The sequence below is a fragment of the Capsicum annuum genome, chromosome 6, assembly GCF_002878395.1.
Source record: "Capsicum annuum cultivar UCD-10X-F1 chromosome 6, UCD10Xv1.1, whole genome shotgun sequence".
Lineage (NCBI taxonomy): Eukaryota > Viridiplantae > Streptophyta > Magnoliopsida > Solanales > Solanaceae > Capsicum > Capsicum annuum.
The window spans coordinates 58,649,803-58,938,160 of NC_061116.1; the positions used below are offsets into that span (position 1 = coordinate 58,649,803).

At 35.7% G+C, this 288,358-nt stretch overlaps 1 protein-coding gene, 1 long non-coding RNA gene, 1 other non-coding gene and 2 pseudogenes across 6 annotated transcripts; 2 read left to right on the forward strand and 3 right to left on the reverse strand.

Annotated features, from left to right (window-relative positions):
• Positions 1–44,235: 44,235 nt before the first annotated feature.
• Positions 44,236–119,657, reverse strand: LOC107853437 (annotated as a pseudogene).
• Positions 119,658–120,772: 1,115 nt separating this feature from the next.
• LOC107853436 lies at positions 120,773–121,445 on the forward strand (annotated as a pseudogene).
• Positions 121,446–122,326: 881 nt separating this feature from the next.
• Positions 122,327–125,244, forward strand: LOC107853459. Its single transcript, XR_001669766.2, has 3 exons — positions 122,327–122,580; positions 122,682–122,730; positions 124,967–125,244. It is a non-coding gene; the product is annotated as an uncharacterized LOC107853459 (long non-coding RNA).
• A 6,682-nt stretch (positions 125,245–131,926) lies between these two features.
• On the reverse strand, positions 131,927–143,532 carry LOC107853481 (putative uncharacterized protein DDB_G0287975). 4 transcript variants are annotated; one of them, XM_016698468.2, is made up of 5 exons: positions 143,228–143,532; positions 142,564–142,768; positions 132,628–132,709; positions 132,417–132,546; positions 131,927–132,341 (listed from the first exon to the last, which is right to left on the reverse strand). In XM_016698468.2, exons 1-5 carry the CDS (start codon positions 143,375–143,377, stop codon positions 132,162–132,164), a joined length of 747 nt encoding a protein of 248 aa, XP_016553954.1. In that variant the 5' UTR covers positions 143,378–143,532; the 3' UTR covers positions 131,927–132,161. The 4 variants fall into 4 exon arrangements, with proteins under 4 accessions (XP_016553954.1, XP_016553955.1, XP_016553956.1 ...); XM_016698469.2 differs by having other exon boundaries at positions 132,628–132,697; positions 143,228–143,531; XM_016698470.2 differs by having other exon boundaries at positions 131,927–132,285; positions 143,228–143,527.
• Positions 143,533–165,790: 22,258 nt separating this feature from the next.
• LOC124899807 lies at positions 165,791–165,897 on the reverse strand. The gene has a single exon (XR_007057371.1). It is a non-coding gene; the product is annotated as a small nucleolar RNA R71 (small nucleolar RNA).
• Between the last annotated feature and the right edge of the window lie 122,461 nt (positions 165,898–288,358).

Below are 288,358 nucleotides of genomic sequence, written 5' to 3' on the forward strand. Positions count from 1 at the left end.
CCTCACAAGCACAAAAACAGTCCACTATAACCAAACTCTTGATTGCTGACTTGACTATGAACCTAACTCTAGATTCCTCCTACTTGCAATAACTCTATTGCAAGCACACCTTGACACTTTTGCCAATTTTCCCAATTAAACTGGTTAACTCTAAGAAACAACAAGCTTAGGCAACTCTACCCTAGCACTTCTTTCAACAAATGAAACACTACTCTTATAGCATGAGTAGTTCAATTATAAATCAGATCTGACTAAAGACACTCTGTAATTTTGTACACAAAACTAAGGACTAGAGCTAAACTTGGGGTTTTGCCTTTTTCGTTTCTTTATTCTTTGAATTTTCAAAAAACCATTTGATGAAGAAATATCTTTTTTCTTTAATAGATAAGTAATGATTAGGACTGAAATATCATTATACCAGGTGTCCTAATTGGTACAAGCAGCACCGAGAAGTTTGTTACACATGAGGACAAAATTGTGTAGACATGCGTACCTTTTGTGCTATAGCATAAACATCTAGGGACTTGGTCCCTTGTAGGTAACTGCTCATCATTAAAATTACATATAGTAATTTTCCCCCTTTTTGATGATGACAAACCAACCATACAACTTTGAGCACATCTATCTCATTTAACCAGTGTGATTACCACTCTAAAGATGAATGTTCCCCGTATCATCATGCTTTATCATGCAACACAAGGACCTGGTCCTTTGTTGTCATATACAGCAAAAACCCTGGGCATATTTGTTTTTCTGTCACTGTACACTACTATTCATTTATTTGCTTCCCTCCTGCCATTATGTACCATAATTCATCTAGTGCATTTGAATACTTTTCCTTATCAACATGCCATTTATCTTCTTCTTAGAACATTCATTACATGGTACCTGGTCCCTGTACATTATACTCATCATATGTGGTCCCTATATATAAAGTCAATATTCCTCCTTTTGGCATCATTTAAAAGGATGATCAGTAAACCAAGAGTAAAGATACGTACAGGCTAATTAACTCATGGCCACTGGGGAAACACTAACATGAAGAATAACTTAAAATAAAGGAAACAAATGAAGCACACAGGTAGAATCATGCATTCATAAAACAGAAGTTAGTACCAGTATAATCATACCAAAATAAACACATAAAATAACATTCTTCAAAAGCTAATGTAGGAGGAAAATATGTGAATGACATAGGATTAATTAGAAGACAGGGATAATAGAGCTTAGATAGAGGGAGGTTTGGGGTAAAAGGACTTAAGCAACATCTCCATTCTTGTATTTTTAGCATTATGGGCATCCAACAACTTTTTGGTGAGAACCTTTACTTCAACATTTAGTTCTTGAACTTCACCAGTCAGTTCTTCAACTTTTGCCTGATGTTTTGAATTTTCAGCTGCAAGTTCATCAGTGGCACTTGGTCCCTCATAGGACAACTTCTAATTTTTCAAGTTTAGGTGCTATATTTCAGCATCTTTAGAATCCAACTTGATCATTAATTCCTCTATTTCCTTTCTAGACTTTTCTTGAAAAGCTAAAAACTTAGAAAATTAAGACACAAATCCATTTTTGCCCTCTATGCATTCATTCTCCACAAGGGTTATTAGGGTGATCATCTGCTTGGCTGTCCCAGGTGTTCCCTTAGTTCCGTATACACCATAATGTTCAAACACCTTGTTCAAGAGACATCCATATGGTATTCTATGTTTACCTTTCTTTTCATGAATCACTTTATGTATATACTCTATCATTAGAGCTAGAAGACATCAATTCAAACTTTCTCAAGGATTCAATTAAAAATAAGTCAATACTGGAGGTAATTATTATTTTTTTAGACCTTGGCACTAAAAATTTGTTGATAAATTCAAATGCCAGTTGATAATCACCTTTTAGAAACTTTTTTTCACTGCAGCTATTGAGGTCCCTCCTACCTTTGATGCCTCAATCATGAATTCAGTGGTAGGTTGTTAATTTACTACAGCTCTTACCCCTAAAATAGGTATGTCCAGGATCCTTCTTAGAGTTTCTTCATCCTACTTAAGAACCTTTCCTTATACTTGTGCAGTCAAACTCAAAACCATCATCTAAGAATTCTATAAAGTAGTAGAATTCTCCCACCGCACCTTCAAAAGAAATAGGATTTGGTTCTTTTATCAAGTTCAACCAACCCTAATGCCTCACATATTCTACTAGTTCTACCATTACTGATTTTTCATAGATTTTTAACTAAACACTCTCCCAGGTAGACCCTTCTATGTTGTCAAGTTCCCAATCTTCCTTTCTCTAGACAAGCTTTTTCCTCATTCTTTTTCTTTCTTTTGGGCTCATTATTTGGCTCTCCTTCTTCATTAATTTTTATCTTCTTAGGACCAGGTCCCTCAGAGTCTTTTCTTTTCTTGACAGCTATATGTTTTTGCCTTATTCTAGTAGATCTACCAGCCTTTGACTTAGAGGATGTGGTCCTCTCATCATTCTCAACTTCCATTTGTCTTTATTTAGTAGCAGTAACAACTACTGAACTCATGTCTTCCTCTTTTTCAACCTCCACAACTTGCATATTTTCTTCTTTCTTTATTGCAATATATTTCTTCAGCCTTTTTATTTTTATGGTTAAAGCTTTGTTGCCCTTCATGGCATCTTCCATTATTTTCTTTTCGAAACTTCTTTTATAATAGTTTCTAGTCACTTTCACCTCAGAGTCCAATAATTTCTCCTTTCCTCTACTTTCCCTTAATTTTTTCATAGTCCATGTCAGAGGTACTTTATCCTCATCCTCCTCATTCTCCTTATTTGGAGGTAGAAATATGTCTTTTCCCCCATTTAATTTATCATTAACACCTACTTCCAATTCCACTCTATCAACTGATCATTCTTTGGTATCATATGTAAGCTAGAGTAAATTTTCAGCTAGAGTAAATTTTCAGCTACACAGTTCTCATTTGAAGAAAGATCAACCCTTTTCACTAGAATTTCTTCACTAAATAATTGAGAAAAGAAGGGTTTGAAACTGAGGGTGTATGATAATTAGGGGTTTGAAGTGTTTCAGAGGATTCAACTTTTTCGGATTTTTTAGATGACCTAGTAAATTGGAAGTTTTTAGGTAGTTTTGAATTCCCTAGAGAAAAAAGAGTTTCAAGTTGAGAAATTTCTTGGTTTATTGGTGACCCATACCCTTTGTTTAGATCATCTATCTTGACTGGATAAGCATAAAATTCCAAGGTTAAGGAGAGTTCAATAGAGACTGACTTGATTATGGGTTCTGGATATTCTAAGGAAGATTCCGTAAGAAGAATTGACTCAAATTGTTGTTGGGGACTAGAGGAGATGTTTTTTCATGATATCAATTTTACAAGAATCAATATGTTCAACTTGGGGATGTCCAGTTTGACTCTCAAGAGTTTTATATACTTTATGGTCTTTTTCCAGGTTTGAGGAAGTAGTAATGTCGTCTATTTTGATTTTGTAAAAATGGGAGCGAGGATAAGGGATAAGTTTGGCCTAAAGAAGACTTGTAGACTTGGGATGATGATTTGGACAAGCTAAATATTAATTACAAGACAGTCTAATTTAGCAATTTTAAGAAGTGACCATTTTCATTAAAAGATGTTCCTTTTAAACTGACATGACTAAACCTAACAAGTGCGACTCTTTATTTTGCAAAGGACTTGACGGCTTAGAGAATAAAAAAATACATGGATTTCTAAACAATATTTTGTGATTACCTAAGCATCATGTAGGTACTAACCTGATAGTTGGACTAGGTCCCTTTTTTGCGGAATTTTGTACTTGTGTTTGCTTTAATTGTTCTCCACCTACGTTGTTCCCATAGATGTATACCTATAATGGTATGGAGCTTAGTTAGATTAATATGAACCTACATTATCATAGATACCTATCTCCTTAACATAGAAAATTTTAGAAGAGACATTGATTCATATGTTATTCATTCTGCTGAAGTTTTTTCTTCTGAGATGGGTTTTGTAAGGACCAGGTCCCTTAAATTTATCTATTTCAAAATGATACACATTTATCTTGAAGCACCTTGAGAGAAAAAACACATTCAGACCTTTCATCATTTGAGCTTTGAACCCCTTAAATCAAAGAGTTATTCCTGACTGAAATTCCTTTTCCATGCCTGGAATCATGATCACAAGTTGGATTTGGGAACCATTTAGGTTTGAGTTCCCAGTAGGAGGATAATACTGTGATCAAATTCTTTTTAGCCCATCTACATTGAGATTTCTTCCTCATCATAATTTGTAGAGGCTTGAAACCCTTAGGAAGTGATATCCCTTGCTGAACATATTTTGAACTATTTATATAAGCTCTAATACAACACAAACAATTTTCATTAGTGTGCCTATCTTTTCTATAGTGAATGCATAGGAGTTTGCTTTCTTTGTTTGTAACTTTATTTACTACCTTTATTTGAGACACATTAGGCTGGAATTCTCTTTGGTTGCCCAGATCTTCACCATCATTAACACCTTTACTAGTTAAGTTAGAAAGGATCAGTGAGGAAGTAGTCCATTTTAAAAACTTGTTCAACTCTTGTTTCAAGAGGACCAGGTCCCTCTCTAACTCTTCATTTTTGTAAACTGCAGATATAAGGTGTCTTTAAGAATCTCTCGGCCTTTTTTCAAGATCAATTTGAAGCGATGAATCTTCTTTCTTCTTTTTTCTATCTACCTCATTTACCTTCTTTATCAAACTCAAATTTTTAGAATTTATATTCTTGAACAACTCTTTAGTTTTAGAGATTTGGAAAGTTAAAGTAATCAACTCTTATTCTTGATTTTCTACTTTCTTTTCTAATGCATTCTTCTCAGCCATTAATTCATATTCAGAGTCTATCTTCATACTAGAAAGATTTTTTTATCTGTATAGCAGTGTATTTATCTAGGTTTCCCTTAAGATCAAAGAGTGTTACCTCTATTTCTTCTTCACCCTTTTTGTTTGCTAATAATGCAAACAAGGAATCATAGATAATAGACTATCTTTCACTGCTAACATAGAAACATCTCCAATTTTCTCATCTTCACCTGAATCACTGGAAGAGTCTCCCCATGCTGCCATTTCAGAACACCAGGAACCTGAGGTGATTTACTTATCATCTTATTTTAGCATAAAATTATCTTCACTCTTTGTCTTTCTCAAATTTGGTGGAGAAGTCTTCCTAAGCAGCTAACACTTTCTTCACTATACAACCAGTTGTATCTTTTGTCCTTGATGTTTTAGGATTTTGTTTATTTTTTTGCATTATGTAGTTTCTTATGAATTCTTTAGAGCTACCACCCCTTTTCAATATATCTAATAATCCTTGTTGCCAAAAGTGCATTCTTTACCTGAGTCAAATTCTAAAGCCTTTAAAGTTAGGAATCTTTTGCTTCCTTTCTCTCCACCCTTAGTTTAGTTATAGCATCCATGATGGCCAGACCACTCTAGGCATGTGCCTTTTAGAGTGAACCTGCTCTAATACTAATTGTTGAAACCCTTAGGGGTTTCACAACACGGTGAGGGAGCAGGTCCCTCCAAGTCAATCTCTGCCAAAGGCACATAAAGCAACAATGAAGTGCTGGAAAGTAAAAGGCTTTGCAGTAAATAAGCAACACAAAGATTCAACATGGAAACCTCCTTTCTCAAGGAAGGAAAAACCATAAATTACCCTCACAAGCACCAAAATAGTCCACTATAACCAAACTCTTGATTATAGACTTGACTGTGAACCTAACTCAAGGTTTCTCATACTTACAATAGCTTTATTACAAGCACACCTTGACATCTCTGCCAAGTTTCCCTCAAAAACTAGTTAACTCTAACCAGCAATAAGCTTAGGTAACTCTACCTAAGCACTTCTCTAAATAAATGAAAACACTACTATTATAGCATGAGTAGTTCAACTGCAAATCATATCTGACTAAAGACACTTTGTAATTTACAACACAAACATAAGGACTTGAGCTAAACTTAGGTTTTTGCCTTTTTGCTTTTATTACTCTTAGAATTTGCAAATAACTATTTGATGAAGAAGTATCATTTTTCTTTTATAGACGATTGATGATTAGGGATGAAACATCATTGGAATCAGTGTCCTAATTGGAATAAGAAACACTTGACAGTTTGTTACAAATGAGGACCAAAATTGTCCAGACACACATGCCAACTGTACTGTACCATGAATATCCAGGGACCTAGTCCTTTGCAGTTAGCTGCTCATTATCAAAACTCCATATAGAAAATTTCCCCCTTTTTAATAATGACAAACCAATTATACAGTTGTACATCCATCTTATAACTAGTGTGATTACTACTCTAAGATGAATATTCCACCTATCATCATGATTCCACCATCATGCAATAAAGGGACCTAGTCCTTTGTTGTCATATGCAGTAAAAACCCTGAGCACATTTGCTTTTTCTGTCACTGTGCACCACTATTCATTTATTTGATCCCCTGCCATTATGCACCATAATTCATCTAGTGCATTTGTATACTTCTTCCTATAAATATTCCATATATCTTATTCTTAGAATATTCATTACATGGTACCTGGTCCTTGCATATCACACTCATAACACCTGGTCCTTACACATCAGTTCATACACTCGTACTCAAAGCATAATACTAAGCCACTTGTTCTAATTAAGTTGTGACCGAGTCCCTATGACCCTTTAAAGCTCCCTACAACTCATCAGTGGAGTCATAGTCAGGATAAGGAGGATAACATTTTAGAAATTTTCAAGGATAAAACCTGGGGCATTATAATGGGGGACCATACCTGATCTTTTTACTCATCATCTATGTCCTCTCTCTTGAGCTTCTCATCTATTCGGTACAAATTTTGCAAATAAAGCCACTTTATCCAACTCTTTTTTTTCTCATGATGCCTCACTCCCTCTACGCCCTCCACTTAGACGTTTTTTGTTAAGTAAGGCTTGGGGTTGTGGATTTTGGTTGATGAATTAGTTTTGTGGAGCTTCATAATTGACTTGATTGAATTGGGGTTGAAGTGGATGAGTGGGATTTTTTTAATTTTGGTAAGTAGTGGATTGGATGATGGGAACATGTACATATAGTTAAGAATGGTATATTTGGTAGAGGGTTTACCGAGAAATAATAGTGGAGACGTCTCATGCATGCCCACTAGAGGAGGCATGGTAGTTTTGAGGAGTGGACTAAGTTGAGTTTAGGCTTCCTCCCATGTTAACCAACCTTTTATCCTATCCCAATACTTGACCTTGAATTTAATTTACATCTTATTTCATACTCAAGGCAGCCACTATTAAAGATTCCATGTTTATCTCTTCTGAAGAACTTTGATTGTCATCCCCCAATGCCATAGTACTTATTAGAAAAAACACTAAACAAAAACGACAAACAAGTTAGAGTTAAGAAATCAACCTCACAATCCCTCAAAGTACACACATTTGTATTGACTCACACTTGGATTTATAAATGTTGAAGGCTTGATTATACTTTAATGGTAGAAGAAGTGTTAAGTTCTACTCTCCATCAAAATAGATTCTTATTTGAAGGACTCAAAGAAATGGTTATGGACTTGAGTTAAGAATTAACAATGAACTAAAAACTAGGAAAACACCAAAACAAATGGGATGAAAAAATGAAACAGACTCAAGAACTAGTCACAACTAAGTAGGTTGACTAATGATTATTAATTAGAGTTAGAATCAAGAAAAAGATGATTAAGAATCAAGGAAATTAAACTAGGAATCTAAAACAAGCTTACAAAAACCTTTCCAGATTGGCTAGTGACTAACTGTCACTTGTGTGACTAGCCGTCACTAGAGCCATCAAGCTTTAAAATGTCCTCCAAGGCTTTCTTTTATGATTAGAATGAAACTGACCATCACCCTTGTGATTACCAGTCATAGGAGCCATCAACTCCTTCAGAATAGGATTCTTGTAGGCCTCTTGTCCTTTCATTGGAATATTCTTTGGTACAAACAAGTACATCTTCTTTTTCTTTACACTTTTTGGATCAAACCTATCATGACCCAAACCAAGGCCTAGTTGTGATGGGTATCTCAAGTACATTGTGTATCGGAGACCAACCTCATTAGCCTAGCCAACCAAAACACAATAACTAGAAATGGATGAATTCTGAACAAATAATAAGATAGAGTTGAGTTTCAAACATTTAACAAGATAGAGCTTAGTTTCAAACATATAACAAGATAGATAAATCAATATCAAGATTGATCTAAGAATCCATAACACAATCCACCCACATAGGCCTCTAAGAAACTAAACATCAACCAGTGTTGCGACATGCCCGCTACCATAGCCAAATACCTACCAAAATAGTCTAAGACATAAATAAAGATAAGACCATGAAATGAGGGACTTTCATAGAATGGAATCTCACCACTTCAAAGGTGACTCCTGGACAATCTAAAAATTACCTATAATTGTACAGGAAAAGCAGAAGTGTCTTCAAACCGTGCATCGCGTAGAATACAGCATCCAAGGGCGTTTAGCGAGGTGAGCACTAGCATGTAACTCAGGAAAGAGAAAAAATAATACCACTATCAAGTCAGTACAAAATCATTAAAAATTATATGCACACAATCATTTACACAGACACGCACATATATATAAAATATTAGGATTGGAAATGAGGTTTAGCATGAGATTTAAAATATTAATCTGGACTATGTACCTAGCTCATCATCTAGGAACCTACGGGCTATATAGGGTCAGCCCCCTCTGTTGAAAGGATTCAGTGCGTGTTAGCCACATGAACTAGAGATATCAAAAGAAGACCAGGTAATTCCCCAACCCTACGTCATTCTAGGATATGTGAACATATATAAACTATGCATAATGTCGTCAAGACCACCACGCCGGCGAATGTGAGTTCCAGTGTTTTTTCTTCTTATAACTTAGAACTTCATGGTAAGCTACACAACCCCCTATTAATCCCAATTAAAATAGTTTAAACATTCCTATTTACTAACCAAGAATCATTCTTTATGGCATATACCATTGGTATTGTCACACCAATTACACTTGAAAGCTAATATCATTATGCCATTCTAATTATTCATCGCCTTAGGGGAATGGATCAACCCTTCTGATTTATCAATTCAAATTTTAGGGGAATGCCTCGACCCTCGTAGTTTATAAAATCAACTTGAGGGAATGTATCGACCCTCATAATTTTTAATTAAGTCAACACATGGCCATCAAGGCCTTTCTAAAAAATCATTTGTATTTGTTCGTAACATATTTTATAGCATAAAAAATTAACTGCACCCAAAGGTAAATTAAAAAAAGTAGATTTTGATTGATGAATCTTATGAGTACAATTTTGTAAATCTCTGAATTCTTTTTACCTAAACTTAGAAATGATCCGAGGGCATTCAATAGTGTGTTTCTTGAATTGTTTGATGGTTTGGACTCCTATAGATGTATTTCAATCTCCGAGAATGTCGGAAAATATTTTGTCTCTTTGGAATAATCTCTGGGAAGAAATCCGTTGATTGCTCCTTGCAAGAACTTGATAGTTATTTTTGATGTTGCCAATGCTTGTTAAATTCGTCTTTTTAAATCTCCTTTAGAATGTTATGTTACCCCCTATTTATAGTTGTAGGGCGTAGGCCTGGTTACTTGTGATTGGCCGAACTATGTCACTTTGACACTTGGTATCTTTTGGTTGATTCTTGAATTTGAATGAGATTTCCAGATCATTTGGACATATAGCGTCATATTGTTGTTATTTAATTTGATGAGGATGCCAAGTCACCCTGACACGTAGTATGGGTTAGGGCTCCAAGGCATAATAGACCCTGCTCTTGAATTTGATAAAATAGACCAACTAATTTTTAAGGCCCAGATTAATTAATTTAACCAAATGATCGTGAATTAAATTCAAATTTTCTATGAATCTAATCCATTAAATTTTATATGTACACAAATGCCCCTTACTACGATACTTGTCGACGTGTAGGCTTGCCAAAACTTGGTGGCGAGACTTGAAGTACTCATGAAGTGTTTTCATTTTTGTTACTTCAAAGGTATTTGTTTCTCATCGGTGCATCCTAGTTAAATCAATACTTGTGAGTGGTCTAACTAAAGTTTCCTCAATGAACTTTCATGTCATGAAAGGCTTTGTCCAAGAAACCAATGATTTGTTTGTGGTTATCCTCATTTCCACCCATAATCGAGTACAAACTCGATATTACTTCAAGAGTACTTAAAAAAATGACCAGCTTCATTTTTTCTTTTTTTGACTCTTCTTGGATAAGTATGAACATGAGAAATCACCGCCTTGATATTTATTTAAGTAATTCTTACTGGCACAATAATGTGACTTTCTCAATGTATTTAAATTAGAAGGATCAATATAACACCCTCACTTGACATATTGCACGTATCAAGTAAAAAAGTTGACTTAAACTTTTGTACCAAATAAAAAATACTACCTCTTCATTTGGTTTCATGTACCAAAGAACTTTCCTTTTGTTTTCATGTACCAAAGAAAAATATTAACTTTCCTTTTGGTTTCATGTACCAAAGAAAGATATTAACTTTCCTTTTCATTTTATGTACCAAAGAAAAATATTAACTTTCCTTTTAATTTCAAACAAGAATTAAAGTCTCCTCCAAAGAAATCTCCCCAATATGGTAATTTTCCAACTAATTGGAAATTTGAAATTTCTAGGGATTCTCATCTTCTAATTTCACCACAACTTTCTGTGTATATGAAATGGGAATTATCAAAAGAACTTTCATATAAGCATTTCGGTAGCACAGAAAATTCATCAAAGTATTTGGTAGCCACAAATAAAAGTGTTCGGTTGTGTTTGATTGCTAGGCTGTGAAGTTGTGACCTTTTCCGATGTGATTAAATCCACAAACTACTTCTCAGGTAACTATAACTTTCATAGCAGCCTGCTGCCTTTTTCTAGCTTAAATTTGCACAATTGCAATAAGAAATTTGTAACTTCAATTGCAAACTACTCACTTTTTACAACTCCTTGTTGTTACTTATTAAAACTTGGTCATAATTGCAACTAAACAATAATTTGTGGCCAAGTTTAACCTGTGTTGCTGTAGTTAATTTTTTTCTTTAACACTCAACTTCAGTTTCTCTTGTTTCCTGTTTTACCCACTTGTGTGTCCATAACGATTAATCTCTATTTTTTCTCAATCATAAAGAATGGTGCAGGGTGCCCTTGGTATCGAACAATGACTTATTTCAATGACCATGAAACTCCATACCCTTGCCTTGAGATCATGGAAAGCAAACCAGATCTGTATGCCAAATTCCTCACTTTGAAAGTTCACCCTTCGGTTATTGGCACCTTCACACTTGTTAGGAAGCCACTGGAAACTTCCCTCTATCTCAAAGAATGGTCATCGATAAAAACTAAGGACATCATGGCCAACTTTGTGAGAAAAATTGTGACTGAAAAAGTTCTCCTTTTGAAGTCTTCTACACATCAAAATATTGTTGTTGTAAGCTCTCCTAACTGTAATGGGAGCCTTATCAGTTGGCGTATTCCTCCCTTTGGATTTGGTGAGGTTTGATATATATATCTGGCTAATAGGAGTGGATAGAAAACGTTCTTGCCTATAATAAGAAGACCTTGGAGCACAATAAGACCTATGTCATCTTTGCTTCATTGTTCATGTATAAACATAATGAGAATGTTTTCCAGGCCTTCTGTGAGTATCGGTATCCATCAACCAAAATAGTTTCTACTTTTATTGGAGAGTTGTCTATGTTTTTATGGGACTTGAGAAACATCGAAGGCCTTCATGTTCATGGTTAATTTTAAGACAAGTTATTCCCTTGGATAAGGATTTGACATATGTGGATGACAAAGGGAAGCCATTTCTCCCTAGAGGCTGCTCACACTTATTTTTGACCTTCTACCAACTTATAAAAGGAATCATCAATGATGCCTCTTTTCTTGATTGGACTAATTTCTGGTTTCGAGGACCAAGAAAATATGATGACCCTTCACAAAAGATGTCAAAAAAATGGACTAAGCTAAGGATAAATAATCACTCATTGGGGAATATTGCCATGCAGTTTTATACCATGAACTGAAGAAGGGAATGCCCCTTCTATCGAGCTAGGCATGGAAGAATCACTCAGAGATTAAGCTTATTTTGAGGCTTTTCTTGCATGTTGGATTTGTAAATTTTTGCTCCCCAATAAAAAGGTTGGTTGTATTTATGCTAGTGTCTTCAAAGTCATCAACTTGATGGCTTATAGAGAAAATTTTTCTTTGGCGGTCCTAGTTTTGGAAAACATCTATCTTGGCCTTAGAGAGATATATACTCTTCAAACATGGGATCCTACCATGCACTCTTTCCCATCCATTATGTTTATGCATCGATAGGTAAGTATTTTGAAACTTATTACCATGTAAACCATCCATAATGAGGGGTGCAAATGTGGCTAGTATTTTGAAACTTATTACCATGTAAACCATCCATAATGAGGGGTGCAAATATGGCTAATTTTAGGAGAAGAGATGGCAAAATAATTTGACCTTGTTGATGCTCGCAAGTTATTACAACAAGTCAATTGATGATAATGGCAAACTCTCTGATTTTTGGAGTGAATTCTTCATAGGCCTTCATTCAAGTTTTTTCACTTTGAGGTATGATAATGATCTAATCGTAGAGCCTTATAGCACTCATCGTTTAGTTTCCAATTTGTATTTTGTAAAGACGTTCCAGGAATTCTGACAAAGCATCATTTTGATGGTTTGCTTCTAGCTTTGGGATTCTTGTGTTCGTGTTGGAAGTTTGTCAAAGCTTAACATACCAATGCATCTGTTGGAGAATGGACCTTTTACGACCTATGAGTACTCAGATTGGTGGACAGCCCATTGGGAGACTGTGTTAAGACTAAGTACCCACATTATTTTAAGAGGTTTGAAGAAAAATGATGCCCCCTCATCAACCAAAGGAAACCAACTTAAGTTGGATGGTCAAGGCAAGCTTTCTAAATCTTGAAAGTCTAAGGCGGTAAGGAATAATCCTTCTCAATCTGTCGAAGTCATTCCTAAATCTAAAAATTTGAAGGGAAAGGATACACATATGGATAATAGAGTAAAAGGCCCCTCATCTTCCCCCAAGGCAGTATCCATATCCACTTTCGAAGTGATCGATGTTGTCCACAAAAGAAAGAAATCTTCCAACCCATCAGATAAAGGCATTGAAAATTTGCTAGACATTGTTCCATATTGTAGTGAAGCATCCAAACCATTTGTTTCACTCTAATGGAATTGCTATTAATAGTGCTGCCTTTAGCTCAATGAAAGCAATGCTAGACAAGAACCAAACTGGAAGCATTTGAAGAAAAAGCATTTTAACTTAAGCGATCAACATTGTAAGTCTGCTAATTTGGATTCCATAAGTATTGACACCATTATATTTTAATATGGTGCCGATGGTTCAACAATACCCTTGGCTGATTTGGCACATCAGGTAATAATTATTTCTTTAATATCCCAACTTGCCTCTTTACTCGATATTAACTTCTCTTTTTTAAGTTGGTTCTTGTGGATATATCCCATAACATATTTGGTGATGATGTATTTGGTGAGGATTGTGTCATAAGACCGAATCCTTCAAGTATGTTGAAGAGTCCTAATCTTTCTCTTGATAACACCAAGACTCAAGCTACAAATAAGGATCTGTTGACAAAGTTGTCAGAAAATGTTGAATATTTTTTTAAAATTTAACTACTTATACGGTAACTGAGAAAATGATAATAGTCCTTAAAATGTCCCCGGGGATTTGGTTCAGCCATTACAGCTTATTGCCCCAAATTTTGAATCATAAAAGGCAATTTCAGCTTTCAAATTGTCCTATATTTCTGGATTGTGTTGTACCTTATGTGAATGTATTACACAATTCTCTATAGAATCCTTACAAAACCTCAAAGTTTTAGATAAAGGTGTTTCTCTAATTCTTAAAGGTCTTTAGGAGGTCAAAGTCATCGACCTCTCTTCTTTGGAGGTTCTACTTGCAGACTTTTTTAAGAAGCATGGAGATTATAATGTTGCAAAATTGTCTAGTTCCCAAAAGATAACTAGAGATGTTCATTAGAAGTTACTTTTTATTGCAAAAAACATCTTCATGTTGCAAATAAAGCCAGATTCAAGATGGACAAGCATCTGGGAGAGCTTCAAAAAGTCCTAGAGAGAGCTGAAAAAGAGTTAGAAGCCTGGACGTTGAAGAAGAAGAAGACAATTTTGCTTATGGAAGAGCATCAAAAGAAACTATCCAAACTCTCTTGATAAAATGAACTCATTGTCAGAAATAGAAACAAAATAACTTTCTAAGTTAAAGGAAATCGCTAAGACAAGTCTCCTTCAGACCCTTGGCCATAAGCTTATCGCTTAATTTTTCTTTTTGCTCAAGAATGTTCTCTTTCCCCTTTTTAGTTTTATTTTGGATCATATCATGATGTATTGCCAGTATTTCTTGAAGCAATAAAAGTGAAAATTTTCTTTTAACATCTGTCGTGCTATATAGTTTGTTTTTAAATTTGACACGGCAACAAGTTCTTTTATTTGCCTTCCCGACCCATACACTTTGACGTTTGTGACATGAGATAAATAATTCAGAATTATAAGTCAGTTATGTTGTTGGAACGGGAATTATCAAAACTAAAATGTGCATGAAAGTTATGACCAAAATATTTTTACACTTGTGCAAATCTTTTATAAAAGGTTTCGCTTGAACTCCGTGTCGCCTAATTTTTTCAGCTTTGAGTGGCTACAGTAAAAAAATTCATAACTCAAACTAGGCGTATCGAAATCATAGAATTCTTATTCCATTGGGAAGATAACTCATGTAACTATAATGTATGTAAAAATCATGGCCAGAATTTCTCTGAATTTTCCTAGGTACCCTTCCGAAATCAGTCTTTCAGTTCTCTTTAGTCACTTTTCGTTTGTTTTGTAAAGCCTTGCAAAAATTCTCATATCTTGACTTAGGAACATCAAAATCAGGAGCTGTTTTTTGCGTTAGAAAATAGACTCATAGATATACATATCATGTTGGAATAATAATCATAGTGCACCCAAATCATCCAAGATATTTCCCCAAAACCAATCTTGTAATCTTGGTTTGCTAGTTTTATCAGCTTTATGCACCATCACGATAAATTTTGTATATCAATGTAGAAGTATCAAAATTAGGTGTTTTTTTGTTGGAAAGTAGATTCATAGATATAAAACATAAATAAAAACCACACTTAACACGTTTATTGCATATATACATATACATCATCAAACTCAGCTTAGTTTGGAATTTGATGTCCTATTTTGCAACTTTGAGTGGCTATGATAGAAAATTCATAACTTGACATAGGAGATTTTGAATCATGAGTCGTATTTTTGTTGTGGAGAAGTCTCCAAGATCTACCACATATGTAAAAGTAATTGTGAACACCTATACAGATTTATACAGATATATTATCAAAATCTGCTTTGTGTTGCTGGTCTCTTCACCTTTGCACGTCCGCGGTAAACATAGCGAAGGAACGTCTATCTTTATGTGATATATATGTCAATTAAAAGTGTTATTTCCGTGCTCAAATAATGACACATGCTTTTCCTCTATTTTCTTAACTCATATGACTGAACTTATATAATAAACACTCTAAGCTGCCTACGTACTTCAGGAGAATCAAGTCATAACGTAGTTCAGGGATGATGAGTTAATTTATTTATTAAATTTATTTTCCTTGTTATTTTAGAGAGAGAGAGTTGTTCACAGTTTAGAATCATATGGGCCAGGAGTGATATGCAGTTTAAGCTAGTGCCTTAAGGAGCATAGGAAACCTTTATGGAAAGTACTGCTTCAGGAACTTGCCATGAATGGGACAAAATTGTACACCATCATGATCCACAATCTTATAAGCGCCACTTGAATAAGCCTCCTTTACTACATATGGCCCATCCCATTTTGATGTGAACTAGTCACCAATGCATTTATTAAAGATTATGGGTCTTCGAATTGCTAAGACCAAGTGACCTACTTAAAGTGATAATGGTCGCACCCTTTTTTTGAAAGCCCTAGCTAGTCGAGCATGATAACACTCCAATCTTTGTTGCACTTGTAATCTCTTCTCGTCTAATGCCTCCAACTCTACTAGACGGAGTTGAGCATTATGTTTAGTTGTAAGACCTTCTTGAATCGAAATTTGCAATGATGGAATTTGTTGTTATAATGGAAGGACTGCCTCCACGCCATACACCAATGAATACAGAGTTGCTTGCATTGCAGTTCTGAAGGTTGTATGATATGCCCATAAAGCTTTATCGATCCTCTTATGCCAGTCCATTTTATTTTTTACAACAACTTTTTTCAATAGGTTACCAAGTGTCTTGTTAAAAGCTTCAGCAAGACTATTACCAAGTCCATTGAACATTGAATACTTGTGCTGTTTAAAATTGAACTTCTCGCTCAAAGACTTCATGAGTTTATTGTTGAAGGGATTTCCATTAGCTGCAACTATGCATCTTGGTATGCCATACCTGAAAATTATGTTTGACTTGATAAAATCGACAACATTTTTTTTTTACTTTGTTTAATAGCTCAACTTTAGCATATTTTGAGAAATAGTCAGTAGCGGCTAAGATATACATTTTCCCTTTTAACAGCTTTGGAAGAGGTCCAACAACATCAAGTCCTTAGGAATCAAAATGCCATGAGGCTACACTTGGATGAAGAGGCTCTGGAGACTGATGGCTGTAATTAGCATGGAATTGACATGCTTGACACCTTTTGGCATGCTCTAGACAATCCACCATCATTGTCGTCCAATAGTATCCCATCCTTTTGATGTGGAAATAAAGTTTAGGCCTTGATTGGTGTGCTCCACACATGTAGGAATATGCCTCCTCCATTGTCTATTGAGCTTCTTCTTTTTTAAGACATCACAGGAATAATCCCTCGTAAGAACGACGAAATAATATTCCCTCATGAAAGATGAATTGTGGTGCACTTCTCTTAATGTCTGCACTTTTCTGTGGATCCTCAGGTAGCCTTCTATGCTGAAGATACTCAATTAGTGGTTTTCACCAATCTTCTTCTTCCACCACTCAAACAGATGTATGGTGGCTTTTATCTATTTGAAGATCGAGACAACCAGGAATAACCCATTGATGACATACTTTCACCTTTGTTGACTCATTCTCTCTGAGTACTAATGTTATGGCTAAGTTAGCTAGAGCATCCACCATGCAATTATGTTCTCTTGGGACGTGGTTTAGGAATACCTGATCAAACATTTCAAGTAAAAGAATGGCATATTGGTGATATGACAAAAGATCTTTCTTATTTACCTCATAACTCCCCCAAAGTTGGTTTATGATCAACTTAGAATAACCATAGATATCTAATTGTGGAATATTTATATCTGATGCCATTTTAAGGCCAACAATTAAAGCTTGGTACTCTACAATATTATTGGAACATGTTTCACCCAAAATAAATGAGAATGTCAAGATTAATCTTTCTGGTGATATCAACACAATGCCTGATCCTGCACCATCTCGACGTGTAGATCCATCAAAAAGCATTATGCAGGGTGGTAGTTCTTCAGTAAATGGTACATCTTCATCAAGAAACTCATTTTAAACCTCTCATTCCGTTGGTAAAAGGTGATCGATGAGGAAATTAGAAAGTTCTTGACCCTTCTCAACCTTTTGACATGTGTATATATGATCTCAAATTGGTTAAACAATACAGATTATTTTTCTAGATGCCCTGAGAGAACTGGCCGTGTTATTACAAACTTTACAGGATCAATCCAAGAAATTAGCTCGATGGTGTATTCTTTAAAATAATGCCTTAATTTCTTTATCACATATAGCAAAGCTAAACACATCTTCTCAATGGGAGTATAATTTAACTCAGATCCTAATAAGGTTTCGACTTAGATAGTACAACATTTCCTTCTTATCATCAATCTCCTAAGCAAGAAGTGCTCTAAGTAATTGCTCTTGTGATGCAATTTAGAGTATTAGTGGCCTTCCACGAGTTGGTACCCCTAATATAGGTGGATTCAACAAGTATCTTTTGATGCTTTCAAAAATATTTTGACATGATTGGTCCTAGTGGAAAGGTGCATCTTTTTTCATTAGATGGTTGAAGGTTTGACATCTTCCAGTCAAGTTAGAGATTGACCTCCGAATGAATGCCAAATATCCTTATAGACTGCGGAGGTCTCTCAAGCTTTTTGGCTCAAGTATTTTTTGAATAGTATCAATCTATGTGGGATCAACTTCAATTCCACAACGAAGCACATTAATCCAAGAAACTTTCTCAAAGTAACCCCAAATACACATTTGAGTGGGTTCATTTTCTAATTAAATTTTCTTAACCTCTCAAAAATAATACGAAGGTCTTCAGGATGGTCATCCCTGCACATTGTATTTACCACCAATTCATTAAAGTAATATTCTACCCTCTTATGTAACATGTCATCAAAAATGTTTTGCATTGCATGTTGGTAAGTTGCCTATACATTCTTTAGACCAAAAGGCATAAGTTTGTCTTTGCATTGCACCTTGTGCCTCCTTTTTTATCCCCAAATAATGAATAGCTCCCCAAGGACTAAGGCCTAACACTTCTTGGTATGAACAAGCAAAGACATCTTTGTACTCAATTAATAACTTAAAGTAGTCCCTTTCTTCTTGCGGTGTACAAACTACACTAATAAATGTTGGGCGCAGATGTTCCATAGTGTTGGGATTAAGTTCATTGAGTTTATCTATGGTTGATTGTATGCCATCCTCTAGTTGGGGTGGATCCTCTTGAATATCATCATCCATACCATCAAAGTATAGACCTTTTTCCACTGTTATATGATAGGATGCTTATACAAAAGTTGGAATTTTCAATTGATTTCCTTCGAATGTCATGATGGCTTCTTCTTGATCCTTCTTTTCCTCTTCACAAAACTGGTTAGTAAACATAATGATGCTTCTTTTTAATTTTAGCTAACAATCTGTGATGATTGATAACACAACCTTTCTCTTCCTACGTTATGGAAAGATACTATGAATGTCTTTGTCATTGATTCCTTTAAGAAATCCTTGCTTTTCATTCTCTAGCAACCCTTTTTTTTCTAATGACTTTCTTGTGGTTCCCAAATGATGAAAGCCAGTAGTTATTGAGGTGTTGTCCTCTCCTTCCATTTTTTTAGAGGCTCTACTTTTGTCCTTGCAACCCAATCTTTCAAATACAAAGACACGAGGTGTCAATCTTCTTATGCATTCAAACATAGAAGTTTGTTGTGGCATTTTCTCATCCTTCTATTTCTTTTTCACTGAGGTATAATATGATAAAGTTGTTTCCTTTCCCTTCTTAGTAGAGATTCAAAGAGGTTCTCGAAATTTGAATCCCAACCTAAACTTAGGAGTGGCAACATAATGCTCTTGCTTTCTCAATTTTATTTACGCCTCTGTAAGACCATGTATCTTCTCACAGGTGACATTATCTTTGAGCTCACCCAGTCTTTCTAGATTAGATAAGTTGTAACCTATTTTTTCAAGCAGCGTAAAGGCTTTCTCATCAAAGTGACCTTTTACCTTATGAGCTAAAGTATTGCTTCCTGGAAGCTCAGGCATGATAGCAGGGACCTATATAATTGGGACAATCATAATCTCCTTTAAATCTTGGAATGCCTTATGGATCATTTCTATCCTTGGAGGGTGGCTTTGTTGAGTACATACTTCTAGAAAGGGTTGTCCGTCCTTTTGATGCTCATGAGGGATGTAGCAAAAAATTAGATGTTCTTCATCCATCTTTATCTACATGTCTAAAATGTAATAGGCCTTCGGTCCTTCTGTGATAATGAATCATCAATCTTCTTGCTAGCATCAAACTTAACACTTTTTGATGGTCGTAGATTCTCTACGTCACTCTTCACCACTCTTGGCTTAGGAAGTCATATTCTTAGAACCGCTTGATGTTTCTTTTTGTTATGAAAAACCAAGGTCCAACCATATTCTTAGAACCTTTGTCTTTTTTGTCTGTTCCTAATGATCCTTTAAGAGTTTTCCTTGGAAAATCCACTTCAACCAGTTTGCAGCTCCCAAATTGCAAGAAGATTGAGCTTGGCATGGTTTGCAACATTGAATACTCCTTCTTCTTATGAATGATACTAGTGTGATTTGCCTCTACTATTTCATCCATATCGATGATGATTTTTCCTTTACTTACTAGTGTCATGATTTTCTCCTTCAAGATAAAGCACTTTCTCATTGAGTGGCCAACGATACGATGATACTTGCAGTACTTGGGATCATTAACCTTAATGATTTTCTCTAGCCTTTTTTATTTAATAAGATCAATGATTTTTTTAATTAGCAATTCATCCAGTATCATAGCTACATTTGAATCTAGAAATGGATAAACCTTAGCTTCTAATTATTTCAAGGTTGCACGACGTTTATCCTCTCTTGGATATTACCTCGAGGCTACATCTTCCTTCACCTTCTACTTGGTTGTGACCTTCACTGAAGTTGCTTTCACTGCCATAGACTCTTTAGTATTTGAGGTCATATCTTTCATGAACTCTCTTTTTTCTTTCATCAAGTCATTAAAAAGGGATGCCTTACCATGACTTGCACTGCTTAACTCTATGTCTTGTGCTTGTGTAGCAAACTTTTCAAATGTTCCTAGTTTGATTCCTTGTAGGATGTATAGATGGCCCCAATTCATTCCTTGAATGCATATTTCTATCGCAGATATTTCAGAAAGGCAATATTTGTAGTCCAAACTCAATGATCTCTATCGACTGATGTAATTCGTTATAGGCTCATCCTTTCTTTGCTTAATCCCTTTTAGCTTTATCATGCTCACAGTTCATTGGGTGATATAAAATCGATTGAGAAATTCCTTATTGAGTTCCTCCCAACTATCAATTGACTAATTCTCCAAGTCAATATACCAGTCAAATGTGTTACCCTACATTGAACGAATAAACTGTTTTACCAAGAAATCGTCATGTGTTCCTGTGTTGCTACATGTTTCGACAAAATGGGCAATGTATTGCCTCAGGTTTTCGTTGTCATCAAATTATTGAAAATTTGGTGATTGATAGCTCGTTGTCATGGGTAGAAAATTAATTCATCTTATGTAAGGCTTGGAGTAATAAAACGAACTCTATGGTTCTCTACCATATTAATCCCTAATGGTTTTTGTTATCATGTCTTGCAACTGTTGGACAGATAAAGTCACAACAGAAATAGATTGTTTCTTCTTCTAAAATTTAGACTTAGCTGGTAATTTCTCAACATCCTTATTTTTTTGAGTGAAACTAGGTGGATAAGTATGGATGTGAGTTGACTCTCCTAGTTCATAAGCCTCCAGTTTGTTCATGAGTTGAGTGATATGAAGATTATTATCGTGAACTAACTTATTTAAGGCTTCAATGGTTTGATCCATCATTCCACACTTCTCATCCATGCTAGTTGAGTAATCCATTAAGGCATTGACCTTCGTTGACATTGGCGAATCCATTAAATCTTTAGGCTCACCAATGTTGGCTCCAGTTAGAGAAAGTTTGCCAAAGAACATGAATGCAAGATTGTCCCCAGCAGTTGTCACATAAGAGTTGTTATTTTTTGCCACCTCAAAAGAAGTGAAGTATCCAGATTCATCCAAGACACTAGCCTTCAAATTTTGGCAAGTAATTGGTCCAACACCACTGAGGTCAACAGACGCGGCATTAGAACCCTTCATGTAACATCATTTATTTTTCTGAAGTCCATTGCAATAGTTGAATTTGTAGCTTCCAATTGGAAGGAGGAAGAGATAAAGAGCAGAAATGGTCCCACTGGGTGTGTCAAAATTTGTTCGCAACAAATTTTGTAGCGTAAAAATTTAACCGCAACCAAAGATAAATAAAAGAAAAAAAGTAAGTTTTTATTGATGAATCTTGTGAGTACAATTCTGTAACTCTCTTGATTCTTCTCTCCTAAACTTTGAAATGATCTGAGGGCCTTCAATAGCGTGTTTCTCAAATCGTTGGATGTTTTGGACTCTTGTAGATATATTTCAATTGCTGGGAATGTCAGAAAAAGTTTTGTCACTTTAGAATAATCTCCAGGAAGAACTCCGTCGATTACTCCTTGCAAGAACTTGATTGTCAATGCCAATGTTTTCAATGCTTGTCAAAGTCCTCTTTCCAAATCTCCTTTAGAATGTTATGGTACCCCCTATTAATAGTTGTAGGAAGTAGTCTTGGTTTCTTTTGATTGTCCGAAATATGTCACTTTAACACTTGGCAACTTTTGACTGGTTCTTGAATTTGAATGAGATTTCCACATCATTTGGACTTGTTACGTCACCTTGTTGATATTTAAATTGATGGGGATGCCAAGTCACCCTAACACATGGCATGGATTGGGGCCCCAAGCCATAATGGACCATGGTCTTGAATTTGATAAAATGGACCAACTAACTTTTAAGGCCCATATTGATTAATTAACCCAAATGATCATGACCTAACTTTAAATTTTGTATGAATTTAATCCCTCGAATTTTATATGTCTATAGTATTCGATTTATCCTTTTATCCAATGCAATAGTTTAGGATAGTAAGCCAAACCATGTGATTAACTATGTTTCAAAGCTAATTAAGCAAGTGGGTTGAGGTTACACAATTTCTAAACCAATTACAATACCAAAAATCATTAATTTGACCTTCATCCCATATTACCATGCCCATGCACCCAAATAGTTCAGAAACCTTCAATAAAGCATAAACAATGCATATAAAATCATGGGAACACAACAACAATCATCCAACACACTCAACCCAAGTTCCAAAATCAACATTAAAAACCACATGAATATTAACATTACATGCCATGAATAAAATACAAGTTTGTAGGAAAATATACATTCCTGAAAGTAATAAGAATTATGGAGGGAAATCACTAATCGGAGCTCTAGAAGCCAAATCCTTAGAAACCCTTGTCGTTCTTGTCTTAGGGATTTGAGAGAGAATAATAGTGCTTATTTTATGATAATTTGATAATAATAGGGCTACAAAAATTTTTTAAGTCATGAGATAGAAGTTGGATGGGATAAAATACCAATTTTCCCTTGATGAGAACGTGTAGGAAAAACTGTCCCTAGTCTCTATGGGTCAAGTCATGACTCGTGACGTCTGGATATGAGTTGTTTTCTCGGCAGTGACTCAGGGCATCCTTATTGTTAACTGAATGAGTCGTACAGTACGACTTGTAATATTAAATTATGACTCGTAGGGTCCTAGTGTACTTAGGAAGAAATATTGGCCAATCCACTGGTTTGGTCACGAGTCCCTCCATACGACTTATTACCTTACCTTATGACTCATAAGATAGAGGTCATAATTAGAATAATAACTTGGGCACCTACATTGTTCAGGATATGATTTGGGTCCTACAACTCATAATGAGTCCTTACAACTCATTAGGCGAGTCGTTACCTTGGTAATGAGTAGAGATGTCAAGAAATTTTCAGAGGCAAAAATCTGGGGTGTTATATTACTCCCCCCTCCCAGGATCATTCATCCCCGAATGAGGATTCAAGGCATCCATTAGAATGATTATAAGACAGGAATGCAATCACAAAACCTTTAACAAAGTCAGAAAACAAAAAGAGTAGGAAAACCCATACCTTAAGCACGATTATCCAACTTGGGGAACAAGGACGGATATCTGGACTTCATGTCCTCTTCATCCTCCCAAGTAGCTTCTTCCACCTTATGGTTCCTCCAAAGGACCTTACTGAAGCCACATCCTTAGTCCTCAAGCGAAGTACTTGCCTATCCAAAATCTCAATTAAGACTTCCTCATAAGACTAGGAATCTGAAATACCAACACTCTCAATAGGCACTACCAAACAAGGATCTCCCATACACTTTTTCACCATCGATACATGGAAAACCAAATGAATAGAACCAAAAATTGAAGGAAAATCCAATTCGTACGAAACATTGCCTACTCTCTATAAAATCAAGTATGGGCCAACATAATGGGGACTGAGCTTCCCCTTCTTCCAAAATCTCATCACTCCCTTTATAAGAGATACCTTCAAGAACACCCAATCACCAACATCAAACTCTAACTTTCTTCGCCTCACATCTGCATAGGACTTTTGGAAACTCTAAGCAGTCTTAAGTCTATCTCGAATCATCTTTACCTTCTCCATGGCTGGGTGAACCAAGTTCAGATCGAATAATCTAGTCTCACCAATCTCAAACTACCCAATAGGAGATCTACACCTCCTACAATGAAGAGTATCAAAAGGATCCATCCCAATACTACAGTGATAACTATTATTGTAAGTGAACTCGATAAGAGGCAAATGATACACCGAACTACCTCTAAAATCAATAACATATCACCTTAGCATATCTTCCAAAGTATGAATGGTCCTCTTCACTTTTCCATCCATCTGAGGGTGGAATAAGGTTCTAAGGTTCACCCTTGTACCCAAGCCTTACTGAAATGAATGCCAAAAGCAAGGAGAGAACTACATACCTCAAGAAAAATAATAGAAACTGGGACATTATGCAATTTGACGATCTCATGAATAAAAAACTTAGCATAATCCTCTCCATCATAAGTAGTCCTCACAGGAAAAAAATGTGCAGACCAAGTCATCTTATCCATAATCACCCAAATCGAATCATGCCGATTTTGAATTTGCAGAAGACTAATAATAAAATCCATGTTAATCACCACCTACTTCCACATGGGCAAATCGATATCTTAAGATGCCTTCAGGAATCAAGTGCTCAACCTTCACTTGCTGACACACCATATACTTAGTCACGAAGTTAGCCACTTCCCTCTTCATATTGTTCCACCAATAGATCTCTTTTAAGTCATGATACATCTTTGTATAACTAGGATAAACCATATACCTTGACTCATGAGCCTCAGCCAAAATCCTTTCTCGCAGTCCATCAACAACCAGAACACACAACCTACCTTAGTACCTTAAGATACCATATCCACCAATATCAAATATGATGACCTCCTTATAACCCATATCATCCTTAATCTGTATTAAAATAGGGTTTAAAACCTGCTTCTCCTTCACCTCTACACTAAGAGATGACTTTACCACCTCTTGTACAATTACACCTCTATCCTTGGAATCCAAAAGATAAACTCTAAGATTATCCAACCGATGAATATCCTTCACCAATCCCCACTTTTTCTCATCCACATGAGATAAGCCACCTCTGGATAACCTACGAAGAGCATAAACAACCATAGTAGATTTCCCGGGATGGTAGTAAAGACTCATGGCATAGTCCTTGAGCATCTCAAGCCATCTCTTTTGCCTGAAATTCAACTCCTTCTGGGTAAATATATACTGTAGGCTTTTATGATCTAAATAAATATCAACATAAACTCCATACATAAACCCTCTAAAAATAATGGCACAAAATCTTCAATGCAAACACCACGGATGCAAACTCTAGATCACAAATTAGATACTTTCTTTCATGAACCTTCGGTTTTCTAGAAGCATAAGACACAACCTTACCATGTTACATCAACACACAACTAGTTCCCACACGGGATGAATCACAATACACAATAAAACTATCAGTACCCCTGGGAAGAGTTAAAATGACAGTGCCCAAGTGCACACGCAAGTGTACATGGTCTACCAAGTAATACAGTGGCCTTAAAGAAAGCCAAATATTGTTCCCATAGGGACTTGCGTTCAACAACTGCCCAATTCTAGTTTAACAATTGAGTTAAATTAACCTAGAAAGTTTTAAAATTATAAACTAAACCTCATAGTAAGGGAAAACTATTTTGGGTGCCTTTCTAAGATTTCTACGTATAGTACGCTCCTAAATACTATTTCCAAGGTTCAACACGCTCTTATTGACTCCAACGTGTTCGTTTTATGTCAAATCTTGTCCCGTGCTCTTGTTCATCCATTACAAGCCTTGTGGTGTTGTTTATACTTGTTTTGAAGCTTGAATATCCTTCATATATCATCATAATCCATTAATTAAGCATCCTATAGAATTAAACAGAACAATTTAGAGCTCAGAACAAAACAACATCAAAGACTGTGAACTACAAATACGAGCTAAGACTAGGCTTGCCCACATTGATCTTAATCTTATTGTTTTAACTCTTATCTTGATCCAATTGAACTTTACACATTATATACAAGTTTTTCCATGTATCAATACTCAATAAAAACCTTAGGAACTCATTAAACACTTTAAAATCCAAGACAATAGACTAGTAAACACCTAGCTTAAGCTAGTCACATTAGATTTCTCGATCGAACTCTAAATGATCAATTTAAATCCAAACTTGCTTAAAAACACCTTTAAACATTGTAATCACATCCTTAAACACTTAGATGCTTATTTCTATCATAATTAACACATTAAGAGCACAAAGTTATCCTCAAAATAAGGCAAACTAAGCTAGAATAATGACACCAAAGTGTATAAAACCATCTCAGATCATCACCCTACACTTCAAGCCTTGTTCGTCCTCAAACAACTATTTACTCTAAGCTTCATAAGCTGAGGTGACTCTACACTTCTACTAGTACAAAGGCACTCAAGCTAGTACTACAATGGCTACATAGAATTCAAGTTTCTTTACTAAGCATGTTATACACAATTGGCAGTTCAAGAACACTACTTAAAAATATCCTAGCCTTAACAATTGACTCACCTAGTTGGCAAAATCATGCATATTGCTCAATAATATATATCATACAAATCACCCATATTCATTAAATATGTGCCCTCACAACAAGAGAGTTACCCATAATCACTTATATAAATTCAATTCAAAACACAATGGGTACGATAGTCAAGTTACTCTCACTCTCACAAGGAATTTACAAGTTACACATAATGAACCATAGGCTTTCCCTTAGTGTAGTACTCCACTAACATTAGAAAGATGAATCTTAGGATCACATAGGTCTTTAATGGTTGTAATGTAGGCTAAGGGATGGGTTAGAACTATTTTGGCTAGGAATAGTGACTATCTTCCCTAAGTGCTTTAATACATCACATTATACAACTAAGACATCTTTAACAACCAAATTACACCACTTTTGTCTACCCAATTCTTTTGTTTTGCCCTATCATATTAAGCTCATTCGCATACAGTACGGTGAGAATATTGTCTATGCATAACTTATTCAATTTGAATTTTTTTATTCTTTTCATTACTCAACTCCCAACCACACATATCTCTTTTTAGAATACCAATAGCTAACACTTAGGGGCTTCAATTTCATCGTTCTCCTACTTTAATTTCACGCTCCTTAATTAATTTAATACTAAAGCTCTTAGGAGATTTGGATCAAATTTAGGGTCTATCAAAGAAGGGGATTAGGCTACATATAAGGCTACCAAAAAAAAATAAGCTAAAGGTTCCATGGGGTTAACTGGGATTATGCACATGGATAGATAAAAGAGAGTATAAAATAAGTCTATCAAAGAAATCCATATATCATCTTCTAAACCCACACTCTTTATTTTTCTTTGCAAACACACCGGGCAAGTTCTAGACATCACATGTAACAAAGAATATACAACACCTACACATATAGCACATGCTCAACTCGATAGGATCATCATAGACTCTTAACCAAACAATAACATAAATTCAAATTTAGGCAAATAAGTACACAAGTCACAAACTTGAGCTTAGGAGTCTCAACAGTAACAATTCACACAATCAACATGCTTTTACAATTAAAACATTTGCACCATGTAATAAAACGTAGTACCAACAAGAATATCTTACACAATTTTTTTTAAATTAAGCCTAAAATGTAGAAATTTACCTACCCCACACTTAAAAATCTACTTTGTCCCTAAAGTGAACTTAAAAGTAAGAGATAAAAACACTCTCTGAGGCCTCTAGGCCTAGCTAGTATCATATTTATTCATTAAGGAGGTTCGGGGACCCCACACCTAGTCTTCCCCATGCTCCCTAGCTCAGGTTTTTGGTACTCAAACTTCCCATCAACCTGTGACTCAAGAAAACAAAAAGTACATGACGTAAAAACTAAAAAAACTAAAAATAAAACATACCTTAACTTAAATTGGGTTTCCTCCCAAGAAGCGCCTGATTTAGTATCACGGCACGACCCACATCAATTTTTTCTTCCACCTTGAGGATATGAATTTCACCCCCAACTTCGCATCCATCTTTATGCCTCACTCATAGGGTGGTGGTACAAATATTAAGAAATCAAGTAATGAAATGTACATGGTAAACCACTCGGCCTTAACGTGAGGTGTGTTTTTATGTTTCTTATCTGATGAAAAATCAAGAATATAGGATTCTTGTTCCTAATCTTCACACTCATTCACTATTTTAGATAATTCCACAGATAAGATATCCTCTAAACATAATATACAAAAGTTCTTTGAGTGAGGCCTAACCAATCCCACTTATAAATTTACACTATCCACAACACCCTCACATTTCTTTACCTTCTCATTATCAGTCTCAAGAGAAAGATAATAGTTGAATGGATGCAATTCTTGTGTTTGATCCACAAATTGGATAGTATCCTCCTCATATCTTTATTTTCTTAGAATCTGTGGACATGGTGGTTGTGGTACCTCATTAACCTATTCAACCACTTTATTTTCTGAGTACTCAGACTTCCTCGAATTATCAACAACTTTGTCTATAATCGATTGAGGAGTCAACTTTGCATCTACCTCTTTAGTTGTCTTTTGAGAATTGCCCTCAAACATGATTAAATTAGGATTAGCTCCAAACATATCTGTAGAGTGATACTTATTGCCACAAACCACATACCAACTCAATGTCTGCTGCATTGGTCGGAGACAAGCGGGTCCCCTCCAAATGCTTGGATCAAAATATGGACAAAAAACCTTATGGTGGGGTCCTCCACAAATTTGAAAAGAGTCATCATCCCTTGAAAACCATCTATCCAAGACTGATATCTCAATAAGAGTGTGTGATATAAAAAAGAATAAAGAAACAAAAAATATTACTAAACTATTTACAACTCAATATAGCTAAACTAAAAATAAGATAGTTGCCAATTTACATGTCCCTGGTAATAGCGCCAAAAACTTCATAATGCCCAAGCACACACGCAAGTGTATATGGCCTACCAAGTAATACAGTAGCCTTAAAAAAAGCTGAATATCGATCCCACAGGAACTTGTGTTCAATAACTACCTAATTTTAGTTTAATAATTGAGATAAATTAATAGAGAAAGTTTTAGAATTTTAAACCAATAAACTAATGCGGAAAAATAATGACTTTGGACAATCAAAGGCTAGAGATCTAGGGTTAAGTCTTACGAATAATCATACTACACCATTGAACTTAATTAGTTATATTACTTATCTTGGTTGTTTATTTGTAGGATTTATTGTATCATCATGGTCTCTCGACCTCTAATCTTCTACCTAACTTGGACATTACAACTACACCATTGAGCAGGGATGCAATAATCCAATTAGATCTATGAAGCTATCATCCTACAAGTGAACCAAATAAGGCTTTCAGTATATCCCTATACTAGATGCTAATTCAAATTCCTTACTTTGTAAAAGAATAAGAACCTTGTTCTACTTACCCCCACGTTCTATCTTTCTATTCCCCCTCCTGAGATCACAAGGTCGACAATGAATGTATTCTAAAGGTTATGACACCTTAAAATAGTTATAAAAAGGATAAATAAACAACCAAATATAATAAGAGATCAAAACCAAATAGATTCAAAGAAATAGTAAACATGTTCTTGGTCTTAACCCTTAAAAAGGGCTTTTAGCCGCTAATAGACATAACCGTAATCAAAGTAATTAAATACATGATTAAATCTATTTAAAAAATGAAATAAAGAAAGAAAAACTCTAATTGAATTGTTTTTCATCCCCTCTCCAAGTTTTAAATCTGCCTAAGGTGAATAATATCAAGTACAAGTGTCCTATTTATAGAAGGGCATTTTTGTCGTCTGTGGAGCAAGGGACGCATTGCAAGGGTTAGTTGACTTGATTAAGGGTTGTGACACACCCTAAATATCAGGGAACACTATTTTAGGTACATTTTGAGGCTTTATACGTATATCATGCACCCAACCACTATTTCCAAGGCCCCACATGCGCCTATCGACTCTAACGTGTCCGTTTTACGTCAAATCTTGTCCCGTGCTCTTGTTGATCCATTCCAAGCCTTGTGGTGTTGTTTCCACTTGATTTGAAGATTGTATATACTTTATATATCATCATAATCCATTCACCAAGAATACTATAGCATTAAACAGAACAATTTAGAGCTCAAATAAACACAACATCAAAGAGGGTGAACTAGAAACACGAGCTAAGACTAGGCTTGCCCACATTGATCTTAAGCTTATTGTTTTAACTCTTGTCTTGATCCAATTGAACTTTGCACATTATATACAAGTTTTTACACATATAAATACATAATAAAAACGTTAGTAACTCATTAAACACGTTAGAATCCGACACAATAGACGAGATAAGCACCTAGCTCAAGTTAGTCACACTAGTTTTCTCGGTCGAACTCTAAATGATCAATTTAAATCCAAACTTGCTTAAAAACACCTTTAAACATTGTAATTACATCCTTAAACACTTGGATTCTTATTTTTATCATAATTAACACATTAAGCACACAAGTTATCCTCCAAACAAAGTAAACTAAGCTAGAATAACGACACCAAATTGTATAAACCACATCAGATCACAAAACTAGAGCAGAAGTCAACTAATCCTTCAGTTTCTCAAAACTAACCTCACAAACATCAAACCATATAAATTTTACCTTTTACTGAGTCAGCTTAGTCAATAGAGAAATAATAGAAAAGAAGCTCTCTATAAACCTCCTATAATACACAGCTAAACTGAAGAAGCTCCAAATGTCAGTTGGAGTCGTAGGTCTAGGACATTTATTAACCGCCTCAACTTTCTATGGATCCATCACTATCCCCTCATTGAAAACAACACAATCCAAGAAGGTCATAAAATTCAACCAAAACTTACCCTTCAATAACTTGGCATACAATCACTGATCCTTAAGAGCCTGCAACACTACTCGAAGGTGATTAACATGATTCTCCTCACTCTTGAAATATATGAAGATATCATCAAAAAAATTAATGACAAAAAAATCCAAAAACTATCTAAATACCCAATTCATGAGATCCTTAAATGCAGCCAGAGCATTAGTTAACCCGCATAACATCACCGAAACTCATAATGACCATATCGTGTTTGAAAGGTATTCTTTGGGATATCCACCTCTCTAATCTTCAACTGATGATAACTCAAATGAAGATCAATCTTAGAAAAGCATCTAGCACCCTGAAGTTGGTCAAAGAGACCATCTATCCTAGAAAGAGGATACTTATTCTTCACTGTCATCTTATTTACCTACTCATAACCTATACACATCTGAAGGGAACCATCCTTATTACACATGAAAAACATGGGAGAACCCTATGGGGATACCCTAGAATGGATAAAACCTGATACGCCTAAATTATAACTCTCAGTAGAAAGTGTAAGCGGTCACTGTCAAATATAGAATCGAACTTGGTTGGGTGTCGAATCCCATAGGGAATACTGTGCTCACTAAGTGTCATAATTGTTATTAGACTGTTGATCAGAGTTTCTTAACCAAAATGGGGATTTGTTTTTTTTTTAAAATTTGTAAAATGATAAATTATAATATGATTAGTTCAACTAATGATTTTCTCCATATTTCATAACTTTATGAGATTAATCAAACCAGGGTTATGATCACCAAAATGCCAGTATCATTTGGGTTATGAATTATTTATGAGTTCCACTTAACAAATTCAATTGCAAGAAAGGTTGAATCCTAGTCTATATCCATTAGTTTCTCAACCTAAATGGATAGGTTATACTATAATTTTCTCAAACTCATAGGATGCCTTATTCTTTCAACCTAATTCTCATGCAAGCTAATCTTATTAGGGCATTAGCTATTACTCTAAAGGTTAAGACCCTTAGAATTCATGTAAACACCTTATTTTCCCCACAAACACTTTCCTCTCAAACAAGTGGTGTTCTAGGGCTTACTCCTCAAGTTTGCAACCAAGAAAAGTCATGAAATTGAAGAAAGGTTTATACAATGTTATTCAATTATGGAACTCAAATTGATTCCCAACCCATAGATGCATTTCACATTAAGGATCCCATAACCCTAGTTATAAGATTTAACCACAACACTCCATAGAAGATAAAGAATTCATTCTTGTATTATTCATAAATAAATGGAAAGTTTACTTACAAAGAACCCCAAGAATCAGTTCTTGAATCTTCAATGATTAGATGTTTGATACTAAAATTCCCCAAATTACTTGTATACCAAGAGGTTCATTAGATGAAAAGAAAACTTGTAAAAGGTAAAAGATGTGTTCTTAACCCTAAAAGTTGGTATCTATATGTCCCAGCTAAAAAATGGATTTAAAATTTAAAAATGAAAAAAACCGCGTCCCATTTGACGGTCCATATGATGGACCGTCAAAGATCTGATGTTCCACCATCTTTCCCATCACTCGATTCATCCAAATGGATGTTTCTGGATAACATTGGATGGTCCACCTGGTGGTCAGTTGATGGACCGATGGTCCACCATATTTATCGTCGCAGAGTCCTTTTGGAAGGCAGTTTCTGGAGAAGAACTGACGGTCAATCTAGTGTCCATCCCAAGATTGATGGTCCACCACTTTGACCCTCACAAAGTTCCTCTAGATAATAGGTTTTGGGTAAGCGTTGATGGTCAATCTGGTGGTCCGTACCATGTATGAAGGTCCACCACCTTGATCGTCACCAAGTCCCTCTGAGAAGTAGTTTCTGGATAAGTGTTGATGGTCCATCTGGTGGTCCGTCACATGTCTGACGGTCCACCATATTTTTCGTCACTCGACTCCTCTGGAGAACTTGTTCTAGTTTAACTTGATGGTATATATGGCGGTTCGGCGTAAACCTGACGGTCCGTCATTTTGACTATCAATTCCTCTTTTCTGCTACTTTTTCTAGTTTTCTTCTATGGTTATCTCCTTTCACTGAAACTCTAAAAACCTTTATTAAATATTACTTTAATTTCTTGAAAATATACAATTTTCCTAAGAAAATGATGCTAAATGTTCCGTAAAACACTGAAACATCAACACCCTCAACTTAAGATCATTACTTGTCCTCAAATAACTCAACACCAAATTGCGCACATGAATAGTAAAATGACAGGCAACCAACTATTGAAACATTCTCTTATGCAAACATTTACTCATAAGCTTAATCTTATGCATTTAAAACAACAAAATCCACACCCAGTATTTTTTATAATTCAGCATACAAGCATGAATGTTACATCCCATGGATAAAAGCACATTTAGTAAAAGTTTGATTGCCCTCACAACATAGAAGTCCGCCACTCATTATATGATGTGGACACTGTCCATCTCTCACACTCACAAAAAAAAAGTTTCAAACATAGCCTAAGTACCCATAGGCTTGCCCTGGCCATACGACATGCCTAAGTACCCATAGGCTTGCCCTGGCCATACGACATGTCCTCACGGTTGACTCACTAGGATCAAACAGGTCTTTTCAAGGGTTACAACAAGGTTTAGGATTTGGTGAGGTATGTTCCTGGGTTAAGTGACCCATTAAAACTTAACTCTCCTTGCCTTAGCATATTTTCACCCTTAATCTGCTACTTATGTCATTTTTTTTAATAGAAGTACCAGTCACCCTCAACTTATGCTAATTTAGGCAGTGACCAATTATTTCTAATTGGATTATAGGTCACACTCCATTGAGGTCTTTCATTTTATGACACTAGCCACCCTTAACTTAGATGCTTTGTCTAATTTAAAATATATAATGTTAGCATTTGGCTAAATTTAGAGCTGAATGTTAAAGTCCTATGGAGAGTACAAGATGTGTTCAAATAGGAACAATTTTTCAGGCCGGGTTGCTTCTTTATGTTAGAAGGTTAAGAACTTCAAGGAGGCCTGTTATCCTATCCTAATGACTCCACTAGAAGACTGTATCTATGGCTCGGGCAAGTTCTAGGTCTTATTCTATGAAAGAACTACAAGTAAATCCTCACACCCACAGACATCAAAATTAAAGATCCTTTATAATTCTCAAAATGTTCATTACATGATTCATGCACGTTTTTACAGATCAATGCTTTGTACAGAATTACTGATGGTTATTTGCACATGCTTAACTAAAAAAGTAAATAATTACAGACATATGTTCAACGTCTTATGACAACATCATTCATTCTCCATATTTACAACTAAGTGCTGAAATAGAACCAATTCATAGATTGTCATTAAAAACTTGTATTTACATTACGCTTTACAGAATTTAAATGCAAAAATAAAAATAACCTAGACATGCCGCTTCTACTAGATAGCACATGATTAGATTCAGAATATCGGCAACAACATCCAACCATGGTGTAAATACCCCCACCCCCAGACAGAAAAATATGTATTATTCTTATAGCAATAAATGACCATACATGGACTCTCACACCTTTGAGGCATCTGTCAAGTGTGGTGAGTCTCCATCGTCCTTACCCTACAAAATGTTGGCCCCTATGGTGGTAGGAGAACTCACAACTTCACGTTCACCATTTTGAGGGATAGTTTCCCGAATTGAACCTGCACTTCACCCCCTTTCTGGGGCAGCACTAGTAGAGACTCCTGCCGCTTCATTTTCTTGTTCTCTTTTCTTCTTTTTAGCTTTCTTCTTTGATTTCTTCACAACTTTCTTTAGGTTGTGCTGGTCTAACTCCTTAGGTGACATTGCTTCTCTCTTTCTCCTTTTTTCTTCTTTTCTTCCTGCTTGTTCATCCATTTATTGCTTGCCTTTATCCTTCACTAGTCTACCCATCAGATCCAGAATACCCTCATCATCATTATTTACCACCAGAGTTAGATCAAATACAGGCAATTATGATTGTGTCTTCTTTAACTCAGCTATGTCAGCCTTTGCCTGCTCAAATTCAACCATGAGCTTGGCAAGATCAGGAAGAGATAGTGAATCTAGCCTTTTGTTGATATGAGCTTCCATGTTATCCATTCTCACTTGAATATTTTGAAATGGAACGACTACTTCGGCCATGATTTCATCCACAAAAGGTTTGAAATCTCCATCCCACTTTTCTAACTGCTTCTGGAACCATTTTTGATTCTTCATAACTTTGACAAAATTCACCAAGTTGAATCTGTATTCCGCAAAATCTGCTCCACTAGCAAACTGCATAGAATTTAACCCTGCAGACGTACCCTGGGGCATATAGTCAGGAGTCACATATGTGGTAATGGGTAAAGGCATACCTTTGGGCATTTATGTGGCTTCGAGAACTGGTACAGACTGAGACTAATGTGCTGGAGGCTTGTTCACTTGAATGTCAAACTTTAACTCATCTCTGGACTTCTCAAAGTCCTATTTATGAGTGGCTGAAACTTCATTATCAACGCCTCGAATCAGCGGCACACCAGCTTGTTTTCATAATACAGTAATCAAACATGGGAAAGGTATGGAAGTAGTCAGCTTATGTACCCTCACAAACATCTTATTTAAAATTAGCTGGATGAAATCAATGTCCAAACCTGAAATGAAACTGGCTACCATCATGACCCTATGATTATCCAGGTTTTCATCTCCTTTAGTTGGCATTAACCTCAATCAAACAATAGCCCACCAAAACTTAGCCTTGAAACTAAGTATGAATTTTGCAATGCGTTCTTTGGGGTTAGTTGCCAAGGAAGGATTTCCATCATTAGTGATCAATGATGCTGCCCAACGTCTCTGGCCAGAAGTATTTCTCATTCTATATTCGAAATTAGGGAAAGCAGGTGTAGCTTTATATGCTGGCCCAAACAATATTCTGTTGATATTTCGGGATGAGATATCAATAACAACTTCTCAGACTGGAATAGACTCCATGTTTGCTCTATTTGAAATCGGAGTCCCCTTCGAACATTCAGCTTTTACAGACAAATATAATTTGCAAAGAATTCCCTTACCTAATTTAGTTGGTACTCCCTTGGTGGCGTGCTCATCCATGCCAATCCACAATCATTGAATCGGCGTTCCAGTTTCGGATATTCATGAAGCTCCATTGCCATAATCTGATGGTCCGTCAGATCCACCGTTAGCTTTATCCAGTATGTTTCATTTTTTTGACTTTTGGGATGGTCAACTTGGTGGTCCATCAAAAACTTAATGGTCCACGAGTCTGACCATCAAATACAATCCAAAAACTCATTGTCTTTGACCTTTGGGATGGTCAACTTGGTGGTCCGTCACAAAGTTAATAGTCTGCCATGTTGACCGTCAAACCTTCGTCCTCAGGCACATTTATGGGTTAGACTGATTTTCAGCACAACTTAAGATCAAATCAATATTTAGCTTGAGCAACAGCATTAAAACTACATTTTAAGCAAGACTTCATCCACTAAATCAAACTTAAGCATAAATCATTCAAACTCAACACCATTAGACTAAATCATGAGACAATCTATGCCCTTACTCTTCAAATGAACAAGAGGAAAGAAGTACATACCCAAACCTTAATGTTATAGTATTCTACTTACTTGAAACTTCAGAGACTGAACTACTTGCAAATTCTATCACTTATGTTACTCTTTAGTTTGTGATGGGGATAGGGAAGGAATGACCTAGCTTAAATAGAAAAGTGATGAAGGAGTGGAGGAGTCTCAGATAGGATAACTCAGTTCAGGTTCTTTGAATCTTGGAGAAGTGGAAAAATTAAAGGTCATGGAACAGTTACAATGAGTGTACCCGCTCAATTTTATTCTTAAAATCTCATTCCAGGTCAAATACGGAGTACTTATAAAGAGTACCGATTTAACCCAACCCGATTCAAAATTAGGGTTAAAGTGACGATCGAATTGACGGTCCATCATAAGTGTGACGGACCACCACTGGGAACATCACCCCTCAGTTGAGTCGATGAGTTTCTATTTTGGTGTGACTGTTAATGGGTCGGTCAACCACAGTCATGACGGTCCACCAAATTGGCCGTCACTACTTACTAGAATGCAGGTCAGCAGTCTCGCTTCTAATAGCTGCTTTGATGGTCCACCATATACTTGACGGTCCTCTACTCATGTCATCATGCCCTATCTAGTGAATGCATTTTCCTGCCTGTTTTTGACGGTTGAGTGTGGTGGTCCGTCAGTAGTTTTTCGGTCCGTCAAGTGTACCTTCGCAACTTTCCAGTAGCTACAATGTGCCTAATTTTACTCTTTACAACACTTCTGGTCCTGCACACTTCATAAACACATCAAAATTTCCCAAAAATATAAAATAGACTATACTTATGGTTACAACAACATGTTGTGGGTTACCTTCCACTAGCGCCTAATTTAACGTTGCGGCACGACTTAGGTATCTCGAATACTAAGACTTCATCGAGGTAAAAGACATCAACACTTTTTATTAGGTCTTTTGGACCAATATAAAGTTTGATTCTTTGCCCGTTCACTTTGAAGACACTACCATCTTCGTTTTCAAGCTCGACTACTCCAGATGAGTAGACTTGGCTAATTATAAATGGGCCTAATCATTTAGACTTCAACTTACCCGAAAATAGCTTCAGTCTAGAGTTGAAAAGAAGGACCAAATCACCTTTTGTAAATTCTCTCTGTGTAATCCTTTGGTCATGGTATTTCTTCATCCTTTCTTTGTACAAGTCAAGCCTTTCATAAGCTTTGACATAGAATTCATCCATCTCATTAATCTGCTCGAATCTTAGATCAGTTGCTTCCTTTCAATGCATATTTAGCCCTTTTAGAGCCCACAAGGCCTTATATTCCAGCTCAATTGGCAAATGACTTGCCTTCCCATAAACTAGGTGATATGGTGACATGCTAATTGGTATCTTAAAAGCAGTTTGATACGCCCACAAGGTATCATCGAGCTTTCGAGACCAATCTTGTCTACTGGCATTCGCAGTTTTGGTGAGAATGGCCTTGATCTCACAATTCAACACCTCCACTTGCCCACTAGTTTGTGGGTGATAAGGAGTTGCTACACGGTGTTGTTTTACTCCATACTTCTCCAGCACAGCCCTGAAGACTTTATTGTAGAACTAGGATCCCCCATCACTTATAATAATTCTTCGTACTCCAAAGCGAGAGAATATGTTATTTTTTAGAAATGCCACAACTCTTTTTCCTTCATTGTCAGCCAACGCCACAGCTTCTACCCATTTCAATACATAGTCTACAGCTACTAGGATGTATTTTAACCCATATGAGCTTACAAATGGGCCCATGAAGTCAATGCCCCATACATCAAATAACTCTACTTCTATCATCTTGGACATTGGCATCTCATGAGGTTTGGAGATTGATCCTTGTCTCTAATATTGATCATATCTATGAATGAGCTCATATGCATCTCTGAATAGTATGGGCCAATAGTAGCCACTCTGCAGTACTTTCTAAGTAGTGTGGTCGCCTGCATGGTGACCACCAACAGGTGAAGTGTGGCATGCTTCCAAAATATTCAGTACTCCATATATGGTACACAGCGCCTAATAACACCATCTGCACATCGCTAAAAAAAATAGGGCTCATCCCAGAAATACTGGGTAACATCATGAAGGAACTTTCTCCTTTGGTGAAAGGAAAGATTATCTGGCATCACTTCACTTACCACATAGTTTGTGAAATCAGCATACCACGAAATCTACTCAAACTTAGTAGCTAGTATCTTATTATCTTAAAAGGAATCATCAATATCTAACTTGTCCTTTATTGCTTGTTCGCATTCAAGTCTGGATAAGTGATCAGCCACCTGATTTTTTCACCCCTTGTGATCCTTTACCTCAAAGTCGAATTCTTGAAGCAACAATACCCACCGGATCAATCTTGGCTTCACATCTTTCTTAGCCATTAAGTACCTCAGAGCTGCATGATTCGTGTGGACCACCACCTTAGTCCTTAGCAAATACGCCCTGAATTTCTCGAAGGTGTAAACCACAGCTAGAAGTTCTTATTTAGTGACAGTGTAGTTCTTTTGAGCCCTATTCAGGGCTTTGCTGGCATAGTAGATTGGATGAAACAACTTATCCTTTTTCTGGCCCAACACAGCTCCAAGCGCCACCCCGCTAGCATCGCACATTAGTTCAAATGGATTTGTCCAGTCGGGAGAAATAATAACTGGAGTCTCCACTAACTTCATCTTAATGCATTCAAACACCTGCCTGCAGTCATCATCAAAAGAGAACTTAGCCTCTTTTTCAAGAAGTTTGTACAATGGGTTTGCAACCTTCGAGAAATCCTTTATAAATCTGCGATAGAATACTGCATGTCTAAGAAAGCTACCCACCCCTTTTAAAGAGATAGGGGGAGGTAGTTTGTCGATAACCTCAACTTTGGTCTTATCCACCTCAATACCTTTTGAAGAAATTTTATGACCGAGAACAATGCCCTCTTTCTCCATGAAGTGGCATTTTTCCTAGTTAAGGACCAGGTTAAACTCTTCACACCGCTGTAATGCTTGACTTAGATTCAGCAAGCATAAGTCAAAGGAATCTCCAAGCACTGAAAAATTATCCATAAAAACCTCCAAGGTGTCTACAACCATATCATTGAAAATCGACATCATGCACCTCTGGAATGTAGCTGGTGCATTACATAATCCAAAGTGCATCCTTTTAAAAGTAAATGTGCCATATAGGCACGTGAATGTCATTTTATCCTGATCCTCAGGAGAAATGGAGATTTGATTATACCTGGAATACCTATCCAAGAAACAGTACTAGCCTCTACCTGCCAATCGATCAAGCATCTGATCCATGAATGGCATTGGAAAGTGATCTTTTAGTGTCCACGAATTTAGCTTTCGGTAGTCCATACACACCCTCCAACCTGTGACAGGCCTGAGTGGAATTAGCTCATTCTTCTTGTTGGCCACTACCGTCATGCCCCCTTTCTTGGGCACACACTGTACAGGACTCTCCCATTTACTGTCTGAGATTAGGTACACCACCCCTGCATCTAGCCACTTGATGATTTCTTTCTTCACCACCTCTTGCATAGATGGATTTAGGCGACACTGATGCTCAAAAGTGGGTACACAATCTTTCTCTAATTGAATCTTGTGCATATATATGCTAAGAGGGATACCAATAATATCTGCAATAGTTCAACCAATAGCTCTCTTCTATCTCTTCAAAATAAAGATGAGAGCTTCCACCTGTTGTTCACTGAGATCAACAGCAATAATAACTGGCAGCGTTTTCCACTACCCAAGAACACATACCTCAGATGACTAGGTAGCTCCTTTAAGTCTAACATTGGTGGCTCTTCAATGGATGGCTTCGCCAGTGATTAAGGCTGATTCTTAAGGTCAAGATCTAGCTTCTTAGGGGTAGAAGAATACGACCTCATTCCTGTCAAACCACAGACAGTTTCTTCGTACTCATCAATATCCTCACGATCAAAGTTCATGAGCACAGCAACCAATGGCTCCTTCTTGTGAAGAGGCATGTGAACAAGTTGAGTTGGGTGATTTTGTCATCTTTTGAGAAAAAAGGAAAAACAAAGTATAGTGTGGCTGTGGTCAAAAAGTGAGTCACTCCTAGAGTATCGGTGATTGTTGCATTATTTCTCTTTGAAGTCTTTTGTATTCTTTATTATTGTATTTTATATTGAGGGGTATTGGGAAAATAGTGTTCCTTATGTTTGAAGAGCTACTTGAGGTAGTAACTAAGATTGATGTCATTGTGATCATTAGGTCATCTATTTTAGGCATAAATGTGCATAGTCTCATGGTAAGAGGTAGTGTTGCTTGAGGACAACCAAAGCTTTAAGTTGGGGGTGTTGATGAGTGGTGAATTTGCCACTCATCCACACTCATCATTCGTGCACATTACCATGTTTTGAGTGAATAATTGAGACAATATTTGTGATTAGATGCACTAATATCCATACTTTGCTGGCACAAAGGTGATGAGGTAAAAATATGTGGATCAGAATGAAAAAGATCAAAAAAAGGAAAGAAATGTAACTGGAAGACTTTGTGCAGAAATAGGCCTCAGTTACTGTGATTGCGGTTTGAGGGTTGTGATCGCGGCCAGTCAAGAAGGTCAGCAACCGCGATCGCATGACTCTGCATGCAGTTGAAGTAGTCGTAATCGCAGATAACCTCCCGCGATCGCAGCATAGCAGAAAAAGGCAGCAATAGGCAAAGGTGTAAATGCACATAGTTGCTTCCAAATTTCCCTTTTAGAGACTCAAACCCTACCCTTTTTGGAATCAAACCCTATCCTCTTTGGAATCAATCTATCAATTCCTAATTATTGGAACTTGGTCTATTTCTTAGTTTCCATATTTGGAGGAAATTTATTATATTAATTTTGGGTGAAGAATACATTGGAGTAGCTTCCAACTGAAGGATTAGTTAACTCACATTGAAGATTTGTTGAAGTTCAAAATTTAAAGTAAACTTCACATAGTCTTTCATAAATCCAATCAATAAAGATTATTGGGTATATCTTGCTTATTACTCATATGGGTAACTAGTTCTTCCTCTTGGGATTATGTTAGAATAAGGTGCATCTATATATGGGTTGTGATTCATTTGTGTATATGCTAATGTGTTGGTGTTGGGTTCTACTATTTCTTGAGAAAATTGATTGGGATTTATGGATGAAAGCACAAAATACCCAAAATGGGCTTATGGGAGAAAACCCCAAGCTCTTGAAACTATACCATCTTTGAAAGAGGGGTTTAGGTGAACTTTAGGAACTCTCGCCATCCTTTAAAGAGGGATGTGGGAACCAAGGCAATAATAGACAATAATTGGGTTTAGTTTTAAATTTTCACTATCTTATCCATAAGGGTGATTATGAGGTTGACTCTCCCTTGGGTACCATCCTAGAAATAGGGGTGTCTAATTGAGGTATTGAGTGGCTTTAATTGACACACTCATTAGGTACTCGAAAGAGTAAATGAGTGACATCTTTGAGGTTTTTTTTGAAAAACTAGCCTTAAGGACTTTAAACCTAGCCTACCACATCATCAACAATTAGAATTTGCACTGAATCATCATGTTCTGATACATAACTTTCCCCTAGGAAAGCATCGTCCCAAGATCCATTTTAATTGATTATACTCTAATTATTTGTAGCCCCAAAGTAGTCCTTTAAAAGTTCATCTATATATACTAGTTTTGAAACTCGCTCGAACCCCCCATTTTACATAGTTGTATCTTAGGTTTGAATTTAGTAATTACTTATATTCTAAACTTACCCATTTTCCTTTACATTGTTCCTCATGGATTCGACCCCGACTTTTGTTGGGTTATTAAATTGACTTCGACTACCTTGCACTTAATTTGACGTGTAGTTGAGCGTTATTAGTTCACCCCATAGGGACATACAAGGACAAATGAAACCCTTGTCTAAAAGATCCTTTAATTTCTCCTTGAGCTCCTTAAACTCAGCTGGAGTCATTCTATACGAAGTAATAGAAATATGACGAGTGTCTGAAACAAGATCTATCCCAAAATCTCCCTATCAGGAGGGACATCGGGAAGTCATCAAGGAAGTCCTCAATAAATTCATTCCTCACCAGGAGGGAATGCAAAAAAGGACCCTGTGAGCTAGAATCTTTAACCTGAACTAGATAATAGAGACACCCCTTGGAGATTAATCTGCGAGCTCTAAGATACGATATGAACTTCCATTTAGGAGATAGCAAACCCCCTCCCACTCAACAGCCGGCTCATTAGGGAATTTAAAGATGAATTTATGAGTTTGACAGTCTAGAGAAGTATAGCACGAGTGCAACCAATCCATCCCTACTATGACATTGAAATCAACCATATCTAATTCAAGCAGATCCACCAAAGTCTCTCACCCACAGATACCACACAGCCCTTATAGACTCTTCAAGCCACAACAGAGTCACCCACGAGGTTGAAATAGAAAAAAGTCTAAAAAATACTCGGGGCTGAAACAAAAAATGTACAACTACAAATAGGGTCACATAAGAGAGAGTGGACATCAAAAAAAGTGAATATTAAACATCATGGGAAAAAAGTTTCAACATACCAATCACGACATCAGGTGATTTCTCAGACTCTTGGTAGGTTGTGAGAAAATAGAGATAGTTTCGACCATTGTTTGAACTAGACGATGCACCCTTTGGTATCGAAGATGATGAAGAGGCAATCAGGACTTTGTTTGCCCTCGAAGCAACCTTGGCCACTGGAAAATTGCTAACCATGTTCACTGGCTGACCACAGTTAAAGCACTTATTCTTCCCTTTATCACAGTAACCCCGGTGTAATTGACCATAAAATTGTAGGGAGGATAGGATGGAGCTGATTGGACCCCTCTAGCCCGAGATTGGGCACCCTGTGCCCTTTAGTTGTCTCCATTTTGGAAACTTATATCACCCTATGGCTTTGGATAGGGAGCACTAGTTGTCGAGTAAGACCCAAAATTGCTCCACTTCTTCTTGGGCCACATCCCACCATCCCTACCACTCTGTTGGCCACAACCCTACTTAAGAAATCCGAACTTCCTGCTCTACCTCTCTCCCATCACAACCAACCTGGAGATATCCAGGTCCTTATTTAACAAGGCATCCTTACTCTCTAAAATCAACTCTCAAGAAAACTCAAAAGAGAACTTCCTCATTCTAGCCTTCAGCAAGAAACCAACTCTGGAGCATACCAAGATAACTGGTGAAACTTCAATGCATACTTCTTAAATGACATCTTACCTTACTTTAGGTTAACAAACTCTTCCACCTTCACTTCCCTCAACTCTTGAGGAAAGAATCATTCCAAGAAAGCATTAGAAAAATCCTCTCACAAGGCTAACTCTACATTGTCACCCCTTGACTGATCTCATTCCTCGTACCACCGGTATGCCACATCTTTTAGCTAGTAGGTGACAAACTCCACACCGTCCATATTTTTTGCATACATAATACAAAAGATATTTTCTATCTCATCCAAAAAACTCTGAGGATCCTTCTCTACTTTAACACTAGTAAAGGTTGAAGGATTCAACCTCATGAACTAGACAACCCTTGTGGCCATAGAAGATGGAGTAACAGAAGCACCACACTCATCCTGAGAAGCTACCAACTGTGCCAACATATGGATAGACTAACAAAACTTAACATTCATCACATCAGCCTGAGGAGATCGAGAAGGTCTACAGGGAACAGGTGGAACTCTAGGCGAGCAATCAGGAACTGGATCCCTAGACTGGGTTTGGACCCCATAAGTGGCATGGGTACCATCAATATTGTCCTTAGGTGGGGCAGTGAAGTTTTTATGAGCTTTAGTTTTTTGAGGAGGCATGATCTGAAAAAGCAAAAAATGGGAATTAGAGATGAATTCAGTACCTTAGAATCCACAACTGAAAAATAGAACACAAGAAAAAAAACATTCCTAAATGCCTTTTAGTCTCTCCCTTATGAGTGTGGTACGCTACACACCCATAAAAGAGACTCTTGTCGATTTGGCTTTGTGGACTCCCAATTGACCATGAACCTAGGGCTCTGATACTAGTATGACATAACCCGAACCAGGGCCTAGTTGTGTTGGGCATCTTAAGTCCAATTAGAACCGAACACCACCCCCAATACCCAACTATAATCACCCTGCGCCCTATATCGTATGAATTCTAAGCATATAATAAGATAAAAAAATAATAGTTTAAAGACATTAAATAATGTCTATAAATATAATCCAATAATTACAACCAATTATCCAACCCGTGCCAACCCCAATACCAATACCAATACTAAGGCTGACACCAATACCGATATAGCCCATGCCCATAGTAGTCTGACAAAGACTCTAACCAGAATCAAATAACATCTGGTTAGGACATACCCCCAACAATTGTCGAAACCAAATCCACAAAATAATAATAACGAAAAGAATTCCATAGTATGAAATAAAGTCTTTCAGAGTATGAAAGCTCACCACTTCAGTCGTACTCAAAGTTGTCCCCAAATCTAAGTCACTGAGCAGGAGAAATGGAAGTATGGTCAGTTCATGCATCGTGTGCGGATACAATGCCTGAAGATGATTACCAGAGTGAACCATAGTAAGTACTTAGGGATAAAGATAAAATAATTTCATTATTCAAAACCAAAGTAAATAACCACATGCAATCATATATACACATATATATTGTGCAGGAATATGCAACAAAGTTTACCATGCACTTAAAACCTTAACCTAGGTTATGTAGCTTTGTTGTCCTAAAACCACCCATGGGCTATATGGGTTCAGCTCCTCCTACTAAAAGGGCCCTAGTGCGTGTTAGCTCCATAATCAGAGGAAAAACCCTGAGATGACTAGTACATATCCCAAAATATAAAGTATGGCATCATGCACATGGTCACCATGACCAAACCTCACATCGACAAATATGGGTTTCCAGTATTAGTCCCTTTGGGACCTCCACCTTCCATGACTTTGGTACACACCCTTCTTTAAGCCCATATTAAAACCATTTACACATTCCAACCATTTACTAAGGAACCTTTTATTAGGCATTAACCATTGGTATTTTCATACCCTAACTAGAGCTTGCAAGTCTAACCTTTCATGCCATACCAAAATCACTAAACCAAGTTGACTCCAAAGTTTCCAATTCAACCAAAACCATGGCCACCAAGGCCTTTCCAAACCATTTAAAATCAACTAGACCAATTCAGGTTTCTTTTACCATTTATGCAATGCAAAGATTTTAAGAGCAGTCAAACTATGTAACAAAATCAATCTCATTGGTATTTTATCAAATAAGTTGAGGGAAATAAGTTTCAAAACCATAACCAAGTAATTTGGGGAATTCATATTACCCCAAAATCTAATTACCATTACCATGCATCCCACAATGTTCAAAATCATATTAAAATAGAGAAAAACCATATTTAATCTGTGAGAAACATTATTCAACTATGAACATCCAAAACCCCCAACCATTATGTCAAAACCATAACAATAGTATGAAAACCAAACATTAAACACATGCTCTTTGTAAAGTAACAATGAGGAAGGATTAGCATGCCTTAGACACTAAGGAAGATGGAGAGAATCACTCTTGAAAGCTCCTAATTGATTGTCTTGAAAAAATCCTAGACTCTTGCTTGAACGAAGAGTTTGAGAGAGTTTTTAAGAGTGTTTGATTGAGAATAATAGGTTAATAAAGTCCCAAAAGGTGTTTTATGTTATGGTATCTAAAGGAGATAAGAAAGGGAATACCACCAACTTACAACTTTAAAAATACCACAGGTGGTTTCGAGTCGATCCCGTGACTCGTGACCACAACATATGACTCGTACCATTGAGTTATAACCAATACAGAGAGTTGGACACCCATACACTGTCTAGCATATGACCCTATGACCCTCACTTGTGACCAGACCATACGACTTATATGGTCCAATCGTACCCAAGACTAAATAAAAAAAGATTAACACTGGACAATATACGACTAGTCATAATGACTCATAACCTATCCGCACAGCTCTTAGTGAGCCACTCATACTCAGAGCCAAGTCAAGTTACTAAGTTTTTAATTTTATGAAGGATCATACCAATGACCCATCACCATACCAAATGAACCATACCACCAAACCATAACCACAATAGATTCCCAACCACAATCACTGGATACCTGACCCATACTCACACCATACAACTTGTATGATTAGACATTATAGGAACAGTAAGCTCAGAGCTCAGGAAATTTCCATGGTCCAAAACCCAGGGTGTTTCAGCACCCATGGGCTATATAAGTTCCACTCACCCTACTGAAAAGGCCCCAAAGCATATTAGATGCATGAACTAGAGATATCCAAGGAAGTCATTCCAGGATATATGAAAATTTATTAAGTATGAACTATGCACACAATCATTAAGACTCTCATGACGGTAGATGTGGTTTCTAGTTTTCGTCCTCCCTAGGACTTACATTTTTATGGTAAGCTACACAACCCTCCATTAAGCCCAATTAAAATAGTTTACACATTTTTATTTATTAACTAGGCATTATCCATTATGACATGTACCATTGGTATCGTCATACTATGCTTGCATGCTAATATCATTGTGACATTCAAATTATTCACACCTTGGGGGAATGCCTCAACCCTCATGATTTATTAAGTCAAACTTTTGGGGAATACCTCGACCCTCGTAGTTCATAAAAATCAACTTGGGTCAATGCCTCGACCCCCATAGTTTATAATTAAGTCAACACATGGCCATTAAGTTCTTCCAAAAAAATCATTTGAATTCTATTTAGCCTTTTATATAATGCGAGAGTTTAGGATAGTTTGCCAAAGCATGTGATTAACCATGTTTCAAAGGCAATTATGTAAGTCAGTTGAGGTTACACAATTTCTAAACCAATTCCAATACCAAAAATCATTAATTGGGGGAATTCCATGACCCCCATACGATATTATCATGCCCATTCACCTAATCAGATCAAAAACCTATCAATAAAGGATAAACAATGCATATAAAATAATGGGAACACCATTCAATTAAAAATCATCCAAAACCCTCAACCTAAGTTCCAAAATCAACATTTAAACCCACATAAATATCAATATTGCATGCCATAATAATACACAAATTTTTAGGGAAAAGATACATGTCCGAAAGTATTGAGAAATATAGAGGGAAATCACCAATTGGAGCTCTAGAAGATAAATCCTTAGAAACTCTAGTTGTTATTGCCTAGGGTATTTGAGAGAGAAGAATAGTTCTTATATTATGAGAAATTAATGATAATAGGGCTACAAAATTATTTTAAGTCATGGGATAGAAGTTGGATGCGAGGAAAAAACAATTTTCCCTTAATGAGAACATGTAGGAAAAACTGTCCCCATTCGCTATGGGTCAGGTCATTACTCATGACATTTGGGTATGACATATGGGTCAGGTCCTTACTATTGACCGTACAAGTCATACAGTAAGACTCTTAATGTGACATTATGACGCATAGGGTCCTTGTCATACTCAGGATAGAGACATTGGCCAATCCACTTATTTGGTCACGAATCCCTTTATATGACTCGTCACCTTACCTTACGATTTGTATGGTAAAGGCTATAATAAGAATAGTAACTTGTATAGCTATACTTTTCAGGCTATGATTGGGATCCTACGACTGGTAATAAGTCTTTACAGCTCATTAGGCGAGTCATTACTTGGGAAGTGAGCACAAAAATCAAGAAATTTTCAAAGGCAAAAATTTGAGGTGTTACAAAACCCTTATTTTTTAGTGTTCTTAAACAAGACATGAAGACTATGAAGAACTTACGAATATCCAAAATTTGACCCTTAAGGAAATGGACTCATAATTTGATGAAATTCGAAACTCAAGCTCCTTTTAACATCCCGAACAAACCCCATATATTTTTAAAGCCAAATATCAACCACAATTTTCATATTGAGAACTCACTTTAAATTTTCTTCAAACTTAAGTTCCAACAATGGTAGAACACTTAAATCTTCTCGGATTAAGCTCAAATTTTAGATTTTGACTCTAATAGTACTGGGAACACTATTCTAGCACAAGAAACATAAGAAAACTCAGAAATCAAAAATTCAAAAATCTCTAAAACATTTTCCACTATTTTTTTTATTTTTAGATAACAAAACCCAAGACTGGAATCGTGGAAATGATCCTAAGATTGACTCTGATTTCAAATGATATGATACAAAACATGAAAACGAATGTAAATTACAAAAATCAAAGATAATAAAGAAAAAAGAAATAAAATAGGTAGACATAGGAGAAGGAACATAAGTAAACAAAAGGCATGTCACACCAACGATACTCAAACATAAACCTAATACAAACACCTAACTCTTACGTAGACCAAAAGGGTACCGTATACCCAATCAACCTTTATTTCTAAGCAAATGTTCAACAAAAGCTCTCCAATCACCACTCTCAAGTGTTTGGTTCATCAATAATCAAATCAAGCTAATGAAAATGAAACCCTAGTAATCCTATTTATAGTTTATTACAAGGCCCAAAAGTGACCCTTAATTTTAAATACATATAAGTCTAACAAGTGGACTACCTCCCCTAGACGGTTTCCATGACTAACCATTGAGGGTGTGACTGTTCATTCCCCTTCCCATCACCCTAAAATAGTGTACTCCTCTCTTGGGATGCCTTTGATGGTTCTATGGATAGCTGGTCACTAGGGTGGTGGTCCATTGCACCTTACACCGTCCCTAGGCAGTGATCAACTTCTTTACTTTAAGCTCATTTATCAACCTTCAACACATAGTAGCCTTTGGATGGGATAAAATCAAGCTCCAATACACCCATTTCCATGAAAGTCAATTTAAAGGCTTGAAACTCTTGGCCTTGGTTTCTTGATAATAACTTAGAGGGGACTTAACCTGTATTGTTCTTGTGCTTCTCTCCTTACATATGCATAATAATTTTCCAAATCCAATTTAGGAGTTTTCCAAAATTTTACCACAAACTTAATGAAATTCCACATCAAGCCCACTAAAAAATATGTCAAATCGAATCTTGGCCACCATGTAATGTAAAAGTATAATTCATTCCATCAATTTCTTTTGTGTAGATAGCTAATGGTCAAATTCTTACAAAAATTACAATGAGTTCATTATAATCCATACACAAAGGTCGGCCATTCTACTTGGTGGTAAAAGACTATTGATTCATTTCAAATAAATATGTCTCATCTAATTCATCATAGAAAGTTTTTGACATAGCTTCATGTATCTCCTTAACTATTACTACTTGAATAAATCTTTGCATTTAATGCGGGCTATTGAATCAATAAGCCAACTTGAAACTTAATGATTTTTGTTAATCCATGTGTTATACTTTAGATCAATTGGTGGTGGTTTGGTCAACTCATCTATAAGATATTCAACTTTGTTTTTTAACTAAATCTGATTGGACACACAAGTGTCCGTGTGATACGTAGTGTATTCATAGCACTTATGATGGTTAAACTTGGAAAATATGCATGTACTTAAGGCTATTTTTTTTGGATTTGATGTATTTTGGAGTGATTTTGTAGGAAACTAGGTTTTGGATGCCAAACAGAAGAAAAACTAGGTTTTAGATGCTAAATGGAAGAAAACTAGGTTTTGGATGCTAAATGGAAGAAAAAGATGAAAAGTTGAAGTTTTGGGCACTTAAATAGGCACTTACTAGGAACATGTGCCACTTATTTAAGTAGGTGCCTAAGTACATGTCAGAATATGAAATCTCGAGGCTCAGGAGTAGGAAAAAGAAGACTCTATCACTTACGAAGGAAACATATGGTCCGTATATAGTACATATGGTCCGTATGTGACAAAAGTAAATAACAGAGTTCCAAGTGCAGAGAGTTGAAGGAGCTATGCATGAAAGGTTGTCACTTACTAAGGACCACATATAGTCCATATGTAGTACATACGGTCTATATGTGACCATAGTAAGTGGTCACCGACTTCATTTTTTCTGGATCTTCAAAATCATTTCCTAGGGTTTCCATGTAACCTACGTACACTTCTATGATTTTTTAGTCCTTATTATTTATGTTTAATTAAGTTTTCCTTTTTTATTTCAGATTTGATTTCTAGGGTTTCATTCACAAACATTTTATTGTTCTTAGTTTGTTCTTGGTTTGTTATTCAGTTTAAGACTTTGGGATTTCTTCTTTCAGTATTATGAGATTGATTTTGTAATTTTGTATGTGGATTCCATGATTAATCTCATAACTATGAGAAGTTAATTCTCTTTGCTAGGATTGTGGGAACCCTGGTGGATTAATGAAGTAGAGGAAGTGCCAAGTTGTTCAAGATAAAAGTTTCTTGCATGTATTGGGTTTTCTTCACTCTTATTGATTTCTTTATGTGTGCACATGTTAAGATCCCGCCTAGAATATCACTACTTACTCCACAAGAGGAGTAGTTTCTAGGAAAAGAAGATCGCAATGGTTATTTATGGTCAACTATCAAAATAAGCTTACCTATACTATCTTATTAAGATGGTTAACTTTTATCTAATAACTTGAGAATCAAAAGGTAATGGTTAAACTGGGATCCAAGATAAGAGTTAGTAAGGTGACACCCTGAGACTAAAAAGGTAAAGGGTGAGATCCGCCAATGAGTCCACAAGACAGTTAACGGTACATAACTTATCAGATTCTATATGCAAGCTATCAGAATAGTTCGATAGTGCACGATAAATCTACAGAGTTGAGAAGCGAAGGGAAACACAAGCCTAGTGTCCTTCTTAGATTGTTTACAACCAAAATCATATAATTCTTATTACTTCTTAGTAGTTACAATAAATCCCCTCTTTCTACTTTTTTGTACTGCTTGGTTATTTCAATAAGTTCAAGCAAGATATCTGATGTATTCTCTATGGAATCAACCCCAACCTAGTTGGGTTACTATATTTGACAATAAGCTCTTTATCCTTCTAAGGAGGGGTAGTTTAGGCATTATAAAATTTTGGCACAGTTGTCGGGGAATTTTGTTGTAGATCGGCTGATTAGCATTGTTGAAATTGTCAGATTTTTCTTTTTGATTCTTCTTTGGGTTTATGCTAGTGTGTGCCTACTCTTCTTGATATGACAATTTGGCCAGAGGAAGTATGGACTGATGAAAACTTCTTAATTATTAATCCCGATCCTTTTGATATGGTGTAGTATTACAAATGTGTGACAAATATAGTGTGTAAGCACAAGGATGGCCTATTAGAAACACTGCCACACCTTATCCCTAATAATATGAGCTTATTCAACAGGTTGATAGGTTTGTCTTGGATATTTACCACTTAAAAGTAGAGTTGAATCCTAAAGCTACTGCATGTGATGCCCATCAACTTAGTTATGAGTGGTGTGAGACTGAAAAATTTCTGAGAAGCCAACTTGAAAATTTCTCATACTCTTACAGATAGTGTCAGTTTTAAGGAGTTCATACTATATTTAAATGGGGATGTAAATAAGAATACAATTCCTGATTTGGGGATCATTGGACTTCATTCGACGCATTTTTCCACTTTGTATTTTGATAGTCTGATCTTGATCGACCCATCCAAACCTGAAGAAGAGTGCAAGAAAGAGAAAGCATGTCTTTATTCCTAAATTTGTTCTACCAGAATCAAAGACTTAGATTCCTTATGTGAGGCACAAGAATTAAAACATGCCACATCTATTTCTTTGGTCATTTATTTTTATACCTCTGCCCCTAGAGCATAATGGAAAATTATAAAAACAATTAGGGGTGCAACTAAGTGGAAAGAGAAAATTAGAGGCCAATTCTCGGTATACCTTGATGAAGCCTGAATAATCAAGGACCCATAGGATTATTGCTAAAGTCTGAGTAGTCAACATAGATACATCATGTTGCGACATTAAAATAGGCGCTTCTTAGGAGGTAAGCCAAGGTATTTTGGTGTTTGTATATGTTATTGTGATTGATATTAGATCTTTGAACCTATGGTGCCGTAGGTATGCTCCTAATGCTCTCATTTTATGGCAGTCTAGGTAGGGTTGCTAATGGGTCTTGATGTACTCTTGGGGTTTTTATTATCGTGCCTCTTTTTTTTGGAGTCATATTCCTAATAGAGCCGACATATTTAGGCATATTGTATTTTATTTTGTGATGTTTTGTGTTTAATTAAGAAAAAAATGAGTATATAGGGAAGTTAACATATTTTTGTTGTTTTTTGAGAAAATGATACCCCTTCAAAAGCTTTTTTTTGAATTGTGTGTTATGTATATATATATATATATATATATATATATATGACTATTATGAATCTTGTTATGGCATTAGGATTAGGGATATTATAATCATTGCTAACAGTTGCATGAACTAGAAAGGTAGTAGCTTATGATGTGAGCCTGTGCAATGTGTGTGTAAGATACTACTTAGTTCCCTTTGTGCATTGAATCCTAAACTTTTCCGGTTAGTCTAGCCTAGGTTATAAGATAGTCAGTTAGGAAAGGATCATAACCCATTCATGAAATTAGTACACTTTTAACGTAAATGACCTTTCTAAAGTGAAATACTATCCCTTGATCCCAATTTTGAGCTTGCATAGCCTATTTCTTTGTTTTCAGCTTTCACATTCCCATTTGTGGTACAATGAACCTATTTTTGCCTTGGTCCTCCTTGGACAGTATGCACCTCAACTCAAGCATATTGCCTAATTTGAGGGTGGATATTAGAGGGGCACTTAATGTGAAGTAGGTATGAAGAAAGGAGAAATAAAAGAAAAATAAAGTAGTGTTAGGTGTGGTAAAAGAAGAAAAAGAAAGAATAAAAGAAAAAAACCCCAACAAAATAAGGGTGGAACAAAGGGAAATTGGTTAAAGATGGACCACATAGTTAGTGTAGTGCCAAGGAGTCTTAGTCACTTGATATATCCTTATGTACCATACCAGCCCCCCAAGCCTACATTACAATCCAAATAAAGTCATATAGTGATCCTATCTTGATTGTCTGAAAACTAAGGTAAAGAAAATAAAGGCAAGCCTATGGTACTTGATGCGTGATGTTGCCTAAGACTAAGATCCAAAGAAATATGCTTTGATCGATGCCAAATATAGTAACCCAACTGGTTAGGGTTGATCCTATAGGGAAAATGTTGAACAGTTTCTTAACTTGATGAAATCCACAAGTAATGTGGGAAAGTAAATGGAGGGATTTGAAACCAATCATAAGTATTAACTGAACTTGAATGCTTTGATTTTGTTAGAAATAGAAGACGAACATTAGGACTATGTTCCCCCTAGATTGTAAACTCATTAAATTTCTCGTGTTCAACCCACCTATTCTGTTGCTCTACAAGTAAAGTCAACATGATAGGTATTATCGATGGTCTTGTAAACATGTTGATAATTCTCACCCATTACCTTGTGAGTCTCACGGTGTTTCCTTATTTCCCCTTGTCAATGAATTCAGTTCAACTTTCACTTTTTGAGTCTCAAGTTGATTAGATGAGATAATGGAATAATAAAATGGAGTGAATCTCAAAATACTGTCTTAATCCTCTTTTCCTAATCTCAAACTCCCTTGTGAGGACATTATCAAATACAGGCACTCCTCAAGCTTCTGCAGTAGCTTTGAGGTCAATTTATATGAAGAAGATTAAGATATATGCACAACCATTAGAATATATAAATCTCCTACTTCCCTTATGTAGATAATCCACCAAGGTTCCCACAACCCTTGTTAGAGAAATTAGTCACTCATGTTCATGTAATAATCCACGATGATCAATAAAGAATTCATGTAATTAGCTGCATAAGAATAATAAAACTAAAATCTAAAGTCTTCAATTGAATAATAACCCAAAAATTTCAAACATAATGTAAAAGTATGTAATAGAATATCAAGGACATAAAAAATGGCAAAGAACGTAAACTAATAAAAGATTAACCCTAGGGTAATTATAGTTTCTTAAAAAAATCCAAAAATCCTAATTAAAATAGAATAGTAAAAGTAATGTCGGCACAAGGTACGACTCGCTCATCTACTCTTAAGGTCTTCTTATGAGTCATATTGTGCTAGTCCATATGTTCTCCAGTGTATGATCTTTTGAGGCTACAGGTTTTTGTTATCACAACAACGCATGCTCATGAGTCGTACCTTGACCATACGACTCGTGGCCTTTACTCGTTACCACCTGGGACTTTTTAAATGCTATGAACACTGGTCTGCTTACGGTTTACCCATACGAGTCATACTCAGACTTCCTACTCATCTTTTTCTAAGACTACAACTCTGAATCTGACTTTAGTTTCTATTTTATTAATGACTGCTTCTTTAGACTCGTATCCTCATCTTTCGATCCATATGCTCCAGTCATATCTTATCATCACTTGGTTTTTCTATTTGGCTTTTCTCACTGCTATGCCTACGTGTGAACCTATGAGCCGTTTGATATGTTGACAACTGGAAAGGTGACTCGTATCATCTGCAAATTTGTATTCTTTAGGTTTTTTTCTTAAAATTTCATTCCAATACTATTATTAACCTGTTTCTCCTAGAACAATCACAAAAGCACATCATATATACTAAAATAACCCAAGTACAAGCATAAATTCTTTGTATTAAGCATTGAAAGTGTCGTGTTTCCACTGCAAATCAACACTATCAACTTGGAAGTTGGCATGTCCTCAAGCAAAACATAAACCAAAACTACTACCCACAACAACAATGCTTAAATAGGAAGATCCTAAAATACCTATGGCAGAGACTTTTTATTTCAATTTTCAACATTTTATTCCCCTACTAGTTTTAAATTTTCAAGAATCAAACTGTGTATTTCAATTTGGCTCACAGAGAAACATAAAGAAATCCAATGATGGCCTTACATTAGTAACAAAAAACTAGGCATAGATACAAACCATACAAACCAAATAATCTAGCAATCTAACAACATAACCCATGTACGATCACATTCAAAAAAATCCCATACACTTAGTTAATATCAATCAATTTATTTAGGGATATTATAAAGATGCTTTCGCTCACAAAGAAATATTGATCGGTGTATACAGAATACCATAGGCTTGCCCTTATGCTTTTTTTCCTGGGTTTTCAAATAGTTGGGATAGCTTCACTAAAGGACTTTATTCGGTTTGTAACGTAGTTTAGGGGCTGGTATGGTATCTTCTTGGGATTCTTAGTGACTACGCCTCCTTAACACTACGCTTTATTCGGGGTCCACTTATTTTTCCACTTTTACTTTATTTTATTTCCACCCTTATGTATCCCTCTTTGTTTTAAAGCACATTCATACTGGACCAGGTATGGTTTTCTTTTCTCACTTTCTTTTTCTTTTCTTTTCTTTTCTCTTCTTTTATTGCATTTGTTTTTTTTTGTTTTTTTCTTTATACATGCCTTTCTTCATACTCATTTTTTCCTATGCACCGCTATAATAGCCAACCTCAACTTAGGAGATTTGCCTGAGTTGAGGTGCATAGTGTCTAAGGAAGACCAGGGCCAGAACAGGTTCATTATAAGTAAAACGGGAAGGCAAAATTAGTGTAATCAAAAAATGGGTCAATCAAGGCAAATTTTTTGGATCAAAGGGAGTCATATCACCTTTTGTTGGGCATTTAGGCTCGAGTGGAATGGCCTATGATCATTTCCTATTTGACTATCCTAAACCCTAGGTAAGAGTAACTGAACAATTCTAGATTCAGGTACACCAGGAACTAAGTAGCGCCTCACACACACTCACATAAGGTTATATGGGTAAGTATTAATTATCCAGTTATGCGATTGTTCTCCCTAGTTGTTCTATTCCTAATCCTAATGCCATTATTATATTCACAATTGTCTCACACATACACATACATATATCACACAGTCATCAAGATATTAGGTGAAACATTATTTTTTTAGTACAATGATTCAAAATTAAAATCATTTCAGCTCAATTATTCAAAATAATATCCACTACCACCAGTACAAATTTTCTTCCTATTTTTAGCTATTTCAACACACGAACAAAAGATATCAAAAACAAAAATAACAACAAGACATGTTAGTTCTCATTCTTTTCATATTGTGGCCACGGGCTTGTAAACATGGCAAGTATAGCCCGTGGCAACCTTGGTACAACCCCACCCCAACTTAAATCTTATGCATTGTCCCTAATACATCTAACAATAAAATACAAGGGATCTGTAACATACCTGGGTGCCCAAGGTGCTAGATTATACAGTATCATAATGTATGCCCTCATCTCGAGTCCAACCATCCTTAACTGTAGTCCCATCAACTGTTGGGTCTGTCTCTGCTATAGTGACATTGGTTTTGATTGGTGTGCTCAATGGTATATCGATCAGCACTGCCCCAATCACCATCATCAGTCTCCTATCTTGAGCTATCGTCTTTAGCATGCATCTCTTGGAGCCTAATCTATCAGTCCTGCTCACTCTATAGGCTATCCTTTTTATCCTTTTTCTTAGCTTTATTTTCTACACTTTGGTTCTTTCTTTTCTTTCTCTCTTTTATTCTTTCTTCCTCTGGAATAACCCAAATGTTTTCAACCTCTATTTATAGCTCAACCTTTATAATCATGGTGTTGGGATGAATGGTATATCATACAGCTTTTCCACCATTTTCTTGATTCTAATGACCTCCGTTTTTACCTTCAATATGGGATTTGGCCGCTCCCCAACTAATGAGTCATCCATTTCTCAAATGCATCTAGTCTACGCTGCACTGGTCTGTCTTGGTTTTCTGGCTTAGTTTTAACCCAGGGCTTCACACACCCTTCAACTTTTTGGACCTTTACCTTCAACATGGTCAATCTCTTCATCGCCTTATCCTACATGGCCTATGAGATCACTATCAAGCCAGCCACCATTGCTCTAGGTCAAGGTGGTATGGACTATGTTAGAGGAGGGGCACTAGATGTACCCGTTGTATTTGAAGTCTATGGCTCAGTCCGTACACCTCCACCTATGGTGTCATCAGTCTCAGAAGCCTCAGCATGTCCACCCTGACTCTTGTACATCTTATCTATTATCTTTTCTCCTCTTCTCGCTTTTCTATCCATTGGGTCTATTGCATCTCTGATCAACCCCAAATCTGTAGTGTGTGTGGGCTCAATAATCTTATTAATCTAGGAAAGTTCCTGCACCCCAGTAGCTAAATATATCTGAGTTCATATATAGGGATATACCAGCAATAAATTCTCTCCGCCTAAAGCTCTATCACGTATTTCTTGAACTAAAAACTCTCCCACATCGAACTCATACCTAGCCATAAACCCAGCTATCAATGATGCACAAACCAGGCTAAGTACGTTGTCACCAGTAGTAGGATAAAGTCTATTTCTGGCCAGTGTCCACCACACCTTGGCCTCAAAGTCTAATATATGTTTCTCTATTTTCTACAACCTCACTCCTGGGCCACCTACCACCCAAACTATATCTTTACTAGTAAAAGCAATCAAGCTCGCAATCCACTTGAAATATCTTATTTTATCTTCTGACCCCTGCTGCTTTCAAGTAATTTTAAGTATTTTATCCATGTGGTAATCCATATTGCCTATGTTCACTAGTGGCTGGATTTTTGGTCAATTGAAAACCTAAGAAATGATAAGCATGGAGATGTTCACCTTCTCCCCAAATAGTGAATGAGATAATAGGCTCTCCACCTCTCCATAAGTTTCCCTGCAGATACTGCCTCTTTAACTTACCCTAATACGCTGCATAAAACTCCCGTACTAATGTAAGATTGTACTTTTCAGGAGTTGTACATACACTTATTAGAAAATAGTAAGGAAAGGAAAGAAAAATAAAGAAAAGTATGTGTTAGTATGCATGTTTTGTTCAGGATATGACTGGGAGTTAAGAGTCGTATGAGCTGGATATAACTCGTATTAATGGGTCATATGATAATCAGTGTGTATGTAAATGTTAACCGGTCAACTACCAAGTTTTTCTAACTAGTCGTAAGGAAAAGTTACGATTCATTACCAACACTCATAAGTAAACCAAAAATAATACTCTAATAATGGTACATCCTAGGTCAGTACGACTTGTGTTTATGAGTCCTAAGGGTTGGATACGACTCTCTTAGGTTAGTCATACCCAGACTAGAACCTACACTCAGTTAGATTTCTATGTTGTCAGTGATTACGAGTCTCATTATGATTCGTTATGTGTAGGTACAAGTCGTAAGGGATCTCGTATCCACTGAAACATAAGAGTTTAACTTATGAGTTGATTCCAACAAACATTCCCTAAACTAACCTTTCAATGCTCAACATTACCACCCCATTTTAGTCCAACAACACATAATTTTTAGCACAAAATATCAACTTTACCCCAACTTCCATTTTAAGCTCAATTTCTAAGAACTAGGGTTAAAAATTTCAACACACATTGATATCCAACTCAAAGAAATGCTAAAATCTCAACCTATTTTCAACTCCAATCTTGAAATATAGAGCATTTGAGTTCAAAAACTTACTTGAATGGTTGAGATATTAGGGTTGTTGAATTTTAACTTTTCTTCCCCAAATTCTTGTGAAATTCGAGCAATATGAGAGAACCAATTATTTTATGTGTGTTTTTGAGTGAATTCATGTGTTTTAGAGCTTAAGGACTGATCACAAATGAAGGTATTTGATTTTTGTAGTATTGGTTGCCCGAATCGGGAGCCCTTTTTGTTTAAAATTAGGTGAGTTGGTCTGAGTTGACCCATAATCCTTGACCTGGTAAGCTTGGTTACGAGTCATATGTATGAATCATACCTAAGGTTATGGGTCTTTTCCTCCATTCATAAAGACGTGGAACTTTACCTGGGTTCTTGAGTCGATACGACTCAGTGTGATGAATCATACCATGAGGGTACGACTCATTCTAAGAATTATAACAACTCTAAAAACTTTTAGCTGGATCTGCATCATCTCTCTGGTCCTTACGACTCTTGCTCACGACTCGTTACCTTAAGATATGACTCATGAAGAGTCCGTATGACCTAACTTCTTGGAATTTCTAGCTCTTTTCTACAATCTTTAGTCCTGTACACTAAACAAACATACTACCATATAAATAAATAAGTACAAAACATGGGTTGCCTACCTTGCAGTGCTTAATTTAACGTTGTGGCACGACAGTCTAAGTTAGATATTCAAATTTCACCAACTAGCCTTATGGTTTTCCTCCCATGCAATGCTTGATTTAACACTGCATAATTTCTATGGTTACTCAAACTTCACCAAGGTCCATCCAAAAAATCGCATTAATTTCCTGAGTAATACCCATATAATGCTTTACTTGTTGCCCATTCACCTTGAACGAGGCTTCACCATCCCGCTTCAATTCCAAGGCACCATATGGACAAAATTTTGTCACCATGAATGGACCATACCACCTAGACTTCAATTTATCTGGAAACAAGCAAAGTCTAGAGTTATAAGGAAATATCCGGTCACCTTTATCGAATATCCTCTTCTCAATCATGTGATCATGATGTAGTTTCATCTTTTCTTTGTAAAGTGCAGAACTTTCATATGCCCAGAGTGGGAATGTATCCAACTCATTCATCTTGTTCATTCTTGACTTTGCTGCATTTTGCCACTTAAAGTTCAACTTTGTCAAAGCCCATAGAGGTTTATGCTCAAGTTCAATAGGCAAATGACATACCTTGCCATACACCAAGTGATAATGAGAAGTGACAATGGGGGTCTTAAAACTTGTTTGGTAAGCCCATAATGCATCATCTAACTTTCATGACCAATTAGTCCTATTGCCATTTACTGTCTTCTCCAAGATAGACTTGATTTCTCTGTTGGACACCTCAACCTGCCACTAGTTTGCGGATGATAAGGTGTTTCCACCTTCTGTTTCACTCCGTACTTCTTAACAATACTTTTGAATTGACGATTAAAAAAATTAGCCACTGTCACTAATGTTATCATGTGGCATGCAAAATCGAGAAAAGATGTGTTTTTTTTAAGAATATGGTGACACTACGTGCTTTATTGTTGGGGAGCGCAACCACTTCCGCCCACTTGGAAACATAATTCCCACCCACAAGAATATACTTCATGTCAAACAAACTCATAAAAGGGCCTATGAAATCTATACCCCATACATCAAACAATTCCAATTCTAAGATAAGAGTCATAGGAAGTTCCTAGCATCTAGAGATGTTACCTTGGCGTTGACATTGATCATAAGCTGAAGCAAAATCATATGTATCTTTGTAAATTATTGGCCAATAGTACCCACATTGCAAGATTTTGTGGGTTGTGTAGGTTCCTATATAATTAACCCCAACTAGTGAAGAGTGACAAACCTCAAGTATGTTCATTATCTCCATCTCAGGTTTACATCTACAAATAATCCAATCCATACAAATTCTTAATAGATAAGGCTCATCCCAAAAGAATTTTCTTACCTCATGCGTAAAATTCTTTCGATGGTGAAAGAAAAGATCTTCTGGGACTCGATCACTTGCTAGATAATTTGCATAGTCTGTAAACCATGGAATTAGATCTTAGGAAGATGCTAATATCTGCTCATCTGGAAAACTATTATCAGTCTCATGCCCATCTTCAACATTTTACATAGCTTCCTCCTCAAGTCTAGACAAATTATCCACAACTTGATTCTTAGTGCCTTTTTTGTCCTTGACTTTGAAATCAAATTTTTATAGCAATAGAACCCACCTAATCATTCTAGGATTTGCATCTTTTTTGCCATTAGATACCGCAATGCTGCATGATTAGTGTGCACAATCACCTTTGTCCCAATCAAATAAGACCTAAACTTCTCAAAGGCAAAAACCACTTGCAACAGCTCTTGTTCAGTAACAGTGTAGTTTTTTTAGCAAGATTTAGTGCCTTGATAGCATAGTAGATAGGATGAAGGATCTTTTATTTTTGTTGGCCTAGTACCAAACCTAAGGTCAGTCCACTTGTGTCACATATAATCTCAAATGGCAAGGACCAATCTGGGAATACTATGATAGGAATGGTCATCAACTTCTTGTTTAGACATTAGAAAGCGTTCAAGCATGCGTTAGTAAAATAAAATTTCACCTATTTCTCAAGAAGCCTACAAAGAGGGTTGGCAATCTTGGAGAAATCCTTGATAAATCGCCTATAAAACCCAGCATGCCCCAAAAAGCTACGAACGCCCTTAACAAAAATTGGTGGAGGTAATTTCTCGATCACTTCAATCTTTTATTTATCTACCTTAATACCTCTTTTAGAAATTTTGTGTCCAAGCCTAATACTTTCTTTAACCATAAAATGGCACTTTTCCCAATTATGTACCAAGTTGCATTCTTCACACCTTATAAGAGTATTTCTAAGTGAACTAGGCAGTCACCAAAAGAATCACCAATGACTGAGAAATCATCCATAAACACTTTGATGGTGTCTTCTACCATGTCAGAGAAGATTGACATCATACAACTCTGGAATGTGGGAGGAGGGTTACATAACCTGAATGGCATACGTCTAAATACAAAGGTCCCATAAGGACACGTGAAGGTTGTTTTCTCTTGGTCCTCTGGTACAATAGTTATTTGGTTGTAGCCTGTGTACCCATCTAGAAAATTATACCATTATCTGCCCAAAAGTCTATCTAGCATCTGGTCCATGAAGGGCATAAGGAAGTGATCCTCCTGAGTCCATGCATTCAATTTTCGATAATTTATGGACACTCTCCATCTTGTGACTGGCTTCATTGGCACTAGCTCATTATTCTCATTAGGCACAAAAGTGATACCTCCTTTCTTTGGAACACATTGTACCGAACTGACCTACTTACTATTAGCAATGGGATACACTACACCAGCATCCAACCATTTGATTATCTCTTTGTTGACCATCTTCTGCATAGGAGGATTAAGTTGATGCCTATTTTTTATACTTGAAACATAATTCGATTCAAGTTGGATCTTATAAGTACAAAGGCTAAACGGGATACCCACAATAATTGCAATGGACCAACCAATGGCCCTCTTAAATCTTTATAGCACTGATAATAAAGCTTCTACTTCTATATCAATCAAGCCAGCTACAATGATTACCGTCAAAGTGTTTTTGGCCCCCCAAAAATGCATATCAACAATGATAAGGGAGAGCCTTCAACTTTAAGATGGGTGGCTCCTCAATAGATGGGTGAGCAGGTGGAGTGGTTCTATTTTTCATATCCAAATCAAGCTTCTTTGGTGCATAAGTATTAGAACCATACCCATAGAGTGCAAATACCATAACATCATAGTCATCAATACCATCGTTGTCAAAGTTTATGATCACGGTAACCAAAGCTTCAACACCGAACCTGTTTTCAATATGAATAACAACAAAAGCATCATTTATAATGCTTAACTTACATGTCAAATTAAGTGCAAGGTATTCTTTGTTAATATAATTACGCAACTTTGAGTCGGGGTCAAATCCACGAGGAACAATGTGAGTGGTGATTAAAAAAGTTCAAAATAAAAGTTACTTGTTAAGTTCAAACCTAAGATACAAGTAATTAAGGAATTTAAAATTTTTAAAAGATATGATTATTTTTGGACTTTTAAAGGACTAACTTGGGGATACAAATAATTAGATAGTAAACAATTAGAAATAGATCTTGGGATTATGGTTTACTAGGGGCAAGTTATGCATGGGAGCATGATGATTAAGTGTAAATTTTAGTCGTTAGTGATGTGGTAGTCTAGGTTGAGAGCCCTTGAGACTTGTTTGTAAACAAAGCCTCAAAGATGTTACTCATTGACTCTTTTGAGTACCTAATGAGTGTGTCAATTAAAGCCACCAAACACCTCAATTAGGCATCCATATTTCTAGGATAATACACTAGGTATAGTCAACCTCATAATCACCCTTATGTCTGAGATAGTGAAAATTAGCAAATTATGCCTATAAATTATTTACTATTGCCTTGGTTCCTACATCCCTCTTTCCAGGATGATGTAGGTTCTAAAACTTCACCCAAACCCCTCTCTCAAGGATGGATTAAGCTTTCAAGATCTTTGGATTTCACCCATAAACTTATTTACGTGTTTGGGGCTTTCACCCACAAATCCCAACCATTTTTATCAAGCAATAGTAGAACCCATCATCAACCAACTAGCATATATACAAATGAATCACAACCCACAAACAATTGTGCCCTATACTAATATAATTCCAAGAAGAATAACTAGTGACACATAAGACTAATAAGCAAGATATACCAAAAAATCTCAATCAATTTTGATTTATTGAAAGATAAAGATAAAGCAACTTGCAAGCTTTAAGATTCAACAATTCTTAAATGAAAATTGCCAATCCTCCACTTGAAAGCTATTTTAATGTATTCTTCACCCAATAATTAGTACAATAGTTGTCACTTCAAAGTTGGAAACTAGATGGTGGAAAATTCCACAAAAGTTGGATCTCCCTTATGGGATAGGGTTTGATCCTCTTAAGGGAATTTGGGAATCAGCTATGTGCATTTACAAATTTGCCCCCAGGCATAATCCTACTTTGCCACAATCGTGGTATGTTGACTTGTCTTGACTGGCTGCGATAGGGACCATCAGACCACAATCGCGGTAACAGAGCCTTGTTTCTGCTCCAGGTCTTCCAGCTGCATTTCTTTTCTCCTTTTGATTATTTTTAGCTCAAACCCACATCTTTCCATCTCATAGCCTGTTTGCCTACAAAATGTGTATATTAAGACATTTAATCACACATATGTCTTATTTATACATTTAAATCATGGTAATGTGCATAAATATTTAGTACAAGTGAGTGGTAAATTCACCACTCATTAACACCTCCAATTAAAGCTTTGCTTGTCCTCAAGAAACACTACCTCTCATCATAAGACAATGCATATTTATGCCCAACTTGCATGACCCAATGATCACAATGACTTCAAACTTAGTTGATACCACGCATAGCTCATCAAACATGGGCAACACTCTTTACATAATAACCTTCAACACAAAATGCAATTTTCAATGGTACAAAAGACTTTAAAGAGTATCATGCAACAATAACCAATACTCTAGAAGTAACTCGACTTTGACCTCAATAACCACATACTTATTATTCCTCAATTATTCGAGAAATGATAAAACCACCCGCCTCAACTTGTTTGCATGCCTCCTCACAAGAAAGAAAATTCCACACACCTAGCTATCAAGTATGCAACATGGAATTTAAGTGTGGAACACACTCTCTCTCAAGAACTCTCGATGCTAAAAAGGTATCACGCCATAGACTTGCCCTTATATTCAATCGCCACAGCAATGAAAATACTTGGTTAGGAATCATGAAGGGATTTTTGAGTGTGTAACATAGGTTTTGGGTTGGGTCGGATATCCTTTATGAACAACATGGCTATACCCTCCTTGAACATCTACATCACACTATTTCATCCAACTTTTGATCATGGGCCACTTTTTTTGTTTTTACTTTTTACATATGAGCCTACTTTTTCTTTATTATTATTCCCTTGGTACACCCATTTTATTTCCTAGCACCATTCATGCTTCTCTTCCCTTTGTTGTATTGTAATACCTCGTATTTTTTAGCTAGAAATCAAACCACCGTTCCTACGTGTGTAAGCTCTAATTCTGTGGTTTATACTTAGATTCATGTGTCATGATCTTTCACGTATATGAAGTGATTATGAGGTCAAAAATGTTCATAGAAATGGCCTAATCAAGTTGATCGAAGAACCTTTCATTCATCCAAAATTAGATATTCGATTCTACAAGGGTCTAATTTGAACATGGATAACTCCTGGTACACAAAGAATTTGTCAGTTCAAGACCTACCAAATCGTAGATAATTGAATTAGCTTTCCAACTATACCAAATTTTCCAATATCCAATAACTGAGCGAAAAGTTATGGCTTTTTCCGTGTGAGGCAGTAAGTCGATGCGATCATGACGCGTCGCATCGAGATCACGTCGACACAAAACCAGATGCGGATATAAGGTTGTTTTATGCATTATTTCAGTTTGTAATGGGTCTAGGAGCACCGTGGTCATTTCTCCTCACCCAAAATATGTCTATAACATTGAATTTCAACCCCAAGAAGCCAAAATATCTTATTTTTCACTTTTTCTCTAAATATCAAAACCCTAACTCCTCCCCCAAAGATTCAAGAACTCATCCATACGGTCAAGAATTCCAAGAAATAAATCAAGATCCAGGTTTCGCTCTTTCTCCTAAATAATCTAAGGTACATGGGGTTTATCCTAAAACTACATGGGCTTGTTGAAACATTCAAATATGATTTAAAGTTTATCAAGCATAAATTTTGAAAGGGGTTTTTAAATCCATGATTTTAATTATGTTTCATAAATGTTTTAGTGATATTGTTTTTTTGTCCTTTCGGCCTTTCCCCCATAAATTGATTTATATATATATGTATATGTATGAAAAATTAAGATTGAAGACTGTCTGAGAGCACAAATTATGAAATCCCTCTCTTGTGTTGAATTAAAGTTTATGATCTTGTCAAAAAAGAGTTGAAACGCATGTTTTATGATTTGCAAGTAGTTTTCACAATTTCATAGCATTTGAATATGATTTAGAGATGATGAGAGGGTGTTTCTTGATATAATTATGTTATTGTGTTAAAGAGAAAGAATTGTGTGTGATTGAGAACTTTGACATGACCACCTTGTATTATTGAAATATTAACAAAGAAAGTTGCTTACATGGTTTTACATGAATTATAAGAAAGAATTCTTTGATTGATTTATAGATATGGTGGTCCCAAACCTTACATTTTGAAAATAGAGATTTTTATATGATATTAATGGCTCAAAGATGCGACTTGCAAGTCAAATGGTATGATGATACCATATGTATGTATGCCATAACAAAGTTAGAGTTGTCAGAGTTTGATTTTAGAGAATACATGTTTTAAAAAGTTAAAAATGAGCACAAAGAGGGTTTAGTGGTTGCTCGAAGAAGGCTTGAGTTCAAGTGACTTAGCTCAAAACCGTGTTTTGCCGATACGGGTTCATTATTTCCCCATGAGAGAATTTATGCTAGCCTAGTGCCTTGTGGCGTACAGAGACAGAGACTCCAACCTTTGCGAAAAACTCAGGTTGGGGGCTTGGATGCTGAGTTAAGGGCAGATTCCATATAGCCCGTGGAATTTCAGAGCTGTAGGGTATTCCACCTAGTGCAGAAGTAAAATAAAGAGTATGTCACAGAGTTCAGATAATTGTTCAGAGTTTTTTTAAATATGCCCATGTGTTTTCTAATCATATTTATATGTATGAACAAACTGTTTTTAAATTGCTCACACCTATTTTGAATAAAAATTATTATTTTGGATTTGCTCTGCGTACCAGTACAATTGTATTAACCCCTACCTCTCAGGGTCTGAGGCTCAGTCTAGAGGTCCGGCTAAGCAGTAGAGTTTTCAGACAGAAGCGGATTGTGGCGTGGTGAGCCCTCTTTATTCCAGAAGGCCTATTTACTTTAGACTATGTTATTTATTTTTTTTTGGGTCCACTGGGGGCCTTGTCCCATATTCAGACAGTTTGGTCATTTCGTATGTATTAGAGATTTCGCAGATAGAAACAGATATTGTCTAGATGTTGATGGGTCTTCTTTAGTATTGATATCCTTATTTCAGAGCATGACCATGATTTCGTATTCTTTTATATTTCTGCATTTTTCCTTCATATTATATGAAAGTGTGTATTATTACCAGATAGAGAAGGGCGCCCGGGCCTTCATTGTTCTGGATGCTTGTCACGGCCAGGCCCCAGTTCGGGTCGTGACATGTATCCTTTCTTTTTCTTATTCCTTTGTCCTCAATGCTTAAGCCCATAGGCACTCACTTACAACTTCGTGGTTCAAAGTTACTTCTTCTAATCTTCACCACCCCCAACTTAGGCTTTTAGCCTCAAGTTGCAATTTTAAGTTCAAGGAGGTTAGGGTTTGAAAGAGGGATAAAAATTGAAAGGCTCACGACTTACAATGTGTTTGCCAAAGAAAAATCTAAAAGCTCAAAGTCGGTGACTAGGGATAACATCTACACAAGGGTAGGCTTTTTAGGCTAAAGTGGACTTCCAATGCCACAAAGATGGCCTAAGATCATCTCCCAAACCAAGTAAAATCAAAATTATCCTTGACAAACTAATGGGGAAAGTCCTAGATGGTACAAGTACACAAGAGATTTGGAAAAATGAGCTCATTACATATGGCATGAAAATTCACCAAGGAGGCTCAATTGCCCCTTCTGCTAGAGACAAAAATGTAGTATCTACTAATTCTCACGAGCTAAACATTTTGGAGTCACAAAAAGAGAAAAAGTATTATTACAAGGTCGCTCACATCCATGCCCTTGATTTTTCGAAAATTTTGGATAGAGGGGGGGTGTTTGTTTTGCGTTTGAACCACACACAATTTGGTACCCATAGCAACAACCCAAGGGTTTGTCTCACATTGTAGCTTTCATACGAGAAAACCAACCATATGGCTGCTAAATTTTTGCCATGGGTATGAAAGTGATCCCAAATCTGAAATGCCATAGGAACTCAGATTTCCCTTAAGAATGTCATAACTCAATATATCATAGGGAAAAGCTCATCCAATATCATCACAACTAAAATAAAATAGAAAATCCAAAAACAAACCAAATAACAGATCTATGAAATGTGGGCACCATCAGAGTGCCCAAATAATTCATCCCAAAAATAAAATAAAAATCATCCAGAATGTCATGAAAACATGCATAAAACATCTAATAGTACAAATTCGAGGACTAGAATCCCAAACTTAAAAATTTGCAGTGTCCTCACAGCATATTCAATAAGGCAAGAGAAAAGGGTGATCCATGAATCTGCATCAAGAGCTGCTCTCTCCTGTTGATTCTTCATCTTTATCATCACCACCGGCATAACAACCTAACCACTAGAAGGGCCTCATCATCACTCTCTATGCTGGGAGAAGGTAGTCTATCATGGGGTTTCAGGACCTTCCACAGGCCCTCGACCCACTTCCACATCTTGCGAAAGAAATTTTCTCTCTTCTTCTCCCTTTTCTTCATCTTCTCATGGGAGGCCCTAAGCTCCCAGTGATACACTTCTAGTGCTGAATATGCACTCTCGATCCTAGAAACTATGGATCTTTACATCTTCTACTTCTCCTGATACTTATCATAATATGAGTAGGACACATAAGAATAATGCCTGGTTGAGGGCTCTTTCGATCCCTGAGGAAAACCTGATACCATCTCTTTAATAACCCTAATTTCCACACCAATATCCTCTAGAGGTGCAGTAGTGAATGGTCTGTACGACTCTAACTCCTCAGCTGTCGAATTTCCCAAGTTGATTTTTCTCTTTTTACTCTGGTGGATGCACCCTCACCCTGAATCTTTAGTGGAAAGATATGGGGGTTTAGTTTTACCCAGGTGTCTGGTGATACTTCTCTACTTCGGCCCTCCTGCACAAATTAGTAATAAGAGAAGGAAAGAGAAGAAGTGTACCACACTAGCTCTTGAAATATTTTCTTTCTGAAATCTCAATCTGGCCCACATTTAGAACAATGCCAGATAAGTACAAGCCATAATTTGAGCTCGCATATCTGTGACAGCAGTCAAATATGTGCATGGTGAAACATGGCTATAGATGATATTCAACTAAATCCTGGCCTCTGCAGTAAATCATTTAGGGAGATCCCTCTCTTGGCGGCAAACTAGGGAACCTCTTTGCCAGGGCACAGTATATTAGCCATTTAGGTCCCTAGATAACACCCTTTAGCTTGGAACTCAGTCATATCTACATCTGGGAGCACATATAAGTCATTGATCTGCTCCGGTTCAAAGTGCACCTCCTTTTTCTAATCATCATCACTGGGTTTGAGAGAAAGACTACGCTAAGATTTGTGTAGAACTATCTTACTTAGTGCTCATTGAAAATGCAGGGGTCTGAGGCAAAAAAAAATTCACCCAGTAGCAGCCATCCTATTGAAAACTTCAAGTAATTTCTTCCATACCTTGTCCATGCAAATACCCCTCTCCAAGAGTAGCTTTATCTTTAGGAGGTAATTGTAGTAAAGATTGTGACACTCTGGAGCCATGGAGCAGATATTTTCAAAATCCTCCCTTTTGTTAGTGAGTACCTGTAAGTAACACAACCTAGACCATCATTAGCAAATGCACACCAAAACCATGGTAGGCTAATCAGCTAAATTCATGTGGTGGTTTCATAGTGGGTTTTGGGGTGAAGAATGGGCATGCAACATTTTTTATCTAAGATGGAAATTGGTCTCAGTTATGGCAATGCAGACCTTTGACCGTGATTGTGGTACTACAATCATGGTCCCAATGACCGCAATCATGGTATCTGAGACCATTTTTGACCAAATTTGCAACAGCACCAAATACAAAATTTCAACCCAAATTTGTGTTCCAACTATCTAAACAATCATCATGCTCAAGAAACTTAACCCCCATATACTTGATTAAGCCCTCAAAACAAAAAGAAATTAACAAGGAATTCATTGGGGCATTTAATCAAACATATGGTGCACACCAATTCTATCCTATTTAAGCTAAATTTTGGGTACTTAAAACTTCCCCGTCGGTATGTACAACAACTACAACAACCTACCACGTAATTGTTCACGTTTAAGCATAAAATTTGGTATTATAAAAACTATTTTGCGCCTACGCTTATGACACATGCTTTAGTCCACTAAAGCACATAATTTAAAAAAGGAATAACATATACGGTAACGTAGGATAAATAAGGGATTCACTAAATCACTTGGATGCACAAATACTTTGGACTTTTGGGTGCAATTTTGAGAGAAAAATGGGAATTGAGTGTCGGGAGTTATGGGAATTTGGATAGTCATTTATACAGAGTTGACTGCGATCGCAGTCCAATCTCAGAGATCACGGTGACTTGGGAGCCACAATTACAGTTGAAGGTCCGCGACCACGATAACATAGGGCATTTATTCTCCCTTGTTCAGCCCAATATATATGAATTCAACACTTTCCCTATTTAATTTCAATCAACACCCCTCATAGTATCACAATGTCATGGAGTATGCATAAACAAAAATAAAATCTACTCTATCATGCAGAAATAAAAGGATACACGCAACTTTTGTGGCATGATGGGTTGCTTCCCATATTGTATGGAAAGACACCCCTCTAACTATCATTTGTGTTTTCACTTAGCTGATTTGACTCTCTGTCCCAACTTTCTCTCACTATGCATTGAGCGATAGAGGGACATAAGATTCAAATCTTCCAAGATGAAACGTGATAGAAATGAGGACATGGAGATGCGGCTTCTATCAAACCACTTTGAAGACTTGAACCTTTTACCCAATTTCACATCAAATTTTTAGTTTGGCTTCTTGGGTAATGATGGGAATATGCCACTAGTTGAACATCAAAACTTGAGATCCTTGGCCTTCGAGCGTGGGGTTCTCATGTGCCCTTTTTGCATGTCAAACTCCAAAATGTAAGGATGGTGCTCTTTCTTCACAAAACCCATCATTTTCTTAGGTGGGTGGACTATCATCACACCCGCTAGGCACAACGTTGAAAAATAGTTTGAATTGGGTCTTCTTCTTAATTTTGGAGTTGCATTCTTCTTGACATTCTCACCTCAAAATAAACTAGAGACTTCAAAAGAGATTAGCTTGGGTTCTTCTTTTGAATCTAGAACCATTTCCTCAATTGTAGCATTTTTAATTATATTAGGTTTGGTTGTTTGAGAAATCACCAAGGTCTTTTTGCTACCAAGCTCTTCATTTGCCACATAACTTGGTCTTTTTTCTTGATCTTCTCATGTTGGAAAGTGGGCAAGGTAATGTTATTTGAAGGGTTTGTTTCTTGCTTCCTGTATCTTGATAATCTCTCTTCTAACTGTCTCATTGGATTGATGCATTTGGTGAACGTACTCCTCTATTGAAGTTAACCAATCCAAAAGAGTTTGAAGCGTTGCCTCAATACTGTTGTACCCGGCATGTTGTTCTTCCTTTTCCACGTCATGGAACCTATAACACTTATAATAAGAACTAGCATTTTTGTAAGCATAACTAGGGGAGGGAGCATTTGGACAATCATCCAATGTCTATCTCAACCACCACATAAAGAACAATCATACTCCCAATAGGATCAAGATAGTCTCTCCATATCTCTCCGAGGAGCATATCTACAATCTTGCCAAAAGTGGTGTCCATCACAATATGGACATGGATCATCAAGATAGGATTTTCAACTACCAAAATCATATTTATCCCAAGATGCCATAGTGAAAAGTAAGAAAAAAAATAAAAATCTATCCAATACAATAAACAAAATAAAATCTCAAATAAATATTTACAAGTTTGAATCCAAGCAAACAAGCTAAAATTCCAAGCTAACTCAATACGCCAATTGTACCCCACCAATGGTGCCATTTTTAAAAAAGCTCAACTTACACGTCAATTTAAGTGCAAGGCAGTCGTCATTAATATAATTACCTAACTTTGAGATGGAGTCAAATCCATGAGGAACAATATGAGTAGTGATTAAACAAGTTCAAAATTAAAGTTACTTGTTAAGTTCAAACCTAAGATACTAGTAATTGGGGGTTTTAAACATCTAAAAGATATGATTATTTTTGGACATCTAAAGGACTAACTTGGGGCTATGAATAATTAATGAGTAAACAATTAGAGGCGTATCTTGGGATTATGCTTTTCTAGGGGCAAGTTATGCATGGAGCATGATGATTTGGTGCCAATTTTAGTCGTTAGTGATGTGGTAGGCTAGGTAGAAAGTCCTTGAGACTAGTTTATCAACGAAGTCTCAAAGATGTCACTCATTGACTCTTTTGAGTACCTAACGAGTGTGTCAATTAAAGCCACCCAACACCTCAATTAGGCATCCCTATTTCTAGGATAATACCCAAGGTATAGTCAACCTCATAATCACCCTTATGTCTAAGATAGTGAAAATTAGCAAACTATGCCTATAAATTATCTAATATTGCCTTGGTTCCCATATCCCTCATTCAAGGATAATATGGGTTCCAAAAGTTCTCCTAAACCCCTCTCTCAAGGATGGATAGAGCTTTCAAGAGCTTGGGATTTTCACCCACAAACCCATTTAGGTTTTTTGGGCTTTCACCCATAAATCCCAACCATTTTAATCAAGCAATAGTAGAACCCGTCATCAACCAACTAGCATATACACAAATCAATCACAACCCAAATACAATTGCATCCTATTCTAACATAATCCCAAGAGGAAGAACTAGCTACACATAAGATTAATAAGCAATAGATACCCAAAAATCTCCATTAATTTTAATTTATTGAAAGATAAAGAGAATGCAACTTGCAAATTTAGGATTCAACAAATCGTAAATGGAAATTGCCAATCCTCCACTTAAAAGCTACTCTAATGTATTCTTCAACCAAGAATTAATACAATAGTTTTCTCTTCAAAGTTGGAAACTAGATGGCGGAAAAATTCCACAAAAGTCATATCTCCCTTATGGGATAGTGTTTGAGCCTCTTAAGGGAACTTAGGAAACAGCAATCTTCCCCTAGGCATAATCCCGCTTCGCCGTGATAACTGACACTTGTTTGCAATCTAGTTCAGAACTCGTGATCGTGGTATGTTGACCTGTCTTAACTGGCCACAATCGCGGCCTTCAAACTGCGGTCGTGGTAACTGAGGCTTATTTCTTCTCTAGGTCTTCCTGTTGTACTTCTTTTCTCCTTTTGATTCTTTTTAGCTCAAATTGACATATTTTCATCTCATAACCGATATGCCTACAAAATATGGATATTAGTGCCTTTAATCACACATATGTCTCATTTATACATTTAAATTATGGTAATGTGCATGATGCTTAGTGAAAATGAGTGGTAAATTCACCACTGATCAATCATCCCACATAGTCACTTAATCAAAAACATAGAATGAATTCATCTCCTTATCATACACATTAATCAAGAATATCACTCTCAACTTATCAGGCTACTTCATAGATTTGAATATGTTGAATATCATCTGTTCTCTCATTGAGTCTCAATATCAGATATCCTAGCTCTAAATCAATCAACGTCCTTCCCATAGCTAAGAATGGACTTCCTAAAATAATTAGGACTTGAAAGTCTATTTCGAAGTCTAATATCACAAAATTAGCAAGAAAAATGAAAGACACCACTATCACCAATACATCATATATAACACCAACTAGCTTTTTCACCATCCAGTATATCATCACTAGTCTCATAGTGGTTGGTCTGGGATCTCCTAACCCTAATTGCTTAAAACTGCTAATGGCATAAGTTTGATACTTGCACCCAAATCACATAATGCCCGAGTGAAGTTGAAAGATCCAATGGTGCAAGGAATGGTTAAAGTACTAGGATCCTCATTTTTCTCTACCAATATTTTAGTAGCTACGGCGCTGCAGTGATGAATATGTCAACTAGATCATAACTGACTAACCTCTTCTTGGTGATTAGATCCTTCATGAAATTTGCATATCCTGGTATTTTTTCTAATGCCTCTACAAGTGGGATGTTGACTGATAGCTCCTTTAACATAGATAAAAAAAATTGATAGTTACCCTCTTCTTGTTTATTTTTTAGGCTTTGAGGAAAAGAAGGGTAAGATCTCAGTATGTACTTTAAAACAGGCTCCTTGATCGGGTCTTTTCCTTTATCTTGATTACTACTGCTCTTCATATCAACAGAATCATCATTATTCTTTTGTTCATCAACAGTGGGTACAGGCAGATCCATAGTGGTTTTACAACTTTGACTGGTAATGGAATGGCAGTGACTATCATTCTTTGTATTTACCATTGTGTTACCAGGGAGAGTGCATGGCTGCCTTTGATTTACTATGGTTGACATCTGACCAAATTGCTGCTCCAACTATTTTATTGTAGTAGCATGTGACTAAACTTTCTGATTTACCCCTGACAGATCTACCTTAATCTCATCAAGACAAATTTTGTGACTTTTTGTCCTTTGACTAATTTTGACAAAAGTTCGTCTATTCTGAATTCTGAATCATGAGTACCTAGTGGAACCCACCTATCACTCTTCTCCTTGCAATCTTCTTTCCACCACTAATCATCATCTCTCTCTACTCTTATCTCTGTATCTGTAACGACCCAAAATTGGCTCCTGGGACATCACACGGTGATTAAGGCAACAAGTAGCCCCAAGCTAACCCTTTGAGCCTGTTTCTACTAATAACACTCATTCCAAGATGAAATAATTCAAACACTAACATAGCCATATCATATGAAAGGAAATACGGAGAAAATGCTTGGTCCAAATGACCAAGTAATACCAAAAACCTCAACACAACCATAATCTGATAACTAGTCTCTCAAAATATGAAGATGTCAGAATATAGGTCCTCGAACCATGAGGACTCACCACTATAGAAATGTAGATAGAGGTAATCGAAAATCACTGACAAGGTTGGGACTAAGCACCTGAACCTATATTATAAAACAATGTAGCACATAGACGTATATGTGGATCAACACTTGACAATGTACTGAGTATGTGGGGGTGCATGCATTTATATAAAGCAGCATCAATACTCTTTAAATAAATCATGCATGTAATAAGTAATGACTCACATGGCTTGAATAAGTATAAAATTCAAAGCTCATGAATCATGTAAAATGGAACATGTAACACAATCTCGTGAGTCATTATACTTTTAGCTTTGAAATTTGCACTCTTCTCTTATTCTCATTATTCAAGGCTAAAGGAAACTTTAAGAAATACTTTCAACTTATGCATATGTCTCATGCAGAGTAAAATTTCTTTAATGCTCAAGAACTCATAACTCTTTTGGACTCAAATACTTAGAATCCGGAATCATGTAACTCTGGAACATACTTGAAGGCATATCATTCACGTTAGGAAAATATCTTATTTCAAGCTTAAGGGAAAAATACTCATAACAAGGCAAAGTATTTTAGCTTTAACGGAAAATATCTTATCTCAAAGCTTTAGTTTTAAGGGAGATTCTCTTAACCGACATAAACCATGCGAGCTACATGGAGTCCAACGCTTTGTCCTCCTAAGGAAGAGACCCCACATTGGGGAGGAGCATCATACTCTTTTTCAGGGAGTATAACCTCAATTCAGTGATCACTTATCTCGGTCTCAAGCCCAATATCTCAACCGTAGGCACAAAAATCATCTCGGCCTTAGGCCCAACCTACGATGGCACATAGTTCTAGGGTAAGAAACCGGGATAACTTACTCAACTCGGTGCTAAATACTACTCCCTTTAGTTTCTCTCACTCATCTCATGAAAATCCACTTTAGAATAATCTCATGGTTCAATAAGAACCCAATAATCAAATCTATAATCTCATGTAGTAGAGTGTATTTCAAAACTCAATGAACATTAGGTCAAAATATTTCTCAATAATCTAAGAATACTCAAATAATGGGTGCTTATAGGACAATAGTTCATAAAATATCAAGTCTGAAGTAGGGCTTAATAACCCATAATTCAATCTCAAGTTAGAACTCATCAAAACCATAATAGATAGCATATAGATTCATAACTCATGTAGCAATCTGTCAATTTCAGCAATTTATCTCAAAATCTCAACATACTCATATACTTCAATGTTTCAAACATTTCAACTATTAACTTCTCAAGGATTAAAATCATAGGGTATAGACCCAGCTATAATTTCTCAAGAAAACATGTGAAAATCATGCCATTAGACTCTCAATTCATGGGAAGCATCAAAATATTATAATCGATAATAATGGGTGAAAACCCCCAATTCAATTCCATGTAAAATCTCATAAATTGCAGAGAATTGTAGTTTAAATAAGCCTTTGGACACAAGGTTGAAATGATTACCCTTGTTCAAAACCCCACATACCTTAGATTATGAAATTGGATGAACTCTCACTTTTGGAACTCTATTCGTACTCTTGAATGAGGGTTCTTGAAGCCCTTGAATTGGGAACCTTGACTCTTGACTCAATTTAGAAAATCAATGGTGGATTCTTGAGATTCTTGGAAGAGGTTTTGGATACTTAGGGTTCTTGTTGAGAGAAAACTTGAGAAAAACTTCATAGAACACTTGTAATTGACTTCAATTTGGTGTTTTCATAGTTTAAGAGGCTTGGAAAAAGTCCAAAGTTCTCTTTTTAACTTCTGTACGAAGCTGGAAAAATTAAACTGGGAACCCAATTTTATGGGATATCGCGATGCGCCACTATCGCGGTGGCTCACAGAAAATTAAAAAATGGGAATCTGGTAGTCACCGCAATGCAGAGCCATCGCTTTGTCCCACTAGTTGGAACCTGGAACTTCAGCACAACATGTCACAATTGCGTCAGGCCATTGGAAATTGACTATTGCGAAATTGGGGTCCTCCGCGATGTATCACTATCGTGAAGTACCACTGGAAATTAACAATTGTCCAATAGACCCTCTTCGTGATGCGCCAATCACTAAAATGATGTTGTTTTACGACTAGGACTTGAATTAGCCATAAATTCTTGCCCGGGTATCAGATTTGGGTGAATCTTATATCGATGAAAAGCTTATCAAATTTCCCATGTGATAAAACGTCGAAATTATGGAAATTCTAAATGGTTAAAATGATACTCACTTAGGAATTCACTCCTTAATCTTTTTTAGGAGAAATTAAGCTTAGGAAAAATTCAAGGTATTACAATATCTCCCCCTTGGAAACATTCGTCCACGAATATCGCTAGTTAAGCTAAGAGCACGGAGGAAATTGAGTACGTAAAGCTGGAAGAACTCGCTAAACTAAATTTATGTCTTTCTAAACTCCTGAATACTTTAGAGAATTCATGAATTTAATAAGGGTAGATGCATAGCTGAAACTTTAGACTAGAAGGGCTAAATTAAGGAAGAATATTACCTTTGGGTTAATTTGAACTCGCGGAAAAGAGGTGCAGGTACTTGGATCGCATGTCTGCTTCTACCTCCCAAGTAGCACCCTCAACTGATTGGTTCCTTCATAAAACTTTGACCAAGGGAACTTCTTTGTTCCCCGGTCTACAGATCTAAAAATCTAGAATCTCAATAGGAATTTCATCAAATGAAAAACTATTCTAAATATTAGCACACTCTGAAGGATCTACTATAACGAAAACACCAATATGCTTTTTAAGTATGGAGACATAAAAAATAGGATGAACGGCTGACAACTCTGCGAGCAACTCAACATCATAAGCTACTTTTCCAATACGGCTCAAGACTCTGTAAGGGCCAATATAACGGGGACTAAGATTACCTTTTTTACCAAACCTCTTCACCCCTTTCATGGGTGAAATCTTCAAGTACACCAAGTCACCACCTCAAACTCAAGATTCCTTCTTCTCACATCGACATATGACTTTTGATGACTCTGAGGTGTCTTCAACCTTTCTCTAATCAACTTCACCTTCTTCATAGCCTCAAATACTGCATCAAGTTCAACTAAAATAGCTTTACCTACTTCAAACTAACCTTTGGGTGATCTACATCTCCTACCATACAAAGCCTCAAATGGTGCCATCCCGATGCTAGCATGGTAACTATTATTATAGGAGAACTCTATCAATGGAAAATGCTCATCCCAACTTTCTTTGAAATCAAGAGCACATGCCCTCAACCCTTCTAGGGTCTGAATGGTTCTCTAATCCTGACCATCTATCTGCGGATGAAAAACGAAACTCAAAAAAACTTGGGTACCAAGACCCTGCACGAGCAAGAAGTGCACGGACATAGTCAGCCTGTCTTTAACAACGCAAATAGAATCATGATGACGACGTGAAAGAGGTAACCTGATCACGAAGTCCATATTCACCACCTCCTACTTCATAGTGGGTATACTAAAATTTTGTATCACACCACCAGGTCTTTGGTGCTCTACCTTAACTTGTTGGCACATTGCATACTTTGCTACAAACTCAGCTATATCCTTCTTCATACCATTCCACCAATAGATTTCTCGCAAGTTGTGGTACATCTTAGTAGTACCATAATTAATAGAATACCGCACGCAATGCGCTTGAGCCTTAATCCTCTACCTCAGATCATCAACACATGGAACGCACAATCTACCCTATAATTTCAACACGTCATCTCCCCCTTGGGAGAAAACCTCTACCTTTTGGTCCTTAACTACCTCCTTTAGTCTGACCAAACTAGGATCTCTATCTTGCTTCTCCTTCACTTCCGAAACTAAAGAGGATTCGGAACAACTTTGAACCAAAGTACTTCCCTCAGCCAAATCAAGCAACCTAACACCCAATCTAGCCAGACAATGCACCATATGAGCTAACTCTTTCTTACCTTCCTCTACATGAGCAACACTACCCATAGACAATCTGCTAAGGGCATCCACCACTATATTAGCCTTGCCCGAATGACACAACACACTCATATCATAGTCTTTTAACAACTCTAGCCATCTTCTCTGCCTAAGATTCAACTCCTTCTGAGTAAATACATACTGTAGGCTTTTATGATTAGTAAACACATCAACATGAACACCATAAAGATAGTGTCTTCAAATTTTCAAAGTAAAGACCACAACAGCTAACTCAAGATCATGTGTTGGGTAATTCTTCTCATGCGGCTTTAACTGTCTAGAGGCATAGACTATAACCTTACCTCTGTACACCAATACATAACCCAAACAAACTCTAAAGGCATCACAATACACATAAAACCATATGTACCATCAAGCAAAGTCAACACAGGGGCTGAAGTAAGTCGAGTCTTCAACTCCTGAAAACTCTTTTCACAGGAATCTGACCACTGGAACTTAACTTTCTTTTAGGTCAACCGGGTTATAGGAGAAGCAATAGAAGAGAAACCCTCAATAAAATGGCAGTAGTAGCCATCTAAACCTAAGAAACTTCTAATGTCAGATGGAGAGATAGGTCTAAGCTAATTTCTTACAGCTTCTATCTTTTGGGGATCAACTCTAATGCCATCGGCTGAAACAATGCAACCCAAAAAGGCTACAGACCTTAGCCAAAATTTACACTTACTGAATTTGGTGAATAACTAGTGACCTCTAAGAGTTTGCAAGACAATTCTAAGGTGATCTGTATGGTCATTCTCAGTACGGGAATACACAAGGATATCATCTATGAATACTATGACAAACATATCAAGATATTTTTTGAACACTCGATTCATGAGGTCTATAAAAGCTGCTGGGGCATTGGTTTGCCCAAAAGACATGACTATAAACTCAAAGTGACCATAGCAGGTTTGGAAGGCTGTCTTTGGAATATCATATTCCCTCACTTTAAGTTGATGATAGTCGGATCTAAGGTCTATCTTGGAGAAATAACTTGCACCTTGCAACTGATCAAATAGGTCATTAATTCTCAGAAGAGGATACTTATTTTTTACTGTGACCTTGTTAAGCTGACGATAGTCAATGCACATATGAAAGAACCATCTTTCTTCTGTATGAATAGAATAGGTATGCCCCAAGGATAAATACTAGGCATTATGAAACCTTTATCTAAAATATCTTTTAAGTTGCTCTTTCAACTCCTTAAGCTGAGCAGGTGCCATATGGTATGGCAAAATAAAAATAGGACGAGTGTCAGGAAAAAGGTCAATCCAAAATTCTATATCTCTATCGGGAGGTACCCCTGGTAGATCTTTCAAAAATAACATCTGGAAACTCATTAACAATATTGACTGGCTGAATATATAGAGCCTCAGACTTAGTGTCTTTAACTCTAAATAGGTGATAGATACAACCCTTGGATATTAGTTTTTTGGCTTTGAGATAGGAGATAAAATGACTCTTGGAAGATACCGAACTCCTAAACTACTCAAAAGCTGGCTCTTCAGGGAACTAAAACTTGACCACACAGATACGATAGTCTATAGATGCATAACAAAAATGAAGCCAATCTATATCCAGAATAAGGTCAAAATCCACCATGTCTAACTCTATCAAATCAGTAAGTATGCCTTTATGAAGAACAATAACAGGACGATCTCTATACACTTATTTAGCAACAATTGACATCTCTAGTGGTGTGGAGATTAGGAAAGGCTCAGGAATTTTTTTGGGACTCATTTTGAAATTCATAGCCATAAGTGGGGTCATATATAAAAGACTTTACCCGGATTCCAACAGCACATAAACATCAAAACAAAAGACGTGAAGCATACCAGTAATAACATTGGGAGAGTCCTCCTACTTCTGACAGGAGGGTAAGGCATAGAATCTATTTTGGTGCTGACCGCCAGCAGTGCTAGATAAAGTGCCTTGAACAGGGGTGGGATGAGGGATGGGAGTTAGTGGAATCGTAGTCTGTGCCTGTGGTAGGGCATCATAGAATGCTTGTAATTTACTTCAATTTGGTGTTTGCATGGTTTAAGAGGCTTGGAAAAGGTCCAAAGTACCCTTTTTAACTTCTATATAAAACTAGAAAAATTGAATTGGGAACCCAATTTTATGGGCCACCGTGATGCGCCACTATCATGGTGGCTCATAGAAAATTGACAAATAGAAATCTAGTAGTCACCGAGATGTGAAGCCATTGCAATATACCACTAGTTGGGACATGGAACTTCAGCGCAACGCATCACAATCCCGTCAAGCCATTGGAAATTGACTATTGGGAAATGGGGCCCTCCGCGATGCGCCACTATTGCGGAGTTCCACTAAAAATTGATAATTGTCAAATAGTCCCTCTTCGCGATGTGCCAAACACTAAAATGATGTTGTTTTATGACTAGGACTTAAATTATCCATAACTTCTTACTCGGGTATTGGATTTGGGCGAATCTTATGTCGACGGAAGGCTTATCAAATTTCTATGTGATGAAAAGTCAAAATTAGGGAAATTCTATATGGTTAAAATGATACTCACTTAGGAAGTCACTCCTTAATATTCTCAAGGAGAAATTAAGCTTAGGAAAAATTTAGGGTATTATAGTATCTATCATTGTAATAGTTTTGACCTTGATTCCCTTACCCTTAAGCTCAAAAATCCACCAACTGATGATCAAGATACTTTGATTCCTCTTCAAATTTAGTCTCGATAATTCTAAAAGTAGATCCTTGTGCCACAACTACATTCACTTTCTCAGTACTTATTGTTACGAATTATTTTGTAAGTAACCCAATATCTATTTGAAGTTGTGCAACATCTTGTGCTACCAAATCCTGACCTGCTCCACAATCATTAAATGCTCCAATAGAATATGTACCTATACCTTTCTTAGTATCTCTAGTATGCCAACCTGTATTGATCACCAAAATATAATCAAACATATCCTACGCAGCATCCCACTGAAGACGCATAAATGCACCTTCTAAAATTGTATATGCTATGCCTCATACATGGATTCTACAGGTAACTAACTGAAATTGTAGATTTCATCTTTCAACTGTAGCATCCTTGTAGGTGGGAAATATTTGTTCAAAAACTATCTACACAATTCATACCAAGTAGTGATAGAACATCTCAGAAGTTTCTCTAGCCATAGTGATGCTTCACTTGTTAATGAAAATGGGAACAACCTCAACCTCAAAGCTTCCTTATCTATCCCTAGAATAGTATGTGATTTGTAGATCCTAGTATTAGCAAGATGCATGCTTGCATAATCAGTTGCTAATTTCAAAAACACACCCTTCAAATTCAATAATTAGATCATTGTGCTAGTAAAGAACTTAACATCGACATAACCCATATCCTTTTCATCATAGTATGGGTGTAAGTGTTGATATGCAGAAACCTATAGAGCTTTGCCTCTCTGAACCTGTCTCTATGCTCGACTATTTGTCATAGTCTAACTAGTCCTCTTTGTTGAGCTAGCCCATCCTCTTCAGCTAATCAAGCCTCTTTACCTACTCTACTTATTTCCTAAACAGCAACTAGAAATTATTAACTCTATGAATCTACAACATTATATAGATCACCTAGGACAAAAGAAAGTGCAGTATTAGAATTAACAGAAGGTGAAGGAAGAAAATATAGAGGATCTAAAACTACAACAGGAACACCATTACAAACTTGTTTTGACATCCTTCATGGTGTTTGAAGGATTCTTTTTAGATCTGATTTAAAAGGGTGTAAGGGATTTTCTCTTCTCCTAGTGTTTGGCATACACTGGTATACGCCAAATAAAGAATAGAAAATAAAACCCACGAACTTCACCAATTCAATTAACTACTTAAACCGTCTTCCCTGACAAAGGTTCCCAAGTGTAATGTCTCCCAAAACTAAACTCCAAAGAAGTATGTTGCGGTCGAGGACAAATATAGTAACCCAACTAGGTTGGGGTCGATCCCACAGGGAAAACATTGAATAGTTACTTAACATACTAAAATCCATAAGTAGTGCAGAAAAGTAAATGGGGAAAATTGAAATGCTTTGAGTTTGTAAATAATAGAAGACAAACACTAGTACTGTGTTCCCCTTGGCTTCTCAACTCTGTAAATTTCTAGTGTTCAACCAACCTATTCTGTTGATTTGTATGTAAATTCAACAAGATATATATTATCAACCGTCTTGGGAACGTGTTGATAAAACTCTTTACCTTGTGAGTCTTAGGACATCACCTTATTGCTCCTTTTCTATGAATTTAGATCAACTTTCATCTTTTGAGTCTCCAGTTGATCAGATGAGATAATGGAATATAAGATGGACTTGAATCTTAAATTACTATCTTAATCCTCTTTTCCTAATCTCAAACTCCCTTGTGAGGATGTTATCGAACACATAAAATCCTCAAGCTTCTGCAGTAGCTCTGAGCTCAATTTATATAAAGAAGATTAAGATACATGCATAACTATTAGAATAGATGAATCTCCCACTTCCCTTACATAGCTAATCTACCAAGATTTCCACAACCCTAGTCAAGGAAATTAGCCGCTCATATTCATGCAATAATCCATGATGATCAATAAAAAATTCCTGTAATTAACTGCACAAGAATAAGAAGAGTAAAATCCGAAGTCTTCGATTGAATAATAACCCAAAAATCTCAAGAATAATGTAAAAGTATGTAATAGAATATCAAAGACGTAAAAAATGGTAAAGAACATAAACTAATAAAATATTAACCCCAGGGTATTTATAGTATCTCAAAACAACCCAAAAATTCTAATTAAAATGAAATAAGAAAAGTAATGTTTGTACAAGGTATGTCTCGCTCATCTACTTGTAATGTCTTCTAACGAGCCATATTATGCTAGTCGTATGTTCTCCAGTGTCTGATCTTCTAGGGCTCCAGGTTTTGGTTATCTTTATGACTCACGCTCACGAGTCGTACCTTGACCATACGACTCGTGTCCTTCACTCATTACCACCTGGGACTTCTTTCTTTAATTCTCTAAACACTATTCTGCTTATGGTTTACCCATACGAGTCATACTCAAACTTATAACTCGTCTTCTTTAGAGACTTCAACTCTAAAACTGACTTTAGTTTCTCTTCTCTTGACGACTGCTTCTTCAGACTCATATTTTCATCTTACGATCCGTATGCTCTAGTTGTATCTTATCATGACTTGGTTTTCCTATGTGGCTTTTGTCACTTCTATGCTTACTAGTCAACCTACGAGTTGTATGATATGCCGATGACTGGTAAGATGACTCGTATCATCTACAACTTTGTCTAATTCAGGTCTTTTTCTTCAAATTTTAATCCAACACTATTATTGACCAATTTCTCCTGCAACAATCATAAAACCACATCATATCTACTAAAATAACCAAAGTTCAAGCATAAATTCTTTATTTTATGCATCAAAAGTGTCGTGTTTCCATGGTGAATCAATGCGCATTGGTGGAACTTCTCTTGACCATCCTCATATTATCATGCATTATTCCATATAAGTTAGTGGGACATTTGTTATGGGGGGCACATGGGTTGTATTGCTAGATGCTTACTTTTCTGGATAGTGTAACTTGTATATATGCATGGTTGTCTGCTGCTAATGCAATTTCATAGCTTGATTCCTTTGTGTTACATTATTGTGCTTCATAGATATGCATAGTTGCTTTTAAGAGTATCGAACTCAGAGAGGGTAATGTGTTTTGAGCAAAATTTGATGATTGATTGCCATACGTATCATAGGTTTCTCTTGGTTAAGCATCATCCTATCTTTTGTTATATTTTTATTTCATGAGGACATGCAATGTTCTAAGTTAAGGGCCTTGATGTGCTATGGATTCATAGCACTTATGAAGCTTAAACTTGGAGATTATAGATGTTCTTAAGGTAATTTTGTTGGATTTGATATGTTTATGGAGTAATTTTGTAGAACACTAGGATGCTAAATGGAAGAAAAACTAGGTTTTGGATACCAAACGAAAGAAAAACTAGATTTTGGAAACTAAATGGAAGAAAAGGATGAAAAGTTGTAGTTTTGGGCCACTTATCTGGGCACTTACTGGGAGTATGTTCCACTTAAGTAGGTGTCATAACATGATGTCCAGAGGCTTACAAGCAGGAAAAAGAAGACTCTATCACTTACTAAGGGTAGGTATGGTTTGTATGTAGTACATACAGTCCTTATGTGACCAAATTAAGTGATAGAGGTCCAAGTCCAGAGAGTTAAAGGAGTTGTACAAAAAAGTATGTCACTTAATAAAGGCCACATACAGTCCGTACATAGTACATACAGTCTGTATTTGACCTTAGTAAGTGGTCATCAACTTTAATTTTTTTAGATTATTTCAAAATCATTTCCTAGGGTTTCCATTTAACCTACATACACTCTTATGATGATTTTAGTCCTTATTATGTGCATTTAGTTAAGTTTTCCTTTTTTATTTAGGATTTGATTTTTAGGGTTTCTTATAATTTGTAAATACCTTTTAGACTTTGTTTAGTATGTGTGGGCTAGAGAAAGATTGAGATAGGCCCTTTGGGGCTAAGTTTACATCATGCACAAATTGTTCTTAGTTTGTTCTTGGTTTTTTATTCAATTTAAAACCATGGGATTTCATCTTATATCATTGTAAGATTGATTTTGTAATTTTGTTTGTGGATTCCAGATTGATCTTATAACTATGAACGGCTAATTCCTTAGCTAGGGTTGTGGAAACCCTAGTGGACTAGCAGAGTAGAGAAAGTGCCAAGTTGTTCTAGATAAAAGATTCTTGCATGTATTGGGTGAGTCCTTTTACACTTATCCTACATGATTTGAAATCAGACCTAACTTTAGTCCTACTCAATTCATTATCAGAAAGAGTAAAAGTACAACTTTTTAAACTAAGTGTTATGACTCACAAGATTTATACAGTTTGCTTTATCATTCATGATTTATGATTTTTAGCTTTCAGTTATTCAAGACAATGTTCATCATTTACACTTAGCATGTATTCTTTATAAGATATATGAACAATTGAGTTACTATTTTACTTATGCATTCACCCCCATATGCTCAGTACATTCCAAAAGTACTGATTCACATATACATCTATGTGCTACATTATTTAATAATATTGGTACCAATTCAGTTGTAGTCCATATACCATGATCAGACAGTTATAGATCCCCACCAGCAGGTGATGAGTCCTCCTACTTTGGGGACTTTAGTTAGATGTTATTTATGTACTTTACTTTATTACTTATATATATTGATTAGTGATAGTTGGAGTCGCATCCTAGCTATCTGTAGTCAGTACAGTAGATGCTTTATAGATATCACTCAGAGTCAGTCATGTAATTTCAGTTCCTCTTTTTAGTTTTATCAGAATGTAAAATTATATGAGTATTGTATTTTTCCCAGATATCATGATGATTATGTTTCTGCACAGTAAACTCAATTATTTTATACATATTCAAATTAGCTGCTTAATAGTATGCCAGTTCATGGGTTAGCTTGGGATTACTTGTGGTTCAAAGAATTGTGTGACATCCAGGGGGTAGTCTCGGAGTATTACAAACTCTGTATCAAAGCACAAGGTTCAAGTGTCCTAGGGTGTCTATGAAGTCATGTCTATTCGAGTCTTGAGGAATGATACAGAGACGTATGTTCTTTTCTTTGAGAGGCTACAGGGCATTTAAGAAAAGTTTCCTTTCTTTCATACTCTAGGTCATGCTGTAAAGTTGTTCTCTTAAAAACCTCTCTTGGTTCATGCATAACTCTATAATTCTCTATTTGTGGCCTATTCTTAAGATAACATGATTAGCAAGTTCCAATTCCTCTCAGGATGTGCTCTCAGATTTAGTATCAGTAACTTTAAAAGTCACACAAGAGGCTTGAGAGGATCTCCCTAGTGTGTTAAGTTCCTTAAGTTGAAAGTTTATGTCCTCATCTATATAAGTTGTTTAGTTAATATAGAGTAAGATATGTATTCAAATTCCTCATTAACCTTTCAATACAAATAGTGCTCATGAGAGAAGATAGTGTGAACCTAGATTATTAAATAAAGTTTTCATTCAAGGAATATTACAACCTAGAGTGTTATGATTTATAAGTGGTAAAACCTTCTTATAGTTGAAAGTATGGGTATAGAAGTGTAGTGGCAAAAAAGGTGGGAATGGCAATGATAGAAAGTATGTAGATGAGCTTATGCATTGCTATCGAGTTTGTGTTAAGATGATATATCATTGTGTGTTAATTTTATGGAAGGTAGAGCAGGAGTTATGAGTTAAGGTGGTTTATGGTTTGCTTGAAGTATGAAAGGAGTTATTGATGGTATTTATTTTGTTAGAAAAGTATAGGTTGTTAATAAAAGTATTAAGTAGTTGAGTATTGTTAATTTAGGCTTTCCTTGAGGTTGGAAAAGGAGTTTGGTTGAAACTTATAGAGCTATGAAAGTAATTCAGGTGTATAGACGAGAAAATAGTCGCAATTTATAGAAGGAGGAAGTGCTAATGTATTATAATAAGACAAACCATGCGATCATGATCAATTATTATTATGAGGTTTTAGTGGACTAGTGTTTCTTAATGCTTTATTTTATAACTTCCAAATGAGAATAGTATGTGATATTGGGTTGTTAATCATGCCTAGCACTAGACACTAAGTTTGAATACTAGATGATCATCAAGGTGGAAATAATTATTTCTTGGTTAGTGTTGCTAGTTGTTTGGAAGTGATCTAGTAGGTTGGAATAGTGTGTGAAAGAGTTTAAGTTTATTTATTCATAATTTAGTATGATGTTGTAAGTATGATGTAAATATGTGCCCAAGGCAATATAGGGATTTAATTATTTCCTAAGTTTATTAAGTGTTATGTGTAGTTAGTGGTACCCTTGAGTTGCTAAGTGAAAAAAGGTTAGTTGTATAGTACATGGTGTTCTTGATAGCCAAGTTAAGGAGTTATGATAGATAGTGTTGAGTCTTTTAAGTATGGTTTTGATTCTTATGGTTTGGAGGAAAATAGAAGTTTAGAAATATAATCCAGATTATGTGTTTAGTAAGGCAGGTATGTTTGTCGAGTTAATAGAGTGTAAGTCTATGATGATGATTATCGAAGATAGAGAAAGCTAAGGGTGGTATGTACTAAGAGTGTCCAAGAATGAAGTCAGTAAGTTCAAAATATAGTTCATTTATGTGAGTTTAGCATTTGTGTAAACCGTTAGAGCAGAGAAATTATGACGCGGTCATAGGGATATGAAATAGATCCATAAGTTTAGAAGGATGGCTTAAATCTAAGAGGGAGATATTGTAAGACCCTAGCTTATTTCAATTCCCTCTTGTAGTTAAAGGGGTCCAAGGCTTAGAAAATTTCACCAAGCATTGGGACTTAGCCATTTCTAAAGCTCCTAGACTTTGATGATTTTATATTTAACCTTTTTGACCTCGGAACATTAATTTTTAAGTTAATTCACCATGGGGGTTAATGATAGTACACCCCAGGTAAGTTTTGGAATTTTTAAACAAGCGTAGAGGCATGTTTGGATCACCAAAATAGTAGCATTCCATAATATGCCCATGGAGCACGCTCCATTCCACCGCTAATTGAGCCCGCAATATAGCCCGTGGTGTGGGCCCCATTATGCACCACCTTATTTTTTCCAGCTCCTGTTTCAGCATATTTAAGGGCCAATGCTTATACACTTCATGCATATTCAAGTTCATTGTCAACTTATAGTAAGTCAGTAACAGCTTCACTCTATGATTCGAGTCATTCCTCAGAAATCTATGAACGCCAGCCTTATCTTGAATAGCTTATGATAAGTATAAACTCATGTTTCAAAATATGATCAGTTCTCATAACTCACGATACTAGTGAAATTTACATTATATCCTGTATGTCCTCAGTTTAGATCTCTTAAATGAATCCATACCATTGACATTCTATTTCTCAGGTATCAGTTAAGAGTCAAAGTTATGTATAGTATTATTTCGTGCTTCAAGTCCTTATGCGTTAGCTCTTCAGTGACCTCTTTCTATGTTAAGATAGTTATGATGATAATAGATAATCAATGGTTTAGATGAGAGGGAGTTGATGACCCCCATTAAGAATGATTATCTATGCTTTTCTATTTAAGGCTAGAGGATGAAGGAATATTGAAGTAAATCTTTGGTATATGTCACAGTTAGTTCAGAATTCTGGGTGTGTCTTCTTAAGAATAGTGCAAGAAAGTTGTTATTGATAGAGTTTTAGAGAATATGATAAGTATGCCTTTATGGGTGTTTCTCTTGAATTTCATATGTGGTTATAATAATAGGCTTGAATGTCATGTTGGGATGTGAGTGGATGAATGCAATATATGCTAGTGAATCTATAGTAAGAGTTTCGAGTTAGTCATTGAAGTGGTAAGGCATGTTATGCTTAGGGTGTGAGCTCTAAAAGAGACATAGAAGATTGAATCATGTGGTTTAGACTAGTAGTATGGTGTGGTGTGTTGTACCTTGTGGTTTTGAGATAGGCTTGATCATGGTGAGAGAATTTAGTTTAGTTTAGACTTTAGTAGATGGAGTTATCAATGCCTCTATGAGAATTATATGTTGAATCAAAGTATTATGGTATTTAAGGGGAATAGTATAGTTGAGGGAGAATTTGAGAAGTATTGCTAAGCTTGAAAGTAAGAAGTTGCATTGCCTAAATCCTAGCAATTCTATCTTAGTTTATGATTTATATGTCTATGTTCCATGCTATAGAATTGTATCAATGTGTGATTCCTTAGTCAGATGTCTTGATAGATCATGCCCAAAATTCTTTTCCCCAAAATGTTATTAGAATTTCTTAAAAGAGTGTTGGAGAAATACTCCATTTGAGTATGGGTAGTCTGTATGGTCCAGTCCATAGAGCCTGCGATCCAGTTTACCAATCAAGCAGATAAGCTCCTATAAATTTCCAACTTTCCTGGTAGTCTTACAATCCAAAGTTTCACGATTAAGGCCATTCCATGAGGTGAAAAGTTCGCATTTATGTAAATTACAAATTCATCGTAGTTCATGCATCATGCAGCAGTTTCATATTTAGATATTAAGTCATGATTCAGCTCGTAAGTGCTTCGTTTATCTTCTTAGTATTTCCTCTGTATTTCAGCCAAGTCTGTATCGTTCGGGGGTTGAACTATCCCACGAGGGAGATATTGAGATACCCCCTCATTTTGATGTCCTAAACCTCTCAACTTTTATTCATGAAACCAGATCCAGCCTAAAGTAATGGTTACTCGTAAGTTGACACTCTCGTTTCTGTCTCATCCTCATGAACATTCTCATGTCGTTGCATATATTCAAGAAATCAGTTCAGTTCATGATACTCAATTCATGTATTATGTTTCAGACTCAGTTATGTAATCATGTTCCCATTCATGCATGTTGAGAATATGATCTCAGTTACCGTACTACAGTACTCTCAGTCTAATAAGTCTCATACGAGGATGAATGTTCCCAAGGGGGAGATAATACACCCCATATTTTCGAGCTAGAATAATAACCGTCATTCCTATATGTGTAAGCTCTAATCCAAATGATACCCATGCGAATACAAGTTTCATGATCATTAACCTATGTTGTGAAGTGCTTTCTAGGTGAAAGATGTTCATAGAAATTACTTAGAACAAAGTGGAGCTAAGAGTCTTTGATTTGTTCAAAGTTTAGTATTTGATTCTACAAGGGTCTACTTTGAACATTTACCACTTATTATATAGGTAGAATTTTGTAGTTCAAGACCCACCAAATTGTATATAATTGAGCCATGTTTTCCAATGATACCAACTTTGCCTTAATCTAATACCCGATCGAAAAGTTACAGCCACTTTGGTGAGAGAGGCAGTGAGGTCGCGCAATTAGCCATTGACTCCCGCTCCATTGTCCGTACCTATTTTCCAGTTTTTATTTCCATATTTTTAAGGGAAAAAAGGGCTTTTCCTTCACCCTAACTCATCCATAACAGATAATTAAAGCCCCAAGGAGCATTATTTGCCTTCTTTATTCATAATTTCTCTTCGAGATAAAAACCCTAATCTCCATTCAAGAACATCGAGACTCCATTACAATCTCTTCAAGAAAAATCAAGAATTAAGTTCTCTAATCCAAGAATCTCAAGAAAAGCTTTCATTATCATCTCCAAGGGTTTCAAAGTCAAGTTTTCTACATCAAATCAAACCTATTAAGGTATGTGGGTTATGAACAAGGATACTCCTTTCATCTTTGTGCCTAAAACTAGTTTTTAAAGTTGAATTTACATGATCTGCAGTTTAGGGTTCATACCCAATTAGCATTATTCAAAGGTTTTGATGTTACAACTGATTTAAATATTAAATTATATGTTTACTTTCACATCTTGATGTGTGTGACATGATTTTACAGATTGGGAATTGAATTTCATTGTCTTGACTAAAATTGTTAAAGAATTTCAAGATTATCATTATTGAGCATGAACTTTGTGATGATTTGATATGATTTTAAATCATGGGTTTTTTAACCCTAGATTAAGTATTGATAATTTAAGAAGATTTTGCTTTTAAGCACCCTATGACTAGCTTATATCTAGATTTTGAGAAAGATTTGGTCTTTTGATCCTCAGCTTAGATATGGAATCCACATTATAAATTTTATTACATTTTATAAAAAACGGATTAGTTTTGATTACAGTTTAAAATAGATAGATGCATAACTAGTTTTCATTATAAACCCTTATACTAGGTTTTAAGGTGGATTTCCTACAGAATGAGCATACAGATTAAAGGTAGTAGTATTTAGCAATTAGTTGGGTATGTCTCCTAGTTCACATGCCCTAGAACTATGAGACAACATAGGTATAGATTTAGATTATTCCTATTTATATTGATGCAGATACAGATTGTGATCACTCAGCTCAGGTTATACTCCTTGGAAAGAGTATGACACCCCTCCCGAACGTGAGGTTTTCCCCTTAGGTGAACTAGAAGTTCGACACTATGATAGCTCACATAGTGTATGTTGGTTAGAATAACCTCCCTAAGTCCTAAAAAATAATAACAGAACAACTTTTAGAAAATAAGTGTAAAGGATTATGATTTTATTCAAATATTATTTTACATAAGTCATTAGCTATGAGATTTCAGCTTTCAGTTTACAGATACAAAGGTGAGTCCTTTTACACTTAGCCTGCACAATTTGAAATCAGACCTAACTTCAGTCCTACTCAGTTCATTATCAAAAAGAGTACAATTACAACTTTTATAACTAAGTGTTATGACTCACAAGATTTATATAGTATGCTTATCATTCATGATCTATAATTTTTAGCTTTCAATTATTCAAGCCAATGTGAGTTATTTACACTTAGCATGCATTCTTTAAAAGCTATATAAATAATTGAGTTACTGTTTTACTTATGCATTCACCCCCACATGCTCAGTACATTCCAAAAGTACTGATTCACATATATGTTTACGTGCTATATTGTTTAATAATATAGGTACCAATTTAATTATAGTCCATATACCACAATCAAACAGTTGTAGATCCCAACCAGCGGGTGATGAGTCCTCCTACTTCAGGGACTTCAGTTAGATATTATTCATGTACTTTAATTTATTACTCATATGTATTGATTAGTGGTAGTTGGAGTCGCATCCTAGCTATCTATAGTCAGTGTAGTAGAGGCTTCATAGATTCCAGTCAGAGTCAGTCATGTAATTTTAGTTCCCATTTTCAGTTTTATCAAAATGTAAAATTATATTAGTATTGTATTTTTCCCAGATTTCATGATGATTATGTTTCTACATAGTAAACTCAGTTATATTAAACATATCTAAATCAGTTGCTTAACAGTATGCCAGTTCAGTGGTTAGCTTGGAATCATTTGTAGTCCTAAGCACCATGTGACGTCCAGGGGGGGTCTCGGGGTGTTACACTAATGCATTGGCATAAAAGGTTAATGAACCATGGTATGATTTTTTGGAACTTTGGGTTATGTGATTCTCCGTAAAAATGTTAATTGAACTTAAGAAATCATGAATTTCTCTCATTTGATGGTTAATGGATTGTGGCATGATAATAAACTTGCAAGTGGGGTTTCTATGATGATACCAATGGATGCCTAAATGCATAATTGGTTTAATAAATTAGGAATGTGTGTTAAATATTTTAATAGGGTTTAAAAGTAGATTTTGTAGCCGAGTTGTGAAAATAGAGGTCTCGAGGGACCAATACTGGAAAATCACGCTAGCCGATGTGGGGTTCTAAGTGACCGGAGGTTCGAGTCCCCCTTATTATATGATTGGAAGGTTAGAGTCCCCTATGCTATATGATTCAATGCTTAAGTCACCTTTGATTTATGTCGAGAGGTTCGACTCCCTCATAAGGCATATGATATACAAATATTTATGTATGACTATGCATTGGCACCCATCTAGCTGGGGGAGAGTTGGGCCCATATAGCCCATGGGAGCCTTGGTATGATGGTTATGCTATACAATCCAGGTTAAAGTATTAAAAGTTTATGCTAAGCCTTATTCTCTTACCTCGGCATGTTAGATATATATATGTGTATTTATATTTGATGATGTGCATTGGATTTGACTAGTTTTGAATTATTATTCATGGAATTATTTTATCCTTTATCCCTGAGTTGTATGTTAGTGCTCCAACCGCTAACCATCTCTGAATATTGTATCCCCATGTGATGCCGATGCTGGTAATTCTTCTATATTTCATGCACAATGATTCGATGTTCATGAATAGTTCGTGCGTTGACTTGAAGTGGTGAGCTTCCATCCTTCGGAAGACTTTATTTCATTCTTTAGTTTCTTATGCCTTAGACTTTGTTTCAGAATTTTTTTTGGCTATGGTCGGGGGCATGTCCCGATACCTTATTGGTATTCGGTTTGGTTAAAGGCTTTGTAGGGTTGTGGACTTGGGTGTTGTGTTTGTAGTTGGTATTGGTTATTGGTATTGATTAGTGATTATTGATATAACTTAGAATCCCTGAGCTTATGTTACTCTATTTGGTTATATGTTCAGACTTCAATCCATATTAGTGTGTGTTGTGTTCTGTTGACTAGGTAATAGGGGTAGTCCGCGATCCTCGGCAGACTTGAGATGACCTTCACGGCCTGGCCCTAGTTTAAGCCATGACAAATTTGGTATCAAAGCCAGGTTCATGGTCAATAAGATGTCCACAAAATCGTGTAAAGTAAAGTATCTTTTATAGGTGTGTAGCATACCTCACTTATAAGGGAGAGGCTACGAGGAATTTAGGAATGTTTCTCTTTTTTTCTCTTATTTTTGAGCGATAGAGTCTAAGGTCTTGAATCTCTCTAGTTCCTATTTTCTTATCTTTCATATCATACCTCTAAGAAGATCTAATATTCATGGAAACTCTTTTATTCTGTATGAGGACAAAGTGTATGGAGCTCATCCTACTTTTGGGGTACAGACCTAATCTAGAGTCGTTGCTTTTAATTGCCCCTGTGGATTCCCACCGGTCTCTACTGATCCTACTCCTGAGGGTGATACTCATGCACAGTCCCATAGGGGAGATATTACCAATGCTGAGTTCTATTGATTCAATCATCTATTAACCCAATTAGTGGCATCTCAGTCACAACAGTCGGGTCCTACTGGTATTGCTGTGATTTCTTCTAAGGTCACTAGAGTTGACTAGTTTATGAGGTTGCAACCTCTGACTTTTACTAGTACGAGGGTTGAGGAGGATCCTCATAGGTTCATAGTAAAACAAATAAGATCTTTTAAGTAATGCATGCCACCAATGTTGAGGGTGTGAAATTAGCTATCTACCAGTTGAAGGATGTAGCGTACTAATGGTATGAAGAGTGGGAGCAGCTTAGGGGTAATAATGTTGAGTCTTCCTTATGGTATGATTTTTTGAGTACTTTTTTGCTAGAAGTCCTATGCGGATGTGAGACGAAAGAAGTAGGATTTTAATATTTGTGATTGGGTGTTCATAAAGGTCTCTCCCATGAAGGGAGTGATGTGGTTTGGGAAGAAGGGAAAGCTCAATCCGCATTATATTAGTGAGGAGGTTTGGTAATGTTGCATATGAATAGGAGTTGCCTTCTACCTTGGTCTCTATTTATCTAGTCTTCTATGTCTCGATGTTGAAGAAGTGTGTGGGTGATCCTTCATTAGTTGTTCCTTAGGAGGTGTCGGCATTTCGTATTCCTTGACTTATGAGGAAGTTATGGTGAAGATCTTGGATCGGCAAGTCCGTCGGTTACAAATGAAGGACGTGGCTTCGGCAAAGGTTCTTTGGAGGAACCAACAGTTTGAGAAAGCTACTTAGTAAACCGAGGAAGAAATAAAGTCCAAGTATTTTTTCCTATTCCCTATTTTGAAAAATCATGCTTAAGATATGTGTTATCTTAACATCTTTGTTTTCTGGCTTTGTAAAAGGAAATTGTAGATTCCTTGACTTCTTTATTTTACGACTTTGTTGAAGGTAAGTATAGGTGTATTTCTAAATTAAATTGTTCTAATGTATGCCTTGACACATCATTCGAGGAGAAATGATCCTGGGGGAGAGTGAAACACCCCAAGTGTTGGTCCCTGGAAAATTCTAAGGTTTGAGCTTACTACTATGACTATGACTCTACTTGTGAGTCGTAAGGAGTCATTATGGATTATAGGACCCAGTCGTAATCTGACCAGGGAAATTTTTCTATGTCATTATTTTGACTACGACTGCCATGTTATGAGTCGTAAGGACACTAAATGACTCGTATAGTCTTTTCCGTTAGGGATAACTAGTCCTATGGAATCGTTATGAGTCGTAAGGTCCTTTCTGTAACCAAACTAGTATTGGTGGTTTGGGACACTATCTAGACTACGACTAAGGGGAAACAAGTCATAGGGTGACCCTATGAGTCGTAAGTCCATCCGTAACCACTGGCAGCTTATTTTCCATCTTTTTAATGAGGGTATTTTATACATTTCCCTCTTATTCCAATAATAACCCACGACCTATAAACATACTTGGGACCCTATTTTCATCTGTATTACATATTAAATACACTCTCTTCTCTCTCAAATCCTCTCAAACATCAATACTTAGCGTTTCTAAGAAGTGGTTTAAGTAACGCTTTAAGGGTTGAATTCTCTCCATAATCATGGGTATTTCAGGTATATGACTCTACTATTAAACTCGTGTTTATCTAATCTATGAATGTACATGGTTAATCACATGGACTTGAAATAAAGGTTTTGATATGGTTAAGGACTTTGACATGAATGGTTCTTAAATTGATTTCCCCTAGTTTATGATACATTGTTCATGCTTTATTAACGATTTTTAACTTTAAGGTTCACGAGATTGGTGAATAATCAAAGGGGTTATGTTTTCCCCAATTGTGATGAATTTTTCTTTGACATATGGTTTTGAAAATTGAGTTCCCTTAACCTAAATGTGAAATTGATAATGATACATGGCTCTGTCACATATTTTGACTTGTTCACTTGAAATAATACATTGGCATAAAAGGTTAATTAACCATGGTATGATTTCATTAAAATTTGTAGTATGTGAATTCCCCAAGTGAATATTAATTGAACTTAAGGGGTAATGAATTTCCCCCGTGTGATGGTTAATAGATTATGGCATGATAATGAACTTGCAAGTGGGGTTGGTATGACGATACCAACAGGATGCCTAAATGCATTAAATTGGAAATGTGTGTTAAATATTTTAATGGGGCTTAAAAGTGGTTATGTATTCGGGCCGTGAAATAGAGGTCTCGAGGTACCAATACTTGAAAACCACACTAGCCTATGTGGGCTTCTAAATAATCGAGAGGTTTGAGTCCCCCTTATTATATGATTGGGAGGTTCGAGTCCCCCATGCTATATGATTTGGTGTTTAAGTCACCTTTGATTTATCCTGAGAGGTTCGAGTCCCTCATAAGGCATATGGTATATGGATATTCTCTGGTTTGTGCGGCTTCACACACTGGTACCCCTCCAGTTGGGGGAGAGCTTAGCCCATTAGCATTTGGGTGCCTTGGTATGATGGTTACGCTACACAATCCAGGTTAAAGTTTTAAAAGTTCATGCTAAGTCTTGTTCCCTACACCCGGCATATTATTTATATACATGTATATATATTTACGTTTAATGATGTTCATTGGATTTGACTAGTTTTGAATTATTACTCATGGAATTATTTTATCCCTTATCCCTAAGTTAAATGTTAGCGCTCCAACCGCTAACCGTCTCTGGACATTGTGTCCCCATGAGATGCAAGCGCTGGATTCTTTTACATTTCCTGTGTAGTGATCAGCTGTTCATGGATAGTTTGTGCTTTGACTTGAAGTGGTGAGATTCCATCCTTCGGAATACTTTATTTCACATTTTGGTTTCTTATGCCTTAGACTTTGTTTCAGACTTATTTTTCACTATGGTTGGGGGCATGTCCCGACACTTTATTATATTTGATTTAGTTAAAGTCTTTATAGGTATTGTGGACTTGGGTGTTGTGTTGGTAGTTGGTATTGGTTATTGGTATCGATTAGTGATTATTGATATAACTTAGAATCTCTAAACTTATGTTACTCTATCCTATTATATGTTCGAACTGCAGTCCATATTAGTATATGTTGTGTTCTTTTGACTAGGAAATGGGGGAGGTCTCTGGTCCTCGACAGACTTAAGATACCCATCACGGTCAGGCCCTGGTTTGGGTCGTAAAATTATTCTGGTAGCTTCAGTATTTGCTACAGGATATCTATCATGTGAGCTTCATGTTCTGCTTTATTAGCTTTGTTATCCTTGCCAATATCACAAAGAATAGACTGATCATAATAGAGGCTCAAGGAAGGGGAGTAATAATTTGGAAAATTACTCTAATGGCTATCCTGACTACCATACATTTGACATATATTCAATTCAAAAGATTATGTAGGTGTGCCCAACTCTCTCTCTCTCACACTTGAATATCATAGTAATTACCATCCAAGTGTAGTCCTCTACAAAAAGACAATAAGAATTGTCATCATTCAACCACCAATTATCCCAGGCTGACATATCAAGAAGAGTGACTGAAAAGTAAAACAAAATTTTGTACCAATATAAACTATATACAACTCAAAAAATATAAAAAGTCTAAACTGGATAAACAATTAACACCGAAGTCCCCAAAAACGTGAACAATGTCTAACTGCAAATACAAGTGTATATGGTCATACAAGTAATAAAGTGGGTCTTGCAAGCCGGATGTAAAACTCACATGGGCTTATCGATTAACTATTCACTAAACTAAATAAGTTTATGATTATTTATTCAAGCAACAGAACCAAAGATGCATTATGTAATGACCCTCTAGGTCTTTTTCTATATTTCCATACTTTTTCGCAGTTTAGAGCTTTCCTACAGCCACCCCAAGTCATTTATGACTTACTGGAGCGGACAATTTAGTTGTCTAGCAGTTTGTTGGTTTTTAGAGCCAATTTCTTATTTTGAAGTCTTTGTTGGGAAGGATTTTCTTTCAGGAATAAAATTAAGGTGAACAAATTTATATACTAATTTTAACAGTTCCATTAGCTTCGAACATTTATTTTAGGCTAGGGGGACATCAAGTTTGGGTCCCAAGGCTACTAGACTCATTTTCGGTTATTGGTCAAAATTTAGTAAGTGGCCCATGGGTGTCGGGCCATATTTCATCAAAATGACTTAGAATTTTGATAGCGCCATTGAGTTTGAAATGTCAAATTCGATAGAGTAGCATAGTTTGTTTGCATTCATAGGATTTCATATGAATCTAGAGGGGTCAATGGAAACTTGGAAATTTCCAAGATTCAGTTGATGCATCCACTAAAATGAACCTTTGGTCGCTTTAGTGGAGGCCATTTTAGTGGACAACCAGTCATTTTAGTGGCCAAGACTTTCCCACAGAGGTCATTTAAGTGAATACTATCTGCTAAAGTGGAGGTCACTTAAGCAACATCTTGCTCTCTTTAGCAGAGGTCGTCCCTGGGGAGGGGATCTCTTTAAGGGTCCTTCTTCCGCTTTTACGATGACCGCTTATGTTGTCGAGTGACCGCTTAAGAAACACCTGGGAGCATTTATTTCAGCTCCTACTTTATTTTCCTCCATTTATCACAAGTCTCAAGAGCCAAAAAGACCTAAAAAGTGTGGGAAATTAGGAGACTAATCTTTGGGTAATTATAGGGTGTCGGTGAGCTTGGAATAATCATTTACTCATCCTAAACCTTGTAAGTTTCCTTCTAATTATTATTTTAATTCCCCAATTTAGTCATAAATGCCTAATGCCTTGATGGGTTGATATTGATATCAATTAAGATCAGAACTTACCCATTCTTGAGGGTAAATGATCCTTGAGCATAAAGGGACATATTGACGGTTTTGAAAGTGTGATTACACAGACGGGCCCCATATGGAATTTGACTTGATTTTGGATCAAAAGAATAAAAATTCAATATGGGTACCATTGTTCTTATATTAATATGTACATTACTATTTATATAGTTTGGCATTGTTTGGAAGCTTCTCAAAAAGGGAAATAATTAATTTAGCAGGCCTTATCGAGCATTCTTTGGCATCCATGTAGGCTAGGATGACCTTGCTCTTATACTAAGCTAAATTATAGTATCGTATGATATTATATTAGTTTTGGGTTGGAAATTAGGACATGGAGGTATAGTTAGTGTGATTTGAATTATTTAGCTGATTAAGGGATCGTAATTAGGTGTATTTGATTTAACTACCCCTTTCTTAGATTGAATTGCTATATTAGGACTCAATAAAGCTTATCCAACACCTTGTAGTGTAATTTGACACAATAGTCTAGTTTGAGGTGGGATTTGTCTTAAAATAGATTATCGAGGTTAGAAGTTGGTCCCCTCTAGCCCACTTAGGCCAAGATTATTATTGTTATCTACTTGTAGATTAAATAGGGCTTTATATGTTATCTGGCTTATATTCTGAGATCAAAGAGGGTTTAGATGTATTATGCCTTATTCTAGAAATGTTCTTGGGAGATATTAAGACTGATTCAAGTCTTGCAAATTATGATATTAAGGCTGGTTCAAGTCTGGAAAATGATGATATTACTCTCAATTCGAGTTTGGTATTCATGCAACTATTTATGGTTCAAGTACCTCTTATGAGACACTATTTTTTATTCATGTCCAGTTTTGAAAGATTATTTATTTTGATTATGAGACCGATTAGAGTCCGGTGTTTGTGGATTGAAAAGATCCACAATTATGATTTTAAGATATGGATAGTTGGTGTAATTACTATTATTACTTCTTATTGATTGCATCCACTAGACTTATAGGGGACCATTTTGAGTTAGTTACTTTGTTTGTGTTTTCTGGGCTTATGGGGGACCAATTATGTTAGAGATAGTTATGTTCTCTTTACTATTATTATTCTAGTTGTTTACTTTCAACATTTGGATAATATTCTAGGTTTGTACTTTTCCCTTGATTTAACGTAATTACCTCACATATTATTGTATTTATATTATGATATAGCTTAGTCAGCCAAATATGCCCACTGAGTACTCGTGGCTTTGGTACTTAATTATACTTTTGTACAATTATACTTTTGTACCTTTTTTGTATTGATTTGTGTACTAGCAACCTTCATTGATGTTGTGATTGTGCTGGTCAGAGTTCAGAGATAGGGTGAGCACTCAGAGCCGTAGTTAAGCTTCTTTCCTTCTTTGTTTTTGGATAGTCTTTCTGTTTCAATATTGTTTTATACTTGATTTTGATATTACTAATATTCTTTTGATTAGAGGCTCTTATACTGACCTTACTGGGTCGTACGATGATATTACTCCTCTTTGTTTTTCCTCAGTTATTCTATTATTCTTATGATTTATGGCTCATAATTTATTTACTTACATATTCCCAACATGTTATGCCATTTTCCATTAACTTGCCTATTACTTATACTTTTGGGCTACGATTTGTCTTATATACTGGTGGGGTAAAGTAGGTGCCATCATGACTCATTAAATCAGGTCATGACAAATTAGTATAAGAGCCTTTGTTCATTGCTATTATTAGTAAAGAGCAAGTGTCTAGTAGAGTTCTGTAAATTGAAATAATGGCATATGTTTCTTATCTTCAGGAGGTTATAGGACATTTTTAGGAGATCTTCACTTACTTCACACATTCCATGCTAAGAGTACGTGTTGGTTTCTAATATTTATTTGATTTTACTCTATCATAGATTTCTAGGATGTGATCTTATACTATGAAAGAAGAGGACCCTAAGTCTACCACTAGGAATCCTACCAAAAAATATGGATAAGCTAGAGGTTGGGGTAATTCGAGAGTTGCGGCCCCAACCACAAATTAGGATTGGGAGCCTTTAGCAGACCCTATTCTTGCTCTCACACTAGAGCTTCCTCCACCATAGCCAGTGGTGGGCCAGAGGGTAGCCTAGGCTCCATCAAATGTTATTTCTTTGTTATTGCTCAGAGATGATCTAGTTCAACTTTTAGGTTTGATCAGTGGTGCAGCGTCTGATGATGCTAAATTTTTGGATTAGAATGGTACTAAGAAAGGGCGCAACCTATAGTTGCAAATCCCAAAGTAGAGATCCCTCCAGCCGGTAGTTGCCCATCCTCCTATATCTGTTGAGGAGCAGAAGATGTTGGGTATATTTTTTAGATTGACTTTTCCTGGGTATTTTGGGGCTTTGGGCGAGGATGCGTTTGAGTTCTTATTTCCTTGTGAGGATAGAATCTATAATTTAGTCCTAGTTGAGACTCATGGTATCGAATGCACTAATTTTTAGTTGGATTTAGCAGCTCGACATTGGTGGGAAGGTTATATTGATTCTAAGCTAGTTGGATCTCCTTCATTGACATGAACTTAGTTCTCCAAGGTTTTCTTAGACAAGTTTATGCCTCATAGACTTATAGAAAACCTCAGATATTAGTTCTCAAGATTGGAGTTGGGTTTTATGACCATCTTAGAGTATGAGGCTCAATTTCATAAGTTAGATAGGCATGCTACATCTGTCTTTTCAATCGAGTATGAACATATTTGATGTTTTCTTTAGGTACTGATACTTTCTCTTCATATGGATACACAGAGTTTGGCTATTACTGGTAGATCTTTTATTGAGTTTTCTTTCTCAAATCATAAAAGAGATACATTGCGAGGCTCGTGGGGAAAGCAATAAGAGGCCTCATTATCAAGGCTAATTCAATGAGAGTTGTAGTAGCTCACAATTTATAGGTAGATATTTTAAGGTAAGTACCCTCTACGCCAATCTTATCAGCATTAGGGTTAGTCTAGTAGGCTTGCTCATGCTGTACTTCAGCTTACTGATGGGATTTAGCCATCTATAATGATCATCCTATCCAGAGAGTGGTCAGCCTTCAAGAGGTCATATTCTAGGACTTCTAACTGAGATGGTTATTTTTGGGTCAGTCAAAACTTTAGGATACAATGTAGAGCTTGGGGCATATTATAAGTGAGGGGCCTTCAATTATATCTCTAGAGAGTGTCCCTAGGGTGAGACAGTTGTACCTACAGGATAGAATATTCTGTTGATTAAGGCAGTGTCGCCCCTAACTAGAAGTGGTATGCAGGCTCATCGAGGTAGTCCTCAAGGTGCTTATGGAGGTTCTCAAGCAGGTAGGATGGTTGATAGGTCAGGTTCCCAACCAGGTGGTAGGTATATGTTGTATCTAGTATGCCGGAGGTGGAGTTTTTAATTGTTGTTATTACAGATACGATTTTAGTATGCCATTCGTCAACTTTTGCTTTATTTGATTCGGTATCCACTTATTCTTATATGTCTGCTTATTGTGCACTGTTGTTAGAGTTGTTTTGGGATTCTTTATGTGTTTTGTTATATGTATCTACTCCCTTGGGTGATTCTTTATTAGTGGATCAGTTTTATAGATCATATGTTACAATCAATCGAGAGTTTGACACTTAGGTTGATCTTATTGTATTAGATAAGTGGACTTTGATGTAATTCTGAGCATAGACTGGTTATCCCCCTATTATGCGGTCTTGGATTATTTTGCCAAGACCATTACCTTAGTTATGCTCGATGTATCCCCAATTATGTGGTAGGAATGTAGGAAGATTGATCGATTAGGTACCCAAATAGGTGGCAGGTATATATTGTACCTGATAGGCCAGAGGTAGAGTCTTCAGTTGTTGTTATTACAAAATTGATTTTAGCATGCCATCATTCAACTTTAGCTTTATTTAATTCGGGATCCACTTATTCTTGTGAGTCTTCTTATTATGCATCGTGGTTAAAGCTATATTGGGATTCTTTATCTATGTCATTATGTGTACCTACTCCCTTAGGTGATTCTTTAATAGTGGATCAGGTTTATAGATTATGTGTTGTGCTCAATCGAAGAGTTTGACACTGAGGTTGATTTTATTGTATTAGATAAGTGAACTTTGATGTAATTCTTGCCATGGACTGGTTATCCTCTATTTTGCGGTCTTGGATTGTCTTGCCAAGATCTTTACCTTAGTTATATCCGACGTACCCCCAATTGTGTGGTAGGGATCTATTATCCACGCGCCAATGGGGATTATTTCTTATATTCAGGCAAGGCGACTTATATCAAGGGGTTGCGAGTTGTATTATGCTTATATTTATGATATTAGTGTGGAGAGACCTTTACATGAATCTGTTACTATAGTCTGTGATTTTCCTAATATTTTTTGGATCGATCTACTTGGTCTTCCTCTTGAGGGTGATATTGAGTTTATTATGAGTCTTAAGCCAGGCACTCAACCTATTTATATGGAACCTTATTGTATGGCTCCTATCGAGCTTAAGGTGCTAAATTCTCAGCTTTAGGATCTTTTAGGTAGGGGTTTCATCAGACCGAGTGTGTCGTCTTAGGGTGTTCTATTTAGTTCATGAAAATAGGTATCCTATGCCATGTATTGATGAACTATTTTTTAGGGAGCAGCGATGTTCTCTAATATTGACTTAAATTTTGGTTACCATCAGTTGAGGATTCGGGCTGAGGACATCACAAAAACATCCTTCAAAACTCGCTATGGCCATTTTGATTTCCTTGTGATGTCTTTTGGATTGACCAATTCCCCAACTGGATTTATGGATTTGATGAACTGTGTATTCAGACCTTATTTGGATTCCTTCATGATTGTGTTCATCACTGACATTTTTGTATATTTGAGGAGATGGAAGGAGTATATAAACATATGAGGATTATGTTCCAAACTTTGAGAAATCCTAGGCTTTTTTGCCAAATTTTTAGAGTGTGAGTTCTTGCTCGAGTCGTTGACATTCCTAGGACATGTGGTGTCTAAGGATGGGTTTATGGTAGACCCAGCCAAGATTGAGGATATTCGTGATTGAATCATGCCTACATCTCTGTCTGAGGTCCATAGCTTTATTGGTTTGTGTAGTTACTATAGGTGGTTCATTATGGATTTTGCTACTATTATAGCATTAATGACTAGATTAACTCGTAAGAAAGTTTCTTTACTGTGGTAAGTTTCTTTACTGTGGTCTGAGAAGTATGAGTTGAGCTTTTAAAAACTCAAGGGTTTTCTCACTTTAACTCCGATATTGGCTCTACCTATTGAGGATGAGGCACTCACTGTATATTGTGATGATTTTGGTGTTGGTATAGGTTGTGTTTTGATGCAACAGGGCCAAGTTTTTACCTATACATTGAGGCAGCTGAAGGTGCAAGAGCACAACTACCCTACTCATGATTTGGAGTTGGTAATGGTAGTTTTCGCACTTAAGATTTAAAGGTATTATTTATATAGAGTGCATTGTGAGATATACACAGATCATTATAGTTTTTAGTAGCTTATGACTCAAAGAGAGCTTAATTCTAGGAAGCATAGATGGATGGAGTTGTTGAACGATTATGACATCTCTATTCTGTATTATCTGGGCAAGGCGAACATTATACTGGATGCCTTGAGCTGGAAGACGGTGAGTATGGGTAGCTTGGCTTCTATGTTGGTTTCTGAGAGGTCATTGGTGGGGAATCCAGTCCTTAGCCAACTTGATAGTATATCTTGATATTTAATATTCCAATAGAATCTTTGTTAGTGTTGAGGCGAGGTCTACCTTATTTGAGAATATTTGGAGTCGCCATTTGAGGATAAAGGACTTAGTGCCATCCATGATTAGGTGTTAAGTAGTGCTTCTTAAAGGGCTACCATAGATTTTGAGGGTATTTTGAGATATAATGGTTGTATTTTATTTCAAGGGTTGGTGACTTGATTCAGTTGATATTGCATGAGGCTCACAACTCCAAATACTCTATTCACACTAGGACAGCCAAAATGTATAAGGATTTGAGGCAACACTCTAGTGGAGTGGCATGAAAGGAGTTATGGAAATTTTGTAGATCGTTACCTATGTTTTTAGCATGTAAAGGTCGAGCATCAGAGGCCTGGTGGCCTGATTCAGAGATTGCTCATTCTTGAGTGAAAGTGGGAGTGGATCACCATGGACTTTGTTAGTGGTTTTCCAAGCACTTCTCGCGGTTCTAATGGAATTGAGGTCATTGTAGATTGGTTGACCAAATCGACACACTTCCTTCCTATTCAGAGGTCCTTCAATGCCAAAAGGCTAGCCTGTATCTATGTTTGTGAGATAGTTTACCTACATGGAAGGCCTGTACCTATTATTTCACACCGAGGCTCGATATTTAATTTTAGCTTCTAGAGGGCTTTTTAGGAGAATTTAGGTACTCAAGTGGACCTTAGCACCGCTTTTCACCCTTAGATTGATGGGCAGTCGAAGCAGACTATTCAGGTTCTTAAGGATATGCTCTAAGCTTATGTTACAGATTTTAGAGGTCACTGCGAGCAACACTTAGGATTGGTGGAGTTTGCGCAATAATAATAGCTATAATTCGAGCACTGAGATAGCACCACTGAGACATTATATGGTAGGCATTTTTTATATTTGATAGGATGGTTTGAGACCTTTAAATTTAGCCGCATGGTACTGACCACTTCGAGAGTCATCAGATAAAGTCAGGGTAGTTTAGGATAGGTTAAGAAAAGCTCAGAGTAGGCCAAAGGCTAATACAGATTGTAGACTTTGTGCCTCGGTGTTTGGAGTTAGAGATCGGGTATTTCTTTGAGTATCATACATGAAGGGCATGATGAGATTTGGGATGACAGGCAAACTCAGCCCCAGATTTATTTAACCTTTTGAGATACTTCACACAGTTGAAGAGGTAGCTTATAAGTTAACCATGCCCCCGACTTTTACCGTTGTTCATAAAGTTTTTTGTGTTTCTATGTTATGGATTTACATCTCCAATGAGTCGCATGTACTTCAATGGGACTTGATTCAATTGGATGAGAGGTTGACTATCATGGAGGAGTCGGTGCTCATATTACCAATAGATATCAGACGGTTGTGCTCTAGGGAGATTTTAGTAGTTAAGGTTCAGCGGAGACACCGTCCAGTAAAGGAGGTTACTTGGGAGAATGAGAGCAAATTACAGGCCAAGTATCCCCACCTATTTGAGCCTTCAGGTACACCCTAACCCCTTTGCTTTCGCAGATGAAAATCCTTTTAGTAGTGGATATTGTAATGATCCTTTTGGTTATTTTCTGCATTTCTATACTTTTATGTTATTTGGGGCTTTCTTATAGTTGCCCCGAGTCATTCATGACTTGTTGGATCTGACAGTTTAGTTGTTGGGTAGTTCGTTTGGGTTTTAGAGCCAATTCTCTATTTTGAAGTCTTTGCTCGTAAAAATTGGCTATCGGGTGTAAACTTAGGTTAACGACCTCGTATGTCAATTCTGACAGTTCCATCATCTCTAAAAAGTTAATTTTAGGCTAGGGGGACCTTTGGTTTGGGTCCCAAGGCTTCCGAACTCATTTCAGGCTATTGGTCAGAATTTGGTAAAAATGACCATTGGGTGTAAGGCTCACATTACAGCGAAATAACACTGGATGGAAATATCAATAGCGTCATTGAGTTCAGAATATCAGATTTGATATGATATCATAGTTTGTTTGCATTCACGGGATTTTGAATGAATTTCGAGGGGTAGGTGGAAACTTGAAAAATTCTAAGTTTCAGTTGATCCATCTGCTAAAGTGAACATTTGGTCACTTTAGCAGAGGCTGCTTTAGCATCCAAACAATCACTTTAGTGGCCAAGGACTTCCCGTCGAGGTTTCTTAAACAAAAGCAGTCTTCTAAAATGGACATCGCTTAAACGGCGTGTTGATCGCTCTAGCAGAGGTTGTCTTGGGGCAAGAATCGCTTTAGTGGTCATTCTTCTACTTTAGCGATGACCGCTTAAGTGACACATGGGGGAGAATTTATTTCACATCTATCCAAGTTTTCACCATTTCTTACAAGTCTCAAGAGCCAAAAAGTCCTAGAGTGTGTGGGAAATTGGGAGACTAATCTTAGGGTGATTATGGGGTGTTGGTGAGCTCAGAATAATCATTTCCTTATTATAAACCTTGTTTCTATCTAGTTCTTGGTTTAATTTTCCTATCAAGTCATAAATCCTAATGTCTTGATGGTTTGATATTAATATCGATTGAGCTCAAAATTTACCCATTCTTGAAGGTAAATGATCCTTAAGCATAGAGGGACGTGTTAACGATTTTGAAAGTTTAATTTGCAAGCGGGTCCCGCATAAGATTTGACTTGATTTTTGACCCAAAGCACAAAAATACAATATGGGTACAATTGAACTCATATTAAGGAGTAGATTACTATTTTGATAGTGTAGCATCATGCGAAAGCTTCTCGAATGGGGAAAATGCCAATTTATCATGCATTATGGGCATTCTTTGGTGTCTAGGTAGGCTAGGCTTACCTTTCTCCTGGATTGAGCTTAATTATAGTATCGATATTATATTATGATAGTTTTGGATTGTAAATTACGACTTGGAGGTATATTTAGTGTGATTTGGATTATTTATCCGATTAAGAGATCATACTTAGGTGTATTTCATTTAACTACTCGTTCCTTTAATTAAAATGCTATCTTAGGACTCAATGAGGCCTATCTAGAACCTTGTACGTAGTGAGATTTGACACCTTAGTTTAGTTCATAGTGGGATTTAAGTTAGAATGGATTATCGAGGTTAGAAATGGACTCCTCCGACCCACCTTAGGTCAAGATTATTATTGTTAGCTCCTTGTAGATTCAATAGGCTTTTATACATTATCTGGCTTATACTCTGAGGAGGGTTTAGATGTATTATGCCTTATTCTAGACATGTACTTGGAAGATGTTAATACCAGTTCAAATCCATAATTATGATATTAAGACCATTTCAAGTCCAACAAATGATGATATTATTCCCAGTTCAAGTCCGGTATTCATGGTACTATTTCTGATTTAAGTCTGGCTTATAGACACTATTTTTGGTTCAAGTCTGGTAATGAGAGGCTATTTATGTTTATTATGAGACCGGTTCGAGTATGGTATTTATGGTATGGAAAGATTCACGTTATGGTTTCAAGATATAGATAGTTGGTGTAATCACTGTTGTTACTCCTTCTTGATTGCATTAACTGGGCTTATAGGGGTCCGCATTGGGTTATTTACTTCGTTTGTGCCTTCTGGGCTTATGAGGACCTAGTTATGCTAGTGATAGTTATGTTCTCATTACTATTATTATTTCGGTTGTTTAGTTTCAACTTTGGAGTATTATTTCATGTTTGCCCTTTTTTCTTGACTTAGCTTATTTATCTCACATTTTATTGTATTTATATTATAATTTAGTTTAGTCGACCGACGATGCCTACTGAGTACTTGTAGCTTTGGTACTCATACTATACTTCTGTACCTTTTAGTGCAGATCCAAGTACTAGCTGCCACCGATGATGCTTTGATTGTGTTGATTAGTGTTTGGAGATAGGGTGAGCTCTTGGAGCCGGAGTTGACCTTCTCTCCTTTCTTTATTTTTGGATAGTCTTTCTATTTCGAGACTGTTGTATATTTGAATTTAATAGTACTCATATTTTTTTGATTAGAGGACCTTGTACCAATTTTACTAGGTTGTGGCATGATATTACTCTTCTCTTTATTTCTCTTCAGTTATACTATTGTTCTTATGAATTATGACTTGTAACTCATTTACTTGCATATATTCTAAATTTTATGCCACTTTTCACCAACTAGCCTATTACTTATAGTTCTGGGCAACAGTTTGGCTTACCTACTGGTAGGGTAAAGTAGGTTCCATCATGACTCATGAAATTAGGTCGTGACACATTAAGTTTAAAAGGTTAAACAAGGAACTAGACTAGACTAATGGTGATAAATTTGGGGTTGAAATGATATCAACGCGGGTTCCAGGGTCAAGGCATCTTGAACAATCATGCAAAGCTACACCATCGTGTTGGTCAATTTATTTATCTTAATTATTGATTAACAAGGTTAATATCATGATTATAGTCTTTCGATCCTCTAATTATTTATTTAAAGTACCTCACAGATACATTGTTGAGCGAGGATGTGGGAACTAATTCAAACACATTTATATTTTATCCTGTATTTGAGCCAAATGGGGCAAATTAAGTATATTCCTATCCTAATCGTGAATCTAATATTAAACTAATCTGAAAGACAAGAAATCATTTCTTATGTTCCACATTCTAATCTAATGTTACTCCTTCTGGGCTCACAAAAGAAATATAGATGTATTCTAAAGGTCATGAATCAATAGAATGGTAAGTGCAAGAACATAAAAACAACCAAATATGACAATTAACTTTAACCAACTTGAATATACACAAAGTAATCACGTTTGTAGCCTCAATCCTAGAAAGAGGGTGTTTAGCCACTCACAGCCATACAAAGAATCCCCACTAAAGAATCTATAAGTAAAACTGCAAGAAAACTAAAAGTAAAAAAAAAAAACCCTAGCATAGAGCCCCTAAACGTATATTGTTCCAAAGATCCCTTGTAAATGTGGCTAAGTACTCCTTATATAGTCTCTTAGGTCATCCATAAGCTTCCCAAATGAATCATATGTACTTACCATTTTGCCCTCAACTTAAACCAAGCAAAAAAACAACTTTTAGACGATTTTGGGGGAGGGGGTGGGGGTTACGCCGCATGACCATTGTAGGGCCAAGAAGGGTGCAAAGCAGGCCCTAAATAGTGTAACCTCATCCTAGGGGGTTCAGCGCATGAACCCCTCCCATACTATGTGGGGTGCAGAACATGGCCGCCCCTACAAGGGAAGGTGTCGTCCAATCTTTACTCTCTACTTCTCATCTCTTTTTTCTTTGTTTCCCCACTCTTTATGGCTTTCTTGTGGTCTTCATTTAGCTTCCATAGTTGCTCCAATAGTCTCTTACAACAATCATAACAAACATTAGTCCATACAACACAATAAAGTTCATCAAAGTACACTAGAATAAGCATACCGTAGACTAGCCTAACTAGTTTTCTCGTCTAAACTCTATTTGATTCTTTTGACTTATGACTTAATTCAAATACACCTTAAACACTCTAAACATGTAACTTAGCACACAAATATACAAATATACACGTTATACTTCATAAACCACATCAAGTTATCCTCAAAACTAAGCTAAATGCATGTAGATAATGACACTTACGTGTACAAATGCTCCTAAAATCAATTTCTTGCTCCAATACGCATCTCCATTAGTTGTGACCATAAAGGATAATTCGTTTCTTCAAGAACCACACTAGTGAGAAATGCAGAATTGTCCTGGTAGACTATGATTTGTAGTGCAAGGTTATTCGATTGGGTTATGGATGTGGCTGGTAGCACTGGATTTAAGTTCGAGTGTTCCATTCGAGAAGAACAAAAGAAAAAAAATCTGCTGCTTCAGAAAAACTCTAATGCCATGTTGAATAGAAGCTGCAGTAAAATAAAGTTGTTCTTCGTTTTTTTCTATTCATTGATCTAACATAAAAGTGTTTATATACGAGAAAAACCTAGAATTTCTATTTTAGGCAATATACATATAAGAGGCAACAAATAAATGGTAATGTAATGAAATCTCCTAGAATTACGATCTCTTTCAATTTCGGGATTTGAATCAGATCTCTTATCGTTAATAAATGCAATAACACTATTGCAAACATACTTGACCAGCTATCTCATACAAACTCAAGATAGTAACAGGACATAAGAAAAATACCTACACATGCTTCTCACTGAGGAGTAGGTTTACAATATAAGAGCAAAATACCAAATCTAACAACAAAAAACTAAGAGCATCTTCAGTTGACACAAGCAGGCCATTTTTTGTAGAAGTTGTCTTCTGGAAACCGTGGCAGTTTTTGCAAAGACAGTGAAATTGGAATATGCAAGAACTAGGTTTTGCTTCTAGGTCACATCTCCTTATATATGAGTGAAGCTAAACCCTAAACGAATGTTATTGGTCGAGGAGAAAAAGGAGCATTGCAATCTTATTGCAGTGCTACCACACAACAGCATCAATAGTACAATTTACTGTTGTACAGTTGACCTTGCTTAATAACAGTGATTGTACCAGGTTTCTAAGTGGATTTGTCAATCATCAAAATCAAGAATGGATCAACTGGGCAGGAAAAAAGGGGTAAGTTTCACATATGGTCACATACCTATCATTTTTTCTTTCACATTTAGTAGTCTCCATTAAATTTAAGAAACTAAGGTAGCTTTTCTTGAGCTCCATATTTACATAGAGTCAAATACAAGACTTTTGGTCGACCTTGTGTTACATGGGTGAAGATCGGTGATCTTGGCTTGATGGGGAAGATCAAATATGCAATACATTCCACAAATAAAATTCATTCATATGGCTTTTAGGTTTTGGGTCGGTTCGGGCCATTTTAATTACTAGTTTAGGTGAACGTGCGATGGGTGTGTACCTCACTTTATTGAGTTCAAACCTTACACTAAATAGGATATTTGTTTAAATAATAAAGATAAGTACAATAATTAAATTCAACATTTTTTAGAGAATTTATCAAATTAAACCTAACCTTTATCAAAAAAAATTCTCAAAGCCAATCGACATTCATCTGTCACCTGTAAACTGCAACAATACAATATGATGATAGAAACATAAAAATAATATAATTAAATCAAACTTTTACACAAAAACTTTCTCAAAGTCGTCTGACACTCATCTACCACCTGTAAACTATAACAAAATAATACAACAATAGAGATATCAAAATAATACAACTAAACTTTAACTTTACACAAAAAAAATATCTCAAAACACAGATATAAAAACAATGCGATTAAACCTAACCTTTACCTAAAAAAAATTCTCAAAGTCAACCGACATTCATCTACCACCTGTAAATTCATCTACGGCCTGTAAACTACAACAAAATAATACAATAGTGATCACAAAGCTTTAGTTTTGATGAAAATAATTCTTGTCTGAGCGAAAATTTTGATACTAAAGAATGACTTGAATGAAAACAAAGAAGATATATATATATATATATATACACACACACACAAACGTTAAATTTTATATGTTGACAAAAATAGTGAAGAAGTTGAGGGTCAGAAAATTAAACATCCACCAATCTAGACATACAACCGAATCAAGTTAGATTAGCATCAATCATATTTTCCCAATAAGTAAATCAGTTTTCTCTCTAGTTTAACGTGCATCTCAATATTTATAGAAGTATTTCCTTAATGGAGTATATTTTAGGAGTATTTTTCTATCCTATATTAGGAGTATTTTTGTAATTGATCAGTACAAAGAAAAATATTAATTGATTCTCCTTCCATATATTTTAGAAGTCTAGTTAATATAATAAAAATAATAAAATGATAAATTAAAGAGAATAGTGAAAAGACAGTTTTGTCTAGGGGGGTCTTTTATTGAAGCACAAAAAGTTTAAATCACTTTTCTAAAGGTTTTCATATTTTTAATATATTAGAGATATAGATTATATATTTTTTTATTTATTAGATTTTTAAAAACAGAGTAAAAAAGAGTTATCCATAGGAAAGTTGGGGCTTTTTGGTGGTGCGGTTTTTGTGTTAGTATGTTCAAAGTGTAGCGGTTTTTGTGTTAGAAAAGATAGTTAACTGACTTTTATGGAAAAAGGTGATAGTTAACTAACTATCTATGAAATTTGCTCTAAAAAAAGGAATGGTCTACTGATAACATTCCAATTACTGCTGACTGACTGTTATTTCTTTCCGCAGAAAACTGATTTGGAGGTTAATAAAGCCTAACAAACGAAAGAATAATGTCGGTTTACAAGTAATAAATTTACTCTGCACTCCAATTATATAGATTTCTCATCACCTTGACGAACATGCAGCGTAGTAGTTTGTCTCAGCCATAACACATACTTGGTTCGTCCAAATCCTGGCAACACCACAACACTTTTGTTCACTTTTTCATTTCTATTCCTCGTAGGACTAAGTACTTAATATGCAAGTTCAGAAAAGGAAAAGAAAGCTGTGAGATAGAAGAAACATTATATATATATATACATGATCCTTTCCTTTTTTAACAATTTTTAAATTTTAACTTTTCACATGGCATGTTTAAGACCACAAGATTCAAAAGCCTTGTTTATTTTCTTAAACTCCATGCCAAGTCAAACTAGGTCATTCTTTTTTTTAAACGGAGAGAATAAGAAAGATGAATTAAATATAACTGCCTACCAGTAAAAGGAACAAAAAAAGTGCTAAAACAAACAATAAACCACCAACTGCCTTACGCGCCAAACTGGGATATTCTGGAAACCAAATTCTGCAATCACAAGTTCCATCACACTTCCATAGAGAGGTGGGAATACAGCTGAAGTAGTGACACCAATGACAGTGATCATATGCATTCACTTCTCGAAACACCATCACCAATCCTACTATAAACCTGCACTTTCATGTACAAACAAAATTATTTGGTTAGGTCCATAATCCTATCAGAAATACCAAATTAGTTTCCCTTAAAAGAGATAGGAAAACACAATATTTAAATTAGTTTCCCTTAAAAGAGAAAGAAAAACACAAAATTTAAATTACTTTTCCTTAAAAGAGAAAGAAAAACGCACCATAAGTATAAATATTCGCGTTTGAACCCCTACTTTATGACACCAATAGATAGTAAGTACTTAGACTGACCCCGTAATGAGTAGAATCACAGCAAGCAGTCCAAGGAAATTTTGGTAAACCTTGTATTTAGAGTAGACATGATCAACAACTGGAAGATTCTGACTTTCTACCCGCCCTAGCTGAGGAGGAGGAGCAGAACAAACCCAAGGAGAAATCCAGTCATGAATCCACCAATATGAGCAAAATTACCAATGTGAGGCAGGATTCCAGTTGCCAGGTTGGTGACAACTATCAACAACAGAGTGAACAGTGTACCAACTAAGGGTAGAAAGAATAACCAAAAAAATGAATTCACTTGACAATGCAACAGTTATATATCCCCCCTATCTTTCTAATACAGATATTATCTCTGCACCTTTCTAAATTGAAACAACAAATTGCATCAAGAATTTAAACCTATAAACCGTAGTTTAAAACCATTATTGGCAATACCTACCTTGTCAGTGTGACTTGTCCAATTTGCAATAAGCTAAGAAAACTTAGCTCCAAGAAGGCCAAAGAGAGCCCCAGAAGCACCAACGGAGATGCTTCTCTGAATAAATAAGGAGGAAAGTATACCTCCCCCAACTCCTATCAATAAGTATATGATACCAATGAGGACTGCCAAAGCAAAAACCAGTTAATCAAATAGTCAAGAGCATGTCAAGATACAGCAAGTGATATCAATCTATATCTATATCTATATCTATATCTACATCTACATTTATATCCATAATTTATAATCTATATCTATATCTATAATAATATATTAAAAGTGTGAAGATCGTTAGAAAAGTGATTTGAACTTTTTGCCCTTCATTAAAAGTCTTTGCTTTAGATAAAATCGTCTTTTCACTTTTTTTAATTATTTTAATGATATTAAAAATTAAATAGCGAAGGAATTTTTTATTATAATTAAATTCATAAATAGGTTAAAAAAAAACTTTTCCAACTACTTACCCTAAAAATAGGCAAAAAGCTATAGCAAATTAAAAAAAAGGGTAAAAAAGTATTTTCCAACTAAAATAGACTTGGTCCCAAAAAAAAGGGAAAAATTTCATTTCTCAAATAGGCTTGATCCCTAAAAAATAGGCAAAAATCCATAACAAATGTCTTCAAAAAAAAACTTGAACCAAAAAATAGGCCAAAATCCATATCAAACGTGCTGGAAAAAATTTAAAAATATTTTTTCATTAAAATAGGCTTGGTCCATAACTTTTCTTAATTTCTATAAAAGTAATGTTAATTTTATATTTTTCTTTGTTTATAATTTTAAATTGTTGTTTAACTTTTTGCTCTTCACTAAAATAATTTGTAATATACAAAATAATTTTTTTTACTTTTTACCTCACATTAATTTTCCTCCAAAACAAATTACTCCAGCTGAAATTCTTTTTTGTTACTGTGACTTTTCACTTTTCCTAAAATAATGGGCGTACATATGGTAAAAGAAAAAGAAGTCCAATTTACAAGGACTAATTCATTCATTAATTTTTCTCCCAAAGAAAATTGCTCCTACTGAAATTTTTTTTGTTATGGTGACTTTTCACTTCTCCTAAAATATTGGGCGTATATGATAAAAGAAAAAGAAGTCCAATTTAGTAGGACTAATTCGTTTGAAAAATACTACTTGAATATTTAGTAAGGATAATTTTTTTGATAAAAAAGACAAACCAAAAGAGTTTTACAAGAAATAGCACAGTTCAAAGAAAAGTCAACAATTTATCTCTTTTAAAAACAGGCAAAAAAAATAGAGGAAAGAAAGAATATAGTGATTTTGATTTTACAAAAAATCTGTCTTTCAGAAACTATATATGAATGTACTGAAGATGTATATCGGTGACAACAAATGTGGTCCTACTGTAGTGTTATGTCCTTTTTAATTTGATATTCTTCACATTTGTTATGTTAATTTAATTATATTACTATACTATAAAGGAGATAGAATCATGGTGGTTCGTGTGTACTTCATTATTGTACTATAAAGAAGATAGAGTCGTGGTGGTTCGTGCATGCTTCAACCTCAAATACGTATAGTTGTAAGCAATATACAATCGTCCGCATCTTTTTCTCAATTAAATTTAAACTTCTCAAATCTTATATCTCAACTATCGTGGATATTAGAGATCGTTTCAATTTCATAAACCATCACACACTTTGAGGGACATCTTTCACCATACGTAAGATTTCATTGTTTATATTCTTTAATAAGGCTTTGTTGCAAGCACATAATGTTAGCTTTATATATGTGTCTATCTCAATCAATAATACATTATGTGATATTATATTTGTTTATCCTTTTCCTTTTATATTAATCATTCAATTCAATTTTTTTCAGAAATAAGAGATTGGGATTATAACTATTTTAGGTTATTATGTAGTTTTCAATGTGGATTTATATGAACTTGACAATCTTTTGTTTAAATTTAAAAAGATGCAAAAAACATAGTGCTTTATTTTAATGACTTAAATAAGTAATAGATTTAAAGATAGTAGTTTTGCTATAAATCAAAATTTAAGTACAATCATGCTACGAATCAACTTAGCTTTTCTTTAATTTATTCAATATCAAATAATATTTATTTGATAAATAATTTAATTTTTTAGATTATAAATTTCTTACTCTATTATTTACGTAATATTTAAAATTTTAAATTAACTAAATAAATAATTATTAAATTTTAATTTTAAAATAATTGAATGCTACACATGCGAGGTTCGTGCGCAATAGACAAAATATCCTTTTACTATTTTTCATAAACTATAATTATATATAAACATTAAATAAATATTTTTTAAAACTAAAACTCACTTAATTTATTTTTAAAATATTGTTCATTGCAGAAAGTGTAGGGATCTCTACATGGCATTTTATGAAAGATTTTGCTACTTATCTGTTCTATATTTCTTAATTTTATGTTAGTTTGCAAATTTGAGGTGCCTTTAGGTTTTCACCTTGAGAAATATTTGAAGGAACTCATGTATGCTTCAAAATAATGAATGTTGCTATTTGTTTTAGCCAAAAAACATTAAACTTTCTGCTTTTTCTTTGGCATACTGATTGGACTTTGTTTGAGTAATTTCCTGACATGTGATTAGTTGCTGCAAGTTTATAGTATTACTTCTAGATATAACTTTGTCAATCAAGCTGCACATGAACTATCAAAACATATAAATTCATTAAAATATAGTTATCAAACAATTCTTTATTTGAATTAAGTATCTAGAATTTAGGAACTATAAAACCAATTAAACTTTTTACCTCATATAAATCTTTTAACAAGTCAATTAATTGGCATGTTCGTAGCTAACAATTTTGTTGCTAATTATTATTTTTTGCTTTTGGTAATCAAAAGACTACTAATTTGATCTATTTTTCAATAATATGTTCTTCTTTTTGATTGACGACTTGACATGAAGTACACGTGCAACGCACTTGCACTAATAGTATCATCATAAAGCAAAAAGGGGCAGATTCCACATAAAGCAAAGCCATATTGTTGATCAAGGCGTTTGCCAACAACAATAAAACTCGTCGTACTTGCAATTAGATGAATAAGACCACCATGCAACAATATACACGTGAAAAGCCTCCATCCTTGATGATGATGGACCACGTTACTCCACTCCAGAGCACCCAGCTTCTCTAACCTTCATAATAAATAACGTTTTAACAATAACATCCAAGATAATTATAGGTAGAATTAATTCACGGTTTTGTATTACTATGTGAGGTTATCTAAAGACTTTATGTTGTTTGAAAATACTTACGTTAAAAATAACAAGTATGTAAAATTTTAAAAAGAAAAACTCTAAATTATTCTTTTCTTGTGTATATTTAGATATATTTAAGGTCTTTATTAAAACTTTACTTTAGACACCCTTGCGTGCAAAGCTAGTCAATACTGCTAGAATTTTAAATCTTTTGGCTGCTAAAGTTAGAAGTATAAAAAAAATGGGAACATAAATAGAAACAATTTGAAGTTGTTGATGGATACACGTTAAAGTTGAGGTAAGAATATCATGAAAGTGAGAGTTACTACGAAAGTGGAACATATGTATTGTGGTGTACTGAATGTTAAACAAGAAATTAGTCACTTTCTTTTGTTAGAGTTGTCATTAGTGAAATTGAAATTATTGACACTACTTTATATGGAGAAAGGATCTAAATAGCTGAAGGTATTTAATTACTGAACCTAGCGTTCGCTGGTGTAGTTGAAAATCATTCTAAATTTTTTATAATAAATATTATTCTAAATTGCTTCATTATCAATTTACTTATTCTTATTCGTGTATTGTGTTGAGTATTGGTGGAATGGTAAAGCTTGTGTTGTATGACCAAGAGTTAGGAGTCAAATAGCACAAATAACTTCCTGCACAATTATAAGGTAAGGATGTGTACGCTAAGATTTGTGGTTGGCTCCTTTCCGGCTTTCCCGGACCTCATGCATGACGGATGTAGTATACCGGTTTCTCCTTTAAGAAAGCACGTTTGGCTAGTCAAACAATATTGTTTTATTAATTTTTTCAAACTCCCTTTAAATATTTTGAATCATTAACTTTGTTGATGTGTAGTAATTTTCATATTATTATCAAATATATAAATTTTATTTTAAAATATTTAAAAAGAATTTTACCGAATACATAACAACAATTAAGTATTTGACCCCTTCACATAAATTGAGGCATCAAATAAATTGGAAGAAAAGGAGTACTTGGCAGTAAAAAAAGAAAAAAAGAAACAACAATGACTTGTTAATCCTAAAAACACACCAATAAAACTAGGAATTATAACTAACTTCCTTTCAGAAACAGTTCAAGAAACTTACCTAAACACCCAAATAGTTTTCTTTTTAAAAAAAAAAAAAAAAAAAAAAACTTCCTTCCAGAAATCAGTTCAATTAGCAGAAAACTTCAAAAAAACTCAATATTTGATGTCACCGCTGTTTGGAATAAATTTTACAGTGACAAAAATAAATTACAATCACAAATAAAATATGAAAAAACAAGAATTTTTATTGATAAACGATATGGGTACATTCTATTCCTCTCTCGATTCTTCTCTCTTGATTATCTCCATAATTTGAGGGTCGTTAATAGCATATTTTTCGAACGTAGAAAGATTTGGATTTGATATAGATTTTCTCCATAACTCGAGGATCGTTAGTGGCGTATTTCTCGAACGTAGGAGTATTTGGATTTGATCTCCATGAAAGGAGCATTTGTGGATCTTCTTGATGTATTTGATTATTAAGAAGAGTGGGTTTTGATCCCTTTGTGATATTCAGTGAGTTTATGAAATTATCGAGAGATATTCGAGATGTTTGATCTCTTTATGAATATCTCATTAATTTGTGGGATATTTGATCTTTTTAATCTCTTTGTGAATATTCCGTGAATTTGTGGGATATTGCAGATACCTTTTCGGGGAATATTTGCCCCTTTATATAAACATAATCTAGGTTTAGGGCAGAATAGTCTCTAAGAACTCCAATGGAAATTGGATTCGTCTTCTAGAGTTCCACAAAATTTTGGTGTCTACAAATGTTCCCTATTTCAAGGGTTGTCGGCATATAGACTTGATGAAACTCAAGGACGAGTCTTGAAGTACTTTTTCATTTTTGTAATTTTCTAGCTACAGATTTGCAGATCTGATTTGTGAGAGAAGAGATGATAGGCAAATTCGGTCCCACTGAATGTGCCAATTTATCTGCAACAAATTTTACTGTGACAGAAATAAATTGCAATCACAAATAAAATATGAAGAAACAAGAATTTTTATTAATAAACGATATGGGTACAATTTTATTCCTCCCTTGATTTTCTCCTTGATTTGAGGGTCGTTAGTAGCGTATTTTTCAAATATAGAAAGATTTGAATTTGATATGGATTTTCTCCGTAACTCGAGGCACTACCAAAAAAATCGGCAAAATCGACCACAAGTTGTGGTCGGAAAAAAAAGACCACTGGTGGTTGATTTTTTATTTTTCTAAAATTTTTTATTTTAAAAAAAAAGTTACCACCAGTGGTAGCTTTTCTATTTTTAAAAATCAAATTAATTAATAAAATAATTTTAATAATTATTATATATTTATTTAACAAATACAAATTTTAAAAAAATAGAAAAAATCGACCACAAGTGGTCAGTTTCTTTTTAAGAAATATAATTAAAAATCTTTATAAAAACCGAATACTTGTAGTAGGTTTTAAAAAAAAAATTATTTTAAGAAAATCGACTACTTGTGGTCATTTTTTTTTTAAATATAATTAAAAAATATTTATTAAAACCTACCACTTGTGGTAGTTTTTTTTTTCAAAAATATAATTAAAAATATTTATAAAAATCGACCACTTGTGGTAGGTTTTTAATTTTTTTATTTATTTAAAAAACCTACCACTTGTGGTCGTATTTTTTTTTGGAAAAAATATAATTGAAAAATATTTATAAAAACCAACCACTTGTGGTCGATTTTTTGAAAATATAATTAAAAAATATTTGTAAAAATCGACCACTTCTGATCGAATTTTAATTTTTTTAAAAATCCCACCACTTGTGATCTGTGTTTTTAAAAAATGGTCGTTGGGCCCAATGGATATATGACCGTTGGGATCCCAAAACGGCTAAATTGCCAATTTTAAAAAAAAAAATCAATTAAAATATTTTTTAAAACCCAAAAAAAAAATCCTATAAATACCCTATACTGTCAAATCATTTTTCACACAATTTTTAAGTGATGCAAAGTTACTATAGAGAAAAAAGTAGAAAAAACTTTAAGAAAATAGAAACAGAAGGTGATGTTATGGTGTCAAAATTCAAGAGAATTTGTATGTTTTGTGGGAGTATTCAAGGGAAGAAATGTAGTAATCAAGGATGCTGCTATTGAGCTAGGCAAAGAATTGATCTCAAGAAACATTGATTTGGTCTATGGAGGAGGTAGCATAGGCCTAATGGATTTGGTTTCACAAGCAGTTCATTATGGTGGCAGGCATGTTATTGGAGTTATTCCCAAGATACTCATGCCTAGAGAGTTAACTGGTGAAACAGTAGGAGAAGTGAAGGAAGTTGCAGATATGCATCAAAGAAAAGCAAAAATGGCTAGGCACTCTGATGCTTTTATTGCTTTACCAGGTGGTTATGGCACACATGATGAGCTACTTGAAGTAATTAGTTGGGCACAGCTTGGCATCCACGATAAGCTGGTAGGATTGCTGAATGTGGATGGATATTACAATTCATTATTGTCATTTATTGACAAAGCTGTGGAGGAAGGCTTCATCAGTCCCAATGCGTGCCAAATCATCGTATCTGTGCCAACATCAACAGTGCTTGTCAAGAAACTCGAGGAATATGTTCCTTGTCATGAAAGAATTGCTTCGAATTTGAAATGGGAAACGGAGCTTATCTAATCATTCTATCAAATATAAGGGTGTTTTTAACTTATTTTTTATATTAAGCATGTAATGATAAAGTTGTTGTTGAAATTGAAGTATGTATTACTTTTCTCTCTCTCTTTCCTTTTAAAGACAATTGAATATACCTATATATACGTATATCTCGTGTAGTGACATATGCAGCAATTGAAAGTCATTTATCTTATTTTTGTTCCAATAATATTATCGAACTTTATGTATTTTTCTTAAAAATCAATAATTATTAAAAGTGACTCAAAAGATGAGAGAAAAATGATCAAAAAGTCCCTTAAGTTTGAACTTCGAATTTAAATAATCCTTATTAGTTAACAATACGAAATATCAATAACCTTTTAATTATAAAACATAGTGAGTACAATCTTCTTTTAATTTCTAACTGCGATATAAAATCTTGTGATATTACTTCAGAGAAAATTATATCACCTCGTAAACTTGACTGTAAAAACTTAATACATTTACCAATTTGGACAATAAATATACTTATTTATTTCATTTAAAATATAACTTCCTATTTTAAGCTTTAATTTAACATTTTTTGTCTTTTTAATTCATTTTTAATATTATGATTTGTGTATATTACGCACTTATTGATAAAATATATTTAAAACTAATTTAAGAAGTATAAAAGTAAAAAAAATTGGAGGCCTATTAATATTTCATGTAAAAAAAGGATTATTTAAATTTAAATTTCAAACTTGATGGAATATCAATTTTAACCATATTTTTCCTTAAATCTTTTTTTACACAACCAAAAGTTTAAACTCAAATTTTAATCTCAGCCATTGATCAAAATTGATCTAATGATTGAGATTAAACAAGCCTTTTCCTTCCCTTTTTTAACAAAAGACAACCCTAACCCTCATTTTCTCTCCCTCACAGCTGCAACCCCTTCCCTTCTCTCTTTCTCTCTTCTCTCATCCTTCTCTTCCTCCATAAACTTCGAACACGACTGCCGCCTCCGGAGCAGTACACCGGACAACTGTCGACCCTCCTCCCCCTCTCTTATGCCGCCGTCGTTGCAGTCCAATGTGATATGAACCATCTGTTCACTCTTGAAACACTTGATTGGTATTCAAACAAACGTCTGATAGAGGTCAGCAAAAATATGAAGGTGCGGATGTTTACAACAATGAATTTTTGATATATTTAGTTTCATAGATAGTGAAATGAACAATTTGAGTTGTGTTGGATTTGATTTTGCAAGTGGTGTAGATGGAAAGCACAAAGAAATGAAATACTCGCTCGGGTGAATTAGCCTAAGGTAATATAGAAATTTTTCATGTTTCACTATTTAGGTGTGATGGAGCTGTCTTTTTGTATTTGAGAAATTGTAGTTATATTATTAATGATATGCATTTTAACCCTTATGTATGGTAGGCGTTAGAAAAGCGTTCAAAAACAATATCAGAATCTGAATGTTGGGCCACTTATCTAGTTTTTATTTTAAATGGAAAAGTTGGTTCATTTTGCTCCATTATCTATCATATTTTAAGTTCTTTTGGCTAGCCACTGATTCAATTTCTTTTTCGTAACTCTTTTTATACTTTTTTCTTTTGTACTTTATATTATTCATTAGAGTAAAAGAAGTAAAAAATATTTCTTCACTAAAGAAAACTCCAATGTTCGACCCTTCTTGAAAATGAGAACAAAATCAATCAATGAAAATGTGTTTTGAATTTAGTTAGGTGTGGTCACTTGAGAAGTGAGTTAGTGACTTGAAAATGTTTAAGTATATGTAATTGAAATGTGGACTTGTGTTTTGAATTTAGTTAAGTGTGGTCACTTGAGAAGTGAATAAGTGACTTGAAAATGTTTAAGTGTAGGTACTTGAAATGTGGACTTGTATTTTGAATTTAGTTAAGTATGGTCACTTGAGAAGTGCATTACTGAGTCGAAAATGTTTTAAGTGTTGTTACTTGAAAGGTGGACTTGTGAAGTGACTTAGTGACTTGAAAATGTTTAGGTTTAGGTACTTGAAATGTGAACTTTTCATTTTGAATTTAGTTTAATTTGGTAACTTGTAAAGTGACTTAGTGACTTGAAAATGTTTAGGTGTAGGTACTTGAAATGTGAACTTTTCATTTTGTATTTAATTTAGTTTGGTAACTTGTGAAGTGAATTAGTGACTTGAAATGTGAACTTTTTAATTTGAACTTAGTTTAGTTTGGTAACTTGTGAAGTGAATTAGTGGACTTGAAATGTTTAAGTGTAGTTACTTGAATTATGAATTAGTGACTTTTGTTTTGAATTTAGGTACTTGAAATATGAACTTGTGTTTTAATTTTCGTAAAGTGTGGTCACTTGAGAAGTGAATTAGTGACTTGAAAATGTTTAAGTGTAAGTATTTGAAAGGTGAACTTTTCATTTTGAATTAAGTTTAGTTTGGTAACTTGTTTAGGTGTAGGTACTTGAAATGTAAACTTTTCCTTTTGAATTTAGTTTAGTTAGGTAACTTGTGAAATGAGTTAGTGACTTGAAAAGTGTAAGTGTAGTTACTTGAATTATGAATTAGTGACTTTTATTTTGAATTTAGGTTGCGTTTTTTATTTTAGTAAAGTGTGGTCACTTGAAAAGTGAATTAGTCACTTAAAAATGTTTTAAGTGTAGGTACTTGAAACGTGAACTTTTCATTTTGAATTAAGTTTAGTTTGGTAACTTGTGAAGTGAATTAGTGACTTGAAAACGTTTAAGTGTAGGTACTTGAAATGTGAACTTTTGTGACTTGAATTTAGTTTAGTGTGGTCACTTGAGAAGTGAATAAGTGACTTGAGAAGTGTCAAACTCTTCACTTTCGATGCCGCACCCGTGTCGAATTCTCCAAAAATACACTAGTTTTGACGAATCCTACACGCACCCTTTGACATTATTGAAGAGTCATTTGAAAGGTGGGCTTGTGTTTTGAATATAGTGAAGTGTGGTCACTTGAGAAGCGAGTTAGTGACTTGAAAATGTTTTAAGTGTAGGTACTTGAAATATGAACTTGTGTTTTGAATTTAGTTAAGGGTGGTCACTTGAGAAGTGCATTAGTGAGTCGAAAATGTTTAAGTGTAGTTACTTGAAAGGTGGACTTGTGTTTTGAATATAGTTAAGTGTGGTCACTTGAGAAGTGAGTTAGTGACTTGAAAATGTTTACGGGTAGGTACTTGAAATGTGAACTTTTCATTTTGAATTTAGTTTAGTTAGGTAACTTGTGAAGTGACTTGAAATGTTTAAGTGTAGTTACTTGAATTATGGATCAGTGATTTTTGTTTTGAATTTAAGTACTTGAAATGTGAACTTGCGTTTTGATTTTTGTAAAGTGTGGTCACTTTGAAGTGAATTAGTGACTTCAAAATATTTTAAGTGTAGGTACTGGAAACGTGAACTTTTCATTTGAATTTAGTTTACTTTGGTAACTTGTGAATTGAATTAGTGACTTGAAAATGTTTAGGTGTAAGTATTTGAAATGTGAGCTTTTGTGACTTGAACTAATTACTTAAATGTGATTGATTGTGTAGATGAAACCTGATTATAGCTGGATATATCAACGAAATATTAATAATAGAATGGGTGATGCTGAGATTGAAGATGCGGATGATGAGTTGTAGTTTTTGTATTTTCTATGTTTTATAGTTTAGATTTGGAACCTCGATAAATTTTGTAAATAATTTGATTTTTAATGTTTGTATTCTTATGGTGGTTGGTTGATTGTATATTAAATGAGTAGTGGGTTGTATTATAAATAATTTAATTTGATTTTTAATGATTGTATATGATTGGTGGCCTGTATTGTAAATAATTTGATTTTTAATGTTTGTATTTTGAAAAATTTCAATATTTTTTTTACAAAATTATCAAAAAAGCTGACCATATGTAGTAGGTTTTTCTGAATTTTTTTTACAAAAAACCCACCACATGTGGTAGGTTTTTCTGAATTTTTTTTACAAAAAACCAGCCACATGTGGTCGGTTTTTTTAAAATTAATTAATTAATTTTAAAAAAAATCGACCACTTGTGGTCGGTTTATTTTGAATTTTTTTATTTTGAAAATTATTTTTTCTATTTTAATAAAATAATAATGAATTTTAAATATATATATATATATATTTTTTAAAAAACCGACCACAAGTGGTCGATTTTTAAAAAATCACCACTACTTTTCCGACTACACATTTTAGTCGATTTTGTGGTCGGAAATTGGGAATCGATTTTTGTGGTCGATTTTCCCCCTTTTTTAGTAGTGAGGGCTATTGTGGTATTTGCATTTGATTATCCCTTTATGATATCCTATGAGTTTATGAAATTATCGAGATATATTTGTTATGTTTGATCTTGCTATGAATATCCCATTAATTTGTGGGATCTTGCTGATTTTTTATCTCTTTGTGAATATCTCGTGAATTTGTGGGATGTTGGGAGATGCCTCTTTAAGAAAATAGTTTCCCCTTTATATAGGTGTAATTAAGGATTTAGAGTAGAGTAGCCACCATGTTAGGTTTAGGATAAAGTAGCCTCCAAGAACCCTAACAAAAATTGAATTCTTGTTGTAGAGTCCACAACATTTTGATGTCTACTTCAAGGCTTGTCGGAGTGTAGATTTGATGAAACTTTAAGACGAGTCTTGAAGTACCATAGAGCTTTCATCTTCACGGTTTTGTGACTATAGATTTGCATATTGATTTATGAGAGAAGAGATTAAGGGAAGATTTGGTCCCATTTGGCTTGCCAATTTGTTATCAACATAATTTAATTTATGAAAAATAAACTTCAGCCACAAATAAAATATGAAGAAAAAAGAATATTTTTATTGATAAACAATGTGAGGACAATTTTGTTCCTCCTTTGATTCTACTCTCTTAATTTTCTCCGTAATTCGAGGGCCGTTAGTAGCGTATTTCTTGAATGTAGGAAGATTTGAATTTGATATGATTTTCTCTGTAATTCGAGGGTTGTTAATAGCATATTTCTCGAACCTAAGAAGATTTGGATTTGATATAAATTTTCTCCGTGATTAGGCCGTTAGTGGAATTTCTCAAATGTAGAAATAATTGAATTTGATCTCCATGAAAGGAGGGTTTGTGGATCTTCTTAATGTATTTTATTTAATTATCAAGGAGGGAGATTTTTAATCCCTTTATGATATCCCATGAGTTAGTTATTGAGATGTTTGATCTCTTTGTGAATATTCTATTAATTTGTGGGATATTGAAGATGCCTTTTTTCAGATAATATTTGTCCCTTTATATAAGCATAATCTAGGGTTTATGGTAGAATAGCCTCTAAGAACTCTAATAGAACTTGGATTCGTCTTGTAGAGTTCCACAAATTCTTGGTGTCTACAAATGACCCCTTCTTCAAGGCTTGTCGTCATGTAGACTTGATGAACCTCAAAGACTAGTTTTGAAGTATTCTTTCATCTTTGTAATTTTCTGGCTCCAGATTTGCAGATCTAATTTGTGAGAGAAGAGATGAAGGACAGATTTGGTCTCACTGGACGTGTCAATTTATTTGCAACAAATTTTACTGTGATAGAAATAAATTGCAATCACAAATAAAATATAAAAAAATAAGAATTTTTATTGATAAACGATATGGGTACAATTTGTCCTTCCTTGATTCTTCTCTCTTGATTTTCTCCTTAATTTCAAAATCGTTAGTAGAGTATTTCTCGAATATAGAAAGATTTAAATTTGATATGAATTTTCTACATAACTCGAGGATCGTTAATGGCGTATTTCTCAAACGTAGAAAAATTTTGGATTTGATTTTCATGAAAGGAGGATTTATGGATCTTCTTGATGTATTTAATTATTAAGAAGAGAGGATTTTGATCCCTTTATGATATTCCATGAGTTTATGAAATTATCGAGAGATATTCTAGATATTTGATTTTGTAATGAATATTCCATTCATTTATGGGATCGTGAAGATTTTTGATCTCTTGCACTAATAATAAAGGGTTTAATGGAGATGGGAATGTATGTACTCTTATTAAACTACTAAAACATGGTAACTGCGCGCGCTAGGGGTGTTCAAGACGAATTGAAATTGCAAATTCAACAAAAGAATCAAAGAAAATCAAACTGACTTCAAAATTTGAGTTTTGCGTCAGGTGAAATTTTTAGAATTATCTAATTTTGGAAAGTCATTTTTAAAATATTTTTCAGTGGGCAAAAGCTTGTGTTTGACAAATACAAATAATTTTTGAGTAATAATTAGTGTTTTTAATCAAAATTTAAACAGATGTTTCTAAGTACATTTTTTCAAAAATACTTTATTTTTAAAAAATTAGTTTAGAAAAAAAAATATTTTTTTAGCTTATAAAAAACAGCTTCTGGAAGCACCAACAAATTAAATTCATAAGAGATTATTTGTAAAATACAGTAATATACTCTTTGTGTATGTTTAGCACCCTATGCGAACGTGCACCTTTGAGGGTTTCCATGGCAAAGAGAGGTCGGGGACGACTGAGGAAGACAAAAATGACAAAGGTATGATTGCATCAGATACATGATACGGGATGGCCATAAAGATCGATGTGTGTGCAAGTGTGACACGAGACCATCCAAGGAAGTGTATGTATTTAAGTGTGAAGACATGCCTTGAGTGTCTTAAAAACACTACAAGGCACCCCATTTATACACTCCAAACCCACCCCCTTCATTAAGGGTAAAGAGGTCATTTTTCCATCCTTTTTGTAAAGACTATTTAAGGTGTTTCTTTAGATTTGTTCCTTAGTTAGCTTATTCTTGAAATCACTTGTAATACTGAACATCACTTTCCTCTCAAGAAGAGAGTAGACCACCACTTTGACATCACAAGAAATGGTTTCTTCTTGTGTTGTGTGTATCGGCTAGAAACGATAGTGCTTGAGTGAACTGAGTTCTTCTTGTATTCTGTAAGAAGGTGGTTCTTGTTAACTTGTTTTGTGGAAGTTTTAGATTATTAATACACTCTTTAGTTGCTGCATTATAAGTTCTCATTGTGTCAAGTTACATATCTTCTTTATCGTTGAAGTTTGAGTTTGTTGTTTCCATTTAGTGTCTTGTGCGTGTGGACTGTTTCTGTGTTTGCGGACTATTTTTGTGCTCTTTTAGATACCGTTTGGTATCATTTGGTATCAGAGCGAAGGCTGGTCTTGTTCTTACGTCACCCATCTTGGACTCTTCTAGTTGAAAAAAAAATGTTATCTAGTGACTTGTGTTTGGCCGAGAAGTGTCTAGATTTAGGTGTTATTTTGCTTTTCTTAGTAGTTTCATGGGTTAGCTTGTATTGTTGTTGTTCATAAGTGTTCTTATTGTTGTTCATAATGTTGTTCTTGAGGTGAATGTTCAACAAAAGGTATGTTTGATTTGAAAAAGGAAGAGAGAGGTGAAAGTCTTGTATTTATCTTGGAATTAGTTTCAAGACAACACCAAAGAGGCAAATAGACAAAGGACCTCCCAAAAAGCTTACTTACCAAAATGGTGTCAAACCTTTTTCAAAAATAACCAAAACGGGAAAGGAACAAACCAAAGCCAAAAAGGTGTTTTACCATTTTGGTGCAAGTTGGTGAAAAATTTATTGACACCTTTTGGCCTTTGGAAAAAGGGTCCAAGGCTTGTCTTTTCACTCCAAAAACCGAACAAGGCCTCACCAAACCAACAATATTAAATCATTCAAGTTGGACTACAACAACTTCAACAAAACAACACCCAAACGACCAAAACAAAAAAAAAATTGTGGGCCACATCAACAACAAAAACTCAAGTCATAGGACATTCCATGTTTCTTTCCTTGTCTCTAATAGTTTCCTTTTTATTGACTCCTACACTAGTTGCCAACTAAGTAAAAACCTACTAAGTTGTGAACTAGTTTTCGAGTACGTTTTCGTGTCAGCGTTCTTTGTGGTGCTTTGCTCGTTTATAATTCGTAGTTATTCTTCGTTCAAGTGCGTACAAAACTTCCTAGAGCCTTCGAACCAAAATCCATTCTAACTCAAGAGTAGACTCATTCCTAAGCACTCAAGGATTGATAGCCGGCTTACAACACTTGAAGGGGCAAGTGAGGAAGCTGAGTATGAAGAGTGTGTGAGGATATTTTAAACTAACGTTTGTGCATTTTGTAGGTACATTGGCATGTGGAACTACTACACATAGAACCCAAAACTTCCAATGCACAAACCGTGGACCAAAATGTTTTGAATGCTCTTGTGGCTAATCTTGAATCCTTGTCTCGGGACGTGGCTAGAGTGAATGCGGGTCTTGATAAGTTGGGAGTGGAAGTGGCCTCTATTAGTGGCCGAATGGAAAGGGTAGAAAGCCAACGGAGTTCGCGGCCCTCAACTCCTCAAAAGCACATCCCCAACCATTACCCCTGAAGCCACACACAAAGAATGTACCCACTGAATGTCATACCTCAAGCCAACTATTACTCACAAGGTCGAGGCCTTGATGGACTTAGCTAGTGATTCCCCATATCACCAAGTTCCACATGACGGACTTGGAACCCAAATGCCACCCTTAAATACGACTCCTCCAAACCAAACCAAATTCCAAATGTCCAAAACCCGCCAATACAAGAAGAGGGATTTGTGAGGGAGAACCGAAGGGGGGGGCTATGGAATATATGATGATCCTTATTTGATGGAAGATGGGATAAGAGGTAAAAGGGTAGAACCGAGGGAGAACCAGGGGCTTGAAGTTAGGGGCGGCCAAGGTGTTCGGGAAAGGGATGTTGGCCCCAACACCATAAAAGTAGGGCTTCCGATCTTTAGGGGAGAAAGTGATCCAGAAGAGTTTCTCACATGGGAATCCGCATGCGAGAGAGTCTTTTAAGTGAATGATCTCACGGGGAAGAAGAAGAGTTGCTACGCCATTGCTCATTTTGAGGGATATATATGCTACCACGTGGTGGGAGTATGTCAAACGTTTTGGCAACGTATTGATTGAGGGGCAACCCCCTTCTTAGTTTCGGTTAAGGTATCTTATAAGGAAAAGGTACCTTCCCGAAAGCTATCAATATGAACTCCTTGCAAAATTGTAGAACTTTAAGTAAGGAAACAAAAGTATCGCAACCTACTATGATGAGTTTAAACAACTCATCTTGAAACTTGATCATAGAGGAGAGCAAGTGAGCCACGACATCATCCGGTTCAAGGTTGGCTTAAACAAAGAAATCTCAATGCACATGACTCTTCATAAGTTTGAAACTATTGAAAGGATCTTCCAAGTGGCTTTGGAGATTGAAAGGGAGTTACGGAAGCAACTGGGGTACAAGCTCAAGGGACAATTTCCCTCAGGATGGAACAAGGACAAGGATCACTCATTGAAGGTGGAGCAACCCGAGACCAAAGTTGTCCAAGCTGATAACAAGCCTCACCAAAGATACCCTCTGAGAAATGAAGGTAAACCGCATTCTTCTTCTAATTCTAAGGATTTTCAATGCTTTAAATGCCACGGTTGGGGACACAAGGCTGGTGAGTGTCCAAATAGGAGAAACGTGATACTAAATGAAGGGAATTGTACTTTTTTGGTAAGGAGGTGGGACTTGGACTAAATGAGATTGATGAACAATCTCAAGATGGAGAGAAGGGAGAAGCTGAGGAGTCCAAGGAAGGAGGTGTGGAAGATATTTGTCCGTGTGAAGGGGAGCTTGAAGTGCCATGTTTCGTGGTGTGAAGGGCCTTAACTAGTAATGTTTTGGTCGATCCTAGTCAAAGGGAGAACCTTTTTAACACCAAATGCCTTATTAAGGAAGTTGTGTGCTCTTTGATCATTGATGGAGGTAGTTGTGCCAATATTGCTAGTAGTACTTTGGTTGAATTCTTGAAGCTGCCCACAATCCCTCATACTAACCCATATAAGTTTCAATGGTTGAATGAATGTGGGGAGTTAAAGGTAATCACTACTAAAAAAATGCCAAAAAGCGACGGCCAAAACCGACGGCTGACGTCGCTTTTTTGGGCAAAAGCGACGAATTTCCATCGCTTTTTTTTTCGTCTCAAAAAGGGGAGTTGTTTTTTGGAAAACGACGGCCTTCATCACTTTTATTACAACAAACGTCACTTTTAGAAAAAAAATATTTGTTATTCTTTGAAAAAGCGACGTTGTGCGTCGCTTTTTGTTCTACAGGTGAAGAACACATGATGAACCAAAAGCGACGTCGTGCGTCACTTTTTGTTCAACACATGATGAATAAAAAATGACGTTGTGCATCGTTTTATTGAAAAAAATATATTTTTTTCAAAAAAATTGACACCGTCCGTCGTAATTTGAAAAGAATAAAATATATATTTTTTAAAAAAGCGACGTTGGTCGTCGCTTTATGTTTTCATAATGAATAAAAAGCGACGACCATCGTCACTTTTTGTTCTTCATAATAAATAAAAAGCGACGTTGGTCGTCGCTTTTTGTTCTTCATAATGAATAAAAAAGTGACGACCGTTCTCTTTTCTGCATTTTTTTTAATGCAGAAATCTGCATTTTCTACATCTCACCTGCCAAATAAAAATGCAATTGAATATATACATCCCTCATGCAACACACATTATTACAATAATCATACAACACACTACATCAACAAATCATTTAAGCAATTCAAATCAACAACACTTAAACAATGAATCCAACAACATTCAAAATACTTAAACACTCCTAAAGATTTTTCACTAATTAAAAGATAAGTTCAAAAATATCTAAAAATTATCTAAAAGTCAAGTTCAACAACACAACACTAAGGAATAGCTCCAATAAACTCCTCATCACTCTCTGTTTCCTCTTCGCTACTTGTTTCAGGAGCAACGACTTGTGTCAAGGCAGATCTAAAATGTGCAATCTGATGTGACATAGCAGCATGTCTGTAAAAAATTGTAGAAATAGCCTGATCATGCTTTGCCAACCAACAATACATTGTCTGAAAATCAATTGACTAGTGTTATATGATTATATATATATACCGTAAATAATATAATAATTAAATCTAATATACCTTAAACTCTTGAAACATGGCTTGTTTAGAGACTATTGGAATGTCCCACCACTCGTGGCAAGGATATGTAAAAAGTCTCATAACGCTCTCCCTTACAGCCTCATTAACTTCTTTTGACGCGGGATACCACCTGTAAATAACATAATAAGTATGTAAGCTTGAATATTTTATTAATGAAAAAATAAACCTATCAATTGAAAAATAAACTTACGAAGATCCACCAGGCTCGATAAACACTCTACCAAGCATGTCCGTATCTTCAAGAATTAGACCAATCAAATCTGCATCGATATCTTATAACCCAACAAGTGATGATACGGTTCAAGGTAGGAAACTACTTTGACGAGGTGTTTTGTGATGTTATTCCTATGCAAGCATGTCAACTATTTTTAGGGAGGCCATGGCAATATGATCGAGCTACCATGCATGATGGAAGAACCAATACATATACTTTTGACTTCCAAGACCGTAGGCTTACACTCCACCCCCTCTCACCATTACAAGTGGTAAAAGTTCATCAACAAGTAGGGGAGTTGAAGGAGAAGTGGAAGAAGGAGAATAGAGGGGAAGCCGAGAGTGGTAGTGGTGAAGGAGGAAAGGCAGCAATGGTACAGAAAGGAAGGAAGTCCTCACTTGTGGGACTTGCCCACAAAGATCCCTTATTTCTCACTAACGTAGGTACTAGCACTTTACCTAGTATCGGTTTTTCTTGTGTGCAGGTTCAAAATCGTGAGCTTCCAAAGGAGAACACAAAGAAAGTTCCTTGCCAACACATGCTTGATGATCCCATGGAACCCTTGGCTAAGAATCCACACTTCGAAAAGGGCCATGAACAGATAATTCAAAGAAAAAGTCTTGAAGATGATGGAGCCATGAATTTGAGGTCAAATTCCTTTCAAGATGGAGAGGACGATACGGGATGGCCATGAAGATCGATGTGTGTGCAAGTGTGACACGAGACCATCCAAGGAAGTGTATGTATTTAAGTGTGAAGACATGCCTTGAGTGTCTTAAAAAGACTATAAGGCAGCCCATTTATACACTCCAAACTCACCCTCTTCATTAAGGGTAAAGGTGTCCTTTTGCCATCCTTTTTGTAAAGACTATTTAAGGTGTTCCTTTAGATTTGTTCCTTAGTTAGCTTATTCTTGAAATCACTTGTAATACTGAACATCACTTTCCTCTTAAGAAGAGAGTAGACCACCACTTTGAAATCACAAGAAATGGTTTCTTCTTGTGTTGTGTGTATCGGCTAGAAACAAGAATGCTTGAGTGAATCGAGTTCCCCTTGTGTTCCGTAAGAACGTGGTGATTGTTAACTTGTTTTGTGGATGTTTTAGAGTATTAATACACTCTTAAGTTGATGCATTATGAGTTCTCATTGTGTCAAGTTATATATCTTCTTTATCGTTGAAGTTTGAGTTTGTTGTTTCCGTTTAGTGTCTTGTGCATGTGGACTGTTTATGTGTTTGCGGACTGTTTTCTTGCTCTTTGAGATACTATTTGGTATCAATACAAAAGCAAAACAATCAACTCTATAATAATTCAAACTTGGACCTAATAGAATTATCAAATCATCCATCTAGAGTCATATTGACCGAAAGTTAATCATAGTCAATCTTAAGTTTGTGATCCTAATCACCCCAAATGCCTCGGAATATAGTCAATTATTCAATCAACTCAAAAATTATATTCTGATCAAACTTCTCAACTTTTAAATCTTCAAAACAGAAAAACTCACCATGTCTGTTCTATCAGCTCAAAAATTATAGCACTCATCCCAACAGGTCATATATAAACACCAAGAAGCTACAAAATGATCATAAGGGTCGTTACAACTAGATCATTTGCATCTCCATTCCTTTGATAGAGTTGCCTCATTGTTCTATAATATCATTGAAATCACGTCGTACCTACCCCCACTCCACCCCACCCACCCCCTAAAAAAAACTATACCAAAAAGTTCATTGACACCTAAATTTTACGAGGATCCTATTGTCCCCCTTAAATTTATTGTTTTTGTATTTTTGTGCTTTTTTTGTGCTGGCATAGCTGTCAAGTTGATATAAAAAGAGCACAAAATACTCTACTACTTGAAATCACGTCATCAAAAAAAGCATAAAATAGAGAAAATTAAATTTAGATATGTTATAACAATTTCGATTATACTTTCTTTTAGGGGGACGGGGCGTACTAGTGCCTTATTTTTAACAAAAAAAAAAAGAAAAAAACAGATAAATAAATTTATGTCATACTTTCATTTGCATGACATAAGGTGAGTGTGGCTTCGGTGGAAGTCAAGATGAGGGAGGCGAGGTTGAGATGGTTCAGTCATGTGATGAGGAGGAGCACGGATGCCCAAGTGAGGAGGTGTGAGAGGTTGTCGAGGGATGATTTCAAGCATGGTAGAGGTACCCCGAAGAAATATTGGAAGGAGGTGATTAGACATGACATGGAGCAGCTCCAGCTTACCGAGGACATGATCCTGGATAGGAAGTTGTGGGGCAGGCGAATTAGGGTAGAAAGTTAGTCTGAATTTAGGGTATGATATCTTTTGATATGTCACTTGGAGTATCTTGTTTATGGTATTGTTGAGTTTACTAATCCCTATTGTATCTCTCATTTTTGCACCCTTCATTATAATGACTAGTTACTTGCACCCTTCATTATAATGACTAGTTACTAAGGTGATTAAATCACGTATACCTTACTTGATTTATTCCCTATAAAAATTATGGACAAGTTTTCAAAATTTTGTAAATATTTAGACATCGTGAATTCTTCAGAATTTTTCCTATAAATTGTCACGTGAAAACATTTATATTACTCTGTCCACCTCAATTATATGAATTAGTTTGACTTGACATTAAATTTAAAAATGAAAGATTTTGAAATATGTAATCTAAAATAAGTTATAGATATTCGTGTGACTATAAATCATTTCATTAAAGATAAAATTAATATTTTAAATATAAAAAACAGTCAGTATTTTTTAGAGTGAATGAAAAGAAATGTGAGTTATATAAATTGAATCAGAGAAAGTAGAATTTAAAGCTAACACCTTCTAGTGTATGACCTGTAAATCAAAAAAGTTTTACGCTTATCAAGTTGCATCATTCCAAGTGACAACTATTTCTACGTCAACATGCTTAACATATGTAGAATTCAAATACTCAATTTTTTTTTTATAAGTTTGTATTGATCTGTGATGCAACATCACTTACTAAGACTCATCACTTCATTATTTTCTGGCATCTAAATCTCTCACGAGGTTTCATTTAAATTTAAAAAGGATCTTAAATCAGTGAGCAAGAAAGTCCAAAACTTGAGGAGCATCTACAGCAAACACTCGGAAATTCCAACCAAGTTGCTTGGGAACTGTAATGCCTATGCAAACAGTTGCTCCAACACCTTTGAGATTTCAAGGAAAAATCTGTACTTGCCAAAACTCAAGAGGCAGTAATGCAGCGTCTGCGATGGACAAGCATTTGGATATAAGAGTTCATGAAGTTAGAACTCCACATAAAAGCAAAATGTTCGAGTAGAACACGTATCTGCTTTCTGCTTAGCTACAATATTAAGATCAACGCGACTCCGCGACCTCTGATCTCATCTTAAACAGAATATTATAATCGAAGGATGATATTGAAACACAAGTCAGTGATGTTCAGTCTATATATCAAATTACTTGCTCTAGGTAAAAGTTCTAGGTCACATACAATTTCAGTCAATCAAGGAAATACAAGGTGATACAAAATGGAGTCATTTCGCAACACTAACAATCAACCCTTCACCTAGAAGAATAGAGGAATCAACAGACTTTTTCAACAGAATTACATACATAGTACAATTCAATTGGACATGGAGGACACTGCAGCACAGGCTTTTTCCTTCTCGGTAGGTTGAGGCTCTGGATACACACGGAAAGATGGACAGTCAGTGACAAAAGGGAAAACTGAGTCATGATCTAATCTTCATCAAAGATGCAATAGCTAGGGCAGCAAACAAATGAATATCTGCTGCAAATATCAGCATAAAACAGGTGGCGGTCATATAAGGGCAGCCTGGTGCACTAAGCTCCCGCTATGCACAGGGTCCGGGGAAGGGCCCGACCACAAGGATCTATTTTATGCAGTCTCACCTTACATTTCTACTATTGGCGGTCATATGACTTAACATATATGAAATACTGACAGGTAATCTTTCTTTTTCTTTATGGATACGAGTGTATTCTATATTTATTCGAGAAAAAGACATGTAAGGAAAGCATGCAAACAATTTTCCAATGTCTTCTCTTGTCAACATTACAATCCACAATGATTAGGGAAAGAGTAGGATAGAGGTTATGCCATTATGCTATGATGCAATTTATGGGATTAGAAATGGAGTTGTATTTTCCCAAACCAAATGTGGTAGTTTCGTGTCTTCCTGCCTATGTGGGGCTAAGTCATGAAAGTACATTGTGGTAATGTTTCCCCAATGCACTGATTGATTGAGCTCTCTCGAAAGACAAGGGTGCACGTCAACAGAGTCATGGTACGAGGTAAGGTTGGAAAAAATATGAATGAAAACCACAAAAGATTAACGCTTGCAACACGTTACAAAGCTTCTCTAATGACGATATTCACTCTCTTTACTTTGTGGGATTGCTATGACATTCATGCAACTTACGTGTAGCAGATATGGCAAGTCTTTTTAACTTGCTACACTAACAGAGAAATTCTTGTTAGGAAAGCATCAAATAGCAACTTGATCTTTTAAGTCTTAGAAGTATCAAGTTGCTATTTCTTGCTTTGCTACCAGAATCACTATTTGTTTAGTTAGAAACTAAAACGGCTTGTCATATCCACTAAAGCTATTTTCATTCATATGTTATATCAATTTCACAAAAGATAGGGAGAAAATATCGCTAAAGAGAAGCGTTTTAAACACGTTCCGTGCCAACTTTTGTCTTCCAACAACCAAAAAGTTACATTTTTCATCTGTACTTACCCAATGGAAGATGGTGACTAGAATGGGAAACAAGGACGACCTTGTAGTAATAAGAAAACAAAGATCAGTGGCCTGTTTCGTCACTGATCCAAAATGAAACCACCCCAGTACAAACCCCCACCTTTGTTTTCTGGATCACTGTTGCTAAAGACAAAAAGATCAAAATGCAAAGAGAGTGGAAAATTTATCAGGCCATGAATGCCACTAAAGCAGAATAGAGGCATGCCAGCCCATAGAACCACCCTCTCAGGAACTCCACCCTGGTTGTTCGGAGGTCTTTTCTGGACGATCTAGTCCACGGCTTTGACCTTTGGTTCAGAGCAGAGGAGAGCCAAAGCGTCTACCAGAAAGTGGTGTACAAGCCTTTATTGATAACTTGACATTTGGGGTTTCTGTTCTCGTGTTTGCTCTAACTAGATTAAGCATGGGCAAGACTTTGTCTGGAAAAGTTGTTAAACAAAGCCATGTTTGGAGATTATGTGAACTGGTGGAAGAAGAACATCAGTGATGAAAACCACTGGCTGAGAATTGTAATAACAAACCAAGATTTGTTTTTGATGAAGCTGTAATAAACCAAGATTTTGACATCTTTATGTTTTGATGGCGCAAGCTTCACAAGATGAAGATACTGCCTATTAAGAAGTAAGCGACAAGATGAGGTTCTCTATTTTCTAACTCCTCTACTTATCTAAAACTTTTATTTATTGTTTATATTTGACAACTTCTAATAGTTAAAGACCCTTTTCTCAGAACTATAAAAAAAGTTGCATACCTTAAAGTAAAACTTCTAAATCTTTTCTTTCGATTGGTAAACTAAAATTATTAACCCTTGAACCGCCAAGTAATATTCATCCCAGAGAAAGACGAAAAGTTGAACTTACATTTCCATGCGATATCAACTGCACTGAATGTACCAAATTATGTCATAATATCTTCTAAAAATAAACATCACTAAAAGCTTAGAAATATGGTGTAACATTTACTGGACATGTGAACACCAACCGAGGTGGATTCAAGATTCGGAGACTCCAGGTGCCAAGTAGACTTATCGATTAATAATTGGAAACTCTAAATCCTACATGCGAGCAAACTTATGGCCAAGGGGCTCATTTGAACCCCTTTCGATGAAAACCTATACTATTTATACATGATTAAAATAATTTTTTATATATATTAATCCATATTGAATCCTATTCGACTAGTTCTTATATTTACTTCTTTCGATTTTTAACCCTCTTAGACTTTGGTTACTTCAGCTTTTTATTTATTCTAAAAGAGAAAACAAAAAATCTTTAAAAGTTAAAAAGGATTGTGCACATTGAAAAAACTGCAAAGTGATGAGGCTGGGACGGTCCTAGTGACTAACAGATCGGATAACAAGAGAATAAACAAGAAGATGAAAAATCTTTTTCTACTGTCTACTCTAACATATATATACATATATTTTTTTTAATGCTTCGTCCTTCTGAAATTGTACAAGGTTAAAAGTTTGAGGCATATCTTTACTGATGTTTATTCTATTTTTTTAACACTATTCTTCCTCTTGTTTTTAAAACTTAACAGTTAATCGTGGAGAATATAATTGAAGTTGATTGACTTGACTAGTGCATATATTCTGAATTTTCCAAAGAGAAAAATTTATAGAAAGTATGATTTTCTGAAACATTGTCCCATCATGTATTAGTTATGAAATCAACGTTGTTCGATTAGTGGATCGAACTTCATATATGCTTTTGATAGTAAACATTTAAAAAGAGAAACTTGTTTATTTTATACTAAACAAATACTAATTAAAAAAATAAAAGAAAAGTTAAAAAGGAACATAACTGAGCTAAACTAATCAAACTTACGTTGCCAGCGGGTATTGAACCCGGGCACCTTGTGCAAATAAACATTAAAAAGAAAAACTTGTTTATTTTATACTAAACAAATACTAATTAAAAAAAATAAAATAAAAGTTAAAAAGGAACATAACTAAGCTAAACTAATCAAATTTACGTTGCCAACGGGTATCAAACCCGGGCACCTTGTGCAATATAAAAGACCCTCTACCACTGGCACAATAGTCAGCTTTTGCTGACTAGGTGGCAAGTTTACTATTTATATATATGCTATATATATATATATATATACTTATATATACATAAAATTTCCGTCGAAATTTACGGGTGACGTGGCACCCTCACGGGCCTTAATAAATCTGCCCCTGAACACCAATGTGGTTATAATTTGCATAGTGGGATAGACAATGTACTGGGCAGCCTAAACAGAAGAATTGGCATACTTTTGCTAAGGCATAGATGATTAGCTAATTAGCATCTAAAGAGAACCATGCACCTCCAACCATGAGAATTGAGGGGCTCAAGTTAAAAAGGGGGAGGTAAGGAAAGCTACCGGTGGTCCCTGCAGAGGGGTAACTTGAGCAGGGGAGGAGGGGAAGAGCTTACTGTATCCAAGAAACAGAAAGAAGGAAACCTTGTAAATTCATGTAGAAAAACAGAGCTTGTCGGAGCATCAGAAAACTTAAATTTGATGGATCAATCCTACACAATATTTGGAAACTATAAAAGGAGAATTTTTAAAATCTCTCTATACCTAGAAAACAAATAGAGGATTTTACTCGTGTTGATGAAACCCCTGTGACCCAAACCAGCGGTTTTGATCTTAATTTTACTTCAGTTAACTAAGAATGAATTTTTCTTTTTTTCTCAAATCAGTTTCAAGGATCTTTATCCCCACAAAGATAAGTCTGCTTACATCCTATTCTCTCCAGATCCCACTTGGTCATTGTGTTTCAAGGAGAATTTTGGGGTCAAAACCAACAGTCAAAAAATCAGTTTTGTCAAAGGATCCAAAGTCCAAAAACTAAAGCCTCACTAAAATAGTTCAAAGACTAATCCATGGTCTTTATAGTTATAAAGTAAAGTCTATCGACCTATAAGTTTGAAAGTTGAACTAATAAGTTTACTTCAAAGTCCAATGTACATTGTAGTAACGGCGAGACACATGTCAAGATCTTATTTGTTGCCCCTTTTTTTAATTTAATTCATCCCAAATCAAATCCCAACATCCGACCCACTGTGTCACCCGTCCCATGGAATCTTCAAGAGACCCAAACAAAAAAAACCACGTTTCTCTCTCACTCTCACAATTGTTGTTGAATAGCTCTATCAGGTTATCTTCTTTCTTTCTATTTGCCTACTTCCTATCCAGTTCAGCGGCCAATGCTTGTGTTGTCTTTCCCTTCATTCCTTTTTTTTTTAAGGGTTCTTCCATTTTCATGTGATGGACGGGTGGCGGTAGGAGTTCAAGAAAAGACTACTTTGGCAATACTTTCTTGAAATGCAATTGTGATCAGACACTTTATCTAAAGCTATTGGCATATTACATTCGTTTTAAAGGAAAATTCCTTACGAGTTGTGTTTCTGCATGCATTTGCATGGCGTTCATGGAAGAAAAAATAATTTTGTTGGATTTTTGGATTAATAATTTCACTTGTTTTTTCAAATTTCAAATAAACTTTGTCTAAAAATATTAATCTCTCGATCTGTCATTTAACAAGTCCAAAACCAAAGCTGAAGCCGACCGACGACGGCGCGAGGCACCCCTTGGTTCTTGCCTCACTATCCACTTGAAGGTGTGTTTCTTATAAAACACTTGAAAGTCGCTTTCTCCCATCAATATGGGAGAACCATACTTTTCTTTAAGTGAGTACACTTTCCTTTTTAAGTGTGAGCTCACTTTCCCTCCAATAATTCTCTCTATTTTCCATTCACACATCCAATTGAACCTAACAAACTCTGCTTGTGGAAGCACAAAATCCCATTTAAAATATGCTTTTCCAAGAAAATTGGCAATAAATTTTCCAAGATTTTGTTAACTCCTTCCATTTGACCATCTTTCGGGGATGACTTGATAAGCTAAGCAACAAATCACTTCCAATGATTCTCCACAAGTAGGTCAAATATGACTCGTGAACTTCGCATCTCAATTCCAAGTGATAGTTTTCGAAATTCCATAAAGGCGCACACTCTCTTTGAAGTATAAATCAACAATATGAGAAGCATCGCAATTATAAACATGGCACAAAATCAGCCATTTTCGGGAATCTATCAAATCCTTGTTTGATTTCATACGACATGCCTATCACAGTCATGCCTTTGTTGAGTCTTCGGTAATCCTAAAGAAAAATCCATGCCCACATATTCCCAAGGAGCTTCAAGATTAGACAATGACTTATACATACACATGTTTTAATTTCACGTCATTGCTAAATGGAAAATACGACACTTCTTAATATGCCTCATGGCATCTCGTTCCATCTTGGTGCATCTAAATTTTTCTTTTATAAGAGCTAAAGCATTATCCCTTCCAAAGTGTCCAACCAATCCTCCACTATGAGCTAGTCGTCAAGCATTACAACTCACAAAATAAACCTAATCTTCGTTATGCATCATGGAGTGTTTCATCAAGGTTTCGCGTTCCTTCTCAAGCATAAATTTGGTTTGTAAAATAAGGTAGTTGGTTCCTTAAGTCTTCGTTCTTATTTTCTAATGATCCAAAAGCTTGTCACTTATTGATGCCACAGCTTATCAAATGATGAATCAAAAGTTTGTCATTTTTTAATATAATGATTCAGCGGCTTGTCATCCTTAATTTTTTTTCGTTCTTATCTTGATGATATTAGTCGTCATCCATATCTTTAATATCTATCACACATTTTTTCTTAATCTAAAATCACTTAAGATATAAGCCTAGATAAAGGCTTTAGAAGCCTTGATGTAAATAACACTGTATTATTTTCATATAAAGCTTTGTGCTTTAGCATGCTTCTTTTAAGAGAGTGTTTCCTCTTAAGTGAGTTATCCTTGGAAATAGTCAACCAAGGTCGCCTCTTTTCTGGCTATCCTATCACGCAGGGATTCCTAACCTTGCAAATAATGGCAAACCCCCAAGGTTCTGGCGTCATGTTCATTTCCTTGTACATAAGACGCCAATCAAAGAACTACAAATATCTGAACCTTGTTGGACAATAAAGTTGAACCTTTCCATTTTCATACTCTAATAATGTCTAGAACCGAGGAGTAAAGTGTAACAAGTAATTTCATTCTGGATTCACCAAGAAGACTGAAAAAAGAGAAATATGATGCCTTACTTGATATGAGCGCCTTAGGTCTGGTTTTAAAAAGAATCCTTTGACGAATTACTCCAATGACGTCCAATTCCACCATTGATGAACTGATGTTATCCTTCTCTTCTTCGGTGTCAAGTTTGATTTTTTTCAATACTAACATTGGCTTTTTCAAGGGCACCTTGGTTCCAGTCAACTCATGATATCCAACTGTAAATGTATAAGTTTCCTTAAAAAAAGCCAGAAAATTAAAAAAAAAATGAGATTCCTAAAATTTCATCCTTCAAGCAACAAAAAATGTAGATGTTCACAATAATAGCGTGATCCATGGCAGTATTAACGGCATTTTATATGTTTCAGATCCATTTACTTACTTTCAAAGGGCATTAAGACGTTCATTTTTTTTTTAATTATGGTTGGAAACAGTAAAACCAGAGTTAAGAAAAACTCATGTTTAGTAACAATGAATAATAATGAAAGTACTTTTTTTTTTCAAAAACCAAATATCCAATTGATAAAAATGGAAGATCCCCAGACTCCACTTGGTGGGAATATGCTGGGTATGTTGTTGTAGTTGTAAAAATGGAAGAAAAATTACACGAAGTATTATGATTATTGCTCATTTTGAGCATAAAGCAGTTGCAGCAACAAAAATCAAGAAAAGGATGGCGAGTAGTAAGCGAAAAACCTGGGAAGTGGGGCGGCAGAGAGAGCCAATCTGAAGATTTTGGAGGTGATCTTTGAAGGAGGGTTGGGCTTCAACAACACCTTGAAGCTCTAGAATTGCCCATTCTGGGCATTTCTCTTCTCCGCAGCTGCATTTTACCTGAATCTGCATTTATATCACAATTGGAACAAGGGTTGGGCTTCAACAACACAGGACGGTTCAAGTTCAGATATTCGCTCTTTGAGGTGGAAGGGTTTTCCCCCCTTTTAGTTTCGAGATGGAATTGGATTTTGGCGGCAAAGCTTGTGGCATACATAAACGGTGTCGTTACAAGAAAAAAAAGAAATAGGAGAAGGTCAAATATACTCCTTTGGAAATAGTTTAAATATACCCCATCATTATATTTTAGGTTTAAATATATCCATTCCATTATATTTTCAATTCAAATATACTCTTCTGCTATTGAAATAGTTTAAATACACCCCTCGTTAAATTTTAGTTTAAATATACTTCTCATTAAAATTTTGGTTCAAATATACTTATACTTTTGATTCAAATATACCTCTTTTATTATAGACACAAATTGACCTTTAAATTTGGCAGTTAAACATGTGTCAAAGTCCAAAATCAAATGGCTTGCGTTCAATTTCATGTGTCCTCATTGTTTTAAAAGTCCGCGCCTTTAATTCGTTCTTGATCAATTTTCTCTACTTTGAAATCACGTTACGATGGAACTATGCCAGCATGGAAACAGTTGTTAAGCAAGCCTTTTCATGCTTAATTTTGGAATCATTAATCAAAAGCTCCAAGAAGTATGTTGGGTGGATCATCTGTCTCTGCTTTAATTTATTTCATGGCGTTGAATCTAATAGAACCGATGCATCATATTCCTATAAATTATTAACAAAACAATTTCAACTTCCATCATTTGCATGCATAATGACTTGCATTATGAGAATTTAGGATCATAAATAGAAGTGTTTTGAATTATTTGATAGATATATCTTCAACAATTTTGATCATAGCATTGAACTTCAAGAGTTCCAATGAAAGAGGAACTATCATGAAAACAAGAAATAAGGTTATTGAAAGAGGAGTATTTAATTAGAAGAAAAAGATAAAAAGAAAAAAAAATAATTCAACACAAAGGGAATTGGTTCGGATTGAGTTGAACAGGTGGAATCTAAAATAGATCGATATTTAAAATTGGGGATGGGTCACTTCATTCTGAACTTGCCACCTGTTCTATCTTCAAAATTTAGGACAGATTTGTGCCAATATATAATATGAGGGGTATATTTGGGCAGGAAGTATAACAAAAGGGATATATTTAAACCGAAAACAACTAATATATTTAAACTATTTTAAATAGTACAACGGTATATCTTGACCGAAAGTATGATGAGAGGACATATTTGAACCAAAAATTTGAAAAAGAATATATTTAAATTATTTTCAATAATACTTCTTTGGAGATAGTGGTATAAACTGTGTACATTTTACCTTCCTCAGACCTCACTATGTGGGAATATACTGATTTTGTTGTTGTAGTTGTTATACAAAGGTGTATTTGGCCCTTCTCCAAAAATATAATTATGAAAAATATAATTACTTCATCTTTTTCGCTTACTTTTACTCCATCTCACTTGGCCTCATTTGTTAGGTCATTGAGCTTGAGGTATAAACTAGGAAGTTTGTAATTCGCCACTTTTATCATTTGCTAGTAAAATATTGTTGTTGTTGTTGTTATTATTATTATTATTTTAAAGTCATTAATATTTTGTTACTTTTTATAGAAAAAATTATTTTGATAAATATATCCTTGACTTAAATACGTCCATCAAATGGCGCAAGAATTCAGAAGATTAACAAGTGGAACTCAAGGAAATTCATGAATTTCAAGAACTAGTTGAAGTTTCAAATCAAGAAAGAATTTATCATTTCAAATCTTTATAAGTTCAAAATGATTTTGCAAGGTTTTGGATTTTTCCAAAGTCCAAATACTACTTTCAATTGTATGGAATTTTCACGACCACTGATACGTAAAGTAATAAAGCACAAGCATCCGTTAGTGGCTGATCCAAACTTTTCATCAAGTGGATTCAATACGTAAAAAATAAATATACAATGAATCAAATAAAACAAAGTTTGATTAACTAAAATCTATTATTACAATTCTATTATACGAGTTTTGATTTCTTGAAATCTATTCATGATGCTCTCATCAGAAATAATATTAAATATTTTTTTCTATATACATCTGCTCATGAAACCATCATCCATTTCATTTCTCAATTCACTCTTGATCAACTTAATTTTTGAAAAGGCTCTTTCAACTGTAGCAGTAGAAACCAACAAGAGCAATGCAAACTTTACAAAATAAAACACACACAAAAAATAATTAAAGTTCTTTTTTTTCCCAACTAGCTCCTTAGAAGGGTCACCTGCAAGTGTACTAAACCACTAAGTGTTATTACGTAATGTGTAAAATGTGATAAAAGTAAAATATGGGATTAATTTTAAATGTGTTTGTATCTAATTTATCAATTGTAAGAGTAGTTTGCGAAATGAGAACTAGATAAATTTGTAATCAAAGATTAAAATCACTTGGGGTTATGCCCTTATGAGTGTGAAGGCATGCATAGGTAATTGGATATTTGCTTAATTCAACTAATCATTATGCGTAGGTTAATTCTTAGATCTTAATGCTAATTTGTTAATAAAACATTAAATGTCACAAGTGTATTCTTTCAAACACCTCACAAATGTTACTTCCTAAGCAACTTAAAACCTCAATTTAGTAGTTTTATGTCTAAAATCTACCATTAAATGATGAATACAAAGTCATAGTTGACCACTACTCCTCACCCTTATCCCCTTTATCAACGAAGATAAGGAATCTAAGCTTAATTAGAGTTTGCAACCTCCAATTATAGGTTGGTAACAAGGACTAGAGGTCAAAGCCATAACAATTAATTAATTAAAAAGAAAAATAAACAATACTCATGTAATAATTACTACTCAATCATACATAACCCCAAGTTAAAAAATTTAGCTACTCATATAGAAAGAAAAAAAATATACCCATATTTTCATTGAAGTCTTCCATTGAATCTAAATATTCACAAATGAAATCCAAATTCAAACTAAAAAACAAGTAATAAATCAAATTCCAACTTTAGAATTTCAACTACAAACTTCTAGATCTCAAAATTGAAAACAATAGGGTTCCAAGCTGTCAAAAAGTCATTTATAGCTAAAGAATGAGCCAAGAATTTATGAAAAATGACATTTTTGGCAATGGGACTTCGACATCACCAAAGTCCACAACGATACTTCCAAGTGTTTCGTTGATCGCCAAATTGACATTGACTTTGAGCTTCAATGATTTGTGCTTAGTAACTTTGGCGTTGGATTTTGTTTCGCTGAATTGTTCGGCAATACACTGAGCTTTCTTTCCTTATTGCCAAACTACTTCAACTGGATCTTAGTTGAACTATTGATTTGGCTAATACAACTTTATTTCAGCAAAATGTCGATGACTTTGGTGATTCACCAAATATCTTTGGTGATGATCTTTGACGTTTTAGCTCCAATTTTTCATCTTTTTGCTTCTTTATTCTCTATCAACCACTTCTTGATTTATACCCTGATCATAAACCAAATTAATTATTAAAACTAACTCAAATTGTCATCGAGGACTTCATTTCTTACTATTTTAAGGCCAAATGAGTCACAAATTACTGACTCATGAATATCCCCAACTTAAAATTTTGCTTGTCCTCGATTAAATTAACGCACATACAACAAAATCAACATTGCCTACAAATGATACTACTCGAAAGCTTAGATACATCCTTTTTTTGTGAAAACACTTTTCCCTCATGACTTTGAAAACACTGGGACAAGTATCACCTATCAAATACTTAATTTATGAACAAAAGACCTCAAATATTGACTTACTATTACCAAGCCACACACTTGTTCATAGACCTCAACTAAGATTAAAGAATACTCAAGTAGTACAGTTAAGTGTCTTCACAACAAAGAATTCCTTCTCTTAATGAGTGACCAAAATTTAAATTGTGGACTACCAGGAATTACTCATACTCTCAAAGTCGATTATGAATACGAGTACCATGCCATAGGCTTTCCCATATGCTCCAGTTCACCACACTCAATCATGCTACATTGGAGATCACTAAGGTCTTATTTTGACTTATAGTGTAGACAACGAGTAAGGTAAGTAAAGTTAGGGTGATAGTGGCTCTACCCTCTCGAATCATATAATAAGACCTCAATTACATTTCTTTCCAAAGGCTAGCTTCTTATAAAATACCAACGACCAATTCTCTAAGATTTTCATGTTATATTTCCTCCTTCTATCCTTTAAAATATAAACTTCAAATATTTACAAACTAAAAACACAATTACAACTCTTTTTCATTTCTCTCTCTCTCTAGTATTTATAAGAAATATGAGGATAACTAGCAGAGGAAGCAAATGAACCCAATAATATGAACTTTTGATTACAAATTTAACTCAATGGTTCATGTGTTTGTATCCAATTTATCAATCATAATCTTAGTTTTATAATTAACTATTAAAGTCACTTGGGGTTACGCCCTCGCGAGTGTAAGTGCATGAATGGGGTAATTGGATATTTTCCTAATTCAACTAATCATTATAGGTAGGGTAGGTCTTAAATCTTAATGCTAATTTATCAATAAAACATTAAATGTTACAAGTGAATTCTTTCGAACATCTCACAAGTTTACTTTCTAACCAAACTAAAACCTCAATTTAGTAGCCTTTAAGATCTACCATTAAATAATGAATATCAAGTCATTATTGACCACCATTCCTCACCCTTATACCCTTTGTCAAGGAAGATAAGATATCTAAGCTTAATTAGCATTTTCAACATCCAATTATAGGTTAGTAACATGGAGTAGAGGTCAAACCATAACAATTAATAAATTAACAAGGTAAATAAACAACACCTATGCAATAATCACTACTCAATCATATATAACCCTAACTTGGGGAATTTAGCTACTCATAGAGGAAAAAAAAGGAAATATGAACATATTCGCATTGAAGTCTTCTATTCAATCTAAATATTCACTAATAAAATCCAAATTCATAATAAAGAACAATCAATAAACCAAATTATAACTTTAGGGTTTCAACGTTGAACTTCTAGATCTCAAAATTGACATAAAGTAGGGTTCTAAGCTGCCAAAAAGTCTTTTGTAGTCGAAGCAAAAACAAGCCAAGAATTTATAAAAATGCTACCACACACACTTTGGAGATGGTACTTTGATGATATCGAAGTCTACGGTGATACGTCGAAGTACCTCTTTGATTGACAAATTGATATTGACTGTGAGCTTCAATGATTTGCGCCTAGTAACTTTGGCGATGGATTTCGCTTCACCGAACTATTTTAAAATATGTCGAGCTTCCTTTCCTTATTGCCAAACTACTTTGATTGGATCTTAGTTAAATCTAATGTGGGTGATGGAACTTTATTTCTGCAATATGTCGAGCATCGCCTTTTGAATTTTAGCACCAACTCTCCATCTTTTTGCTTCTTTATACTCTATCAACCACTTTTGGCTTCTACCCTGATAATAAACCAAACTAATTATTAAAACTAACTCAAATAGGCATTGAGGACTTCATTTCTTACCATTTTTAGGTCAGATGAGTCGCAAACTACCGACTCATCAACATCCCAACTTAAAACTTTGCTCATCCTTGAGTAACTTAATTCACACACAACAAAATTAACATTGCCTACAAACAATACTACTTGGGAGCTTAGATACATTCTTCTTTTGTGAAAACACTTTACCTTTATGGTTTTGAAACATTGGTTACAAGTGTCGCCCATAAACACTTAATTTACGAACAACAAGCCTCAAATGTTGACTATTTATTACCAGCCACACACTTGCTCATAGACCTCAACTAGGATTAAAGAATGGTCAAGTAGTATAATCAAATGCCCTCACAACAAAGAAGTTCCTTCTCTCAAGGAACGATTGAAATTTAAACAAGGGACTACCATGAATCACTGACACTCTCAAAGACGATCATGAATAGGAGTACCATGTCGTAGGCTTTTCCATATGCTCCACTTCACCATACTCAAGCATGCTACATTAGAGATCACTAAGGTCTTACTTCATCTTGTAGTATAGACAACAAGTAAAGTAGGTAAAGTTAGGGTTATAGTGACTCTACCCTCTCGAAGCATTTAGTGAGACCTCACTTACATTTTTTCCCTAAGACTAGCTTCTTATGAATTATCAAGGACCAATTCTCTAAGATTTTCATGCTATCTTCTTATCTCATATCCTTTAAAAAAATAAACTTCTTTAAATATTTACAATTTAAAAATACAATTACTATTCTTTTTCATTTCTTGTTTTTTCTTTTTTTAGTATTTATAAGGAATATGATGATATCTAGAAGAGAAAGCAAATGGTACCAAATATTATCAACTATCAATTATAAATCTAACTGAATGACTCCTCCACCCCTAACTTAGGCTTTTGGCCTAAGTTGGTTTATAGCCTCACCAAAATACTTCAAGAAGTATTTGATTCAAAATAGGGAATTGTGTGAGACGGGTTTTGACTTTTAATAAGGTTTCTCAAGAAAAAGGGTTCCAAGGCAGAAATTAGGGCAAAAATTGGTCACTCAACTCATAATGGAAATAGTTATTTGGTCAGTTTTGGGGTTCTGTAATTAACCAAGTTTTCAAGCTCTAGAACCGTCAAAAGATAGGCCACTAAATTAGTTTTACAATGCCACAATTTTACCTTAATTCGATATCATGGCAAAAGTTATGAAAAATTTCCTAAAGGTCTTCCAAACTGCTAGCAACAAGGACTCAGACAACGACCCATTACCAGATATAAAAAGTCATTGTATGGATTCGTTACCATGGTATGAGGTGCCCCAAAAATTTAGGCCTGCGGTGATGAGTTCAGTGAATCACTCGTTATCAGTCCTGACAGGTCGTTAGGTGGACCAGTTGTCACAACAGAAAGAAACCAAAAAATTAAGTCCCCAACAATAACTACCCTTAATGACTCATGATCAAACCCAATAAGTCATCAGGAGGGAAGTCATTCTTAGAACAGTAAGGAACTAAGGATCAGGTCCCCAGGTCATGACTCCAGGACACAACTCGTGACCAGTCATAATGAGTCGTATCCTGAGTCATCACGATTGGAACCAGTAATTTTCTACATGATTTAAAAAAGGCATTTTGGTTAAATTCCCATTTTTTTAATCTCAAACCCACATCTTTGGTCACTCCAACATCAGTTTAAGGGTTGCATTTACCCTAACACCTCATAAACTCCAAAAATCATTACACTTAGCCAAAAATAATTAATTTTCATCTTCTCCAAAGAAAGTTAGGGTTTCTAAAGAACAAACTCAATACCAAGGATTTTCCATAAGGCTTCACCTTCAGGTATGTGATCTTGGGCGTATTTATATGTCAAGCACCAATATTCACCCATAATAGGACTTGTTCTATGAGCTAATATGTGTTATTCTTAGTTTGTTTGATGTGTAATTGTAAGATTTAGCTAATGGACATGATTAGTGATGTAGGATGAATTTTTGATGGAATTGGATGAAATTGGATGCATAACATGAAGCGAGTGATAATTGACGCTTTGGGATTGATTGTATGAATTTGTAAAGAAGTAGAATGAGATTAGAAAGCATGCATTTGGAGCCAGAAGCAAAGAAAGAAACAATGATCTGAGAAGGAGTAAAATTGCTGAAAAGAAGTGAATTCCAATAGAGGGTCGCGATAGGCCCACGCGCAACCCCTACTCTGGTGGACTAAGAAATGCGGAGTGACCCCTACTCCAATGGAATAAACAATATAGAGTGATCCCTACTCCAGTGGACTGGCCCTCGTGATGTGGAGATGGTTCCCCACTAGGCAAAAACTATCCTATTATAAAAGGAACACTTAAACACAATTGAGACTACTGTGGAAACGTACAACAGAGGAAAAAACACTTTCAATACTTCTCTTATTTTTCTTTGAACTTATTTATTCCATAATTACTTTTTAATATGACTAATTATTTGTTTTTGATGTTGAATTCGAACATGAGTGGCTAAACACACTTGTTCTGGGGTTGAGGTCAAAAACATGATTGCACTTTGATATTCTTTATCATAGTTTATTGTTGAATTATTATGTGGGTTATTCTTATTCTCTTGTGCTTAATATTTTGATGATTGACCATCATTAAAATAAACTTATATCCCTATGTAAATCTGAGAAGAGAATCATAGGTTAGAACAAAAAGGTTAAGAAGCAAGGTTCTTATTCTTTTACAAAATAAGGAATTTGAATTAGAGTCTAGGATGGAGATATACTAGAAACCTTGTTTGGTTTACTTGTAGGAAGATAGCTTGTTGCATCTAATTGGATTATTGCATCCTCGCTCAACGATGTATTTGTAATGTCCAGTTAGGTAGAAGATTAGAGGATTGAGAGACCATGATCATACTCTAAACCTTGCGAATCAATAACCCGATAATCAACTAAACTACGATAAGAATAAAGATTTGTAAGATTGTTAAAAGTGTACCAACCCTAGAATTGACATTGTTGTTTACAGCCCTTCTTACGTTGCTATTGTCGGATTTTGTTATTTTTTTATTAATTATATTTTTACTTTAAACTTCACAATCATTTTGATACTTTAGAATACTTAATACAATCTTTTCAAAAACTGAAGTTGGTTAAATTGTTTGTTACATAGTCCTCATGGGTACGATGTCAGACTATTTGAGTCACTATATTACTTGTACGATCGCGTGCACTTGCGTGTGCGTTAGCCCGTGACAAGTTTTTGGAGTCGTTGTCAGGGATTAGTATAATTAGTAATTTTCTAAATTTTTGATTTTTGATAATTAGTTTACGTGTTAACGACTTGATCTTAGTGGCTGACTTTTGCAGGACTAGCCAGGTATCAGATCAGGCATTTCTTCAGAGTAGAAGAGCTTGATATCTAATTCAATAAGTTCAAATCATAGAGCAAAAAGATCCTAATCTCATTGATCCAAGTGATCTAAATGCTGCAAGTGGTCCAGCTCTGACAATTCCAATTGCTCCTGCTTGAGCAAAAGCCAAGCCTTTTCGTAAAGTAGTAATCCCACTTATGAACCATGCTACTAATTGCGTCCATAAGCCAGATGTGGATGGTTGATTTGAATTAAATTAGATGTCACGACCCGAACTAGGGCTTGGTCGTGATGGACATCCCAAACCATGAAGGCCCGAAATGCCCTTCTCTATCTGGTAATCATGCACAACATTCATATAATAAAGAAGATGTGGAAACGTAATCTGCTACAGAAACATGGTCAACTTTGAATTCAACATAAGTATGGAAACTGCAAATCAACTACATCAAAATAACATCTGACTCAGTCTGCGAAATCTCTACTACATGAAAATCTGACAACTATCTGAAACTAGGACAAGGCCCCCAGTGGATCAAAACTGAATTAAGTGACATAATTTGCAAAGACAGGCCTTCTGGAATAGAGAAGGCTTACCACTTCACAATCTGATCAGCTGTCCAAATTATCTACTATTTATCTAGACCCCTAGACTGAGTCTCATAACTTGAGAGGTAGAGGGGAGGGGGGGTCAATATAGATGTACTGGTATGCAGAGCATATCCAAAATAATAATTTATTATTCAACATATATGAGAGCAATTTAAAATGGTTCATAAACATATTGTATAGTAAGAATTCACATGGGCATTTTAAAGACTCTGTAAAAATTATCTCAACTCTGAGAAATTTGTGTTACTTCTGCGCTAGGTAGTATACCCTACAACTCTGAAAAATTCCATGGGCTATATGGAAACTTCCATTAACTCGGCAGCAAAGCCCCCAATCCAAGTGTGCCGCAAGGGTCGGAGTCTCTGAATCCTTTATACCACACAGTCGTCGCCAGCATACAATAATAATCTACCCGTATCGGCAAATACAGTTTCAGGCTAAGAGTTGTTTGAACTCGGACCTTCTTAAGGTAACCCCCTAACCCTCTTTAATCCCTTTTTTAAAACTATATCAAAATATGCAGTCTCTGAAATCATACTTTGAAAACATACTCTGTTATGGCATAAATACATATAGTATCGTTATACCAATGGCTTGCAATTCACATCTCTGAGCCATTATTAGTCTATCATAAATTTCTATTTTCAAAACACAAGTTTTGGAACCACCATTTCAATAATTCAACTCAAAGAAATTCTTTCTCAAACCTCATGTAAACACATGCAAGGAACTCATCTTTGTTAAGCATTTCCATAGTACAAGGTGGTCATGTCAAAGTTCTCAGTTCACATGCGATTCTTTATCTTAAACACAAGAACACATTTATATCAAGAAATACCCTCTCAACAATTTCAAATCATAATCAAATGCTATAATATTGCGAAAACATCTTTCAAATCACAAAACCAAAATCTTTAATTCAATACATGAGAGGGAGTTCATAATTTATGCTCTCAACAATCTTAGATCTCAAATTCCATACATATACGTATGCAAGTAAATCAATTTAGGGGATAGGAACACAAATTCAAAATAATAGTAATATTAAAACATTCGAAGTACGTAATTTAGAACATAGATTCCAAAACCCCTTTGAAATTTATGCATAAAAATCTAAAAATCATGCTCTAATGGCTTTAAGCCCATGTAGTTTTTAGGACAAACCCCACCAACCTCGATTACAAAGAATAAGGGATGATCCTTGAAGCCTACGGTTTGAGGGTTCCAAATCTTCAGTCAATTTTAAAAACCCACGGTTGAATCTTGAGTTTCTTGGAGAAGTATATGAACTAGGGTTTTTGTTTTGAGGAAAATCTTGAGAATGTCATATATTCTGCTTATAGAGGTCTTAAATCTACTGTTTTGATGTTTTAAGAGGCTTGAAAAAAGTTCAAATTACCTTTGTTAACTTCTAAACAAAGCTGGAAAAATTAAACTGGGAACCTAATTTTATGGGCCACTGCGATGCGCCACTATCGCGGGCGGCTCACTTGAAATTGACGAATGGGAAATTGGGATCCTCTGCGATGCACCACTATCGTGAGGTCCCACTGAAAATTGACAATTTCTAATGAAACCCTCTCTGCGACGCGCTAAACACCAGAATGATGATGCTTTATGACTAGCATATAAAATAGCCATAACGTCTTCACCGAGTGTCCGTTTTGGACGAATCTTATATCGACGGAAAGCTTATTCAGTCATCTACGTAAAAAAAAGTTGATATCTAAGGGATTCCACTGGGAAAAAAGTATAAACCATTCTAGAAGCCAATGCTTGATATTTTAGAGACAAAATTTCGCTAAGAAAAACTTTAGGGTGTTACAATATTCCCCCATTGGGAACATTCATCCCCGAATATTGATGCGGGATACAGACAAGTATAATGTCAAGCATACTAAGGCATAGAAATAATAAGGCAAGTATTGTACCTTCCATTTCGTCATCCATTGGATCAAAAAGGTTTGGGTATCTAGCTCTCATGTCAACTTCTGATTCCCAAGTCGCTTCTTCAATTTTCTGGTTTCTCCACAACACTTTAACTGAGGCTATCTCTTTGTTCCTCAATCTTCTAACTTGGTGATCCAAAATCTCTACAGGCTCTTCTTCATAGGATAAGGAGTCTGTAACTTTGATCTCTTCGACATGCAATACTAAAGAATGGTCTCCAATACACTTCTTCAACATAGATATATGAAATACCAGATGAACAGAATGCAAACTAACTGGCAATTCTAACTCATACGCAACTCTACCTATCTTTCTCACAATATGATATGGTACTATATAGAGAGGACTCATCTTACCTTTTTTCTCGAATTGCATGACTCCCTTCTTGAGAGAAACTTTGAGAAACACCCAATCTCCAACCTCAAATGCTAGATCTCTTCTCCTAACATCGGCATAGGACTTCTGATGACTCTGAGCTGTCTTAAGTCATTCTTTAATGACTTTCACATCCTTTGATGCCTGATGAACAAGATCAGGCCCAAATATTTGCGTCTCACCTACTTCATACCACCCTATTAGTGACCTATATCTTCTCCCATACAGTGCCTCAAATAGTGCTATCTTAATACTGGAATAGAAACTATTATTATATGCGAACGCTATCAATGGAACGCGCTCTACCCAAATACCTTTAAAATCAATCACGTAGGCCCTTAACATATCCTCAAGGCTCTGGATGGTGCGCTCAGCTTGTCCATCTGTTTGAGGGTGGAAAGCCGTGCTCAAATTTACTTGGGTACCTAAAACCTTTTGAAACGATCTCTAAAATTGTGAAGAAAACTATGTACCTCTGTCAGATATGATGGACACAGGTGCCCAATGCGAACGAACTATTTCTGCAATTGAACAGCTTGGCATAATCCTCTCCCGAATAATTTGTCCTGACAGGTAGAAAGTGAGCTGACTTGGTCAACCTATCTACAATCACCCAAATAGAATCATACTGGTTTTGGGACCTCGAAAGTCCTGTAATGAAGTCTATATTAATCATCTCCCATTTTTACAAAGGCAAAGCTATCTCTTGAGAAGAACCACCTAGCCTCAAATGTTCCACTTTAACTTGTTGATAATTCAAACACTTGGAAACATAGTTAGCCACATCAGGCTTCATATTATTCCACCAATAAATAGTTTTCAAATCCTGATACATCTTAGTAGAGCCAGGGTGAACAACATACCTCAACGTGTGATCTTCGTCAAGAATTCTCTTCTTCATACCATCTACATCTGGCACACACAACCTACCCTACTATCTCAAAATACCATTACCACCAATTTCAAATGACATTACCTTTTGTTAACCCACATCTTTCTTGATCGACATCAAGTTGGAATCTTCAACCTGGTTCTCTTTAACTTCTACACAAAGGGACAATTTAGCAATCTCATGAACAACCACTTCTCCATCCTCAGAATCCAAAAGTCGCACTCCTAGATTTGTAAGTCGATGAATATCCTTCACCATCTCCCGCTTCTCTTCCTCAACATGAGAAAGACTGCCCATAGACAACCTACTGAGGGCATCAGCTTCCACATTTACCTTGCCCAAATAATAGTGTAGGCTCATGTCAGAGTCTTTTAAAAGTTCTAATCACCACCTCTACCTGAGATTCAATTATTTCTATGAGAAAACATACTGTAAACTCTTGTGGTCAGTAAATATATCAATGTGTACCCCATACAAATAGTGCCGCCAGATCTTAAGTGTAAAAACTACAACCGTTAACTCTAAGTCATGAGTAGTGTAGTTCCGCTCATGCACCTTCAACTGCCTAGATACATAAGCCACTACCTTACCATACTGCATAAGGACACACCCAAGTACCACTTGGGATACATCATAGTATACAACAAAACATTCTGTACCCTTTGAAATAGTTAGAATACGAGGAGTAGTCAACTTGTCTTTCAACTTCTCAAAACTATTCTCATAAGAGTCAGACCACAAAAACTTCACCTTTTTTCGAGTCAACTTAGTAAGTGGTGCAGCTATGGAAGAAAAACTCTCGACAAATCTTTTGTAATAACCCGCCAAACCAAAGAAGCTCTGAATATCGGTTGGAGTCGTGGGTCTGGGCCATTTTCTCACTGCCTCAATCTTTTGGGGATCAACCTTAATCCCTTCACTAGACACAACATGCCCTAAGAACGCAATAGCATTCAACCAGAATTCACACTTGGAAAATTTTACATACAATTTATGATTTTTAAGGGTCTGAAGGATGATTCAGAGGTAATTGACATGGTTCTCCTTACTCTTAGAATATACCAAAATATCATCAATGAATACAATGACAAATAAATCTAGAAACTGACAAAAAATCCTATTCATTAGATCCATAAAAGCTGCAGTGATGTTAGTCAACCCTAAGGACATGACTAAGAATTCATAATGGCCGTATCAAGTTCGGAAAGCTGTTTTGGGAATATCTAACTCTCTAACTTTCAACTAGTGATATCCCGAACAAAGGTCTATTTTTGAAAAACATTTAGCACCCTAAAATTGATTAAAAAAACCATTAATCCTAGGAAGGGGATATTTATTTTTAATCATGACCTTATTTAACTGGTGGTAATCTATGCACATACGAAGGGAACCGTCTTTCTTTCATATGAAAAGTATAGGTGCGCCCCAGGGAGACACACTAGGGTGGATAAAAACTTTATCTAGAAGATCTGCTAGCTGTTCTTTCAACTCTTTTAGCTCTGCAGGAGCCATCCTATATGGTAAAATAGAATCAGGATGGGTATCTGGAAATAAATCAATACCATAATCTATTTCCCTCAGGTGGTATTCTCGGGAGATCATCTGGAAAGACTTTCGGGAATTTATTCACTATGGGGATAGACTGAAGAGAGAGTCTTTCGGCACTAGAATCTTTAACCCGAATAAGATTATACAAGCAAGCTTTAGAAATAAGTTTACGGGCCCTGAGATAGGATATAAAATGCCCTCTAGGTGCTAAAGAATATCCCTCCCATTCTATCACCGACTCATTCAAAAAAGAAAAGGTCACTCTTTGGGTCCTACAATTCAAGGTGGCATAGCACAAATAGAGCCAATCCATCCCTAAGATGGCATCAAAATCAACCATATCAAGTTCTATGAGATCTGCCTCAGTATCCCGGCTGAAAATAGACACAACATAATTTCTATACACCCTCCTAGCCACAATAGAATCTCCCGCTGGGGTGGAAACTGAAAAAGGTTCAACAATCACATCAGGCTCAAATCCAAAACCAACAACCACGTATGGGGTCACATAAGAAAATGTAAACTCGGGATTAAGTAATACATACACATCATGAGAAAAGATTTGCAATGTACCGGTGACTGTATCTGGTGAGGCCTCTACCTCCTGGTAGTTGGTCAAAGCATACAACCGGTTCCGACCATTTTCGACGGCTGAAGTGGCACCCTTTTGAGGTGGTTGTGCAGATAAATTTACCTATGACTTGGCTCCTCCAACGTTACTCTTTGCTGCCAAATAGACTCTCTGGATATGGCCTGGATGGCCACATGAATAATACACCAAAGCACCAAACTGACATCTCCCACAGTGCGGATAGGACCGAGAGGTCTGGGCTATACTTCCCTGCGATTGCGTACCCTACATCCTTGGCTCCAGACTAAGATAAAAATTCTGGGTGCGCTGCTCAGCTGTGGGTCTGGACACTGGAGCACTAGCTTCCAACTGTGCATTACCCCAATTCTTTTTCTTTTGCCATTTGCCGCCTCAATTACTGCTCTGCTGCTGACTATGACTCTAATCTATCGCTCTGGCTCTCTTTTCCTGCCTGTCCTTTTCCCTAGATTCAGCTATCTTCTTTTTCTTCTCCTCAACTTGCTGCATGTGGACTGACAGTCTAGCAAAGTCTATATCCCTGTTAAGCATAGCTCCTTAACACTCAAGTACCAGATCATCTGAAAGGCCGTAAGCAAACTTCCTCATTTGGGCCCTCATACTACTCGTCATCTCAGGAGCATAATGGGCCAACTGGTTAAACTTTAATGTATACTCCTGAACACTCATCTTACCCTTCTTAAGGTTCATGAGCTACTCTACTTTAGCTTTCCTCAGCTCCAAAGGAAAAAATTGGTCAAGAAAAGCTTTCACGAACTCATCCCAATCTGTGGGCTTAACACTGTCACCCTTTGTATCTTCCCACTCATTATACCATTGGTTTGCTACATTCTTTAGCTGGTATGCTGCTAGCTCAACACCCTCCACGTGATCAACGTGCATTACTTTGAAAATCTTCTCCACTTTATCTATGAACTCCTGCGGGTCCTCTTCTACCTTAGTGCCACAGAACTTAGAAGGGTTTATTCTCATGAACTGGACCAATCTAGTAACTTCAGAAGTAATAGATGTAGACCCAGTATCCTCTAACCTCTGAGTCTGTGCAGATACCAGCTGTGCCAGCATATGAATAGACTGTCTGAATTCAGTATTAGACACCTCTCCTTCATGAGGCTGAGTGCGATTGGCCCCCATCCAGGGAGCTTTGGAAGGACTGGTTGGTATAGGAGGTACTCTTGGAGTAGGAATAGGTTTTGGGTATGAGCTCTGTTATGGGGTCCACATCTCATGGGTGGGATGGACTTCATCATCCTGTGCATTAATGTAGGTGAGATGAGTGAGCATCGCTAGTTTTCTAAAAAGATTGATTAGGGGGAAGATTAGACTCTGAAGCACAAACTAAATCATAAAAAAGAGAAACATTCTTAAACGCCTAGTAGCCTCCTTCTTATAAGTGTGGTGCGCTACATACCCATAAATAAGACTCTACCCAACGTGATTTTGCAGACACTCTGGGACCATGAACCGTGTGTTGATACCAAGTTTGTCACGACCCAAACTAGGTCTTGGCCGTGTAATACCCCAAAATATTAAACCGATATTATAGCCATGTACCAAGCTCATGCATAGTACATCATGGTTCTTTTATAGTTTTGTGATTAAGTTAGATGCATATTAAGGATTCAAATAACTCCCAGTTATTAGACGAATCAAAATATTCCTTACTGATTGAATTCTTGAGAAGGATATTGGTATAGTCAACTTCAAATGAGCATATCCCTCATTATACTTAGAATTTTTGAGCTCATGACCTATCAACAAATAGATAATTGAATTATATTTCCACGATACCAATTTCTCCTAAATCCAATATCGAAATAAAGAGTTATTCCTATTTTACTCCATCATGTCAGGCTGGAAAAAATGTGATGACATTCATGGTACTTACCACATTTGTGATGCCCTATCATGAAGGTCGTCAGCCTTAGGTAGAAACCAGCTCCTAAGTGACGACATTCGTGGTATCTTACCAGATTTGTGATGCCCTATCACAAAGGTCGTCAGCCTTAGGCTGAAACCAGCTCCTAAGTGACGACATTCGTGGTAGCTTACCACATTTGTGATGCCCTATCACAAAGGTCGTCAGACTTAGGCAGAATCCAGCTTCTTATGATGATATTTTTGACATTCTGTCATATTTGTGATGCCATGTCAAAATTATCATCAGCCTTAGGTAGAATCCTTCTTCTGTGTGTCGATATTTTTGATGGCCTGCCACATTTGTGCTGCCATGTCAAAATTGTCGTCAGCCTTAGGCAGAATCCAGCTTCTATGTGACGACATTTTTGATGACCTATCATATTTTTGACGTCTTGTCATGAATGTTATCAGCTTTTCTTTCCAGAACTCGAGGGACATTTTAGTAAGGGTATTTTGGTCTTTTTCCTTCACTTCCCATGACTTATAACCCTCAAGGAACGTATTATCTTCCATTCTCTTTAGTTAAATATCTCAAAAATCTCTCTCATACACTTTCAACCATAAGATTAGGGTTTTCTCTCAAGATCATCTCCTCAAGAACAAGAACATTCTCTCCCAAAGGGGTTAAACCCTAGTCAAGAAAAATCAATAGCAAGCCTAAGGATTTCTTTAAGAACCTTCAAGAAACATTAGATCTCTTTCAAGATCAAGCTTTAAGGTATGCGTGTGTTCATTCATGGACTCCTTTCGTCCATGAAGTTCAAGAACCCTTTTCTAAAACTATATATATTATGGTTTTCATGTTATGAATGGATTGTTGATCATGTTTATGTGTTGAATGATGCCAAGGTAGAATCTTTATGTGTTATTATGAATCTATGACATCATATGATTTAAAAACATATAAGTTTGATTATTTATGATGAGTAATTGTATGATTTACACCTATGCCTAAGTTATGCATGTAAGGTGTTTGATAAAATACCTAAGAGACTAAAAATCATGCATTATAGCTAAATTGTGACTAAGTGAAGGATTCATGATAGGCCTATATGATTCAATGTCATCCATGTTAATAAGGTGTCTTTTGAACACTGTTGGATTACTCATGGAATAGACTTATGGAATTATGCTATGCTTACTTGCAAAACCCACTCATGTACAAGATGTAGAATACCTATGTACTTCATGAAATTCCCCAAGTTATGATATTATGGATTTTGGTTGTAATATGTAATGAGCATGATATTGAAAGCTATGCAAGTATATACATGTTGTGTGAAATTCCCTTCCATGAAATAGATTGCTGAGAACCATGCTTAGTATGAAATCCCTTATTTATGATATTGTGAATTATGGACTCTACTGTTATGATTAAGTTAGTCATGTGTGTCAGTTTCCTTCCATTGAGTCCTGGGGGTATTCGTACCCGAAAAAAATATAGCTGTGTTCCTAGAGCCATGTCATATTTTCACGATACTCTCAGTCAAGCCATGTCTATAGAAATCAGTCAGTCATGTGACTCAGGAAAACTCAGTAATCTCAGTAGTTCAGTATTCTCAGTAATCTCAGTGCTTAGTAACCTCAGTAATCATAGTAAATCTCATTATTTTTAGCACTCTTAATCAGTCGTCAGAACTCATTATATTCCATCTATCATCAGAATCCAGTAAACTCAGTTTTAGCTCCGCAAAATAATACCACTATTTTCAGTTTAGTTAATCAGTATCAGTTCAAAAAATCAGTTTAGTTAAGTTATTTAGTTCAGCCTAGTTATTCAGTTTAGTGTCTTTCAGATAGGAGTAGGATTCAGCACCGAGCGAACCTAGGGATGGGCACTCACCCACTAAAATAGGATAGAGATCCCTAGAAGTAATCCCTAAGTTCCAGAACTACGTAGCCAGCGTAGGTACGAGATATAACCCGTTAGATAGGACTGACATACTCAGGGGTCACCTGTTAGCACATTTATATGTATAGGACTGATCCCAGGAGTCACCCGCTAGATTAGGATTGACTCCACAGTAGATGTCTTTACTGGTGGTGCGGTACTGACACCCTTCCAGTCAGGGCAGAGATTATACCCCAGTCAGCTTAGCTTGGGGCATGTCGGTTAGATAAACACATGTCACAGTTTTAGTTACAGATTTAGGACTGTCAGATACAGTTAACTCAGTTCAGTAGTGCAGATTCAGTACTATTAAAGACAATTAATCCTTATTATTATAAATAGACTTCAAGATCACCCATTAGACATGACTGATCTCAACTATAGTTAAACAGTATTAGAATCATTAGATTTAAAGATCACCCGCTAGATAGGACTGATCTTAAATTTAGTTACTCCATATAAAATAAAACTCAGATAGTTCCATCAGAACTTAGACTGTCAGATATGGTCACTCAGTATCAGTTACATCGGTTAGGATGATCATCATAGTTATATCAGTTATATCAGTTTTTTGAACTCATGTATCAGTCATATCAGTTATTAGAATTCATGATATTAGTATTCAACTTCAGAACTGTCAGACACTGTCAACTAGACCAGTTCTTCATAATTTAAACTGTCAAAAATAGTCGTTCATCTATTCAGTATCTCGGTATCAGTACACTCATGTTGTCAGTATCCAGACTCAGAAGTGAGTATCTCCACGAGTTCAGTTACAGTTATGTATGCAGTATGTATTCTCACATTTATATTAGTCAGCATTTTTCAAGCATATAACCCTTTGCATTTAGCCTACCTCACTCGTATACTCAGTACATTTAGACGTACTGATACATTTGCTCTATGGTACTTTCTCTTATGTTACACCATGGGTTTAGAGGTACAAGATCCAGATCAGTAGTAGCATTCCAGTGTTCAGAGTTTGTAGTGAGTCCTTATTTGAGGACGATATGATTATTGCTACCTTTACTATTCAGTTGCTAAATGGAGTTAGTTGGAGACATGTTCCTTCCACTTCTTATTCAGTTCAGTTAGAAGCTTCCAGACTAGATGTCAGATTGGATATTCATATCTCATTATTTTCAGTATTTATGACTTGTTTTGGTATTGTTATACTTTTTTAGACATTTTGTTATCAGACGTTTATTCAGTTCGAACCTTATGGCCTTTTATGTTCATATTTCTGCATTTTATCGTATATTATGTAGTATACAGGTATAGATATCAGTCATGGGTTATCTTGTGGTCCTTCGAGGTCATGAGCACCGTGTAACATTTCGGTTTAGAAAATTAGGGTGTTACAGGTCGTGACGGACATCCCAAACCATGAAGGCCCAGAAAGCCCTTCTTTATCTGGTAAGCATGCACAACATTCATATAATAAAGAAGATGCAGAAACATGATCTGCTGCGGAAACATGGTCAACTCTGAATTCAACATAAGTATAGAAACTGCAAATCAACTAGATAAAAAAACACCTGACTCATTCTGTGAAATCTCTACTATATGAAAATCTGACAACTGTCTGGAACTGGGACAAGGCCCCTAGTAGACCATAAGTGACATAATCTTAAAAGAAAGTCCTTTTGGAATAGAGAAGGCTCACCACTGCATAATCTGATCAGCTGTTCGAATTATCTACTGCTTATCTGGACCCCTAGACCGAGTCTCAGAACCTAAGAGGTAGGGGAAAAAGGGGGTCAATACTGATGTACTGGGAGGTAGAGCATATCCAAAATAATCATTTATTATTCAACATATATGAGAGTAATTTAAAATAGTTCATAAACATATCGTATAGTAAGAATTCATATAGGCATTTTAAAGACTATAAAAATCATCTCAACTCTGAGAAAGCTGTGTTACTTCTATGCTAGGTGGTATACCCTACAACTCTGAAAAATTCCATGGGCTATATGGAAATTGCCATTAACTCGGCAGCGAATACCCCAAACTAAGTGTGCGGCAAAGGTCGAAGTCTCCGAATCTACTACGCCCCACGTTCGTCTACAACGTACAATAATAATCTACCTGTATCGAAAAATACAATTTTAGGCTAAGAGTTGCTTGAACTCGCGCCTTATTTGGGTAACCACCTAACCCTCTTTAAGCCCCTTTTTAAAACTCTATCAAAACATGCAGTCTCTAAAATCATACTTTGAAAACATACTCTATTATGGCATAAATACATATGGTATCGTCATACCATTAGCTTGCAAGTCACATCTCTGAGCCATTATTAGTCTATCATAAATCTCTATTTTCAAAACATAAGTTTTGGGACCATCATTTCAATAATTCAATTCAAAGAAATTCTTTCTCAAACCTCATGTACACATACAAGGAATTCATCCTTGTCAAGCATTTCAATAGTACAAGTGGTCATGTCAAAGTTCTTAATTCGCATGCGATTCTTTCTCTTAAATACAAGAACACATTTATATCAAGAAGCACCCTCTCAACAATTTCAAATCATGATCAAATGCTATAATATTGCAAAAACATCTTTCAAATCATAGAACCATAATCTTTATACACGAGAGGGAGTTCATAATTTATGCTCTCAACAATCTTAAATCTCAAATTCCATACATATACATACACATATAAATCCATTTAGGGGATAGGACCACAAGGTCAAAACAATAGTAACATTAAAACATTCGGAATACGTAATTTAGAACATAGATTCCAAATCCACTTTGAAATTCATGCATAAAAATCTAAAAATTATGCTCTAATGGTTTTAAGACCATGTAGTTTTTAGGACAAATCCCACGTAACTCGATTATAAAGAATAAGGGATGATACTTGAAGCCTACAGTTTGAGGATTCCAAATCTTTAGACAGTTTTGAAAACCCACGGTTGAATCTTGAGTTTCTTGGAGGAGAAGTATATGAACTAGGGTTTTTGTTTTGAGGAAAATCTTGAGAATGTCATAAATTCTTCTTGTAGAGGTCTTAAATCTACTATTTGGACATTTTAAGAGGCTTGAAAAATGTCCAAATTACCCTTTTTAACTTCTGAATGAAGCTGGAAAAATTAAACTGGGAACCCGATTTTATGGGCCACCGCGATGCGCCACTATCGCGTTGGCTCACTAGAAATTAATGAATGGGAAATTAGGATCCTCCATGATGTGCCACTATCGCAAGGTCCCACTGGAAATTAAAAATTGCTAATTAAACCCTCTCCGCAATGCACTTAAAACCAGAATGATGATGTTTTACGACTAGCACATAAAATAGCCATAACTTCTTCACCGAGTGTCCATTTTGGACGAATCTTATATTGACAGAGATCTTATTCAAACATGTATGTAATGAAAAGTTTTAATTGAAGGGATTCCACTAGGAAAAAGGTATAATCCATTCTAGATGCCAATGCTTGATATTTTAGGGATAAAATTTAGCTAAGAAAAACTTTGGGGCGTTATAGCAGAATATGGTGTAACTATTGTGTTCGAGTGGTCAATTTACAGGGTTCTCATATAAAGATCCTCAGTAGTACATATAGACTTTCTTGGAAATCATCAATACCTAAATTTCTACTGTGGTATCTACTGATTATGTCGGACTGACGCTTTTCCCCTTTTCTTTAATTGGGGAAGCTAAGAAGTGGTTATATGTTGACCACCAAAATCCATCACTTCCTAGGAAGATCTAGCTTGGAAGATCCTTATTCGATTCTTTCCATCAGGGAATACAACACATTTGAGAAGTGATATTCTAAGTTTCAAGCAGAAAAAAAGAGAAAATCTCTACCAAGATTGGGAGAAATTTAAAGGCATGCTTAGAAATTTCCCTCATCATCATCAGTATAATGATGTCTTAGTTCATACTTTCAATGAAGGTCTTGATCCCAACACCAAGATTCTTTTGGATTCAGCAGCAGGTGGTCTGGCTCTTGAGAGGACTTAGGATGAATTATATACACTGTTGAATCGAATTTCATGAGGGAATCCTGAGTGCTCCTATGAAGCTTGTAGTTGTGTTAAAGGTAGATCAGTTCTTTGCTCTATCAGCTTAACTTGCTGCATTACAAAATCTGATTACTAATCAGTTTAGTAGTATGAAGTTAGGGGTTACACAATCGGCGGCCATAGCTAATGCAGTTCAACAGATGAATGCATGGTGTGATATTTTTGGAAGTAGTGAGCATACAACAGATGCTTGTACGGTTAATCTATATTCTGTCAATTATATAGGGAATGTTAATCATCTAGGGCAGTAAAACTGTGGTAACACTTACAATCTGAATTGGAGGAATTATCCAAATTTCTTATGGGGAAGAAACTAGGAATAGAACAATAATTAGTACAAGGGGCCAGTACAACAGAATCAATAGCAGCAAGTTTAGAGTAATCAAGCCATGACTCAAATAAAAAATATGAAAGAGTTGTTGGAATGAGTGATAGCTGCTCAAGCATAGTTGGTAGTATATATGAAGAATCAATAATTGATTATGAAGAATTTGGAGATGCAAATTAGTCAGATTGTAGGAGTGCAAAACACTAGACCTCAGGGAGGTCTACCTAGTGATACTGAGGTAAATCTAAAATTGGTAAATGCAGCCACTACTAGGAGTGGTTTGCAACTAAAGGAGTTAAAATTTAAGCAATTAAATCCTAAGGTTACTGATGGTGTTAGTGAGAATAATAGGGAGAAAGTGGTTGAAGAAAAAGCTATAAGTAATGAAACCAAAGTGGAGAAGAAGACTCTACCTCCACCTTTCCACTAAAGTCTTTGAAAGCACCAAGAGGAGACTAGTTACAAGAAGTTTTTAGAGATTTTGAAGCTAATTCATGTCAATTTACCTCTTGTTGATATCTTGCAAAGTGTTTTAAAATATGCAAAGTATGTGAAAGACAGTGGCAAATAAGAACCATTTGACAGAATATGCAAAGTAGCACTTACTGAGTAGTGCACATCCAAGATTAAGAATAAATTTCCCCTAAAGATGAAAGATCCAGGTAGTTTTACTTTATAGATCACCATCAGACAATCCATTAGTGCCAAGGGTTTATGTGATTTAGGGGAAAGCATTAATATAATGCCCATATTTTGGTACATAAAGATGGGTCTTGGGAGTCCCAAATCCATGACTATTATCTTGTAGTTACCTGATAAGTCCCTTGCTAGGCCTGATGAGATCATAGAAGATGTATTGGTGAAAGTAGGATCGCTTATTTTTCCAGTGGATTTTGTTGTTCTTGACTTTGATGCTGATCCAACCATTTTATTTATTTTGGGACGTCCATTCTTAGCAACTGGGTAATCTCTTATTAGTGTAGCAGCAGGAAAGATAACCATGAGAGCTCATGACAAGGTCAAGGTCTTTAATATGTATAAGGCAATGAAGTTGTCTGCTATATATAAAGAATTGTTTGCTATAATAGTTATAGACCTTGAGTCTTAGCTTTACCTTTTATTGTCTAATAACCCACTTGAGCGGCTTTGATGGGATATGATCTCTATGGTGATATTGAGGCACTTAAAATAGTGCAAATTATGGATTTAACATTAATTGACACTAGATTTACAGAGTTTGAACCGTTGAATAGGTTGATTAGACTATCTCCTAAGGCGTCTGTTAATGAAACACTAAAACTAGAGCTCAAGTCTCTTCTTCCTCATTTAAAATATTCTTTTCTTGGTGCGGATGATACTTTACTTGTGATTTTTTCTACAGGTTTTTCTGATGTACAAGTGAGAGAGGTATTATTAGTGTTGAAAAAAAAGTTGGATGGCAGATGTCGGGCATCACAGGAATCAATCTAGCCTTTAGTATGCATAAAGTATATATGAAAGAGGGATACAAAGTGAGTGTGCAACATTAGTGAAGACTGAATCCGGTGATGAAAGAAGTGGTAAAAAAGGAAGTAATAAAGTGTCTTGATATTGGGATAGTCTATCCCATATCCGACAATAAATGGGTCAGCCCAGTGTACTGTATCCCAAAGAAAGGAGGGATAACCATTATGACAAACAAAGATAATGAGTTGATTAAAACCCACACAGTTACTGGATGGAGGATCTGCATAGATTATAGGAAATTGAATGATGCTACCAGGAAAGATCACCATCCCATTCCATTCATCGATCAAATACTGGATAGGTTGGCAGGGCAGGAATACTATTACTTTCTGGATAGCTATTCAGGGTATAATCAAATTAGAATAGCACCAGAAGATCAGTAAAAGACCATATTTACCTATCCATACGACACTAACACATTTAGGCACATGCCTTTTGTCCTTTGCAATGCTCTAACAATGTTTTAGAGATTTATAGTGGCTATCTTTTATGATATAGTGGAAGAATTTGTAAGGTATTTATGGATGACTTTTCTATCTATGTAACCCACTTGATGTTTGCTTGTAGAATCTAGATAGAGTCGTGGCCCATTATGAAGAGATAAATCTTGTAATGAACTGGGAAAAGTTCCACTTTTTGGTCAAGGAAGGAATTGTCCTTGGTTATAAAGTGTCATACAAAGGACTTGAAGTAGACAAAGCCAAAGTTGAAGTTATTGAAAAACTACCTCATCCAGTGTCATTGAAGGAAGTGAGAAGCTTTCTTAGGAATGCAGGATTTTATAGGCACTTTATCAAAGACTTTTCAAAGATCGCAAGTCTAATATGAAAGTTGTTGGAAAAAGAGGTTAAGTTTGATTTTGGAACTAAATGTCAGCAAGTATTTGAGGGTCCAAAGAAAAGTTTGATAGAAGCACCCATCTTGATTTCTACTGGGCATTACCATTCGAGTTAATGTGTGATACCAGTGATGTGGCTGTGGTGGTGGTGTAGGGGTAGCAAAAAGACAAGTTATTTCACTCTATTTACTATGCAAGTAAAGTTTTAGAAGCATCCCAGGTGAATTACACAGTGACAGAGAAGGAGATGTTAGCGCTTATTTTTGTATTTGATAAATTCAGATCTTATTTGGTGGATACCAAGGTAATCATTCATACAAACCATGCAACCATATAGTATTTACTTAACAAAAAAGATGCAAAGCTATGGTTGATCAGGTGGATACTCTTACTTCAAGAATTTGATCTAGAAGTTCATGAAAGAAAGGGAGCTAAAAATCAAGTGGCGGATCATCTGTCAAGGGTTCAGAGTCATGATCACATTGCTAATGATTCACTTTGCATCTGAGAAGAGTTTCCAGATGAGAAATTATTGGCACTAGATGTGTGTGAGATTCCTTGGTATGAAGATATTGTAAATTTATTAGTAAGTGGTGTTTATCCTCCTAAAGCTACCAGTCAACAGAGAAAGAAGTTGTTACATAATTCTCGTACATATGTATAGGATGATCCATATCTCTTTAAATAAGATGCTGATGGGATTATGCGTAGATGTGTTTCCGAAGATGAATCTAAAAAAATGTTACAAAATTATCATTCATCTCCTTTTGAGGGCCATCATGGGGGTGAGCGAATAGCTAGAAAAGTGTTACAGTTAGGCTTCTTTGGGATAATATTTTTCAAAGATAAAATTTCTTTAGTGACGGGATATAACCAATGTCAAAGGTTTGGCACAATATCACGACTCCATGAGATGCCCCTAAACAATATTCTAGAGGTTGAGCTATTTGATTTTTTGGGGTATAGATTTTATGGGGCAATTTCCCCCATCTTGTGGTAATGTGTACATCCTGTTAGCTATTGATTATGTGTCCAAATGAGTTAAATCTGCTACTCTCCCCACAAATAATGCGGAGGAGTTATGAAGTTTGTTAAGAAGCATATTTTCTCTCGCTTTGGCACACCTAGAGAAATTATAAGTTATGGAGGTACATACTTTGTGCACTTGGTTTAAAAATTTGTTGGCTAAATATGGTGTTAGGCATAAAGTGAGCATAACATATCACCCGCAGACTAACGGCCAAGTAGAGGTGTCTAATCGAAAGATTAAGCAGATTCTACAGAAGACGGTAAAAGAACAACGTAAGGATTGGTCAGAGAATATGGATGATGCATTTTAGGCATATAGGACAACATATAAGACACCTATTGAGACCTATACTTATTGCTTGGTTTATAGAAAGGCTTTTCACTTTCCTATGGAGCTTAAGCATCAATCATAGTGGGCTGTGAAGAATTTGAATTTTTATATGAAGGTTTTAGGGAAAAGAGATGGTTAGAGCTGAATAAGCTTGATGAGTTTTGCTTACATATCTATGAGAATGCAAAATTATATAAAGAAAGGACTAAAAGATTGCATGATAAGCATATTATGACTCAAACTTTTGAGCTGGGACAACTTGTGCTATTATTCAATGCTAGGTTGAAGTTGTTTCCAGGTAAGCTAAGGTCCAAGTGGTTTGGGCCATTTGAAGTTGTGAGAATGACTCCACATGGAGATTTTGAACTTTGGACCAAGGATAAGAGTAAAAAATTCATGGTTAATGGATAGAGAGTGAAGAACTATTGGGTAGATCATGGGGATTAGCACAAGACGTCCATCACCTTTATAGACGAATGAAGTTGAGTTGGGTCATGCCACAAAATTAATTAAGGAACTGTATGGGAGGAAACCCACGAATGTGGTGTAATAGTGCAGTTTATTTTTTAGTTGTTAAAAAAAAAGAAAAAAATAGAAAAGAAAGCAAAAACACAAAAAATGTGTTGTTCTACGACCAAAACTAAGGTGTTGAGTGGGAGGCAACCCACTTTTTCTTACATTATTTTATTGTTTTTATTGAGTGTGCAAGAATGAGTAACTTGGTGGCATAAAGGAAAACGAGAAATAAATGAGACTATGTTAAGGAAAAGCTTGCGGGTAAGTAAAATAAGCACTACAGAGGGGTACAAGGTGAAAAAGAAAAGGGGGAACAAAATATTCCCCCACAATGAAAAAATCCGTAGAGAAAAATGCAATTTCCAGTAGCCACTTGCGATGGGCCTGTGTGCGATACCCATTCCAGTGAAATAACCTACACAACGCGAGGCCCAGTCCAGTAAAGCAAGTAATGTGGTCCAAGGGCTAGCCCACGCACTAAGCCCTGCAACGTAACTCCTTCTTCCCATACCGTGTTGAAACCCAATAATCGGTCCCCTCACTCCTCATTCCCTTTATATACTTCATTATTTTCCCAATTCCCCTCTTTCATAGGAACCCTAGCCGTGCCACCCTCCTATTCCCTAAGCTAAATTCTCTCTTCTATTTTGTTCTATTTTCAATCAAACAATAAGAACTTTTCACTCATCTTCTTCAATACAACTAAGGTAAGTTCTCATAATCTTATTCCTTTGATTTATTCAAGTGCAAAAAGGGAATTGATTTTAGGCATAATTAAAGCATATAATTGCTTTGCTTGCTACTTAGTGAGATATTTTGAGTTCATAAAGGATACTTATTCTATAAAATTTTTATGATACTACACGTTCTTTGCTTGTCCATTGTTGTGAAAATAAATTAATGCCATGAGTTGTAAGTGGAATATAGCATATGTGGGTAGCTTGCTTGATTTAAAAATATATAGTAAAGGTGTGAGGTTAGTAGTGGCACTTACTTTAGCATGTGGGGTATACATTGTTGACAATGGAGTCTAAGTACCTTTGGAGTTGTTAAGTTATACTACCATGACAGTAACTAAGTGTGGGGTGGTTTGTAAATCTCCACACACTTAGTGATTTCTATAAAAATATGATATGTGTGCCATTGATATAAGTTTATGCTTGAAATTATGAATGCACTGGTGTAAACGTGTTAAATTGTGAATATTATGAGTGCATGTTGCTGTGGTTTTGTTGAAATAATGAAATTTGTACCCCTAAAGTTGTTCTAAAGAAGTGATGTGGATTATCAATGCCATAAGATTGCATGATGGTCTGAATTAATGATTGCTTGATATCTGAAGAGTTGTGCTTATGCGAAATGTATATTGAACAACGGAAGTTTGAATTAGCCTAGTTCTCATACTTACACGCCTGTGCTAGCAACTAAATGTGGGGTGGCTTTAATACTTTCTCATGCTTTGTGTTTGCTATTTCAAAATAGGTGGATTGTTTGATGTGTTTGATGAGTATTGTGATTAACAGGTGAGATGTCTAGTCATCAGTAAAAGGGTAAGACCTTGGCTTGACCTTCTGAGCTAGCACACAAAAGGAATAGGCAAACTGGTCGTGTGCCTCAACCTTCAGCTATCCGACACGGGCAAGCTAGGAGGTATGACACTAGATAGGTTGTAGAGGCCAAAAAAAGTGGTATGCAACGAACAATGAGTCTTAAGTATTTTGCTGACCAATTCATTGATCGAGACAGCTTATTGAGAGAGTTCCCTAGTATGGGTGTGGCCATATAGAGGAACTACACATGAACTTCTTGTTTGAGCGACCCTGTGAGTGCAACTTGAGACTTGTTAGGGAGTTTTATGCAAATTAGGACTCACGGGAAAGGGACTCAAAAGTCAAGATATGAGGCCAGGTGGTAACTTTCACTACTTATTCTTTGAATATCCTTCTAGGTACACCTGAAGTAAATAAATATCAAACCACCTTATGTGAAAACAACTATCTATTATATGGGAACCACTCTACGGCTAGGTGGATACGTCATAAAGAAAGTGGTATTTACCTTATATTCCCCTTTAATTAGATGAATAGGGTGGCCTGCGTGTGGGCAAAGATTATCTATAGTTGTCTCATTTATGGGACACATCTGACTGAGGTGACACGCGATAGGGTATGCCTTATTTATGCCGTAATGCATAATGATATTGATGTGAATGTAGGTGCTGTTATCTTTTTAGCTATGAAGAATATGAGGTTCTAGGCAGTGTTCTGGTATAGTTTTGGTGGTTTACTGACACAGTTTTTGAGGGATCTTAGTGTAGAGAAGGAGGACCTTGATTATAGGCTGCCACTAGACACTCGTTTGGTAGATTTATCCCATACTAAGGGGGTCATTGGGAATCATGGTCCAATATTCATCAGGATCATAATGATAAGATCACAACTCAGATATATTGGCTACAACTGCTGCAGTTGAGGATAGGGGGATGCACAGTAACACAATAGGATATTAAAGTTATTGCGTTTAACTATCCTCTTGGCCTTCATGCTAGGACCATGCTGTGGATTGGTCTAGACCTTATAGAGCCGGTAGATGATGATATACCCACTGATGAGGATCATCGACTGCATAATTCAGATTTAGAGTTAGATGAGGAGAATGACGCCGATGACCCAGATTTGAGAGATGAGGCCTATGGTCCAGAGTATAATGATGACATGAATGAGATGTGACTAGGGAGTTGCTTCCCACCTACTTGGTTTACTTTGCAAACACTGGGATAATGCTTTATTTTAAGTGTGGGGTGGTGGTATCTTATTCCTTGTACTCTTACTATTTTATTTTGGTGGATATTTTTGTTCTGTTGGATTTTTTCTTTTTGTGTGTTGGATTTAGTCATTCTAACTATTCGGAACTATATGGTCTGTAGTAGTTAGTATTTAGTAGTAGCTTTCTTATTAGTTGTGTGCTTAATAATTACTTTTATTTCAAGTAGGAGTAAAATTTTGTTTTTGCCCTCAAGGCAATTCTTAGTAAGTCGTCATAGTTATGTGACCTCCCCTATGATGGATGGATGATGACTGTCTTAAAGGGAGTTATTCATAGGAAATTGAGAAGTGATAAGAACCAAATCACAACTGTAAGGAGAAATGCTTTGTGTTGGGCCATGTGGTTGCTTCACTTGGAACATACTTGTTTTGAAATAGAAGCATGTCATGAACTAAAAAGGGAGCTAATGTAGACACTTAATCTCAATAGGTGTATTTTTAGCTTGTTGGCTTAAATTTAAATTTGACAAGTGCGAGTTCAGAAACCATAGAGATCTGACTTGATTCTAGTGTGCATCAAGAGTGAGAGAGATGTTTAGTTATTCTACATGCATAGTGATGTCTAGAACTTTCCTGGTGTGTTTACAAAGAGAAATAAAGGATGTTGGGTTTAGAAAATAATGTAGGATTTGTTGATAGCCGAATTTTTAGACCTTGTTTACCTACCCTTGTGCATATCCCTAGTTAGCCCCGTTGAGCCTATAGCTTAATTTGTTTGGTAGCCTCATAAGTAGCCTATTCTCCCTTTGTTACTTAACCATAATTTGATCCAAAAACTCCTAAGAACTTTAGTTGAAATTATTAGAGTAAGGAGTAGAAATTTGAAGAAGGATGATGGTGAAATTAAAGCCTTTAAGAGATTGCTAGATAGGAAGTTGATATTTGTGGTGGTTGAGAATATGAAATAATGAGAATAAAAAGAAGAAGCAATGTTAAAATAAATAAAAGAAAAAATGGTGAATAGATGACACTCTCACCATAGTGTGTAATAAGTTTAAAATGATAAGGATAAAGTAAGAGAAAAAGGAAAGGTTGTAAGGAAAGAATTTGGTTATTAATATGATGATTTAAATGTTTACGTGATATACTAAAGGTCTTAGGAGAATTAGCCACTATTTACCCAAATAATTCCTACCCATCCCTTATCCTAGATTATAACCTTGGAAGAATTAGTTGATCATTCTTCTAAACATTTGACTATTAGTGGAGCACTACACTAAGGGCAAGCTTGTGGATCATTGTCTATCATATATGAAGCCCTTATTGAGAGTGAGCAATTTATTTTTTATATTCCCATTCTGTTGTATATTGTAAGATTGTGAATGAATGTAGGAAACTTTTTTGTTATGAGGGTGCATGTGGATGATTGTTAGGTGACTTATAATGTTCTTGATTGAGTAACTTGATTAAGTTTGCCAGCAAATTGAAAGTTCACCTTTGAGGTAAGGATGTTTTTGAAAAAGAATAATTCCATTTTTATAGAAGTGAATTGACATGTTGTGAAGAAAAAGTTATTGTTTGGTTTATGAGTGCCCAACACAAGTATTTTGCCTAGGTTGTGATGTTAAGCTTAATTGAATATAGTGTTGCTTGAAGTTGTTCGAGGAAGAACAAAGTTCTACGTGTGGGGTGGTGATCTTGGGCGTATTTATATGTCCAACAACCAATATTAACCCATAATAGGACTTGTTCTATGAGCTAAAATGTGTTATTCTTATTGTGTTTGATGTGTAATTACACGATTTAGCTAATGGACATGATTAGTGATGCATGGTGGATTTTTGATGGAATTGAACGAAATTTGATGCATGACATGAAGTGAGTGATGATTGGTGCTTTGGAATTGATTGTATAAACTTGAAAATAAGTGAAATGAGCTTGGAAAACATGCATTTTGAGTTGGAAGCAACGAAAGAAACAATGAATTTAGAAGGAGTTAAATTGCTGAAAAGAAGTGAATTCCAATGGGGGGTTGCGATAGGGTTGCGACACGACCCCTACTCTAGTGGACAAAGTAACGCATCACGACCCCTACTCTAGTGGACTAAGAGATACGGCGTGACCCCAACACCAGTGGACTGGCCCCCACGAAACAAAGGTGGTTCCCCACAAGGCAAAAATCATCCTATTATAAAAGGATTACTTAAACACAATTGAGACTACTGTGGAAACGTACAATAGAGGCAGAAACACTTTAAATACTTCTCTTAGGGTTATTTGAACTTAATTATTCCAAGATTACTTTTTTGTATGATTAATTATTAATTTTTTATGTTGAATTCGAACATGAGTGGCTAAAAACCCTTGTTCTAGGTTGAGGCAGAAAACATGATAGCACTATGATATTCTTTATTGTAGTTTATTGTGGAATTATCATATGGGTTATTCTTAATCTCTTGTGCTTACTATTTTGATGATTGGCCACCATTATAATAAACCTATATTCCTATGTGAATCCGAGTGGAGAATCATAGGTTAGAATGATGAGGTTAAAGAGCAAGGTTCTTATTCTTTTATTTAAAAATAAATTTGAATTAACGTCTAGGATAAGGATATACCTATAAGCCTTGTTTGGTTCACTTTCAGGAAGATATCTTAGTGCATCTAATTAGATTATTACATCCCCGCTCAACAATGTAGTTGTAATGTCCAGTTAGGTAAAAGATTAGAGGATCAAGAGACGATGATCATACTCTGAACCCTGTAAATCAATAACCCAATAATCAACTAAACTACGATAGGAATAGAGATTTGTAAGATTGTTATATGTGTCTCAACCCTAAAATTCTCAGTATTATTATTTATAACCTGCTTATGTTACTATTGTCGTATCTTGTTATTTATCTATTAATTATATTTTTACTTTAAACTTCACAATCATCTTGATACTATAGAACGCTTAATACAATCTTGTTGAAAACTAAAATTGGTTAATTTGCTAGTTACATAGTCCTTGTGGGTACGATATCCGACTATCTGAGTCACTATATTACTTGAACGATCACGTGCACTTGCGTGTGCATTAGACCGAAACAGTATGTGAGGTTTTATCAATGGGTCCCTTCCACCCATTGAGTCCCAAAAAACTTCTAACACTCGAGTTTACTTTCCCATTAAGTTGGGTTACAGACCAAATATGAAGTTTTCTTTAATTTACTTAGTTTTCTTTGTAATCCTACCATGAATATATTTCATTCCATGCAAGTGTCATCTTTCATGTTCAAAAATCATGAATTTCTTTATTATTGATAAATTATTGAGTTTGGGAGATGTTTTGGTAAATTGCTCTACTATCATAAACTTTAAATTATTATCATGTTCAGTTGCATTTGACAAAGCTAGTGGGTTATGAACATCTGACATACATTAGTTTACATGTTTGTAAGTATTTCAGATTCTGAATGCATTACTATTTTCAGAATGATATCATGATGAATAATTCAATTTATACTTTAGTGTCATTTTGTTGGGAGTCATACGTAGCACCGAGTGAACGCAGGGATGAGACTCCCTTGTCAGTTAGGCAAAGACTGTTAGTAGCAGTATCTAAGTTCCAGGACTACACCACCGCCGTAGGTTACAACGGGTCCCCCATTAGTTGAGGAATGACACTATAGTCCATTAAGGCATTAATTTAATGGATCCATGCCAGCTAGTGTTAGTACCCTTGGAAAGGTACTAACACCCTTCCAACTGGGGTTAGAGGTCTGACCCAGATTTGCTCAGATTGGGATATGTTAGTTATTATTTGCTTCCACAGTCTTCAATTTATGTTTTAGTTTATACTTAGTCCAGGTTTGCATTGGCCTTGTATTCAGTTATTCATATATTTAGTTTTCATTCAGTACATGATAATACTTTGTCTTGCATTCAGTTAATATGTTTATGCATTCATATTCAGCCTATATTAGATAGAGTTCCCATCTCGGATACTCAGTATATTCAAAGTACAGATCACATACTTTTTGCGCTATATTATCTCATAATACAGGTTCGGATGGTCAGTACCTGGACCGCTCTTAGCATATTCCCGTACCACTTAACAATGGTTGTTGGTGAGACCTTATCATATGAAGGCTAGATATTAGTTATTTATTTTCTTTTAGTCTATAAGTTGGAGTTAGTTGGGGTTTTTTCCTAACCACTCATCATGTTTAGAGGCTTTCAAATATATGTTTAGATTTTTAACTTATTGGGTTGTTAGACAGTTCTATTTCCAGCTTTAATTGAAATTTAGTTTTATATTATTATGATTTACACCAGTTATTTTAGTTAGCTTTTGTCCAGTATTTTGACAATTTCTTTAGTATTTATGTGCATGCCAGACCATAGGTTAGTTTAGGGACACTTGTGACCTTAAACACTATGTTATGACTAGGGGATAGTCATGGGTCATGACAAACTTGGTATTAAAGAAATAGGTTTAAAGTGTCCTATAGTATTTGAAAGTCATGTTAAGTAGAGTCTTGTTATGGGTGTGATGTGCTCCACACTTATGGGCGAGAGGCTATGAAATATTTTAGGAAAGTATCACTTCTTTCATGATTTATGTTGTGTGATAGAGTGTGAACCTCCTTCTAACTCTTCCTCTTTTAGTTTACAGAAAATGCCTCCTAAGAGAACTAACGGAAGAAGAAATAAGAACCAACAAACACCACCACCAGTTCCTAAAGACCATCTGAATGAGCAGGTCTCTCATACTAAGTTCATGGCTGCTTTTATAGTGCTAGACCAATCTATGACTATTCAGAGTAACCAACAGGCTATTTCCTTAGCAAGCTCAATAGTGAATAAGACGACAACTAGATTCTGTAATTTCACTCGGATGAATCTACCAACGTTCTTTAGGTCAAAGTCGGTGGAGGATCCACATGAATTCTTAGATAGTGTTAAGAAGGTGATTAATATCAAGGGTGTTACTTCTACTGAGAGAGCTGAACTGGTTGCTTACCCAATTTCAAGGAGTGGCTTATACTTGGTTCAAGCAATGGAAGGAAAATAGAGGTATATATATGTAGGGCCAGTAGAGTGGGATGAGTTTGCCGCAAATTTTTTGGATAGGTTATTTCTACTTGAGTTGAGAGAGTCTAAGGTGTAGGAGTTTATCATCTTGAAGGAGGGAATCATGAGTGTTAAGGAGTATTCACTCAAGCTTAATCAATTGGCAAGGTATGCTTCGACTATATTGGCTAATTCTAGGGCTCAAGTGTGTAAGTTTGTGTTTGGTGTTTCTGATGAGGTGGTTAAAGAGTGTAGAACAACCATGTTTATTAAGGAGATGGACATCTCTAGTTTGATGGTTCATGCTTAACAGATTGAGGAGGAGAAGCTAAAAGAGAAGTAAAGAGATAATAAGAGGGCCAAAACAGGTAGTCTTAACTTTTTTCAGCCAAGGTCAAATAACTAGAATCGTTGTCAGTTCTGCCAGAAATCTTCAGTCCTAGCCCAATCTACTGCCAGTGCTCCAGTTCCCAAGTTCAAATCGGATACTTGTAATAGGGTGTCGAGCTCTAAGTCCTAAGGGAGCGTGAATAGTGGTCATAATAACTAGTGTACAAGAGATGTGATAAGAACCACAAGGGTAAGTGTATGGCTGGTAGTGATGGTTGATTCGGGTGTTCAAGTCAGGCCAAAAAATAAGGTATTAGCCAATGATTACACAAAGAGGTAGGAATGACCATTAGCGGGGTTAGAATAACTCCTTATTAGTTCAAGCAGGTCTCCCAACTCAGTAGGGTGCCACTTCTAGTGCAATTAGTAGATAACATTAGAATAGGATTTATACCATTCATTCTTAACAGGATCATGACAGATCTCTTGATATGGTTACTAGTACGTTACAAGTATTTCACCTTCTTATGTATATGTAACACCCCGATTCGCTGAACCGGAATGCTACACGGTGCTCATGACACCGAGGGACCACAAGCTAACCCATGACTGATATCTGTACCTGTATACTACAAATCATGATATAATAATGCAGAATACATAGAACTGTAAGGCCATAAGGTTCAACTGAATAAAATCATGTGGGTGAAAATACCCAAAACAACTCAATCTGAAAGCTAAGTTTGAACGTAAATCTGAATGTAAATCTGAAAGCCTCTAAACTATCTGAATAAGGAGTTGAAGGAACATGTCTCCAACTAACTCTGTAAAACTGAACTAAAGAAATAAATAAATAAATCAAATCATATTATCCTCGAATTAATAAGGACTCACTGTGTCTCTACGACTGGAATGCTGCCGCTACTGCTGGTCTAGAGCTCGTGTCTCAGAACCTATGGTGTAATATCAAAAGAAAGCACCATAGCGCAAATACATCAGTACAACTGGAGTACTGAGTATACGAGGAAGGTAGGCTGAACATAAAGGGTTTCATGCATGAACAACACTGACTGACTAATATGAACGTGGGAGTGCAAACACACATATATAGAAACTGGGACCGTGAATACGTGATAGCATGACCTGTAAGGTAATACATGGTTTACTGATAACTATCATGATTGATACTGAAACTGATAACATGGACGACTATATTTGACAGTCTCGTATATACTAAAATCTGAAGAACGCCCTGAGTTCTTTTACTGAGACTGATATTGAACCTGTGTGAAGTAGTGTTTAATCGACATGCCCCATGTGTGCCATTATGGATAAGCTGGGGTCTAATCTCTGTCCCGAATGGAGGGGTGTCAATACCGTGCCACAGGTAATGATAGACTGTGAGTGACCCTTATCTGGTGGGTACTCAATGAGAACAGTGGGAACCCTAGACTGACGGGTTAAGCCACCTCATCAACCCTAATCTGACGGATTAAGATGTCTCAACCTACGCTGTCTACGTAGTTCTGGAACACAAGGATGACTAATAAGAATCACACCCTAAAATGGCGGGTGAGTTCCCAACCTTGGGTTCACTCGGTGCTAACCTCTACTCCCATCTAGAGGGACTGGACATGAATAACTGACTATGCATGACTTAATCTTACTGAATTCTGTTGACTGGCGAAATGTTACTTATATCTGACAATTGACTAAGATCATGAGGTTTTCCTAAGTCACATGACTGAATGAAGTCTATGGAATCATAGCTTGAGTTTGGATATCATGAAACATGACATGGCTCTAGGCACACAACTATAGTTTTCGGGTACAAGTATCCCCAGGACTCGATGGGAGGAAACTGACACACATGATTGACTTGATCATAAAAGTAGAGTCCATAATTTATAATATCATAAGTAGGGATCTCATACTAAGCATGGTTATCAACAATGTATTGCGTGGAAAGGATTTCATATCACATGGCAGTACTTGCACAATCTTAATATCATGTTCATTGCATAATCATATTGGCAACATATACCAATAGGATGGAAGTTCATGTGGATTGCATGGTTATCATACATCTTGTTCATAAGTAGGATTTGCAAGTAAACATAGCATAATCTTATAAGAATAGTTCATGAGTATTCCAACAACATTTACAAGGCACATTATTAACATAGAAGTCATTGGAACGTAAGGGCATATCATGAATCCTTCACTTAGTCACAATTTAGCTATATTGCATGATTTTTAGTTTCTTAGGCATTTTATCAAACACCTTACATGCACATCTTAAGCATAGGTGAAATCATCAAATTATACATCATGAACAACCAAATTTACATGTTTCCAACTCATATGATATTATGAAACTCAAAAAAAACATATAAAGATTCCATCTTGGGAATCACCCAATATCAACCACATGATCATCAACATCCAACAATATAGAAATCATACTTTATAATGAAAAAGAGGTTTTTTGAGCTTTATGGATAAAAGGGATCCATAAATCAACTCACGCATACCTTAGAAGGAAGATTCTTGATGATTGATGAAGGAATTTCCTTAAAATCTGATCTTCAAGCTTAGTTATGCAACCTTAGTTGTTTTTCTCTTTTAGTTCTTTTGGATGATGAGCTTTGAGATGATAATAGGGCTGTAATATGTTTAAAAGCTATATATTTTGTAGGGTTAAGTTTAGGGACGTGTAAGGAGTGTTAAAAGACTTAATTATCCTTAAAATAACTCAAAACGGAGTATTTTTGGCACCTGGAACTGACTTAGGTGGCGCCCAAGTTATTGCCTAAGCTAGGTTGGGCGGCACCTAACCAATCACCTATGTTTGAGTTGGGAGGCGTCTAACCATTCGCCTATCCTTACTGTCTCTCACAAAAATGGGCATAATTTTTTGCTCGGGTATTGGATTAAGGAGAAATTGGTATTGTTGGATAGATAATTCAATTCTCTACAATTTGGTGGGTCTAAATCAGCCAAAATACCATATTAACATTGTGTTGTACTCATTCAAAGCTGACCTTTGCAAAATCGAACACTAAAACTTGATAGATTCAAAAACTCTTAGCTTGTATTACCTTAAGTGACTCATATGAACATGCTTAATGCATCATAAGCTATCCTATCACTAGGATATTCATTGTAAGTCATGTACTCAAGTATGAATCACAGGATAGGAGATTACATATGTACAAATAATTATTCACTTCCTAGCTTAGAAACATGCGGGGTATTACAATATCTCCCCCTTGGGAACATTCGTCCTCGAATGAGAATTTACTGAGAAGGGATACAAGACAATAGAACCTGAACTAAACATGAAGAAATAAAAATTGATCTCATGACTGACATGCTAAACATACTGAACTCGTGCATATCTGATACACGGACAATTGACACATGAATGCATGACTGAGTATAAAACGGTTAATAGGTACCAAGTTTATACTGGAAACATGAATATGAAACTGAATAAGATTAAGGAGAACTGTTACCTTAAGCTTGATCTGAATTGGCGGGGAAGAGGTGAGGATACTTGGTACGTATATCTGCTTCTGCTTCCCAAGTAGCTCCCTCATGAGACTGATTTCGCCAAAGAGCCTTGACTAGAGGGACTTCTTTGTTCCTCAATCTACGAGTCTGATAATCTAAGATTTCAACTTGAATCTTTTTATAGGAGAGGCTGTTCTGAATGTCGATGCTCTGAATAGGGACAAAAACTGCTGGGTCACCTATGCACTTCTTTAGCAAAGATACATAGAAGACTGGATGGACTGAGGCTAGATCTGAAGGCAACTCAAGCTCATAAGCTACCTTGCCGAAGCGAGAAAGAATTCTGAAGGGACTGACATACCGGGGACTAAATTTTCTTTTCTTATCGAACCTCTTCACTCCCTTCATGAGAGAGATCTTAAGATAGGCATAGTCATTGACCTCAAACTCGAGATCCTTTCTACGAACATCTACATAGGACTTCTGTCGGCTCTGAGCAGCCCGGAGTCTCTCTCTGATCAACTAAACTTTCTCTAAGGCGTCGAATACTAAGTCAGGACCTATGATTAAGGCCTCACTAACTTTGAACCAACCAATCAGAGATCTACATCTCCTACCATAGAGAGCTTCGAATAGAGCCATTTGAATACTAGAATGATAGCTATTGTTGCATGCAAGCTCAATCAAAGGCAAGTGGTCGTCCCAACTTTCCTTGAAGTCAATTGCACACTCCCTTATCATATCTTTAAGAGTCTGAATGGTCCTCTCTGCTTGACCATCTGGATGAGGATGAAGTACTGTACTGAGATGGACCTGGGTACCGAGACTCTTTTGGAACACTTTCCAAAAGTAAAAAGTGAACTGGGTACCTCTGTCTGAGATGATAGATAGTGGAATACCATGTAACCTGACTAACTCACTGATATAGAGTTTGGCATAATCCTCGGTGAAATGAGAAGTACAAACAGGAAGAAAATGAGTTGACTTGGTCATTCTAGCTATAATGACCCAGACTGAATTATGCTGATGATGAGTTTTAGGCAAACCTGTCACGAAGTCCATGTTAACTTCTTTCCACTTCCAAGTAGGAATGGTGAACTCTTGTATAGAACCACTAGGTTGCTGATGCTGTATCTTGACCTAATGACATGTAGAGCACTTAGCCACAAACTCTGTAACATCTCTTTTCATCCCACTCTACCAATAGATCTCCCGCATATCGTGGTACATCTTAGTGGACCCTGGATGAATAGAATATCATGCACCATGCGCTTCTGCAAGTATTTCCTGCCTTAATTCATCTACACCTGGAACATATAGACGACCCTGACAACGAAGAACACCATCTCCCCCTTAGGAGAAAACCTCGACTTTCTGATTCTGAACTGACTCTTTGAGCTTGACAAGGCTAGGATCCCTGTCTTTTGTATCTTACACCTCAGAAACTAGAGATGACTCTGAACTACTATGAATACATATACTATCCTCAAAAGAATCGACTACGCAAACTCCTAGTCTGGCAAGTTGATGGATCTCCTAAGCCATCTTTTTCTTACTATCTTTAACGTGAGAAATACTACCCATGGAGAGTCAACTGAGAGCGTCGGCCATAATATTGACCTTGCTTGGATGATAATGAACACTCATGTCGTAATCATTCAAGAGCTCTAACCACCTTCTTTGGCGAAGATTGGGATCTTTCTGGGAAAAGACATACTAGAGGCTTTTATGGTCTGTGAAGACATCTACACGAACTCCATAGAGATAATACCTCCAAATCTTTAAGGCAAAAACTACTGCTGCTAACTCGAGATCATGAGTAGGATAATTCTTCTCATGTGGCTTTAACTGTCTGGAGGCGTAGGCTATGACCTTACCATGCTGCATGAGGACATAACCTAAACCCACACTGGATGCATTACAATAGACTACAAAACCTTCTGAACCATCTAGAATAGCTAGAACTGGAGCGGAGATGAGTCGAGTCTTCAACTCTTGAAAGCTTTTCTCGCATGAATCTGACCACTAAAACTTAATCTTCTTCTGAGTCAATCTGGAAATGGGAGATGCAATAGAAGAAAATACCTTGACAAACCATCTGTAATAGCCAGCCAAACCCAAGAAACTCCTAATATCTGATTGAGATACGGGTCTGGGCCAGTTTCTTATTGCCTCAATTTTCTGAGGATCTACTCTAATTCCATCACCGAAAATAATATGGGCAAGGAATGCTATTGATCTTAGCCAAAATTGACACTTGCTGAACTTAGCGAATAATTAGTGATCCGTGAGAGTTTGAAGAACAATCCTGGGATGGTCTACATGATCACGCTCTATGCGAGAATAGACCAGAATATCATCTATGAAGACTATGAAAAACATGTCCAAGTACTGCTTGAACACACGGTTTATCAAATCCATAAAATTTGTAGGGGCATTGGTAAGACCAAATGACATGACTAAAAATTCAAAGTGACCATACCGAGTACGGAAAGCTGTCTTCGAAATTTCAAATTCTCTAACTCTGAGGTGATGATAGCCTGATCTGAGGTCTATCTTAGAGAAGTAACTGGCACCCTGAAGTTGGTCAAATAGATCATCAATCCTAGGAAGAGGATATCTGTTCTTGACCGTGACCTTGTTGAGTTGACGGTAATCAATACACATCCTGAGAGAACCGTCTTTCTTGCACGCGAATAATACTGGCGCACCCCATAGGAAAATACTGGGTCTGATGAATCCCTTATTTAAGAGATCCTTCAACTGATCTTTCAGTTCCTTGAGTTCTGCTGGTGCCATTCTGTATGGTGAAATAGAAATAGGTTGGGAGGAATGCCTGAAAGATCTTCGGGAAAGATATTTGAGTATTCATTAATAATAAGGACTGTTTTGAGGTTTGGATTTTCAGAACTGGAATCTTTAATATGCATGAGATGATACACACACCCCTTAGGAATCATTTTCCTTGCCCGATGGTAGGAAACAAGTTGACCCCTAAACGCTGAAATGCTACCCTTCCACTCTAAGGCGGGCTCATTTGGGAGCTAAAATTGAACTATCCTATTTCTGTAGTCGACTGTGGCATAGCAGGAATGAATCCAATCCATACCGAGAATGACATCAAAATCAGTCATCCCTAACTCCATTAAATCTGCTGACGTGGATTTCTGAGATATCATAACTGGGTAGTTCCTGTATACCCGCCGGGCTATGATGGTTTTACCCCCTATGGTAGAGACTGAGAAGGGCTCTGACAGGATTTCGGGACTGATTCCAAAATCGACTGCTATGTGTGGAGTAACAAAAGACAAAGATGCACCTGGGTCTAGCAAAACATAAACATGAACATGGAAAATCTGTAATGTACCAGTAATGACATCAGGAGAATTTTCCTGATCCTATCGGGACTGAAGAGCATAGACTCTGTTTGGGCATTGCCCGTTGGTAGCACTGGAAATGACACCCTGCTGGTTCGGGTGACTGGAAAGAGCTGTAGAATGATTTTGCTGACCCTGAAGACTTGACTACAGACACTCCTTAGTTCTGTGTCCTGGCTTGCTATAACCAAAATAGACATAACTACCGGCTCTGCAAATGCCCTTATGGTTCTTACCATAAGTCTGACAAAGGGGATTCGTTTGGGCACTGCTAACACTGCCCTAAGATTTAGAGCCTGGCGCTTTGTCTCTATTGCCGTCTCTGAACTTCGGCACTGGAGCGCTAGCAGAGATAGGAGCTGAAATGGCTGACTTGGAGTGAAACTTTGAACGGTTTTCTCTATCTGACTTAGGGTGAGTAAAGTTGAAATTACCTGACCTTGCTCTCTTGTTCTGCCTCTCCCTAGTCTTAAACTTCTGCTCTTCTACTTGCTGGGCATGGGTCATGAGTCTGGATAAGGTCATATCACTGATCATCATCACAGACCTACACTCATTTACCATGCTATTGTTGACCCCTGACATGAACTTGCTCATCTTAGCTCTATTGTCTGCAACCACATGAGGAGCATACCTAGCTAGCTTGGTAAATCTGAGAGAATACTCCCTAACCGTCATATTCCCCTTCCTGAGGTTGATGAACTCAAGAACTTTGGCTTTCCTCAGCTCTTGGGGAAAGAATCTGCCTAAGAAGGCTGTGATAAATTCCTCTTACTCGATAGGGCCTGTATCATCTAACCTCTCAGACTTCCACTATTTATACCAATCAGGAGCAACATCCTATAACTGGTAGGCGGATAACTCAGCACTCTCAATAGAAGTAACACCCATGATGTCAATGACCTTCTGGACTTGGTCAATGAACTCCTGAGGGTCCTCATCAGACTTAGACCCATGTAAAGATGGAAGGTTCATTCGGGTGAAGTCCCGAACCCTAGCTGCTTTGGGATTGGCCACTGAATTGGATGGAATGACTGGTAGCCGTTCATTCTATGCATCCATGTACTGATCAAGTATGGTAAATGCAGCTCTAAACTCTGCATGGGAAACATGTTCGCCCAAAGGATCTTTGAGCTGAGGAGCTGACTGGTTTCTTCTTTTTGGGGCCATGGTCTGGAATAAAAGAAGAATGGATTAGACTGAGAGTTTAACTTGTGATTATGCTCACTAGCATGACATGAATAATGAAAAAAGGGGACTGTTCCTAAAACATCTTATAGCCTCCCGCACATAAATGTGGCGCACAACACACCCATGTACACGACTCTACTAGATGCGGCTTTAAGACTTTCTAGGACTCTATTGAACCTTAGGATCTGATACCAAGTTTGTAACACCCCGATTCGCTGAACCAGAATGCTACATGGTGCTCATGACCCCGAGGGACCACAAGCTAATCCATGACTGATATCTGTACCTGTATACTGCAAATCATGATATAGTAATGCGGAATACATAGAACTGTAAGGCCATAAGGTTCAACTGAATAAAATCATGTGGGTGAAAATACCTAAAATAACTCAATCTGAAAGCTAAGTATGAACGTAAATCTGAACGTAAATCTGAAAGCCTCTAAAGTATCTGAATAAGGAGTTGAAGGAACATGTCTCCAACTAACTCTATAAAAGTAAACCGAAGAAATAAATAAATTATCAAATCATATTGTCCTCGAATCAATGCGGACTCACTGTGTCTCTGCTACTGGAATGCTACCGCTACTACTGGGCTGGAGCTCGTGTCTCGGAACCTATGGTGTAACATGAAAAGAAAGCACCATAAGATAAATGCGTTAGTACAACTGGAGTACTGAGTATACGAGGAAGGTAGGCTCAACATAAAGGGTTTCATGCATGAACAACACTGACTGGCTAATATGAACGTGGGAGTGCAAACACACATATATAGAAACTGGGACCGTGAATACGTGATATCATAACCTGTAAGCTAATACATGGTTTACTGATAACTGTCATGACTGATACTGAAATTGATAACATGGACGACTGTATCTGACAGTCCTATATATACTGAAATCTGAAGAACGCCCTTAGTTCTTTTATTAAGACTGATACTAAAACTATAGGAAGTAATGTTTAATCGACATGCCCCATGTGTGCCGTTATGGGTAAGCTAGGGTCCAATCTCTACCCCGACTGGAGGGGTGTCAATACCGTGCCACGGGTAAGGACAGCCTGTGAGTGACCCTTATCTAGTTGGTACTCAATGAGAATGGTGAGAACCCTAAACTGACAGGTTAAGCCACCTCATCAACCCTAATCTGACGGGTTAAAATGTCTCAACCTACGCTATCTACGTAGTTCTGGAACAAAAGGATGACTACTAAGAATCACACCCTGAACTGGCGGGTGAGTTCCCATCCTTGGGTTCACTCGGTGCTAACCTCTACTCCCATCTAGAGGAACTGGACATGAATAACTGACTGTGCATGACTTATTCTTACTAAATTGCTTTGACTGGCAGAATGTTACTGATATCTGACAACTGACTAAGATCATGAGGTTTTTCTGAGTCACATGACTGACTGAAGTCTATGGAATCATAGGTTGAGTTCGGATATCGTGAAACATGACATGGATCTAGGCACACAACTATAGTTTTTGGGTACAAGTACCCCCAGGACTCGATAGGAGAAAACTGACACACATGACTGACTTGATCATAAGAGTAGAGTCCATAATTTATAATATCATAAGTAAGGATCTCATACTAAGCATGGTTATCAACAATGTATTGCATGGAAAGGATTTCATATCACATGGAAGTACTTGCACAATCTTAATATCATGTTCAATGCATAATCATATTGGCAACACATACCAATAGCATGGAAGTTCATGCGGATTGCATGGTTATCATACATCTTGTTCATAAGTAGGATTTGGAATTAAACATAGCATAATCTCATAAGAATAGTTCATGAGTATTCCAACAATATTTACAAGGCATATTATCAACATAAAAGTCATTGGAACGTAAGGGCATATCATGAATCCTTCACTTAGTCACAATTTATCTATATTGCATGATTTCTAGTTTCTTAGGCATTTTATCAAACACCTTACATGCACATCTTAAGCATAGGTGAAATCATCAAATTATACATTATGAACAACCAAATTTACATGTTTCCAACTCATATGATATCATGAAATTCAAAAAAACATATAAAGATTCCATCTTGGGAATCACCCAATATAAACAACATGATCATCAACACCCAACAATATAGAAATCATACTTTATAATGAATAAGAGAGTTTTTGTGCTTTATGGATGAAAGGGATCCATAAATCAACTCACGCATACCTTAGAAGGAAGATTCTTGATGATTGACGGAGGAATTTTCTTGAAATCGGATCTTCAAGCTTAGTTACACAACCCTAGTTATTTTTCTATTTTATTGCTCTTGGATGATGAGCTTTGAGATGATCATACGGTTGTAATATGTTTAGAAGCTATATATTTTGTAGGGTTAAGTTTAGGGACGTGTAAGGAGTGTTAAAAGACTTAATTACCCTTAAAATAACTCAAAATGGAGTGTTTTTGGCACCTGGAATTGACTTAGGTGGAACCCAAGTGATTGCCTAAGCTAGGTTGGGCGGCGCCTAACCAATCTCCTATGCTTGGGTTGGGCGGCGCCTAACCAATCGCCTATCCTTACTATCTCTCATTAAAATGGATATAACTTTTTGCTCGGGTATTGGATTAAGGCAAAATTAGTATTGTTGGAAATATAATTCAATTCTCTACAATTTGGTGCGTCTAAATCAGCCAAAATACCACAATAACATCTAGTTATACTCATTCAAAGATGACCCTTGCAAAATCGAACACTAAAACTTGATGGATTCAAAAACTCTTAGTTGTATTACCTTAAGTGACTCATATGAACATGCTTAATGCATCATAAGCTACCTTATCACTAGGATATTCATTGTAAGTCATGTACTCAAGTATGAATCACAGGATAAGAGATTTTATATGTAGGAATACTTATTCACTTCCTAGCTTAGAAACATGCGGGGTACTATAGTATACATTGTTAGACCCCAGAGCAATACTTTCCTTTGTGACTCCCTTTGTAGTAGTATATTTTGGTATCAGTCATGAAATCCTTGTAGAACCCTTCTCAATTTCTACTCCAGTCAGTAGTTCGATCATTGCCAAATGGGTATACAGAAATTGTCCAGTTACTATATCCTAGAAAGTCACTTCAGTCAATCTTTTAGAATTAGAGATGATCGATTCTAATGTTATACTTGGCATAGATTGGATCCACTCTTGATATGCATCAGTTTATTATAAAAACAAAATAGTCCAATTTCAGTTTCTAAATGAGCCAATCTTCGAGTGAAAGGGTAGTACCTCGGTGACTATAGGTCGATTTGTCTCTTTTCTTAATGCAAGGAAAATAATTTTCAAGGGGTGCATCTATCATCTTATCTGAGTCAAAGACTCAAGTTCTAAAATTTCAAGTCTTAAGTCAGTTCTAGTAGTCAATAAATTTCTAGAAGTATTTCTTGAAGATCTGCCTAGAGTTCCTCCAAGAGGGAAATTGACTTCGGTATAGATCTCCTTCCAAATACCCATCCTATTTTAATTCCCCACTATAGAATGGATCCAACCGAGCTTAATGAATTGAAATCACAATTAAATATCTCTTAGATAAGGGTTTCATCAGTCCGAATGTCTCTCCATAGGGTGCTCAAGTTATATTCATGCGTAAGAAAGATGGTTCTTTCAGAATGTGCATCGACTACCGTCAGTTGAACAAAGTCACAATCAAGAATAAGTATCCATCCCTAGGATTGATGACTTGTTCGACCAACTTCAAGGTGCACACTGCTTTTCAAAGATAGAGCTTAGATCCAACCATCATTAGCTTAGAGTCAGAGATTATGACTTTCCGAAGATAGCCTTTAGAACTCGGTATGGTCACTTTGAATTTATAGTTATGTATTTTGTACTAATGAATGCCCCTATATCTTTGATGGACTTAATGAATAGAGTGTTCAAGCAGTACTTAGACATGTTCATTATAGTGTTCAGAGATGACATCCTTGTTTATTCTTGGAGTGAGGTGAACATTTTAATCACTTGAGGATTGTATTGCAGACTCTTAAGGATTACTAATTATTTGCTAAGTTTAGTAAGTGTGAATTATGGTTGAAATCAATATCATTCCTTAGCCATATCATTTCTGTGAAGGCATTAAGGTACTGGCCTAGACCCATATCTCTATCAGATATTATAAGTTTCTTAGGTTTATCTAGCTACTATAGGCAGTTTTTTGAATGATTTTCCTTTATTACCTCTCCTATGTCCAGACTGATACAACAGAAAGTCAAATTTTAGTAGTTTGATTCTTGCAAGAAGAGTTTTCAGAAGATGAAGACTCGACTCACCTCCACTCTAGTTTTAACTCTACCCAAGGGTTCAAATAGTTTTATGGTTTACTGCGATACTTCCATAGTTGGTCTTGGTTATGTTTTTATGCAGCGAGGAAAGGTTATAGCATATACCTCTAGATAGGTCAAACCTCATGAGAAGAAATATTTGACTCATGATCTTAAGTTGGCAGAAGTTGTCTTTGCCTTACAGATTTAGAGGAACTATCTTTATAGGGTTCATATTGACGTGTTCACTGATCATAAGAGTATTCACTATATTTACTTTCAGAAAGATCTAAATCTTCATCATAGAAGGTGGTTAGAGTTATTGAAGGATTATGATATGAGTGTCTTGTATCACCCATGTAGGGCTAATGTGGTGGCCAATGCCCTTAATAGATTGTCTATGGGCAGTATTGCTAATATAGAGGATGATAAGAAAGTTTGTTTGTAAGGTTCATCAGCTTTCTAGGTTGGGAGTTTGGTTGGTTGATTCGGCCAAAGGTAATGTTTGGGTTTAGAATGGTTCAGAATCTTCTTTGGTTGATAAAGTGAAGGAAAAGCAAGATAGAGATCCTATTTTACTTAAGTTGAAGGAGGCGGTTCAAAATAAGAAGGTTGAGGTTCTTTCCCAAGAGAGAGATGGTATTCTCCATTGTTAGGGCAGATTATGTGTTCCAAATATGGATGATTTGAGGCAACGAATGTTAGCAGAGGCTCATGGTATGCAATATTCTATTCACCTAGGAGACACTAAAATGTACCATGATTTGCGGAAAGTCTATTGGTGGAATGGCATAAAGAAGGCCATCATGGAATTCGTGGATAAGTGTCCAAATTACAAGCAACTTAAGGTTGAGCACCACAGGCCTAGTGGTGTACTTTAGGAATTCAGCATCCCCACTTGGTAGTGGGAAGTGGTGAATATTGACTTTGCTATAAGGTTGCTTCGTACTCATTGTCAACATGATTCTATTGGGTTATGGTAGACCAAATGACTAAGTCAGCTCATTTCTTACTAGTTAACACTTCAGATTTAGCCAAAGATTATGCCAAGCTCTATCTTAGGGAGTTGGTGAAGTTATAAGGAGTCCTTTTGACCATTATTTCTGATAAAGGTACCTATTTTACCTCTCAATCTTGGAAGACCTTTCAAAAGGGTCTAGGTACCTAAGTTTATCTCTATACTATTTTTCACCTGTAGACAAATGGTACGACAAAGAGGACCATGTATATCTTAGAGGATATGTTGAGTGCATATGTGATTGATTTCAAGGGTAGTTGGGATAACCACTTGCATTTTATAAAGTATACTTACAACAATAGTTATCACTTAAGTATTCAGATGGCCCCATTTGAGACTCTTTATGGTAGGACGTGTAGGTCTCTTATTGGTTGGTTTGAGGTCAGTGAAGTTGCTTTTATTGGTCCAGATTCATTACATGAGGTGATGGATAAAGTCTACCTTATTAGAGAAAGGTTGAAGACTACTCAAAGTCATCAGAAATCTTATGCAGATGTGAGAAAAAAGGAGTTTGAGTTTGATGTTGGTGATTTTGTCTATTTGAAGATTTTGCCTATGAAAGGGGTCAAGAGGTTTGGTAAGAAACGAAAGCTCAATCCTCGCTATGTTGGACCTTATGAGATTTTTAGTCGTTATGGTAAGGTAGCCTATGAGTTGGATTTTCCTATAGAGTTTGCATCAGTGCATCCAGTTTTTTATGTCTCTTTATTGAAGAAATGCATTGGTGATCCAACATCAGTAGTCCCTTTAGAAAGGATTAGCGTGGAAAATAGCCTCTCTTATGAAGAAGTTCCAGTTGAGATTCTTGATCATCAGATTCGTAGGGTGAGGAATAAAAAGATCGCCTTGGTAAAGGTTTTATGGAAATATTAGTCAGTTGACGGAGCTACTTGGGAAGCAGAAGTAGATATGACGACCAAGTACCCTTATCTTTTCTCTTTGAACTCATTCCCAACATGAGTTAATAACTTTCTTTTTTAATTAATTAGTTCTTTTATTTCTATCTCAACCATCCATCCATCTTCATGCCATAGCATGAATTCATGATTCCAGTTCAGTTCATGCATCAGTCATAAATTCAGATACCAGTTCATGATTCATCTTGTAAGTGTTCAGTGCAAGATCTCAACTTTCTCCTAGCCTTTTAACTTAGTCAATTTAATTCGACGATGAATGATGCCAAGGTGGAGATATTGTAATACCCCAAGTTTTTAAGCTCTAGAACCATCAAAAGATAGGCCATTAAATTAGCTTTCTAATTCTATAAGTCTCGCCTTAATCTAATAAAGGGCAGCCCGGTGCACTAAAGCTACCGCTGTGCGGTGTTCGGGGAAGGGCCCCACCGCAAGGGTGTATCGTACGCAGCCTTACCTTGCATTTCAGTTAGAGGCTATTTCCAAGGCTTGAACCCATGACCTCCTGGTCACATGGCAGCAACTTTACCAGTTACTCCAAGGCTCCTCTTCTCGCCTTAATCTAATATTGTGGCAAAAAGTTCTGGAAAATTTTTAAAGGGTCTCCCAAACTTCCAGTGACAATGCCTCAGGCAACGACCCATTACCATACGTAATGAGTCATTATGTGGAGTCATTGCCCCGGCAGTGAGGTACCTCATAAATTCATCCCCGGGGTGACGAGTCTAGCCAATAGCACATTATCAGTCCTAACAAGTCATTAGGTGGACCCATTATCATAACAGAAAAAAATAATAAATCAAGTCCCTAACAACGACTACCCCTAATGACTCATAATCAGACCCAACGTGTAGTTAGGAGGAAAATCATTGTCAGAATAGTAAGGACACAAGGATCAGGTCCCCAGGTCATGACTTGTGACCAATTATAAAGAGTCGTAACCTTTGTTGTAACGACTAGAACCAGTAATTTCCTGAATGATTTAAAAAGGGCATTTTGGTCAATTTCCATTCTTTTAATCTTAAACCCACATTGTTTGGGCACTCCAACATTAGTTATTTGGGGTTGAATTTACCCTAACACCTCATAAACCCCAAAAATCATTACACTTAGCCAAAAAGAAGTGATTTTCATCTTCTCCAAAGAAATTTTGGGTTTCTAAAAAATGAGTTCAATACTAAGGATTTTCTCCAAAGTTTCCACTTTAGGTATGTGGGGTTTCATTGATGGGTCCTTTCCACCCATTGAGTCCCAAAAATCTTCTAACCTTTAAGTTTACTTTTCCCTCAAGTTGGGTTCTAGTTTAAATATGAAGTTTTCTTTAATTTACTCAGCTTGCTTTGTAATCCTACCATGAATACATTTCCTTCTATGCCAGTGTCTTTTCCATGTTCAAAAATCATGAATTTCTTTATTATTGATAAATTATTGAGTTTGGGGGAGATGTTTGGTAAATTACTCTACTATGATTAACTTTAAATTACTATCATGTTCAGTTGCATTCCACAAAGATGATGGGTTATGAACATCCGATACGTAGGAATTCAGACACACATCAGTTTACATGTTTTTGAGTATTTTATATTATGCATGCATTACTATTTTCAGAATGATATCATGATGAGAAATTTAGTTTATACTTTGGTGTCATTCCATTATGATTCATACGTAGCACCAAGTGAACGTGGGGATAACAGCTCTCCCGTTAGTTAGGCAGAGATCGTTAGAAGCAGTTCCTAAGTTCCAGAACTATAGTATCCCCATAGCTTACAAGGGATCCCCTGTCAGTTGAGCCATACCGCCCTAGTCCTTCGGGACATCATTTTAGTGGATCCATGTTAGCCAATATTAGTACCCTTGACTAGGTACTAGTACCCTTTTAATTGGGGTTACAGGTTGGACCCTGATTTGCTTAGATTGGGGTATGTCGGTTATTGTTAGTTTCCACAGTCCTCGGTTTATGTTTCAGTTTATTCTCAATTCAGGTTTGCATTGACCTTGTATTTATTATTCAGATATTTAATTTTCATTCAGTTTATATGTTCATGCATTCATATTCAACCTATATTAGATAATGTTCCCATCTCGTATACTTAGTACATTCAAAGTACTGATCACATACTTTTTGCGCTATATGATCTCATAATATAGGTTTGCATCATAATATAGGTTTGGACGCTCAGTATCCAGATCGCTCATTGTTGGTGAGTCCTCATCATGCTAGGGCTAGCTATCAGTTATTTATTTTCTTTTAGTCTATTTTACTTCTGTCAGTTGGAGTTTGTTGGGGGTTTATCCCAGCAAATCATCATGTTTAGAGGCTTTCTGACAGATGCTTAAATTTTCAGCTTATTGGGTTTTTAGACAATTCTATTTTCAACTTTAATTGATATTCAGTTTTGCATTATTATCATTTCCACTAGTTATTTCAGATAGCTTCTGCCCAGTGTTTTGGTAATTTCTTCAGTATTTAAGTGCATTCCAGGCCATGGGTTAGTTTAGGGTCACTTATGACCTTAAACACCGTGTTATAACTAGGGTTAGTCTCGGGTCATGACAGGTTCACTCTTAATTAATGTCCTAGGATCACTTCTCCAACATTGCTATACTATTTACTAACATCATTATCTTGTGATTATACATAACTCAAGAGAAAACCCAAAAATGTATAACTTAAAGGCATGATCAAAACATATTACTATAATTTTAATATTATCAACATGAGACTAGTGAACAAACAATTTAAATGACAAGAAAATGAAACTTTTCTCTTTAATCATAAACCATTTAATTGAAGTAGACAAATTCCGAACCCAAGCAATGATAGCTATATATATATATATATATATATATATATATATATATATAAATTTAACTGCATGTTCCTCGCATGTGTAATGTTTCATCATTTAAAATTAAATTATTTTATCTATTACGAAGATTTTTAATGAAGTGTAAAAGTTTGAATCACTTTTCAAAGATTCTTCCACTTTAAAATAATAATATAAATATAAACAGATATTTTAGTGTAAGAACATATATATTTTACTACTAGAAGTTCTAAGTGGTTGATGAATTATCACTTTTGCATACAGTAATTTTTTTATATTTAAATTTTTTACATGTTTTTATAAAGTTAAATCATTACAAAATCATTGATTACATTCTTATTACCTATTTAAAACTTTTACAAATTTGGTAATTCTTAATTCTTTCTTATTCTAATGCTTTTATATTTATTTTTAGATTTTTCATATCTTCTTAAAATTAAATTTAGTAAATTTAGAATTCTTAAACTAATGAAAAAAGTTTTAGTTGTCATTAGTTGTGATGAATTCTAATAAGAAAAAAAAGTTTTACCATAAATATATTAAATGAATTTTCAATTCTTAAATATTAGGAAAAAAATAGTGAAAAGATGATTTGTCTAAAATAAAGAATTTTAATGAAGGACAAAAAGTTCAAACAGCATTTCTAAGGCTCTTCACACTTTTAATATATTATAAATTATAGATATAGATTATAGATTATAGATCATAGATATAGATATAAATAGATTATATATATATATATATATATATATATATATCAGATTTAATACCCAATTAAATTTATTACTTACCATGCATATTTTAGATTCAAACGAGATTGTAAGTATGTAAAGAAACTAATGCTACCAAACTGCTCTTAAATCACCCTTTATACACAATTTTTATTAATTTACAGTAGATATACCTACAACTAACAACAACATGATATCCTTGGAATAGTTTGATTAAATGGGACAGACAACAAACATGATACTTGATAAACACATCCTGCAAGCTTACTTGTTAGACTCAAACTAAAATGTGAAGATAAAATATTTCATGTAAATTTTCAAAAAAATGAGCATTGGATGATTAAATTCTTACTAACGTAAACCATTTTTTTTAAAGAATAATAATAATTGACCAAATTCCAAATCAAATACTCATTTGCTAAGAAAAGCCCCCAAATATAAGGTTTAAGCTTCAGGGAGAAAGAGAAACCAACGAGACCCCTATTTTTACCCAAACTAATCAACTTTTAAAGTTATCTGATCTTAACATTTGAATAGATTTAATCAACATTGATTCAATACAGGAAATAAATTACAAATAAAGATGTTGAACTAAACTTCATAAAAATGACTAGGAGCTCTCGACCAAAATAAGTTATTTTTAAAATTAATTCACCAAAGTAATATATTTTTTTGAAACTTTACCAAACTAGTATAAACGTAGTTCCCAGTAACGTATTATGCTTTAAAAAAAATTAACGAACCAAAAAGAGTTGTTAATGATGTTAAAATAGGAATCATTACTGTCAGTAATGCTTTTGACATAAAACGTTACTGTCAGTAGCGTTTTTGACATAAAATGCTACTATGAGCAACGAGACTCTGCAACTCTACCTCATCAAAATCTTTGTACAAATTTGAAGTTAAATTTGTTACTGTCAATTACGTTTTAGCTTTAAAACGTTACTCCATGTAATGATACTATCAAATTAACTCAAAACTCTGTGGCGTCAGAATTTTTTACAACTAATAACGTTAAAAAATAATAAGTATGTACAATAACAACAAAAATAACAATAATAGTAATATCCATGCGTAATCTGAATCTGAGGAGAATGAAATATACATAATTTTGTTTTTATCTTATGAAGAATGAGAGATTATTTTCAATAGATTCTCGAGTCAAGTGTAGAGGTAGAGTTGTCTTTGGATTAGGGATTTATTCAAACCCCTTTTGATGAAAATTATACTATATATACATAACTAAAACTATTATATACATATATATATATATATATATTATATGTTAACTTTAATGTCAAAAATTCTGACGCTACAGTGTTTTGAGTTGATCTGATAGTATCGTTACTCAGAGTAACGTTTTAAAGCTAAAACGTAATTGAAAGTAACGAATTTAACATCAGATTTGTACAAAGATTCTGATGTAGCAGAGTGTCATTACTAACATTAATGTTTTATGTCAAAAACGTTACTCACAGTGACGTTTTATGTCAAAAACATTACTGACAGTAACGATTCCTATTTTAGCGTCATTCACGGCTTTTTTTGGTCCGTTAACTTTTTTTAAAGCATAATACATTACTGGAAACAACGTTTATACTAGTTTAGTAAAGTTATTAAAAAACATATTCCTTTGGTAAATCGATTTTAAAAATGACTTATTTTGATTCAGAGCTCGATAAACTATGCATACTAAATAATTTAAAGAACCATTGAAATAACTTCATTCATGTTTCGATTCACAACAAAACCTATAAAATAAATAGTGTGGAATTGAATAAAAACTTGTATGATGAACTAACTAAAATAGAAGCATGGATGACGTCACCGAAAAACTTGAATGAAACCCGAACTCAACTTGGCGCTTTTTTTTCAGTCTTTGTTTTCTTCCTATTGTACGTGCATGTGCATGTGCATGTCTTTTTGTTCCTTCTTTCTTTTTCCTTCCCTCTTAGCTTTTTTTTTTCAATTTGTGTGTGTGTTCTTCCTTTTGTTACTACTGCTTTCTCCTCCTTCTCTTACTTTTATTTTCTCTAAGTTTTCTCTCAACTTTTATTTTTCTGTTTTTTTCTCCAGTCATTTTTTGCTTGCTTCTTTTCTTTCTCTTTTTTTTTGTTGTCCTTCATATTGTGCTGAGGGGTGTGTATATATATATTGAGGACGTGTGTGGGATTGTGTATGTAGTGGGGGAGGTTGAGGAACACGTAGGGATGGTTTTAAGGAGTGGAAATGAGTAGTTTATTAGGATATTTTTTTAAATGATAAAAAATATTAACTAATTAATTTTTTATACTAAGAAAATATGACAAAAGTTTATAACTAGACTAAAATAAAATATAATTAAGAAAATAATAAAATTAATAGCATAAAAATCTAAATTAAAAGAAAAAAATATTTTTGAAAGTTTCCTTATTATTTAAAAATAAAAATAAAACATATCATAAAATGTTACTTTATTTTTTGAATCGTTGTTTACAATTTTTTAAAATGAAACTTACTAAAAAATAAAAAATAAAAAATAAAAAATAAAAAGTTAAATAAATTTTAAAAATAATATATTGACGTAAAGAAATATTTAATGCCAAAATATAGGTTAAAGTTTGGGGATGGTAAAAAATCGTCTATATTTTGCCCCTCTTTGTTAGAAAACACGAAGAGTTTTCATATAAAAAAGTTGACAATGAGAGAAGTTTTGACTCTCCTCTTATTTGAACGGATAGAATATAAAGAAAGAGATGTGATCCAGTCCTAATTTTGGACCGCTTATATATTTCGGGTTTTAAGAAAATAAGCTCATATATAGTTCAATGGGTGTAGGAATGAACGGATTAGTTAGAGAGTCGAGTGAGGTTTCGTTAAGTCTCTGGTTTGTGAATTCTGTTTTTACATCCAAATAAACATCAAAAATAAAAAATGAGATACAAGTGAAAGATTCTATTGATGCAACTTTCTGAAATCTTGACTTGAATCTTCATGACTTCTCAATTGGTGAGATAGTAGTTATTTTGAGTTGAACTTCAAAAATAAAATGTTCCTCTATGTAGATCCTTGGCATTGGAGAGGAACTTAAAAATGGACTTATTCTTTAGAATGCCACTTCTGACTTTGAAAGATGAAAATCACCCTGTTCTTCAGGCGGACTCCTGAGCTTGAATAAAATGACCATATTCTCCAGGCTAGCATCCAGAGCTTTAAAATTGAAAGTAATTCTTGTTCTCTAAACGTGTTCCTGAACTCTAAGTAAACAGTGAAATAGAAAAGTAAAGTCCTATTATCCTTGAGGATCCTAAGCTGAAAGTAAAAATTCATTATCCAGGAGGGTCCTGAGCTGAAAATTAAATTCGTATTATTAAGGAGGGTCTTGAGCTAAAAGTAAAATTCCATTCTCCAGGAGGGTCCTGATCTGAAAGTAAAGTTCCATTATCCAGGAGGGTCTTGGGCTAAAAAGTAAAGTCCCATTATCCAGGAGGGCTCTGATTTGAAACTAAATTTCCATTATTTAAGAGGGTCCTGAGCTGAAAAGTAAAGTCCCTTTATCTAGGAGGGTCCTGAGCTAAAAAGTAAAGTCACATTATTCGAGAGGGTCCTAAGTTGAAAATAAATCTCATTATCCAGGAGGCTCCTGAGCTGAAAAGTAAAGTCCATTATCCAAGAGGATCCTGAGGTGAAAATAAAATTTCATTATCCAGGAGGTTCCTAAGATGAAAAGTAAAGTCCCATTATCCAGGAGGACCCTGAGCTGAAAATAAAGTCCCATTGTCCAAGAGAGTCCTGATTTATCCAGGAGTGTCATGAGGTGTAAAGAAAAGTCCTATTATCTAGGATGATCATGAGTTGAAAATAAAGTCTTATTATCCATGAGGGACTTGATCTGAAAAGTAGAGTCCCATTTTCTAGAAGAGTCCTGAGCTGAAAATAAAGTCTCATTATCCAGGAGGGTCTTGAGTTGAAAAATAAAGTCCCATTATCCAGGAGGGTCCTGAGTTGAAAGTAAAATCCCATTATTCAGAAAGGTCCTGAACTGAAAAGTAAAGTCCTATTATCCAAGAGGGTCTTATGATGAAAGTAAAGTTATATTATCCAGGAAGGTCCTAAGCTGAAAAGTAAAATCCCATTATATAGGAGGGTCTTGAGCTGAAAGTAAAATCTCATTATCCAAGAGGGTCCTAAACTTAAAAGTAAAGTCCCATTATCCAAGAGGGTCCTGATATTAAAGTATAGTCATATTATTTAGGAAGGTCCTGAGATGAAAATCAAAGTCCTATTATCCAGGAGGGTCCTGAGTCAAAAGCAAAGTTCAATTCCGGGTTGGTCCTGAGCCGAAAGTAAAGTCTCATTATCTAGAAAGGTTCAATTCCGGGTTGGTCCTGAGCTGAAAGTAAAGTCTCATTATCTAGAAAGGTCCTGAGTTGAAAAGTAAAGTCCCATTATCCAGGAAGGTCCTGAGCTGAAATTAAAATCCCATTATACAGGAGGGTCCTGAACTAAAATTAAAATCCTATTATTCAGGGGGGTCCTGAGCTGAAAAATAAAGTCCCATTATACAGAGGGTCCTGAGATAAAAGTAAAATCCCATATCCAGGATGGTCCTGATCTGAAAGAAATCCCTTTATCCAGGAGGGATCTAAGATAAAATGTAAAGTCCCATTATCCCGGAGGATCCTGTGATAAAATTAAAATTCTATTATCCAGGAGGGTCCTGAGCTGAAAAGTAAAGTCCCATTATCCAGAAGGTTCCGAGCTGAAAAGTAAAGACCCATTATCTAGGGGGATTGTTAGCTGACTAAATTTTCATTATCTAAGAGTGTCCTGAGTTGTAAGTAAAAGTCCCATTTTTTTAGGAGGGTCCTGAGTTAAAAATTAAAATCCCATTATCCAGGGTGGGGGTGGGGGGTGGGGGCCCTAAGTTGAAAATTAAAACCTAAATAATACAAATAATTTTTTATCCTAATTTTTTCTAAAATTTTTTGTTAGTGTCACCCGATCATAACTTTTTTGAAAGTTTGTAAAGAGGGTGAGTCAATGCCTTGAATAATTTTAGGAAGTGCATCTTGCAAGCGAAAAAATTTACCTTGACAATAATACAACATCCTGTCTTGTAACGTTGCTTCTTGCATTGACAGGAGTGCAAAATTTCATCCTTGGATACTCGGTATGTGAATCCTTTGATGTGAAAGCAATATTCCATCTCTGTTTCAAACAAAGAAAAATTGTGAGTTTAAAAATATGGCAGTTGGTTTGTGACATTTTACTTTTGAGGCGACTGCTCTTGCACTTGTCATGTTCTGCCTCGTTTTAAATTGTTGATAGGTATTTTTGACTTATTGTACTATTTATCCCAAACTTCGGATACTATAAGGCTTTGATTAAAATCGTATTCCCAATGCATCACACTTCTAAAATTAACTTCTAATGCACTTTAAATTCTATGAGTCTTAACTATTAGAGGACAATTATTCTTGGGTACTTTTCTTTCTTTTGAATCATGTCTTTGCCTTGCTTTGTGCAATTAAAGGAGTTAGTAGAAAGGTTTGAAGTCATTTATTACTTGCTTTGTCCTGAATTAGACTCAAAAATACAAAAAAATGATGATGGTGATTATTATTTTGACAACAAAGACAAAAAATAAAAATGGAGATATAGGAAGAAAAGAAGGACAAGACAATAAAGGTCCCTTTTCAAAAATGACGTAAAAAACTTATCTGGGTGGGTAGCCATTTCTAGTGATTATGACATGCACTTTGTATTAAGAAACCTAATTTTTCCATAATAATAATTTATCAACTTTTGCAAAATTATTGAATTTGAAATCGAGATGCTCCTGAACTTATTGCCTCTATATTACAGACCTCATTCGGTTAGTGGTGCCTCAAAGAGTTTTCGCTAGTGAGATTCTCTCATTTTTATTTTCTCTCAACTCACTATTGCCTTTTGATACCCATGAGGGTTTTCACCAATAAGACTCTCTCCTTTTTATTTCTCTCATCTCATTATCGCCTTACGGTGCTTGTGAGAATTTTCACCGATAAAAATCTTTCATTCTTACAATTTTTTATGCTATGAAGAAAAGAGGTACCCAAAATATCGAACATCACATACCCATATCATGCTTAGCCTCGATATTTTCAAAGATTAATCTGAAAATCTTTCTTTGGTTATAACTTGGCTTTAGGATATGATTAAAATGAAAGGGAGACATGAATCTCAAAATATACATAACATAGGGTGAGTCTGACAACTTTTGAAATCAAATCATAAGGAAAATAACTTTTTCCCAGTTTCTTTTAAATTGGGTAACTTGAATTTTTACTTAGTTCGACCGAACCCAGAATAGGGCTGCCTATGTATTGTGTTGTAGCAAGAATCAGGTCAAACACAGTTCAGACATCTTGTGCTTTTGCTTAATCTTCTTCTTCTTCTTCTTCTTCTTCTTCTTATTATTATTATTATTATTATTATTATTATTATTACTACTATTATTTTTACTATTATTACTTTTTTAACTCTAACTTTGATGCTTTTTTTTTCTTTTTCTTTAATTTTTCTCTTTTTGGGACATTTTCTAACTCTATTTTTTCTTGACTCTTCTTTCTTTTTTCTTTTTATTTTTTCAAGCTCTATTTTGATTCCAAAAGAGAGGTATGAAAGAAAATAAAATTTAAGCTCAAAAGCGGTAATAAGGGATGACACAATATTTGAATAGCAGAATGAAATCATTCGTCATATCAATCCTTAAAAATTCAAGTACATAATATGCAATTTGAGAATGTAACATAAAGATGATGCACATTATTTTCAACGTCGACCTTTGCTAAGCATGTACACTATGTCACTTCTTTCATGCTTGTGATACATAAGTATGTGTACATGTGTCATTTTTTTCATGCTTGTGAAACATAAAGGTCCACTTGTGTTGTACTTTTCTCACAATGAATGATTCTTGCCTTTTTAAAACTAACTTAATTTTGCTTTTCCTGACGATGGAGACTATATATCCTCTAATTGATCCCATTCATATGATAGATATGGACCTTCTTATTGAAGACTAATTCATTTTTTGATTTGCAAAGTGATTTCCTCAATCTATTGAAGTGAGGTTGTAACTCAGTCACCAAACATCTCAATACTTTACTAATTTTCGTATATGATTTTTTCCAATTTTAACTTCTTGGTTCAATGTTTCAGGATTAGACTTGGTTTTAAGATATGACTAAAAATTCATCATTGTATATCATATCACTAGAATCATCATAAAACGAATTATGTAAATAAAGGATAGACAAACAAACAATATATATTAAAATAGTAAAAAAACAAAAGAGACATAACATTTTATTGACATAAAGGATACAAGGGTTTGAAAAAAATGAAAAGAACATAAAACATGGTAGATCCAGGACTACAATTCTTAAATAATTCGGATAACAGAAAGAAAAACAAAATAGCCTATCAAATCTCTCTCCTCGTGGGGAGCGGAGTGACTTTTGAATTGTCGAGCTGGACATCTCAATCACTGATTTGCACGCTCTCACTAATGGAGTCTCCACAATCATTGCTACATTATTTGTTTTTCTTCTTGACCCCAAAGTATCCTGAATCATTCTAGATTGCCTGAGTTGTAGTCTTAAGGGCTACTTGACTTACAGTTTTTTCAGACTTGATTCTATTTTCAACTATTTCTCCAGTTTTAAATATTTCAGTAAAAGATTTACCTACTGTAAAAAGTAGGTACTTAAATTACTCAAGCTCTTATTCTTAGAGGAAACATCAATCATCTCTGTCTTTTTCATTGGTCGCTTGATCGTAGTAGTTTTCTTCCTCCACTTAATAACATATTTACGAAAAGCTTTCAATGATCTTTTTTTCATGTTAGAAAGTACGGCCCTATTTGACTATATGTCACTATTATATTGAAATTTCTAGATAAATTTTTGAGTCATGTTATCCCAAATATGCCAATGAGAAACATATTTTTATTGATAAATCATTCTGAAGCTATACCCGCCAGAATCTCTCTAAAGTAAGTCATAAGTAGTTCTTCTATTTTTATTGCTCCTTTTAGTGGAATACAAAACCTTTTCAAATGAGTCAAATGATCACAATAACCCTCGTATATGTCCAACTTTGATATTTTGGATCCTAGAGGCAAGTGAACCTTGGAAAACATGTACACATCCTTATGAAAAATACTTCTCCCCAGTCCTTGCATGTTTCACATATTTTTCTTCAAACTTCTCACCTTCCTGGCCATCTCTTCTTGTTTGTTATTTCTAATGGTCTATACCACCTTATCTCAGAATCTATATCATTTTGTGGGTCATCTTACCTTTTTATTTGAACCTGGTATTGTATGGATGAGATACCAACTTAACCACAAATCAACCACCTTAATAAATTTTGACTTTGGAGATAATGAATGTGTTCAGATTTAATATTTTCAAAACTTTTTCTTAAGAATGTCACTGAACCCAATAAGGGTTGCCTACATATCTCATTAAGGTGATAATTAGGTGTACATATCTTGTGAAGTCCATAAATACTAATTTTTTATTTTCAAAAAAATTACTTTTTGAGAAAACGGGTTATTAAAATTAGAGGAAAAAAATACTCTATATTGTTTCAGTAATTTGCCTAAAGCCGGTCAATAATCGAATGAGCCTTTCAAGTAAATTTCAAAGAGTACATAAAATGCATATGTTAGCCATTATAAAGAGGGACACATGTCCTAGACGGACACTGACCCTGTGCTGATTTTTACAAAGTCAAATACACATGATGCAAATAAAATAGAGCCTAATAGGGATAACCACATCTGAGTTTTAGTTCTACTTATTTAACCTGATGGAGATAGGTTTCTATACTGGTTCCCCTACCTTGTATTAATGAACAAAGTGAGTTATTTTTTCTAAGTTAATGGAAACTGTTTTGGCATGTTGTTATTACCTTACAAGTATAGTTGGTATTGTGATAACAATAATGTATTCCTTAATGTGGAATATGATTCAATTAATGGGAATGTGTGATTCATGTTTTAATTAAGCTTTAATAAGGGTTGTGTAGCTGATTTATAAAAGTAGGGCCTGAGCGACCAATATTGTAAACCACGTTTGCCGACACGGGGGTCAAAATAGCCATGGAGATTCGAGTTTCCCTCATTGGTATTTTATGATTAGGGAGGTTCAATTCTCCCCATAAATCATCATATGATCGGGTGCTTAAGTTACCATAGTATATGATTGGGAGGTTCGAGTCCCCCATGCATATATATAAGTTTATTCTTTGATTTATGCGGCTATATGCACTGGGGACCGACTAAGGGGTGAGATCTTTGGCCCATATAGCTCGTGGGTACATGTTATAACAGTTGAGCTACATAATCCAGGTTAAAGTTTTAAGTGCATGTTAAGACTTATTCCTTATCCCTACATCTGACGAATATATGTATATGCATTTGATTATGTGCATTATTTTTTAATGATTTTAACTGTCTTTCGATGCTGTATCCTTATCCTTGAGAACATGCTAGTTTTTATGTCTCTAAATGTCTTTGGATGCTGTATCCCCATGTGATCCAGTAGTTGGCCATAATTCTACTCCTTTTGCTTAGTTATTAGTATTAGTGATCAACTCGTGGGTTGACATTGAAGTAGTGAGCTTCCATAAATCAGAAGTCTATATTTCATGTTTTGGTCTCTTATGTCTTAGACTATTTAGACTTATTTTTGGCTATAGTCGGGGTCATATCTTGACACTTTATTGATATTTAGTTTTTGTTTTTTGTTTAGACTAATATGGTTATTGGGTGGTGTTGGTCGATTTTTTGGCCGATCATCGATCAATGGTTATAGACTTATTTTGAATTAACTTAAGATTATTGCATGCTATCTTGTTATATATTCGGAATTCATCTGACATTGGAATGTGTTATGTTTGGTCTTGTTAGGAATAAGGGGGTGATCTCCAATCTATGTAGTACTTGAGATACCTATCAATGCCAGGCCATAGTTCGAATTATGATGAAAATCATATTAGAGCCTAGGTTTGGTGTCATTAGGTGTAGAACAAAGGCGTGTCATGCAGAGTCTTGTCTGTGGGTGTGTATTACCTACACTTATAATCTTCTCTAATTTTTGTGCATTTTCTTTTCAGATCATGCTTCTCAAAAGATCAGATCCTCGTAAAACCTCTTCTATCCCATCTTAGGACAATGTGGACAGAGCTTGTCTAACTCCAAGAGTTCAGACCTAGTCTAGGGTCACTTCTTCTGATTGCCTTGAGGGAATTCTATCGGTTCCCCTATCCCTCTTCAGGCACCTCGAGATGATGTGTCTAATACTGAGTTTCTCCAATTAATTTATTTACTTACCCAATTGGTTAGCCTCCTAGACTAAGAGTGTTCCTTTTGTTGCGCCATCATCTGAGGCCACTAGCATTAGCCAATTAATGAGGTCAAGTCCTCTAATTTTCAATTTCTCTAAAGTAGAGAAATATCCTTAAAACTTTATTGATGAGATAGAAAAGATTTTTCATGTGATGCATGTTATTAATATCAAGGGTTTAGAGTTTGTAACTTATCATTTGAAGGATGTAGCATACCAATGGTATGAGGAGTAGGACGAGTCCAGGGGAGATGATGTTGAGTTCACTTTATGGAATAATTTCTCTAGTGCTTTTATTGATTGCTTCTTTACTCAGGAGTTAAGAGAAGTAAAAGCCAAGGAGTTATTGAATTTAAAGCAAGGAAGTATGTCCATAAAAGAGTATGCCTTGAAGTTTCATCAACTATCACGTTATGCTCCTGAATTGGTGTCTAGCATGAGGTCTAGAATGAGGAAGTTTACCTTTGGGTTGTACCGTGACTTGATCTTGGAGAGAAAGAATTCTTTGTTGAATAAGGATACAGACATATCTAGACTTGTGCTGTATATGCAAGGCATGGAGAAAGAGAAAAAGAAACAAGTGAAGATAAGTGAGAGGTAGAATAAGAAATTTTGCTATTTAGATCATGGTAGAGGTCAGCAACAGAGTAGTAGAGACGATGCAAAGTTGTCTAAGAAGAAGTGGACTATTATATTTCCTACCATACAACTAGTGATCCTTATTCGAAGCTATTGAGTAATCGTTATTCTCAGTATGATGATGGGTATAGAGCACCAGGGACTAGTCATAAGCTAGTGAATCTCAGTTAGCTTTGTCATATCCTCTTTATAGATTTATGGTCAGATACATCATAGTTTTTATGGGGAAGGAAGGAAAAAAAGCTTTAAATATGGTTAGACTGGTATTATTCAGATCGATTGTCCATCAAAGGTTTCTTATGGGGAAATTAAGATTCCTATTACTGCTTCATCCGCTCCTGCACCAAAGGGTTCTAATAGAATTTTCCTATAACAACAGTTATCACTATAATATTGGTATGGCTCCATTTGAGGCCTTATATGGTAGGAGGTGTAGATCTACTATTGGGTTGTTTGAGATTGGTGAAAATAAGTTGTTTGGTCCTAATTTGGATTACTAAGCTATGAAGAAGGTGAAGGTGATTCAGGATAAACTTAAGGCCACCCAAAGTTTCCAAAAGTCTTGCACAAATATGAGACAAAGTGAGTTGTAGTTCAGTGTTAGTGATTGGGTGTTATTAATGATGTGTCATATGAAGGGTGTAATGTAGTTTCGTAAGAAGGGAAAGCTTTGTCCCCATTATGTTGGCCCGTTCTTGGTGTTGAAAAAGAATGGTTTCCCTCTCATTTAAGCTCCATTCATCCAGTGTTTCATATTTTGATGTTGAGGAAGTGTGTGGGTGATCCTGCGATGGTGGTTTTGTCACGCCCCAAATCCTATTAAGGCGGACTGGCACCCGTTGCCGGTAAGGCTCGAGAGAACCAACCTGTAGCGATACATTACCTATGAACATTATAAGTTACTTTCATACTAAACATGCCCTCAAAAGATAAATAGGACTAGCAAGCCAAAAGATATTATATGACTAGGCCGTTGGAGCCACAATGTCTACGGTACGATACATGACCATACTATACTTTACGTAGTCTACAAAGCCTCTAGACAAGAAACGTTATCTTATAAGGGTCGGGACAGGCCCCGCCTCATGATAAGATACTATACAATGCAAAAAGATATGATAAGACTCAAAGCCCCGAAGCAACCTGGAGCTCAGTGACTGCGGTTGATATCCTGTACTCTTACTAGGGAGGTTTATTAGCTTCTGTACCTGCAGCATGGAATGCAGGTCCCCCAAGAGGGACGTCAGTATGAAATAATGTACTGAATATGTAAGGCAACATGTACTATATGTGAGATAAAAACTCAAATGAAACCATGTACTGCTGTAGGGTAAAAGACCACCTTTATGAATATTGTGGAGTCATGTATCTTATAACAATTATGTTACTTTACTCTTATTACTTGAATAATCTGTGCACAGCATGTAATACAAATGACCAGCTGATCAGTGGTAATTCTATATCAGGATCGACCCATGCTAGGCTTTCCTTTCACCCCTGGGATACCCCCTGTAATACTGGGATTGACCCATGCTAGGTGATTCTTTCACCCCTGGGATACCACCCAACAGAAGCAACTGTATACATATATCTTCTTATTACTTTTGAGATGAATCTTTGGTGGTCGTAACATTTGAGCTATAAGACTATAAGCATGACAAATGACAAGTATGTGTCCATGTAACATCATATCATAATGAAAAGAGTGGGTTGTACAATTAGTGAAACATGTAGGACATAAACAACGTATGAACTTTATTTAGCTAAAAAGAAGACTCATATGTCATGGTACCCAATGTATGTATGCAGCAGTGACAATGCTCGAATCTGGACACACAAGTACATGTTAAAGAGTGGAGTGGTTATGTCAAAGTTTGTAAAGATCTCTATGTGCCAATGAAGACTTTGGATTCCATGCCAAATAATAAGAGATCGAATAGCCTTACATACCTCGACATATCAACTTGTTTTTACGTCGAAATGACTTCTTTTCTTCCAACTATTTATCTACAATATCATGTTTTAAAGCTAGTATTAGCAGCTAATCAATGCATCTGGACAGCCCAATCTCACAAGACACAACACTTTGGCAACAAACGTATAACCATCAACTCAATGGTGTTATTCCGACTTTCTCAATTCTAACTGTATTCAACCAGCATAGATTATCATATAAATGATGTATACAGCCTATATTAGTTCTATAACATGCTGGCAACAGTCCATAACTACAACACATAACCATTTTACAAAACGCTCAACTAAGAAGCACAACATCTCGTCGTCTCCCTACATTTCGTCGTTAACAATTCATACTTGTCCCAACTTTGAACCAGATGCTCCCAACATATATATACATCAAATAAACCTTAACATAGTCACAAAATAGCTCAAAACGTAGGGGAAACGTGAAACAACATCCCCCTCAACAAAACAGTCCAATACCAGTTTGGAAGCACATAAGATCATATAAGGATACTTGTTTCCAAAGAACTAGCAAAACAGTCCAGCAACCTTGGCAACCATATACACACTATAACATGTTAATAACCTCAACTTTACATCATATTAAAGTGAAAAATCAGGGTAAAAATCGTTCCAAAGCCAAGAAAACCAAACAACAACTTTCAGGACACAAGCTGTCCAGAAATTCCTGCACAGTGAACCAGCCAACTTATCTTGTTTTCCATGGAAAATTCATATCAAGTATATGGTTATTTTTACATACCTTAACTCCCAAGGTGTAGGTCTAATTCAAGAACTCAAAAAGTAGCCTTTGGTTGCCTTCCAAGGTGAAGAAATACCAAGAGAAACTTAGAGAGAAATTCTGAAATTTTTTGGTCTTTTCTTTGGTTAACCTAGAGCTCGGTTTTGGTCCCTTTTTAAGGAGACTTTAGACCGACTTTCTCCTAATATTTGTAGCTGATTAACTCAAGTTGGTCAATGACTAATTTCTCCCTTTCACTTGGGCCTTTTGGATCTCTAAATCAATGGGCTTTAGTGGCCCATTTCCTTACTCTTTCTTGCACTTTGTTTGGGCTCAATTTTGTTAGTAGTGAATGAATGTAGTTGGGCCTATTATATAAAAATCTTGGGCTGAACATCTTGGCCCAATATAATGTTAAACCATTGTCTTTAATAGCCTCCCTAACTTGGGCTTCGTTTGTCACAAGACTTGGAAAGTTTCGGCGTTAAGCCTTGTCTTCGTTCCCCTTTCTTTTTACTAACGTCTAGACTTCAAGTGAGTTCACTTATGAATGAATTCTTCTCCCTCATGTATATATAATTTTTAAGCTAAGCACACAGGTGACTCACCTGCTAGCTCCCTAAGTTCCATAAGCATGTCAATGTTTTTTTTTTTCGTTTAAGGCCACAGTCTCTAAATAGACTTCCATATAGTGCCCCAATCTAACACTTGAACACTTGAAAAATTTTGGTAGTAATTAAATCAAGTCGTATGTCATTTTATGTGAACATTACTAGTACATGTAAAATATGGGGTGTTACAGGTTTCTTGAGAAGAGGTGGGTATTTCAGATTCCCTTTCCTATGAGGAAGCCCGATTTGAGATTTTGGATCATCAAGTCTATCAGTTGTGGACCAAGGATGTGGATTAGTTAAAGGTTCTTTGGACGAACCAAAAGAAGGAGGAAGCTACATGGGAAGCCAAATAGGACATGAAGTCCAAGTATCCTTTCTTGTTTTTCATTCTAGATAATCATTCTTAAGGTATGTATATTCCATAACATTTTTGTTTTCTGACTTTGTTAAAGAAAAGAGTGATTTCCTTGGCATATTTGTTTTATATCTTTGTTAAAGGTAAGAGTAGAGGTGTGTGAAGTCAAATCGTGCTAATAAATACCTTATCTTATTATTTGAGAATGAATGATCCTAAGGGGGGATTATGTATTGCCCTGGGGTTTTCGTCCTTGATAATTTTATGAGTTCTGAGCTTTCGACCCTAGCAATGACTTACCTAATGAGTCGTAGGGTGTCTTGATTATTTAGATGACCTTAGTCGCAAGGTGTCTAGTGAATAGTGTTTGAGTTTATGTCTTGGGTACGACTTAAGGGTATGAGTCGTAAAGAATAATGATGAGTCATTGGGATGGAATCATAACTAAATAATAATTAAGTGACTAAGTTCTTCTCTGAGTACGAGTGGCTCACTATGACCTGTAAGGACTTGTTACGAGTCATTGGGTGCAACTCATAGGATGTCCAGTGTTTACCCAATTGGGTTCTGTGTTGACTACGATTGGAACCTATGAGTCGTAGAGTCCCATTACGAGTGGTACCAACTGAGTCATAGGGTCAATAGTGTATGGGGCCCTAGATACTTTCTTGGTTTCAACTTGTGGTGATGAGTCATAAGGAGTGGCTACGAGTCACTGCTTAACCCATAGTCAAAGGGCAACACTTTCTCAGCTTTTAAGTTGCGGGCATTCTAGGCATTCCCTCTATTACCCAAATTAAAACTCACATCTTATAACCCCTTTAGGGTGTTATTAGCACTCAAAAATAAATCAAGTAACTTCTTAAATAATCCAAATGTCTCTCTAAATTCCTAATGCAAGTCAAGATAGGGTTTCATCAAGTTGGTCATCTAAGGGCTCAAGGGTCAATTTGTCTCAAAATTTCAGGGTGTTTAAGGCAAATTACTCTTCCCGCATTGTTAATTTATTATAAGGAAGCATTTTAAAGTATTGTTCAAGAGATGTTTATGTTTGGTTTTGAAACAGGGGTTGAGGTTTTTGAATGTTTATGTATTGAACAGTGTTCCTCACGCTTTATATATGAATTCATGGTTTAATTATGGTTGTGAACTTGTGGGTGCATGGGTATAGTAATTGAACTAGGGAATTGTGATTTTCCCAAACTTGTGACTATTGAAGTGGTTACGACTCCAATCCCATAATGTGAAATTGGTTTTAATTATGAGAAATGTGGAAATTTGTAAAATTGAACTAGTCTTGAACTATTACATGATATAAAGAGATATTTGAAACACAATGGTCTAATTTAATGAACAAAGGGAGTCGGTGTTCCCCCACTTTATATTAATGAACAAAGTGAGTTCTTTTCCTCAAGTTAATGGAAATTGTTTTGGCATGTTGTTATTACCTTGCAAGTGTAGTTAGCATGATAATACGAACAATGTATTCCTTAATGTGGAATATGGTTCAATGAATAGATATGTGTGGTAATTTTTTTAATTGGGTTGTAATAAGGGTTGTATAGCTTAGACATCAAAGTGGAAGTCCGAGTGACTAATTTTGGAAATTGCATTTGCCGATGTGCGGGTCAAAATGACTAGGGAGGTTTGAGTTCCCATCATTAGTTTTTCATGATTAGGGTGGTTTGGGTCCCTCCATAAATCATAACATGATCAGGTGTTTAAGTCACCTTAGTATATGATTGGGAGGTTGGAGTCCCCTGTGTATATATATGAGATTATTCTCCAGTTCGTACGGCTGCACGGTCTGTAGCCCGACCAGGAGGTGAGAACTGGTTCCCATATAGCCCATGAGTACATATTATTAAGGTTGAGCTACATAATCTAGATTAAAGTTTTAAGCGCATATTAAACCTATTTCCCTATCCCGGCATGTGAAGAATATATGTTTATGAATCTGATTATCTGCATTGGTTTTGAATGACTTTAAATTGCTGATCATGTCATCATGTTATCCTTATCCCTGAGCATATGCTAGCATTAATGCTGCTAATCATCTTCGGACGTTGTATCCCTACGTGATGCTAGAATTGGCCATGCTTCTACTCTTGCTACTCAGTGATTAGGATTCAGGATCAGCTCGCGAGTTGACATTGAAGTGGTAAGATTCCATACATCGGATGTCTACATTTCATATTTTGGTCTCTTATGTCTCAGACTATTTAGACTTATTTTTGGATATAGTTGGGGGCATATCCCGACACTTTATTTATATGCAGTTTTGATTCTTGTTTAAAAGGCTTTGTTTGGACTACTGTGTTTATTGGATGGTGTCGGTCGATTGTTAGGTTGGTCATTAGTTGGTGCTTATAAAATTGTTTTGAATTTACTTAAGATTATTGCATGCTATCTTGTTATATGTTCAGAAATTATATGATGTTAGGGTGTGTTGTGTTTGGTTTGGTTAGGTGCAGGGGTGATTTTCGATCCATGCAGAGCTTGAGATACCCGTTATGGCCAGGCCCTGGTTCATGTCAGGGTATGTTTGCATTTTAAGCAGATTTGGGATCATTAATTTGAGGATAGTAAGCTTCACTTCCTTCATAATCAGGTGTTGACTGGTGAGTCTGAGAGGAACATTATAGATTCTGGCGGTGTTTTGAGATTTGATGGCTGAATTTGTGTTTCAAGGATTGATTACTTGATCTAGTTGATGTTGCATGCGGCTCATAGCTCTAGATATTCTATTCATCTGGGTACAACTAAGATGTATAGAGATTTGAGAAAGTATTATTAATGGAGTGGCATGAAGAGTGATGCTGCAAATTTTGTAGCTCATTGCCTATGTTGTCTGCAGGTAAAGGCCGAACATTAGCATCTTGGTGGATTATTTCAGATATTACCTATTCCCGAATAGAAATGGGAGTGGATTACCATGGATTGTATAAGTGGTTTACCTAGTACTTCCTGTGGTTCTGATGGTATTAGGGTCATCATGGATTAATTGACCAAGTCAGCGCATTTCCTTCCTATTTATATGTCTTTAGTGTTGAGAGGTTAACTTGTATCTTTGTGCGTAAGATACTCTATTTGCATGGTATGTTGATATTTGTTATTTCTAGATGAGTTTCCATGTTCACTTTTAACTTTTAAAGAGATTTTTTGGAGGAGTTTGGTACTCAGGTGGATCTTAGTACAACCTTTCATCCACATACCAATGGCCAGACCGAGCGGACTATTTAGGTGCTTGAGGATATGCTGTGACCTTGTTTTATGGATTTTGGAGGCCAGTAGGAGGATCACTGAGCCTTGCCAGAGTTTGCTTATAACAATAATTATCATTTGAGTATTAAGATGACACCTTTTAAGGCTTTGTATGGTAGGAGATGTCATTCTCTAAGATGGTTTAAGACTTTTGAGATTCAACCTCATGGAACTAATTTTCTTTAGGATCCATTAGATAGAGTCAGGGTGATTCAGGACTGGTTGAGAGCAACTCAGAGTAGGCAAATGGCCTATGAAGATCGTAGACTCCGTGCCTCAAGATTCGAAGTTGGTGATCCAGTATTCTTCCATGTATTACCCATGAAGGGGGTGATAAGGTTTGGGATAAAGCTCAAGCTTAGTCCCAGATATATTGGACCTTTTGAGATTCTTTGCATAGTTGGTGAGGTGTCTTATGAGTTAGCTCTACCTTCAGATTTTGCTATTATTCATCCAGTTTTTCATGTTTCCATGTTGCAGTGATATATTCCTAATCTGTATCATGTGCTTAGATGGGACTTAGTCCAGAGAGATGAGCATTTGACCATTATGGAGGAGTTTGTGCTCATTTTGGCTAGTGATGTTAGGCAGTTGTGCACAAGAAAAAATCCTGTATTTATGGTTCAGTGGAAGCATCACCCAATGAAGGAGGCCACTTGGGAGATCAAAAGTGAGATGCAGATGAAGTATCCTTACCTGTTTGAGACTTTAGGTATATCCTAATCCTTCATTTTTTCGGCTGAAAGTTCCTTTAGTAGTGGATATTGCAATGGCTTTTTAGGTCATTTGCCTTATTTCTACTTATTTTTTCCATTAAAGCTTCTCTATAGCTTCCCCAAGTTATATATGACTTGCTGGAACTGATAGTATAGTTATTAGGCAATTCATTTGTTTTTTCAAGCTATTTTCTTATTTTGAAGTCTTCTCTAGTTCTAAATAGACACTGGGCAAAACCTTTAGTCAAACAACCTCAAATACAAATTCATACTATTCCAGTAGCACTGGAATGTTGATTTAGGCTAGGTGGACCTTTGGTTTGGGTCTCGAGGTACCCAGGCTCATTTCAACCTATTGGTCAGAAATTTAAGAAATCTTAAATTGGGTTTGGGACCCATATTTCATCTAAAAGACCCCATGATGGAAATTTTAACTTTTCCAATGAGTCTAAAACGTTAAATTTAGTGTGGTTACGTAGTTTGTTTGCGTATGCAGGATTTTGTATGGGTCCCGAGGGGTTGGTGGAGACTTGGAAAAAAGTTCCAAGTCTCTGATGTCAACTGGTGCCTTTGTTATGTCGAGCAAAGGGTCACGATCATGATACCCTTGGCAAAGTACTAGTGCCATAGTAGTGTGTAGGTCATGATCACGACAAACATGTGCAGCTATAATGTGGCGATCGTACGCCCAGTGTCGCGATCACGGACCACGAGGGTCTGGGTATAAATGAACCCCTTATTTTGCAGTTTTAGCCATTTTCACTCATCTTCTTGAGAGCTAAATCCTAAACAGAGAAATAATAAGGGATTGAATCTTGTGGGATCTGAGAAGCTTGATTAACGCTTATTTCTTATTTCTACTTCAGATTTTAGGTAAGATTCCTTAAGATTCATGGTTGATTTTTCCATTTCTTGACCAAAATTCCTAAAACCTTAGGGGCTTGAATTTAGCCCCAAATTTTCTTAGATTCCACCCATTTTTAGGATAATGATTCTTTGAGCATATGGAACGTTGAGTTGGCTTTGGAAACATAATTTTCCATAAAGAGGACCCACATGGAATTTTAGGTAATTTTTGGACCTGAAGCACAATAGTGCAATATAGGTTTCATTATTCTCGTATAGATGAGTAGAATGTGATTTTAATAGCGTGGCATCATGAATGTGATTTTAATAGCTTGGCATCATGTGGAAGCTTCTTAAAAGGGAAAAGTGGTGGATTAGCTGATCTTTTAAGCTTTCTTCACCATCGAGGTAAGCTAGGTTTTACCCTCTTGTTAGATTAAGCTAATTCATATTATGTTTATGATATTTTGTTAAATTTTTGTTGGGTTTTAGGTGTTGGATTGATGAATTGAAATACTTAGGCTAGTTGGATTGTTTAGGCTCATAAAACCATAAATTAGACATAACTGACCTGGTTGCTTATATTGTAGGTGAATTTCCTATCTTAGGGATAATTAAGGCTTGTTTAACATCTAAAAGTGAATTTATATACCTTAAGCCTAGTTTAGGTGGAAATTGCCTAAAATATAACTTTAGGGATTATAAGTGGGGCCTTGACCCATCTTAGGCTTAGACGTATGATAGCTTGTGTAGACCTTTATACGCTTGTTAGATTCTTGGAAATACTTATTGAGGTAATATTGAGAAGCCTTGACACTTGATGGTTATGATAGTTGATATGAGAGTTGACGCCTATTGATTAAGCTATTATTTATGTCCTTGATGATACTATTGATTACATTGATATGTTTATATATACTGATTCAAGTTTAGCTATTGATGATATATTTATCGGTTTATGCCTAACTGTTGATGATATATTTATTGATTTAAGTCCGACTATTGATGATATATTTATTCAAGTCTGGATATTGATGATACATTTATCGGTTCAAGTCTGGATATTTATGATATATATACCAGTTCAAGTCTGGCTATTAATGATACATTTATCGATTCAAGTCTGACTATTAATTATATTTATCAATTTGAGTCCGAATGGCATATTATGCTATAATGATATACTTTTTATGATATTATGATATAGGGGTGTGAGATTGAAAATAACAATTTGGCTAAGATTGAGAATGAGGAAATGGTTATAATGTGGTATGATATAAATGGATTCTAGTGAAATAATGATTAGTTGATATGTGTAGATTAATTGTCAAGTGACTAATATGGATAGTCGATGGTTATAATGTTCCATGACTTACATAAATTCCAATGGTATTATGAGAGTTTATAAATAACGACAGTGGGATATGCTATCTTGTTTGTACCTTCAAGTCTTATGGGGGCTTGTGGTGGATTATTTTATTTTCTACAATAACTGGTGGATGGTCGCCAATTTTGTAGTAATATTTGCATGTGTTGATGTTTTATGTTTTGTTATGCTATTATTTTTGTTTATTTACCTATGTGTGCTTAGCGATGTTGGATTTGATTCAGCTTCATTTCCTTACCTTGACTTAGTTATGTTATCTTGCATTTTATGATTCTAATATCATTATTTAACTCAGTCAGCTGATGATGCCTATTGAGTACCCATTGTTCCGGTACTCATTCTATATTTCTGTATCTTTTGATGCAGATTCGAGTACTAGTTTCCACCATTAATTGACGTTTATTCTATGTTGATATTAAGAGATAGGGTGAACTCTTGGAGTCAGAGTCACCTATTCCCTTCTATTTTTCTATGTTCAGTCTTTTGTTTTGAGATAGATGTATTGACCATTTTAGATTCTCTGGTTGCATTTTTATAACTAGATGTCCTTATAATAGCTCTACTTGGTCGTGGGATGGTATTTATGTAGTAACTACCTTTAAACTATTTCTATTGCCTTGCTTATTTATTGTGTTGGATTGCCTATTAGGCTTTTTTGGGGAATTACCACCAAATTAACCCATTTTGTTTAACTCCGATTTATGATTTGGATTTGCTACTGGCGAGATAGAGTAGGTGCCTGTTGCTCCCAAGCGCACACGCAAGTGTACGTGGTCTCACCAAGTAGTAAAGCGGCCCTTTAGAAGCCAAGTACCGATCCCTTAGGGACTTATGTTGACAACTTATCCAATTCTAGTTCAACTATTAAGATTAATCGGTGCAAGCATAACAAAAAGATTTTCTGAGTTGTAAATTGAAATTAAAGTAAACAATGCAGAAAAGTAAGAGCTTGGAAAAAAGAAAGCGTGGTTTAAAGCACTGCGAACATTAATACTAAGCTATTGAATTTCATTGGTTAGATTACTTATATTGGTTGTTGATTTCAGGGTTTATAATATGATCATGTGTAATGCTCCAAGTCTATACCCTGGACGCTACACAGTGCTTACGACCTTGAAGGGCTAAAATCTAACCCATGACTGATATCTGTTGTGAGCACTGAATAATAACAGTGAAATTAATGTGGAATAATTTGATTAAATGCCATAAGGTTCAAAGCATCTAAAATACTAATAAAATATAACATCTATAAAACTGAATACTGTCCGAAAAATCTAGTCTGAAAAATGTCTAACTGAATCTGTCTGATAGTGGAGTTGATGGGATAATCCCCCAACTAACACCATCTACTAAATACTGGTAAGATGAAGTATAGAATTAAAAGAATAACCTCAATAATTGAAGACTCGCTGCTAAATCTGCTACTGTTGGCTGAATCTGGCTAAGCGTGGTTAGGAACCTGATCGTCCGACCCTATGATATGAAACATCATAGCATTAAAAATGGGTATGTAGTCAGTATATGGGAATGTATTGGTATGCTAAATGAGATAATCCTGAATGCATGGGTTCATATGCATGAACAATAACTAACTGAATGATATGCAAGAGCTGGATTAGCATACATGGAGGATCTATAACTACTGAACATACTGTGCGTACTGTGACTAAGTATACTGGAGCTGAATATGATAATTGATAATTAAATATTTTGATAATCTGAGTTACTGATAACTGAGTGACTATATCGACATCCTGATTCTGTAGAACTAAACTGAGTTCTATTTTGAAGACTAAGACTGAAACTAAAAATATGGGAGGTAATCATCTAACCGATATGCCCCAAATCTGAACTGATAAGATAACTAAGATGGGGTCCAATCTGTAACTCCAATTAGAAGGTTACCAGTACTATTTCATGGGTAAAGACAAACTGAAGAGCAACCCTCTACTGGTAGGTTCCCTAAACGAGAACGGTGGTATCCTTAACTGGCAGGTAGAGCACCGCATCAACCCTCAACTGGAAGGTATGATGTCTCCATCTAGGCTGACTACGTAGTTTTGGAATGCAAAGATTGCTTCTAAGGATCACACCTTCTACTGGTAGGTTAGCCCTCATCCTTGGGTTCACTCGGTGCTGAATCGTACTCCCAAATGAAGGACACTGAACTGTTATACTGGACTGAATTTACTAAGATTACTGAGTTTTCCTAAGTTCTGTAACTGACTGAATATCTATTGAGTTCTATAATGAACTGAGAGTACTACTGATTATGACATGACTGATACTATTCTGTGACTGACACTGGCTCTAGGTAAACAACTAAATTGTCGGTTATTAAATACCCCCAGGACTCGATAGCATGAAAAGTAAAGAAAAGAATAATCTTGAATAACATAACAATGTTCAATTGGTCATAATTCATTCATAGAGATATTCCATCAAACACTTGTAATGCATTAACTTGTACATGAATGGAGAATACATGTTAGCATGCTATAATGACATTTTTTTATTCTCGTAGACAATTTATTTAACACATGAGATGTATACTTGGTTCAATAAATCATAAACACTTAGGGTCAACATGGTTACAACAATCAACTTGCAAATTGGTGGGTTTATCATGAATATCATGTAATTCAACACATACTAGAATCAATTCTTGGAACTTGTAATCTAAATCATGGATTAAAACTCAAACAACATCATGAACATAAATTCAACCTACTCAAACATGGAAATCATAAATCATAAATCTTGTATTTTGAGAAAGGATTCTTGCGCTCCATGGAAGGTAAGGATCCATGTATCAACATCTAACAGACCTTAATTGATGAGTTCTCGGGATTGACCTTAATTCTTGAGAGCTAGGGTTTGCTTTATTAAGAGAGAACTACCTTTAGATTTTGGGCAAAAGTGAATAATGAAGGGCTTTACACGTTTTAGGGCTTTAATCCCACATCTGGGCGGAATAAAATCAAGGGAAAAGACTGTTTAAACCCTAGACGCAACTTTAATTTTTAATGAAATTTTCCCAATTAGGACCGCTAGTGCAATGAGCTACTATCATGCTAGGCCACTGGAAAAGGACGACTGGGAAATTGAATGGTGCCACAACGCGGTGGTATAGCGTTACCACTTTGTTTGTGAACTGGGAGTGAACTGCAACTCGGTGGTATCGTGTTGGTACACTGGAAATTGACAATTGTGAACTGGGTCTATGGTGCGATATGCCAATATTGTAGAGCAAAACTGGAAATCAACAACTTCAATTTTGACACACTCCGCGATGCGCTACTGGCCTGAATGACGATGTTTAACGACTGAAACTTAAGATTACCATAACTTCTTACCCGGTTATCGGATATAGGCAAATTTTATATCATTGGAAAGCTAATCGAATTTCTTATGGAATGAAAGGCTCAAATATGAAAATTACTGAGTATTTTAAAAATTTTATGTAGGATAACCCATGTATTGAGGGCTAATCTAGGCTAGGTAAATACTAGGTATTACAATATCTCCTTCTTAGGAACATTCATCCTCGAATGTGGCTAGTTAAACTGAGAGAGTACGGACAGAATGAGTTTACATACTGAACTAGACATACACAACTGTAGCATGATTACGTGACTAGTATGATAGACAAAGCTTATATCCTAAACATGCATATCTGATGTACGGGATACCTGACTGAAAGTACTGATAAGTTGAGTTTACTTATTGAAAATGCATAAATGTATGAGTACACGTCTGAACGGATTAATGAATACATGACTGGATATGCATGAACGGGAACATAAGGACATGACTAAGTCTGAATCATGATACATGAACTAAATAGATTTCTTGGATATATGTCATGACAAGGGAATGGTTATACAACTGAGATTAGGACTTGAAGCTCAACTTCGAGGACCTATTTCTATAATTGGATTCTCTACATGAAGAGAAAATAGAAGGTTTAAATCGTGATAGCTCAGGGACTATAGTGCATCTCCCCCTTAGGACACTATGTCCCTCGAGAATGCTGACTTAGTTGAGATACTAAGGAAAAGTATGAGACAATGCACGGGGCACCTACAAACTAAATCGTGATTGAATATCTAGGATCTGACACTAGGGCATACATATGTAAATAGGAGATCTATAACATACCAGTGACCACATCAGGAGAACTTTCCAGATTTTGTCTGGACTGAAGTACGTAAAACCTGTTTAGGCGTTGCCTACTAGTGGTATTGGAAGTGGTACTTTGCTGATTCGACAGACCTAACTGAGTTGACGGACGACTATACTGATCGTGAGAAACTGAATGAGGACAATCTCTAACTCTGTGCCCTATCTTGCCATACCCAAAACAAACATCACTGCCAGCTCTGCAAACACCCTTATGATTCTTACCATACTCTCTGCAAAATAGATTAGTACGACCATTGCTTACTCTATCCTGGGTAATCGGTACACTGGCTAAGGTAGAGTAGGGACTTAGAACTTTAGATGAGACTTAGAACGGTTACCGCCTTTTGACTTAGGCTGACTGAAATTAAAGCTACCTATTCTATCCCTCTTATTCTCTCTATCCTTCTTCTTAAGATTTTACTCCTCAATTTATTGAGCATGGACCATAAGCCTAGATATGTCCATCTCTTAAATCAACATTGCTATTCTACACTCCTTAACCACACTATTTGACACTCCAGATACAAAATTTCTTATTCTGGGCTTGCTACTACTACATGGGGTGCAAACCTGGCAAACTAAGTAAACTTGATGGAATACTCATGCTCATTCTACCTTGTTTGAGATCGATGAAATCTATCACTTTGGCTTATCTCAACTCTAAGGGAAAGAATTTGTCTAGGAAGGTAGTAGTAAACTCTACCCGCTCTATGGGCTTTGCATCTATTCCCCTGTCTACCTTCCACTGCTTAAACCACGTATGGTCTATATCTTGTAGCTGATAGCAAAATAACTTGGCACTCTAATTGGAAGTCACTCCCATGATATTTGTGAATTTCTAAACCCGATTGAGAAACTCCTGTAGATCCTCTTCTGACTTAGATCCAGTAAAGGAAGGAGGGTTCATTCGGGTGAAGTCTCGAATTCTGGTTGTAGCAGTATTGGCCACTGGGTTGGCTGGAAAAGCTGCTGGCCATTTATTCTGAGCTACGAATGAATTAGCTAGAGTAGTGAATATAGCTCTAAATTCCGTATGATAGATACGTTCGTCTAGGGAAACTGCCTGAATGGGCTGAGGGGCTGACTGGTTTCTAGTTAGTCCTTTTGGAAGGCGTGTTTTGTAATTAAAAGGAATAAGTGGATTAGACTGAGAGATTAACTTGACTCGCACGATATGAATACTGAAAGAAGGGAAACTTTTCCTAAAATATCTCATAGTCTCCTGTCCATAAGTGTGGCGCGCTACACACCCATGCACAAGACTTTACGTGATACGGCTTTTTAGACTTCCTCTGACTCTATTGAACCTTAGGCTCTGATACCATATTTGTAATGCCCCGAGTCTGCACCCTAGATGCTACACGATGCTTATGACCCCGAAGAATCACAAGATAACCCATAACTGATATCTGTTGTGAGCACTGAATAGTAACACTAAAATAAATGCAGAATAATAGGCTGAAATGCCATAATGTTCAAAGAACCTAAAATACTGATGAAATATAATATCTGTAAAACTGAATTACTGTCTGAAAATTAAGTCTAAAAAACCTCTAACTGAATCTGTCTAATAGTGGAGTTGATGGGACAATCCTTCATCAAACTCTATCTACTAAATACTACTAAGATGAAGGACTGAATTAAAAGTATATCCTTAATAGATGAGGACTCAATGCTAAATCTGCTACTGCTGGATGAATCTGGCCAAGAGTGGTCAGGAACCTGAGCATCCGGACCTATAATATAACACATCATAGGGTAAAAAATGGGTATGCGATCAGAATGTGGGAATGTACTGGTATGCTAAATAAGGTAAGGCTAAATGCATGGGTTCATATGTAGGAACAATAACTAACTGAATGATATGCAAAAGCTAGATTAGCATACATGTTGGATCTATAACTACTGAACATACTTTGTGCACTGTGACTGAGTATATTCGAACTAAATCTGATAACTAATAACTGAATATACTGATAATATAAGTTACTGATAATTGAGTGACTATACCTGACAGTCCTAATTCTGTAGAACTAAACTTAGTTCTATTCTGAAGATCGAGACTAAAACTAAAATTATAGGAGGTAATCATCTAACCGACATACCCCAAATCTGAACTGATAAGATAACATCTGTAACCCCAATTGAATGGTGGCAGTACCATACCATGGGTAAAGACAAGCTAAAGAGTAACTCTCTACTGGTTGATTCCAGAAATGAGAATAGTGGTACCCATTACTGGCAGGTAGAGTACCTCATCAACCCTTAACTGGCAGGTATGATGTATTCACCTACATCGGCTACGTAGTTTTGGAATACAAGGATTTCTTCTAAGGATCACACCCTCTGCTGGTAGGTGAGCCCCCATCCTTGGGTTTACTCGATGCTGAATTCTACTCCCAATTGAAGGACATTGCACTGTTATACTGGACTGAACTAGACTAAATTCACTGAAATACTGAGTTTTCCTAAGTTTTGTAACTGACTGAATATGTACTGAGTTCAGTAATAGATTGAGAGTACTACTGATCATGATATGACTGATACTATTCTGTGACTGACACTAGCTTTAGGTAAACAGAGAATAATCTTGAATAACATAACAATGTTCACTTGGTCATAATTCATTCATAGAGACATTCCATCAAAAACTTGTAATGCATTAGCTTGTAAATGAATAGGGAATACATGTTACCAATATTGGCACCCTTCCAATAGGGGTTACAGATTGGACCCCAACTTAGTTATCTTATCAGTTCAGATTTAGGGCATGTCGGTTAGATGATTATCTCCCATATTTCCATTTTCAGTCTCAGTTTTCATAATAGAACTCAATTCAATTGTACAGATTAGGCCTATCAGATATAGTCACTCAGTTATCAGTAACTCAGATTATCAATATATTTATTTATTAGTTATCAGATTCAGTTTAAGTATACTCAGTCACAATACGCACAGTATGTTCAGTAGTTATAGATCCTCAATATATGCTAATCCTGATCTTGCATATCATTCAGTTAGTTATTGTTCATGCAAATAAACCTATGCATTCAGCCTTACCTCATTTAGCATAACAGTATATTCCCACGTACTGAACGCATACTTGTTTCTTGCGTTATGATGTTTTATATCATAGGTTTAGATGCTCAGGTTCCTGATCGTACTTTACCAGATTCAGCCAACAGTAGCATATTTAGTAGTGAGTCCTCATCTATCCAGGATATGCTTTTAATTTAGTACGTTAGCTTAGCAGTATTTAGTAGATGGAGTTAGTTGGGGGCTTGTCCCATCAACTCTACTATCAAATAGATTTAGGTAGAGGTTTTCATTCTAGATTTTCAAACAGTATTCAATTTTAAAGATGTTATATTTTATCATTATTTTAGATGCTTTGAACTTTATGGCATTTCAACCCATTATTTCATATTTATTTCAGTGTTATTGTTTAGTGCTCATAGCAGATATTAGTCATGGATTAGATTGTGGTCCTTCGGGGTCGTAAGCACCATGTAGCATCCAAGGTGAAGACTCGGGGCGTTACAAACAAAATTGTGACTAAATATTTGGGATCTGAAGCTAAGGTATACATATGTAAATGGGAGATCTGTAACATACCAATGGCCACATCAGGAGAACTTTCCTGATCTTGTCTAGACTGAAGTGCGTAAAATTTGTTTAGGCGTTGACCACTAGTGGTACTGAAGTGGCACCTTGCTGATTTGGGCGACCTGACTAAGCTAAAGGGTGCCTATACTGGCTCTGAGAACCTAACTGAGGACAATCTCTAACTCTATGGCCTGGCTTGCCACACTCGAAACAAACATCACTTCCAGCTCTACACATACTCTTATGATTTTTACCACACTCTCTACAAAATGGATTATACAACCATTGCTTATGCTATCCTAGGTCATCATTACACTGGCTGAGGACGGAGCTGGGACTAAGAACTTTAGATGAGACTGGGAATGGTTACCGCTTTCTTACTTAGGCTGACTAAAATTAAAGCTACCTATTGTAGCCCTCTTATTATCTGTCCTTTTCTTAAGATTCTGCTCTTCAATATGTAGAGCATGGACCATAAGCCTAGATATGTCCATCTCTTTAATCAACATTGCTATTCTGCACTCCTTAAACCATACTATTTGACACTACGGACACAAATTTGCTCATTCTGGACCTATTCTTTGCTACTACATGGGGATCATACTTGGCTAACTGAGTAAACTTAAGGGAGTACTCTTTCACGCCTATACTATCTTGTCAGAGATTGATGAACTCTAACAATTTAGCTTCTCTCAGCTCTAAGGGGAAGAATCTATCTAGGAAGGAAGTAGCAAACTTTTCCCACTCTATGGGCTCTGTATCTATACCCCTGTCTACCTTTCACTTCTTAAACTACATATAGGCTACATCTTGTAGGTGATAGATGGCTAACTCGATACTCTCACTGGAAGTTACCCCCATGCTATTTATGACTTTATAAACTTGATCGAGGAAGTCCTGCACATCCTTTTTTGACTTAGATCCCATAAAGGAAAGAGGGTTCATCCGAGTGAAGTTTCAAATTCTGGTTGTAGAAGTATTGGCTACTGGGTTGCTCGGAATAGAAGCTGGCCGTTCATTCTTAGCTATGACTGAATTGGCTAGCGTAGTGAATACAACTCTAAATTCTACATGAGAGACATATTCGTCCAGGGGATCTGCCTGAATGGGCTGACTGGTTTTCAGTTCTTCTTTTATTAGTTCTTTTGGGAGCCATGTTCTATAAATGAAAGGAAAAAGTGGATTAGTTTGAGCGATTAACTTCACTCACACGACATGAATACTGAAAGAAGGGAAACTTTTCCTAAAACATCTCATAGCCTCCTATCCATAAGTATGACGTGCTATACACCCATGCATAAGACTCTTTGTGATGCAACTTTTTAGACTTCCTAGGACTCTATTAAACGTGGCTTTGATACCAAGTTTGTAACACCCCGAGTTTGGACCCTGGATGATACACAGTGCTTACGACCCCAAACGACCACAAGCTACCCTTAACTGATATCTGCTGTGAGCACTGAACAATAATAGTGAAATAAATATGGAATAATGGGATGAAATGACATAAGGTTCAAAGCATCTAAAATACTTATAAAATATAACATTTGTAAAACTGAATACTGTCTAAAAATCTAGTCTGAAAAAACTCTAACTAAATCTGTCTGATAGTGAAGTTGATGAGACAATCCCCCAACTAACTCCATCTACTAAATACTGTTAAGCTGAAGTACATAATTAAAAACATATTCTCGATAGATGAGGACATACTACTAAATCTGCTACTACTGGCTGAATCTGGCTAAGTGCAGTCAGGAACATGAGTGTCCAAACCTATGATATGAATCATCATAGTGCAAGAAATGGGTGTGCGGTCGGTACGTAGAAATGTACTGGCATGTTAAATGAGGTAAGGCTGAATGCATGGGTTCATATGCATGAATAATAAATAACTGAATGATATGCAAGATCTGGATTAGCATACATTGAGGATCTATAACTACTGAACATACTATGCGTATTGTGACTGAGTATACTTAAACTAAATCTGATAACTGATAAATAAATATATTGATAATCTGAGTTACTGATAACTGAGTGACTGTATCTGAAAGGCCTAATTCTGTATAATTGAATTGAGTTCTATTATGAAAACTGAGACTGAAAATGGAACTATGGGAGTTAATCATCTAACTGATATGCCCTAAATCTGAACTGATAAGATAACTAAGTTGGGGTCCAATCTGTAACCCCAATTGGAAGGGTGCCAATACTGTGCCACGGGTAAAGATAAGCTAAAGAGTAACCCTCTACAGGTAGGTTCCCTAAACGAGAATGGTTGTCCCTTTTACTGGCAGGTAGAGAACCTCATCAACCCTCAACTAGAAAGTGTGATGTCTCTACCTATGCTGGCTACATAGTTCTGGAATGCAAGGATTACTTCTAAGGATTGCACCTTCTGTTGGTAGGTAAGCTCCTATCCTTGGGTTCACTCGGTGCTGAATCCTACTCTCAACTGAAGGACACTGAACTGTTATACTGGAATGAACTGGATTGAATTTACTGAGATTACTGAGTTTTTTTAAGTTCTATAACTGACCAAAAATCTACTGAGTTCTGTAATGGACTGAGAGTACTACTGATTATGACATGACTGTTACTATTCTGTGACTAACACTGGATCTAGGTAAATAACTAAATTGTCAGGTATTAAATACCCCCAGGACTCGATAGCATGAAAAGTACAGAAAAGCATAATCTTGAATAACATAACAATGTTCACTTAGTTATAATTCATTCATAGAGACATTCCATCAAACACTTGTAATGCATTAACTTTTACATGAATGGGGAATACATGTTAGCTTGCTATAATGACCTTATTTCATTCTCATAGACAATATATCAAACAAATGAGATGTATACTTGGTTCATTAAATCATAAACACTTAGGGTCAACATGGTTACAACAATCAACTTGCAAATTGGAGGGTTTATCATGAATATCATATAATTAAACACACACTAGAATCAATTCTTGGGACTTGTAATCTAAATCATGGATTAAAACTCCAACAACGTCATGAACATGAATTCAACCTAACTCAAACATAGAAATCATAAATCTTGTAATTTGAGAAAGGATTCTTGGGCTCCATGGAAGGTAAGGATCCATGGATGAACATCCAACATACCTTAATTGATGAGTTCTTGGAGGAATTCTTAGGATTGACCTTGATTCTTGAGAGATAGGGTTTGCTTTCTTGAGCGAGAACTACATTTTGATTTTGGGGGAAAGTGAATAATGAAGAGTTTTACACGTTTTTAGGGCTTAAATTCCACATCTGGGCGGAATAAAATTATGTGAAAAGACTATTTTAACCCTGGCCGCAACTTTAATTTTTTGTGAAATTTTTCCGATTTGGACCCTAGAGCGATTGCCGCTATCGCGCTAGGCCACTGGAAAATGATGAATGGGAAATTGCATGGTGGTCCGATGCGATGATATCGCGTTGCCACTTTGTTTGTGAACTGGGAGTGCACCGCGATGCGGTGGTATCCCGTTGGTACACTGGAAATTGACATTTGTGAACTGGGTCTATAGCAACACTGGAAATTGACAACTTCTATTTTGACATACTCCGTGATGCGCTACTGGTCTGAATGACGATGTTTAATGACTGAAACTTAAAATCACCATAACTTCTTACCTGGTTGTCGGATTTAGGTGAATTTTACATCATTGGAAAGATAATCAAATTTCCTACACAATGGCAGGCTCAAATCTAAAAATTACTGAGTATTTTAAAAATTTTATGTAGGATAACCCATGTACTGAGGGTTAATCTAGGCTATGAAAATATGGGGTGTTACATTATGGTTTCCCAACCTCTAATCTTCTACCTAGCTAGACATTACAACTACATTATTTAGTGAGGATGCAATTATCCATTTAGATGCATTAAGATGTCATCCTGCAAGTGAACCAAACACGGATTCTAGGTATATCCCTATCCTAGACGCTAATTCAAATCCCTTATTTTATAAAGAATAAGAACCTTACTATATTTACTGCCACGTTCTATCATCTTATTCCCCTCCCGAGCTCACTAAGACGACGATGCATGTATTCTAAGGTTAGCTAATTCTTAAAATAGTTATAAAAATGATAAATAAACAACCAAATATAATTTTTTGAAGTTTTTTCCATCCCCTCTACTAGTTTCAAAGACGTCCAAGGTGTCTAACATCAAGTTCAAGTGTCTTATTTATATGAGGACAAAACTACCAAAATTGGCCTAGGGTCCGTGTTGCGGAGCTCATTGAGGGAACTAGTGCATGCGGTGTGTTGTAATTGTGTTGAAACAATATTTTGGGTCCTTTTTTTAAGCTTTATATGTGTATCACACACCCTACATCCATGGCTTGGGTAAGTTACGTGCCATGGACATCCAAAGTGTCCTTTATACGTCAAATCTTGTCCCGTGATTTAGTTGATCCATTCAAAGACTTTTGGTGTTGTTTAAACTTTATTTACAGCTTTTATATCATTGATATATCATCATAATAAACTCACCAAACATCCTATATCATTAAACCACACAAATTAGATCTCAAAACAACACACAATCCTTAACAGTGAACTAGAAACTTAAGGTAAGAACTAGTTTTGTCCTATTAATCTTTAGCTGAGTATTTTGACTTTTTTCTTGATTCAATTGAACCTTGAACACTTAAAACAACATGTTACACAAATAATTACACAATAATACCATTAGGAACTCATTACGTACATTAGAATCATTGATATCTGCTAGAACAACACCTATCTCAAGCTATTAACACTAGTTTTCTCGTTTTCACTCTAAGTGACCAATTTAAGTAGAAACTTGTTTGAAAAACACCTTAAACATTGTAATAAAATACTTAAACAATTAGATGCTAAATTATATCATCATTAAAAAATTAATCACACAAGTTTTGCACAAAACAAGGCTGAATAAGATCGAATGACAACACTAAGGTGCATAAATCCATCTCAGATCACCACCCCACACTTAAAGCTTTCTTTATCCCCGAACAACTCTTTACTCTAAGAATCATAATATAAGGAGACTCTTCACTTCTACTACTAGAAATACACTCAATCTAGTACTACAATGACTACACAGAATGCAACTTTCTACCCTAAGCATGTTACATACACAATTGACAGTTCAAGAATACTACTTCAAAACATCCTTGCCTCAAGAATTGACTCAGCAATTTTGCAAAATCATGAATATTGCATAATAAAAGGCATCATACAAATCACCAAACTATCATTAAATATGTGCCTTCACAATCAAAAGAGTTACCCATAAATACTAATGTAGATGCAATTTATCATAGAATGGGTAGAAGAATCACGTTATGCTCCCTCCCATAAAGAATTCACAAGGTACACAAGATGAACCATAGGCATGTCCTTATTGTAGTACTCCACTAATATCAGAATTATGAAGCTTAGGATCAAATAGGTATTTAAGGGTTGTAATGTAGGCTAAGGGGCGGGTAGAACTATTTTTGCCAAGAATAGTTACTATCTTTCCTTAGTGCTTTAATAAATCAGACTTTTCATTCAATTCACCTATAAAAACCAATTTCACCACTTTTATCTACACATATTTTTTGTTTTACCCCATCTCATTAAGCTCACTCACATACAATATAGGAGGGAGTATTGTCTATTAATTCATTATTCAATTTTTTAGAATAATTTTCTTTTACTACCAACCACAACACATCAATTGTACATATAAATAGATATTACTTTCAGGCTTCAATATCTCCTTTCTCCAACTTGAATTTCAAACTCCTTAACTTAATTAAATTTCAACAAAAAGTTCTTAGGATATTTCGATAAAATTAAGGTTAATCAAAGAAGGTGATACAAGCTATATATTAGGCTTCCAAAAAAAGTAAGCTAAAGGCTCAATGGAGATAACTAAGATTATGCATAATGGTAGGTCAAAAAAAGGGTTTAAACATGGCTATCAAAGAAATACCTAAATCATCTCCTAAAACTACAATCTTTATTACGCTTTGCATACACGCCAGTAAAGTTCTAGACATAAAATAAACCAAGGAATACACAAAAACCTCACACACACATGGCATATTCTCAACTCAAGTAGGATCCTCATAGAATCTCAACCAAACAATCACATGAATTCAATCATTAAGGCAGCACGTACAAGAGTCATAATCATGAGAGTAGGAGTCTCAAAAGTAGTAGTTCATACAATCAACATGCTTTTACAACCAAAAAATTTTCATCATAACATCAATTATAGCGCCAACAAGAACATACTATTTATTTTTAACACAATTTTTTTTAAAATTACTCCTAAAAATGGGAATTTCCCCACTCCACACTTATAAATCCACTTTGTCCCCAAAGTGTACTTAAAAGTTGAGATAAAGATACTCCCTGAGGCCTCAATGCATAGCAAGTAGCATCTTTATACATTTAGAGGGTCCAGGGACTCCACACATAGTCTTTGCCATGCTCCTTAGATTAGTTTTTTCGGTACTCAGACTTTCCATCAACCTGTGACTCAATAAAAATAATAACTAGTGAATTAAAAACTAAAATACTCAAAATAAAATATACCTTAACTTGGGTTTTCTCTGAAGCAGTGCCTAATTTAGTGTTACGGCATGACCCAATAAAGTAATTCCTCCACCTTGACGATATAAATTTCACCCCTAACCTTGTATCCATTTTTTTGCTCTACTCATAGGGTGGTGGTACAAAGATGAGTGAATCGAGTAATGGATGGTGCTTGGTAAACCACTCAGCCTTAAAGTGAGGTATGCTTTTATGGTACAAAATTAAGAATATAGGATTCTTGTTCCTCATCTTTACACCCATCCACTATTTCAGATGACTCTACAGACATGTCATCATCTAAACATAATTAGAAAAGTTCTTTGAATGAGGCCCAACCAATACCACTACAAAATTTACACCATCCACCACACACTCACTTTTATTCACTTTCTCAATTTTAGTATCAAGAGAAAGATGATAGCTTAATGGCTAAAATTCTTATGTTTTCTCCACAAATTGGCAAGTATCCTCCTGTGCATTTCTCTACCTCTGTGGAGATAGTGGTGGTTATATCTTCTTAAACTATTCAAAAATTTTAGTTTTTGAGCACTTAAACTTCCTCGAATGATCAACAAGTTTGTCTGTAACTGGTTGGAGCGTCAACTTTGCATCTGCTTCCTTAGTTATCTTTGGAGGTTCTTCATTGATCTTTTTACCATTCCTCAAAGGGATTTCCATTACTTCTTTAGGAGGTTTAGTGTCACTTATAAAACTCCTCGAGACCTAGGATTTTGTGCCTCCTTTATCTGCCCCAACTGATTCTTCATTTGCTTTAGAATTATTCACTAATTTTTTAGTCCATTAGCCAACTATTCTTGGGTGGCCATGAACTTTTTTAGCATATCCTCTATGTTACTGGACTTTGTGTTTTGTTGTTGTTGCTTAAATTACTGTTGCTTGTTGTTCCATGATTAAATTGGTAGCTGTGTCCGCCACTTTTGACTGTAGGCATTCCCATAATATGGCCTTTGAGCATTGCGTGCAAACATCACTGACTCAAGATTGGTAACACATATTGCTGCAAAATAACCACTATTGCCACAAACCTCACACCATCTTATGGTCTTCTCCACAAATAGGATGGTTTCCACCTCATATTGTGAAGGTCCCGTCCACTCGCTTCAATTAAAATCTAGAAAAAAGCCTCTAGATGGGGTCCCCCACAAAAACAAAAAGAATTATCATCACTCGAAATAAATCTATCCCAGGCTTCCATATCAAGAAGTGTGATAAAAAAGTAAAAGAATATAAAAGAAAAAATACTAAACTATGCAAAACTCGATATAGATAAACTAAAAATAAGATAGTTACCAAACTGGACATTACTACTAGATTATTGAGTGGAGATACAATAATCCATTTAGATGCATTAAGATGTCATTCTTCAAGTTAACCAGACAAGGCTTCTAGGTATATACCTATCTTTGATGCTAATTCAAATCTCTTACTTTATAAAAGAATAAGAACTTTACTTTATTTACTCCAATGTTTTATCATCTTATTCCCCCCCTGAGCTTACAAAGACGACAATGGATGTATTATAAGGGTATATAATCTTTAAAATAGTTATAACAAGGACAAATAGACAATCAAATATGATAAGCAATCAAAACCAAATCAATTTAAAGCAATAGTAAGCAGTGGTAATTCTCTGCGATATCCTCTGCAACACACCCTCATAGAGGATACACACTGTTTTGGGTCCCTTATGAATTTTCATATGTGTGGAACTCTCCCTATATTCTTTTCTTGGGTCCAAGACGCGCCATGGACATCCAAAGTGTCCATTTTATTTCATGTCTTGTCATGTCTTGTGCTTTCGTGGATCCATTCCAAGATTTTTTGTAATGTTTAAACTTGATTTTAAGCTTTTATATCATTAATGTATCATTATAATCAACTCACCAAGCATCCTATATCATTAAACACCACAAATTAGAGCTCAAAACAATACACAATCTATAATAGTGAACTAGCTTGGACAGTCAATAAAGAGAAACCCGAGGTTAAAGCACCACGAACATTCATACTAAGCCATTGAACTTTATTGGTTAGATTACTTATCTTTGTTGTTGATTCACAGGGTTTATAGTATGATCATGGTCTCCCGACCTCTAATCTTCTACCTAACTGGACACTACAACTACATCATATTGCGGGAATGCATTATCCATTTATATGCATTAACATATCATCCTTCAAGTGAACCAAAAAAGACTTCTAGGTATATAACTATCCTAGACACTAATTCAAATCCCTTATTTTATAAAATAATAAGAACCTTACTCTATTTCCCCACACCTTCTATCATTTTATTCCCCCTCCTGAGCTCACAAAGATGACAATGGATGTATTCTAAGGGTAGCTAATCCTTAAAGTAGTTATAAAAATGATAAATAAAAAACCAAATATTATAATAAATCACAACAAAATCAATTCAAAGTAATAGTAATTATGTTCTTTGCCCAAACCCTGAAAAGGGGGCTTTTAGCCACTCATGGACATAACTGTAATCAAGATAAATGAATACATAATAAAATACATAAAATATATAAAGTGAAAAAATAAACACCCTATTTGAAGTGTTTTCCATCCCCTCTTAAAGTTTGAAAGCCGTCCAATGTGTCTAACATCAAGTTCAAGTGTCCTATTTATAGGTGGACAAAACTCCTGAAATTAGCCTAGGGTTCGCGTTGCGGAGCTAATAGCGGGAGCTAGGGTGTGTGACACACCATAATCCTGGAGAAACAGTGTTTTGGGTCCCTTTTAAAGCATTATATGTGTATCACAGGCCCTATATCCATGGATTGGGTCAGCTACGCGCCATGGACATTCAAAGTGTCCGTTTTACGTCAAATCTTGTCCCATGCTTTCGTTGATCCATTACAAGCCCTTTTATGTTGTTTACACCTAATTTAAAGCTTTTATATGATTCATATATCATAATAATCAACTAAAAAATCATCTTATAGAATTAAACCCCAAATATTAGAGCTCAAAATAACACATAATCCATAACGGGAACTAGAAACTTAAGGTAGGAACTCGTTTCGTCCTATTAATCTTTTTTGCTTAGTGTTTTGACTCTTGTATTGATTCAATTGAAACTTGAACACACAAAATAAGTTTTTCCAAACATAATTACACAAAATACCATTATGAACTCGTTACGCATATTAGAATCATCAATATCCACTAGAACAACACCTAGCTCAAGCTATTAACAGTAGTTTTCTCGTCTTCACTCTAAGTGACCAATTTAAATACAAACTTGTTTCGAAAACACATTAAACATTGTGATCAAATACTTAAAAATTTACATGATCAAGTATATTATCATCAAAACTTTAAGCACACAAGTTGTCCTCCAAAAAATATTGAATAAGCTTGGATAACAACACTGGGTGCATAAATCTACCTCATATCCCCACCCCATACTTAAAGCCTTGTTCGTTCTCGAACAAGTCATTACTATAAGAATCATAATATAAGGAGACTCTACATTTCTAATACAAGAAAGAAACTCAAGCTAGTACTATAATGACTACACAGAATTCAGCTTTCTATACTAAGCATGTTACATACACAATTGAAAGTTTACGAATACTACTTCAAAACATCCTATCCTCAAGAATTGACTCACTAAGTTGGAAAAATTATTCATATTGCCCAATAAAAGACATCATACAAATCACCTAACTATCATTAAACATGTACCCTCACAATCAAAAAAGTTACCCATAAAGTCTCACATAGATCCAATTTATCATTGAATAGGTATAAAAATCAAGTTAAATTACCTCTCATAAAGAATTCACAAGGTACACAATATGAACCATATGATTTCCCTTAGTTTAGTACTCAACTAATATCAAAATGATGAAGTTTAGGATCAAACAGATCTTTAAGGGTTGTAATATAGGCTAAGGGATGGGTAGGAACCATTTTGGACAAGAATTGTTATTATCTTTCCTAAGCGCTTTAATACATCTCAATTTTTATTCAATTCACCTCTAACAACCAATTTCACCACTTTTATCTTCACACATCTTTTATTTTACTCTATCTCATTAATCTCACTAACATACAATATAAGAGGGAGTATTGTCTATAAATTCACAATTCAATTTTTAGCACAAATTTTTTTCACTACCAACCACAACACATCAATTGTACACACCAATAACTATTACTTTGGGGCTTTAAGTTTACATTTATCCTAATTGTGTTTCAAACTCCTTAACTCAATTAAATTTTAACTAAAAGCGCTTAGGAGCTTTTGTTAAAATTAAGGACAATCAAAGAAGGGAATACAGGCTATATATGAGGCTACCAAAGAAAATAACATAAAGGATCAATGGGGATGACTAGGACTATGCACAATGGTATGTTAGAAAAAGGGTATAAATGTGACTATCAAAGAAATGCCTATATCATCTCCTAAACACACATTCATTATTTCTCTTTGTATACACACCAAGAAATTTCTAGACATCACATGCACCGAGGAATACACAATAACCTCACACACACAAGGCACATGCTCAACTTAAGTAATATCCTCATAGAATCTTAACCAAATAATCACATGAATTTATTCATTAAGGAAACAAGTACATATAATACCCCGTATTTCCCTACCATAATCTCAGTCCTAGTGCATGAGTATTCATCTATGAAATTTCTTAAAATCTCATTATTTTTCAGTTTAGAGCCTGCCATTGCATAGAAAATTCAATTAGCTTTCCAACAATATAAAATTTACCCAAATTCGATAGCTGAGTAAGAAGTTAAGGCAATCTTAACTTTCAGTCACTAAACACTGTCATTTTAACCCTCAGCGTGTCGCGCAGGCATCCCAAATGACAATTTTTGATTTCTAGTATGACTCCGTGATTATGGTGCATTGCGGAGCAGGCCAATTTCCTATTTACCAATTCTAGTGGGCCTCCGTGATTATAGCGCATTACGGAGGTGGCCAAAATAGAATTCCAAGGCTTATCGCGATAGTGGTGCATCACGCCAATTGTCCAGGTCCTAGTTGTCCCTTTTCCAGTGACTTGGTGCGATGGTGGTGCATCGCATCAAGGCCAAAATCAGGATGGCCAGTTTTTAGCTTCTATTTTTAAATTCATTTAAGTGTATTTGGGTCTTTTTCCACGGCCCTAATTAACCTAAAACACAAAATTTAACCCCTAAATACTCTAAGTAGTCATCATTATTCAATTCTTCTTCAAAATTAAAGATCCTCTTTTCAAGAACAAGAACCCCTAACTCTCAAATTCAAGGCAATGTCTTAAGAACCCTCCATCAATCCTTCCAAATTTATCATCCCATGTATGTTAGATGTTCATCCATGGATTCCTTTTTAATTGTAAAGTTATGATATTTATAAGTTATTTGATTTTTAATCATGATTTAATCCATTAATCTCTATGAACTTTGATTTAATACCATGTTTTAATGAAGTTATTGTTATTGTTCGATTCCTCATGTTTTAGTGTTATCATTTGTTAAATTAAATCATGACTTTGTATTTTCCACTATAAGTGTTTGATAAAATGCCTACAAGAGCAATTGATTTATTAAGAGTCTTCATGCTATGTCCTTCAATATTTTAGTGTCATGTTACTACTATTATTTTGAATCCTAGGGGTATTGAATATCCAAAACCATAACTGTTTACTTAATGTTGTCTCAGTATCTTCAGAATAACTTCAGATTATATCATGAGCATTATCAGAACAGTCAGTTAAACTCAGAATTCTCTAGCATTTCAGTGTCATTCAGTTGGGAGTAGGATTTAGCATCGAGCGAGTGTAGGGATGGAGACTTCCCCGTCAGATAGGCAGAGTCGTTAGTTGAAGTCCCATTACTCCAGAACTATATAGCCAGCATAGGATATGAGTAGTCACCCTTCAAATTAGGCTTGACTATCTTGCAGGGGTCACCCATCAGTTCAGGCTTGACAACCTTAGTCCTTTGGATATAATATTAGTTTAGTGGATCCACACAGCTAGCTTTAGTATCCATGGCATGGTATTAACACCCTTCCAACTGGGGTTATACGTTGGACCCCAATTTTCTCAGAATGTCGGTTAGATGATACCTCCCACAGTCTCAGATATAATCTCAGTTACAATCCCAGTTTAGTTCTTCAGTGTTTAGGTATACAATGTCCATGGAGGGTCTAGGGACAAAAGAGGTTCGTTGTAATTAAAATGTGAAGGTGTATAGGTTAATAAGAAAATGGTCACTTAAGGCTCAAATTTGGGATCAAGGGATACTTATTTCATTTGGTTAATCATTTAGGCTATTGGTAGATTATTCAAGAATATCCTATAATTATGTTCCAACCAACTACCCCACAACCTAGGAAAACTAACCGGGCAAGTTTTGGATTGTACACACAAATTGAACAAAGTAAACACCTCATACTCACAACACAGGGTTATATCCTAAACTAATAGTTATTTGATTCATGCATTGCTAAGATACAGTTATTCTTTTCCTAATACTAATGTCATAAAAAAATCCAACAATTATCATAATTTAACATATCTAAACACACATTTTGGAACAAAATTTAGAAGGGGTATCCTTTAATCATCTACAATTAGTTAACCATCAGAAATCATTAGAAAAACTTGACTTCACTAAGGTTCCTTATTTTTCGCTTGGTAAAAAAACACAAAAATAACACAAAAACTACAAAAATAACATCCTAAATATGTCAGTTTTACTATGATTGCACACTCTATGGAAAAGAGACATGGCAACGAAAACCCTGAGTGGTGGCATACCCCCACCCCAACCATTAGTTGATGTACTTTACTCAGTGCATATCTATGAAAATAATTAAAACAAGGAAGTAGAGACATACCTACGATGCTCTAGGTGCCATATGATGACTTGCCCGTAGTCGAGTTTTTAAAAGGCACATCTGGCTCACTGCTAAGAGGTAGTGGTGGTCATCTATATGAGGCTCTTAACACATATTGTTCATGCTCAATCTAGACAATATGATACTCAATGGGTCACTACTTTTTTGCCATCTTCAAATCCCATTCAAACTCATTAGAACTGGCATAATGTTCTGTGGGATCTCATGCCCTCCTACCCCTAGTAGTGATGGGTTCATCCTCATCATAAAAAAAGTCAAACACCAAGGATATTAGAATAGGTAGTAGTTGTAGTATGGGTAATATAATTGGGTGGATGACAAAAGTATGACAATCTACTAAAGTACGAACCTTAGTCCTTAATGTGGCTACCTCCTTCTGAGATTAGATAAATCAAGAATTTATGCATTTTACAGTGTCTCCCCTATATGAATGTCAAAGATATCAATCCTATCATGTAGTTCTCTCATAAATCACTCTTTCATGGCTATTATTCGGGCCTCAACCCATACCTTTGAGGTCTCAATAGTAGTTCACAACAATTGCCTAATCTGGGCCAACAAATTTTCCAATTGGATGTCCATGTGAGTCTGGCACTAAACTAACTCCATCGGCCTACCCAAAACCTATATAAAAACTTATAAAATACCATAACCAAACCTAACGTAGGTAGGTAAGAGCGAAATATAAAAATAAATAGTGGAATTGAAGTGGCTGTAACCCCTTTGATAGCCATAGGAGCTAAACTCTCTGTCTGTTGACTACCAATATGTAACGCCCTAAGTCCGTACCCCAGACGCTACACGGTGCTTATGACCCTGAAGGACCACAATCTAACCCGTGACTGGTACATACCGTGAGCACTAAATTAAAATACTATAATAATGCAAAAAATGGACTAAAATGCCAAAAGGTTTAAAATACTATAATTAAAATTAAATAACTACTAAATTACTGAACAACTGTCTAAAACATTCTAGTCTGAAAAACCTCTAACTGTCTGAATATAGATTTGATGGGACAAGTCCCCAACTAACTCCGACTACTAAAATAATGAACTACTGAATGTACTTAAGTAATCTAACATCCTCAAAATATGAGGACTCAGTGTTATAATTATTGCTGATAACTGAAAATGGCTATATACAGTTAGGAACCTGAGCATCCCCTATGATATGCGACATATAGCGCAAGAAACGAGTAGACAATCAGTATGTGGGAATGTACTGGTATGATAAATAAGGTAAAGCTGAATGCATGGGTTTATATGTATGAAGACAAACTGACTGAGTGATATGCAAGAGCTGGATTAGCATACATGGAGGATCTATAACTACTGAATACACTGTGCATATAGTAACTGAGTATACTGGAACTAAATCTGACAGCTGATAACTGAATATACTGATAACCTGAGATTACTGATAATCTGAGTTACTGATAACTGAGTCACTGTATCTGACAGTCCAGATTCTGTAGAACTCAATTAAGTTCTATTCTGAAGACTGAGATTGAAAATTAAATTTTGGGAATTCTCACTTAACCGATATGCCCCCTAAGTAAACTGAGTGGGGTCTAACTTGTAACCCCAGTTGAAAGGGTGCCAGTACCGTGCCACAGGTAAAGACACTTCTATGGTCAACCCTATCTAACGGGTGACCATAAATAGGAAGTCAAGCCTAATATAACGGGTGACCCCTAGGAGGTATCCAAGACTTAATCTGACGAGTGACTCTTCACATCCTATGCTAGATACGTAGTTCTGTAGTGTGAGACTGATACTAATGACTATACCTTCCTAACGGGAGAAGTCATCACTTCTACACTTGCTTGATGCTAGTTCCTACTCCCAAATAAATGACACTGACTAATTGAACTGGACTGGACTGAGTTAGTTGGGTTAGGTAATTGACTAAGTTCTGCTATTTATGATACTACAAAGTTTATTTTATAATTACTAAGGCTCTAGATAAAAAACTACATTATTGGGTATTAAATACCCCAAGGACACATTAACATGAAAAGTGAAGCAAAGCATCATCTTGAATAACCTAACAATGTTTACTTGGTAATAATTCATTCATAGAGACATTTCATCAAACACTTGTAATGCATTAACTTGTACATGGATGGGAATACATGTTAGCATGCTATAATGGCATTATTTCATTCTCATTGACAATTTATCAAACACATAAGATGCATACTTGGTTCATTAAATCATAAACACTTAGAGTTAACATGGTTACAACAATCAACTTGCAAATTGAAAGGTTTATCATAAATATCATGTAATTAAACACATACTAGAATCAATCCTTGGAACTTGTAATCTAAATCATGGATTAAAACTCAAACAACATCATGAACATGAATTCAATCTAATTCAAACATGGAAAATCATAAATCATAAATCTTGTATTGTGAAAAACGATTCTTAGGCTCTATGGAAAGTATGGATCCATGGATTAACATACAACATACCTAGGAATCTTAATTCTTGATGTTCTTAAAGTCTCTCGGAGGGATTCTTGAGATTGCTCTTGAAACTTGGAGGCTAGGGTTTTCTATTTTTAAGAGAGAATGTCTTAAATATGGGAAAAGTGAGTTAATAATAACCTAAATGAATTTTTAGGGATTAAATCCCACAGATGGGTGGACTAATGTAACTCCTCGAATCTAATACCTAGAACACTACATGGTTCTAGCAATCACAAAGGACCACAAGATAACTCATGACTAATATCTGTAACTAAGCACTATATAATATACTGTATAAATACATAATAAAAAGGATGAAAGGCCATCATAAGTTTCAAATATCTGATATAACATAACATCTGGAAACACGGTATAACAATACCAAAATTGAAATAGAATGTGTGAATATACTTGTCTGAAAGCCTTTAAACTGTCTGAAAACTATGGATTTGATGGGACATGTCCCCAACTAACTCCGTATACTAAAACTAAAATAATGAAGTAATGAAATAATGATGAATACTCACTGTAAATCTACTACTGCTGGCTGAATCTAAAGCTAACTACGATCGGGAACTTGAGCATCCAAACCTATGGTATAAAACACCATAGCACACAAGAAAAGTATGCATCAGTACGTTTGAATGTACTGGTATGCAAAGTGAGGTAGGCTAAATGCATGGGGTTTATATGCATGAAAAATACTAACTAATTGAATAACATGAATGTGAGAATACATGCATAAATATGTAACTATAAATGAGATCATGATAATAATGGCAACTGAGCTGAATACTGATAACATGAGTTTCGTATAACTGATTTACTGTTAACTAAGTGACTGTGTCTGACAACCCTAATTTTGAAGAACTATCTAAGTTCTTTTACTAAGACTAAGACTGAGACTATAGGAAGTAGTCATCTAATCGACATGCCCCTTTTATGCATAGAGATCGGGTCCAATCTATAACCCTAATTGGAAAGGTATCAATACTGCATCACTTGTAAGGACAAGCTGTGAGTGAACCTCATCTGGTAGTGTCCCCAAAAAAGAACGGTGGGACCCTCAGCTGGAAGTGTTAATCCACCTCATCAACCCTAAACTGTCAGTGTTGATGTCTCAACCTATGCTGGCTACATAGTTCTGGAATGCAAGGATTGCTTCTAAGCGTCACACCTTCAATGGTCAGTGTGTGCCCTCATCCTTAAGTTTGTTCGGTGATGAATCCTACTCCTAAATGAATAGACACTGAACTAATTATACTAAGATGAACTAGACTGAGTTCACTGAGTTCCATGGACTGAAGAAATGTTACCAAATTCTGTTAACTGACTGAGTTCATAAGATTTCTAATTTTTCCTAAGTCATGTAACTGACTGAATTCTACTGATCATGACATGACTGAGATTATCATGAAACTGAAACTGTCTCTAGGTACATAGTTAAATTATCGAGTATAAATACCCCCAGGACTTGATAGCATAAAAGTAATTCATGACACAAGTTCGAAAGTATAACAATAGTTACATATATATCTATAATTCATTGACTAAGATATTTCATCAAACACTTGACATGCATTAAATTGTACAGGAATACGGATTACATACTATCATACTATAATGGAACATTTTCCTTCACATATGCATTTAATCAAACATATGGGGAGCATACTTTTGTTATACCATCATCAATGCATCTAATTATCATGGTTGCATAAATAAATTTGCAATTTGAAGGGTTTATCATTAATATTATGCAAATCATCACATACTAGGTTCAATCAGTGGAACAAGTAATTTAAAACATGAATCAAAACCCAACAATAATATGGACATGAATTTCGATTCAACTAAATCATGAACATTCATAAATAAACAATTTTTGGAATTTGAAAATATATTCTTGATCTTCATGGGTGAATGGACCTATGAATCAACACTTAACATACATTGATCATGGTTTTCTTAAAGTTCTTGGACTTAAAGAACTTTAATTTCTTAGATTCTTGAAGAAGGGTTGGGATTCTTGTTCTTGGGGATTGATCTTTGAGAGAAACCGTAATTATTTTTCTAGATGAATAATGAAGTTTTGAGCTCTGGTCTGGTATAATTAGGTATTAAAAAAGGTGGTAAAAGACAAAAAACACCTTTTAACAATGGATTCGAATTCCTGAATGGGGTCTACGACGGCTTTGAAGACGGTCCATCGCTAGCTTGATGGCCCATCGACCTTTCCATCGTACTAGGCCAGAATGTGACCTTTCTACTTTGGTTGGGCGATGGTCCATCGCTAGCTCAATGGTACATCAGCCATTCCATTACGCCTGGCCAAAAGGTCAAATCACTTTCTCTGCTGTGATGGTTTGGGTGATGGCCCATCACTAGATCGATGGTCCATTGGCCCTTTCCATCGCACCTGGGCGGTTCAGACTGCTTTCGGTTTTCGGTCATAACTTTCTAGCCCGATACCAAATTTAGTAGAATTTGGTATCAATGGTAATATTATTCAATTTCCCATAAAACAAAAAGTCAAAATCTTGAAAATTCCACGTGTATAAAAGTGGATTCATCCTTTAAAGTAAGTCTTTAACATTTTCGGGATAATTTTTAAGCTAGGTAGAAGTACGGAGTATTACAATATCTCCCCCTTGGAAACATTCATCCTCGAATAAGACTGATTTAGATGGGAGAAACAATAAGATAAAGTACATACTGAACATGAACAACTGAAACATAACTACATGACTCATATTACTGAGATTCTTGTTGATCATGCATATCTGATGCATGGTTTTATTACTGAGATGACATATGAATGCATGACTAAAAGTACTAATAAGTTGATCACACATATCTCATGTGTGAATACATGACTGAACTTACTCATGAACATGTGACTAAACATGTAAGGGTAAAGATACTAATTTTAAAATGAAAACTGAGCATAGTTTGTAACTGAAATTTGAAAACTGACTCATGAACATGTGACTAAACATGTAAGGTTAAGGACACCAAGTTTGAAATGAAAACTGAGCATAGTTTGTAACTGAAATTTGAACCATAAGCTGAATGAACTTAAGGAAAGCTATTACCTTGGGCTGGGTCTAAATTAGAAGAGAAGAGGTATGGATACTTGGTTCGCATATCTGCTTCTGCTTCCCAAGTAGCTCCCTCAACGGACTGATTCCGCTAAAGAACTTTGACTAGAGGTACTTCTTTATTCCTCAGTCTGCGAATTTGATAGTCAAGGATTTTGACTGGGATTTCATCATAGGAGAGACTGTTCTGAATATCTATGCCTTCAATAGGGACTACGACTGCTGGGTCACCTATGCACTTCTTAAGCAAGGAGACATAAAAGGCTGGATGCACTGAAGCAAGATCTAAAGGCAATTTGAGATCATAAGCTACTTTGCCTGAGCAACTAAGAATTTTAAAGGGACCGACATACCGTGAACTGAGCTTTCCCTTCTTGCCAAATCTCTTCACTCCTTTCATGAGAGATTTTCAGGTACATATAATCACCAATCTCGACCTCGAGATCCTTTCTACATACATCTATGTACGATTTGTGTCAGCTCTGAGATATCTTTAGCCTCTCTCTGATCAACTGGACTTTCTCTAAGGTATCGAATACCAAGTTAGGCCTTACTACTGTAACCTCACCCACTTTGAACCAACCGATTGGAGATCTGCATCTTCTACCATAGAGAGCTTCAAATAGAGCCATATTAATACTGGAATGATAGCATTGTTTTATGCAAAGTCAGTCAAAGACAAGTGGTCATCCCAACTACCCTTGAAATCTATTGCACATGCTCGCAGCATATCTTCTAAAGTCTAGATGGTCCTTTCTGCTTGCCATCTATCTGGGGATGAAAGGTTGTACTGAGGTGAACTCGGGTACCTAGACCCTTTTAGAATGCTTTCCAGGAATGAGAGGTGAACTGGGTACCTTTATCTGAGACAATGGACAATGGAACACTATGTAATCTGGCCAACTCCATGATATAGAGTTTGGCATAATCCTCGACTGAATAAGAGGTATGGACTGGAAGGAAATCAACTGATTTGGTCATCCTTTCTATAATAACCCAAATTGAATCATACTGTTGACGAGTACGAGGTAAACTCATCATAAAGTCTATGTTTGCTTATTGCTACTTCGAAGTGGGAATAGTGAACTCCTGCATGGACCCACTAGGCTTCTGATGCTCAACCTTAATCTGCTAATATGTAGAGCACTTAGCCACAAACTCTGCAATATCTCTTTTCATCCCACTCCACCAATAAATTTCTCACAAATCACGATACATCTTAGTAACCCCTAGATGAATCGACTAACGCACACCGTGCACTTCTGCAAGAATTAGTTTCCTAAAGTTATCTAAACCTAGCACACCCAGACGACCCTAACAATGCAAAAACCCAACTCCCCCTTGGGAAAAAACCTTTACTTTCTGATCTATGATTGACTCTTTCAACTTGACTAATCTGGGATCTCTACTTGATTTTCCTTTACTTTGGAAACTAGAGATAATTCTGAACTAGTCTGAACCCATAATCATTCTAGAAGTATGCATGAATGGGAACATGAGAACATGACTGAGACTAGAACGTGATACATGAACTGAATATTGAGAACTGAACTAAGCCCATGAATGCATGGCTTATGACTGAGATTAGAATTTAAGGGTCAACTTACAAATACCCCATATTCCAATATGGGTTCGTTACCCATCGACGTTCCCATCGTACTAGGCCAGAATGTGACCTTTCTTCCTTGGTTGCGACGGTTTGGGCGATGATTTATCACTAGCTTGATGGTCCGTCGACTAGTCCATCATGCCTGGCCAGAAGGTCGACTCACTGTCTTTGCTGCAATGGTTTGGGCAATGTCCCATCGCTATATCAATGGTCCATCAGCCCTTTCCATCACACCTGGGCGGTTCAAACTGCTTCTATATTTTAGCCATAACTTTCTACCCCAATACCGGATTTAGGCAAATTTAGTATCGATGGAAAGCTTATTCAATTTCCCACACAAAAAATTCAAAATTTTGAAAATTCCACATGTATAAAAGTGGATTCATTCTTTAAATAAATTCTTTAACATTTTTGGGATAATTTTAAGCTAGTTAGAAATACGGGGTATTATAATATCTCCCCCTAGGAAAAGACAAATTTAAACTTGGACAAAACTTTAATTTATCATCAAAATTTCCTATTTAGGGCTCTGGAACAACACGGAGATATCACACTGTTTCACTAGAAATTAATAGCTAGGAACTGGGCTGACAGCGTGACACAGCATAATTCTGGAGCCTTACTGAATTTGGACAATTGGGAATTAGATGCCCTCTGCAATGTAGTGAGATCGCAGAGTCGCACTGGGAATTGACAATTGTTATTTAAACCTGTGGCGCAATGCGCTACTGACTAAAATGACTGTATTTTATGATTGGAACTTAAAATAACCATATCTTTTTACTCTGTTATTGGATTTTGGTGAATTTTATATCGTTGAAAAGCTAACTAAATTTTCTATGTTTGACTCCATGTAAGACGCGGTATCAATGAGGAATCATCCATCAGATATTCTTCCATAGACCCACTCCTCTCTGGAGACTCATCTCGGAGCTAGGACTATAGGTCCTAGGTACTGACCCACTTGCTGGGGACGACATTACCCTTCTTTTGCATTCCCTTTGGTGTAACAGTACTTGTTTATAAGAGAGTTAGTACTCAAAATAAATGATTAGGTAAACACTTCATAAAATTGAAAACATGTAAGTCCTATTCACTATTACAGTTTATAGGTTGTAGACTGGGTTCCCGACTAGTGGACTTTAGGTTTTTGTTTATGCGTCAAGTTCATGACTCGTGGATTGGGTTCATGAGTTGTGAACCTTACTCATGAAATTCAAGCCTAACATTTGAGCTTTAGAATCTTATGTTTGATTCCATAAATCCAATACATAACTCATGAATCCAGTTCACATATTGTGGGTAAGACTTGTGAGTTCAAACTGAGCCTCAACATATATTTCTTTAATTTTTGAATTTCAATTGATAAAAATATTCAACCATTTATCTCATGTTTGATAAAAACTTCATAGCTACACATATATCTTTTCAATTTAGGGAACATTAACTCATGAATTTAACCATACATGGAGTGATTAAGAAGTAACCTAAAATAATCATAAATTGAATGCATATACATGGGCATAGACAAATATTTTGAATAAAGAACAAGTTGATTCCTAACTTAGGATCCTCTCATGCGTGGTATATGGATTAAGTAGGGTGGATCACAATTTAGGTTGATTAGGATTTTTGTCTTGAAAAGGGAAGGAGGGAACTATATATGTTGAAGAGTCTGAGTTTGAATGGAACTTTTTATGGGTTTGGGTTAGAAAAACAATTGGGTGTAGGTTTTTGAGTTGGGAAAGATCGCGTTTAGGATATTCCTCATTAGTTTGCTTGGGTATTTTGGTTTAAAATGAGATTTGATATAAATTACATACCTAGGACCACGAGATCGACCCACGAATGGTAGACAAGGCGCATGACACATAGGTTGAACTCGTGGGTCGAGTTTTAAGACCCAAGGGTCTTTATTCCTATGAGTTCAATCTACAGGTCGTAGACATGGTATACAACTCATGGGCTGCACTTATGGATTATGTTCTACTACTCAAATTAATTTTTGATTTCCATGATTTAAGTTTATGGGTCATAAGTATGATTCACAACTTCTGGGCCAAACTAATAGGACATTTTTTTGAGTGCAGGAATTTTATGGTAACGTTCATGGGTCAAGTCTACAATTCGTAGACCTAAGTTATGACCCACATACTCTACTTGTGAGTAGAGTTACCTTGATATTTTTGAGTTTTTTGTTTTCATTATATCAATTATTCCTACATACTTTTAACCCGATTAAAACAAAATGAAATGAACACCAAACTCTTGGGTTTTCTCCCAAAAAGCTCGTGATTTAATGTCTCGGCATGATATGGGTATGTTTGGTACTCAAAATTCACCAAAAATCCCATGGGTTGCATCTCATAAATTTCATGATTTAACATCACAACACGATCGAGATCATTTGACTACTCAGAGTTCATCAAGGCTTAAATCCACATACACCTTTATATCTTTCGTGTTTCCCAAATAGTTCATATTACATAGTCCATTCACATTGAATGGGATATCACCATTTCATTGTATTTCAATTGCACCATGTGGAAATACGATCACCATGGTGAATGGTCCATACTATCTAGACTTCAACTTGCCTAGAAACAAGCAAAGTCTCAAATTATACAACAAAACCAAATCACCAAGTTGGAATTCTCTATTTTCATTTTTTCTATTATTGTACAATTTCTTCTTTTACTTATACAAGGTTGAACTTTGATAGGAACAAAGTTGAAACTCATCCATATCATTCATTATTTCTAGTCACTTCCCCCAAAATTTAGCTTTTCAGTGTCCATAGTGCCTTATGCTCAAGTTCACCGGCAAGTGAAATGCTTTTCAATACACAAGCTAATATGGAGATGCACCAATAGGAGTCATATATGTTGTCCACTAGGATCATAATGCATCATCTAGATTTATAGAACAATCATTCCCATTGGTATTCATAGTCTTCTAAAAATAAACTTTATCTCCCGATTGGAGACCTCAACATGTTCACTTATTCGAGGATGGTATGGTGTTTCCACCTTGTGCTTCACACCATATTTATCAAGAAAGGTTTATAAAAGATGATTGCAGAAGTGTGAGCCACCATCATTAATCATTGATTGGGGAGTATAAAATATGGAGAAATATTCTTCTTTAAGAATGTTGTGATGCCATTACCTTTATTCTTTGGAAGCACCATTTCTTCCACCCACTTTGAAAGGTAGTCAACAAGTACCAAGATTTACTTCATCCCACGTGAACTCATAAATAGGCCGATAAAATTGATACCCCAAACATGAAAAAACTCCATCTCAAGAATGGGCGTCATAGGAAGCTAATGTTATCACAAAAATATTCCCCTGCCTTTGTACTTGGTCACAAGCCCTGAATAATCATGTGTATTCTAATAGATAGTAGGCCAATAGTAACCACATCGTAGGATTTTATATGTAGTGTGGTACCACTATGATGATCCCCAATTAGGAATAAATGGAATGCCTCCAAAATACTCATTATTTCGACCTTGGGAACATCTCCTAATTAAATCATCAGAACACACCTGAAACAAGTACGGCTCATCACAAAAGAACTTCCTCATCTAATGAATAAATCACTTTTGCTACTGAAATAACATATCTTCTTGGATGAGATCACACACTAAATAGTTTACAAAGTCTTCAAACCAAGGGATTAAGTCTTGTGATGCATCCAAGACTCGCTCATCTAAAAAAAAATCAAATTTCAAGCTCACCCATAGTTTTAGCATTGCTTCCTACTCTAGACTTTACAAATGGTCGACAACTTGATTTTTGGTGCCCTGAGATCCTTAACATAAAAATTAAATTCCTGAAATAAGAGTACCCATCTAATTAACCTCATCTTGGCATATTTCTTAACCATAAGGTACCTAAGAGTTGTATGTTCAATGAGCATAATAAATTTGGTTCCAATCAAGTATGACAAGAATTTTTTGAAGGCAATACTACTGGAAACAACTCTTACTCAGTCATTTTATAATTTTTCTATGCATGATTTAGGGCTTTGCTAGCATACTAGATAGGATGGAGTATATTTTCTCACCTTTATCCTAGGACTGCTCGTAGAGACACACCACTAGCATTACACATCACATCAAATGGCACGGTCTAATAAGGTGACATAATAATAGGAGCTGAAGTCAACCTCTTTTTTAGACTCTAAAATTCCTTAAGGAAAGTATCATAAAATATATATTTCACCTCCTTATCTAAAAATTCACACAATGGATTTGAAAATTTTAGAGAAATCCTTGATAATAGAAACCTACATAAACCAAGAAACTCTAAATGCTCTTCACATAAATTAGTGGAGGCAATTTTTGATCACCTCAACCTTAACCTTATCAATTTTAATCCCCATCTAAAAAATCTTATGCCTGAGCACTAACCCTTATTTTACCATGAAATCACACTTGTCCCAATGTAGAACTAAATTGCACTATTCACATCTTTTCAAGGCATTAGACAAATGAGCCAAGGAATCATCAAATGAGTCATCCACAATTAAAAAGTCATTTATGAAAACCTCAATAGTGTCCTCTACTATGTAAGATAAAATGGAAATCATACAATGCTGAAAAATTGCGGGAGCATTACATAAACCAAAAGGCATCATCCTCTGAAATACAAACATTCCATAGGGACAAGTGAAAGTGGTCTTATATTGGTCCTCAGGAGCAATAAAAATTTGATTATGCCCCAAATAACCATCAAGTAAACAATACCATCATCTACCTATAAGACGGTCTAACGTCTGATCCATGAATTCAGTTTTTTATAGTCTATGCATACTCGCTATTTGGTGATTAGTTTCATCGAAACTAACTTATTCTTCTAATTAGATACCTCAGTGATTTCCTCTACTTTTGCACACACTACCCTGGGCTCACCCATTTTCTGTTGACAATTGTGTAAACCACACTAACATCAAATGACTTAATGGTTTCTTTCGTCCAACCTCTTACAAATGTGGATACAATCAATGTTGATGCTCAGTGCTAGGTTCACACTCTAGCTCTAGTTGAATTTTGTGAGTACAAATTCTAAGTAGAATTCTAATAATGTCGGTAATGGTCAAACCAAAAATCATCTTAAACATCTGCAAGATGATGACATCTAAACAACACCTCCTTTTAGATAATGATACAGTCAGTATCAAAATATTGTAAACGAACTAAGTTTAGGGTCGAATCCCAAGGAAACCCATCGTTTTGCAGATCTCTGTAGTTGTAGTCAATGGGTAGAACAATGAATGTAAATGAGGGGTTTTGTTTATAGTAATCTCAAAAAAAGAACAATATTAACTTGGTTGAAATCAGCCATAAGTTAACACTAGGATTGTGTTCACCCTGGTTTCTCAACTCCGTAGGCTTATCATGCGTTGTTGAACAAATTCAATACCTTGTATAAAAAATTAATAAGTTATGTACCTCCAACAGTCTTTTGGACAAATATTAGGATTTCACCCTTTGCTTTTTGAGTCTCAGGGTGTCACACTACTAACTCTTATCTTGATCCCAGTTAAATATTACCTTTTGAGTCTAGTTATTCGATAAAACTTAACTATCTTACCTAGATAGAACCTAGAAGCATGGATCGATAGTTGACTTGTTATCTTTATATTTTCCTAGTCACTACTCCTCTTTTGGAGCAAGTAGAAATATCTAGGTAGGATCCTAATGAAGATAAAACAATGCATGACATAGGTGTTGCTACAGATTAACAATTGAACTTCCCCTACTTCATCAATTTGCTAGGTTTTCCACAACCCTAGCTATGGGTTTTAGCTGCTCATGATTGTGAAGAAATCAATAACATTCATAAAAGAAAGCATAGATTAAATTACAATGATAAGTTGGATAAAAATTCACAATCGTAAACAGAATAATTAATTAAAGTCAATACAAGAAAATCCTAACATCAAAGACAGATCATGGAATCAAAAAATGTTTTTAAGTGTTAAAAGTGCATAACTCCAAGTAAAAAGTACATAAAGGGTATATATAGCACATGAGAAAACCCTAGAAATAATGCCCAAACAAAATATAAGAAAACTGGGTCGGTGGCCACCTGGTTTCTATACTTGTGGTCTAGCACAGGGTGCAGGTACTACCTGTGGTCTGGCACCGGGCGCTGGTACAGACCGCATGTATCAAAAGAAAAAATTCCTATAATCCAGCTCTTGAGATTTTGGTTTTCTGGCACCTACTTTGTCTACCTGCACTTCGTAGGTTGACTTAGTAGGTGCCGGGAGTCAGTTTGTCACCTCTTCTTCAACTCTCGGACATGCATTGATGACAATCAAACTTGAAAACATCCAAAACATCCATAATCACTCCAAAAGTATCCAAAAAAACCTTTTTCACCTTTTTCATGAACTTGGTATCCAAAACATTATTTCCTGCAAAACATACCCAAAATGGACCATGTCTAATAAAAATGCCTCAAAAACTTGCATATTTTCCTTATTTTAAGCATCAAAAGTGCTATATTTCTAGATCATATCAACACCCTCAACTTAGAAAATTTGCATGTACTCAAGCGCAAAAAACACAAAAAAATAAAAACTATACTTAAGTAGGAGAATTTAAGTGATTCAAGGAAGCCAGCTATCACGTTAAGTTCAAATCACAATACCCCCTCCTATATCCTTTTTCAAAGCGAACTGTGTATGAATATGAAGTACAACAATGTGACACAATGGGATAAAGTATGGCAATTACATTAGCAACAGACAACCACTCATATGTACAAACTACACTACCTGAACCAAGAAAATAGCTAGAAATATGACTCAAGTGCCATCATAACAAAGATCTCCCTCTCACTCTATATGAAATCATGCATGTCAATGTAGGGATGGCCAACATAAACTCACACTCAACAAAGAAGTTTCAGCCAATGTATGTCAAATACCATAGGCTTGCCATTAGTTTCTTTACCTTAGCATTCAAATAGTCAAGTTAGGATCACTATCGGACTTTTCTCAGCTTATAGTGTAGGCTTAGGGGATAGTATGATATAGATGAACATTTAAAGTGACTAAGCCTACTTGGAACTACACTAACTTTGGGGTCTCACTTACTAACCTTTTTTCACTTTATTTCCGCCCTTATTTTCCCTTTGATTTTTTATGCACATTTAGGTTGAGTGTGGTCTTTTATTCCTTTTTTTCTCTTTTTCACATTTTTTTCTTTTTTTTTTCTACCACACCTAGCCCAACTAACTTTTTCTTTAACCTTCTTAATACCTATTTTACACTACGCATAACTATGTTAGCCACCCTCAACTTAGGCATTTTTCCTATGTTGAGGTGCACAATATCCAAGGAGGACCTGGACCAAAATAGGTAAATTATAATATAAATGGAAAAGTGAATAGCTAAAATAAGAAAAATAGCCTTAAAAGGCTCAAAGTAGGGATCAATGGATATTATTCCACATGGAAGGTCCTTTAGGTTAAAAGTGGCCTAAAATAAAAAATGGCCTGTGATTCATTCCTAATCAATTATCCTTGAACCTAGGAAGGACTAACCAGGAAAGTTCTGAATTCGACATACAAAGGGAACTAGGTAGTATCTCACACACATATAACACAGAGTCTATATCACCAACTACTACCTATTAGTTCATGGAATTGTCAGTAAATGGTTATCATTTCCGTAATTCTAATGCCATAATAATATCAACAAAGTTCACACATATATACATTAACACATTTCTAAAATATAAATGTTTGAGCGGCATAAAAAATTAGCCAAAATATGAATAATGCCCTAAATACTAAAAATCTCTGAATTACATAAAAACAATGCAATATGAAGAAAAACACAATACGACACACAATTATCCTAGACATCTCAGTTCTACAACTATACCACAAACGATGAGAAAAGAAGCACGATAACAAAAACTTATGGCGGCATGGTATGGCCAACCCCAACTAAAACTGCATAATTTTCTCAATGCGCATTAACAAAGCAAAACATAGGGAAGTGAGAACATACCTAGGACACACTAGGAGTTCAAATCAAGAGCATCCCAAGATGAGGGCATATCAGCTAGCGAAGGCGATAGTGGTGGTGCACTAATAGTGGATGCACCCTCTACTATAGATACATCCCTCTGTCTGTCAATGAATGTAGTCTTTAAAGAATTATATTTGACCTTTTAATGAACTCCTTCTCTATCATATTAGGATCTTACAAATCATCTAAGTGACCTCTCTTGGTTATAATTACTAGGATCTCCTCCTCACCCTCCACAAGGAAATCAAATCATCTCAGTACATGCGGAGGTGATACCTGGACCACAGAGGGTATAATCGAGGGAGTAGCTAGTACACGACTCTCTAAAAGAGAGCATACCTCTGCTCATAGGCTATCAAAATCCTCCCTCAGTTGAACTAGATCAAGTGGACCTGTGTCAGTATATGAGGATATACCTTATCTTTCTATCTCATTGATCCATGTTTAAAAATCAGCATGTAGCTTTGATAGTGTGGCTCTCTTAGTGGCCTCCTATATAGACTCAACCTTGTCAAATCTAGTCAGAACCCCTGATCCCATCTCCCTAAAGAGGGTAGTAATGTTGGTCTCAACAACCTTCAACCTAGCAGTTGTGACCCTCTGACCATCCATAAAGCTTTGTAATAAACTCACTAGATATAGTAATCATACCTGTTATAGGAGTTGTAGTGGATGGGCGAGTAGGCTCTGTAGACGCACCAACTGGTACTGAGGTCAAAGCCAGGGATGAAGAATAAGTGTCCTATGTTTCCTTACCTTGTGTAATTGAATTTGGAGCATCCCTCTACTCTCGTATCGCTATGTTAATACCAATACCTACTTCATCTATATGTGCCTTATCAAGCTTTGCAGAAAATGTTAGATTCTTAGACTGGGCCTGTGGTACTGCTGCCCACTCTTTCGATCTCTTAGAAGTGCCTGAAGGTGATAGACCCTTCATGGTCCTCATCTGTATAGTCATGGTCACAAGTACCCTCTTATTGATACCTGGTAACTCAGGATCTCTGGCCTCATCACATAGGCTCTAGATCATGCAAGGGAATGGAAAATTAGTTAGCTTAGTAAAAGCTCTATCATGCAAGTCATACCTAGAATAACAATAAAATCAATGTCATAATTGGCCATTAGATAGGCAATAAGTGCTGCTTCCTCCCATGTCAATATATTTTCTGAAGTAGTGGGCATTAGTCAATATCTAATCAACAACCACAAAAACATGGCCTTCAAGCCCAATTGATCACAACTTTCCCCTTAATATATTGGGTTGCATCACCTACTGGTGAAATATAACTGGCTATCCACTTAGCTATCTAAGACCTCTCTATATGATGATCAACATCCGGCATGATATGTCAATCCCATGCAATTCTCAGTCTGTGGTTACACTTTGTTGTAGAAGTAGGAGTGATTTAATTTGGGCTGAATATAACTTTGCAGATAGTTTCTGTCAATATGTCACTATGACCCCTCTAACCAGTGTGTGATTTAGTTATGGCACCTTAAATATGATAAATCCTAGATGATGGCGCATAGAAAGGACTACATTGGCTTTGTAGGATGTATAAAAATCCTACACCATAGCTAGGATGTAGGAATTGAGTATTCGGATCATCCACTCTAGATGATATCTATCAAATATTGCCTGTAGTTGTAGTACTCACTCTATCCATAATAAATCAATCTGATGCTCCTCATAAAAATATCTTGTAGGTCTTCTTAACTCTAGTACATCACTGTCAACCTTAAATATATGTTGCATCCCTTCCACATACCACCTTAGTTGTCCCTCCTCGGGAGGTGTATCTAGGGCATATGCGGGTGGAGGGATCTACAATATTAAAGCATCATTAGAAGACTACTCGACACCCTAATCATAATATGGTACCTCTATCTACTATACATGAGTGACGGTACCCTCCTCAGACTGAGGAACTACAGAAGATTGCTCTTGCTCAACCTTATCAGATGAATCTTCAAACCCCTTCTCAGACTAGATGTCATACTTTGTCTCTTCTTCATCATCATCATCAGGTGGAGGAGTATGTAGGGATGCTATTTATGTTGACTTCATCCTCGATAGGGCTGTAGCTAATTGAGCTGCTCGGAGAGTTTGTCCTCTCATGACTCTGTGTGTCACCCTAGCAATATCTCTCTACATCGCTACCTTGGATACTTCTCTACTAATCTGCTCAGCTTTGGAGAACCTTCTCATCTTTTCAAAGTATCATGCTTCATCTTCTTTACTACTTTAGATGCCATATGTACCTGACAAACTAGTTCTCAGTTTTCAACAAAAGTAAGGGATAGCAAAAGTTGAAGAAAAACTCAAAATTTGAAAAGTTCCTCAATTTTCACATCCTTATAACCTATTTGAAAGACCAACAAATCGTCCATATAAACACTACTAAAGAATCATGAATTTCAAAGCAAACAAATATGCTCAACCTATGGTATTACTGTATTGATTCAAGTTCAACTTCTGGTTAGGGCCTAGACTTAGAATCTTAGTTCAAAACAAAGCCCTACATTATGATTTTAGGCTACATCAAGGATCCCTCAAACAAGCACGATATTTTCTATATATTTTTCAATGGACTACACATATCAACTTGTTTAAACAACAAATAAACCAATATATAACCATTAGGAATCGAGAAAGTTACCTTTTATAGAAAGATCCAAAAGAGAATAATGAAGAACTCAAGCAAAACAAAGGTTGAAAATTGTTTTATCATGTTGGGACAAGTTGTTTTCTCAAAAAAAGTATAAATTTATCCTCTGTTTAAGTGTGGGGTTATTTTTTATTTTAAGTGGAAAGTTTCAATTCAAAGAGAAAAGTTAGGTTTTGAGAAATAGAATGAGGTTCAAATGTTCTTATATAGGTGGGGTATATTTTTGGTCATATTTAAATGTTGGTGGGCCCAAAATTTAGATAAAAAATTGGGCCCATAATGTGACCTAGCCACGACTTGTACCTGCAGCCTGTACTCGTGTTCTAGCCTTGGCCACAGGTACTAGGCTTAGGTACCGGCCAAAAATTTTTGCCCCACTGTTTTGTGACTCAAACTCTATATTTTGATATTTTTAGAGATACTTATGGTCCCACAACCTATGTTTTAGGTCCCAAAATTAAAATTATATGCTAGTGTCCGTAACTTACAATTTTTCATCCTTAGAATTTCAACGTTTTGACTTATTATTCAACTTATTGTGTGATACTTGTGACCATTATGGGTTTATCATACACTCCCCTTACTTGGAAATCGATGAATATAGAAATTTTTACTGTATTCTGAGTAAGGTCCAAAAGCTAAAAACCTACAAAAAGACAAAAAATAACAAAACACAGACACTACAAATATAGTGGGTTACCTCACTCATTGCATAATTTAATGTTACGACATAATATGGCTGTACTGGTTACTCAGGCTTCACTAATAAGCCCATGAGTTTTCTCCCTTATAGCGCTTTCTTTAACATTGCATCACGATGCGTGTAGCTTGACTACTCATAATTCATCAAGATAGCCAAAGGAGTATCCTCCAGGATCATTAATACAATCAATCACTTACATTACACTCATATTGATTGGATGTTTTATTGAATTTTAGATATTGAATGTCGCATCCTCACTGTTGACTCTAAATTTTAGCTCACTTTTTTCCATGTTAACCATAGCTCTACTTATGGCAATAAATAGTCTTCCCAAGATAATGTGCATCTCGGTGTCAATCTCACATTCCAAGATGAAAAAAATTAGCCAGAATATTAAAGATATCCACCCTCATAATCACATCAAAAGAGGTTTCCATAGGCTTTTTCACTGTACGGTTAGCCATCAATAGCTGCATCAAAGTCGTTTCTATAGGGTTCAAGCTTGATTGCTTAAATATGACCAGCGACATCAAATTAATGCTAGCCTATAAATCACACAGGGCTTGGCCGAATCGGGATGACCTAATAGTGCATGGTGTAATGAATGATCTGGGGTCACCCTTTTTCTTTGCCAAGGACCTAGACATAACTGCACTGCAGTGGTGCACACCATCAACATCCCCATAATTCGCTCATTTCTTCCTTGTGACCAACTATTTTATGAACCTAGAATATCTGGTAATCTGGTCTAACACCTCAAAAAGAGGTATATAATTCTCTCAGCATCTCAATAAATTGCTTGAACTTACCTTCTTCTTTATTTTGCCTTTATCACTGAGGAAAATATGGGGGTGATCTCGAGATCTATCTGACTTTTGGATCAATGACTGGACCCTTACCTTTATTTTTAGTAACTATACCTTTATCACCTCTTACTTTCTCACACTCAACAACAGGTGTCTTGTCATCAACAGATTTAGCAGCAGTTAGTGAGGGATCTATAATAGTGATACCAGTCCTCTTGGTAATAGAAAGTAGATGACCATTATATCTCAGATTTTACACTGTGTTTCTCAGAAGGTTACATGGATATCGCTGGTTCAGAGTTGTTGACATCTGCCCAAACTGGTGCTCCAACTGCTTGATAGCAATAGAATGTGAGTCAAACTTCTTAGTCAACCCTAAAATATTAGCCTTAATCTCCTTAAGGCTGGTCTGCTAACTTTCTTAACACTGCACCAACTTACCCATCATCTCCTCCATTTCAAATTCTACATCATGTCTACTAGGTGGAATGTACCTTTCTCTCTTCTCTCTATAGTCATCCTTCTTTCTCCAGTCACCATCTTACTCTTTGCTATGGTCTATGTATTTATCATAATAATTCTGAATTTGTTTCCCTTCCCTTGGGCTCAGAAATCCACTATTTGATGATTAGGTAATTAGCTTCCTCTTCTATTTCTAACTCATACGCTTTGGAAGCTGACCCTTGTGGTTTTACTTCATTCACTTTCTCAAAAGTCGCTGTTGCAAACTACTTTTCTAGCACCCCTAAGTAAGTCCTTAGTAATGTAATTTCTTGTGCTACTGTATCCTTAGCTGCTCTCTGGTCATAAAAGGCTTTAATAGCATATGTACTAGATACATTCTCAGCCTCTCGAGTTTGCCACCTTCAGTTAGTTTGTGAAATTTGATCTAACATCTCAAAAGCTACATTCTAACACAGTCTTCTAAAATATCCTCTATATATTGTGTCTTACATGGCTCTCATTCTGATTATCAGGTCTCTATAAAATATCTCTCATAAGCTCATCCCTGACAACTGACGATTTGGCACTATACTCAGTTTCTTCTAAAACCTAAACAAAGACTTATACATGGACTCTAACTGAAGCTGCTTGAAATTATAGATCTCATCCTTAAGAAACAACATCCATGATGAAGGACAAAACCTGTTTAAGAATTACATGAGCAAATTGAGGAATGCAATCCATGCCAATGCTGGAACCAACCCACATTAAAATCAAACTAAAATCTCGAAATCTGATTTAAAACTACTCATCACTGAATATTCCACTCTAGGATGTCTCATCCAATGAGAATGAAGTCATCTGTATCCATCTTGAGTATATTACTCGCATTAAGTAAATTATCCAAAATTCCCAAAGAAAATTAGAGACTCGGGGTCAAAGATAAAAGAACCATTACAAGGTCCATGGGCTATTATTTGAATACTTATCAACCATATGTTATTTGAAGTATAGCAAATAAAATATGTAGTCTACAGAGAAGGCTCAACAAATCGATAAATAAAATTTGAACAGAGACAAGTCTAAAATGAAATCTCCACGTAAGCTCTACAATACCAAGCTTAAATCTCAACACAAAGCCAAAATCACTCGATCACAACTACCCAAACTAAACCTGATGATGGGTAGGAATTAATACTCAATGTTTATCACAACTACCTAATCACCATTCCAAGGCATGAAGTTAAAACTGAACCAATAATCTAATAACATTACCATCTCTTAAAATGGACTTTAGTATCCAAATCTAACATATCTAAGATAAATCATACCAATCCACAGTCGAGACATACCTAAAGAACAAAAACCACCATAGGGATAACCGCCAACTGAAACGCAAGGAAACAACTCTATATCAATTATAGGGTATGAAATTATAACACCTCAGTATTTGGACCCTTGAAAAATTTCTTGGGTTTTGGACTTTCTGGGCATGGTACGACTTAAGGGTACCAATCATACTCTTGGATATGACTTGGGGTGCCAATCTTATATGCTAGGCAGTAAGTTATTGTTAGGATTATTTCCAAGATATGACTCAAATTCATACATGTTGTATAGTGGGAGATGAGGTGTACGATGCCTAGTTATATGTGTTTATTGATTTACCTAGTTGAAACTATCGAAGGTATGATTTAGTATACGACTTGGGGGTACCACTCGTACCCTGAGGCATGAGATGGGGGTTATGTTCTTATATGTTGGTTAGTATAGGGGCCCATAGTGAAGTTTAGGGTAAAATTTAGGGTACCACTCATGCCCTAAGGTATGACTATAGGGGGATAAGTTGTACCCACCTCGAACAAGGTTTTCAACTTTTATGTTGAGGGTAGTCCAGTTATTTTCCATCTCAGAACCTTATGTACCCATATTATATAACCCTTGGTGGCCTCTCATAACACTTGTTAAAGGATTAAAACACTTCAAATACTCTTTTAACGTCATTCTTGAAGATTGGAGTCTAGGGTTTCTACAAGTTCTCTTCAACGGGATCAAGAGTAAAGTTTCTCTCTCGAATCTTCTTGTAGAAGGAATTTAATCCTTCCATCATTGTTAGTTCCAACTAAAGACATGATTTAATATATTTTAGACATTTATTATGAATCATGAATGATGGTTTTCGAAACATATGTTGAGGGTTTTAATGCATATTATTGGGTGTTGGTTTAAACCATGTTGTACATGTTTTTGGTGATGGTTGGAACATATGGGTGCTTGTTTGTTAGCTTTTAACATATAGGTCATGGGTAACCTTAATTATGATGGTTTATACTTTCATTTTGGTTTTGTAAAGGTGTTCCCTCAACATGTTCGATAAATTCCTAAAATATTTTTTTTCTCTATTGTTTGATTTTTAATTAAACTTAAGCATGGTATGGTAAGGTAATGGAACCCTAAATGGATTTTGATTGTTTTTCATGGTTAAAATGGTTTGAATGGTATAAATTCTTTAAATGTTTGGAATAGTCTATAATGTTTTAAAAGGGTGTGAATTGTTTTCAATGGTTAAAAAGTAAGGTTTTGGTGGTTATTGTTCGTCTAAACTAAAACTTTACAGGTACATAGGAATCCCCCAAGTGAATGAAATAATTAATTGGTTTGGATAATGGTTATGGCTTAATTGAACATCTTTGTGGGGTACAACAAAATCCCCTAAGTCATCATAATAATGAAATCCTTGTGGGGTAGAAAGGCCACCCCCAAGATAATTTGGTAATTAATACTGGTGGGGTACATGGGACTTCCCTAAGTTAACTTAGTAAATGGGTACAATGGAATCCCTTTACATTAATAAGTATGGATGAGGACAATACTTTTAAGTTCTAGTTGGTATGACGATACCACTATTAATAGCCTTGGTTAATAATAAATGGAATAATGGATTGGTTGGTTGGAAATAGTTTTAATTGGGAAATAAAGGTTGGTGTGATATCTAATCGTGAAGGTGGGATTCCAATGTATGAACATTGGAAACTCATATTTTTCCAACATGATATGTAGATCATGGCGACCTTATATGATACTATGAGGTAAATGGGAATCCTCCAAGTACTCTGTACATATGTATCATGGAAGGTGTAGGGTACTTAGGAATCCCTTATTCTTATGGTATCTTTGTTTAGTGTGGCTACTGATACATATGTATCATGTAAGCGGTCGTCGTCAAATATATAACCCAATTAGGCTGGGGTTGAATCCCACAGGGAATATGGTATTAATCAAGCTTATTTATAATTCAATTAACTAATAGCTAATATCTTCCTTTGAATGGTTTTTTAATAGTTTAAACAAATGTCACTGTTCACTTCATTTTAGTAACTTACAACCAAGATTTCAATGTTTCAAATTAATGTTATGGAAAAAATAGAGCTGTGTTCACTATAAGTATTGGCACTTGATGTACATTAGTTATAACCTAAGATTTTCATGACATTTAGGAGCAACAGATTATCATTATTGATGATCTATCTAAATGTTTTTTGACCTATTTAGATATTAGGTTGCCTAATTTCTAAAACTTAGGAAATCCTTATGCTTAAGCCGATCTTATCTCTAGTTTATTAACCTTGTTACAACATTAATCATTAGATGGAAATTTAATGCTTCCAAATACCCGTTAATAATTAACTTCCTATTAAATCGATTTCTTAATTCAAGATAGCCAATCATAAGGTTTAATCTATTGTTTTCAACCAATAGATAACATGCACAACAGAAGAATTATCAAGAAGTTCCTAATGTCTTTCAAATCTTATTCAACTAATGAATTCACAAGGCCAAATTCATAGATCCAACAACTCAAGTTAAAGGGATTAGTTCCTCATGATATAGAAAGAAAAAATATATATAAGGTTCATAATTCAGAAATTGTTAACTTACAAATGATGAAAAATAAAATATTGTTCTTCCTTCCCAATCACAAGAGAATTCCAAAACCAAAATAATAATCCATAAAACTTAATTAGAAAATTTCAGAGAAAAATATCAAAAAGCTATTGTTTTGCATAAGTTACAGATGCTTATGGAAACCTAAGATTTTCCTATAAATAGTCCAGATATTTTCTTATTTGAAATTCAAATTCTAGATTTTCCGCATTACAGTTGACGACGTGGGCCGACGGCTTATCACGGAGTTGACAATTTATCAAACTAAGTCATCAACCTTTCTCTCCAATACTTGTTCACTACTCACAGGTGATAACCTTGTCTGATGGCTTATCACAGAGTTGATGACTTATCAGATCAAGTCATCAATATTTCACTCTAGTTCTTTGTACACTGTTTCTAGATGATGACTCCCTCTGACGACCTATCACTAACTTGACAACTTATCAGACAAGTTGTCAACTTCACTTGTTCAGCATCTATATTCTTTTCATGGATGATGACCTCTTGTGATGACCCATCAGATGATTGACGACTTATCAGACAAGTCGTCACTTAAAATCTTCCCATCTACTATATAAAAAATTCATCCTTCTTGATGTAGTTATCATAGGTTTCCAATTCATCTTGACTTACCTAAAATATCACATAAAATATAATAAAAAATGGCAATAGTTACTTAAGTAATCATAATTATTCCAAGTTAAAAGCCTTAAATGTGCTAACATAAAGCTAGCATATCAGCTATAGGCATTTTGACCCGTTCAAGGGGTTACACTGAACCCATATAGCCCATTGATGGGTACAGACGGTTAAACTACACATACCCAGGTTAATGGTTTCAAATGCATGCTAATCCTGGTCCCCTTTCCTTGCATGGTTATAACATATATTTATGATTTGTATGCATATGGTTGGTCTACTAGGTTTTACTAGATGGCATTATTTTATCCTTATCCTGAGTTGATGCTAGAATTCACCCTCTAACTCATGTTTGGCTAGCTATATCCCCACGCAATGCAAGACCTTACAATATTATTTCTCTTGCTCATTAATTGGATTTGGGAACAGTCGGTGTTGGATTGAAGTGATGAGCTTCCATAATTTGGAAGACATCTATTTCATGTCATGGATTATTTTACATATGTTCATCTTTAATAGACTTTGGTTTTTGGCTATGGTTGGGGGCATGTTCCGACTAGGTACTCTTTGATTTTGGTTTAGAGGCTTTCTATGGACAACTGTGGACTTGGGTATGGTTTGATAATTTATATATACATAAATATACATTGGGTTATTATTTTGATTTTGGTTTATGGATTGGCATGGTTATATGGTTAGCTTGGATGGTTGGTTCATGTTATTGGGTGGGTTGACTTTATTGGATTGGCCTCGAAATTAGGCTTATCCCAAAATCACCATATTGGTAATACATTATCTTATTATATGTTTGGAGTCCATCTGACTCAAGATATATATTGGTGGTTGGGTTGGATATCAGGGGAGTTCTTCTATGCCGGTTGGACTGGAGATTGCCCATTATGACATGGCCTCGGTTCGGGTGGTGTCAGAAATCTAGACAAAAAATAGAAATCACGCCAAAGTACAAATTACTGGCTAAAAATTCATATAACCTACTCCTCCGCTGGACGACATGAACTATTCAAACATACTCAAAAACTTTCCATGGCTGAAAATAACACCAGTATTGGCATAAACTCTAACAACTTAGAGAAATGCAACTTTAGCCGAAAACTAATCAACCTAGCACTCTATCTCAGCAAAGAATAGCCACAGGCACATATCATTGAGGAGAATCACACCATCAAGATATACTAGGCTGACCAAATGCTGAAATGGGGATTTCCCGAATCAAACCAGGAATCACATGATTGAAGAAGAAATACAAATCTTAAAACTAATGTAAAATTCGAGACCACCATCAGAGAATAAAAAACTCAAGCAAGGGGGTTTCTAATTTGCCAACTTAAGAAGCGATCACAAGAAAGGCCACCTGCATTTAACTTTCCAACACCACAAGACAAAACCATGTCAAATAAAGAATGGAGAATCCAATCTCCACACTAATAACAAGGGTAAATCATCAAAAGGAAATGACCCCAAAAAATCTAAGATATGAACCCACGATATCTCAATCTCAAAATTACTATCGTGCTATGAAATAGTCACAATCGAAGAACGAACCTCGAATTGGTTAATCTCATACATGGGCTATCATGACCCAATTCATTAGGTCATGATGACACCTACCATAACCCACTAGTAGGCAAGCCTACCCATAGTCTGGAAAGGCTAGTAATAGACCACTCAATATTATAAGGAAAAGAATGCTGAATAAATGAAATAAAGGTCAATACATAATAATAGCCCAAAACACAGTGGTACAAATACAAGAGCTTCTAATATAATAAGAGTACAAGAGTGAAATATCAAGAGAATTACACTGATACAACTATCTCTGAATACAATATAGAGACTAGTCTAATACATAACAGAGAGATAAGTAATACTCTAAATATTAGGAGCTCACTCTAAGTATCTAAACCATGGTTGCTATGCACGATGCACACATCAACGACAATAACTCATACTATGATCGGCAGTTTGCAGAAGTTTAGTATAAGTACCACACGAATGGTACTCACTAGATAATTTTCAACTAACCTCCAAAGATAAAACAAAAATATAAAACACATAAATAGAACTGGTGCTACTCCCATGAGTCCAGAAATCATATAACAAGACCATGAGAATAATAAGGGACAACTATCTTGTTCAAGTCCAAGAGTCTAACATAATAAAACTAAGGAGGTGCTAGGTTGAACTGTCCTATTTGAGCCATATTTTATAGAAGTCAATACTATATCGTACATCCCAGGACAATATGCGATTGAAGAGCAATGAAGGATATATCTATATATAGCAATATACAAGGGTAAGAAATAATATACAATTTGAACAAACGAAGGAAGGGATATATGATAGTGCCATAACATCATACGGTAGTGCCATAACTTCACATATATATACATGTAAACATGAGGTTATCTCAAATAATAACCTAGACTATTATGTTCTCATTTTAAGACCTTATTATAGTACTACCAGGATTTTATACTTTCATACTTAGGGTTTCTAATCTACTTGGCTAAACATGAAATTATTATGCATAATAATACCATCATAAGTTAGAAGAGGTTGTAGACATACCTCAGATGTCGATACTAGATCAACGATAGATCTGTCATAATCTAGCAATAATAGTGATCATAAAAATGATAACAATAATATAAGTAACAACATGAATAACCGGCTACTCTGGATAACCAAATACCTAGCTGATCCTATGTGTACATGTACCTCTAACAACACAAGGAATACTCTTCACCATATCTATACAACTGTCCTATACCGATTGATAAACATAGGCACATACTATGATAAGTAATACACATACTGGAATGAAGGCAAATTACATAATCAATACCACAATCTTATCATCATAACCATTTCTATCATAGCCATCATCATCATAACCATTATCAGTGTAATCAACCTCTGACTTTGCTGTGTATCAATAAATCATCACACATAGACTTGTCGAGTATCAATATTTTATCAACGAATTCTCTGACTGTAACGACCCAATTTTCTAAAACTGGAACATCACACGGTGCTTATAATCCCGAATGACCACAAGATAATCCTCTCTCGATATCTGTACCTAAACACTGCATAATATAGACAGTAAATGCAAAAACTGGCCATAAGGTTCAAAACATCTAAAAATAATCAAAATGGAAAACTGAATATCGATATGCCTGTCCAAAAAACCTCTAAACTGTCTGAACTATGGAGTTGGTGGGACATGTCCCCAACTAACTCTATCTACTGAAATTAAACCAAATATGATACGATAATAATAAAAATAAGGATCATCCTTGATTGAAGATGACTCACTACTATGTCTATTACTGCTGATTGGGACTTAGCTGCTAAGGGTACTTTGGATCTCGTGCCTCTGAACCTATGGTGTCAAATAAAATACCATAGCGTAAATGCTTCAGTACATGAATGTAGCAAGTATGAAGATGAGGTAAGGCTAAATGCAAGGGCTTATGCATGAACAATTACTTAACTAAATAATCATGATAGTACTGAATAGAACACATGCATGAATGCATGAACCATAATTAAATCATCGTTACTCAAAATACAGAAACTCGGATACTACTTTACTTCCATCTGAATTTACTACTAATGCCTGAGATACTGAACACTGAATCATCTGATACTGATAATTGAGTACTAGAGTTGAGATCAGTCTTATCTAGCGAGTGATCTCAAAAACTAATGATACTAAAATTGATTAACTTAATCTAGTCATATCAATGACTGAATTCTAAGCTTTCCACTCTTAACTGACTGCATCAGAGATCAAACCTCTCTAACAGATGATTCAAAAATCTACTATCAATGATAAGAAATGATCATGTCTGAATCTGAGAACAAGAATACTCAACTGACTCTGAGACTAAGATCAAGCCTATCTGACGGGTGATATCTAGATCTGATAACAAGAGTAGTCATCTAAATCAAAGACTGAGATTAAGCCTATCTGATGGGAGATCTCGGGATCTGATAATGAGATTACTCAACTAAATTTAAGACTTAGATCAATCCTATATGATGGGTGATCTCAGGATCTGATAATGAGATTACTCAACTGAATCTGAGACTTAGATCAAGCCTTTCTGATAGGTGATCTCGAGATCTGACAGTGAGATTACTCAACTGAATATAAGACTGAGATCAAGTCTATCTGATGGGTGATCTCTAGATCTAATATTGAATAACTTGATATGGGACCAAGCCTATCTGATGGGTGGTCTATGAATCAGTGGAACAATTTGAGTTCCTCACTGAGATATATGACTGTATCTGACAGTCCTAATTTCTGAAGATTGATACTGAAACTGCAACTGTGGGAAGTAATCACTTAACCAACATGCCCTGAATCTCAACTGGTGAGGTTCAACCTGTAACCCCAGCTAGAAAAGTATCAATATCTTACCACGAGTAAAGACCTCTCTGGTCAAGCCTATCTGATGGGTGACCCTCACAGGATGTCAAGCCTACAGCAATATAATAGTTAAGCCTATCTGACGGGTGACTAGTTTTTCCTGATGGGTTACTCCTGCATCCTGTGCTGGGCACACAGTTCTCGAGTTCAGAGATTGCTTCTAACGACTATGCCTCTCTGATGGGGAGCCGCCATCCCTTCCCTCGCTCGGTGCTAGCTCCTACTCCCAACTAAAAGACTCTAAACTGATTCTTAATTGAACACAAACTAAGCTGAATCTGCTATTGATCATATTTCTCGAATGATCTGACTGAGTTAAGATGAATTCACTTAGTTTTGTATCTAATGGAATACTACTGAATCTCATTATCTGACTAAGCGACACTGATCTTTGAATAGATTACTTGGTTACTATAGAGCTCAGAATTGGACACTTGAATACTACTAGATCTGAGCTGAGTACAAAACTGAGGCTAGCTTACTAGTGATACTGAGACTATGGAGATTACTGAGATTTCTTAAGTTCTGTATTTGTCTGAGAGTACAGAGTTCTATAACTCACTGAGTTCTGAGAGTCGTAGCTTGACTGAGATTATCGAGAAAACTGACATGGGCTCTAGGCTATAACTAATTTGTTGGGTATAAATATCCCCAGGACACAATAACATAAAAGTAAAGTATAAAAATTCTTGAATTTTCAAGACCATGGACATTCATTCACCATCACAATCACTACAGCCTCTCTTGAAGCATTTGGGAATCATAAGCATATGACAGTAGAGGGAGACATGCTATTGGCTCCTACTCCATTCAACAAGATCTTGTATTAAACACTTAGCATATTTAAAAGTCTTAGCATGTATCAAAGAGCACATAATTGGGGAATTACATGCTAACATGACAATTCATTCTCTAAGGATTTTCAACAAACACTTGGCATGCATAGGCTTGCACACAATTGGTGATTTCTAGTCAACATGCTATAATGGCTCTAATTCCTTCACATAAGAATTTTATCAAACATATGGGGAGCATGCTTTTCTTATTCAATAATTTATATATCCAATTGACTTGTACACATCACTTAACAAGCAACTTGAAGAGGGTTTATCATGAACATCACATGAATATCACATACAAGGGTCAAAGCTTCAAAAACTTGTAAACAAACATGAATCATAACTCAATAATAGCATGAACATCAATTTCAATTCATATGAATCATGAAAACTCATAAACATAAAAGCTTTGAAATTTATAAAAGGGTTCTTGAGCTTCTTGGATGAAAGGCACACAAGAATCAACATTTGCGTACCTTTGAGAAACTCTTTCTTGAAAGATCTTGGAGAGATTCTTGATTTCTCTTGAAGAAGAAGGAAGGGTTTTGATTTTGTAGAAACCCTAGCTCTTGTTCTTGAACAACTTTGAGAGAAAACTAAAATTTTTAGGTTAAAATGAGGACAAATCCCGTGTTAAGGAGTATTATAGGGGTAGTAAAATGACCCTTTTCGCCTCTAGAATTAAACTAAAAAATCCCAATTTTACATGCTGGCGCGACGCGCCATAATCGCGCCAGCTCATTGGAAATTGGACAATCGGGAAACTGCTTGATGGCGCGATGCGGTGAAAATGACATTGCCACCTTGGTTACGAATTGGAAAGGCACCGCGATGTAGTGGAATTGCTTTGGTACACTGGAAATTGACAATTCTAAAACTAAGCCTTGGCTCGATGCGCCATAATCGTGGAGGCTCACTGGATTTTAACGATTGCCATTTTAGCTTGATCTGCGATGCGCTAAAGTGCCAGGTGGCACACTGTCTCACTAAAATAGCTCTAACTCTTTGCCTAAGTATCGAATTTGGGCCAATTTGGTATCGACAAAAATCTTATTCAATTCTCTACATGATGAAAAGTCGATATAAGGGAAATTCTACACGGTTTAAAATATTTCTCACTTGGGAAGACACTTCTCAACCTTTTAGGGCCAGATTAACACTTTACTGAATATGCTCTAAGGCTTAGACTACGAGAGATTTTGTGGGGTCTCACACCGACCTTGCTGGGTATCAATATATCCTCATAGTATACTTCGGGCTTATTGGTATCTATTTATAGTCACAGTATCCTCTGACCTTGCCGGATATTAATATATCGTCAAAGTATCCTCCGGCTTTGACAAGTATCAATATGTTATAAACATCAATACACATATACTAGTAGACTTGTAATAGGTGCATGGGCTCAAGACTTGGCAAAAGTAGGGTAAATTTACAAGACTGCTAGTATACTCATAATCCTAATGATATTATCATAAGGAGGTCTAACTTGTCAATACTTCCCAACTAATCACTATTAGTGAACCAATGCTTATGATCGTTAAACCACTAATGCCCTAGTCATCACATGAACTCTAAGTATTAGTGAAAACATTATCCTATACATAATCTTTATTCACAAAATAGCAACTAATAATCATTGATTAAATAGCTAATACCTAACATCCAGTCAAGATTTATTGCTAGACCATGATCATAATTTATCCACTAATAATCATTATCAACTAATCAAGCTATAGCCACTAATCATTATTAGTAAACACATTAGCATTTATCATTTAACCAACCAAAATTAACTAACACCAGTCAATAACTAACCATCATTTACAAATTAATCCACGTTTATCAACAATTCATCGTTATTAACAAGACATATCTTATCACCAACATCACATATTATCTAACCTCAGTAATACACAACTCCTTATTTATCAACTAATCGACATCATGGACATAGTCAACAATATCAACTAATCATCCCCTATGCTAACCCAACATTATTATTAGCGACACATCGATCATCGCTAGCTACCATATTTTAGCTAAGAAAGATTCATTAACTAATACATTAGATTCCTAGCCATAAAGTACTATAGTCACCAAATAGACAACTAGCTACAACATAGCTTAACCCTTAATTAGGAAGAACAGTCATAAGATCATATCGTAGTTATAATCACATCAATTACCGATATAATATTCATAAATGTATCAAATCTATCCATGCCATCATCATTATTCAATTAGTGGAATAAATAGTGTCATACATTATATTCCTCCATCCCATATTGGAGAGATGGGTATACAAATATATAAATATATTCATAATTTTAACTACATCCTTTACAAGGATAAACGCTTTCTGGATATGTAACCAATATCTTAACATGGCCCTCAGCCCAATAATATATCCAAAATAATCACAACATCATAATCATGGCCTTTGGTCCATATATATATACTGAGCTTGAATCGATAATCATATTTATAAGTCGTTGCATAAATCCAATCATTCACATATAGGAGGCATCACATATATAGGAGGCATAATATTAATAAACATGTAATCATCTCTAATCTAGGAGGCATAATATCACTATGCATACAATTATCTCTCATCTATGAGGCATCTCACATAAAGAAGACAGAATATAATTAAGCTTGCAATGAGTATTGGACATCTCATATCTATAGATCATACTTCGTGCCTATGAGGAATGTCACTTCTCTAAGCCAATTAGCACATCGAAGGGGAATATTATCCCTATAGTCCCGGTAATTATTTACTTAAGAGAAAATCCATCTCCATAGGCCCAACAATCATAATCCATAGAGGAACATCATCTCTATAGGTCAAGTTTCAGGTCAAGGAGGAAACAACATCTCTATGGTCTAAATATCAATATAAGAAGAAATAGCATCTCTATAGGCCAAGCATCACATCAAAAGAGAGTAGCATATCCATAGACCTAAATATCACTACTATAAAGAATAACATAGCCATAACTCATAACTCACAATCTGAGAAACATCATCACAATTTACTAAATCATGAAATAACCTTATACTAAGGTGTACTAGTCATAATGATGCCTAACATCTGTAGTTAAGTCCACAAGGCTAACACAAGTCTTGCCCTAAATGGGTTGGATAATTCCACTTCTAAAAATCAATTCCCATATTAAGGTAAACTATGCCCCAAACTAGGCTAATGTATCTAGTTTAACTTCTAGATGTTAAGAAATCCATATGCAAGTGTAAGAGAAACATCGACTAATAATAAGGGCACTCAAGTCACCTCAACCTAAATTACAATTTCAAGACTACCATACTAGCCCAACAAGGATGAATATACTAATCACGCTTTCAATAGTAAAACCATATTCCATACCTAAAAATATTTGGCATCCATGATATAAGCTAATCTAAACTAGGGAAAAGGCAATGGATTCCAAAGGCGTCATAAACATACCATCTTTTGGGTTCAGGACCCTCATCTAATCCCCAAATATCAAGAATCTAGGCTATGTTATTCTACTCATAATCAAGACAAACATCCAAATTCACACTTAATGTATATCACACATAATCTATGAAGATAAGTAAATAGAAGCCTACCTCAACAAAGCATCACATTATGCACCATATGCTCGTCTTCACTTCACAATCCCTAAAATTCCATCTCACTAACAAAACCATAGTCTACTCATCAATTCAAGTCTAACGATACCCATATTGAACTATTGTGCTTTGGGTCCAAAAATGACACCAAAACCCTAAGCGAGTCCTAAATACGAAAAATGAGTTTTTGAGACCAACCCATTGTTCAAATGCTATTAGTGAGTTATAAACCTTAAGAAACTGGTGTAAACGATGAGTGTTGAACTTACCAATTATTTGCACCAAATATTCATGCACATTACCATTATTTAAATGTATAAGTGAGACTAAGTTATAATTAAATACACTAATTTCCACATTTTATAGGCATACAGGTCAGGAGATAGAATGATGTGGACTTAAGATAAAAAGGTTCAAAAGAGAGAAAAGAAGTATAGATGGAAGACCTGGAGAAGAAATAGGCCTTCATTACAGTGATCGTGGTTTGAGGACCACGTTCATAATGAGTCGATCAAGTCAAAATGCCATGATCATGGTGTCCTTACCGTGGTCGCGATAGCCACAATCGCGGACAATCTTCTATGATCATGGCTAAGCGAGAATTTTTCCCAAGAGAAGTTTTATCATTTCACCAAGGCAAACCCAACTTTTCTTATAGGCTTAAACTATTTCTCTTTTGGGCATTACACATTATTAAGACATTTTTTAAATTTGAAGCAAAAACCCTAATTTGGGCAAGATTTGTAATTACATTTGGAGACATGGATTTTTGTATTTGTAAAGAATGGATGCTTTGAACAATCCTTATGGTATATGTTTATTTGTTTTCTTCATGAGTAGCTAAATCCTTTAGTATTTGGATTATGTTGAACTAAGGTGCAATGGTATTTGGCTAATGATGTGTTTGTATTATACTTAGTTGTTGAATATGGATTCCACCATTGTTTAGTCTAAATAGTTGGGATTTATGGGCAAAAACCCCAAATACCTAAAATGGGTTGGTTGATGAAAAATCCAAACTCTTGAAAGCTCTCATCATCCTTGAAAGAGGGATGTGGGTGAACTTTTAGGAAACCATAGATTCCTTTAAAGAGGGATATAGGGGGCCAAAGCAATAATGGACAATTATTAATATAGCCTACTTTCTTTTGCCATCTTACATATAAGGGTAGATGAAGAGGATGGTCATCTTTGGAAGAATATGGATGAGATTGGAATGGACAGACAAGATGGTTCATAAGATAAAAGGAGATTTTTTTCAACTTAATAAAATCGTGATGTCCCACTCCACCTCTATTAAATAATTAGAGACTCAAATAGGGAAAATTTCATGCCAAATGAATTCTAGGCCAAAGTGTGGTCATCCTAGTGACTCTATTATAAACCCAAAGAATGAAGATCAAGTTTTAGCAATAGTAACTAGGAGTGGAAAGACCATTGGTGATCACTTGTAAGAATGTTTAGGTGAAAAGATGCCTAAGGTTATGTCAAAATAAGTTCCACCATAATCTCAAGAAGAAGAAGGAGATGAAAGGGAATCAATGGAAGTTGATGAAGAGGTGGTGGAAAATGACAAACCACAAAGTGATATGATGCCTACAATACAAGTCACTCCCATGTTTTCTCAAAGATTTCATAGAAAAGATAAGGATGATAAACTCAAGAAATTTATGGCTAAGCTTAGCAACCTCTCTATTAATATCCCATTACTTGAAGCGATCCAAGAGATCCTGGGATATGCTAAGCTCATAAAAAAGTTGATTTAAAAGAAGAAGCTCATCAAAGATGACACGATCGAAGTCACTTGTGGTTTTAGTTCTATCATAAGTAGAAAAATGCAGAAATGAAGGAAGACCCTTCATATTTTACCCTCCCTTGTACCATCGGAATGCATATGTTTACGAACGCTCTATGTGATCTAGGAGCAATTATAAACCTTATATGTTTTTTCATTTATAAAAGATCATATTAGACACCTTAAATCCAATATCTATACAACTTTTAACGATGAATTGGTCTATCATGAACCAGTAAGGATTTTGTTTGATGTTCTCATAAAAGTGGAAATATATATACTTCCAGCAGACTTCATGGTTATAGATTGTGAAATGGACCAACTGGTTCCTATCATTCTTGGTCGACCTTTCTTAGCCACTGAAGATCCATTGCTAACTTAGATATGGGTAAGATGAGGTTTAGGGATCAAGAAGATAAGGTTTTTTTTGTGTATGCAAAACAATAAAACAACTAGCAGAACTTCAAGGGATATCTGTGATTGATGTTGAAATCAAAGAAATGAATGAGTGGGACCTTGAGGATAAAACTTAAGAATTAAGGAAGACGTCGTTCCATGACGGAAACTAAGGCTCTATGTGGGAGGCTACCCACAAATGACACAAAAGTGGATCGTAGCTTTTATTTTTATTTTTGTTGTGTTGATTTTAGTTTTGTCGATTGAATAACCCAAGCATTTATGGATCTATAGAGTATGTTAGATGAGTTTGAGAAGGGGAAAGTGAAATTTTTGCATGTTAAACTAAAAAGGGGAAAATCTGTCCAAATATGAAATAAGCTGAATAGGGGAAAATAGGGGAGAAAAATGCCCCTAGTTACCGTGATCGCGAGACATTAGGCGCTATCTTAGTCACATGTGTGACCGCGATTGTGGTCACATTATTTATATGACCATCCAAACCCCCATTTCCTCCCAACACTCCCTTATCAACTTTTATCTCTAATTGGACCCAGTTTCTGCCAAATTGTAAGCATTCAAATAGAATCCTTACATCTCTCTTGCCTAACTTATCCCGTAAGTGCCTCAAATTTATGCCTTGATCATGGAAAACAAGCTATAGAATGAATGTAGGAAGACTTGAAATTATGTTTTTCATGCTTAAATGCTTCATAAATTGTACTTGTCTAGTGTTTAGATGATATAATATGGTGTGCACAAGAGCGGGAAAGTCTTGAGTTCCCAAATTGTGTATGAAGTTAATAAAACTAAAGAGTGCACACTTAGTTCTTGATAGGCTGCCCCGAATGAGTATTAACTAATTCCTTTTATATTCTACGGTTACAATCGAGTACCTAGTAGTCCTATTAAATGCTTTTAGTGTAAATCCTTGGTTTAGAACATACTTTAGGATTCAAATTTGAATTTTTGGACATTGAAAAAATTGGTTCAAACTGGTCTCAGACACCACGATTACATTCATCGAGACCACAATCGCGGCAACATGATCACAACTCTGTGGCTTATGATTATGGTAATTGAGGCTGATTTTTTGCTTATGCTGAAAATTCTACACTTCTACTTTTTGTCCAAACACCACAAAGTAACCATCTAATGAGCTTTAGTGGATAACACAACTTATTTTGTGCAAGAATATGTCAATAATTGATGTTTTTGCATTTTCTATTATTTTCCAGGATAGTCTCATGGAGAAATATGACCACATAAGATTCATGACACCCGAGTTCCACACTCTCTACTATGGTGATCTTCCGAGAACAAAGCTGCTCGCGAAGAGTGGAATATGATTTGAGAATGTGCCAAAAAATCTTTCAACATTTCATGACAGACTGGTGGCCATAGAGTGGTGGTATTTTGCCCCGAATCCTTAGAAGGAAAATGAGTAATGGGTCCGTGAATTCTACACAACCCTTAGAGTAGTGTCTTTCTCGGATCCATCCAACATGACTCTCAAAATCCAGAGGAATGTAATGAACTTCAGGGTGGAGCATATCAATGATATCTATAGGCTCCCAAATGCAAACATTGGTGAGCTCAAAGAAAAATGGTATGAGTTGGGAAGTTGGTTGATAGAAAGACTTTGCCCTAGAAAGGAAGTCTCATAGGATGCAACTAAGAGTAATATCCATATGAATGACTTCAAAGTTGAGGCTCAGATTTTGTTGAACTCATATGTAGTTGAGTGTCCCCTTGCACCCACATGACAACAGTCCCAGCATTATGGGATCGAATAATTTCTTGCATTCTAGGCAAATTTCATTGAATGTTGGTCATCTCGTAATTTCTGACATAAAATTATTTAAGAACTAGTGAGAGATACATTTCTTAATTCCCACTTTGATTACTATGCCTTGTAAGATATATGGGGTTGAGGAATACTCTAGAAATACTTGAGTGAACTCTTTCACTTCTATTTTATTCTTTGAAAATTTACAGAGAAGGCGTATTGAGTAGAAGCAAGAAGAGGAAGATCTATTTGGGGAAGTTGACATGTGATGAGTCTGAGTCTTATATACTATCCACCACCGTGTATCTTGAGGATATTGGAGTTGATATTGTAGCCATCAGGGAGCTCATGTCAGGTTTGCCCTAGGAGCATAGAGAGCCCTCCACTACCTGCCATTCATATGTATCTCGATCTGATTATGAGGAGTATTAAGAGGACCAAAAAAAGAAAGAATCTACCATTTGTAGGCTTGGGAAAGCCTACTCATTCTTGGCGGAGTCACATTGTGATATCCGGGTTGCATATGAGAAGATGGTGAAAAGGAGAAGAAGAGAGATGAGTTCTTTAGCAATATGTGGAAGGGGGTGAAGAGCCAATTAAAGTTCCTAAAACCCTATGATAGACTCCCTTTCTCCTAAGTAGAGAGTAACATGGAGGCTCCAGCTAAGTGGTTCAGTGTTGAGGAGGCTAATGATGATGCAGAGACTAAGAGTGACATCAACTTTTGATGCCATTTTATGGAGCACCCTTATCACTCTTTCTACTTTATTGTTTATGCAATGAGGACACTCCTATCTTTAGTTAGGGTTGTCTATCTTCGCATTCATTTGATTTGGGCATGCATATTGATATTTTTAGATATTTTTCTGTTCTTTTGGATGATTTTTATATTTATTTGGGTTGTAATATTAGGGCAATCTGATGGTGTCCATACGTGCATGGAATAGTTATTTTCATTTTAGGTTTCTAATTTATCTTTATTTCACTTATGGAAATATCGAACGAGCCTTTCCCTATGATAGATTGAGTGATGGAATTCTTAAGGAAAAAGAGTCATGATTGGGTTCGATCCACAGATGTAGGAGAAGTTTAAGTACCCATGGCATCGAGGTCATAAATGCAAGGGAAATATGAGTACCCGTTGCATTTTAAATTTGGAATCGCACTTATACCTATGGCAAAGCCTGAGAAGCCATATGGTTTGCCTGTATAAAATCCTAATTATGAGATGAAGGTTTAGGTTAGTGCAATAGTTAGAAAATTGTGCATGGGGCAAATTAAAAGAAAACACCCCCTTTGTCCAAAAACATTCACAAATCAAGGGCATGGATGTGAGCGGTCTTGTAACAAAACTTTTTCTCTTTTTGTGACTTCATAAATTTTTGCTTGCGGAAATTTATAAATACTCCATTGTTTCTCTAGAGGGAGGGGCAATTGAGCCTCTTTGGAAAATTTGTACGCCATGTGTGTTGAGCTCATTTGTCAAAATATAATGTTTACTTATACCATCTAGAACTTACCCCATTATCTCTCAAGGCTAATTTTGATTGTACTCGGTTGGTGAGATGATCTTAGGCCATATTTGAGATATTGGAAGTCCACTTTAGCCTAAAATCCTACCCTTAAATATATGTTATACCTAGTCACCCACTTTCAGCCTTTACACCTTTATTTGGCAAACACATTGCAAGCCGTGAGCCATTAAAATTTTATCTCTTTTTTAAACCCTACCCTCCTTGGACTTAAAATTGCAACTTGAGGCTATAAGCATAAGTAGGGGTGGTGATGATTGGAAGAGGTAACATTGGGCCACAAAGTTGTAAGTGGGTGCCTATGGACTTAATCATTGAGAACAAATGAATAAGACAAAGAAAGTATCCAATAAAGAAAAGGGAAGCACAAAGGGCGTAAGAAAAAAAATGAAAATAAAATGGATTGACCAAGGTAAGAAAAGTAGGCACACGTGTAAAAACATGAAAACAAAAAGAAGTGGCCCATGATCAAAAGTTCTATAAAGTAGTGTGATGTAGATGTTCAAGGAGGGTATAACCTTGTTTTTCCTAAATATTATCATGACCTACCCCAAACCTATGTTACATGTCAAAATGCCGTTCGTGATTTCCAGCCAAGTATTTTATTGTATAGGTGATTGAAAATAGGGTCAAGCCTATGGCTTGGTACTTATTAGCAAAGAGAGTTCTAGAGAGAGAGAGAGTGATTCACACTTAAATTCCTTTTGGCATATTTGATAACTTGGTATGTGGAATTTTATGTGAACAAGTTGAGGTGGGTGATTTTGTCATCTCCCAAAACATGAGGCAAAAAGGAGTATTATGTAGTTGAAGTCAAAAGCGAGTCATTTCTCGAGTAATAGTGATTGTTGCATGGGTGCTCTTTTAAGTCTTTTGCATCTTTGAAAAATATGTTTTATGTTGAGGGGTGTCGTTAAAATAGTTTTGCCCATGCATGAAGATATATTTATGGTAGTACTTAAGTTGATGTCATTAAGATCATTGGGTAATATAATTTGGGAATACATGTACATTGTCTCATAGTAAGAGGTAGTTTTGGTTGAGGACAAGCAAATCTTTAAGTTGAGGGTGTTAATGAGTGGTTAACTTACCAATCATTTACACTAAATATCCATGCACATTCCCATGATTTAAATGTATAAGTAAAACATATTTGTAATTAAATGCACTAATTTCAATATTTTGTAGGCATATAAGTCATGAGATGGAAAGAAGTAGACTTGAGCTAAAAAGGATCAAAAGAGAGAAAAGAAGTGCAACTGGAAGACTTGGAGCAGAAACAGGCCTCACTAACCGTGATCTTTGTCAATCAATCAAGTGCAAATGACACAATCGTGGTCTCGGTCATGGTAGCCGCGATGAGCATAATATTCTGTGATTGCAGCTAAGCGGGAATTTTGCTCAGGGGCAGATTTATCATTTCACCTAGTTGAACCCAACTCCTCTTATAGGCTGAAACTATCTCTATTTTGGGCACTTTACATTGTTGAGATATTTTTTAAATTTGAAGCAAAAACCCTAAATTGGGTAAGATTTGTAATTTGATTAGGAGACTTGGATTTGGTATTTGTGAAGAATGGTTCCTTTGAATAATCCTTATGGTATATGTTTCTTTGTTTTATTCATGAGTATCTAAATCTTATTGTCTTGGGATTTTGTTGAACTAAGGTGCAATGGTTTTTGGGTAATAATTTATTTGTATTATACTTAGCTGTTTATTATGGATTCCACTATTGTTTAATATAAATAGTTGGGATTTGTGGGTGAAAACCCCAAATACCCAAAAAGGGTTTGTTGGGTGAAAACCCCAAACTCTTGAAAGCTCTCATCATACTTAAAAGAGGGATGTGAGTGATCTTTTGGAACTTATAACTTCCTTGAAAGGGGGATATAGGAGTCCAAAGCAATAGTATACAATTATGAATATAGCCGACTTTCTTTTTCCATCTTAAGGATAAGGGTAGATGGAGAGCAGGTTATGCCATGGGAATCTTCCTAGAAATAGGGATGCCTAATTGAGGTTTTGGATGGCTTTTGTTGATACCCTCGTTAGGTACTTGAAAGAGTTAACGAGTGACATCTGTAAGGCCTTGTTGGCAAACTAGCCTTAAGGACTCTTAATCTAGCCTACCATGTAATCAACAATTGGGACTTATACAAAACCATCATGATCCCATGCACACGTTGCTTTTAGGAAGACATAATCACAATATCTTCCCAAATTTGAATTCTAAGACCAAAAGTGTTATCATAGTGTGTTTTATGTTGTGTACCCCCATAACTACCATTATCTATTTTATGTTGTGTACACTTTGTGTATCTTTTTAGTGAATTCGACTCTCATCGGACTCGAAATCTAAATCTCGCTCCTCGTGGATTTGACCTGATTGAAAGTTGAGCTATTGACAATGACCTTCCTCTACCACTTTATATGGTATAGGTGAGCATTATCAGCAATAAGAGCCAAATTTGGGCTAAAAACAAGCCTTAAGCCATTTGGGATTTTCTATTAAAAAATAAAGAGTTTAACGCTAAAATTGAAAGATTCATACCTTCGATTCGATGTCAACCATAAATACGCGAGTTATTCAAGATACCAATAAACATCCACATCTCACTTTAAGGTCTACACACTCTATTAGGGTTTATGGGTCTCAACACAATGAGGAAATGGTTACTTCTCATCCAAAGTTCTCCGTTTAATGACCTTTCCTAGGCCCTTATTTTGGGAGATCCCACACCCATGCTAGACGTGATCACAACATTGTGGTCATAGTGATCGTGGCATCACAGTCATCACGAACGCAGTACTTCTCTGCACTAATGATAGCTGAAATTTGGAATTTTAGCCAATGCCTCGGGATGTATCTAGAGTCCAAAATTTCCAAACAAAATATGTAGCCACATAAAATTTGATGTTCCGAACGCATTGGCGAAGTCGTATTTTCAATCTGCGGTCATTTCGACCAAATATGGGTCCCACACCTATACATTCAAATTTTTAACTTTTTGTTCTTGATATTGAAATGAGCTTGGGTGCATTAGGACCCGAAACAAAGGTCTACCTAGCCTAAAATTGGTATTCCAAATCTGTTGGTGTAATTGGAATTTTCATCCGAGATTGTTTTACTGAAATTTTTACTCGGTGGGCGTTTGGAACCATGGAAGACTTCTAAATAGGGAATTGGTCCTAAAAACCAAACGAACTTCCCAGTACCCAAAAAGTTGGTCCCAACAAGTCATAAATGACTTGGGGCAGCTACGAAAAAGCTCAAAAAGGTAAAGATAAGTGTTAATATTGTAAATGACCTAAAGGGTCTAAAAATGCAAGGTATACTACTCATCTCTGAATTTTCCACTTCAACAATAACCATGCGCTATCATCTAAACACTTATAAACTATAATCCAACCGACGCCGAGAAGACCGAATAGGAATCATGGAGTAGGATCAACCAGACAATGAATGAAATCTGAGAAAAGACAAGTCTAAAATAAAGGTTCCACGCAAGCTCTGCAACACCAAGATAAAATCTCAATACCAAGGATGAATTGGTCAGTTTCAAATATCCACACAAAAATTATAAATGGGTCAGCATTAATGCTACAAATCTATCATACTTCCAAATCCCCATTCCTTGGCGTCAACCCCAAAACTAAACCAATAAGACTATATCAATGTCAACTAGCCCAAATAAAATGTTGTATCTCAATCTGATATTTCTGAGATAAGTCATACCAAGCCACAATCAAGGCATATCTGAAGTGCAAAATCACCACAGGGATAACCACTGACTGATAACACAAGCAATGAACTCTGTATCAGCTTGAGGGAACGAAATATAGCTGTAATAGAAAGATCATACAAAAGGATAGATCAAAGGCTGAGAATCGATATACCCCATTCCATATACACTTGAGGGCATGAACTATCAAAATATACTCAAGAAAACACCCAAGGCTGAAAACAACACTAGTATTGGCAAAACCTCTAGCAACTCTAAGACATGCAACTTTAGCCAAAAGTAATCAATCTAGCACTCCATCTCAGGAAAGACTAGCCACAGGTACATATCATCAAGGAAAAGCTCTCCACTAAGCCTCATTAGGCTGAACAAATTATTAAATGGGGATTTCCCAAATCCACCCCAAAATCACATCATCAATGGAGAGATACTAATCTATGAACCAAGGTCAAAGTCGAGACCACCACCAGAGAATTAAACAACTCAAGATAAGGAATTTTCAATTTTCCAACTCAAGAAATGATCATAGAAAAGGCCATCTATCTCTAAACTTCCATCATAGCTAGACAAAACCATGTCAAATCAAGAATAGAGCATATATTCTCCATACTAATAACAAGAGTAACCTATTCTAAGCGAACGAACCCAACAAACCTATGAGATCGACACCTCCACATCAATATCAAAATCACTATCGGAAGAAGAAATAGCCACAAACAAAGAACGAACAACAAACTAGTCAATCCCCAAAATGGGCTATATAGGAAGGGCTAGCCAAAGCAAAAACTTTCATAACGCATGCGGCAAGTCTAAAAATCTCAAACTAAAAAACGAGAATCATAGCTAAATTACTGACGCAAAAGCCACACGGAACCATGGAAGGTTAACTTACCTTCGATATAACAATACACCCCTAAATCAATCTAATATAGATAACCAAAAGGGAACACAAACAATCTCTCCACCCTACAGGAAAGAAATCATCAAATTGGGCTATATCTACTCAAGCCACCAAATAATATCACAAGAAATTTGAAGTCTAACTAGATATCACTAGTCTATAAAACTACCTACAAGAATAAATTACATCAAGTTACAACATCTAGTAATAATATCAAGTAATATCAATAACCTCAGCCAGTGGTAGAAGCAATAACAACAATATCAATATCAACATATTGAACAAGCAGTACAAAAATGAACATCAATATCATATTCCACCTAAGTACAACGACAACGCTAACGTTCATAGATAAATAGGACTCAAACAAAAAAACCTACACATAGGGGAAAACATCAATATAGATCTACTCAAAAAACTACTAAAATAAATAAACCAAAGAGTAGTAATGTAATCATAAATTTAATAATAAGGAATATCATGACCGCTATCAATTAATAAAAGCATATAATCATCAATGGATATGAAAACCCCAATACACATAATAAGAGATAAATGCAGAAAATAAAAGAACAACCAATCAGGGTGATGTTCGCAATCACATACCTAATGGGCATAAGGAAAAATACATTTGAGCGGGTCCAACTCAAATCAACTGACTGAATTATCACCTAAGATGCCACACCTACTATCTCTAACAGAACATGCCACACCATTATAAGGCTGGTGTAAATGAGCTAAATGACTAAAAATCCCATGATGAGGACACTCCCTAGACTATTAATCAGTCTCTCTATAGTCGCAGCAACTCCTGAAGCATCAATATAGAGAGAACACAAACTAAGCTCAAACAGCTGGACAACAGATACTGAAAGAAATTTACTAGATTATGTCTATATTTCTGAAATCACAGTATGCCTCAGGGACTCTAGGTTGGTGTAGAATAAGTTCTATCTCTAGCTGAACATTCATCCCATATCTGGGGCATTCTCATAACCAGTGTCTTATCACGATACAACAAAAAAATCCTAGAATACTTCGAGATATTGCACCTCATAATCTAGAATGGTCGCCATTACCTAAAGAACCATACAAAAACACTGCAAGTAAGATGAGGACTCTTCCTACTATGATCATTATGGCTAATCTGAGAACTTCTTATAGTATGGAATGCTATCTGTGTAGAGCTGATTGACTGTAGGTGAAGCTGAAATCTACCAGAAGAATCCTTTCTCTCGAATAAAATACCAATAGCATTATATTTATGGCATGCCTCTTTTCACCATTTCCATACATCTTAATACTTTCTCTCTATGGTTCTCTCAAAATCAACAACTTGAGTGAAGGAAGATTCAACTGCTACCAAGCACTTCACCGCCAAACAAGGTGACAATACTAACCCTCTAACACATCCATGCACCAATGTCAAGCTCAAAAGTATATAGCATAGGAAAATGCATAGACCACATGAGAAATCCAATCTCGTACTCAAAACTTATAGATAAACCTAATGAACACTAATAGACTCAACTCTAGTCTAAGGACTACTCGATTAATTAAAAATCATCTATTGATGAGAGGGATCTATAACATGACTCAAATTTCCAATGTTTAACCTCAAAGTTTGAAGTAGTCACAATCCAACCTAGAGCCTAAGTTGGTCCAAATCCTCTTGGGCTGCCATTGATGATCTTCGGTATACATCTTTAACTATCTAGTCTAATGTTATGATAAGAATATAGAGATGCATCTTGATGTCTCGTCCTTATCTATTCACAATGTCACATCATTTTTTGGGGATAGAATAGAGTTAAAGAATATATTCAAGGTTCACAGGAATATGGACACTCGATAAAGAGTCAAGAAGTGAATTTCTTAAAATGTCATTGTAGCCTTCCGAAAATAGATTAGGGACGTCTTTGTAATAATCTGTAGGACTCTACTAACACTTAGCTTTTATATAAGACACCGATTAGCCCTGACTCTGATACCAATTTTTGCAGAACTAATTCCTTAGGTTATAATGTCGCCTACCATAATTCACCAATAAGCAAGACAATTCGTAGTCCGGAATGCCAAGTAATGGACTACTTAGTAATATAAGGAAAAGAATGTTGAATAAATGAAATAAAGATCAATACATAATAATAGCCCAAAACCTGGTGGTATCTATACAAGAGCTTCCAATATAATAAGAGTACAAAAGTAAAATATCAAAAGAATTACACTGATATAATTTATCTATGAATACAATATAGAGACTAGTCTAATACATAAGAGAGAGATAAATAATACTATATATGTTAGGATATCACTCTAAGTCTCTAAACCATGGATGCTCTGCACGATGAACACATCAACGGAGATAACTCGTACTATGTTCTGCAGGCTGTAGAAGTTTAGTATGAGTACCAAACGAATGGTACTCAGTAGGCAATTACCAACTCATCTCCAAAGATAAAGCAGATATATACAATATATAAATAGAATTGGAACTACACATAAGAGTCCAGAAATCATATAACAAGTTAATGAGAATAATAAAGGACAATTATTCTGTTCAAGTCCAAGAGTGTAACATACTGAAACTAAGGAGGTATCAGGGTAAACTATACTATTTCAGCCATATTCTACTGACGTTAGTACTATATAGTACATAGTAGTCCAATATACTAATTAAGAGCAATGAAGGATATTTATATATCAACATACAAGGCCAACAAATAATACACAATCTGAATAGATGAATGAAAGGATATATGGTAGTCCCATAACTTCATATAGCGATATATAAACATATAAATATAAGGCCATCTCAAAGCATGAGCTTGATCATCATGTTCTCATTTTAAGACCTCATTATTATACTTCTGAAATTTAATCCTATCATAATTGGGGTTTCTAATCTGCATGTCTAGACATGAAATAATCATGAATAATAGTACCATCATAAGATAAAAGAGGTTGTAGACGTACCTCAAATCTCAATACTGTAACAATGACCAAGCTGTCATAAGCTAGCCATAATAGTGATTATAACAATGATAACAATAATAACAATAATAGTGTGAATAACTAGCTACTCCAGAAAACCAAATACCTATCCGAGCCTATGCATATCCTTATTGCCCCAGACTCAAAATGTTCAATCAACATACAACAACACAAGGCATACTCTTCACCCATATCTATTCAATCTTCCTTATCAGCTGATAAACATAGATGTATACTGGTGATATGCTATGCATATGTAGGAATGAATGCAAAGTATACAATCAATATCACAATCTCATCATCATAACCATCTCCATTATAACTATCATCATCATGACCATCATCAGCGTAATCAACCTACGGCAATGCCAGGTAACAATACATCATCATAGTATCCTCTAACCTTGCCGGGTTTGAATATCATCATAGTATCCATTAGCCTTTTCGAGTATTAAAATATCATCATATTATCTTCCATCCTTGTTGGGTATCAATATACCATCACATTATCTTCTACCCTTGACAAGTATCAATATATCGTCATAGTATCCACTAACCTTGCCAGGCATCAATATATCATCATTGAATTCTCTAGCCTTACCGGGTATCAATATGTCATGAGCACCAATACACATATACTAGAAGACATATAATAGGTGCACAGGCTCAATATGTGACAAAAGAAGGGTAAATCTACAAGCACAAAAGAAGCGTAAATCTACAAGCCTGCTAGTATACTCAGAGTCGTAATCATATCATTATGAAGTAACCTTATTCTAAGGATTACAAGTCTCAACTATGCCTAACAACCACAGCTAAGTCCACAAGGCTAACACAAGTCTTGGCATAAGTGGGCTGGACAATCCTACTTCTAATCCTCAATTACCATATTTAGAAGAACTATTCCCCAAACTAGGCTAAGGTATCTAGTTCAACTTCTAGATGACAAGAAGGTGATATGCAAGTATAAGATAGGAACTTCAAATAATAACAAGGGCACTCAAGTCATCTCTACTAAAATAATGATTTCAAGACTACAACACTAGCCTAAAAAGGCTGAATATACTAATCACACTTCTAACGGTAAAACCATATCCCATACCTAGAATTATATCACATCCATGATACAAGCTAATAGAAACTAGGGGAGAAGGCATTAGGATTCCAAAGGGGTTATAAATATACCATATTACGGGTCCAAGATCCTCCTATAATCCCCTAATATCAATAATCCAAGCTTAGCCATTCAACTCATAAGCATGCCTAACATAAAGATCCATATGCAATATATATCACACATCATATATGAAGATAAGTAGACATAAGCCTACCTCAGAGCCAAATCACAAAACCTCATATTATGCACTAGATACTCGTATTCAAATTATAATCCCTAAAATGCCATCACATTAGCAAAACTACAATCTACTCATCAGTATGAGCCTAACAATACCCATATTACACTATTGTGCTTTGGGTCTAAAAATGACCTCAAAACCCTAAGTGGGTCCCACTTATGAAAAATGAGTTTTCGAGACCAACACATTGTTCAAAAACTATTAGGGAGTTATAACCCTCAAGAAATTAGTGCAAACAAAGCTAAATTTGGACTAAAATCAAGCCTCAAGCCATTATTAGTTTTGCGTCAAATAATCAATAATTCAACACTAAAATTGAATGAGTCATACCTTAGATTCGACGTCAATCATGATTACGCAAGTTATTCAAGCTCCCAATCAACACCCACAACTTACTTTAAGGTCTACACACTTTATTAGGGTTTATAGGTCTTAACACAATGGAGAAATGGCCAATTCTCATCTAAAGTTAGCCTTTTAAGGACTCTTTCAAGGCCCTCAGATAGGGCAATTGCACACCCATTCTAGCCGAGATCGCAGCATCACGGTCATCTTAATTGCTAAGAAGCCACCACGATCATGGTACTTCTCTACACTAAACGATAGTTGAAACTTGGAATTTGATTCCATGTTTTGGCCAATGCCTCAAGATGCATCCATAGTCTAATTTTCGCAAATAAAATATGTAACTACACTAAATTCGAGGATGTTTTAAAAATGAGTTTTTAATTCGAGGATGTTTTGAAAAAATGTAGGCCCCACACTTAAACTTTCAAATTTTCTACTTTCCAATCAATATGGCAAAATGAGCATGAGTGCATTGGGACCCAAACCAAAGGTCTACCTCATCTAAAATTGATATTCTGAATACACTGAGGTAGTTGAAATTCTCATCTGAGATTATTTCACTGAAGTTTTTTCTTGGTGTCCTTTTGGAACCAACTACGACTTCTAAATGGGGAATTGGTTCTAAAAATCAAACAAACTATCCGGTAATCGAAAGATCAGTCCCAGTAAGTCATAAATGACTTAAGGTAGATACGGAGAAGCTAAAAAATATGAAGATAAGTATAAATATAGAAACTGACCAAAAGGGTCATTACATGAGCTATATAGAAAGGGATAGCCAAAGCAAAAACCTTTGCAACACATGAGAGAAGTTTAAGAGTTTAAAACTCAAGAATAGATGATACAACCTAATTGCTGACACTAGAATCATATCTACACCAGAGATGGTCTACTTTTTGTTCTATATCATAATACATTTATGGATCAATCTAATACTTATAACTAAGAGGGAACATAATTAACCTTGCTACGCTGGTGAATGAATTCACTAAATTGGGATATATCTACAAAAACCACCACACAATATCACCAGTTAATAAAAGTCTAACTAGATAATAATAGTTTATACAACTACCTAGCGTGGATCAAATTCATCATGCAACAATATCAAGTATAAATATCAAGTAATATCAATGACTAGAAATCTCTTGTCAAGACACTATTTAGACTAATATTTGGTATCTCTGCAGTCATAGAAACTCCTAATCATAAAAATGAAAAGAACACAAATTGATCCCAAATGGCTGGCCAACTAACATAGAGAGATATCTATAAAATCATGTACATAATTTCAAA

Coding starts and splice junctions, on each gene's coding strand:
- LOC107853481 (XM_016698468.2), bottom strand. CDS start 143,377: ATGCAGATTCAGGTAAAATGCAGCTGCGGAGAAGAGAAATGCCCAGAA. Junction 132,710..142,563: donor ACCTAAGGCGCTCATATCAA/GTAAGGCATCAT, acceptor TTGGGTTATAAG/ATATCGATGCAGATTTGATT. Junction 132,342..132,416: donor CCATGTTTCAAGAGTTTAAG/GTATATTAGATT, acceptor ATTGATTTTCAG/ACAATGTATTGTTGGTTGGC.